This window comes from Lepidochelys kempii, chromosome 2 (genome assembly GCF_965140265.1).
Source record: "Lepidochelys kempii isolate rLepKem1 chromosome 2, rLepKem1.hap2, whole genome shotgun sequence".
Taxonomy (NCBI): domain Eukaryota; kingdom Metazoa; phylum Chordata; order Testudines; family Cheloniidae; genus Lepidochelys; species Lepidochelys kempii.
In genome coordinates, this window is record NC_133257.1 from 180,776,851 (window position 1) to 181,065,208 (window position 288,358).

At 42.3% G+C, this 288,358-nt stretch overlaps 5 protein-coding genes across 13 annotated transcripts in view; 2 read left to right on the top strand and 3 right to left on the bottom strand.

Moving 5' to 3' along the window:
• Positions 1-448: 448 nt before the first annotated feature.
• Positions 449-141,470, top strand: AOAH (acyloxyacyl hydrolase). Of its 5 annotated transcripts, none has more exons than XM_073332885.1 (22): positions 451-599; positions 1,400-1,551; positions 22,846-22,941; positions 30,495-30,561; positions 32,176-32,275; positions 48,911-48,970; positions 57,968-58,038; positions 59,755-59,815; positions 60,298-60,368; positions 62,485-62,533; positions 63,412-63,460; positions 64,678-64,772; positions 84,989-85,080; positions 88,638-88,720; positions 97,552-97,588; positions 101,727-101,801; positions 109,591-109,763; positions 111,847-111,905; positions 111,991-112,050; positions 114,665-114,761; positions 130,965-131,041; positions 140,865-141,470. In XM_073332885.1, exons 2-22 carry the CDS (start codon positions 1,401-1,403, stop codon positions 140,991-140,993), a joined length of 1,752 nt encoding a protein of 583 aa, XP_073188986.1. In that variant the 5' UTR covers positions 451-599; position 1,400; the 3' UTR covers positions 140,994-141,470. The 5 variants fall into 5 exon arrangements, with proteins under 5 accessions (XP_073188991.1, XP_073188986.1, XP_073188988.1 ...); XM_073332887.1 differs by lacking the exon at positions 451-599 and adding an exon at positions 632-685; XM_073332886.1 differs by lacking the exon at positions 451-599 and adding an exon at positions 834-939.
• LOC140907306 (uncharacterized) lies at positions 120,955-122,596 on the bottom strand. Its single transcript, XM_073332896.1, has 2 exons — positions 122,155-122,596; positions 120,955-121,567 (listed from the first exon to the last, which is right to left on the bottom strand). Exons 1-2 carry the CDS (start codon positions 122,558-122,560, stop codon positions 121,026-121,028), a joined length of 948 nt encoding a protein of 315 aa, XP_073188997.1. The 5' UTR covers positions 122,561-122,596; the 3' UTR covers positions 120,955-121,025.
• Positions 141,471-144,454: 2,984 nt separating the features above from the next.
• ANLN (anillin, actin binding protein) lies at positions 144,455-186,189 on the bottom strand. 4 transcript variants are annotated; one of them, XM_073332882.1, is made up of 25 exons: positions 186,062-186,189; positions 178,246-178,399; positions 177,360-177,656; positions 176,559-176,899; positions 175,574-175,793; positions 173,753-173,946; positions 173,501-173,608; positions 172,844-172,964; positions 171,725-171,841; positions 170,959-171,194; positions 168,981-169,132; positions 168,184-168,331; positions 166,745-166,880; positions 166,165-166,347; positions 162,573-162,699; positions 160,903-160,951; positions 160,762-160,821; positions 158,114-158,152; positions 157,732-157,753; positions 156,886-156,998; positions 155,195-155,248; positions 152,132-152,218; positions 148,832-148,939; positions 146,358-146,530; positions 144,455-145,899 (listed from the first exon to the last, which is right to left on the bottom strand). In XM_073332882.1, exons 1-25 carry the CDS (start codon positions 186,077-186,079, stop codon positions 145,776-145,778), a joined length of 3,381 nt encoding a protein of 1,126 aa, XP_073188983.1. In that variant the 5' UTR covers positions 186,080-186,189; the 3' UTR covers positions 144,455-145,775. The 4 variants fall into 4 exon arrangements, with proteins under 4 accessions (XP_073188983.1, XP_073188984.1, XP_073188982.1 ...); XM_073332883.1 differs by lacking the exon at positions 155,195-155,248 and having other exon boundaries at positions 186,062-186,188; XM_073332881.1 differs by lacking the exon at positions 155,195-155,248 and having other exon boundaries at positions 160,762-160,951.
• Positions 186,190-207,169: 20,980 nt separating this feature from the next.
• On the top strand, positions 207,170-259,138 carry MATCAP2 (microtubule associated tyrosine carboxypeptidase 2). The gene is made up of 7 exons (XM_073332893.1): positions 207,170-207,608; positions 225,675-226,363; positions 239,376-239,519; positions 240,599-240,731; positions 241,835-242,140; positions 242,759-242,856; positions 255,443-259,138. Exons 1-7 carry the CDS (start codon positions 207,581-207,583, stop codon positions 255,602-255,604), a joined length of 1,560 nt encoding a protein of 519 aa, XP_073188994.1. The 5' UTR covers positions 207,170-207,580; the 3' UTR covers positions 255,605-259,138.
• A 9,242-nt stretch (positions 259,139-268,380) lies between these two features.
• Positions 268,381-288,358, bottom strand: part of EEPD1 (endonuclease/exonuclease/phosphatase family domain containing 1) — an 85,014-nt gene continuing 65,036 nt past the window's right edge. The window contains exons 3-7 of one of the 2 annotated variants that reach the window (XM_073332891.1): positions 283,693-283,803; positions 277,949-278,083; positions 276,345-276,477; positions 269,239-269,433; positions 268,381-268,988 (exon numbers count right to left, since the gene is read on the bottom strand). In XM_073332891.1, the coding sequence (XP_073188992.1) occupies positions 268,789-268,988; positions 269,239-269,433; positions 276,345-276,477; positions 277,949-278,083; positions 283,693-283,803 (774 nt within the window). In that variant the 3' untranslated portion in view covers positions 268,381-268,788. Of the gene's footprint in view, positions 268,989-269,238; positions 269,434-272,573; positions 272,707-276,344; positions 276,478-277,948; positions 278,084-283,692; positions 283,804-288,358 lie in introns of those variants that run through there. The other variant, XM_073332892.1, reaches the window with a different exon arrangement.

Here is a 288,358-nt window from a genome sequence, read left to right on the forward strand (position 1 = left end):
TGAAGCACAGATACAACAAGCAACTCCAGTGGCAGACCTGGGAAATGAACCCCGAGACCTAACCCAGAGGACCATCCTTCCTCCCACTCCTACGGCCTCTGTAGTTAAGACATTTGGGCTCATTCCATCTCTGCCATTACGCCATTTTAAGTTAACATTTCACTATTCATTTCTGCTGCAGGCAGAGGTGGACTTTACTTCAATTTTTGTTTCAAACCTTATTTGAAAAACAGGCAGCAAACCTTCAGGTGCTTAGATGGTCCAAGCAGGAAATGTATCTGGCTTTTTAACCCTCAGACACTGGTGGGGGTTGTAAACAAACTTTGAAAATACTGATGAGAATAGAGATGTCCAAGTCTGCTTTGAATCAGTCAGCTCCCTGCATCCCCTTTGTTCCCATTATGTTGGCAACTTGGCTTGGCTTCTTTTCTTTCCTCATCATTAGACTTCAGCAGAATGACACAAGTAAAACACTGGTCTGGGAACCCTACAGCCTAATTGCCACCCCCCACAGTGATCAAACTACACTTGTTAAGAAAAAGGGAAGAAGAAAACAGAAGACTGAGCTGTTTGCTGGGAGTGTGTCACCAACTCAGAGGGTATTTTCTTCTATTATTAATATTCATTATTTCTATCTGAAAGTGGAAGGTCCAGGCTGAGATACTACTGGAAGAGTCTGGGTTAGGTATTATTTTTTTCTGGGCTTTTTTCTTTTGTGTTTTGTTTTTGCCACACTAGCTGTGCCGGGGAGTGTCTTGCTTTATTAATGCCGAGCGGCTCCAGCACTTGCTGTGGTTTTATGATCAGTTAGTCATCTGCTGCTGCTGCCCTTGCTACAAGTGGCTGAAGAGCCCAGAGCCACAGCAGTGCATACGGGCCCCCTTCTGTTCCAGAGCCAGCAGGGAAGGAAAAGGAGGGAAAGAGAAAGGGATAATACAGGTGTGGGGGAGCTGAGGGGGGGGGTACAGTCCTACTGATTTTCTCTAAGTTCCTGGTGAGAGGGGGGATGTTGTGTGAGTGCTAGTGAGGGAGGGGGAGCCTCTCTAGGTACTTATGAGGGAGGAGAGACCCCTGGGTAATAGTGAGAGGCTGTGCAACTGTCCGTGAATATTAGTATTTGGGGATTGGAGGAAGAGACCCTCCCTGAGTACCAGTGAAGGGTGTGTGTGTGTGTGTGGGGGGGAATATATGTGTGTGTGAGATTCTCCCTGAGCACCAAAAGAGCACCTGGGGGTGAAAGAGACACTCCCTGTGTAGCAGGGAGGGTGTGTGAGTTTCTTTCTGTCCCCCAGATTATGAATGAGAAGCAGGTGTGCCATTCTCTCCCTGAGTATTAGGGGTATGTGTGTCCCTGAGTACTCTTCCTATATTACAGTTTGTTCTTTCTTCCTTTCTCTAGGATGAGGGGGTCCTGGCAGGCGTTTCCCCCTCTATTCTTCTCCCTTTTCCTCCTCATGCTTCCACTGAAGGACATCTCAACCTCACCTCTCTCTGGTAGAGCCCAACCAACTGTGGTCTCTGGTGGGAGTGACAATGGACACACCTGTCTTGGTATGTATTCAGGTTTTGTTTGCTTGCTTTGTTCGTTCATTTGTTATTACACTGGTAAACAGAGGCTAGCTGTGCACGTAATAAATCATCCTTTATCTGTTTCAACAGCTGCCGCTGCTGCAAACCACCAGTAATCTTAGCCCAAATAATAACTGTTTTAAGACTCTCAAGGCTAACATGGGATTTGGAGCTGCTGTTTGATAGAATTCATACCCTTGGTCTGCAGGAAATATTAGTGATACTGGCTTTCACACCTAGTAGCTAGAGAACTGAAAACAGGATGTGATTGTTTTTAATATTTATTGTGGCTGTTTTGAATGTATGTTACTATGTTTTATTTTATTGTACAGATGAGCTCCCCTTTCCCTCCCCCCAGACACCCTCAAAAAACAGAAGTTTCATCTCAGTTGGTTTTGCCTGGCAAAATCTTCTTAAGAAATACATTTAGGTTTGGGACACAGAGCTTTGTGAGTGCTTCTTTGGGTTTGACAATATGTTCCTGGTGTTCAGGGTGAAATTCATCTAATGTGACGGGCCTGTGCAAGGCTTTTTGCATCACTTAAGCATTTACCTGCTTTGGAGGATGTGTCTGCTCTGGTCTGAAAGGCCAGCACAAAGGGAAGCATTGAGAAATGTTAGGGAAGAAGCCTTGAGATACATGGATTCAGTGGTCCTAACTACCTGTATAAATGGCATGGAGGTTTGCAGCTCCTTTTCTAACTTGCATGCTGAACCAGTAGCCATGGAGGTTGAGATGTGATTTAAATGCACACACCCAGGGTCCATGCACTTAACCAAATATGAGATGATTTGGGCTTTATGAGGGTGGAGTGATGTTCACCCAACATGGACTTGGTCAATTTACTCCCAAGGTGTAGCGAATTTGATAAAAGTACTAATGTCAGAGTCATCTCGGAGCATTTCTGACATCTGTGGTTAAAGTGCAGTAGGCAGGAGAATCAACCAAGGTAGGGAGTGCAGCTTTTATTGATTTATTTTTAATTGACATATAGTGACAAAACAAACATCAATTTGCTTTGTGACCAAACAGACACCTTTTTGTCCCTCTCTAGATAATTCAGTTTTCACTGAATTAGTTCCCATAGGATTCACATATCAGTTTTCACACTGTTTATACAAGTTTTGTTATGTTTCTGTGTATACAAGGAAGAATCCTCTATTTTGAGTCTATAAAATTACTTTTATGATTCGGAAACGGAGAATTAAATGTAGGCTTTGTAAAAACAAGCTTTTGCAAAACTTAAGATGAGTAGAAAACTTTTCCATGAATTAAAAATGTGTAATAGGAACAGTTATTTTTCAACAAATAAATGTTGCCCTGCAGTGTCTGTAACCCAATCACTGAAGCACGGGGAACCTGAAAGTGAAACGAACTGTAAACATAGCAAAATGGAATTAATTGCTATTTACTGTCCAAGGAGACAGCAGTGCAAATGGTAAACAAACAATGAAAAGTAAATTGTATTTTTTAAATTCCTTCAGTTGTAATAATTCAAGTTTTAACATGGGTAAGGGATTTAGTTTGCTTACAATATGTGATTTTTGTTAAAGTTTGTGTCCCTTTAATTTTTGCACAAGGCCATTATCTATCCTATCTATCTTTGAATACCACATCCATCAACATGGTAAGCATCTGAATCCTAGCTGGCTGCATAAGGCACTGGAATACAAGGGAAGTAAATTCTACTTTCATCCCATCCCTAACATCATTGACCCTCCATCTAATATCTCTTCCCTCTTTGAAGAGACCCTCAAAACTCTGCCCCTACACTTTGTGTATAGAGAGAGAGAATCCAGATCACTCTTCTTGATGTAGAGAAAATCACTAATTGTGCTGAAACCATCTATGTAACACCAGAATTTGACTCATGACCAAAACAGATTGTCATGCCCCTGAAAACTCTGCAAGCTAAATTGGTGCTGTTCAGATAATTAAAAATGCAAGTGCAGGGGGCCTGCAAGAGAGGCTTTGTAATTTCGTACACACACAACCATTCGTTATCCCAGGCTGCAATGCCTGTGGTTTAACTTCTTATTACCCGCTTTCTGTATTAATTTTGAAAACAATGACAAGCCATTTATGTTTCTTCCCTGTAATCAACAAAGCTCTGAGGATCTGATTTTTTACACTTACACTGGTGTAAAGCAGGAGTAACTGCACAGAAATGCCTGGAGTTAAAGTAGTGTGAGAGAAGAATCAGTCCCTAAGTCAATAAAACTAACCTGCTTAAAAGCAAGGAAGATAGGATTCTTTTCTATCTATCTATCTATCTATCTATCTATCTATCTATCTATCTATCTATCTATCTATCTATCTATCTATCTATCTATCTATCTATCTATCTATCTATCTATCTATCTATCTATCTATCTATCTATCTTAGGGAAGTGTGGACATCATTTCTGACTCCTCTTCAACAGCTTTCCCTAAGCCATAGATTTATTAACTGAATTCTCTGGTTTGGACAGGAGTGAGAGAGATTGAAGAATCATACAGGACTCCCATTTTCATATACGTCATATGTTGATATAAGATGAAGCAGTATTTTTAACAGGAAATGGCAAACTCTCCAGTGCAAATGCCCACTGTAAAATATATAGGAAGATTTTCTTTGAGGAGCAGACTTTCAGACAGGTTAGCTGTCCAACTGGTGGTTAACTTTCCAAGACAGTTACATCCTTTGGATAAGTGAATTGGGCAACTGCTCATTTGAATGGACAGTTCAGTGCACCTGTGTGTGCAATTTACCTGATTTACATGTGTAACCATGGTAATAACTAGTTGGTTGGAAAATGAGCCTTGTGAAAAATTTCAGTGGAAACTGGGGGAAAAGATAATTGTTGAAATTTTCCACTAAACAGTTTGACTTTTCAGTGAAACTGAAAATCAAAATATTTTGTTTCAGGAATGCTGCTATGGTACCCTATAGGAGTTGCAATTCAGGTGTTTCATGCGTCTGGTCTCCTCTGTAGTCCAGGCTCTGAGGTCAGACTGTATCTCCCACGATGCACTGTATTCTCCTCTCATGGTGAGGGGAAGTGGCCACAGTGCATCATGGGAGATGTTGTTTGCCTCAGAAGCCCATGGAGGAGGTCAGAGGCAGAGGAAACCAAGATACAACTCCCATGAGGAACCAGGACAGGATATTGAAATCAATATTTTGGGTTTTGGTCAAAATATTTGTTTTCAAATGTCTGATTTTTCAATAAAAAATCAAAATGTTCTGCAGAGTGCAGGCATTTTTCGCAAAACAATTAATTTTTTGAAAACTGAATTTTCCATCAACAATCAGTTTTGACAGTTAACTTTCATTCAGTCCTAATAATTGCACAAAAATAATGCATATAATTGTGTGTGCATTTTGCACACACAATCACATGCCAGACTAGTCTGAAAAAAATCTGTTCCTCAATCTACAGAAGGCTTTTGGGGAATATACTTATGAAAATGAAAACTATCCTTACAATTTCAATGTTGTCCTATGTCAAAGGGGACTTTTATGATGCTGTCTTTTAAAATAAAGACATTACAAACAATTTAGGGACTCCCTCCGCTCTTCTTTGTGTTGCACATGACAGATAAGAAGGGTTTAAACTGCTGCCTATTTTATATGTTTAAATTACAACTATAGGAAACAGCTGCTTTTCCCTATAGAGGCCCAGATCTAGCGCTCTGCATGCAAGATAGGTGAGTTAGGAGCCCTTGAGTTCTGAGTCTGGCTTTGCCACTATCTTGTTGTGTGTCCTCAAAAAGCCAGTTAGGACCAGATTTGTAAACCCTTATTAACATTCATGTGTACTTTTTGACAAGAGTAGCCCTCTGCTTTCAATGAGACAACTTGTTGAGCAAGTTACTACACGCACAGCTGAGAGTGTGGCCTTTAACCTCTTATGTCTCCATTTTCCCCATCTGTGGTGGGAAATAAATAGTTAATATTTGCTAACCACAGTTTGAATACCCGGTATTATTGTTGGCCATGTCTAACATCACATTCTCTGTCTCTTGTCATTTCTTCTTTTGCATCTCTGTTGTATATTTTTACATTGCTAGTGATTTTTAAAATAAGCTTCTGTTCTCTCCTCTGTTGCCAGAGAGCGCTGTAGGGGATCTGTGCAAACGATCTGTGGAGTCTCTTGTAAGGATGAGACTGCATGTTGCAGTTGCCGGGCTCTTCTTGCTAATTGCACATTTTATTTTTTTTAAAACTTCAGCTTGCACAGCCCCCTTCGCAGCTCCCCTTTGGCTGACCTGTGGAATGAGGCTGTTAGTCAGAGAGAGCACAATATGTTTGGGCAGCAGCTCTTTTAATCTTCTCTAGCTGACCGATATTGCATGGGTCAGCAGCCACACAGGCCAATTTTAGCTTTACCAGGACCAATGTAATTCTGCTTCATTCTTCTCATCAACTTCCCTGGACCACCTCTCACATTCATCTGTAAAAACCTAACTTCTGGGGGTAGGGGGGAAGATGCAGTAGGCACCATATTAAAACCATGTATATTTTTAATAATAACAATAACAACTTCAGAAAAGCAGAGAAAAACCCAACCCATAATTCCAGGCTCTCCTGTGTTATAAAGCGTTAATTTGCAGCCCTGATAGTTTGTGTGATATCCAACTTTTAAAACTGTCTAGCTGTGCTTTTTATGGCGTGGATGCAGGACTGAATAATTTACTGTAGCGTATGCAGTGTAACTGTAGCTGTGTCGGTCCCAGGATATTAAAAAGATTACCTCGCCCACCCTATCTCTTACTGTAGAGTAATAAATTCCAAATCTCAGATCAATGTTGTTTGCAGTTCCTGATAATTTAGTACAGTGGCACATACCTAACACAGTGAGAGGCTTTTAATAATAATGCTGAAACAAAATGGCTGTGTAGATATTGTCTAGGGAAGCAGTGTGCTATAAAACATAATGTATAGACCAATGAGTGCTGTAAAATGTCATATTTTGGCATCAGTGTAAAACCACAATTCATTTTAGGCTGACAGTCTAGGCTAGATTCAGATCTGATCTCACGTAAACCAGTGTAAATGCAGAGTGAAGCCGTTCACTTAATTGAAGTTACTCTTGATTTACACAGATGAAAGTGAGCAGGATTTGGCCCATACCCAGTAGTGAATGTCAAATGTTTGCTATATATTTTCCCCTTTGGTTGAGATATGGATATATGAATCCCAGGCGTATATAGCACTATGGTAGTGATACTATACCAACAGTTGAATAGATATTTTCATTCTAAGCCTCTATTTTCAGAGAAATTTCAAGAAATATAGGGTAACATTTTCAAAAGCACCTAAGTCCCATTTTAAAAAGTGACTTAGGCACTTAGGAATCTCATCAAAAGACAGTGACCATAAATCATACATATAACAATGAGTGCTGTAAAGAATGTATGTAGCGTACTTACATACATTTTGGTGCTTTTGAACATTTTACCCATCACCCTTGGGGTTGAAATTCCTTGTACTTGTTCTTAGCCCAAAGGTAAGTTTGGTTTTTTTTCCCCCTTGCACCTTTAGTAACATTCTTTTTTGGCCCATTTGAATGATATGATGATGAAAAGTTGTTTATGATTCACATAATAGGTGTAACTCAGCCACAAATGCTTGTGTGTATATATATATCTTTTCTCCTTATAGAGTCATCAGAAGTATTGCACGTACTCAGTGAACACGTTTCGGTGGTTTGGGGAGTCCTACATTTGAATCTCTTTACTTTTGTGCATATAATATGTTAAAATTGTAAGCCTTTTGCGGAAAGGACCATAGAATCATAGAATATCAGGGTTGGAAGGGACCCCAGAAGGTCATCTAGTCCAACCCCCTGCTTGAAGCAGGACCAATTCCCAGTTAAATCATCCCAGCCAGGGCTTTGTCAAGCCTGACCTTAAAAACCTCTAAGGAAGGAGATTCTACCACCTTCCTAGGTAACGCATTCCAGTGTTTCACCACCCTCTTAGTGAAAAAGTTTTTCCTAATATCCAATCTAAACCTCCCCCACTGCAACTTGAGACCATTACTCCTCGTTCTGTCATCTGCTACCATTGAGAACAGTCTAGAGCCATCCTCTTTGGAACCCCCTTTCAGGTAGTTGAAAGCAGTTATCAAATCCCCCCTCATTCTTCTCTTCTGCAGGCTAAACAATCCCAGCTCCCTCAGCCTCTCCTCATAAGTCATGTGTTCCAGACCCCAATCATTTTTGTTACCCTTCGCTGGACTCTCTCCAATTTATCCACATCCTTCTTGTAGTGTGGGGCCCAAAACTGGACACAGTACTCCAGATGAGGCCTCACCAATGTCGAATAGAGGGGAACGATCACGTCCCTCGATCTGCTCGCTATGCCCCTACTTATACATCCCAAAATGCCATTGGCCTTCTTGGCAACAAGGGCACACTGCTGACTCATCTTTTTGGTATGTTTGTATATATACGGTACCTAGAACAACTGGGGCTTCTAGGTGTTACTGCATCAATAATTACTGTGGTAGGTTTTTTCTCATTAGACTGTGGACAAACTGGAAGTAAAGATGTGATTAAACCTTTCTGACGCCAATTCAGACTTCAGTGGAATTTAAGCACATGCTTAACTTTAAGCATGTGCTTAAGCACCTTTCTGAAGAGGGAAACTTTCCTGAATTGGGGCGTCAGAGAAAAGAGGAATAGAGAACATCACTTCTTACATTACACACGCACACATTTTTATATTAAACAATATCAAAGAGGAAAGTCCATTGGAAATGCTTGTTATATATTTTGCTAAATGATTATCTTTCAGATATACCTTCTGTAGCACCAGGCATCTATTTTGCCAATGTGGATAGGTACCACTGACCTCTACTGGGTGGAATCAGAACTTTCCACATCTATATCATGGCCCCTGTATGGTATCTAGAGGAGAGAATAATAAATACAGACCTCTGTTTTTTGAGCAGTAGGATTAGAGTTCTGTCCCTGCTATTGCATGATGCTCAGAGTGACTGTGGTAAACAAGAAAAGTGACACATGTGATGTTCCTAGGTTTTTATGCCATCTACTGAGATGCAATACACTTAAAATATCAATATATTGATATTAATATTTTAAATGTATGGTAATGCACTACATTACATTATGCAGCATAGCTCAAATATAATGAAAATTGACAAATTTGGTGATATTCTAAATAAAATTTGTGTATTGCCACATGTATTTAACATGCAAAATATGTTGCGTAACACAACAAATTTAGGGGGAAATGTATAGTTTATGCGAACATTTTTAAAAGTGGGTACCTAAAATTACAATCACATCAGTCTCTCTATCAAATGTATTTACATATTATGCATATATGATATGGAAAACTAAAATCTGAATTTTGTCCTTCAGAACCTCTCAGACTCAGGTCTCTTTGTACTTTTTCTTCAAAAGCCATAGAACCTCTGGGTAGCCTGGTAGGTGAGGTTTTTGACATACAAGGCCCATATAAATCCATTGTACAATGAGTGATGCAGAGTTGCAGGAATTGTGTGGGGAAATGCACATTTGGCCACATGGAAATTCAGATGTACTGTCTTCTATAGAATAGCATGCATCTGCATGTGTGCTTATCAGGAAGCAGGTAGGGGGGAAAGTGAACAAGCCCTATAAAATAATAATTTTATAATTGCCTTCAAGGATTTCATTGCACTTTACAAACACTGAGCCTGTTTACAGATGGGGAAACTCAGGCCTTGGGAATTGGCTTGTCCAAAGTCACGCAGGAAGTCTGTGACAGAATAGACTCCAAGACTCACAACTCCATGGGCAGATCCTCCACTGGTGTAAATTGTCACATCTCCATTGACTTCACTTTCACCTGAAAATCAGTTCAAGTGCCTTCACCATTAGATCACGTTTCCCCTCTCTCTCTCTCTTTTTTTTTTTTTTTGGCTTCTGGGATAATTTTAGCCCAGGATGTTGAAGCAAGTCAAAATACAACAAATTCTCTTCAGAAGTACAGTTCCAGAAATGTCTCAGAGCCCTCTCTGGCTATACACTCTATGCTGTATTAATCATCCCTAAGGACTCCAACTGAGATAGCCAAGACATTTTTTATTCATTCGGTTTCCTGATTTTCCTCCATATCCTAAGGCTCCTTTTGTAATAGAGTTTTCTGAAACTTGGACAAGTATTGTATTAACTGTGAAATACAATAGATTAAGGGATATTGACTTAGAACAATGTTGTGCCTGTTGAAACCATATATTATCAGCCCCAGCTCTTAGCTAATTTACCAATCTATTCAGCTGAAGAAGATAAAAATACCAGTAAACATAGGAGAGGTCAAGACAACCAGACTCCTCGTCCAAATGCAGGTGTATGGGAAGGCAAGGTGGTAGGGGCCAGACAACTGCATGAAATGGGAGAAGTGCTCAATGTGCTTCAGAAAATCTTCGTTCTTGATATCAATAGGAAACATTTAAGAAATATACAACATTTGGGAATGGATATTCATTTTATAAGGGTCACTCTTTTACAGATAGAAATCAGGAGGTTTTGCTGTATATTTAGATCTGTCTTTATTTTCCATTGAACTTGAACTCATTTTATGGAAGATGTTCTTTAATAACTAGGATCAGATGGGTTTCAGAGTAGCAGCTGTGTTAGTCTGTATCCACAAAAAGAACAGGAGTACTTGTGGCACCTTAGAGACTAACAAATTTATTTGAGCATAAGCTTTTGTGGGCTACAGCCCACTTCATCGGATGCATAGAATGGAACATATAGTAAGAAGATTATATATATATATACATATACACACACACACATATACCAAGAACATGAAAAGGTGGAGTAAGAGGCTAATTAATTAAGATGAGCTATTATCAGCAGGAGAGAAAAACTTTTGTAGTGATAATCAAGATGGCCCATTTAGACAGTTGACAAGAAGGTGTGAGGATACTTAACATGGGGAAATAGGATCAGATGCTGTCTTGTGTTTCAGAGTAGCAGCCATGTTAGTCTGTATTCGCAAAAAGAAAAGGAGTACTTGTGGCACCTTAGGCAAAAACAATCCCTACTCAAAGCGGAAAGCAGGAAGAATGGACTGCTGCAGGCTCGTGCCCACTGGAGATTGGGGATGCTGTTCCACTGGAGCTCTGCAGGGCTAGGCTTAGGATCTTTAGAAGTGGGGTGGAGAAAGCAAGAAATGGAGCCAGCAATCAGTTCTTCTCTGCAGGGTGCTTTGCTCCTGACTCCATCGATTACTGAGCAAAAATCTATCCCTTAGAGAAGAAATAGCCCTCCTCTCTGCGGCTGATTCTAAGCAACTGTGAGGGGAGTCAGCCAATGTTAGCTTGGCTCCTGAACATTCAGTGCACCTGGGTAGCAAATGGTACCTCCACACCTCACCAGTTCAGCTATTACACTGTTAATATGGAGTGATCAGAGTTTCCTGACTTCCTTCTGCAGCAGCATATGTCTTATTTAAACACACAAGGGAAAGACACAACTTACTAACAAAACTGTTTTATGCCAGCTGCCTGAGCAGCAGTGACTCTCCCGTGCAGTAGGTCTTCCTATTTGGGTTTGCTCAGTAGGGTGGGAAGACAATATGTAAATAAAGTCATGAAATCAATGCAAGTAGACACATGCAGGGCAAACAGTACACACTGTTACACCTTGCACTGCTTCTAGAGGAGGGAGGACTAGGAATGATTACTCATGTTCAAGGGGAAGGGTGGAGTTCTCTGTTGGAGTGAAGTTCATCCCATTCTCGAGACACTGCCCTATAGTCCAAGTTTCAAAAAGATACCCCTGAAGACCAAATATTGTGCCTTTCCGCCAAATGGTGTTCATTATTTAGGTACTCTTCTGCACAGACTGCCACCCCCCTCTCACAACTCGGCACCGCTTTAGAGAGAATGCCTCCTTGTGCATCCCAGTAGCACAAGGGGCAGAGAATAATTTGCAACACCCCTTTATGGGGTACAACATTCTCTCTGCTGCACAACTGGCTGGCTCCTTGGGGCTGAGAAGGCAGAGCCATTGCTCCTTCCACTCCCCGCTGCCTTTTCAGTGCGTTGCTCCCAGCGGAAACAAATTAGTCGCAGCCCTGACACGCCTCTGAGCGCGGGGACTGCCATTCTGGGTAGCCCCTCCATCTACACCCTAGCCCAAGTACAGAGACTTGTGCTAGCTCAGCTTGGGTGAGCTGCATAACAGGGGAAGCATCGTTAGCGGCCTAAAAGGGGAAGCTAGTTGTTTCCTCACCACCATGTATGTTTGTGAAAGGGCTAGCCACAATCTCGCCCACAGAGTTTGCGCAATGCTGAAAGCAATCTGCCTGGAAACTTTCTCTCATTTCCTGTCTGAACTGCACTTTTCAGAGGGGCTGTTTGCCTAACTAGGAGTTCAGTAAGGGGGGTGGAGGGGTGAGGAAAAACTCCATTGTCTAGAACCCTAGATCAAAGTAAAGGATGACAGGCTATTCTCAGTCAGTAACCTGAAGGTCTGTGGGTTCATGTAGAGTGCCAGAGAATCCATTTGATAAAGTCTTGGCTTTACAAAAACTTATCTGAAATTGGAAACCTGAAAACTAAAGAGGCAACTCTGTGTGCCTTGACACTTTCACAGCAGCCACAGATATAATTCTAATGATAGTTTCTTTTGTATGTTGCTGCAGAAGTGGATTAAGTTAAACAGTCTGCTGAGATTGCTAGAGACTGCATGGCCAAGAAATGAATTTCTCTTGCTCTGGTTTTATTATAAGGGTATGATTTTTTCTAGTCTATTGGTAATGTCATTTTATTATTAAACACTATTTTCAAATACATGGGGAGAAGTGCTCCTTGACATGTGAATTTTCAGATTACTGCTACTGAGTAAAATGGTTATGGTTTCCTCTTATCTCCTCATAAATTAACAGCAAATGGGACAAACTATCTCTAAAAGAGGCAGGTATTTTATTAATACCAGAGTCTAGTTTCTAATGGCTAGTAAGCATCATAATACCAATGCATTTCTCCTAGAGAAAACATTCTTCAACCTGTCAAGGCATTGAAACCTATTATCAAGTACCATGGAACAGTCAATTTCTTGAATCTTATTTATAAAGAAAATCCCACACAACTACAAAATAAATGCAAGTTTTTAACTTCAATTGTGGAACCAATTTAACTTGCTTCATATGTGCCTCCCACAATATGAAAAATAAATCAAATATCAATTTGCTGAATTAAAAAAGCTGTAAACAGGTATTTCTAGATCTGAAACTGGTTAACTTGCTTTTCCACTGAGCCCATGGTATTAAAAAGCTTATGTACTCTCTGAAAATATTCTCTGACATCAGCAGAAGTGATTAAAGCAGTGAGATTTCACCAGGTTTTCAAAGGCAGTTGACTTTTCTTTTCCCCCCCCTCATTTCCTTTTTATCTACCTAATGATTTTCCATTTTTAGCCAACAGAGTACTGACCATAAATGTCTTATGAAGATTTGCTAATATGTCTGTGTGAGGAGCTGATGATTTGTCTACTTATTGTGAAGTGTTTTTTAAAAAAGGCTGTAGCAAAAGTGAACTCTGCTGATGTTACTAGTATATGCCTGGAGAAAAATGGATTGTATCATTATGATTATGGTATGATCAGTGTGCACTAAGGCACAGTCCCTGCCTTGAGTGTCTTATAATTTAAAGAGATCAGAATTCCACCCTGAACTTCCCAAAATCCACTTGGGGAATATTTATAACTTCACCATGTCATTCTTTTCTAGGGCTTTGGGAAGGAAAGGATGAATCATTATGTTGATTTGTTTTCTATCAGTCTTAGTTTTACACTGAAATAAATCTGTCTGTAGTATATCAGAATGCAATCTGGACACGCATCCATGTAACAGTGTAATTAACATTTTTGCATGCATCTTATTGACATGCTGCTGCATCTGAAATATGAAGTGAATATAATACTTAGTTCAGTTTTTGGATACTACAGTACAACTGTGAAGACCAGAAAAGAAGTGACATGACACAGGATATACATCCTCCCCTTTCTGCAAGACTGCAAACATGCTATGATTACAACATCTAATCACATCATCAATGAGCGTATGGTATCACACTGACTGGTTACATTAAATGGCAGCTATATGGATCCCTAACCACAACAGCAAATAGTTCCTTCCTGCCTGATAGAGTGCAAGAAGATGCTTGAGGTAGGAAGAAGACTTCCACAAGGACTGACAGGATTGTAACCATGGCTATGGCTGAAACTTCATCCCTGCTATAAATGGCTACAGTACAGTGCTTTGAAAGAAAAGCGGATGTGCGCTTTATTGCTGTCTTAATTGAGAAATTAATATATCGTGAACAGGAGACACAGAGGGAATGCTATCAGGGGCTTGCGTGGTGAAAGAGCAGTGAAAATGAGGAGTTCTCTGTTCTATCACAAAGACAAATGGAACATTATTTTTTCTGTGCTGCAGACTTTATAACCTTCAGCTGCTCAAAGTGACAGGTTGCTCAGCTTGAGGAAGTAGATGTTCAAAATCTAAATGAAAATCTCTGCAAATTTTACCTACATTGGGCGGGGGGGCATATAGGGGAGAATATGTCTTTTCTCTGTGAATGTGACCAGCCTTGGAATTTGCCAATAGATCCTCTCACTCCCTTGTTTGAACCACTTCATCAGGTTCTCCTTGCCAGGGCATCAGTTTGAATATTTTGCCCTGAATTCCAGGCTGTGCTCATTTCTGCCTGAGCCTACATTTGGCTCTTGTCTCCTGTCACATTCTCCCCTCATGCCTTTTGCTTTGCCAACAGTGTTGACCTCGATGCCTCCATAGTTTTCTTCTCTCACTCCCATCTTTGCACTTTTTCCAGGCTGCCATGAATGCAATGCATGACGTTCCGAACCCACTTCTCCCAGCCAGTGTCCCATCTTCATTCAGATCTTCCCTGAAGAGTCACTTCTTCAGTGAGGCCCGCACACAATAAAAATGAAAAATAATAACTACTACTTTTTAGAAATGTCAAAGCCAACTCCTGCCTCTCGTTTGGCTAGTGCATCTCATCTTTCTACTCCTTCTTTGAGACTGTAAACTCTTTAGACTGAGGGCTGTGAAAAGAAGGGTAGTCCTGTGGTTAAAGCTCTGGACTGGTACTCAAGAGACAAGTTTACTTCTTAGCCTTACCACGTATTTCCTATGTAAGCTTGAGCAAGTCATTTAATCTCTGTAAAATAGAAGCAGCAATAGGGGTTGGTAGGGTAAATTTGCTAATATTTGTAAGGTGCTCAGACATACAGTGGTGGGGGCCTTAGGTATATAGAATAGAAGTCCCTCCTGGATATGTTCCTAGCAGGGTTTCCACGGTGGGTATAGGATGTACGGTATGTCTGCTCTGGGCATTGATGTTGGGTCTCTGATTTTGTTGGTAAGGTCTTTATTATTTGGGATATTTTCCTCATTATGAACTGATTTTTTTTTTATTAAGTGCTAATTCCTTGAAATGTGCTGTGTTCTTATAATTAGCATGCCTTCTAAATTACATCTGTAAAGGAGTCCTGTTGAGGGTTTTGTTTAATGATCTTAAGTATAATGAAGCAGGGTTTTTTATGTCTACTATGGGTATGTCTACACTACGGAATAAGGTCGAATTTATAGAAGTCGTTTTTTTAGAAATCGGTTTTATATATTCGAGTGTGTGTGTCCCCACAGAAAATGCTCTAAGTGCATTAAGTGCATTAACTCGGCGGAGTGCTTCCACAGTACCGAGGCTAGAGTCGACTTCTGGAGCGTTGCACTGTAGATAGCTATCCCACAGTTCCCGCAGTCTCCGCTGCCCATTGGAATTCTGGGTTGAGATCCCAATGCCTGATGGGGCTAAAACATTGTCGCGGGTGGTTCTGGGTACATATCGTCAGGTCCCCGTTCCCTCACTCCCTCCGTGAAAGCAAGGGCAGACAATCGTTTCGCGCCTTTTTTCCTGAGTTACCTGTGCAGACGCCATACCACGGCAAGCATGGAGCCCGCTCAGGTAACCGTCACCCTATGTCTCCTGGGTGCTGGCAGACGCGGTACGGCTTTGCTACACAGTAGCAGCAACCCATTGCCTTGTGGCAGCAGATGGTGCAATACGAGTGGTAGCCATCATCGTCATGTCCGAGGTGCTCCTGGCCACGTCGGCTGGGAGGGCCTGGGCAGACATGGGCGCAGGGACTTAATTTAGAGTGACTTGACCAGGTCATTCTCTTTAGTCCTGCAGTCAGTCCTATTGAACCGTCTTATGGTGAGCAGGCAGGCGATACGGATTGCTAGCAGTCGTACTGTACCATCTTCTGCCGGGCAGGCAAGAGATGAGGATTGCTAGCAGTCATATTGTACCATCTTCTGCCAGGCAGGCAAGAGATGAGGATGGCTAGCAGTCGTATTGTACCATCTTCTGCCAGGCAGGCAAGAGATGAGGATAGCTAGCAGTCGTACTGTACCATCTTCTGCCGAGCAGCCATGAGATGTGGATGGCATGCAGTCCTTCTGCACCGTCTGCTGCCAGCCAAAGATGTAAAAGATAGATGGAGTGGATCAAAACAAGAAATAGACAAGATTTGTTTTGTACTCATTTGCCTCCTCCCCTGTCTAGGGGACTCATTCCTCTAGGTCACACTGCAGTCACTCACAGAGAAGGTGCAGCGAGGTAAATCTAGCCATGTATCAATCAGAGGCCAGGCTAACCTCCTTGTTCCAATAAGAACAATAACTTAGGTGCACCATTTCTTATTGGAACCCTCTGTGAAGTCCTGCCTGAAATACTCCTTGATGTAAAGCCACCCCCTTTGCTGATTTTAGCTCCCTGAAGCCAACCCTGTAAGCCGAGTCGACAGTCGCCACTCCCTCTGTCAGAGCAATGGCAGACAATCGTTCCGCGCCTTTTTTCTGTGCGGACGCCATACCAAGGCAAGCATGGAGGCCGCTCAGCTCACTTTGGCAATTAGGAGCACATTAAACACCACACGCATTATCCAGCAGTATATGCAGCACCGGAACCTGGCAAAGCGATACCGGGCGAGGAGGCGACGTCAGCGCGGTCACGTGAGTGATCAGGACATGGACACAGATTTCTCTGAAAGCATGGGCCCTGCCAACGCATGCATCATGGTGCTAATGGGGCAGGTTCATGCTGTGGAACGCCGATTCTGGGCTCGGGAAACAAGCACAGACTGGTGGGACCGCATAGTGTTGCAGGTCTGGGACGATTCCCAGTGGCTGCGAAACTTTCGCATGTGTAAGGGCACTTTCATGGAACTTTGTGACTTGCTTTCCCCTGCCCTGAAGCGCATGAATACCAAGATGAGAGCAGCCCTCACAGTTGAGAAGCGAGTGGCGATAGCCCTGTGGAAGCTTGCAACGCCAGACAGCTACCGGTCAGCCGGGAATCAATTTGGATTGGGCAAATCTACTGTGGGGGCTGCTGTGATGCAAGTAGCCCACGCAATCAAAGATATGATGATATCAAGGGTAGTGACCCTGGGAAATGTGCAGGTCATAGTGGATGGCTTTGCTGCAGTGGGATTCCCTAACTGTGGTGGGGCCATAGACGGAACCCATATCCCTATCTTGGCACCGGAGCACCAAGCCACCAAGTACATAAACCGCAAGGGGTACTTTTCGATAGTGCTGCAAGCTCTGGTGGATCACAAGGGACGTTTCACCAACATCAACGTGGGATGGCCGGGAAAGGTGCATGACGCTCGCATCTTCAGGAACTCTGGTCTGTTTCAAAAGCTGCAGGAAGGGACTTTATTCCCAGACCAGAAAATAACTGTTGGGGATGTTGAAATGCCTATATGTACCCTTGGGGACCCAGCCTACCCCTTAATGCCATGGCTCATGAAGCCGTACACAGGCAGCCTGGACAGTAGTCAGGAGCTGTTCAACTACAGGCTGAGCAAGTGCAGAATGGTAGTAGAATGTGCATTTGGACGTTTAAAGGCGCGCTGGTGCAGTTTACTGACTCGCTTAGACCTCAGCAAAACCAATATTCCCACTGTTATTACTGCTTGCTGTGTGCTCCACAATATCTGTGAGAGTAAGGGGGAGACGTTTATGGCGGGGTGGGAGGTTGAGGCAAATTGCCTGGCTGCTGGTTACGCGCAGCCAGACACCAGGGCGGTTAGAAGAGCACAGGAGGGCGCGGTACGCATCAGAGAAGCTTTGAAAACCAGTTTCATGACTGGCCAGGCTACGGTGTGAAAGTTCTGTTTGTTTCTCCTTGATGAAACCCCCGCCCCTTGGTTCACTCTACTTCCCTGTAAGCTAACCATCCGCCCCTCCTCCCTTCAATCACCGCTTGCAGAGGCAATAAAGTCATTGTTGCTTCACATTCATGCATTCTTTATTCATTCATCACACAAATAGGGGGATGACTACCAAGGTAGCCCAGGAGGGGTGGTGGAGGAGGGAAGGCAAATGCCACACAGCACTTTAAGCACAGCACTTTAAAAGTTTACAACTTTAAAATTTATTGAATGACAGCCTTCTTTTTTTTGGGCAATCCTCTGTGGTGGAGTGGCTGGTTGGCCGGAGGCCCCCCCACCGCGTTCTTGGGCGTCTGGGTGTGGAGGCTATGGAACTTGGGGAGGAGGGCGGTTGGTTAGAGAGGGGCTGCAGTGGCAGTCTGTGCTCCAGCTGCCTTTGCTGCAGCTCAACCATACACTGGAGCATACTGGTTTGGTCCTCCAGCAGCCTCAGCATTGAATCCTGCCTCCTCTCATCACGCTGCCGCCACATTTGAGCTTCAGCCCTTTCTTCAGTCCGCCACTTACTCTCTTCAGCCCGCCACCTCTCCTCCCGGTCATTTTGTGCTTTCCTGCACTCTGACATTATTTGCCTCCACGCATTCGTCTGTGCTCTGTCAGTGTGGGAGGACAGCATGAGCTCGGAGAACATTTCATCGCGAGTGCGTTTTTTTTTTCTTTCTAAGCTTCATTAGCCTCTGGGAAGGAGAAGATCCTGTGATCATTGAAACACATGCAGCTGGTGGAGAAAAAAAAAGGGACAGCGGTATTTAAAAAGACACATTTTATAAAACAGTCGCTACACTCTTTCAGGGTAAACCTTGCTGTTAACATTACATACATAGCACATGTGCTTTCGTTACAAGGTCGCATTTTGCCTCCCCCCACCGCGTGGCTACCCCCTCAACCTTCCCCCCTCCCTGTGGCTAACAGCAGGGAACATTTCTGTTTAGCCACAGGCAAACAGCCCAGCAGGAATGGGCTCCTCTGAGTGTCCCCTGAAGAAAAGCACTTTATTTCAACCAGGTGACCATGAATTATATCTCACTCTCCTGAGGATAACACAGAGAGATAAAGAACGGATGTTGTTTGAATGCCAGCAAACATACACTGCAATGCTTTGTTCTACAATGATTCCCGAGTATGTGTTACTGGCCTGGAGTGGTAAAGTGTCCTACCATGAAGGACGCAATAAGGCTGCCCTCCCCAGAAACCTTTTGCAAAGGCTTTAGGAGTACATCTAAACCGCGAATGCCAGGGCAAAGTAATCCTTTCACATGCTTGCTTTTAAACCATGTATAGTATTTTAAAAGGTACACTCACCAGAGGTCCCTTCTCCGCCTGCTGGGTCCAGGAGGCAGCCTTGGGTGGGTTCGGGGGGTACTGGCTCCAGGTCCAGGGTGAGAAACAGTTCCTGGCTGTCGGGAAAACCGGTTTCTCCGCTTGCTTGCTGTGAGCTATCTACAACCTCATCATCATCATCATCTTCTTCGTCCCCAAAACCTGCTTCCGTATTGCCTCCATCTCCATTGAAGGAGTCAAACAACACGGCTGGGGTAGTGGTGGCTGAACCCCCTAAAATGGCATGCAGCTTATCATAGAAGCGGCATGTTTGGGGCTCTGACCCGGAGCGGTCGTTCGCCTCTCTGGTTTTCTGGTAGGCTTGCCTCAGCTCCTTCAGTTTCACGCGGCACTGTTTCGGGTCCCTGTTATGGCCTCTGTCCTTCATGCCCTGGGAGATTTTGACAAAGGTTTTGGCATTTCGAAAACTGGAACGGAGTTCTGATAGCACGGATTCCTCTCCTCAAACAGCGATCAGATCCCGTACCTCCCTTTCGGTCCATGCTGGAGCTCTTTTGCGATTCTGGGACTCCATCATGGTCACCTGTGCTGATGAGCTCTGCATGGTCACCTGCAAACAGGAAATGAGATTTAAAAGGTCGCAGTTCTTTTCCTGTCTACCTGGCCAGTGCATCTAAGTTGAGAGTGCTGTCCAGAGCGGTCACAATGGAGCACTCTGGGATAGCTCCCGGAGGCCAATACTGTCGAATTGTGTCCACAGTACCCCAAATTCGAGCCGGCAAGGTCGATCTAAGCGCTAATCCACTTGTCAGGGGTGGAGTAAGGAAATCGATTTTAAGAGCCCTTTAAGTCGAAATAAAGGGCTTCATTGTGTGGACGGGTGCAAATTTACATCGATTTAACGCTGCTAAATTCGACCTAAAGTCCTAGTGTAGACCAGGGCTATGAGATGGTGAGCTCCCTGCTATTCCCATTGGTGTCCTTGAATTACTTCCTATAAAATATAAAGTTTGCTTTTCTCTATATAGAATTATATTACCTTGTAATAAAAACTCTCAATAAAGAGATTGGGCCTAATAATTTCCAGTGGTGGTATGTTTTCTCCACCACTTTCCAACTCATAACCTGGCCCATGAAGAATATCGCAGCCTTATGTTGGAAAATAACACCTTGTTTGGTTTATTAGCACATTGTGGCAGGGTCATCAATAGAGAATTTATCTGCCCCTTACTAGATATAGGCCTGACCAAAATCCTGAATGTTAATAGCTCTGAGCTTTGGGAAAGTTTGGATCTGTATCAGTATTTGAATTTTGCATCTCTATTTTGTGTCAAACAAAAACCTGAGATCTGAGTCTCCTCAGTAGTCCCTGGTGGGAGAAAAGAGACAGGACTCAGCTGTATTGAATACAAAGGGAATTCTTTATTTGCGCTGCTGGCAACAAGTAGATCTTAGAATTCTCTCTAGCTCCTAGAATAAACACACACTGTGCTACTGATTGTCACTACACAGGCACACTCTCTAAGTCTGTCTGCACTGCAACCAGGGATGTAATTTGCAGCTCATGTAGACATACCCATGAGAGCTTTAATCTAGCTAGCTCATGGAAAAATAGCAGTGAGGACACGATGGCATCAGCAAACGCTGTACAAACCCTCCTCCTTTGCTGGGTACATACTTTCTTGTCCAGCCAGGGCCAGGATGTCCTCACTGCTATTTCTAGTAAGCTAATTAGATTAAAGCTAGCAAGGGTACAGCTACATGAGCTGCAGATCACAGCCCCAGTTTCAGGGGAGTCAGCCTAAGCCTGACTTGAACTTCGCAGTCAAGGAAGGGTCTGCTGATTATTTTGGTCAAGACATAAGAACGGCCATACTGGGTCAGACCAAAGGTCCATCTAGCCCAGTATCCTGGGTTCCGACAGTGGCCAATGCCAAGTGCTTCAGAGGGAATGAACAGAATAGGGAATCATCGCGTGATCCATCCCCTGTCGCCCACTCCCAGCTTCTGGCAAACAGAGGCTAGGGTTACCATCGCTGCCTATTTTGGCTAATAGCCATTGATGGATCTATCCTCCATGAACTTATCTAGTTCTTTTTTGAACCCTGTTATAGTCTTGGCCTTCACAACATCCTCTGGCAAGGAATTCCACAGATTGACTCTGTGTTGTGTGAAGAAATACTTCCTTTTGTTTGTTTTAAACCTGCTGCCTATTAAGACTTTGCATCATCTAACATGGCTCCTTTTAAAATTGCAGATCCTTCACCCCATAGCCTCACTGAAGGGAGATCCAATGACAGGTACCCCAGTTTTATATGGAGCTATATTCAGCTTTTGAGCAACAGCTCTGTGCAGGGGCCAATGTGGAGTCATCCCTCGAGGAGCACCAGAGACACTGGACCTCTCAAAGGCACAGCTCTCTAGTGCTTCCCCTTGCACACAAGGAGACTGAAATGTGCTCTGTTGGGATTAAATAAAACCTCAAGATTCTCTGCCATTTCCCCTGGTGCACCAGCCTTTCTCTGCTGTCTGGTGCAGTGGAGGCAAGGCTGTGTTCCCACTTGCACAGGCCTAGAGCAGCAGCGAGCAGTCCCTGAGCTTACCAGAGCTCAGAAAGTGACCCCTATACAACCACATAAAGGGAGCATGGTGAATTTAGGAAATATTTCGGCCTTAGCAAATTATTTTGTTTATTTTGTTGTCTTGGGGCCTGCTCTTGCAAGCCCTCTGTGTGTAGAACCTCCATTGACTCCCATGGAGATCCTGTGCAGGACTATGCCATGTTGTCAGTGGAGTGTTTTGTCTGATGTGTTATATTTGTGGTTGGTGATTTCTAATCTACAGTCATGCAGGAGTTTTTTGTCCTTCAGCTTTTGCCTATTTCTGTCCAGGTGCATGCTGTGAAGATGTAACAGTTAAGTCACTGTGAATCAACCTTGGGCATGTGATTGCCAGCTATGTGCAAAATGCCAAGATGCTGATTACAATACTGTCTGTTGGAATAGTGTTGGATCACTAGAATATTTTTTTTCCTTCCTCAGTTTGTTTCTTCCTTGCAGGTGGGTTCACACTAGGGACAAGAATCAAACCTAGAAATTAGTTTGTTTGTACAGTGTTTCTCACCAATGTGGCTAACAAAATATTTTTCTATTGGAAAATACCATTTTGTAGAAATCTTAACTTTCTGCTGGAACGTGTAGATTTTCGAAAAAATTAATTTAAAATTTTTTGGATAAAAAGCATTTTGATATTTTATTTCAAAGTGAATTTTTTAGAAATTTATTGTATATGATAAATTATGACATAACGTACAAAAATCAAATTTTGAACAAAACATCTTTATTTTATTGGAATGAATTTTGTTTTCAGAAAGATTTTGTTCCAGGAAATTTCTGGTTTTCTTCTGATTCAGAATTAAAACAAATTTTGAAATGTCAGATTTGATGGGCGACTTGACCAGATCTAAATATGGCTGTATAAAATTCAGGCTCTTTTGTGCATTCATCTACCAATTGCATCCAATCTCTGGCTTGATAAGTAGCACTGTTTTAATAAAAGTTAGAAATAAAGTGGGTTTTTTTTTCCAGAACTATTGTCAGCCATGGAACATCTCAAAAAACAAAACACCCAATGGTTCATGTCCACTTGGCTATATTCACACTCTATTTAATCCTGTCATATGTATGAGATAGTGATCTCTTTGTTTTTGCTTGTTTGCAGGATGTGTGCTTGTGGTATCAGTAATTGAACAGCTTGCAATGTTTCACAACTGTACAGCAAAAGCAGCAATAGAGAGAGTCTGCAACTATCTACCTGGTAAATATCAAATACACCATATGTTATGCTGGTACCACTGTATTTCACTGTTAATTAAAAATTCATTTGAATCTGAAAATGTTTTACCCACTACTGTTACAAAATCTACGAATAGTGTATGTGAAAGACATCAAGGGTGAAATTGTAGCTCACTAAAGTCAGTGATCACTCCCACTGACTTTAGTGGAGCCAGAATTTCACCCCAAAGATACTTGCATATAATACCCTCAGTTTGTTTACTTTGTATATTTGTCAGCACTTTAAGAATAGCCAGTTTCACTGTATATTCAGTCAGTTTCCCCTGACATTTGTGCGAGTCTTTACATAGCAACTGGGAAGATGAAAACATTTTCAGAAATAAGAAACTGTTATAAACTGTTGTAAAGTCACAAAAACTGGCAGAGGGACTAAAGGGCAGGTGTAAGACCTTCAATTACTTCAAAGTAACTTTTTAAAATGGACTAGATATATGCCATAGTGCTGGTAGGGAACCGTACCTCACTCACCCGTCCAAAACGTAACCCAGGGGCTGCACTTGTGCAACAGTAACACAATCCGCAGCATGCAGATGGCGTATCATGGGCAGCCAAGGCCTGAATGAGGTCAGGTAGGTGCTGTGCTGCCAAGGGGGAGAAGGAGAAGAGGTGCTGTTCACAAAAGGCAAGCAGGAGAGCTACCCCTCAAGGGTCATGGTAGATTCTCCATTACTGACAATTTTTAAATCAAGATTGGATGTTTTTCTAAAAGATCTGCTCTAGGAATGATTTTCGGGAAGTTCTCTGGCTTGTGTTATACCAAAGGGCAGATCAGATGATCACAATGGTCCCCTCTGGCCTAGGAATCTATGAATCTGAAGCTGTCTCTAACTTCATGAATTTAAAAAGACAGTTTAGGATTTTTCATTAAAGAGTTTTTTCATACAGTATCTTATTAATTCCATCTCTGAAAAACTAATATCTTTCTCTTTAGTCCCTAGTTTCATGGAGGATGCATGTAGAATAATAAATCTATGCTTTCTAAGGTGTGGAGAAGCATTTGCTAGAGGTCATTCGCTGAGTCAAATGAAGTCAGTCAGTTCCTGTTACATGAGACATGTTTTCATTTTTGACATCACAGGCAGATAACGATAGAGCTTCAATTATAAACCCTAATATTGCTGTTAAACTATGGTTTTCTTCTTTAAAAAAAAAGGCTCTGTAAAGTTGACACACTGTGGTTCTATGTTTATTTTCACACAGTGAATCTATTTCAAATTTGTTCAGTGTACAAGTGATGAAATTTATTTTTAACTGCCAGACCTGTAAACTTGCCCTCTACTCTGAAGGTCAAGTTGCAGTCTTTCTGGTTTATACATCATTGTAAGTGTAAAAATTCTACAGGCCAAATTCTGCCCTCCTCTGTAGGTATATAACCCCATCATCCCTTCAAGTTACATCTGTGCAACCTCATTATCTTCAGTGAGGCACATGGATGCTATTGCTATTCCTTGAGGGAAACGTTTGACCTGGGACTAGAAATTTGTTAACAATTCTATGGATGATGCATGAGTCAGAATGCAATCAAGCCCTCTCTCTCTCCTAGATGTATAGGCTCTGCAGAGCTAATAAGAGTAAAAAGCAGTAAAACTTACTTTTATCACTCAAGTAAATAGATATTATTTTGAATGCACTCAGGGAGCAGAGCTGTTGAAGAAAAAGGTACCATTTAAGCTGAAGGAGCAATTCTATTATTATAGATACGCCTGAAGAGCCTCATGAATAACAAAAACAAAGCTAATATACAACAATTCGGTTTTCAGAGGAACTAAAGGGAGTTGGGGTTTCTGTTGGCCTAATCTAACTTTCTTTAAGGTCAGTATTCTTCACCCTCTTAAAATAAACATTTTTTACTTGAACCTCTTTCCCTTAGCAAGGCTTGTTTCTATAAAAAAGACTTCTGTGTATTCTTCTCTTTGTATCTGTGTGCATACAAACAGCAGGAGATATGTGTAAGTACAAATACTGACTGACTCTGAGGACATAATTATAAAATACTGGTCAGAGGTTGTGGTATATTGCCTGAAGCCAAATGCTAAATGTAATATGTACAATCCAAGAAGACTATATTTACCCTAAAAAAAGAACAGGAGTACTTGTGGCACCTTAGAGACTAACAAATTTATTTGAGCATAAGCTTTCATGGGCTACAGCCCACTTCATCGGAAGCATAGAATGGAACATATAGTAAGAAGAGATTATACATATCTATATACAGAGAACATGAAAAGGTGGCGAGGAAGAGGCTAATTAATTAAGATGAGCTATTATCAGCAGGAGAAAAAAACTTTTGTAATGATAATCAGGATGGCCCATTTAGACAGTTGACAAGAAGGTGTGAGGATACTTAACATGGGGAAATAGATTCAATATGTGTAATGACCCAGCCATTCCCAGTCTCTATTCAAACCCAAGTTAATGGTATCTAGTTTGCATATTAATTCAAGCTCAGCAGTTTCTCACTGGAGTTTGTTTTTGAAGCTTTTCTGTTGCAAAATTGCCACCTTTAAATCTGTTACTGAGTGGCCAGAGAGGTTGAAGTGTTCTCCTCCCGGTTTTTGAATGTTATGATTCCTGATGTCAGATTTGTGTCCATTTATTCTTTTGCGTAAAGACTGTCCGGTTTGGCCAATGTACATGGCAGAGGGGCATTGCTGGCGCATGATGGCATATATCACATTGGTAGATGTGCAGGAGAACAAGCCCCTGATGGCGTGGCTAATGTGATTAGGTCCTATGATGGTGTCACTTGAATAAATATGTGGACAGAGTTGGCATCGGGCTTTCTTGCAAGGATAGGTTCCTGGGTTAGTGTTTTTGTTGTGTGGTGTGTGATTGCTGGAGAGTATTATTTGCTTCAGGTTGGGGGGCTGTCTGTAAGCGAGGACTGGTCTGTCTCCCAAGATCTGTGAGAGTGAGGGATCATTTTTCAGGATAGGTTGTAGATCTTTGATGATGTGCTGGAGAGGTTTTAGCTGAGGGCTGAAGGTGACAGCTAGTGGTGTTCTGTTATTTTCTTTGTTGGGCCTATCAGGGTTTCCTTCCCCACTCTGAACTCTGGGGCACAGATGTGGGGACCAGCATGAAAGACCCCCTAAGCTTATTTCTACCAGCTTAGGTTAAAACTTCCCCAAGACACAAAATTCCTTGTATCTGGGATTCAGTATGTTACCACCACCAAGCGATTTAACAAAGAATTAGGGAAGAGACACTTGGAGACGTCTTCCCCCCCCAAAAAAAATATCCCACCAAGCCTTGCATCCCCTTTCCTGGGGAGACTTGAGAATAAACAAGATGAGCACAGACCAGCCTTGGGTTTTTAGGACCCTAAAAACCCAATCAGATTCTTAAAAAAACAGAACTTTATTAGAAGAACAAAAAAAGATAAAAGAAACACTCTGTAAGATTAGAATGGAAGATAATCTCACAGGCAGTCAGATTCAAAACATAGAGAATCCCTCTAGGCAAAACCTTAAGTTACAAAAAGACACAAAAACAGGAACATACATTCCCTCCAGCACAGCAAATTTCACAAGCCAAAAACAAAAGAAAATCTAGCACATTTTCTAGCTAGATTACTTACTAACTCTGTAGGAGTTGGATTGCTTTCTTTCTTGATCTGTCCCCAGCAGAGGCATCATACAGACAGACAGACAGACAAAGCCTTCCCACACTCCCAATTTGAAAGTATCTTGTCCCCTTATTGGTCAGGTGCCAGCCAGGTTACTTGAGCTTCTTAACCCATTTCAGGTAAGAGGATTTTATAGTACTGTATCAGAGCTTCTTAACCCCTTCCCTTTATATTTATGACAGGGGCTGTCCTGTAGTAGGTGACTTCTGGGTACTCTTCTGGCTCTGTCCATCTGTTTTTTCACTTCAGCAGGTGGATATTGTAGTTTTAAGAATGCCTGATGGAGATCTTGTAGGTGTTTGTCTCTGTCTGAGGGATTGGAGCAAATGCGGTTATATCTTAGAGCTTGGCTGTAGACAATGGATCGTGTGGTGTGCCCTGGATGGAAGCTGGAGGCATGTAGGTAAGTATAGCAGTCAGTAGATTTCTGGTATAGGGTGTTGTTTATGTGACCATCGCTTATTAGCACAGTAGTGTCCAGGAAATGGAACGCTTTTGTGGATTAGTCTAGGCTGAGGTTGATGATGGGATGGAAATTGTTGAAATCATGGTGGAATTCATCAAGGGCTTCTTTTCCATGAGTCCAGACGATGAAGATGTCATCAATGTAGCGCAAGTAGAGTAGGGGCATTAGGGGACGAGAGCTAAGGAAGCATTGTTCTAAGTCAGTCATAAAAATGTTGGCATAGTGTGGGGCCATGCGGGTACCCATAGCAGTGCCGCTGACTTGAAGGGGTATAAATTGTCCCCAAATGTGAAATAGTTATGGGTGAGGACAAAGTCACAAAGGTCAGCCACCAGGTTTGCCATGACATTATCAGGGATACTGTTCCTCACGGCTTGTAGTCCATCTTTGTGTGGAATTTTGGTGTAGAAGGCTTCTACATCCATAGTGGCCAGGATGGTGTTTTCTGGAAGATCACCGATGGACTGTAGTTTCCTCAGGAAGTCAGTGGTGTCTCGAAGATAGCTGGGAGTGCTGGTAGCGTAGGGCCTGAGGAGAGAGTCCACATAGCCAAACAATCCTGCTGTCAGGGTGCCAATGCCTGAGATGCTGGGGCATCCAGGATTTCCAGGTTTATGGATCTTGGGTAGCAAATAGAATACCCCTGGTCGGGGTTCTAGGCATGTGTCTGCACAGATCTGTTCCTGTGCTTTTTCAGGGAGTTTCTTGAGCAGATGATGTAGTTTCTTTTGGAAATCCTCAGTGGGATCAGAGGATAATGGCCTGTAGAATGTAGAGTTAGAGAGCTGCCTACCTCTTGTTCATATCCCACTTATTCATGATGACGACAGCACCTCCTTTGTTAGTCTTTTTTATTATCATGTCAGAGTTGTTCCTGAGTCTGTTGATGGCATTGTGTTCAGCATGGCTGAGGTTATGGGACAAGTGATGCTGCTTTTCCACAATTTCAGCCTGTGCACGTCGACGGAAACAATCTATGTAGAAGTCCAGTCTGTTGTTTCAACCTTCAGGACGAGTCCACACAGAATCCTTCTTTTTGTAGGGTTGGTAGGAAGGTTCTGTGGGTTAGTATGTTGTTCAGAGGTGTGTTGGAAATATTCTTTGAGTCGGAGACGTCAAAAGTAGGATTCTAGGTCACCACAGAACTGTATCATGTTCGTGGGCCTGGAGGGACAAAAGGAGAGGCCCCGAGATAGAACAGTTTTATGTTACTGCTATTCCCCCTAGAGCCAGTCATTATTTGTTTTGTTATGCCATTGGATATTTATATGCTGAGCTTCTTATGCTCATAAGGAATTTTGTGTGCATAGAAATGGCTCTAGCTAGCCAGCTCCCCAGTGTCTACTTTCTAGAGTTGATTGCAAGCCAAACCAACCCCTCCTCCTAGCTGCTTGTGAGACTGAACCAACCAGTTATCTCTTCTTGGGCAAGAGACATTGTACAAACCTGCTGGCTTGTCTCCTCAACGGGAAACATTAGAGGATGCTGTCAGCTTTTGTCCGCCATGGGAGATGTTGGGGAAGCCAGCTATTTTCTCTTACAGGACACTTCAAAGAGCCAGCTGGCTTGCTGGCTAGCTTTACCAAGGGTATTTTAATCAGTGATGGTAGCAGACATGGGATTGTGTTTATCCACTGCATGTGCCCTTTCAGGAGGGCAATAGCAAGATCTAATTCTGGTCAGGAGACCCATTTTTAACCAGCAGATTGATTATAAAAATCCAATCAAAAGAAATTATGTGGCAAAGGAGGCAAATAAATGAGTCTAATAACTTAATTGAAATAAAATATTTAACATGGGATAAGAAGGGTAAGCTGCAGTAGCTCTTGCAGCTATCATCAGCACCTTATCATTAAGAGGTAGTTGGGTATTTAATTTATGTACTCACAGCTACATTGTTAAACCTTTGGGGCCTGGCTCTCCCTTCACTTATACAGGTTTTACACTGATGTCACTCTGTTCACATCAGTGGAATTACTCCTGATTTACTCTGGTGGGAGTGAGAGGAGAGTCAGATCCAGTGCTGTCTTAAAACCTAGCGGTGTTTTGGAAGGAAATACTTTTTGTCTGGGGAAGAACCTCAGAATAGACCACTCCAGCTGGATGTTGGTTCTGATAAATCTGATTGGGTGAGGAAAGATAGCTACTTTGATTGGTGGATCCTAAGTGTTTATTTGGGCACATCAAGACGGACAGGAGAGAGATACATAGGAGTTTGCGGAACAGTGTTTAAGGGGGAGGTGACTGGAGACTTGGACATAGCTACTTTCTAGAGTCCTAGGAGTTGTGGGCTTTATTCTTGCTTATGTATTTTGCCACATTTACCATATACATACCTGTGTAAATGCACCTTTATTTTAATGTCTGGCTATGAGTCGTGCTTCACTGCTTATTAATAAGCAAAAACTGATATCCAGTTGTTGATTACAAGATACAGGAGACTGGTAGGCATTACAGCCCCAATTGAGTAGTACATCCCTGTTCAGCACATCTCTTAAGCACTTGGTTAAAGTTAGCCACATGCTTAAGTGCTGTACTGAACAGAGATGCATTTAACAATATGTACCAGTGCTTTGCTGAATCAGGCCTGAGTCCAATTATATGCAGGAACTACTCCTGTTCCTCCACAGAACTACAAGATCAGACCCTAGTATTAGATTGTAACTGGATTCAAACTCAAGTTTCTCTCACAGCAGTGCACCGCTTTTCCCTCAAGGCTAATATATGATAGTCCAAGTACTTGTCTTTTTCAGTAAATATGTTGCTAAAGACTTTTTTTATAAACCGTATTTCGATGTGTATCCTTATTTGTTCAACTTAAAAGAATGAGATTTTAGCAAGTATTTAGAAAGGCCATAGTAATGTGAAAGATGAAAGGAAAAAGGAACACGATAGCTATTTGCTAAACTATAATTACTCCTTCTGTTATTCATTGCAAAATTATTTCTGTACTAAAGATATGAGTTTTTTACCTGCATAAATACTTGAAGACATTAGGTAATTCCAGCAGTAATATGAACTCATACATCATTTTCTGCACATTGATTTATCTGTTTTGCTTTCTTTTTGAGTTACAGTATAAGATAACAAGTGCTTTGTCCTTAAACTACTTAGAAGATGCTCTTTAATAAATATTATGATAATTCTTAGCGCTTACATTATGCTATTCATCATTGCACTTAACAAACATTAATTCTCACTATAGTTCTGTATGACTCACCTACTAACACACAAAGAGTCAGAGCCTTGGTTAGAAGAATTTTCTGGTTCACAGTCATGTGCTGAAACCACTGACTGAGCACATGCCTTTCTCTAAAATAACCTGATATTTACCTTGACAGAGCAAGTCCAGCTGTGTTTCATGGGTTTGTAAAACTATCTTTAATTATGTTCCATTGTTTCAAAAATGTATGTTTTCCAGAAATACTGAACTTGCAAGGCATTTGTTACTTGGTAGCTGAGCTTTATGGGCCAGAACTAATTAAACTGTAAGTACTAATTAAACTGTAATTTTTCATCTAAAGTTTGCTTGTTTTAAGGGATTGTTTTTGGTTTTTAATGTACTGATGTATTGTCAGTGTGAATTGCGGGGGTTTCACTCTTCAAGTTCCATTAGTATGAGAGTGAGAATAACTCTTTTTTATATATAAGGTGTTCCAGAGAGACACTCGATTAGGTAGTTTGGGCAGTAGACTGAAGTTATCTGTTGTAAGGACCCAGGGACTAAAATTGGGTCTGCAGAGACTGCGATGGCTGATAGTCCCACAGCACCCCTGGGGGCCATGCAGCGGCACAGCCAGGGAGCACAATGGAGAATAGGCGCCACAGGAAGTGCCACCCAAAAGACTCAGAGTGGTGATACTCTGAGGAACCTCTGATTGGCCAAGCACTCTATTTAACCCCAGGAAAGTTGTCTGGGCAACCATACAGACTTTGGCCTGCTGCGACACCAGATTTTGCTTGATCTCCTGTCTCCTAGTTCAGTTTGACTCTGACCCTGACTCTTGCTTGTGGAACCTGCTTGCTGATGCTTCCTCCAGCTCCTGCCTGGCAACTTACTGTTCCTGGTGAGCAGACCTCAGCCTGGCTGTGCCTGCTAGGCCAGACCGCCTATGCTCCGGTCCCATAAAGCTGTCCCTGAATGAATTAATAAATGCTATCGCTAGCTCCTACTACTAAGCATTTTTATAGATCTTTACATATCTGTAAATCTCAAATCAGGTCCATCTGTCTCTGTTACCTTTTGAAATTCAGTCCATTTGGCTGTGGAAGAAATTTCTTGAACCAGTGGTATGTGGGGGAGATCATCTAAAGGGTCATAATATTTTAATCGCTTGTTCCCTAGCTTCCTTTTATACCTTAATAGGCTTTCTAACTGTCATCCTCTACTTGCTTCCAGCCCCTGAGCTTGATCTGAGCACTTGGGAGCCCCACAAACTAATTTAAATTCCTTTAAAAATAAAAGTAGATCATTTATTCCTCTTTGCAAGTTCTCTTTGCAAGATTAATTAAATGAATGTTTGCTTTACTTTCTACTTCCTTGGGGCTTTTTTAAAAAAAAAATCTAGCCCGGAGACCATGCTACAGAGCTAAGTAGTTCAGTAATCAAACATCTTGATTTAATTCTCTATAAATCCAGAGGTTTGTCCCAAAAGAAGGAAACTATCTTGGCACTTGTATCTGACTAGAGGTTTGAAGGATTTCTAGTTATTTTGTTGAGTCAGGGGTTGAAAATTTGTACTAGACAAATTGCATCTGGATTAACTTTATCCTTTTAAAAAACAACAACGAGGAGTCCTTTAAATCTTTGTCACGTGTATGGTTGCTTAAAAATGAGTACAGTTATAGTATATTTGATTCAGGGGCAGTATATAAAGCTCAGGGCTTCTTAGCCCTAGAATCTGGTTTTAAATGCTGAGTAAAATGCAATGGGAGAAAATAATTATGTTCAGGTAGCTACACTGAACTGAGCTTAAAGATGATAGAATAAAATGAGTTAAGGGTCTTAGTATTCTGGATACTCACCCTTCCATTGAAGTAGTTTATATTTCCTAATACCCAGGAGAGCTTAATGGTCTTTGTTGTGCACCATTTCCCTGTAGGTTGAAGTATAAAATGAATGCTGATGTGGTATGCCGTTCCATTAAGCTGTGTAAACAGAATGCAGGACAACCGTTTTGTCACTTGTACCCTCCTCCTGAGGTAAGTTATGCTTGGATTTCTGAAATTACAGTGTAGAGGTCTGCTAAACTTGAATTGTACAATAGAAAGAATGAAGTTTGCAATCTTCATGCACTGAATTGCAAGCAGAAACACTTTAAATGTGGACAGTTCAAGAAAGCTTTCAGTAGAATAAAGGGTACATGGTACATCTTAATTGTTTCTTTGACTATGTGTGATCCTGCTGTCTGTAGTACCAGATGCATGGCTCTCAGTCTCCATTTATCACAATGGGAATCTTAGAGGTAAATTCTCCTGCACCATTGTGTGTGAGTGCATTTGCCCTAGAATGAGTAAAATTCTGGATTCCATGTTATATACAAGTAAACATCCAGTTTTTCAAGTAAAAAACTAATACGCACATACACAAATCCAAACTTTCAAACATAGATGCCCAAAGTTAGGTACTTACATGCATATTTAAGCACCTAAATAGAAATGGTTTGATTTTTCAAAGGTGCGAAGCATGCCCATGTTCCATTGTCATCTGTGAGATATATTGGGTTGCTCAGCCCATTTGAAAATCAATCCATATATTTAGGCATCCATTTCTGAAAATCTATAGAACCTGGGACAGAATTCAGAAATCTAAATCTGAGTAAAATGCTGTGTGTGGTCTCTGATCCAGTGTCCACTGAAGTCAATCGGAGCCTTTCTGTTGGCTTCAGTGGGCTTTGAATCACGTCCATAAGAAGCGAGCTGGTTTAAATTCTGTTGCTGTTTAGAAGAGGGAAAATAACTGACTTCCCACTTCTTTGACTTCATTAGTGCCAACCGCTGAGCATGACAATAAATTTCACTTTACACCATGCGTGCATTGCATACATGTACTAACTCCCCACCACCACCACCAACACATAGCAGCTACAGCAGTGGCCATTCTACAGGTGGTGTGAGAGATGGTAAACGCGGTAGAGGGGCGGGGGGCGACCTCCCTCAGCTCCGATGCTGTGCTGCCAAGACTTTAACCAAGTGCTTCCCTCAATAATATTCTGACTCAGCTGGCAACTTGTTCTTTGGGTGAAATACCCCTTCCACCTTTCCACAAACTGCATCAGTCCTATACTCCTCCTGCCTTCCTCCTAAAATCCACAAGTCACATACTCTTCTCCACAAATAAATCCACCGCTGCTCCCACCCCGGCACCTGCCCCAGTATCTCCTGGCCCACTGGGCTTACCCCTCCCCAGCACTCACAGCAGCAATGGCGGTGTCAGTAGCTGCCGGGATAGTAATAGTGCTGCAGCAGCAGCTTAGCCCTGCTTCTTGCTTGCTTGCTTGCTTGTTCCAGGAGCAGTGGGTAGGGGTATGTGGAGGGACTACGTAGTGCATCCTCTATGCGCTCCTACCAGCATTGGGGGGGAAGGCAGAAAGGCAGTTCCCCTTCCAGAAGGTGCCAGGGCAATAGCTGATGCACCGGTAGTGGACTAGATTTTGATCTGAATTTAGATTTTGATTTGTGCCTATACGGGGGAGAAAGGAGGAGCAAGAACTTCCCTCGGACCTCTGCACGCGCAAGACTACCTTGGTCAGCAGCAAACACCTACCCTCTAGAACAAGGGGAAAGCAGGAGTGAACTGTGCCTAAAGAGAGCAGAGAAGTGTCTCTGAAAGCACAGAGCTTCCTGGGCTAGTGCACTGTATACCCTAGGGCTGTACCTAAAGACTGTATCTACCCCGAGCCAGCAGCAGTTGGGTTAGTTCCATCCTCAGAGAAGACTAAACATTTTAACAAGCCAAGATGGCCACAGTATATTTTGCCACTCCCTCCACTTAAAATATTTTATTCCAGTCCACCATTATCATACTGCTATGCAGAGAGTCAGCCTAAGAACTCTGGGAGGGGTTAGTTAGGTGATTTGGGGATGCACCCAAATTTAACTGACTCTTTGTATAAATAAGTGTGTGGAGACGAAATCTGACCCATTGAAGTAAATGGCAATCCTCCCATTGACTTCAATAAGGCCAAGACTTCATCCTGTGTGTCTGCGTATTTGATCTTTGGTTCACCCCCACCAGTCTCCTACAGCAGAACTGGAATCCTTCTGCCTGCCTCTTCCAACCCTAGAGAGCTGTTCACATTGATTACATTTTTCAGAATAAATCAGCAAACAAAATGGCTGGAAACTTTTCTTAAAAGTCAAGATTTGGCCCAGCCCAGTGTTATTTTGGGGCTCGTGCAAATCTTCTCCAGCTCATCAGTGTTTGCTTATTACTCTTTCTGACAGGCTTCATTTGTCTCTCATCACCAGCCAGGCAGATCAATTAACAGAGTTTTTTCCTCCCCAACTTTTCCCCTGAATCTTTAACTATTTGGACACCCCAAGAAACTATGAATGGAGGAGGGGAAGGTGTTTCATTTAGAAACCAGGCTCTGTTGGCTGATAAATTGCCCACCGTAATTCTGTGACAAGTAGGAATTGTGGGTGAAAACTTTAATATGCAGTTCAGGGATTCAGATACATAAAACCCAGTTTACTTCACATTTGCTCCTTCAGTTTGTAGTTTGATTGATCATTTCAGTTATATGAACGTGCAAATGTTGGCTAAATTCCCTGCCAAGTGTTTGAACAAGATTTTAATACTAATGACTGTTTCGTTCAACTCTACTGATTTTCAGGTACATCATTTATGCATTTGGATGCACGCTTTCCCAGAGTTAGTGCAATATTTGTACTGGCAAAGTGAATGCAATAAATATGTAGTTTCTTTTCTTTATAGGACAGCATAATTTTTTGTTTTAATTGTCTTTATGACAACAAATATTAATGGCACTTTGATGTTTAACAGTTTTTTCAATCAATATTTTACAATTAGTGTTAACGGTAATGTTGATGTTTATAAATGAACATGTTGCTGTACCAAGGGCAAATGTTCTCAGCAAATAAGAGTCACTGTTCTAACAAATTAACATCAATTAAATTTTGTGCTATAGCCATTAATGCTCCCTGATTATTATAGGAGACTCAGATAATTATGATTAAAAATACTGCTCTCGTCATGAAGCATGAAATTCACTTAGCATAGCAGGAGCTGTAGAATGTTCCAAAACAGTGGAACCAACTTGGTGTGGGTGGATGGCCATGGAGCGATTGTGTGGGGGAACTACCCATTTACTCTATGTAGTGGAACTGGGGGAGAGGGAAGGGGAAGGTGGCATGCTTTTCAAAGCTGCTCAAGGGATGTTGACACTGAGTCCTTATTAAAATAGGAAATGACTGTCTAAAACCCCGTGCTGGCTTTTGGAAATCTCAGCCTATCTCCTTATCTTGGTTATATTCTGTGAAAACAAGAGGATTCCATGCCCATGCATTCATTATTGTACACTTCAGAGAATACTTTAGCAGTCCCGTAGCAAATCTGTATTGTGAAGCCTGTGAGGAGAATGGGCTCTTCGGATCTTGTATCTATTATTCTCTTTTGACATGGTGAAAGCAATATGGATCAAAGTCAGAGGAAATATGTAAGCTGTGGTGTAGATTTATCTACACCCACTTACTGATGAGTTAGCCATTCTAAGTTCATACAGCTTACATACTTAGGAATCAGGTGATGGTGTAAAACAAAGCTTAGTAGTACGTTGTGAGGGACTCTGCTTTCCAGCACTGCTTTTAAAATGTTTCAAGTCTGCATCCACTACAGCTCAGTGTCTTTATCCAGCACAGCTTGTCAGGGTTCTTGGTCTCTGAGAATTAAGTATAGGCAATACTAGAAAAGGTTTGCCAGTATAGTTGTACCAGAAACCTTCCTACTGTAAATGCAACTTATACTAGCATAAAAGTGCTTTTGAATGTATAGCTAGTACCAATTCTCCCAGTGAAATAAGATATTCTATGAAAAGCACTTCTATGCCAGTATAATAGTATTTACGCTAGGACTTTTGCCAGTATAGAAACATTGCAAAAAAAATCACACCCCTAACTGACATTATTGTACCAACAAAAGTTTCTAGAGTAGACTTGCCTTACACTTCTGATCTGAATACTATAATTATTACTCCTTCTCTCAGTGACACAGATTGATTTGCCAGAAATCTCAATAATATTGAAGGGAGTTAAGACTTAACAGAATTTTTTGCCAGGTGAATGAGACCAACAACCTAGCCTGTCATTTGTATTGGAACTGAAACTCTGTGGCCCATTGGCATGCTGATACATAAGTGAAACAGGGACCTGATGCAAAGGATAGATAAAAACAAAGAAATTAATGGAAACGGGTTACTTTACAAGCTGTAGTGTTTGATTGTTTCAGACAACCTCAGACACTTGCGTACACCCTGCTTCTGTGTGCCAGAGAAATTCTGGATTGTACCTGATTCAGTTTTCCAGACTACCCAAATCACTAGCAATACAAATCACTCAAGTGGTGAGAGAACTTTTATGTGTGTATCCTAGCTTCTCACTCAGTTTGTGGCAAGTTCTCAGAGTTTCAGACTTGATATGCTAAGAGGAAATCAAATGTATATGAAAGAAGCAAATATTAAACACAAAGCAAAACAAAAATGCCCCAAAAATCTTCTTTACTCTTAACTTGTTCACCTATCTTTTCAGGTGTAAGTGTGCATCGTTATAGTTAGGGGTGGGACTGATCCAAGTCCCTTGATCTGAATGCTTCTGAACTCTGGGTGAAGCCTAACAGAGAGTACGCAGTTTGAGCAGTAACACATTCCCGCTCCACCTCACTTAGCTACAACTTATTAGAAATAGATGAAATGCAAAAACCACAAAGAAAATAGTAGTTCGTTTCCCAGGTGCTTCTCCACTTTTGTTGATAGCTGTCATTACTACCATAAGTATGGAGTTAACAAAGAACGCGCTCGCACACACACACACACGTCTGTTTCTGTGTGTATATATATGTGAGTATATATAATATGTACGCAGCAGCTATATGTTTGTGTGTGTATATATATGTGTATATATATAATATGTACACAGCAGCTTCCCTCAAGCAGAATCCCAAAGCACTTCACAAATATTAAACATCCAGTCACACTGAAGTGCAGACTCTTCTCAGGTGAGAGGGAGGTACTTAGGAAGGCGACTTGTATATGGCATGCTACATAATACAGCAAAAGTGCATAGGGCAAGAAAAGGAAAGGACACTATGGCAATCCTCTGCTCTTACAAAAAAGTGCCACAGACCTTTAATCCAGAGAACACAAAACCATGGTCTCCTCCAAAAGATCCACGTGCTTTAAAATGCATGGAACTCAATGTAACTGCCTCCAAAAGATAAAAAGCGGAATCAGCCCTGCTATATTTCAAACCCATGTGAGATTGCAGAACAGAACATTCAGTCTTCCCTTCTGACACTGTTGATGTATGTGATATCAGAGTAGACCATGTTAATAAGAAATGTGTTTCTGAAAAACATAGCCTGAAGCAAAAAAGCCTTCTCTCCTACTGCTGCTTGTGCCCACAACTAAGATGCACAATGCAAGAGTAAGGAATGAGAGATAGAAAGAGTGAATCCAACATCTGCAAGTGTTGTTCATCAAGGTTTCCAATCTTTTCCTTTCTCTACTTATTGATGGCAAAAGGAGTTTCTCAAAAGAAGATGAAAATTGAGGGATTGATCCTGAGTGAGAAGAGAAAATGATATGTTTAATAAATATGTACTGTACTAGAAAAGAGAGCTTGTTAACAAGGGTTATGAATGAGAAAGGATGAAAGGTTCTGATTTTTTTAAAAAAAAGGATACAGGGGATCATTATGAATGAATCTAAAGGCCAGGGCACAAAATGAATTACGCCTAAGGGAGAGTAAGAAGAGTTTCTATAAATACATTAGGAGTAAGGGAAAGACCAAGGAAAGTGTAGGTCCTCTAATTAGTGGGGAAGGACAGAGAATAACAGATGGCATCAAGAAGGCTCAGGTGTTTAATGTCTATTTTACTTCAGTCTTCACTAAAAAAGTTAATTGTGACCAGATACCTAACACAATTAATATTAATAACAAGGGGAAAGGAACTCAAGCCAGAATAGGGAAAGAAAAGATGAAAGAATATGTAGGTAAGTTATATGTATTCAAGTCAGCAAGGTCTGCTGAAATTCATCCTAGGGTGCTTCAGGAACTAGCTGGAAGCAATCTTGGATCTGTTAGTGATTATCTTCAAGATGTTGTGGTGGACAGGTGAGGTCTCAGAGGACTGGATAAGGGCAAACATAATACCTATCTTTAAAAAAGGAAACTAATTGGACTTATAGTCAGTCAGCCTAATTTCAATACCTGGAAAGATACTGGAACAAATGGTTAAATAATCAATTTGTGAGCCCCTAGAGGGATAATAGGGCCATAAGTAATAGCCAGATGGATTTGTCAAGAACTAAGCATGCCAAATCTACCTGATTTCCTTCTTTGACAGGGTTACTGGCCTAGTAGGTGGAAGGAAGCTGTAGACATGATATATCTTGGTTTTAGCAAGGCTTTGGATACAGATTCACATGATATTCTCATAAGCAAACTAAGGAAATGAGATCTAGATTAAAATACTATAAGGTGAATGCAAAACTGGTTGAAAGACTGTACTGAAAGAGTAATTATCAATGGTTCACTGTGAAATTGGGGGGATGTATCTAGTGGGATCCCACAGGGGTCTGTCTTGGGTCCAGTACTGTTCACTGTTTTCATCAATGATTGAAATAGTGGAGTGGAGAATATGAGGATGACACTGAGTTGGGAGGGATTGCTAACGCTTTGGAGGACAAGATTAGAATTCAAAATGACCTTGACAAATTGGAGAATTGGTCTGAATTCAACTAGATGAAATTCAGTAAAGACACAAGCACAAAGCACAATACTTAGGAAGGAAAAATCACATGCACAATGCTCCAAGAGAGGTTGTGGAATCCCCGTCACTGGAGTTTTTTAAGATTGGTTATAAAAACATCTGGCAAAGATTGTCTAGGCATTTTTGGTCCTGCGCCAGCACAGCGGGGCTGGACTAGATGACCTCTCACGGTCCACACTTCTATGATTCTACCATTAAGGCTGGTAGAAAACATGACAATGTAAATAAGTAAGTAAAATCCATTTATTTATGTCTAAATGTTGGTGACATCCTAGCAGAATTTTCAGAAGCCTTCTCAGTCCATTGCTAGCTTCAGACAGTCAGCTGACCTCTCAGTGGTCTGCCGCATACCATCTATCCATCTCCTTGCTGGTCATCCCCTTCTATAATGACCTGCCACCATTCCTTCCAGGATAACTTTTCTCAAAGTTATTTCAGTCTCTATTCCTGATGTGACCAAAGTTTGTTGATTTCCGAAAGCAGGGTCTGATTCTCTCCAGTAATATTTCTGACCTAACCATTCATCATCTTTTCTGTCCAGGACATATGCAGAGTCTTTGGCAGTACCACATCACAGTGACTTCAATTATCTTTTTGTCAGCAGCATTCATTTTCCATGATTCACATCCATAAGTCACTATGGAAAAAAATATGCTTTTCACTAGCTGACCCTTCATAGATTTTGAGAGGCCAGGGTTTTTCCAAACTTTGGTAAGAGAGGTCCATGGCTGAGTGAGCCATTCCTAGTTTTCTTCCAATTTCTTTGGAACAGTATTCTTGATTGGATATGTATGAGCTGAGATAATTGAATTCGGTTACCTTTATAGCTTGTTGGTTAATCATGATGTCTGCTTGCATCCTGGTTTTATTAGTCATCTCAGTGTACATGCCTTTAATTCTTGTCATATTCAGGAATAGTCCATATTCCTCACTATCTGTTTGTACAGATTCCAACATTCATTTAATCATATTGCATCAGTGGCTGTAGCGAAGAGTTTTGTGTCTTCAGCATATCTGAGGTCAGTTAAGAGGTGTCCATCAATGAAAATCCCAGCTCCTTCCAGGGCTTGTCTCATAATAAATTCTGCATGCACATTGAAAAGTCTTGGGGACAGGATACACCCTTGTCTCACACCCTGCCTGGTTGAAAACCACTCACTATCACCTGCTGCTATTCACACCAGAGTCTGTTGTTGATGTTATTGACTTGCAATGAGTTCATTTAGGGGCTTTGGAATCCCCACGTCTGCCAGTGTCCTCCAAAGATGGTCATGCCAGACCGTATCAAACCCTTTTTGAGTAGTCTGTGAAACTGCATTGTACGCCCTGCGTTTTTCAATGATGTGACTGATGTTTGTGATTTGATCACACGGGCCTCATCCCTCTCTGAAACCAGCTTGTTGTGGTGGTAGTTCTACCTTCTATCATTTGCTTCAGGCAATCCTGGATTATGTAGAGCAGAACTTGTCTCAAGCAATATCAGGGAGATGATTGTTACTACACCATGTTATGTCTCCTTTCTTTGGTAAGAGTAGAAAGATTCCCGTCATCCAGTTGTTGTTCTCATCCATCCATCCATCTTTGCAAATTTTCCACATGAAAACAATTCTGTTGTCACCAACCGCTTTTAACAATTCTGTTGGACCGTTATCTATTGCCATGCCTACCCCCAGGGCTTTCCCAGGCTTCATTTTCGTAATAGCATGCACTGCTTCCTCTTGCAGGATTCTGTACTCTCCTTTCTGTCTTTCTGTGTTGTGAGTGGCTCTGAAGAGGCATGCAGACTGGCACAGTAATGCCTGTAGCATGTTGTACTAGTCATAAATGTGGCTGTATAATCTTTAAAAGACAGCAGTGAAAGAGCCAGGTAAATGAAATCCCATGGTGCCCAACCTTTCCTTGGCTCTCTTCTGTTGCATGGAGCCCTCAGTAGCATTGCAGCAACCCTAGGCGGTGCAGCCAGGGACACATTCATCAACGTGGATGGAGCCGGACCTACTCTGGAGGGCTATGTGGGCACCCAGTGATCTTCCCTCCCCAGGGAAGGAGTCTGAGTTCACCAATCAGCTACCAAATAGCATCCCAGGCACACAGTGCTTCTTCTGTGTAGCAGCAGAGGTTACTCTCTGGCTGAGTTACAGCAAGGGAGATTGCATGGGCTGTGTAGCCTACAGGGACAGTTCCAAAATAGAGCTCTGAGCCAAGGATAGGACAAGGATGCTAGAGGGGAATAAGAGAGAAACTCTTGCCACCTCCATAAACATGGAGCCTATCCTCGATTCTCCCTAATCAGAGTAGACAGAGGACAACTGGACTTAGCATTTTGTGGAAAGACAATTTTTCCCATATAAAATGGGGGTCAGGGGATTAACAAGCCGAAATCTGCTGAAAAAAATTGGGTGCACTCTAGTGACAATATTTATTCAAGATAACTATTGCAAATGGGAGATGCATGTATGTACTGAGGCCAATGGGAAGAAACTGGGCTACATTATCTTGGCTCCTTATTGGCACCTCTCGTGTACTTGTTATATGCTACAAACCAATATTTTTTAAAGATTGTCTTAGAATAAAAGCACCATAGTGCTCATGCTGTAGGCAGAATAATGTTGCATATAAAAATGTACATAAAGAACAACCTTTGCTTTGAGAGAGACTCTTCTACTAGTTATTCTTATACTTCATTATTCCTCATATTGTTTGCCTTTTATTTTTGACCCTTAAATTTCTGAGTTAATTAATTTTGCTTTGATCAGTATCTACATCAAGTATAATAACAAACTGAATTTTATTTCCAGCAAAAATATTGATGGCAATTTCTTGAAATGCAAGTATATGCTGCTTAAAAATCCAAACTGGCATCCCAGCCACTCAGTATGGCAACATCACTTGTTTTTTCTAATATTTTAAATCTGCGGGCTCGACAAAGTATGCTTTTCCCCACATTGGATATCTATAACTCCATCCAGATAAATATAAACTTGCACTGAACTTTTCTACTGAGCCTTCAAGCCTAGTGGATTTAAAGCTAGCAATTATATTCTTATGGCAGATTATAAGAGGGATTGATAGGTCATAGTCAAAAGGAGCAATTTGTCCTGACTAACCATTTTGATCAGCAGCAAAGCACTCACACAGTTGTGATCTGACCGTATAATTTTCCTTTCAGTTTGAAAACTGTTCAACATTAATTGATTTCTTAGTTCACTGATTCTTATAATTCACAGAAAAAAGGCAGGGATTCCTTCCATAGCAAGGTTAGTTGGGCATATTCTCAGCTCCTAAATTCCTCACTATCTGTTTGTACAGATTCCAACATTCATTTAATCATATTGCATCAGTGGCTGTAGCGAAGAGTTTTGTGTCTTCAGCATATCTGAGGTCAGTTAAGAGGTGTCCATCAATGAAAATCCCAGCTCCTTCCAGGGCTTGTCTCATAATAAATTCTGCATGCACATTGAAAAGTCAGCGAATGACAAAGGCTGAGGGAATCAGGAGAATGTGCCCCCGACTGATATGACTGGTTATAAAAGATGGCCTAATAAAAGCAGAACAACACATGGGATTCATCGTCACTGTTGTGGAAGAGTATTATTTAAAAAGTAAGCTGTATAAAGGGTGGGTATTAAGATGTTGCTCTTATGAAAGTTCACTAATTTGTCTTGAGTTCTGGGCTCTGTCCTGAAAGCAATCTGCAGAGTCCATTTCCAGAGGCACTCGGCACCTTACAAAACTGAACCCCAATTACAGGGGTCTCTGACTTCGGTGAAATATAAACTTGGAAGATCTTTCTCACATCCATAGAGCTACCCTTTTCCCTCTACTGAAGCTTTTTAATGTATTGACATTTTAATAGGTAAAAAATTAACATTTTCATACATAAAGGAAAGAGAGTGTACAAACCGGGTAGAATTAGTGGGGGAAGCAAAAGTGGATGGGAATCTGGGAGGCAGTGACCATGAGTTGGTTGAGTTCAGGATCCTGACGCAGGGAACAAAGGTAAGCAGCAGGATACGGACCCTGGACTTCAGGAAAGCAGACTTCGACTCCCTCAGGGAACGGATGGCCAGGATCCCCTGGGGGACTAACTTGAAGGGGAAAGGAGTCCAGGAGAGCTGGCTGTATTTCAAGGAATCCCTGTTGAGGTTACAGGGACAAACCATCCCGATGAGTCGAAAGAATAGTAAATATGGCAGGCGACCAACTTGGCTTAATGGTGAAATCCTAGCGGATCTTAAACATAAAAAAGAAGCTTACAAGAAGTGGAAGGTTGGACATATGACCAGGGAAGAGTATAAAAATATTGCTCGGGCATGTAGGAATGTTATCAGGAGGGCCAAATCGCACCTGGAGCTGCAGCTAGCCAGAGATGTCAAGAGTAACAAGAAGGGTTTCTTCAGGTATGTTGGCAACAAGAAGAAAGCCAAGGAATGTGTGGGCCCCTTACTGAATGAGGGAGGCAACCTAGTGACAGAGGATGTGGAAAAAGCTAATGTACTCAATGCTTTTTTTGCCTCTGTTTTCACTAACAAGGTCAGCTCTCAGACTGCTGCGCTGGGCATCACAAAATGCGGAAGAGATGGCCAGCCCTCTGTGGAGATAGAGGCGGTTAGGGACTATTTAGAAAAGCTGGACATGCACAAGTCCATGGGGCCGGACGAGTTGCATCCGAGAGTGCTGAAGGAATTGGCGGCTGTGATTGCAGAGCCACTGGCCATTATCTTTGAAAACTCGTGGCGAACCGGGGAAGTCCCGGACGACTGGAAAAAGGCTAATGTAGTGCCAATCTTTAAAAAAGGGAAGAAGGAAGATCCTGGGAACTACAGGCCAGTCAGCCTCACCTCAGTTCCTGGAAAAATCATGGAGCAGGTCCTCAAAGAATCAATCCTGAAGCACTTGCATGAGAGGAAAGTGATCAGGAACAGCCAGCATGGATTCACCAAGGGAAGGTCATGCCTGACTAATCTAATCACCTTTTATGATGAGATTACTGGTTCTGTGGATGAAGGGAAAGCAGTGGATGTATTGTTTCTTGACTTTAGCAAAGCTTTTGACACGGTCTCCCATAGTATTCTTGTCACCAAGTTAAGGAAGTATGGGCTGGATGAATGCACTATAAGGTGGGTAGAAAGCTGGCTAGATTGTCGGGCTCAACGGGTAGTGATCAATGGCTCCATGTCTAGTTGGCAGCCGGTATCAAGTGGAGTGCCCCAAGGGTCGGTCCTGGGGCCGGTTTTATTCAATATCTTCATAAATGATCTGGAGGATGGTGTGGATTGCACTCTCAGCAAATTTGCAGATGATACTAAACTGGGAGGAGTGGTAGATACGCTGGAGGGGAGGGATAGGATACAGAAGGACCTAGACCAATTGGAAGATTGGGCCAAAAGGAATCTGATGAGGTTCAATAAGGATAAGTGCAGGGTCCTGCACTTAGGACGGAAGAACCCAATGCACAGCTACAGACTAGGGACCGAATGGCTAGGCAGCAGTTCTGCGGAAAAGGACCTAGGGGTGACAGTGGACGAGAAGCTGGATATGAGTCAGCAGTGTGCCCTTGTTGCCAAGAAGGCCAATGGCATTTTGGGATGTATAAGTAGGGGCATAGCGAGCAGATCGAGGGACGTGATCGTTCCCCTCTATTCGACATTGGTGAGGCCTCATCTGGAGTACTGTGTCCAGTTTTGGGCCCCACACTTCAAGAAGGATGTGGATAAATTGGAGAGAGTCCAGCGAAGGGCAACAAAAATGATTAGGGGACTGGAACACATGAGTTATGAGGAGAGGCTGAGGGAGCTGGGATTGTTTAGCCTGCAGAAGAGAAGAATGAGGGGGGATTTGATAGCTGCTTTCAACTACCTGAAAGGGGGTTCCAAAGAGGATGGCTCTAGACTGTTCTCAATGGTAGCAGATGACAGAACGAGGAGTAATGGTCTCAAGTTGCAGTGGGGGAGGTTTAGATTGGATATTAGGAAAAACTTTTTCACTAAGAGGGTGGTGAAACACTGGAATGCGTTACCTAGGGAGGTGGTAGAATCTCCTTCCTTAGAGGTTTTTAAGGTCAGGCTTGACAAAGCCCTGGCTGGGATGATTTAACTGGGAATTGGTCCTGCTTTGAGCAGGGGGTTGGACTAGATGACCTTCTGGGGTCCCTTCCAACCCTGATATTCTATGATTCTATGATTCTATGATTCTATGTTCCAGAGTACACTGTCATTCACTAATGGAGATACCTCCCCTCAGTATCCTGCATCAATCGGATTAATATTATTTATAACAGAGGGGAGAACAGTTCCCCAATAACTTAGCTACAGTGGCTTAGATTCTAGTCTCAATTACACCCCAGTCAACACAATCAGTAGGGATATCTGAGTGTAACTGAGGGAGGATCCCCCACCACCTCGACAGTGAAGGGTCCTTTGGCAAAGGAACCAGTGTGATTCTTCTGTACAAGGATAGGGAAAGAATTCCCGAAGGTTGTATAGTGGGGTGGGGGAAGGGAGGGTTTCACACCACAGTAAGGTGCAGAGGTCTACTCCACAGTGGCTCTCTGTGCTTCAGCATTCATGCAAGGGGCTGGTGTGGTGTTGGGAGCAGGGCTGAAAGATCTACTGTCTGAGGCCAGCATATTTTTGTGCTGTGAGAGTGGCTGCAGAGCAGTTTCTCAGCTGCTCCACTACCCACTTCCTTCTGCACTTTTCTCAGGCCAGTCTATCTGGACTGAAGATTTTGGCGCAAGTTAACCAAAACAAGAAAACGCATCTGGACAAATTCTATAGGAGAGGCACAAAATAAGTGTAAAATGAAACCGCAAGTGTAAATTAGTTGTGGTCAACGGTGCGCACCAGATTTTGGATTCTGCAAGTCTGAACAAGCAAAACAAGGGCCTGATCCAAAGAGACAATGAGCTCCTAGTGACTCTCAGTATCAAGCCCTAATCTTAGGTGTAGTCCCAAGTGAAGTGTCAGAGTGCAGGCTTGACAAGCCAGCTTTGCTTCACAATGTGTCTTGCAGATGCCTACTCACAGATCTCTGTGACACACTACACACAGCAGGTGTTACAGATTAGTGGAGCTGCTGATAAGAACCTAGACATTGATAAAAACTAGGCCCCCTTGCTGTTTCCTCTTGTATCCAGAGTACCCGCTGAGTCCTAATGGTATTGCTGAATATTTGGCAGATCCTGGCTGTGAGAGCCAGTGGTTGCTGTGGATTTGACCTTCACAGAGCACTGCATAGATTACCTCCTACTGCAATATGAACAGGTCTCTAGTATTACTGCTGTCATTCATGTTCATGGTGCCCGATGCATGTGAATTCCCTTGTGAATGGGATTGGTTGGGTAGATGGCCCAGTAACATTTCTTGTTCCAAAGAGTGACACTTCCACTGCAATTGGGGGTGGCTATGTAGGTCTTTGTGTACTGCTGCCAAGTGTAAGGGATATTAGTGTAGTTGCTTTTGACCCACTTGTACAAATGCAGGAGAGGCTTTTCTCCTTGACATGCCCTCTTTTTGGCCAGTCTGTCCCCCTGTTCTGCTATACTTCCCTGTGTAAGTAAATTTACTGTCTTTTGGACACCTACAGAATGCTTCATTAGAACATGTGCAAGTGGATTGTGTCACAGGGTGACACTGGCCCGTTAAGAGGGAGCTGGGCCGGTGCACCTGTGTTTTATCAGCACTCTCCATTTTGGCCAGTTAAGAGGGCTTTACAGAGGGCACCTGGGCATAGAGTAGGAAGGGGGTGGGGGTAAGAGACCCAAAGAAGGAGAGTCTGGGTGAATCAGGTCTAAGGGGGGGAGAGAGAGAGAGAGAGAGAGAAACTCTCCCCACCTGCTCCCTGAGAATAAGGGGAGAAAAAGTGGGAAGTTCTCTGGGAAGCGGGGGAGGGATAGCTCAGTGGTTTGAGCATTGGCCTGCTAAACCCAGGATTGTGAGTTCAATCCTTGAGGGAGCCATTTAGGGATCTGAGGCAAAAACTGGGGATTGGTCCTGCTTTGAGCAGGGGATTGGACTAGATGATCTCCTGAGGTCCCTTCCAACCCTGATATTCTATGATTCTATGATGGAAGACGCATCCCGTGAGTTGGAACCACCAGCTCCTGTGGAAAGCCCTGAGCCAGGGTTTGCAAGGAAAAGGATACTCCAAGGGAGCCAGCCTGGGGACCCAGAGCCAGGAAGGACACAAGGCACCAAGCCCAGAAACAGGCTGGGAACAGTGCCCCATGGGTGCGTTAAAGAGAAGCCCCAAAGGGCAGAGGGACCTTTTTGTTTGGTAGAGACTTTTTAGTTTCAACTTTGGTACCCCAGAGGGGGTTGTGTTGTTTGTGACTAGGCCAGAGAGCTAAGCCACATCTCCAGCACAAATTGGTGTGTGGAGAGCTGAGGATGTTGGATCATATTAAAGAAGTTCTGTATTAAAATCACAAATGAGTTTGATTCCCCATAGTTTAAATTCCAGGGTATTACTAATTAAGAGGTCTCTGGGTTTTTGGTACTGTTTCTCTCCCTCTGTGTGTGAAACTTGCAACTGCTAATTGCGTTCGTATATTCTAAGACAGAGTCTGTTCTCAAAGCATTTCACACAGAGAGAGACTCAAAGCAATACTCTGTAACAACAGAAGCAGCACCCAGAGACTCCCCGCCCTTTTGTTGTATTAACAATTGTGATTAAAATAGAGATAGAGGATGTATGTGGATGGATGCTTGGTGTGGATAATAACTGAATGATCAGGGAGGTGCCAGCCTAAGAATCCAGTGTCCATCGGCTGAAGAAGGCGTCAAGTGGAAATAACCAGAGGACCCCCGGAGGGCAGACTGGAATCCACCCAACAGCCTCAAGAATGGGAGAACCAAAGAACAAGATAACATCTGGCAGCACGGAGCCATCAGGAATGTGCCATCTGCTGATTGATTCAGCAACAGCATGATGAAGCAATTCCCATAGACTGGCATAGGAAGAAATTCCTATAAAAATGGACTCTAGAAAACGAGAACTTTGGGGTCTGATTCTGCAAACCAACTTCCAGGAGCATCAGATGAGCATCTGACAAGGCCCTGCTCCCTCCTCATGTCCAGGCCACCTGGGCAGTGGTTTGGCATGAGCAACTCTAAGGCTGGTAACTATGATAACAACCTTGCAGAACCTGTGTGTGTGTGTGTACATGAATGAATATGAGATTGAATGGAATGTCATAGCTATAACTAACTGCTTACTAGGATTCTTTCTGTATTCACAATAAGTGTGGTATTTTGCCTTTTCCCCTTTAATAAGATCCTGCTGGTTTTTATTTTATTGGTATAACAAAGGGAACCACCTCTGAGAGGGAAACTGAGGCTAAGAGTACTGAAAGTACCACATTCAACCGACAGGGAACACTACAGAGCTATGACAGATGGCAAATCTGAACTGAAGTTAACCTCTTGTTTTCTGGAGACTGGGTGGTTTGTGCATCCTTACATCCTATTTCTGGCCATCTTGTATAGAACAAATAGATAGCGCTTCTGTAAGAGTTGTTGAATTTTGTCCACTGTCACTAATTCAGCATAGCTGAGATCTGAATCAAAAATCGTAAACTGAGCTGGATTTCATCTAAGAAAATAAATGGTGCCCTGAAGCAAAATAAATGAACTCTTGCAACTGGAGTTTCATACACGGTGATTAGATAATTGATTATTAGTCCAATAAAAAGTAGTGAATGATTTATTTATAGATCCATCCTTCATTTTTGTGCCATGATTAATGACAGAAGAGAGAAAATATTTGGGGAAAAATATATAGGTAATGCAAAATTGATATATTTTGTTTTTCTCTTGCTGTTTTAGATGGGGCTGAATAAGGCTGTAAGGAAAGCAAACAGGATTGTCAGGAATTCCAAAGTTCTGGTAAGAAATAAGAAACAAAAGGTATTTCATGTTGTGACTGCGTTTATCAGGGATAGGTGGCCTCAGTTTGCATAATTTCAAATTTCAGAGTAGCAGCCGTGTTAGTCTGTATTCGCAAAAAGAAAAGGAGGACTTGTGGCACCTTAGAGACTAACCAATTTATTTGAGCATAAGCTTTCGTGAGCTACAGCGCACTTCATCGGATGCATTTCAAAACTGTTTGAACCTCATAGATTTGAAATGCTGACTCAGACTTCAGAATTTATTAGTTCTGCACTGTGGTTAGGTGAGACTGAATACAGGAATAAAGAAGGAGCAAAGAGAATGTCTAGTGTAAAAATAGGTGGAAAATACTGCAGAATGAAAAACAAATGCAGAGAGACTGTATGGGAAAATAAAAGATAGAGCCAGCAAGACCAAAACTATAATGAAAAGTAAAAGAGTTTAGGTCCTCTCAAGCCGTAATAGGTATAGCAGATTTACACGTCAGCTGAGGTGCAGTACCATACTCGCGCACAGTTGGTGCTAGCTTAACTCTTGGATGATTCGTCCATCCTTAATACATAGCATTTTTTTAAAAAAAGGAAATGGGGGAATAAAAAAGCTAGCAATATATGAATAAAAGCCTGCTGAGCTCTAATTAATTTTATTAAGCCTGCCAACCTAATAATGGTTCAAGAAGCTCCCTGAACTCAAACTCCGTGCCCATGCTCAAATCCTCATCTGAGTGTTTACTGCAGCATTATGCCTCATTATTATTTATTACTATGTTGTTTGTGTTTGTTTATGCACAACACTGTGCTGCCAGCCTCACTCGTGTTGAATAGTGCTCACTCACACAAGAACCTCATTGAACCCCATAGGGCCTTCATGAGAGTGTAACGGTGGCAGGAATCCAGATAATAAACACAAAACACCATGACACTGCAGAGCTTAGGAGTCTGCTTCAGTAGCCCGATGTCAGACCCTTTGGTTCAAATCCTATTTAGATTCTTTACAGAAGCAGAAGTTTCCAGAGCCTGTCAGTTCTGTCCAGGGCTCTTCCTCCAGCTGGGTCTCCAGATCTGCTGCTGGTCCAGCCCTGTCTGTGTTGCAGTTACACTTTTCTTCCTAACCCACCATCACTCCAACCTTTTCTACATGTGCAGACCTTTGGCTATTAGAGATAAGCCTGAACCAAAACCCTGGATCTGAACACCCCTGCGTTTTGGGGTTCTTTGAAATCCAAACATGTTTATGGGTGGGCTGAACCAAAGTAAAGGCCTGGCTCCAGCCAGCCTTAAACACTAGAGTTGGAAACCTCACATTTTGAGCCTTGCACCCACCTCTAATTGGTAGCAGCGAAAAGAAGAGCAACTTTTTTGCTGGTAGCTGGCTATGCCTTCAGTTTTATGAGTCAAGTAAGCCATGGAGTTTGCTTCCAATTTTCTTCAGGCATTTGATTACTGAGCAAACATTTTTTGCTGTTTGCAAAGAAATTATTGATATTGTTTCTTCCTGAATCCTCACTGTGATGCTGCTCACAGTCATGAAAATTGAGATTCCTAATTAGCCTTTGGGCTACTGCCAAACTGTGATACCAAGGTGTTAGGGAAAAAGGGTTCCCCTCCCGTCTAGGGTTAGGAGGGTAGCCTTCCCTGGACTTCTGTATTAGCCAAACAAAACACAGAGTCTTGGCTCTTTGATAAAGTGAGGCACTTTATTGCTAGCGAATACGACAGCTGAAGGGCTCACCAATTCCTTTTCAGAGGAAAATGGTGAAGCCCCGAACAAAGAACAGGGATGAGCTTTTATAGCTTGGTTCAACATACATTGTGATATCTCTTCCAGTTCGAACCGGTTAACCCAGTCTGTTTGAAGTTCTGGGGTAGGTAAGAGCATGGAGGCTTATCTGTATAAGGAATTCTCTCCCCAAAAGCAGGGAGTGCAGGTTACACACAGTTCGCATTCTTTCTATCCATAAACAAAGTAGAAAGGACAGATAAGCATAGAAAAAAGACAGCAGCGTAGCTTTACATGATTATAGGGTCGCTTTCTGGGTTTTTTTCCTATCAAAGGCAATAAACAATACACTGTAAATAAGGGTTTCAGCTCATGTGGAGCAGCAAAAACAGGACCATGCTCCTTATTCTTACCATTGAATATCATGTTAGTGATGGTCAAATATTTGCTCGCAAATTGCATGAAGTTTCTACTTTTTTCCATCATCGGAGAAATCTAAAACTGTGTAAGGTTTGGGGTTTAGTAATGCAGAGACCTCAGCCTGCTTAGTGTCTTGAGGAAAAAACATTTTAACCTTATGTTAAAGACACAAGCGAAAAGAGTTAAAGCATTTGAAATGTAAAGTACTAAGCAAGGCTTTCACTTTAACAACATCCCTTGCTCACATTCCCTTTAGCTGGAGAGAATTTTTTGACAGTCTTTTACATGATATTAAAGAGGATGATAGCTGTCCTTGAGGGGAAGGTTGAGGAGGAGAGAAAAGGTTAGTTGAGAGGGACTGGAGCCATTGTTGCTGTTAAAGCCCAATCCCATTTCTTAAAAGACAAAACAAGACACACACACACACGAACGAGGGGAGAGAAAAGAACAGCAAACATAGAAAGCACAGTTTCTGTCTCTGGTGTTGACTCTTTCTCGCAATTTCACTGCTCAAGAAACACGTGCATGGAACACAGTCTTATTAGCCACTCCAAAACCTGGCAACTTGGGCCAGCATTGGACTGTTTGGGGCATTGTTTTTATCTGCCTCTCTGGTCACAGGCTTACAACAGTGTTGCAAAATATGCAATCTTGGCTGGCAAAGCCAGACTCTTAGTAGATGGAAGGAAAAAGGAGAGGGAAAGGAATGAGAAGAAATAAGGTGGGGAAGGAAAAGCACACACTGAGGAGAATCATAGAATATCAGGGTTGGAAGGGACCTCAGGCGGTCATCTAGTCCAACCCCCTGCTCAAAGCAGGACCAATCCCCAACTAAATCATCCCAGCCAGGGCTTTGTCAAGCCTGACCTTAAAAATATCTAAGGAAGGAGATTCCACCACCTCCCTAGGTAACGCATTCCAGTGTTTCACCACCCTCCTAGTGAAAAAGTTTTTCCTAATATCCAACCTAAACCTCCCCCACTACAACTTGAGACCATTACTCCTTGTTCTGTCATCAGCTACCACTGAGAACAGTCTAGATCCATCATCTTTGGAACCCCCTTTCAGGTAGTTGAAAGCAGCTATCAAATCCCCCCTCATTCTTCTTTTCTGGAAACTAAACAATCCCAGTTCCCTCAACCTCTCCTCAGAAGTCATGTGTTCCAGTCCCCTAATCATTTTTGTTGCCCTCCGCTGGATGTTTTCCAATTTTTCCACATCCTTCTTGTAGTGTGGGGCCGAAAACTGGACACAGTACTCCAGATGAGGCCTCACCGATGTCGAATAGAGGGGAACGATCACGTCCCTCAATCTGCTAGCAATGCCTCTACGTATACATCCCAAAATGTCATTGGCCTTCTTGGCAACAAGGGCACACTGCTGACTCATATCCAGCTTCTCGTCCACTGTCACCCCTAGGTCCTTTTCTGCAGAACTGCTGCCTAGTCATTCGGTCCCTAGTCTGTAGCGGTGCATAAAGGGAGTCAAAAAGTCTCACATCCCAGGTGGTTGTCAGGATTTAGCTGCAGACAGTGGAGGTGCTGATGTCATCTGGGTCCCTCTCTCTGGCCTAGTCTGGTCAGCACATGTCTCAGGATTAGGAAGAAGACAGCCCAATGGTGACTGGATTCCAGGAGACAGTGGTGGTGGAGCCATGATGGAAAAGCTTGCTCCTGCTGGTTCGCCCATCTCCCAGTCAGTAGCTGTTAATGGACAAATTCTTCTTCCTTTCCTCACAAAATCATCTTTTCTTTTAAGGGTGCCAAGAGGGAATGATGGACAGAACAGTTCACCCTCTCATTTTGTTCACCAATTAAGCCTAATTTCTGACACACCAATTTTGGTCCATTGATTTTTCGGTCCCATGTCTCTTTGTTTCCATGAGTTATACCAGTTGGCCTTTTTGTTTGAATTCATTCATTCTTTCTGTCTCCTGTTTGGACCTTTTCCCATCAACTTTTTGGTGTTATAGGTTATTGTGACATTTTATGAATATTAACTCACTTTCACAGTTGAGCTCACAATTAGGGTAAATTTATAGGCTCATTTATCACAACAGGGCTAGGCAGATGATGGCCCTGAGACAGGATGAACAATCCTTCAGTTATTCCTCAAAATACTAGTTCTCCCATTCACTGTTCAATGAATAATGGGCATGAATTGTTTAAGACAGACAAACTACATGGTCCCAATTCAAAACTGCATAAAAATAAATTGGTTAGGTCCATCCTGTAGTTAATCCTAGCATACTGCTAGCAATTACCTCACAGCTATCCTTATTGAAACATATTTTAAAGCTACACATTAATTAAAATTAATATAATTTCCAAGGGTTTAATGATCTTTTTTACTCTCCATACAAAAAAGTGCCACCATACACTTTCAGTCTGATCGAGTTTTATTTTAGATTAAGGGTAACAACGAAGAAGAAAACAAAAGGTAAGATCACTCTTCAGAGAGCACAGTGTGTGTACGTGTGTGGTCTCTGTAAAATGCTGCATTGAGTGTGCTTCCCAAAATGGCAGTTGGCCCAGCAGATAGGCAGAAAATTGCCTGACCGACTCAAAAATGTCTGAATAGAAGATCATTTCAAATCATACCCTGTTTCTTTAAGCACAGCCCTGTATAGAGAGCAGGGGAAGCAGCATTGCCCCAAAGGGAGCCAGAGAGAGTTCCCAGTGTGTGCACAGGGTGTGTGTAGGCTGTAGGATGGTGCAGTCTGCTCCCCTCAGTTCACCAATCCTGTACTGTGGGCCAGTGTGTGGATGTTGGGGTTGGGATTGTGGGGGTTTAGCTATCTTCTTCTACCCGCTTGGGACACAGAGATGAAAGTATCCCTGCAGTCCCCTGAGTGAAATACTGCATTTGTTAGCTGGCCTGCACGTGTGCGACGCAAGGGGAGGAGACCTACTGTGTACACATAGAAGGACTAGCTATAATCTCTTTCTTGTGTCTTCAAAGTCTTCAATGCAACCATCACCTCAGCTGCTTCTGCCCAAGCTGGGATGTCTGCTGTGTATGTGAAATCTTTGAAGTTAATGTGGCCTCGATCTGAAGCTGTTTTAAAATGAGAAACCGAAGGGAGGGGAGGAAAGTTTCTGTTCTACTTACAGCTATGTTTGGACTTAAATTTGACTGTAATATATCTAAAGCACCAGATTGTCTTTCCAAAGAGGCTTCAGATGTGGCTGTGTTAACATCAAAGGCTTTTGCACACTGCAGAACATCGTGACTTAGGGCTTGTTTACACTGGCACTTTACAGCGCTGCAACTTTCTCCCTCAGGGGTGTGAAAAAACACACCTTCCCCCCCGAGCGCTGCAAGTTTCAGCACCGTAAAGCACCAGCGTAGCCACGCCCCCAGTGCTGGTAGCCACGCCCCTCGTGGAGGTGGGTTTTTTAAGAGCGCTGTGCCACGACTACACAAGCCACGTTAAAGTGCTGCTGTTGCCAGCGTAGACTAGCCCTTAGGCTGAAACTGAAAAGCTGACAGCTTGAGTGAAGCTTAAGGTGCTAAAAAATATTTTACAATCTCTCCTGTTGCTTTTGTATTCCTCATTTGGATTAGATTTACATGGCGGGGGGAGTCATTTAAAAAGTCAGATATACTTGTGCAAATTATATTTTTACAAAACTAACTACAGCATATACACACCTCCAAAGTTGTTTAAAACAATTACACAAGCTAGTTGGGGTGTGTGTTGGGTGTGTGTATAGCATGTTAAAGTATCCCTTTATTGTGTGATATTTACACCTATTCATAGATTCCAAGCCCAGAAAGGACTATCTGTGATAAGCTAGTCTGACCTCCTGCATAACACATGCCAGAGTACTTCTCCGAAATAATTCCTCGAGCATATCTTTTAGAAAAACATCCAATTTTGATTTAAAAATTGTCAGTGAGGGTGAATCTACCATGATCCTTGGTAAATTGTTCCAATGGTTAATTACCCTCACTGTTAAAAATTTACACCCTATGTCCATTCTGAATTTATCTCGCTTCTATTTCCTGACATTTGGATTGTGCTGAAGAGCCTATTATTAAATATTTATTCCACATGTGGATACTTAGACTGTGATCAAGTCACCCAGTAACCTTCTCTTTGTTAAATAGAGAAGCTCTTTGAGTCTATCACTATCAGGCCTGTTTTCTAATACTTTAGTCATTTTCGTGGCTCTTCTCTGAACCCTCTCCAATTAGCACCTTGAATTGTTGGCACCAGAACTGGACATTGTATTCCAGCAGTGCCACCAGTGTCACACCAGTGCCAAAAATAGAAGTAAAGTAACCTCTCTATCCCTACTCAAGATTCCCCTGTTTATGCATCCCAAAATGCATTAGCTCTTATGGTCACAGCATCACATTGGGAGCTCATATTCAGCTGATTATCCACCACAACCCCTAAGTCTTTCTCTGAGTCATTACTTTCTCTATTAGCTTTCTTCCCGTCCTCTGGAACTTCCCCAGTGCTGCAAGACTTATTGAAAAACACCATTAATGATTCAGCCAGCTCTATTAAAACTCTTGCATCCAAGTTATCTGGACTTACTGATTTTAAAATGTCTAACTTTAGCAGCTTCTGTTGAACATCCCACAGAGATGCTAGTGGGATTGAAAGAGTGCTATCACCATCTGATGAGACTGTCTGTTTTTTCTCCAAATATAGAACAGAAATATTTTATGAACACTTCTGCTATTTCTGCATTATTATTGATAATTCTACCATTTCCATCTAGTAATGGACCAATACCATTGTCAGGAGTCTTTTTATTTCTCATATATTTAAAAAAGTCATTCTTGTTGTCCTTAGCTCTGCTGGCCATAGATTTCTCCTTGTGTCCCTTATCAATTTTCTACAATTCCTAATTTCTGATTTATATTCATTACTATCAACTTCCCCTTTCTTCCATTTGAGATATAAATAGATAGATAGAAGTTGCCCCGAAAGCCACAATCCCACATTTGAGAACGATATAAATAGATGCCTTCACTTCCCCTTTATACCAGATTGTTGTGTTTTTTTAACCAGCACAGCCTTCTTCATCAAATGTGAGATTGTGGCTTTTGGGGCATCTAGTAAAGTGTTCTTAAATAATTCCCAATTATCCAGTTATCTTCCTCCTACCCAATTTGGCTCATAATTGTTTTCAGATTTGTGAAATTAGTCCTATTAAAGCATCAAGTATATATATTACTGATCTGAACTTTATTCTGCTTGGACATTGTAAATATAACCAAGTCATGATAACTTGTACCTAAGCTACCATTAAGTTTTAGTTCTGTGATCAGTTTTTCTTTGACTGTTAGGACAGATCTAATAAAGCATTCCCCTGTGTTGGCTGCAACACTTTTGGAGTTAGGAAATTGTCATCTATAATCAGAAATTACAAGGATGTTTTAGTTCTGGCAGTTCCCTTTTTGTCTACTTAGTTCTCCTTAAATAAGTTATAACCATTGATTTTAACATTCCAATAGTGCGAATCATCCCACCAGATTTCAGTAATACCAACTAGATTGAATTATGCTCATAAATAAACTATTCCAATTTCTCTCGTTTGTAACCCAGGCTCCTAGCATTGATGTATAGTCAATTCAAGAATTTCTTGAATATCAGATACTGAAGGTAGCTGGCCACTCAATATGCACCCAAGACATGTGGTTAACTTCTAATCATGTGTTGTTGCCTGAGCAAATCTGCTTCCTTCCACCCTAATCCCTGCCACCGGGGGCATGTTGAGTCCTAAACACAGCAGAACTGGTGCATTGGTACAGTATTGGGAGTTAGGATGCAGGGAGCCCACACAGGAGGTCTGAGTCTTCTTGCATGCTGCAGAGCACTGCACCATGGGAGCTAAATTAGAGAGTGGGGTTAAAGTGGGGTGAGACTGGTGGATCTGTGACTGTGATTGCCATGCTGACCAATATTGTTTCTTTGTACTCCCCCATCTGTCTGTCTGTCCATCTGTTGTATCTTGTTTTATACTTAGATTGTAAACTCTTTGGTGCAGTGACTGTTTTTGTGTTCTGTGTTTATACAGTGCCTAACACAAGGGGGATCCTAGTCCATGACTAGGGCTCCTAGGTACTATAGTATTGAACATAATAATAGTAATCCTCCATGGCCTGAGGAAAAGATGCTGTTCAAGCTGTTCATGTGTACACCCTACAAACCTCCTTAGCCCACAGCCCAGTTACTCAGGCTGTGCACTGACAAAAGAATTTTTAGCCCTTCATATTTATAGTCCATTTGAACATATGGTAGGTCATACTAGCCACATGTGCATTAAATTAATGCCCCATTTACATTATGTGAGCATTTCTTTGACATAAGCATGTACCAGTAAGTGCTACTTTGTTCTGGGATATTAGGGTTACTCTGTATCCTCCACATTTGGTTTGTCACCAATGAAGGTCATGTATTGTAAAAAGGATTGACCTTGGAGCATAACTTTCTACAGGTGGTAAACACGGCCCTGCCTGGGGTTTTCTAAGTAGGAATCCCATTAAAAACCAATGGATGTACTATGTACACATCCAGCTCCTTAAATTATCCTCCTTTTTAGCCTGAGCCTGCATCCCTTGCTCACCCAAAACTCCCATTGAGCATTCAGGGACAAGATTTATGTTCAATGAACACTTCCACAATTCCCGGTAAGTATCATTGTCACTTTTTCTGTTCTCTTGCAAGATGCAGATGGTTTATAAAACGTTGACTTTATTAAAGTGAAGAATCCCAGTAAATGACCATTTCCCCCCAGGAAATTGTTCATCCCCTTTCATTATGTGACAAACATTACACAAGCAGGTGGAAAGTATGTGAGCTATATGAACTAATGCACTGTTCTCTTTTCCTAGAAAAACACAGCCGGTTTTTCAAGTATATGTGCACTTCCCCTTCTGGTCAAGCTGTGTGAGAAGATTAAATAGTATGTATGATATTTCCAGTCCTTAATAAGAGAAATTGTAATATCTGGGGCACTTGTTCCTTTTTATAAATAAAAAAAAAAAAACCTTCAGATTTAAAAGGGCTTTGTACTCCTCCTAAAGATGACAACATTGTTTTCCATCAGAAACATTCTTTAGAAAGTACAGCAGTTAAGGTGCATTTTGCTCCTAGAAGAAGATGCTGGAAATGAATTTGAATATTTTTAATATTGAAAACAAAAGTATAATGACAGTGGTGATAGGAGGACATGTAGGCCCTGTCCCAAACTGGGGGTAACTTGGCATCTTCCCACCCAGAGATTCCATGTCTGCAAGCCAGGTTATCATCTAGTACCACTTTTCCTCTCAGATTTCCTGTCTCCAAGAGACTTGTCAATATTGGTCACTCACCCAGTTATTGTGCTTCCTGTCCCACTGGAGAGAAACATGCTCTCCTTTGATCACAGCAAGTAGCATCTGTATAATTCTAAAAGGCACAAGATAAGAAGTGCACAGGGGAAATGCTCAATTACACATATATTAAAGCTCGCGTCTCAATAAAGGAATGTAGGACTGGGCATCAAATGGGCTACTGTTTTCAGAGAGCATCTGTTGGAGCAGAGAATTTATGGGTTGGAGGAGGAACACATGAAGCATATCTAGTAAGGGATAGGAACACATGAAGCATTTTTAGAATGACCCTATTTCCCAGCCCAATTAGTTCAGTAAAATTCCACTCTCGTGAGTGAACCTCAAATATCAATAGTAGGAGTTGGGGTAATCTGTGCAGAAAATTTCTAGAGAGTCTGTAAAATCCATTAAGTCAAGGCTAGAAGTATTATGAGCAGGGAGACTAGAAGATTTAGCTCCGTGAGTCAGATAGTTGTAGTGGGAGCCAAAATGTACATACATACACACTATAAAATATAGGCCAGATCAACGATGTTCAATTCCCTCCCCCGCAATATGTGGCAGAATATGTTTTCCTCTTCAAACTTGTTCTGGATCTGTGCCATTTCCTTTCAACTAACACTAGTCACAGAGACTGAACTAGCCTAAAGCAGGCAGTACTTTCAAAGCACTGAGTGCACAAAGAACCAGAGTGACAAGTACAAATACAAATGTGCATAACATATCTCCATTGGTTCTCAGTACCTGATGCTAATGTAATTTGAAACCACCTAGCCCAGGAGCACCAGCTTAGTTTATTTACCCTGATTCAGCAGCTCTCATGTGTCCAAGAGGTTGGAAACTCTTTGAAGGTCATATGCTTAGCCTCCCAAGGAGAGGATTCTTAGCATGTCATTCCAAGAACACTACCTGCTAAGCAATACATGAGAGTGCTTGTTTCACCACTGAAGACAGATGCTGATCTGCTTTCCCTAGCCAAGGACAGATGTCATAATGTGTGGAAGAACTACAGGATCCATGGGTTCAGTATGCTGTCACTTTACATAATTCAGAAAGTATTAGGCTAATTTTACTAGAGATTTGATTTGATATTTTATTTTAGGAATTTAGTGCTAGATTCTGCTGTTATGCAGGTGTAACTCCATTGAACGGAGAACAGAGTGACTGAAATCAATACTCTGAAATGCAGATCCTTGTGCTTGAACATGGAGTGAGAAATTAATAATATATTAACAAAGAGCGTGTATATTTTCATCTCTGTATTGTATTTTCGTTTCTGAAACAAAGTATTGTGGTGTTTTTTACAGTGTCATAAAAAATAAGTTACCTTATGAAGACTTTGATGGAGATAAATTTAGTGATTTCCCAGTAAGTAAAGCTTCTCTTTTGGTGGGATAATCCCCTATTGACAAGAATCTCTCTGAAGTTCCTGCTAGCTTCTACAAAACTTTTTTCTTTCATGGGAGAGCACAGGAGTCGAGTGAGAGCAGTTTTTATTATAGAAGGTAATATTCTTTTGGGGGAAAGGGAAAGAAATCACTAATTTATGCCATTTTTGGAGATAGCTGCATTGTCTGCAGAAGCAAACTGCTCTGCCACTGAGTAGTATGTTTATTGAATTAATAGATGGTGAAGCAAAGCCATTTAAAAAAATTAAAATTGGCAGCTTGTCTTATTTCTGCATCAAAATAGCACAGTGTCATGTATTAAAGCTTAGTGTTGGGAATTTGGAATAAAACCCATTTACTAGGCTTTATTCCTGCACCTTGAGTTACACTGTCATTTTAGATATTTGAAATTAAAAAAGAAAGAATAACAAGAACATCCTATTTGTGCCTCTCGTCTTTTAGACATTGAGGGGATATCACTGGAGAGGCAGAGACTGCAATGAACGAAAAGCATTAGTGTACCCTGGTAGACGGTAATTCTGTTAATTATTTTTAGATACTCATGTTAAAAATAAATATGTTACAATGTTTGGTCAAATCTTGAAAGTGTATGCATTATTATTATTATTATTATTTATTATTTATTTTATTACTATTATCATCATGATCATCTATTAATTTGTATTCTGATAGAGCCTAGATGACCCAATCAAGATCAGACATAATGGTGGTAGGTGCTGTACAGACACACAGAGCTTACAGTCTAAATAGGAAAGACAGACAGAGGATGAGAGGGGAGGGTGAAGAGAAGCACAGAAAGGTGAACTGATCTTAATCAGTGTTATATAGCAAGTAGGTGGCAGAGCCAGCAATAGATCCCAGTTTCTTGAGTCCTAATCTAGTAGGCTACACTGCTTCTCATCACTTCCTCCCAGACTTCACTGGTGATTGCAGGTGCTCTGCACCACTGCAGAGTAGGCCCTTTTGACCCTTTTTGATCTTCAAAGCTAGCTCCTATTTACTCATTCCCTAGAAGCTGAATATACTTATATGCTGGTACAGAAAGTATTACAGAAGAGCAATGGAAACTACATACAGTAGGGCATATTAATACCTTGATGCAAGGAGGAAACACATACACACACTGTGCCATGTTCTGCCCTCAGATGCACATGCAGGGTTCCCGCTGAAATGGGCCTCCTGAAGCAGAAGCAGAAATGGGCCTACTGAAAGAAGAAATGGTCCAATATCATGTGTATTTGGGAGTCATATACAACCCTCTATCCACATGTGCAGCTCCTACTGAAGTGGGTGGAAATTCCACATATAGATGACTGGTTAGATACAGGGCCAGATTCCAGTCTCACTAACATTGCCATAAATTCAGTGTAAGTGATATTTTATCCTATATTAGGTAAATAACTCCCAGTAGCATCAGTGGGACTTATATGCACATGCTGAGTGGAGAACTATGTGCCTCTGACAAAGGCCCTCTCTGCCCCTTACTTTACCCCATGCTACAAAATCATTTAAAAAAAGGTTTCTGCTCACATGATTGTGCCACCAAGCAACAACAGGGCATAGTTCAGAACTATTTTTAAAACCTTGTAGTAGCCAAGTCCTGAATAGTTTAAAAATACAGCCTTAGCAGAATTATGTTCCACTCACACTGAGCAGCACAACTGTGTTAGCAGAAACAATCTTCTAAAACCACAGTGAACACAGGAGAAACTTTAGATAGGGCCACAATGTAAAGTGAGCACGAGCCAGTTGTACTACATGATGGGCCTGATCCAAAGCTTGCTGAAGTCAAAGCCCTCAATGATATTTGATGAGATCTGAAATAGTGGTGAACTAGGAGGGAAAAGGGTAGGTGGAGACTGCAAACACTTGTGCTATGTCTACACTGGAGTTGGAGGGGTAATTTTCAGCTCAGGTAGACTTGTCATATCTCTGGGCAAGATAGCCACACTAAAATAGCAGTGTAGTGACCGTGTCCATGGGCATCAGAATGGGCTAGCCACTCCAAATATGTACCTACAGTTTCAGATGGGATTGTACTTGGGGCAGCTAAAAGCACTGGAATAAATTGCCTAGAGAGGTTGTGAAATCGCCATCGTTGAAGATTTTTAAGAGCAGGTTAGACAAACACCTGTTAAGAATGCTCTAGATAATACTTCGTAATCCTGTCATGAGTGCAGGGGACTGGACTAGACCTCTCGAGGTCCCTTTCAGTTCTTTGATCTTGGTGCCCATGCAGCTGGAGCTACGCAGCTATTTTTACCATTGTACTGTGGGTATCGCTACCCAAGCTGGAAATGCCCCCTCCAGCTCCATGGTAGACGTACCCTGGGTTAGAATTACTCAGCACTTTGCAGAATTGGGCTCTAAATCACCAATGTATTTTGGGGGGAATGTCACTTCTCTTAAATTCTGAAAAGAAAAACTTATATACAAGTTGAAATTTCTAATTATTTCCTTTAAAATGCTGACTGTTTGATGACCTCCAAGAAGCACATGGTCTGACATTATGCTCTTATAGAATATGGACCAAGGAGGCTGGTTTCCTTGAAAAGCACAAAGCATTTTACCGTTAACCTTATTTTATTATTTTTTAATGCCATATCTCTTTTTGTAATTCTATATTAGCCCAGATAACTGGGATGTGGAAAGAGATTCTAACTGTAACGGTATATGGGTAAGTAAATGATGTTAAGTCTTGAAATTTCTTCCTGATTCCCCCTCCCTTCTCTTCTTCCCTTCCATCCATCCATCCCGCTATTTTACAATTAGTCTGTAAGTGTTTAGACTATTTTCATTTGCATACCAGATTGTGATATCGGAAGTAATACCACTAAAGTCACTGGGTCTACTTGCAGAATATCCTTGTGAATAAAGGACACCACTGTGGGTGGGTGTGTGTAGAGAGACATCCAGAACATTCTGAAACATGACCCTTAGGCAGGAAACCTCACAATACTTCAGGTTTGTAACAATAAAACCCAAATATGCAAGTGTTTCCCAGTCTGGTGTTTTGTTTTGAGGTGTTGTGGGGGTGGTTGTTTTGCCAAAGTTTGAGGCACCTTATGAAGGTCTGTGAGTGCAATGTCCAAAAGAGAATTCACGGAAGTTATAATAGTGCTTCCACAGGCTTAGCTGGAGACCATTGGGAAATTAAATTATCTACTGGCGAATATGGAAAAAATATCACTTTTATTCGTGCCGCATTTGCAAGAGACATCAAATCCAGTGTAAATCAAAACAGCATGACATTTGCGATCTCTCAAACATTATGCTATTTTAATTTACATTCGATTTAAACCAAACCCCAGTGACATAGCAAGAACTTTAAACTTCCTTATGATCTCTATTTAAAAAAAAGGGAATTCCCAGACAAAAAAGCTTAGTTATAAGAGAGTTAAGGTCATGAATAAACATCAACGGAATTAAAAAACAACGTTATTATGATGTGAAGTTCTGAAAAGCCAATAATCCAAATGATAGTCTTATTATTTGATTTGTGCTGTCACTTTCCAGGTATCAAATAGACTTCTCTTCCCTTTTCTCCTCTAACAGGGTGCAGATCCAAAAGATGGAATTCCGTATGAGAAAAAATTCTGTAAAGGTAAATCATTAAATGTAATACATGGCTAATGCAATATTTCTGTTACATATGTTTTTATACAAATAGTCATGGTCATTGTAAATCCAGAGAAAAGATGACAGATTTCACAGCTTCTTTATAATGACAAAAATGGCAAATTCACTCTTTGCTTTAATGTGAGGAGAAAACTCAAAGGGCACGTGCTGTTATAATATCAATATAAATTTAGAAAAATGATTTAAAAAGTGACTTTAGAGTTGAAAGATACCCAGCTGAGAGAATTGGAATTTGATTTTTTTATTCATAGACCAGGTACAGCGAAGGCAGCAGCAGAAGAGACCTCTTCATCCTGCCAATGTGCCTCAAGCTGAACTTGTAGGGACTCCCTCTAGGAGTGAGAGGACAGTTTAGTTTCTATGCACATCCAGTCCATCACTCTGTTGGAAATGCCAATAATGGAGCCAGTTGTAGTGATGATATTTTTCCTGGTATGGCTATCTATTCACTAGGAAATGGACTGACATTAACAACTCAGGCCATAGATAGATAGATAGATATAGATACACCAGTATTATAATATGCTAATATTAAGAAACCATAATAACAACTTTCAAACCTACATTGACTCACACTAAATTAGTGACTTAAAGGTGAAAAGCTCCTCTGCAAAGCCCTTTGTCATTTTAGACGGAAAGTACCACCCGAGTGCTAAGTAACATCAATTATTAAAAAGCCAGATTATTCCAATGAAATTACCTTGAGAGCCCCTGACTCACAAATCTACTCTTAATATGAGTCATTACCAATTCCCTGAGTATTCTGATTTCCCTAAATGTTTAATTTTAAGTATTTTTAATAAATATTCCATAGGTAGAAAAAATGAATGTTAGCTTCACAGCAGAGCCTGTGTTAAAATAACAATGTGAATAAAATCTTAAGGGATTCTTTCTCATTAAGCAAGAAGTTCTCTCTCTTATTCATACAGCATGCCTACTTGTTTTTCTTAGATTGTTGGCACATCTGTTTAGGCAGGCTTTTGGTGCAGATGGAGTGAAAATCTCCCATTCTAGGATCTGAAATGAACACATTTCAAACACAAATACTGGCCAATGCCCTACTTCCATTTTACACACTGAATCTACCAGTGCCATGTCTTTTTTATCTTAATCTTGTTGTTTTTTATACGGAGATTCGAGGCCAAGGGCATTTTAAAACTATTAATGAAATGTACTTATTAGATGCAGAGTCCAAGGGGATCATTCTGTTGGGAGATTCAGCTGGAGCTCATTTTCACATCCCTCCTGAATGGATGACAGCAGCACAGATGTCTCTGGTAAGGAATTCTGTTCTGATCCTTGAAGCAGCGCCAGCCTCGGATTGATATTTGCCTTCTCTCCTATTATACAGGGTGCCAAAAGAGAACAGGTGCAAAATGCCCTTTGTTTTGGAAATCCATCACATTTTTGGAGGAAATCTCCATTGGAATGAATTCTGGAGAGACTTAGGAAGAGGAAACATCCCAATCTATGCCAAAACACTGCCAAGGGGTTCTTTTAAAAAAAACCAAAAAACAAAAAAAACCCACCAAATTTATAAGATAACGATAAAGGGGAAAATTCTTTGCTGCCATGACTTCTTTGACATGAGTGGAGTTAGGTCAGCAAAGAATTTGGCCCCAAAGTGCCACTATTGCACGGGAGATAGAACCCAGGACGTTTGGCTTTATAAACGCAAGCCTTGAACAAAAGGAGAATGTCGTTTTGCTATCAGTGGGCCCAGTTTTGGAATCCTTTCCTACATTAAAAACTATTTACATAAGCAGACCCAATGAAGTCAGTAGGACTCATTACACTAGTCTTAAAGGAAAGAGATTGTCCAGGGTACTCTATCAGTAGCATAATGATGGCTCTTCATTTGCTTCATATCTCAGCATGAGCTCCATGTTTTTCAAATGGAAAAAAAAGCCTGAATGTAAATTATGCTAAGGATGCAGATATTGCAGTGCCATTCACTGAGGTGGAATAAAAAGGCAAGGGGAGTAAGTCACTTTAAAAATTTCCACTTGTTGGTGAAGGGGAATCCTCCAAGATGCCCCATTCCTCCTCTTTATTCTTCCCCGAACAGGGTCCCTTGTGTTGTACAGACTTGACCCTCTACTTGAGAAGAGCTGTATATTAATCCCTCTGGAGTATATCGGCACTGTACTTGGGTCAGTAGCAGAGGAATTGATCAGAAGTGACACAAGTTAGCCAAAGAGACTGAATTTTTCTGTAGCTTGCTAAACTCACACTGGCCCCAGAGGAAGAGGAACATGGAAAATGTGCCATTTTTAAAGAAAATATTCAGTCCCAATAATTGCCGCATTACTGGAGGCATGCAAATTTCTATCAGAACTGTATGCATTTTTCATCTTTCATTTGCAAAGCCAAACTGATTTAAATTTTCTAGGTTAGCCGTTGTTTTTCCTCATTAGTAGTTTGAGAGATGATTATAGGAATGACATTGATGACAGAACTGATGATGGAACGTAACAAATTAGTGGTAATGATAATTGAGTTTATCTTGTCTAATAAATATAATGATAATAGCGATGATGACGACGATGACAATAACAATACAATAACAAAATGATGCATTCAAGCTACAGTTTTAGACTGTCAGCATTTCTGTTACAAATCACTGATGTTCAGACTTCAGAACTTTTCTAGAAACAATTTCTCTAGGTTGAAACTTGGCCCCATAACCTTTCATACTCTTATTTTCTGTACGAAATGCAACAAAAATTGGTTTACAGCATCTGTTTTAAGATGTGTCAGGCTTACCCAGTTTCTTGTTAGCATAGGTTTAACCCTAGCATAGTTCAGATTAATCCAATACCTTCTTCTGATTTAAAAACCTACTTGTTGGAGGATTGGATGCAGGGGTGGATTAAAGCTAGCTGAGCCTCAGAGGCACTAAAATTGTGGGGCTTCCTCAAAATTTCAGTCTTTCCTAGAGAGACGTTCCAGCCACCTCATTCCTGAAACAGACATTCCCCCTCCCCGTCTCTTCCCAGCCCGGATAACGCAATCCCTATCAGGCTCTTCCTCTTAGTCTTCCCAAGCCCTGAAAGATTCATTAACTTTCTTCCTACTCAAGTAGTGCAGTCCCATCCAGTCCAGCCCATCACGGACTGACTGGTTCTTGCCTTGTGCCCAGGCAAAGCAGGTCTGCTCCCACCAGAATCAAATGGATTCCCTTGTACCTTCTGTTTCATCCCTGTCAGTCTCTCCCTCTCTCTGGTGCCAATGGCGTGCCCTTCCCCTCGTTTCTCAGACAGTTGTCAGCCAGTCTACACTCTTCCTAGCTCAGTAACATGCCTCAGTTGCCCAGGTGCGACCAGTGTCCCCACAATTCCCTGTCTCTCTGCTCATTTGCTAGTCATGACTTGAGGGACTGAAGGGAGGGGCCTGCTGCATCCATAGTGGCGTCATATGTACCTGCTAATATGGCTGCATATCCTACCTCTTCTTAGTTAGGAGGCACTCTGCCTGCTGCTTTCCCTTCCTCCCCTATTCCCTTGGGTCACAAAGTGGCCTCTGTGAATGATTTGTATTAGGGAGCTGAATGCCTCTTGTTCTCATGCCCTCCGCTGGTGCTAATGTTAGTCTCCTGGGAGCAGGCAGCAGCTGGCAGCAACCCACTGTGAGGTGCACCTCGTACTGTTGTTGTCGTGCTCTAGTCTGACCCAGTATTGCTTTCTGATTTTGGCTGGGCATTGGCCTTCGCTGAGTACTGGGCTTACAACTCAATGATTCACACTTAAATCCTCCCCTGACTAGATGGGTCAGGGGGTTGATAACGGGATATAGAAGCTTTCACTTCTAAATCAGTGGTTTGAATATTGTCCAGCTGGGCTGGGATTGAATGTTGTTACTGTCTGATAGCTGTTCAGTGGCCAGTATATGAAATGAACTGATCTTCTCAATGCAGCACCTGGTAGACAAAAACCCCCAGCAGAACCCCCATTGACAGGCTCATTAGAGAGCTCCAGGACAGAATGCACATGGAGATTGTGCTGTCCTTTTATTTCTAGAAGTGGTGTCTCTCGGTCAGGTTTAAGGCGCATCAACAGGAGAGTGGTGACAAATAGAAGACTTTGTGTTTGTCCAGCTGACACCTTTCATGAGCACTATATTCATTTGCCATATTATCTTTTTAAAAGGAGAGCGTATGTGATCATTGAATGGTGGAATTTGAAAGAAATTCTTGTGTAAAAATATAAAACCTCAGACGCAGACACCATGCGTAATGCGTAGGGATAGAACCTAAGACCTTCAACAGGCAAAACGTGGGAGCAGCCCCATTAGCTGGCAGTGTGAGTGTATGGGGGTGGAGGGGATGTGAGAAAACCTGGATTTGTGCAGGAAATAGCCCAACTTGTTTATCATGCACATTGTGTAAAGAGTTGTCACTTTGGATGGGCTATCACCAGCAGGAGAGTGAATTTGTGTGCGGGGGTGGAGGGTGAGAAAACCTGGATTTGTGCTGGAAATGGCCCACCTGATGATCACTTTAGATAAGCTATTACCAGCAGGACAGTGGGGTGGGAAGAGGTATTGTTTCATATTCTCTGGGTATATATAAAGTCTGCTGCAGTTTCCACGGTATGCATCCGATGAAGTGAGCTGTAGCTCACGAAAGCTCATGCTCAAATAAATTGGTTAGTCTCTAAGGTGCCACAAGTACTCCTTTTCTTTTTGCGAATACAGACTAACATGGCTGTTACTCTGAAACCTGTCACTAGACCATGACTTCTTCATATGCTATCCCTTGTTTTTAGGCTTGTGTGTCCTTTTGTTGGTACCAGTATCCAAGCTCTCCAATCAAACTTTTAAAAGTTTGAACATGCTGATTTGTACACATAGAACTTGATTCTCTGTTGCCCTGCACCTCATGCAGTTATTTATGCCAGTGCAAAATGAGTGTAAAATTCTACCATTCTGCCTTGGTATGATTTTATACTCACTTTCCCTCATGTTGCACAGGTATAATGGCTCCATGAGACTCAGGATAACAGAATCAAATTATTTTTTACTGTGCACTACGCAAACTCTCCTACCAACCTGTGAAAATAGGACAGTTAAACATTAATGTAGAATTATATGGAGCATGGAGTGCTAAAAGTAGTTAAACATCTTTGCTCAAACAGTTGCAATAATTACATTTGATTTGATTTGTAGTTCATCATGGGAATGAACATTGTAGTCTAGTGGTCTGAGCACAGGATTGAGAGCAGTGAATCCCTGAGGGCTAATCCTGTCTCTGACACTGATTCTCTTATTCTCATCTAATTTCTGTGTCTCACTGTTTCCATCTGTAAAATGGGGGTAACAACAATTTTCCTACCTTGCAAGGGGGTTGTGAATATTAATTGTTTCTCAAGCACTTTGAAGATATATAATGCTAAATATTATTGTTAAATATACTTCATGTACATGCTTAAATACAATTCTAGTTGAATATGAATTTGTACAGGAAAATTGTTAATTTTTCTTTCATTTAAAGATACTAGTTTTTGGTTAGGCAGAGAGTGTAGATGAAAGCCAAAGAGCAACGTCTCTTATCACTTGACCACTTCGTTTGTGAAAAGATTTACTAAACTGCATGTGAGTTTTTTCTGACAACATAAATGAGTGGTTAAATTGGGGTGAATTTTGGTGCATGGGAAAAGGAAAGGCTATTAGCATTATCTTGAGCCAATGCCAGTGAGTTCAAGTAGTGCACATCTTTACCTACTGGGCTTTGTTGGCCTGCTTAAAATTTAACTTAAAAGTTCTCTGCTCTTCCAATTCTAAGCCTTTCTAGAGCAGGAATTGCTAACCACAAATGTGGTTTTGGGTTGTGAACACAGAGAGAGTAGGGTAGTCACATCCAAAATCATCCTTAATTGAGACTACAGCAAGAACATGAATTTAGGCCTCCAGTGGGGAAAAGATTAGTGCATTAACCTACTGCACCACTTAGCTCCCCATGTCACATAGCTACTGTTAATTTATTACAATACACTTTGCTTTGATTCCTCCAACCCTCCTGTGAATAAATACTTGGATAAGTGAGTTACTGACCAGTTTTTCCCAGCATTCATTGCCTCCCAAAATGACTCAAAGATGAAAGTTCAAAAAGGAAATGTTTTTTCTGGAGTATTTAAATCTTGTGGAGAGTAGGAAATGAATATGCTGCCTTTTCAGATTTATTAAAGGGTGAAGTTTACAGTCTACAGCAATTCCATGCACCCTTCAGTTCATCAGCACCACACTGCGGGAGACTATTAACTGCTGTTTGAAAGCGAATTAGATTAGGCAAGAATTTTCCAGGAGAGACTTTGGGAGTTTAGTAAAGAGACTCTGAGGAATGTCTTTTGTGATTTGTTATGCTGGCTGTTCCTGCTCTGCCATGCAGTGGAAGTCAGGTTGAACCAGGGGAGGATTATAGAATAAGTGATCAATCTCCTTACTTAAGAAGTCTCAGGTTATCATTTTGGATAATTTAGCAATCATCAGTATAAATGAGACCCAGACTTTCAAATGTGGGTGATTAAATTTAGTTAGATAAATCTATATTTAGGCACTTACAGAAGAGATCTGATTTTTTTATTCAGAGGTGTTGAGCATCCACAGCCTCACCAAGTTCCATGCAAACGGCGGGTTACTCCACGCCTCTGATAAATCATCCCATGGATGTCTAAATATGGATTTTAGATACCTACAATCAGGCATCCCATTTTCAAAATTTTGGCCCAGTAAAATGAAAGTTAGGACAGACACTTACACTCTCTGGCCCATATCATGCCTTTCCACAGGAAAATTCCCAGAACTGAGTGCAGGTGGCAAAAAATCTGTAGGGATTTCACTGTATTATGTGGTAGGAAGGGATAGTGGTTTGAAAACTACAAGCAGATGGGAGTATGACCTCTTCTGCTCCAGTCCTCAGATGACCAAATGTCCACAGGTGTGACGTTGTCTCATTAAGATATAATCATGCAAAGCATTATTGCTACCACTGCTATATAATTGCAGCAAATCTTACACAAAATATAATCCATGGCCAGAAAAGGTTAAGCAGCTTGCAGGCTGGATGACCTAGAGCCAACCTTTAAAGTCATGTTAGAAAGGTATGCAAATGGTAATTAGGGCCATTCATGGTTGATAGGCTAGAACTTTGAAATGCAAACCTATATTGCTAGAAATTAGAAGTGATACTAATTGTGTGCATCATAAATGCTAGCCATGTAAACCAGTGGTTCTCAAAGCTGGTCCTCCGCTTGTTCAGGGAAAGCCCTGGCGCACCAGACTGGTTTGTTTACCTGCCGCGTCTGCAGGTTCAGCCGAACGCAGCTCCCACTGGCCACGGTTCGCTGCTCCAGGCCAATGGGGGCCGCGGGAAGTGGGGCGGGCCAAGGGACGTGCTGGCCTCCCTTCCCGCAGCCCCCATTGGCTTGGAGCTGCGAACCGTGGCCAGTGGGAACTGCAATCGGCCGAACCTGCGGATGCAGCAGGTAAACAAACCAGTCGAACACGCCAGGGGCTTTCCCTGAACAAGTGGCTGACCGGCTTTGAGAACCACTGATGTAAACAAACAGTTCCTGTTTGTCATTATAGCTACTAATTCAGAGATCAAAAGGGAATATTAACATTTAGATTAATCTTGCGTGAAATAATGTTATTGTCTATATGTCTCTTTAAAGTTTGTGATAAACTGCCAAATGGATAAATTGCCCTATGTTAATTTGTGTAACTAATTACTGGTGGTGTTCAGGAAACAGAAGATTACATCAAAAGCCTATTGTTTACCCAGGACTCTATGGTCAAGTGGAGGCTAGAAAATTGTGTAAAAGACAGTTGGGTCCCAATCCTGATATCTTAGATTTGCTTAAGCTTCATCAGGGGAAGCTTAAGCCACAAGATGAGATCCCAGTTAAACTGGTACAGCCTGAATATGATATTGGACAATGGGCTATAACCTAGGAACTAAATTCTAAAGGAACTCTTTGCAGCTACAAAGCTCACCATCTCTGCAATGAATCTGAACCTCAAGAATTGAACTCATGTCTGTATGTATATTAATCTTTTAACCATACTGTCTCCCTTTTCTTTCTTAATAAATTTTAGTTTAGATAGTAAGAATTGGCTGTAGCGTGTATTTGGGTAAGATCTGGAATATTCATTAACCTGGGAGGTCATGCGGTCCGATCCTTTGGGATTGGTAGAACCTCTTCTTTTATATGATGAAATAAGATTTTCAGAAATCTTCATCATATTTGACTTGGGTACCTGGATGAAGACCTGAGGCTGGCTTTCTTCAGTGAAACTGTGTTGTTGGCTTCTGGGCAACCAGTGAGGTAATAAAAAAAGCTGTTTTATGGTGGCTTGGTAAATCTAAGTCTTGGAATATCCACCAGCTTTTGGGGGGATTGTCTGCCCCATTCTTTGCAGTTCACCTTAATTGAGTAACCTCAGCTGGGCCTAGGGTGCCCAGATGTCCCAATTTTATAGGGACAGTCCTGATTTGGGGGGCTTTTTCTTATATAGGCACCTATTACCCCCCACCCCATCCTGATTTTTTACACTTGCTGTCTGGTCACCCTAGCTGGCCCCCACTGGGGTCCTGGTCACAACAGGTAAAACCTGTCTATCCTGAGACAGTCACGGAACATTAAGGCTTCCACTATTCTCTCTTGGTCCATTGACCTAAAACCCCCTTATCAAATGCCTGCTCTGAGGGATTTGAATACAAGGAGCAACAATATATAAGAATTGATGCTGAGAGTATTAGTGAGTAAGTCTTCATGTGTTTTGCAGCAGATGAGTGGCTCTGTGCCTTATCAGTAGGGCCCTACCAAATTCACGACCATGAAAAACGCATCACAGACCATGAAATCTGGTCTTCCCCCATGAAATTTGGTCTTTTGTGTGCTTTTACTCTTTACTATACAGATTTCATGGGGGAGACCAGTGTTTTTCAAACTGGGGGGCCTGACCCAAAAGGGAGTTGCAGGGGGTCACAAGGTTATTTTAGGGGGTCCTGGTATCGCTACCCTTATTTCTGCATTGCCTTCAGAGCTGGGCGGCCGGAGAGCAGCGGCTGTTGGCCAGGCACCCAGCTCTGAAGGCAGCGCCCCGCCAGCAGCAGTGCAGAAGTAAGGGTGGCAGTACCATCCCATGCCATCCTTACTTCTACATGAAGGCAGAGCCGCTACTTTCTAGCTGCCCAGCTCCGAAGGCAGCGCCACCACCAGAAACAGTTCAGAAGTAGAGGTAGCAGTACCGCAATCCCCACCTACAATAACCTTGCGACCCCCCCACAACTCCTTTTCGAGTCAGGACCCCTACAATTACAACACCATGAAATTTCAGATTGAAATAGCTGAAATCATGAAATTTATAATTTTTTAAATCCTATGACTGTGAAATTGACCAAAATGGACTGTGAATTTGGTAGGGCCCTAATTATCAGTCCAGACACACCACCCTTAAATCACCAGAGCCTCAAACATACAGAGATCACATGGAAGATCTTTGACAGGGCAAGGAAGGTTGATACAACTCAGGTTCAGCTTCACTCCCATCAGTGGGTCTAGGGTCTAGCATATTTTGTGCTGTATTAATTCCCCCCCTCCCTCCTGCATAGAAACATTCAGCATGGGTGATCTGTCTCTTTGACATTGAAATACAAAGTTTATCACACAGAGATATATGTCTTTATAGGGGTTATCCAAAGTGGAAAAGTACTGTAGATTTTTTTATGTGGAGGGCTTTTCTGAACAACTCATGTTTAAAAAAAGACTCTCATGTCTAGCAAAGGATATTGCCCTCCGGCTGCTCTGGCCATCTGCTTAGAATTGACTTACAAAATGTAGCACTTTCCTATTATAATGTGTCTAGGATAGGAGATTACCTCTAAATCTCATTTGAAAGGTGATTCTTTTGAAGGTAAAGGCTCTATACCATCCTGTTCTGAAATGCTGGTGACACTTCTTCTAGGAAGTTGAATTTTAGATAAATGTTCCTGAACTCAGTAGGTTTTGATTTCATGCTGTAGCAAGAGCAAAATAAATCCTTAATCTAGCTGTGATGCAATAAATATCTGTTTACCCAAGAGCAGAGTGGTTCTGGTCTTTAAATGAAATAGTTGGTTCATATTCATGTCTCATCTCCTGTCAAGGTTCCTCCCCCACTCTGAACTCTAGGGTACAGATGTGGGGACCTGCATGAAAAACCTCCTAAGCTTATCTTTACCAGCTTAGGTCAAAACTTCCCCAAGGTACAAAATATTACCCCCGTTATCCTTGGAATGGCCGCTACCACCACCAAACTAATACTGGTTACTGGGGAAGAGCTGTTTGGACGCGTCCTTCCCCCCAAAATACTTCCCAAAACCTTGCACCCCACTTCCTGGACAAGGTTTGGTAAAAAGCCTCACCAATTTGTCTAGGTGACTACAGACCCAGACCCTTGGATCTTAAGAACAATGAACAATCCTCCCAACACTTGCACCCCCCCTTTCCTGGGAAATGTTGGATAAAAAGCCTCACCAATTTGCATAGGTGACCACAAACCCAAACCCTTGGATCTGAGAACAATGAAAAAGCATTCAGTGTTTTACAAGAAGACTTTTAATAAAAAATAGAAGTAAATAGAAATAAAGAAATTCCCCCTGTAAAATCAGGATGGTATATATCTTACAGGGTAATTAGATTCAAAAACATAGAGAACCCCTCTAGGCAAAACCTTAAGTTACAAAAAAGATACACAGACAGAAATAGTTATTCTATTCAGCACAATTCTTTTCTCAGCCATTTAAAGAAATCATAATCTAACACATACCTAGCTAGATTACTTACTAAAAGTTCTAAGACTCCATTCCTGTTCTGTCCCCGGCCAAGACGACTACAGACAGACCCTTTGTTACTCTCCCTCCTCCCAGCTTTTGAAAGTATCTTGTCTCCTCATTGGTCATTTTGGTCAGGTGCCAGCGAGGTTACCTTTAGCTTCTTAACCCTTTACAGGTGAGAGGAGCTTTCCCCTGGCCAGGAGGGATTTCAAAGGGGTTTACCCTTCCCTTTATATTTATGACACGCCCCCCAAATCTCAGCTAGGGTGAAACACTGGCTGGGATTTCTTCCTGGAGCTCTAGGAAAACAGAGTTAATAAGACACATGCATCTCTAAATATACTACCAAGTACATAAAGACTAACAATATTTTCCACATCTCAAGGACGATTTTAACCAGTTGATTCTGGGAAACTTTCACGGGAGAGTGCATCAGCCACTTTGTTAGAAGCTCCTGAGATGTGTTGGATGTCGAAATCAAAATCTTGGAGAGCTAAACTCCACCGAAGAAGTTTTTTGTTAGTTTCTTTGACGGTGTGAAGCCACTTTAGTGCAGCATGGTCGGTTTGCAGGTGGAAACGCCGTCCCCAAACATATGGGCGTAGCTTTTCCAGAGCGTAGACAATGGCATAACATTCTTTTTCAGTGACTGACCAGTGGCTTTCCCTCTCAGACAGTTTTTTGCTGAGAAACACTACAGGGTGGAATTCTTGATCAGGTCCTTTCTGCATTAAAACTGCTCCCACACCACGCTCGGATGCATCTGTGGTTACTAGGAACGGTTTGTCAAAGTCTGGGGCCCTTAGTATAGGGTCAGACATGAGTGTCGCTTTAAGCTTGTTAAAGGCCTTCTGACACTTTCCGGTCCACTGAACAGCATTTGGCTGTTTCTTTTTGGTTAGGTCTGTCAGTGGGGCAGCGATTTGGCTGTAGTGCGGTACAAATCGTCTGTAATAACCGGCCAAGCCTAAGAAGGATTGAACCTGTTTCTTTGACTTTGGGACAGGCCACTTTTGGATAGCATCCACTTTGGCCTGTAGGGGGCTGATAGTTCCTTGACCCACCTGGTGCCCAAGGTAAGTCACTCTGTTTAGGCCTATTTGACACTTCTTAGCCTTAACAGTTAGTCCTGCCTCCCTTATGCGCTCAAGGACTTTTTGTAGATGTTCCAGGTGGTCTGCCCAGGAATCCGAAAATATGGCCACATCGTCAAGGTAGGCGACTGCATATTCTCCTAATCCCGCTAGGAGACCATCTACAAGTCTTTGGAAAGTGGCGGGTGCATTTCGCAGCCCGAAAGGGAGTACATTAAATTCATACAGCCCGAGATGTGTGATGAAGGCTGACCTTTCCTTGGCAGATTCATCTAGCGGTACCTGCCAGTACCCCTTGGTTAAGTCCAAGGTAGAGATGAACTGGGCCCGTCCCAGTTTCTCTAATAGTTCATCAGTGCGTGGCATTGGATAGTTGTCTGGGCGAGTTACAGCATTTAGCTTACGGTAGTCCACGCAAAAACGTATTTCCCCATCTGGTTTGGGAACTAGAACCACTGGAGATGCCCATGCACTTTCAGAGGGGCGGATTACACCCATCTGTAACATATCCTGGATCTCCCGTTCTATAGCAGTTTTAGCTTGAGGAGACACCCGGTAAGGTTGGACCCTAATTGGGTGAGCATTACCTGTGTCAATGGAGTGGTATGCCCGTTCAGTCAGTCCTGGGGTGGCTGAGAACGTTGGCGCGTAGCTAGTGCACAGCTCCTGGATCTGCTGTCGCTGCATACGCCCAAGGGTCATGGAGAGGTTCACCTCTTCCACACCACCAGCACATTTCCCTTCGTAGTAGACACCTTCAGGCCACTCAGCGTCGTCTCCTCCCTGGGCTGTAAACTGACAAACCTTTAATTCTCTGGAATAAAAGGGCTTTAGAGAATTAATATGATACACCTTAGGCTTTCGGTTGGAGGTGGGGAATGCTATGAGATAATTAACAGCTCCCAGGCGCTCCTGGACCACGAATGGCCCTTCCCACGATGCTTCCATTTTATGGGCCTGGAGCGCCTTTAAGACCATGACCTGGTCTCCTACTTTGAAGGAACGCTCTCTGGCATGTTTATCATACCAGGCTTTTTGCTCTTTTTGAGCATCCTGTAAGTTTTCTCTAGCAAGGGCTAAAGAGGTTCGGAGGGTGGTTTGTAGGTTGGTTACAAAGTCCAGAATGTTAGTTCCTGGAGAAGGTGTAAATCCCTCCCATTGCTGCTTCACCAACTGCAATGGCCCCTTAACCTCACGGCCATATACAAGTTCAAATGGGGAAAACCCTAAACTGGGATGTGGTACAGCTCTGTAGGCAAAGAGCAACTGCTGCAATACTAGGTCCCAATCATTGGAGTGCTCATTTACGAATTTACGTATCATGGCCCCCAAAGTTCCATTAAACTTCTCCACCATGCCATTTGTTTGATGATGGTAAGGAGTGGCAACCAAGTGATTTACCCCATGAGCTTCCCAAAGGTTTTTCATAGTTCCTGCCAGGAAATTAGTCCCTGCATCTGTGAGGATGTCGGAGGGCCAACCTACCCTGGTAAAAATGTCTGCTAGTGCCTGGCACACACTTTTAGCCCTGGTGTTGCTTAGAGCTACTGCTTCCGGCCATCGGGTGGCAAAATCCATGAAAGTCAGTATGTACTGCTTTCCTCTGGGTGTCTTTTTCGGAAAAGGACCCAGAATATCCACAGCTACTCGCTGAAATGGAACTTCAATGATGGGGAGTGGCTGGAGAGGAGCTTTGACCTGGTCTTGGGGTTTTCCCACTCTTTGGCACACCTCACAAGACTGGACATAGGTAGAAACATCCTTGCCCATTCCCTCCCAGTGGAATGACCTCCCCAAACGGTCTTTGGTCCTGTTCACCCCAGCATGGCCACTAGGGTGATCATGGGCTAAGCTCAAGAGCTTGGCCCGGTATTTAGTTGGAACTACCAACTGTCTCTGAGGATGCCAGTCTTCCTGGTGTCCCCCAGAAAGAGTTTCCTTGTATAAAAGTCCTCTTTCTACAACAAACCTGGATCGATTAGAAGAGCTGAGAGGCGGTGGGTTGCTCCGTGCCGCCGTCCAAGCTCTCTGGAGGCTTTCATCTGCTTCCTGTTCGGTCTGGAACTGTTCCCTTGATGCTGGAGACATCAGTTCCTCATGGGATTGTGGACCTAGGCTTGGTCCCTCTGGAAGCGATATAGGGGATGGAGCTGTTTCTGTTGACTGTGAACCGCTCTCCGCTGGTGCACTATGTTGGGATTCAGGCTCCGGCTGAGCCTCTTGTGTAGGGTTATCGGCTGCTGCCAGTTCAGGTTCGGTGGGGCCCTCTGGTGTTGAGGTTGCAAGTACTGGATTCAGTGCTGACACGGGGTCTGGTGTTGGTTGTTCGGCTGGTTCCGGTTCTGGGACTGGTTCCGTCTGGGTCTCTGGGACTGGATCCACTACTGCTGTTGCAGACATTGGCCTGGGGTCCAGGTCCATCACCTCTGACTGGGTCCTGATAGAAGTTTCCGGAACAGAGCTAGGCCTCACGGCTTGTTTAGCCTGGTTGCGGGTGACCATTCCCACCCTCTTGGCCTGCTTCACATGATTGGCCAAGTCTTCCCCCAACAGCATGGGGATGGGATAATCATCATAGACTGCAAAAGTCCACATTCCTGACCAGCCCTTGTACTGGACAGGCAACTTGGCTGTAGGCAAATTGAAAGAGTTGGACTTGAAGGGTTGAATCGTCACTTGGATCTCTGGGTTGATTAAATTGGGGTCCACTAAGGAAGCATGGATAGCTGACACTTGTGCTCCGGTGTCCCTCCACGCGGTGACCTTCTTCCCACCCACACTCACAGTTTCCCTCCGCTCCAAGGGTATCTGGGAGGTATCTGGGCCTGTGGACCTCTGGTGTGATTCCGGTGCAATGAACTGTAATCTGTTGGGGTTCTTGGGGCAGTTGGCCTTTACATGCCCCAGCTCGTTACACTTAAAACATCGTCCAGCTGACGGGTCACTGGGGCGAGGAGGGTTGCTGGAGAACGGGGTGGTGGGACGATAAGGGGTCTGGAGGGTTCTTTGGGAGGTAGGTGGGGCTTTGGGCGGCCCCCGGTAATAGGGTGTGGTCTGGGGTGGTCCCTTCTGGTCTCCGCTCCAACTGCGACCAGTTTTCTTCTTCTCTGCCACCTCCACCCATCTGGCTCCAATCTCTCCTGCCTCAATTACAGTTTTGGGTTTCCCATCTAGGATGTATCTTTCTATTTCCTCAGGAACACCCTCTAAGAATTGTTCCATTTGCATTAGGAAGGGCAAATTTACTGGAGATTCAACACTTGCTCCCGATATCCAGGCATCCCAATGTTTTACAATGTGGTAGGCATGTCGGGTAAATGACATGTCTGGTTTCCACCTTAGGGCTCTGAACCTCCGACGAGACTGCTCGGGTGTTATCCCCATTCTGACTCTCGCCTTGGATTTAAACAGTTCATACTTGTTCATGTGTTCTTTAGGCATTTCAGCTGCCACCTCAGCTAAGGGTCCACTGAGCTGCGGCCTCAGCTCTACCATGTATTGGTCAGTAGAGATGTTGTACCCAAGGCAGGCCCTTTCGAAGTTTTCTAAGAAGGCCTCAGTATCATCACCTGCCTTGTAGGTGGGGAACTTTCTGGGATGGGAAGTGGTACCTGGAGAAGGATTGCTAGGGTTTGTTGGTATATTCTGCTGGGCCTTTATCCTCTCCATCTCCTCCACATGCTTCCTCTCTTTTTCCCTCTCCTCCTCCACATGCTTCCTTGCCTCCATTTCCCTCTTGTGGGCAGCCTCTTGGTGTTGTTCTGCCTCCCTTTCTTGTTCCTTCTTCAGCCGCATGAGTTCTATCTGTCTTTCATGTTCCCTTTGTTTTTCCTCAGCCTGAAATTTGGCTAATTCCAGCTGTAGTCGAGCTGAGGATTTGGCCATTCTAACCTCTCTGTTTTTAACTAACTTTACACCCGAGGTTTAGAAATAAACAAACAAAACTTGGCTGTAAAATTTTGCTGTGCTGGAATAGAATACCTATTCTCTGATAGTGATTGTCAGCCTACAGAAAAAGACAATTCCCTTGTCTCTGCTCTGGGCCCAAATTAAAGCAAAAAACCTCCAACTACTTGGAAACCTGCTTACCCAGCCCAAAGAAGAAAAAAAATTTCTTTTCAAACCTGTGCTCCTTGTAAAACAAACAAAAAAAAAAATCAAAATCCTAAAAAAAAACCCTGCCACTTTTGTCTCCAGGCAAATGGGTAGAGCACACACCCCCTATTTACTTTTAGGAAGAAAAGAAAAAAAAAAAAACCTCTGGGTTGGAAGACTGTGAATTTCCCTGCAGGAGTTAAGTACCCTGCCTCCAGGCAAGAAAACCTGCAATTCACAAGATAATCCCCTTTTGTCTCTGCTTGGCCACAAAGCAGAGAGAAACCAAGCTGCTTTCAGTTTCAAAGCTGCCTTCTGGACTTCCTAAAAATTCCTTTTTAAAATCTGTATTTCTAGTTCAAAAAATCTCAACTGGATCTCAAAATGATTTCAGGTTAATCCCACCACTGTGCCACCATGTCAAGGTTCCTCCCCCACTCTGAACTCTAGGGTACAGATGTGGGGACCTGCATGAAAAACCTCCTAAGCTTATCTTTACCAGCTTAGGTCAAAACTTCCCCAAGGTACAAAATATTACCCCCGTTATCCTTGGAATGGCCGCTACCACCACCAAACTAATACTGGTTACTGGGGAAGAGCTGTTTGGACGCGTCCTTCCCCCCAAAATACTTCCCAAAACCTTGCACCCCACTTCCTGGACAAGGTTTGGTAAAAAGCCTCACCAATTTGTCTAGGTGACTACAGACCCAGACCCTTGGATCTTAAGAACAATGAACAATCCTCCCAACACTTGCACCCCCCCTTTCCTGGGAAATGTTGGATAAAAAGCCTCACCAATTTGCATAGGTGACCACAAACCCAAACCCTTGGATCTGAGAACAATGAAAAAGCATTCAGTGTTTTACAAGAAGACTTTTAATAAAAAATAGAAGTAAATAGAAATAAAGAAATTCCCCCTGTAAAATCAGGATGGTATATATCTTACAGGGTAATTAGATTCAAAAACATAGAGAACCCCTCTAGGCAAAACCTTAAGTTACAAAAAAGATACACAGACAGAAATAGTTATTCTATTCAGCACAATTCTTTTCTCAGCCATTTAAAGAAATCATAATCTAACACATACCTAGCTAGATTACTTACTAAAAGTTCTAAGACTCCATTCCTGTTCTGTCCCCGGCCAAGACGACTACAGACAGACCCTTTGTTACTCTCCCTCCTCCCAGCTTTTGAAAGTATCTTGTCTCCTCATTGGTCATTTTGGTCAGGTGCCAGCGAGGTTACCTTTAGCTTCTTAACCCTTTACAGGTGAGAGGAGCTTTCCCCTGGCCAGGAGGGATTTCAAAGGGGTTTACCCTTCCCTTTATATTTATGACCTCCTAAGCTTATCTTTACCAGCTTAGGTCAAAACTTCCCCAAGGTACAAAATATTACCCCCGTTATCCTTGGAATGGCCGCTACCACCACCAAACTAATACTGGTTACTGGGGAAGAGCTGTTTGGACGCGTCCTTCCCCCCAAAATACTTCCCAAAACCTTGCACCCCACTTCCTGGACAAGGTTTGGTAAAAAGCCTCACCAATTTGTCTAGGTGACTACAGACCCAGACCCTTGGATCTTAAGAACAATGAACAATCCTCCCAACACTTGCACCCCCCCTTTCCTGGGAAATGTTGGATAAAAAGCCTCACCAATTTGCATAGGTGACCACAAACCCAAACCCTTGGATCTGAGAACAATGAAAAAGCATTCAGTGTTTTACAAGAAGACTTTTAATAAAAAATAGAAGTAAATAGAAATAAAGAAATTCCCCCTGTAAAATCAGGATGGTATATATCTTACAGGGTAATTAGATTCAAAAACATAGAGAACCCCTCTAGGCAAAACCTTAAGTTACAAAAAAGATACACAGACAGAAATAGTTATTCTATTCAGCACAATTCTTTTCTCAGCCATTTAAAGAAATCATAATCTAACACATACCTAGCTAGATTACTTACTAAAAGTTCTAAGACTCCATTCCTGTTCTGTCCCCGGCCAAGAGGACTACAGACAGACCCTTTGTTACTCTCCCTCCTCCCAGCTTTTGAAAGTATCTTGTCTCCTCATTGGTCATTTTGGTCAGGTGCCAGCGAGGTTACCTTTAGCTTCTTAACCCTTTACAGGTGAGAGGAGCTTTCCCCTGGCCAGGAGGGATTTCAAAGGGGTTTACCCTTCCCTTTATATTTATGGCATCTCCCTTCAAGCAAGAAATATTTTCCTCACTTTTTAGATGCATAGCTCATGAAGAAAGCATAGTCTGAAAACTGTGCACTACAGGCTTGCTCCTGCACCACTGAAGTTAATGGGAATCTGGCCATTTCAATGGGAGCTGGATCAGGCGCTGTGATTGCTGAAATTCAATATTTCGGTACAGAACCATCCATGCTTTAGCTTCAATCTCATCTCCTGCAAAGTTCATGCTATTTTCTGTTAGCAAACATTTTGGTCCTCAGGATACTGTTTTATTGAGAAATTGGATTTTTATTTTGCTAATTTTAAACGTGCAGTGTTGCAAATTAGGAATGTTAAAGAAGTAAAGAAAGAGGGTCTGCAATTTTAATAATTACTTATTTATGCTGTTAGAAAAGAAACACAGCCTGAGATTTTCAAAGCTGCCATGGGGACTTGGACACCTAGTTCCCATTAAAATGAAGGAAGCAATTCCCATTAAATTGAATGGGAACTGTGTATCCCAGACCAAATCCCTTAAGTGGCTTTGGAAATCTCAGTCATCATGTTTAGTATGTTAAATGGTTTTATAGATGGGGGAACTTTTCATAGGCTCAGATGAGGATTAGGTGCCCAACTCCCTTTTGTAAAATATTCCCCTACAGTGAGGGGAAGGTTCTTTGGTTCAGGCTCACTTGATTTCAGCTTAGCTTCGTAACTGTACACACAATTACCCATTGTTTTGACTGCCCTATATGGTAGAATTGTGACTCTTCAAGCTAGCACATGATTTCCAAACCAGGCGAGGCTATAGTCTAGTATACTCGTCTAAGACATCGCCAGAAAATGATTCCTAGGCTAGAATACTGCTTCATAACTAGACTTAGCTGGAATAACATTTGATGCTAGAATACAGTTTCAAAACTAGGTTGGAACATCCTTCTCATAATTTTCTGCTAAAGACTGGTTCCTAGGGTGCAACATCATTTCCAAACCAGGATAGTCTAGAATATGGTGTTTAAACTAGACCATGTTGGATACCATTCTAATGTAGAACTCAGCTAGGGCCCCCTTCTAGACTGGGACATGTTTGCATGGTAGGTTAAGCTAGAATTATCTTTTTAGGTTACAACATGCTTTCTAAACGACATCCCTGTAGAGCTTGAGGGCCAGATTTTTAAAGGCATTTAGGCACCTAAAGATGCAGATAGGCCCTAGGCACTTTTGAAAATCCTGCTAGGCACCAGTCTGCATCTTCCCATGCTTAAATATCTTTAAAAGTCTGGCCTTAAGTACTTTGATGGATCAGGGTCTCTGCTAAACTGGAATACAGTTTTAGGTTGGAACATAGTTCTAAGCTAATACATGGTTTCCAAGTCAGTTTCAACATGGCTAGGTGCTGGCTATACTATATTTAACCTAAATTAGCCTGAGAACCAGTTTAAAATCATACTATAAAACTTGTTCCCTGACAACAGTTCCCAGCCCCCCAAGTGTTGGCAGGTCCTAAAGAAAGAAGTGGCTTTAGATGCTTTTGTTTTAAAATACATTTCATCATCTTTTTTAAGCCTTACATGTGTATTCTGTAATTGATAAGGGATCTTAAACATTATTTTATATTTACTGATTTTATTTTAAACATTTCACTTACTCTCTTATAATAAACATATTTTGGGCCAAAATTTCAAAAGTGACCAGCCAAATTGTGTGCTTAAACTCCTTCTCTTGTGCAGAGTATTTGTGCATCTGCAGTAAGTGCCTCTTGCACACACAAATATAGAATTGGAAGCAGACAGATCTGAAAATTGTCCCCAGTGTTTTTCTTAAGAGTGAGATGAAGGGTTATCAAGCCAGAACTGTTTTCACCTTGGTAGCTAAAGCAGATTTACTGTAAGTAGGTCAAATATGATGCGACTTGCAGTCTCCCCTTCCCCCATCCCCGCCTCTAAGAATCAAAACCTGTAAGGATTGCAGCATTTAGCTCTTCTATTGTTCATTGTTCACCTCTGGAAAGAATTATCCACATGCTGGTTGTGTATAGTTGTGGGGGTTTTTAGAAAAACACAATTGCTTAAAAAGAAAATGAAGTCAATAAATTAAATGCATTACAGCAGCATGTAGGTTTCCTTACTTTATGCTTTGACCTTCCTTTGTTTATAAACAGTTTTTCATCAACAGTTTTTCAGCATGAGCACAAAGGACTTGTGCATTTGTCTCTGAAAGTGTACCTCAGATTGCTAAAAGCTGAACATTTACTCTGTCTTCTCACAAGGATGAGATGGGGTGATTTCTCCAGGCTATTTTTCTTCCCTTTTGTGATTTTTTTAACGCTTTCACAAATCGAAATGGAAAAGAATAGAGTGCCATTTATTGAATGTACAATAGAGCTTTCATCCCCATAGTGTCTTTCATAGAAACTGTATTCTAAAACGTATTACAGAGATAAATAAGAGCAGAGGCTAGAAAAACATAAAGGCTGTATCTGTTTTCATGAAAGTTCTTACTAGCAGCTCTTCCTGCTGCTAGGAGGGTTTATACCCTGCTCCCCGCTCTCCTTCCATTCATGTGCCCTCCCCTGACTCCCTTCCCCATCCCTGGATTCTCCCCTGTAGCAGAGGGATCCCCAGTCACATCTGTCTTGCCATGGGGATGATTCCTTCCAAACTCTGTGAATAAAAAATATAAAAATAAAAATGTCTGTGGTAAAACCTGGAGGAGATTGACTGAGGCCTAGGAAACCCAGATTCACTTTGTGAAGTTTCTAAAACGGCATGTGTTTGCACCCTACCCTTCCCACAGATCCTAGGGATCAGGGAGAAAAGAAGGCTTCAGCCCTGAGGTACATGATCCCTTAGGTAGTTATGCCTGGCATCCCATCTCCCCCATAGCATGGGCCCTTAGGAACCTTGCAGCCATTGGCTCCTTTGCCCACAGACAAAGGGTCCATGAGATGGGTGCAGAAGTTAATGCTGCAAGCCGATATCTACCATTCCAGTGGTGCTGTAAGTATTGTATAGGCTGTAGTTTGTGAAGCACTGTGGGGTCTTTCAGAATCACAGTTGATATTACAATGTATGCATTTAAAATGTTTCTACTAGTCTGAAAGCGTTTATTGGTTCTACTCTTATTCTCCATGTTAGGGATAGGAAATATCTCCGAAATAAGTAGCAACTTTTTAAGTGTAACCACTATATAAACGTATGGTATTATCCCTAATTGGCTGATGCTCCAAACTGAGAATGTTGGTTTGATTCTGTGGGTGGGATTTTATTTGGGAAAGCAAAACCATCTTAATTGCTTTTAAATTTCCTTTCAGAAATCATTTTCTGATCTCCCAGTGGCTCTTACCAATGAGCTTGACTGGCCCCATTTCTCAGGGACCACTGGATTTCTGAACTCCACAATTGGGTAAGTTCATAGAAGGACTAAGCCAAGTTTCAGCAAGCCTTGATGGGGAAAAAAAAAAAGAAAAGAAAGACAGGGGAGGAGAAACCAAGCAAAGATGATGGGAGAAAAATCCAATGTTTGAATGGAAAAATAAAAGTGCTGGCATGCTCTGCCTCTGCTCTTCCTAAAATCATGCTTGTCTCAAAGATTTTCCCCCACACTCTCTCTCCTCTCAAACATTTTCACTAATGTGTGGGCTGCCAGACCTGCCTCACCTACTCCTTCAACTTTGCTTGCCCTCTGTGCAGTCTCTAGAGATGGTCAACATAATTTATTTGGAAAAAAAAAAAGATTAAATTTTCCTTTTTTCAAAACCAGAAACTTTAGCATAAAGCTCTTGGTATACTGCCCCTCCCCAAAATTTAATTCCAAAAATTTTAAATGTGGATTTGTTTGGATTTGTACTTTTTCCCCTTCCTATTTCCTTTTTTTGCCACTGAATGAATGATGTTTGCATTTTTAGCGAGTGTTTCACTTTTTCATTTTTCTTTTCCCCTTTTTCCACCCTGCAACTTTTGCAAGTCCTCACCTTTGAAAAAGTTACAGTGAAAAAGGAAAATGAAACACTAACCCTGCCATTCTGTAACTTTTACAAAGTTGGAGATGTTTGGAAAAGTAGAGAACTAAAAGAGAAAATGAAAAAGTGGGGATGTGGGGGAGAGAAGCCCTTGACCTCATTCACTTTATTGCACTGAATGGCAAAAAGTTGAGGAATGGGGGCAACAAGAGGAAGAAAGGAAGGAAAATGCAAATGTTTTAGAAAAAGTATTTCACAAAAAATTAATAAATGCAAATGAAAAATTGCTCCATTTTGATGCCAGTGAAATGGAAACAACTTCAAATCGTCAACATTTTTCCTGAAATTTTTTCCATTTTTTGACCCGCTCGAATAGGCTAAGTGTAGGCTAAGTGTAGGCTAAATGGAGTGCAGAGGGGATAGCGTTATGGACACAGAGCAGCTCCACTAATGCTTCATGCCCTAGAGCAGTGGTGGGCAATCTGCGACCCATCAGGGTAATCCACGGGCGGGCCGTGAGACAGTTTGCTTACATTGACTGTCCACAGGCATGGCCGCCCGCAGCTCCCAGTGACCGCGGTTCGCCGTTCCCGGACAATGGGAGCTGACAGGTTGCAGGTTGCCCACTACTGCCCTAGAGCATTGACTCTCAACCTTTCCAGACTTCTGTACCCCCAAGTTTCACCTCACTTAAAAGCTACTTGCTTACAAAATCAGACAAAAATACAAGTGTCACAGCACACTATTACTGAAAAATGGCTTACTTTCTCATTTTTCCCATATAATTATAAAATAAATCAATTGGAATATAAATATTGTACTTACATTTCAATGTACATATATAGAGAACTATAAACAAGTCATTGTCTGTATGAAATTTTAGTTTGTACTGACTTTGCTAGTGCTTTTTATGTAGCCTGTGTAAAATTAGGTAAATATCTAGATGACCTGGAAGACCTCTGTGTATCCCCCAGGGGTACACGTATCCCTGACTGAGAACCACTGCCCTAAAGAGGCTGCTCAGGGTGCATGTAGTAAAGTGGTCATGACAGGGTTAATTATGTCTAAATTATTATGGGATGGAGTCCTGCTCCACTCCTGCACCCTCTTATTTCCGGTTTAGTCAGTATGCGGGGTTTTTTGTCACCACTTTGTTGTGGTGTAATTAAATAAATATCAAGTTCCAAGCCTGCAGTCCTGTGAGTAGAGTTATTTTTGTTGCTCTGAGTGGTCCATTTACAAAACTAGGGACTTGGAGAAAAGACGTAGCCCTAGGGGTTAGCATATATACGCTTGGATTCTGAGTGTCATGGTTTGCTCCCATGTTTTTAATTTACATATCTACTTTAAAATAATTGGGCCAATATATATCTGGAATATGTAAAAGCAGGACTGAAGCAAAGCTAGCTAAAATCCTATGTAAACAGAATTAAAAAACTGGGATATTATGCTGTTTTCTACGAAGCATTTATTATTTATATTGATTAACTAAATATTGCATTCTTTGACCAATGCATCTTCTTTGCTTTGCTTTCCACTTCATGCTGAAGGCTGTAGAGATTTAATGTGTTACTTCTATAGCCTCTTTCATGGTTAATGGTCAGCATTATCCCATTTCAAAGTAGGTAATATTTTGTTTTTTCATTCTTGGTTTCAAGACTTGTTATGGCTTTATATTTATCTGCATTGTGTTTGCCATCCTTTACCCCAAATTCCTCTACATCTGAGTTCCAACACAACTTCAACAGCCCCAGTAGGGATCAACAAGTATCAACAAGGGTTCTAGAGAGCGATCTTTTTATCAGCTTTCCTTAAAGCTGTTCTCCTTTACAGGAGATTTTTACATTTTTCTCTGCGGTACAAAGGAAACGGAAAAAATAATCAAATACAATCTGTCTTTCAAATCAGTCGGTCCAAGATTTAAAACACGAGGAAATGAATGTCCTGCCAATACTTCCTCACTCTTATTTACTGTTCCACAACTATAACAAGAAGCCAAAATCCTTGCAGTCAGTAGTATTGCTTTGGTAAATGACATCCAGCATAAAGGTTGGTGAAGCCATTATCTGAAGAATCAGTATAAACACAACTAGAAATATGGACAATTTGAAAGCTCTTGTCAGCCTAGAGAGAGCTTTTGGGGGATATCTAGATTTCCACTTAAATCATTATATTTAATAGAAAATTATTAACTGTAAAAAGAGGAGGCAGAAAAACAAAGGAATGTCAGGTTTGGATCTAAAATTGATTTCTGAATTTTCAAAACCACTGAGTCTCCCTGTTCTTCAGAGAATTAAATCTAAAGGATGCTAATGCCTTGTTTGGCAGTTTCAGGCTTGGGACCCTACTGTGCCACACAGAAAAGCTTTCCTGGTCATTTATGTCAGAGAAGAGTTTAAATGAAAATCCTCAGAAATAGCCAGTGCAATTTAAACCTGGCAAAGGCAGGTTTACCTTTTTCTCACCTACGGGCTGCTTCCTCTGGCTACTTGGTTTTCCCTTACCCTCGTTAACCTGCTGATTGCCTTATCCTGCCTTTCTAAATTGCTGTATGCGTCCAGCTTGCATACAACTCTGACAAATCTTCCTCAAAATGTTAATTTGAATCTCTTCCTAGAATTTTAATTATCAACTTGTCAAAATTACCGTACTCCATTGGCTTAAATTATGCCAAAATTCCAAAATTAAACTATGAGGGATGTGCTTAATGGCATAGCAAACAAAATATGCCAAATAATGCAAAATAATGGTTCAATCCTGCAAACACTTGGTAGTCCCATTGACTTCGGTGGGACTACTATTGATAAAAAGTATTATACTTGGTAGTAAATACTAACACCAGTAGTTAGTGTATGCAGAATTGGGATCTAAAACTGTTCAGAGAACATATTGTATATTTTAATCTATTTTTAATATGTAATCTGACAGCCCTTCTCTTTAAAGCTAGCCATGGTTTCATTTGTAGCATATGAGTTGAATACCTTTTGTTAATGTGTTTCAGAGGCTGGACAGACTCTCTGTATCTACGTTTACGCAGAAGAAACCGCTGTAATCACAGAGACTTCCAGAATATTTCCAAAAATGGTACTATAACCTAATTTTTTCCACAGATGAAAGTTTTATCTTGATGTTGAATTAATGGGTACAGCTCAGGAACACCATTCAGAAAAATGCTACATAACTGCATGCATGAATTGTGGAGAAGTAGAGAACAGGATCTATTTAACACAGTGTTTTTTCTCTTCGGTTCAGTCTCTCTATTGATTCTGAATAAGAACTGATTTATGCTTGATCTCTTTCATCTCCTCTATGACTAATGAATTACTTCTGCCAGACTAATAATTGATGCATTTCACTGTAACTCTAAACTGGAATTCATTTTTCTCTGTCTAAATATTTTTTCTAAAATTAAAAAAGTTTCGTTCTTAACACTGAAGTTTGCACTGAGGTTCTGTGCCTCCAGAATTACGAACTTTAGAAATTGTTGCTGGATTGAAAGTTAAAATATTTCCTCCCCCACCTCACATGGCCATTCTACATCAGTGATAGAATTAAAAGCCATACAAAATCAAAACTGCATGTGTGATACAGAAAGCCACCATGTTATGAGTCCTGGTTACAGAATGGGTAGTGTCTGACATGGTTGGAATACCATTTGGTCCTGCAGTGGAGATCGGAATAAATCATTCCTGAATTGTGCTGTGACCTATGATTAGGTTCACAGTCGTCCTGCCTTCTCAAGGGCAGGTTGGCTCATGCATCTTATTCCTGCTCTAAAAAGAAGCAACATGCCTTCCTCCCTATCCCTGATTGTGTTGCATCCCCATCCTGGCATTCAGGTTTGTGCTAGGAGGTATTCCTGCCCCATTGTACAGGGATGTTTGGGAGATTAGATCTTCTCTATGCAATACAACTCTTTATTCCTGGAAGGCTGTTGTAGAGTACAGGTCAGACTTTTGTATAGTGTGTACATACTAGAGCTATTTAAGGTGTTCTGGTGGCCTAGGGGATTGGCACTCACAGGGTCAGAGGGCCCAGGTTCAAATCCCTTTGGTCCCCTGGAGAAATGAAAATTGTCAGGCAAGATTATCACAATAGTCCCTTCTGGTTTTATAATCTGTGCATATAACATCACCTGTCTATAGCAGCTATATGTTCAATTTCCCTCTCTTTCTCTGGCCTCTCTTCTTTTTTTTTATACATCTTGATGAGCTCCCCATCTCTCTTTCTTTTCATTTCACATAGATATTTTACACTCCTGTTGCAGAAACCTGCAGGGTATAAATGAGGTGAGATTGTGCCAGGGCAAATTCTCTCAAGAAAACTGAGAGAAAAATTTAGGAGGACAAAAATTACAAGCAATAGAAAAGTCCCATGATGACTTCCCTTAGTGTCTTCTCTTAATCACCCCCATGACAGAGTATTGTAAAGTATTTCCTCTTATGGTGTAATATTTTCCCCAAATAGGAAAATTTAAATGGACACTGTCAACACTGGTAAGGCTAAAAACTGATCACTGAACTGACAGTGGTCCCATCTGGGAGAACTAAACCTATCTGCCTAAAATAATGCTTCCTACTACTGGAAACATGAAAAGAAAGAAGATGCAAAGAAATTCACAATGCAGAAATCCATTTCCTCTATCATAGGACCAGTCCTGCAATGTGCTGAGCTTCCTCAGCTCCCAGTGAAGCCACTGGGAAATGAAAGCGCTTAGTATCTCCAGGATTCATGTGGCACTGTGTGGAATCAAGCCCCTAACACTTAGACAAGGGGTTTTTTTATCATATGCCTCATAGAAAGCTGTGTGTCATCTTTTCTTCATATTCCTAGTGTCACTATGAAAACAAATAAAAGAAGGGCTGCTCCAGGTAAGAGCTTTCAGAGGGCCCAGACTCAGTCGATGGGAGATCAATATTTTACTTACTGACTTTGATGGGTTTTCCTTTAAAATTCAGACTTTGGAGATTAAAAGTGAAGCAGAGAGAGAAAAACAAAACAAAAAATCAGCCATTTAAAAACACGTCTATCAAAATTCAGCTGAGGAATTGTTGCATAAGTAAAGTTTTAGGTACTTAAAGGACAGTTTATTTTCTTGGTGGTGTTAGGGTTAGAGGAAATTTTTGAGGTTTCGTTTCCTATGTTTGTTCATTTTACAACATGCAGAAATGCTGATCACTGCAGGCTGGCAAAATCCTGTGCCCCGTCTGCATAGGTGGGGTCTTAAATGCATTGTGAGTGCTGTGGTTTTGCTGTGTGGGGGTGAAAAACTGTGAAGCATCTGCAGTGAGGCAGTCCACATCTATGTGTACAGTGGAGAAATGTTCCACAGCAGCAGCCCGGGTCACAGTGCAAAGGGAGCCAGGAAAGGCTGAGGGCATGGCCCGTAACAGCTTTCCTAAACATAATGATGTCACAGCTTCCTCTAAAGTCCACTAGCCTATAAAGCCAGAAATGGGATTTCAGTGCCATTGTAAACTGGAGAGTCCCAATTTCCCAAGGTGACCTAGTAAACATTTATATCCATGGAGAGGTCTGAGATAACAACTGTTACATCTGTGACAGCCTTAAGGGACAGAAAAACCCTTGTAAGTTATTTGTGAAGATTATTATGGCTCCATCTGAGCCCTGCATGGTTGGACTCATGGTCTCTGAGGCACTTGGCTTTACAGATGGAGAGATACAAAAATAGTCACACTAGAAACTATAAAAATGCTCCAGAATGCTCCTAAAATAGTTTATCTGTAACATATGTGGTGTATACAGAATACACGATGGTATGGTATAAAGGCTTTCTCTGCACTCATTTGGGATGATGCACATAGCTCACCAGTGGCTTTCCAACATGTTTAATATGTGAGCTAGGTTACTAATTCATAACTAATAATTTTCTCTAGCAATTTCGTTTCTTTTTTCAGTTTGCAAGTGATCTGTAAATAGTTTACAAATCTAATTTATTTGCTCCTCAAAATTATTTGTTGAATAACTTCTGGAAATAATTTTTGGAGCACAGTTTATTCACAACCAGTTCATCGTACTTATTCAGTAGATGAAGTCCTAAATTCAAGCTGTTTTAAGTGGATCGGTAGGTCACGTGGCATATTTTTGTTTCCTGGTTGGATTAGTGCAATTCTTAGGATCAGGTTTCCAGTACAGATACTCACAATTATGAATTGGAAATTTACTTTTTGTGTATGTTCTGCAATATTTGCTTGTTTTGGTGAACATTTCTGCTAGTGAATTTATTTTACTATAATATTCACAAAGATGAACATGAGAGGGACATGAACACAGTCAAAGTGGATTCCCTTAAAAATCATCGAATAGTTACAGAATTTTGTTTTGCAGTATTCACCCACCTCTCTCTGTCACGCAGACATCATTGTGTGTGTATATTGGGGCTGTCAAGCAATTTAAAAAGTTAATTGCGATTAATCGCGCTGTTAATAATAGAATACCATTTATTGAAATATTTTTGGATGTTTTTTACATTTTCAAATCTATTGATTTGAATTACAACACAGAATACAGTGTACAGTGCTCACTTTATATTTATTTTTTATTACAAGTATTTGCACTGTAAAAACAAAACAAAAGAAATAGTATTTTTCAATTCACCTAATACAAGCACTGTAGTGGAATCTCTTTATCATGAAAGTTTAACTTACAAATGTAGAATTATGTACAAAAAAAACTGCATTCAAAAATAAAACAGAGTAAAATTTTAGAGTCTTCAAGTTCACTCAGTCCGACTTCTTGTTCAGCCAATCGTTCAGACAAACAAGTTTGTTTACATTTGCAGGAGATAATGCTGCCTGCTTCTTGTTTACAATGCCACCTAAAATGAGAACAGGCATTCTCATGGCACTGTTGTAGCCGGCATTGCAAGATATTTACGTGCCAGATGCAATAAAGATTCATATGTCCCTTCATGCTTCACCCACCATTCCAGGGGACATGCATCCACGCTGATGATGGATTCTGCTTGATAATGATCCAAAGCAGTGCAGATTGACGCATGTTCATTTTCATTATCTGAGTCAGATGCCACCAGCAGAAGGTTGATTTTCTTCTTTGGTGGTTTGGGTTGTGTAGTTTCCACATTTGAGTGTTGCTCTTTTAAGACTTCTGAAAGCATGCTCCACACCTCGTCCCTCTCATATTTTGGAAGGCACTTCAGATTCTTAAACCTTGGATCAAGTACTGTAGCTATCTTTAGAAATCTCACATTGGTTCTCTCTTTGCATTTTTCAAATCTGCAGTGAAAGTGTTCTTAAAATGAACATGTGCTGGGTCATCATCCGAGACTGCTATAACATGAAATATATGACGGAATGTGGGTAAAACAGAGCAGGGGATATACAATTCTCCCCCAAGGAGTTGAGTCACAAATTTAATTAATGCATTATTTTTAATGGGTGTCATCAGCATAGAAGCATGTCCTCTGGAATGGTGGCCAAAGCATGAAGGGGCATACAAATGTTTAGCCTATCTGGCATGTAAATCTCTTGCAATGCCAGCTACAAAAGTGCCATGCAAATGCCCATTTTCACTTTCTGGTGACATTGTAAATAAGAAGAGGGTAGCATTATCTCCTGTAAATGTAAAGAAACTTGTTTGTCTTAGCAACTGGCTGAAGAAGAAGTAGGACTGAGTGGACTTGTAATTTTACATTGTTTTGTTTGAGTGCAGTTATGTAACAAAAACAAACCTACATTTGTAATTTGCACTTTCATGACAAAGAGATTGCACTACAGTACTCATATGAGTTGAATTGAAAAATGAAAATATTTATAATAAAAAATAATATACACTTTGATTTCAATTACAACACAGAATACAATATATATGAAAATGTAGAAAAACATCCAAAATATTTAATACATTTCAATTGGTATTCAGTTGTTTAACAGTGCAATTAAAACTGCGATTAATCATGATTGATTTTTTTAATCGTGATTAATTTTTTGAGTTAATCACATGAGTTAACTGCGATTAATGGACAGCCCTAGTGTATTTACATGCATTTTGTAATGTATTGAGTGTAATTATGGTATAGTTGTAGTTTTTATTATCAGTAATGACTACTAAAGTCATATAACTGAAAGATTAATTGCATGACTGAGTGATTGTAGTGTAAATACAATATAGTTAATGTATCTGAGTTGTAAAAATAAATCAATCAAGTATGAAATCAAAGGGGTGATAAAAAGCAGTTTAGTAATGTAATTAAACTTCCAGAATGGGCCTGATCCAAAGCCCACTTATATCAATGGAAACACTCCCACTGATTTCAGTGGATTTTGAATCAGGCCCTATATGAACAGGTAATACTTAGCAGTTAAAAACATAATCGTGGTGTAGGTTTCAGAGCAACAGCCGTGTTAGTCTGTATTCGCAAAAAGAAAAGGAGTACTTGTGGCACCTTAGAGACTAACCAATTTATTTGAGCACAAGCTTTCGTGAGCTACAGCTCACTTCATCGGATGCATACTGTGGAAAATACAGAAGATGTTCTTATACATACAAACCATGAAAAAATGGGTGATTATCACTACAAAAGGTTTTCTCTCCCCCCACCCCACTCTCCTGCTGGTAATAGCTTATCTAAAGTGATCACTCTCCTTCCAATGTGTATGATAATCAAGGTGGGCCATTTCCAGCACAAATCCAGGTTTTCTCCCCACCCCCACCACAAACCCATTCTCCTGTTGGTAATAGCTTATCTAAAGTGATCACTCTCCTTACAATGTGTATGATAATCAAGGTGGGCCATTTCCAGCACAAATTCAGGTTTTCTCCCCACCCCCACCACAAACCCATTCTCCTGTTGGTAATAGCTTATCTAAAGTGATCACTCTCCTTACAATGTGTATGATAATCAAGGTGGGCCATTTCCAGCACAAATCCAGGGTTTAACAAGAACATCTGAGGAAGGGGGGGGGGGGAGTAGGTAGGAAAAAACAAGGGGAAATAGGTTATCTTGCATAATGACTGAGGCACTCCCAGTCTCTATTCAAGCCTAAGTTAATTGTATCCAATTTGCAAATGAATTCCAATTCAACAGTCTCTCGCTGGAGTCTGGTTTTGAAGTTTTTCTGTTGTAATATCGCAACTTTCATGTCTGTAATCGCGTGACCAGAGAGATTGAAGTGTTCTCCGACTAGTTTATGAATGTTATAATTCTTGACCTCTGATTTGTGTCCATTTATTCTTTTGCGTAGAGACTGTCCAGTTTGACCAATGTACATGGCAGAGGGGCATTGCTGGCAAATGATGGCATATATCACATTGGTGGATGTGCAGGTGAACGAGCCTCTGATAGTGTGGCTGATGTTATTAGGCCCTGTGATGGTGTCCCCTGAATAGATATGTGGGCACAGTTGGCAACGGGTTTTATTGCAAGGATAGGTTCCTGGGTTAATGGTTCTGTTGTGTGGTATGTGGTTGCTGGTGAGTATTTGCTTCAGGTTGGGGAGCTGTCTGTAGGCAAGGACTGGCCTGTCTCCCAAGATTTGTGAGAGTGTTGGGTCATCCTTCAGGATAGGTTGTAGATCCTTAATAATGTGTTGGAGGGGTTTTAGTTGGGGGCTGAAGGTGACAGCTAGTGGCGTTCTGTTATTTTCTTTGTTAGGCCTGTCCTGTAGTAGGTGACTTCTGGGACTCTTCTGGCTGTATCAATCTGTTTCTTCACTTCCGCAGGTGGGTATTGTAGTTGTAAGAATGTTTGATAGAGATCTTGTAGGTGTTTGTCTCTGTCTGAGGAGTTGGAGCAAATGCGGTTGTATTGCAGAGCTTGGCTGTAGACAATGGATCGTGTGGTGTGGTCAGGGTGAAAGCTGGAGGCATGTAGGTAGGAATAGCGGTCAGTAGGTTTCCGGTATAGGGTGGTGTTTATGTGACCATCGTTTATTAGCACTGTAGTGTCCAGGAAGTGGATCTCTTATGTGGACTGGACCAGGCTGAGGTTGATGGTGGGATGGAAATTGTTGAAACCATGGCGGAATTCCTCAAAGGCTTCTTTTCCATGGGTCCAGATGATGAAGATGTCATCAATATAGCGCAAGTAGAGTAGGGGCGTTAGGGGACGAGAGCTGAGGAAGCGTTGTTCTAAGTCAGCCATAAAAATGTTGGCACACTGTGGGGTAGTTACACTGTATTTGCTATGTAACTACAGTGTAACAGTCACTGTATTATAAAGCATATACTATGTGTGTATACATATATATTCCAGGTAGGTCAATAACTTCAGTATCTGCATACAAAAAAGACTATTTGCTTCTGAAGACATTTCCCCTATATCCCTAATTATTGTTAAGAGTTCTGAACCTACCCTTATTTATTAATGCTGGGATTGTTTCAGTTTTTCAAATCACCATTTATCATATATTCCATCATTATTTTGTTCTATGATCTGGTGTATTGGTGTTTTTTTGCCTTTGACCTGAAAAGCTCAAGTACTGTACCTGTTAACGTATACTCTGGCCCACTGAACATTAAAGCACCAGGTATTTCACTGCAGCCTGGAATACAGTTAGAAGTTTAAAATGTTACCTTCATCTCAGCTGTCTGGGGAATAGTAGTTCACCTGGATGCATTTGAAGAAACCTGGAGCCTTTTTCTTTGCACCCTAACATTTTAAATTGCTTTATTGTCTTGAGGGAGCAAAAAGTTCATTAAGCAATAAGACATTTGCAGCCGAGCAGCCCAGTGCTGAACGCTGGCACAACTTGGAACCTGACTCTTCCAGCACATTTCAGCAATGCTCCTTTTCATTTCCTGCATAATCTGGTGTGTACTGATCAAAATACCTATCTAATGAGTAGCCATTAGTGACCTAATTGCAATACATCAAACTGGTATACAGCAAGTTAAAAATATCCACCTCTGATATTAAAAAGAAAGGAAAGAAAATGTCACTTTATATTAAGGTTACATTTATAAATTGCTTATACAGGTTTAATACATGATTAATAGAGTTTTTTAATAAATCATCAATCAATTATAGATTGTTGTAGAGTCCAGCTGGTTAAAGAAAACACACAACTGAGGATACCTCTCTGAAGTGCAGCCTTTTGTACATTAAATTAAAGAAGGATTTTACTGTCATCAGCTTGCTACCATTATTGTTCTTTACCTTCAAAATAGCCACAGCTACCATCTTGCTGTCACTACTTTATAGGCCACAGAGAGACGGAAATGACTTTGTCAGTGTGGAATGATGAGATTGTGGACATGAGTAAGGCCTTGATTCAGGAAAGTATTTAAACATAAGCTTTGTTGTTAAGCACTTGCTTAAAGTTATGCATGTGCTTAAGTGCTTTTCAGAACAGGGATATTTTCCTGATTTAAAGTCTAAGTGAAGTCTCCATTTCATCTTACCAGTTGGGTGAAATGCTACTTAAATTCACAGCTGCACCATATGTTGTGAAAGGTGTTGTTGGCATAGTCCCATTTTGCATATGCTTGTCACTCATAAGGTTACCAAGACGTGGGCCATTAATTTTTATTAAATTGTGAGAATGATTCACTTCTCAATTTATAGGGAAAGTTAGAAGCAGTTTGACTGTTCACAAACAAGGATGGGTGGTTTACTGGAGATGACTGTGTGGGCAAAGCAGTCAAGTCTAGATTCAAATCCAGATTCAAATTTACCCCAAAGTTCAGAATTATTTTAATCCTTCACTATTATATAAAATACCATTGGAAGCATGTTTATAGTGGTGGTCAGTTGCTGGCACTGTTTTGTGCAGGTGGAGGAAAAGGGGTCCACGGAAAGATTTTTATTCAATAAATAGAACCCAAAAGAAAGGGCATGTGTGCTACATCCCTAAAAACACAAATTCACTCTAGAGATCTGTAATTTTAATGGTGTTACCCTATTTCTCTTTCTCCCACTGCGGTTGATCGTGTAGGTGGTTCTTCAAAAAATCTTCTGGATTTAATGAAAAGGTAAGCACTTAATGGGATTTGTATCCTGGATGCAGGTACAGTAGTTAATTAGAATTCTACCTTCCAAAAATAAATCAAAACAAAACTGTGCAGTGAACATACTGGCTGACGGTGCTGTAAGTCTTAAACCATAGATTTAATGACCTACCATATTTTGGAAAGCTGCCTATTTCTTCTGCATCATGAAGAATAAGTAATTGAAATAAAAACATTTGATTGAATTGCCTCATACTTAGGGCCTGGACCAAAGCCCACTGGAAGTCAATGGGAGTCTTTCCACTGACTTCAAAGAGGTCTGGATCAGGCCCAGACATCAGTTACACTGATGTAACTCCATTGACTTCAATTGAGTTACTCTTGATTTACATCAGCATAAATTAATGGTTAAACAGGCCCTTTGCCTTATTCTGTGAATGTAATTTCTGAGGTTTAGACTGATAAAGCTGAGTGGCTGAGGATGAACAAGCAACAACCCCAAGTCTGAGCTGAATTTAGATGAGTAGTAGGTTTGGTTTGAGTTGCCACACCCAGAGTTAATAGAGGGAGGTACATTGTGGCTCCCACGCCCCAGGTCAATCAAAACTGATCCAGGACTTTCCTGTAATAGATCCTCACTCTTTGCTCTTGTGCCCGTAGTGCACAACAGGAGGAAGTGCTGAGTCATTGGAGAAACAAGTGTTTCTTTGCTATTGGGCCACTTCACCAGCAGGAGAGACATGTCTGTCTCCTTGAGCATCCCCAGCCACCAATGACTCCATTCATTTCCCTCCATGAGTGCGCTTGGCAGTTCCTCTTGGCTGTGGCTACTTGTCTACACTCCTGTGTGTCTGGCAGCTGCTTTCAAATGTAGCTTTGTCTTCTCGTTGCTAATTGTAAATATTTTTTCACTTTTCTCTGGCAGCTTGTTTTTAAAGAGGAAAAAGTTTGACTGTATTAAGCTAGGCTTAACCTTTGCTGTGAAATTTTGATGCATCACTTATTTCTGTGACAGTCTTTCAATAGGTTCAATGCGTGTTTCTCTGCACCTAGCCTGCTCTGCCATGGGCTGGCCCATTGCCACCCCTTTCCGGAAGGCAGAAACCTAGCACAGAGCAGTGGCTCTGATTCCTAGCCACATGTGGCTGGCCCCTACACAGTGGGGACAAAGTAAGGAAAGCCCCTGCATGTTGTTCCCCATATTTCTGCATCCAGGCAAGGCGAGCCCAGTTTAGCTTTTACTGACTAGATGGGCCTTACACTGTACCCTGAAGGTGAATGAACTCTGCCTGTGTTGGATCAACAGGAAGAGAAAGTCCCAGAGTCAAGGGCCTTAAGCAACCACACTCTGCCCCCAGCCCTTTCAAATATAGGAGTGATGAGCAAGAGCATTCCAGCTGATGTCAGCTATCAGTGCAGTACATAGGAAGAAAAGCAGTGTCTTCATGAACTATGACTCAAAGCATATAGTTTATAGAGCAATGAAAATAGAACAAGAGACTTTTGAACTGATCTTCTAATATAATGGCACGTTTGTAGAAAAATGTGAATTCATGAAATGCCATGGTTTCACGTCCTGGGCATTGGCTAGATCCCCCAATGGGAACATGTATGTTCAGTCTGAGAAGACCCTCTGCTAATCAGTCACTGGAATCTGATCCTCTTTGAATTTGGAGGTGAGGTGGTTTCCAGTTCAAATGTCTGGATCTGAACTTACCCCTATGGGTTTCCAGGTCAGCTCCAAAGCCAGAAGGGGCCTATTTTCCAGTTCCACTTAAATTTGTGTCAGATTTTCTTCCACCCTGAATGTTGGAAATTTTTTGATAATCATGAAATTAACTGATTTAATTAGATTTCCTCCCTCTTGGGCGGTAGTCTTGAGAGTTTAGCTCTCAAGAGGTCAGCAACGTTGCTGCCGAAACCCTATCCTGATTTGATCTTGAACCCAAAGCCTTAGTGTAAACCTAATCATAGAATCATAGAATCATAGAATATCAGGGTTGGAAGGGACCCCAGAAGGTCATCTAGTCCAACCCCCTGCTCAAAGCAGGACCAATTCCCAGTTAAATCATCCCAGCCAGGGCTTTGTCAAGCCTGACCTTAAAAACCTCTAAGGAAGGAGATTCTACCACCTCCCTAGGTAACGCATTCCAGTGTTTCACCACCCTCTTAGTGAAAAAGTTTTTCCTAATATCCAATCTAAACCTCCCCCACTGCAACTTGAGACCATTACTCCTCGTTCTGTCATCTGCTACCATTGAGAACAGTCTAGAGCCATCCTCTTTGGAACCCCCTTTCAGGTAGTTGAAAGCAGCTATCAAATCCCCCCTCATTCTTCTCTTCTGCAGGCTAAACAATCCCAGCTCCCTCAGCCTCTCCTCATAACTCATGTGTTCCAGTCCCCTAATCATTTTTGTTGCCCTTCGCTGGACTCTCTCCAATTTATCCACATCCTTCTTGAAGTGTGGGGCCCAAAACTGGACACAGTACTCCAGATGAGGCCTCACCAATGTCGAATAGAGGGGAACGATCACATCCCTCGATCTGCTCGCTATGCTCCTACTTATACATCCCAAAATGCCATTGGCCTTCTTGGCAACAAGGGCACACTGCTGACTCATATCCAGCTTCTCGTCCACTGTCACCCCTAGGTCCTTTTCCGCAGAACTGCTGCCTAGCCATTCGGTCCCTAGTCTGTAGCTGTGCATTGGGTTCTTCCGTCCTAAGTGCAGGACCCTGCACTTATCCTTATTGAACCTCATCAGATTCCTTTTGGCCCAATCTTCCAATTGGTCTAGGTCCTTCTGTATCCTATCCCTCCCCTCCAGCGTATCTACCACTCCTCCCAGTTTAGTATCATCCGCAAATTTGCTGAGAGTGCAATCCACACCATCCTCCAGATCATTTATGAAGATATTGAATAAAACCGGCCCCAGGACCGACCCTTGGGGCACTCCACTTGATACCGGCTGCCAACTAGACATGGAGCCATTGATCACTACCCGTTGAGCCCGACAATTTAGCCAGCTTTCTACCCACCTTATAGTGCATTCATCCAGCCCATACTTCCTTAACTTGCTGACAAGAATACTATGGGAGACCGTGTCAAAAGCTTTGCTAAAGTCAAGAAACAATACATCCACTGCTTTCCCTTCATCCACAGAACCAGTAATCTCATCATAAAAGGCGATTAGATTAGTCAGGCATGACCTTCCCTTGGTGAATCCATGCTGGCTGTTCCTGATCACTTTCCTCTCATGCAAGTGCTTCAGGATTGATTCTTTGAGGACCTGCTCCATGATTTTTCCAGGGACTGAGGTGAGGCTGACTGGCCTGTAGTTCCCAGGATCTTCCTTCTTCCCTTTTTTAAAGATTGGCACTACATTAGCCTTTTTCCAGTCATCCGGGACTTCCCCGGTTCGCCACGAGTTTTCAAAGATAATGGCCAGTGGCTCTGCAATCACAGCCGCCAATTCCTTCAGCACTCTCGGATGCAACTCGTCCGGCCCCATGGACTTGTGCACGTCCAGCTTTTCTAAATAGTCCCTAACCGCCTCTATCTCCACAGAGGGCTGGCCATCTCTTCCGCATTTTGTGATGCCCAGCGCAGCAGTCTGGGAGCTGACCTTGTTAGTGAAAACAGAGGCAAAAAAAGCATTGAGTACATTAGCTTTTTCCACATCCTCTGTCACTAGGTTGCCTCCCTCATTCAGTAAGGGGCCCACACATTCCTTGGCTTTCTTCTTGTTGCCAACATACCTGAAGAAACCCTTCTTGTTACTCTTGACATCTCTGGAGTGAGATGGAGTGAAACATGCCCTCCTTGTCCAATTTCTAATTAAAATGCTTTGGTCATGGTTTTTACCTGAAAGGAGAGTGCTTGATTTAGATTCTGATTGATGCAAAGAAGATGGAATAGCAGCTAGTAAAGAACTGAAAATAAATATATCGGGGGAAAAGGGAATTATGAAAAAAAATGAAATTACCAAAATATAGGACTATAATAAAAACAGATTTAGAATTATTCAAATATAGCCTAAATCTAAAAGAAATACTTCGCAATGTGCAACATGCTCTAACAAGCATAGTGTGTAATTCAAACTACTGTATGAAAATGGTCTTCTCCATTAATATTGCTACTTATTTGTTTTATATTTTTTAGCTTGGCTAGGAATCAACTGTTGGACAATCCCGCCATAGTTATCTATGCTTCAATTGGGAATGATGTCTGCAATGGGTAAGGCGCCTAGAAATTAAATACCATTTATATTACCATATATATGGCTTGGAGGCCTTTTCACTAGTGAGACATTTCAATCTTATTACTTCATTCAATTAAAATTTGCTTTGGTTGTTAGCAGTGCTCTTTTTTATTTGTGCTGAAAAATATTAGTCACAGTTACAGGGCTAGCTGCTGCTGTGTTCCCTTTCGCATCTCTCATAGTGCATCAATTCACCGATAGGCCTCTTTCCCTTACGTGTGTCTAAGTGAAATCAAATGATTCTGCCACTCTTAACCCAGACCTGGGGACACTACACTGTGTCATTCAATCATTAGCACGCTACAGCTCCAACTGGACACTTGCGTTTCTTCCTTTCAGGAGCCTCTGAACGGCGTTCTTAAAACAAAGTATTATTTAGCAGTAGGAACAAAGCATGAGTGAAAATCAGATTTTAAAACAAGAAGCCGTGTACAGGCATCTTACCTAAAGTCAGTACAAGCTGTATTTTGAATATACAAAGTACTCTGAAAAATCAGGTCCCAAGTACCTCAAATTCAGCACCCGAATTACTGTATACTTTGGATCTTAATCTCTCTGTGCCTCAGTTCCCCATATGTAAAATGGGGACAATAATACTTATTCATTTCACAGGGTTGTTGTGCAAATAAATTCATTAATGTCTGTGAAGCACACAGATATTGTAGTGATGTGTACCATAAGGAAGCCATGAGGAAATTCATAGAGCACAGTTTGAATAGTGTGCAATAAATAAGGCCACAGACCACAGGCTGAACACTGAAAAAAAAAATATTGAAGAGCTGCTTATTAAGCCAACACTGCCCAATGAGTGCATTCAATGAGGCAAGAATCTTCTATATAACAGTACAACCTAGTAGTGAGCTATTGATTAGAAAATAAAGCCATTACATTACCCAGTGGCTCAGTAATATGTCTAAAGCTTTGGAATAGAAGCAGGCTATAATGAAGTTCACAGTAATAGACAAGACATGACAATGACAAATACATACTACCTTTTCATGGTAATATGTAATCATAATATCATTACACAAATGAAATATCAGGTTTTATGCATCTTCATGCAATAGCTTAGACATCAATCTAATCCTAGAAGCCATACAAATGCTAGTATCTGTCATGCAGGAAATCAGACCATATGATCATACTGGTCCCTTCTGGCCTTAGAATCTATGAATTTCCTTTATTCTGCAATATTTCTTTCTCTAATTCAGGTAACCCCTCTGTTTTCCTGTCTCTCACATAATTTTTTATTATTTTACAAAATTATTTCTCTTCCCCAAAATTATTTCTCTTTGCCTCCCCCATTTGCATAGATTTTCATATAGATTATTAATATTGATTATTAATATGTATTCAAAATAAACATTTCAAAATTTTTATCCCAGCCTTCATCACATGACAGTGGTGCTTTTGTGTGGTGAAATATTATGTGCTGTCTGTTTCCCACCAAAAACATTACTGGGATCAAAAGCACAGGGTTGTAAGAATACAGTCATTCTTGTGACTCTTTCTGTGAAGGGAAGATGCTGCTGCCTTATGCAGAAATTCACTGCTCCCACAGATCGAACTGAGTGGAAAGGAAACCGTGGATTGGTTTTCAAGATGTCTCTATATACAGTGAAACTTGTTTTGAGGCATCCACAGAGGCTCTACTGAATGCAGAGCATCTACTGGGTATGACTTTAAACAAAAGTCTAGACAAATAAAAATGTCTTTTAAGGCAGCTTTAAACTGCAGTAATAAAGACCTTCCAGCCTAATCCTACATTTCTCTCTTCAGAAGAGATAAATACTGCTGTATACGCTGCAGGAACAATTCTTAGCCAAAGCACAGCTAAAATGCCAATATTTCCTCCCATGTGGGGAGCTGGGCAGTGAGTAATATAGGCATTTGTAGAGGAGAAAGATAATAAAATTGGCAGCACATGGACTACTTTCCCTCTAGTACCCACATTGTGGTGTCCAATTGTGGGGGTTAGAAAAATAAAGACAGATGGAGATTATATCTCTCTGCCTGCTGAGGCCCAAAAGTGGGACACAATGAGGCTCAAAGACCCAAAATGGGGTGGGGGGGAGAGAGAAAATAAGTAGTGCAAGAAGCTTAAAATGCTGTGGAATTATTAAATATATTCATTCAGTTTTATATAATAAACCATTTCTACAACCTCTTTCATGATTCTGTATTTATGGTCTAAAGACATTACAACTGAAATGATAGCAAACTAGTGTGAAATAGAGGTAATCCACTGTCTAAAATGAAGGACAGCTGAGATGTATGATGGGAATAGATTAACATTTCATATCACAATGCTGCCATTACTGGCTCCACTACCAACTGTCCCCAGTTCTTAAAATGCTTTATGCTCATGAGCACTCCCATAAACTTGAATGGGATGAGTCATGTGTAAATGTATTCACTTACGTAAGTGTTTGCAGGACTGGGGCATCTCAGAACTATGGGTGAAATTTACCGCAGTATACAGGACCAGCCCAAGGCCTGTGAGCTGTTGATGTCCCACTGAAATCCTGTTTCGAGTATTTAAATGGTGCATAGGCCTGATCTGGCCTTCTGAGGAAGACCCAATCCTGTAGTACTCTGATGGATATAAGGCCTAAAGCAAGCAAGGAATTCCATCTTGTCAGTTATCAGACAAAAACTTGTTTGTATGCAAACTTTTAAACTGTGTGTGTGTGTGTTAGGATAACAATGAGAAGTCTGTGTGTAGCTCTAAAGGTAATATATGGCCCTAATAATGTAAGAGCCCCTTAGAGTAGATTGACACGAAGTAGCATTTTGTCAAACATCCACACATTAATATTTGCTGAATTGACACAATGTACTGTGACGGAAATCAGTTTCTGAATATCTTAGTGTTATGGATTGACATGGATTGACATGATAGGAAGCTATTGCAGAGCACTGTGTCTAAGAACTGTGCTGATGTTCTTTGACGATGTGTTGACAGTGCATCCATCCTTAGTGTTCTCTGACGAGCCTGGAAGCAACTGCTGCAAAGACTGAAATGGAAATGTCTGTAAGACATCTTTTTGGTTTGTTTTTGTTTCAAACACCCTTTTTTTGGGGGGGGTGGGGTGGCAAAAAACCTAGAGCCAGCCCTGTCCAGCCCGAGCCTGGAAATCTACACAGCAGTGAAACAGCCCCACAGTCCAAGCCCCGTGAGCCTGAGTCAGCTGGCACGGGCCAGCCATGGGTTTTTCTTTGCTATATAGGCATACGCAGAGGTGAAAGTAAGCCGGTACGGTGTACCGGTAAAAGCCTGTGCGCCGTACCAGGACTGGCTTTCCCAGACAGCAATTTAAAGCCCTGGGGTAGCGGCGGCGGGCTGCAGCGGGAATTTAAAGGGCCCCGGAGCTCCAGCCGCAGCTACCGCCCCGGCCCTTTAAATCTCCACCTGTGCCCTGCTGCCAGAGCCCTGGGGTAGTGGCGGCGGGGCTCTGGTGGGGATTTAAAGGGCCCCGGAGCTCCAGCTGTCGCTCCCCCCTCCGGGGGCCTTTAAATCCCCACCTGAGCCCTGCTGCCCGAGCTCTGGGGTAGCGGCGGCCGGGCTCCGTCGGGGATTTAAAGGGCCCCGGGGCTCCAGCCGCCGCTACCGTCCCGGCCCTTTAAATCCCCGTCTGAGCCCTGCTGCCGAAGCCCTGGGGTAGCGGCGGTGGGGCTCCAGAGTGGATTTAAAGGGCCCCAGGCTCCCAGCCGCCACTACTGCAGCTGGAGGGCCGGGCCTGGGGATTTAAGGCCACGCCTTTTCTGGTTGAGGCCACGCCCCCTGCTCAGGACTCTGGCGTACCGGTAAGTCCTCTAACTTACTTTCACCCCTGGGCATACCCTTAGTGACTTGCCCAAGAACAAAGTCTGGATGGAATCCAGGTCTCCTGACTGCCTAGTACAGTAACCTGTCCCCAAGCCCACAAGGAGAAAAAAGAGGACAGGCATGATAATGAAAACAGATATAGCAATACACGATGTGAGTTACATCCCCAGGTGGTGGTAATTCGTTCATTAATTGAAAGCACTTAACTTTTTTGTACTGACTAGTCCAAATCCTCCATTTAAATCTGTATAGCTCCAGTGACTTCAGTGAAGCCACACCAGTTCACATCATCTAAGAACCTGGCACAATATTTTTAACACTATGGCTAAATTATAAAAAGTTCTCTGCAGGTATTCAATTTTCAAGCTGTGTTTTGTTGTGATTGGTCAGACAAGTCTCATGGGATTGTGTCTGCTTCATGGCTTGAGCACTTCCAATATGAATACTTAGGTGCACAAAGTTCAAATCTGCTTTCTGTGAATTCTGGTATATGTGACTTTAGAATCACTTCCTGCAGACACTGATTGCATGAACATTTGTGGAGAGCAAAAGCAAAAAGGACACACGCATGGCTGAAATACATTCATTTTAAATTAAATATGAATATTAATGGGAACTGTTTTACAGCATTCAGCCAGCACTAATAGAAAGCAATAGTATTAGACTTTCATGAATGACTTTAAGACAATTTAACTCCAAGTTCAGAGGAGCAGTGTAAACCTAAGTTCATTCACCCCATACAGCGTATGGTCCATTTAGTACTATTTCCCAGTAGTTTGTATTCAATAAGATTTTGTTCCATATTGTGCATGGCAGCACACACATACGCATTCTGAATTTTAACCACAGTATCTTAAACTTCCATTTTGAAATGACTTTTGAGAGCCAAACTGATACAGTCTCCCACAGTATTCTTGCCAGCAAGTTAAAGTAGTATGGGCTGGATGAATGGACTATAAGGTGGATAGAAAGTTGGCTAGATCATCGGGCTCAATGGATAGTGATCAATGGCTCCATGTCTAGTTGGCAGCCGGTATCAAGCGGAGTGCCCCAAGGGTCGGTCCTGGGGCCGGCTTTCTTCAATATCTTCATTAATGATCTGGAGGATGGCATGGACCATCAAGTTTGCAGATGACACTAAACTGGGAGGAGTGGTAGATACGCTGGAGGGTAGGGATAGGATACAGAGGGACCTAGACAAATGAGAGGATTGGGCCAAAAGGATTGGGCCAAGTCCATCCTGCACTTAGGATGGAAGAATCCCATGCACCGCTACAGACTAGGGACCGAATGGCTCGGCAGCAGTTCTGCAGAAAAGGATCTAGGGGTTACAGTGGACGAGAAGCTGGATATGAGTCAACAGTGTGCCCTTGTTGCCAAGAAGGTCAATGGCATTTTGGGATGTATAAGTCGGGGCATTGCCAGCAGATTGAGGGACGTGATCGTTCCCCTCTATTAGACATTGGTGAGGCCACATCTGGAGTATTGTGTCCAGTTTTGGGCCCCACACTACAAGAAGGTTGTGGAAAAATTGGAAAGCATCCAGTGGAGGGCAACCAAAATGATTAGAGGGCTGGAACATATGACTTATGAGGAGAGGCTGAGGGAACTGGGATTGTTTAGTTTCCAGAAGAGAAGAATGAGGGGGGATTTGATAGCTGCTTTCAACTACCTGAAAGGAGGTTCCAAAGAGGATGGCTCTAGACTGTTCTCAGTAGTAGCAGATGACAGAACGAGGAGTAATGGTCTCAAGTTGTAGTGGAGGAGGTTTAGGTTGGATATTAGGAAAAACTTTTTCACTAGGAGGATGGTGAAGCATTGGAATGCGTTACCTAGGGAGGTGGTGGAATCTCCTTCCTTAGAGGTTTTTAAGGTCAGGCTTGACAAAGCCCTGGCTGGGATGATTTAGTTGGGGGTTGGTCCTGCTTTGAGCAGGGGGTTGGACTAGATGACCGCCTGAGGTCCCTTCCAACCCTGATATTCTATGATTCTATGAACTGTAAATACAATACTTTGTTTTTGACAGTAAAAATAGGTGTCTATGGTAATGTCCTTACCCAGCATCCACCTCAAATAGCCAGACTGAGTACTGGGCAGATGTGGGTAGATAAGGAGGAGGGACTCAATGAGGTGACTCGATGGCATCTGTTTCAGCCCCATAGATTCTTTAGCATAAACAGAGTGGTGGAGAGAGAGAGCTGAAGCATCCATGCAGGAGGCTCCTCCCATAGATTGTCTATGACCTGTCCCCTGTGCACTTCCACGCAAGGAGCCCCAGGGGCCTGGGCTCCTAGCCATGTAGCAGGGGCGTGGGTAGCCCTCCGGTTCCTAACACCCTCTCTTTCACAAGAGAACACCACAAGTTGCATGGTTTGGGGACATCTTAGCCACAGACATGAGGACTGGATGTGCGCCGCAGAGCCGTGTTCTTAAAACTGGCCTGTTATCTCTCGAGTCAGTGGAGCACAAGTAACAGGAGTGTGTACGCGCTCGTGTGTGTGTGTGTGTGTATCAGGAAGTTTTGGATATAATAAACCAGTTATTTAAATCATATAAAAGAGGGATGTTCTCTAGGCAGCCCACTTTTTAATTCAAATTTATTTTGCATTAAAGAGTTTTTCCAAAGCGGTTTCCTGCTGAATGTAATAAGGGAAAGATAAATCTGCTCTCACCAATGACCGAGACTCCCGATCAATGAAAACCTAAGTCTTTGTTGCTGTGTCTCACTGACAAGCGCAGTATTTTAACAATGTGCCTGCGCAATTATTCTGTGGAAAATGAAATGTCAGCTGCTCCTGCATCTAATTTTCTACATTTGCTACATCCACAGTATCCGCTCTCCCTTGGAGCACTGGTAAAAGACATACAAGATTTGAAAGCCTCAGCTATACATGATGTCTGTCTGTTATACCCAGACAACAATGTATTGAATGCGAGATGTATACACTAGTTTGGAAAACATCTGTTGTTATCCAATGCAACTGTCATAACACTATCTTAAATTTACATCACATCTTTCGTCCTAAGCAATTTATATACTCAAGAATCATTTCATCCACTTCTGGGGTGAAACACAGCAGCTGTTTAACAAAACACAGCAAAACAATGAAAAAATTTAGAACAGTAAGTGAAGAATATCTTCTCCAACTGAAACTTCAGGGGGAAATTTAGCACAGTTGTGTGTAGATACCCAAACTGGAATTTTACAAGTACATCACTGTGTTTACTATCGCTGTTTTCTTGGAAAGTGACATGGAATCTTTAATGACCACAAGAGACAGGACCTTGGTTTTGTGTCTCATCCAAAAAATTATACCTTAAGGTAGAAAATTAGTGTTGCTCTCACCATGTCTGGGTACTGGTTGAGTACTGATTTAGAGGATAAAATGCCCGGCTGAATCACAAATACCATTTCCTACAGCACTTTGATGTTCCTTGGTGTTCCCCAGGCAAAATTATAATCCCACTAGAATCAAGGTACTGGATGATATGGTATAGGTTTGTGGATTTTAAGGCCAGAAGGAATCACTTACAATAATCTAGACTGCCCTATAATCCTAATTCCCCTCTCACTGGGTACATAAAAATTAACTCAGTTGAAATCAGTAGAGTTACGTCACAACAAAATGAGTGCAAGAGAGAAGAGAATCAGGTGTTGGGTCCTTTTATATAGGGAGGCCACTCTGTGTGCTTATTAAAAAGCATGCACTTGCTTGTTTTTTGTTGTGTTGAGAGTTTTTTACGTGACTTGTGACTGTGGAAATAAGTGATACCAAACCAAAGAACATTGTTTTCATTCCATTTTAATCAGCTATTACAAAATGGAGAAGCACTGACTAATAACACTGCTGTTTCATGCTAAACACTGTCTTTTTGTGTGTGAGCACATTAATCAGTAAACTATCTAACCTTTTTTCCTATTCTTTCATATATAGGAGACCTGACACAGTGGCTCACATGACTACACCCAACCAAATGCACGCCAATGTCATGCAGATGCTGCAGTATCTAAACTCTCAACTTCCTAAAGGCAGCCATGTGATTTTAACAGGCTTGGTAGACGGTCGCTTTCTGTGGGATCATTTACATAGCAGATACCATCCTCTTGGTAAATATCTGACCTTGTTTTTAATTTCCTAGGCATGAATCTTGAACTCCACTGATGTACATTACAAGATGGTTTTAGGAATGGTGAGCCCCTGAACTCAGTGGTATTACACCAGGGTTGGATTTGTCCCGGTTCATCCAAACCTGCTGTCTAACTGGATGATCATTGTTTTTGGGGAGGTTGTTCCTGGAGCTAAACAGAGTCATTTACGTGAACATCTGTCCACACACAAATTTTAGATGTTTAGATAAAATTGGACCCAGATTTGAACAACCCCATGTCTAGGTTTTGCAGAACAAATCCCCAGCGATGAAATTTTGCAAAAACAAAGTCATGCCCAATAGCTCCCAGTGAAAGTGGAGCTGTGCAACCCCAAAGTTCACAACATTAACAAGAATGTGCTTGGGCTTTTTTTAAACATAGAATTGTAATAAGGCACTTTGGGACAGTTCTTGGAAGCCTCTCATTTCAGAACACATGTGAGGCTGCACCCATGACCATGGTAAGCTCTTTGGGGCCTGTATTTTTGTTCTGTGTTTGTACAGCACCTAGCACAGTAGGGTCCTGGGCCATGACTGGGGCTCTACACACTATGGTAATATTACTACTACTAATAATAATAATAATTAATAAATGCACACCCTGTTTATTGCCTTGATATTATGCCAAGCAAAGAAGGGGGCATTGCCATGAAGGGCTGCTCATGTATGGGCCAGTGGGAAACTCCCTGGAATTCACAATTTTTTGTATGTGCAGACAAGTTATGTTGCTTGGGATGTGCTTTTTGGGGTTCACCTACCCAAAGTTAATAAGAAATGTAAAGGTTTTGTACAAAGAGCGATAATGAGACTGCAAAACTGTTTAGCATACTCTCCTCCAAAGCCTGTGTAAGGAACTGTGAATGCACACAGTCAATCATCCAGGGATCAACTCTGGGACTATTTGCACCAAGGGCTTAAGGCACACACTCCTATCACTAGATCTAAAGGAGTAATTGCCTTAGCTCTGAGTATAAGTGGAAGGCTGTTGTAGTCACTGGGTCCAGTCCATAGAGGAAGAGTTGATCATACTGTTAAACCAGTGTAATATACCTGCAACTGATTTTGCCAATCTATGGGTATTAGAGCTCTTCAAAGCTTCTGTGATTTTGCTGTCTCCTAGGTTCATCCTGTTAATTACTGGCACTGTCATTACAGCCTGAGAAGGTTGTCTGTCTTATATAGCAGGTGCTACTGAAAAGAACCCATTTTCCTCTCCCACCACAGAGTGAACAATCTCCACATTTTGGTATCAGTTTAATTAGTGAGTGACTACCAGAGAAGTAAGCAGCCAAAAAAAGCCTACGGTTCACAGAGCACGCAGGGCCAATGTGTGGCACGATGAATGTCAGAGAAAGTCTGGCTGGCGTTTAAGTTAGTGTTTGAATTCGCTCACCCACGCAGATGTATACATTTCCTTCTATGACAGGCAAATTGTTTCTGCCTTTTAAAGATAACCTTTCTATGGTAAACGTGAAAACAGTGCGTACCCAGTTGCCTTCAATCTTCCTTTTGGGTTTGAAATGGCTACATTTGTTTGGAGAGCGAAAGAAGCGTTCGTGGATAAAGCATCAGTCATTCACCCTGGAGATTTGAACAGGCTATTACATGACTACGCTTGCATGGAGGTTGAATTGCCTGTGGAAGGAGGGGGAGGCGTAGGTGTGTGGGAGAATGAAAACAGTTCCTGAACAATGTGGCTGAGGTAACTGGCATGGCGGAAAGTTCATGCTGCTGCAGCTGTCACCGTACCTGTGGCAAAATCCTGGGTCTTGCAGGATATGAGTAACTCTTGTTGACTTTAGTGGGAATTACTTGACTCCTGACGGTGGACAATAAGCTTCTATTCCCCTTACCAGTGTGAGTCGTTCTACTCGTGGGATTACTCATGCAAGTAAAGTGAGCAGGATTTGATGCCTAGATCTACAAACTTTCAGTTCCTCTTAGCCTACATGGTATAAAACTTGGTAACCAGGTACAGTAGAGGGTTTCAAAGAAGAAAATTTGACTTAAAATATGAAAAGCTAAACACTTCTTTTTTTCAGGTCAGCTAAATAAAGATATCACATATGAACAAGTGTATTCATTCCTAAGTTGTCTTCAGGTAAGTTTTCCTCTTCAACTGGTTAAATATCTCTTTTTTTCCTGTCTTATCTATCACTGAAACGGTATTTTGTTTGATCACACAGATCAGTCCCTGCAATGGGTGGATGTCTTCAAATGAAACCCTCAGGAACCTCACCTCAGAGGTATGTCTAAAAAGGACAGTTTAATCATTTCTTTGGTCATCCCCTTTTTAAAGGGAGTGTTTTTGGATAGGGTCCCAAATGAAAGATGTCAGTATTTTTATTTTCATAGAGATGGAGGCAAGCCCAGAAAATGAAGGTCTGGATTTCAAACACCTCTGAAGTTCAGGGCTCTCCAGGTCTGGGATCTGGGGTTAAGTTATGGAATTCAGATTTGGATTCTAGTCCTGATTATGCCCCAGACTTATTCACATGGGACATGATTTACCCATTGCACTATGACACAAATATATATATCGTAACCTCTTGTTCTTTAAGAAGAGAGCTTATTTAATAAAAAGAAAAGAGGCCTGCTTGGAACCCATGTGAGCGAACAGGGCAAAGAGGACAAGTAACTGTGACTACAAAATCCAACTGCATTTCTTTCAGTGGGAGCAGGAGCTGAGATAACTGGCATTGCGGAAAGTTCTAAAGGACCAAATTATAAGGTCGTTACTCAGGCAAATCCCACTGACTTAAGTGCCAATTTACCTGAGCAGGGAGTGCCTGAAAACTGGATTTGGCCCAAAGTACCTTAATGGGCAGGGCTACACAATGTTGCCAATGCAGGTTTCTCTATAAATTATCCTAGAAACCTGACCCTACAACTGGCAAATGAATCGTCTGAGGGCCACAACATGTTAGCCACTTACTTTCTCTAAATCAGGGGTCTCAAACTCAATTTAGCTTAGGGCCAGTGCCAGTCCTCAAATCCTCCCAGCGGTCCAATAATGTCACTCATGCCACCCAGAACCCCCCCCCCCCAAAACTCTGCCTCCCCCAAAACTCCTCCCTCCACCTTTCTAAGGCTCTGGGAGGGAGTGTGGTTGGCGGAGGAGGTCTGGGTTAGGGGATTGGGTGCAGAAGGGGTGAGAGGCTGGGCTCTGGAAGGGAGTTTGGGTGCTGGGTACAGGCTCTGGGCTGGGGCAGGGGGTGGGGGTGCAGTAGGAGGGGATGGGGGTGCAGTAGGAGGGGATGGGGTTGCAGGCTCTGGGAGGAAAGAGGCGGGAGTTTGGGGGCGGGAGGGGGGTGTGGGAAGGGGAGGGAGTGCAGGCTCTGGGAGGGAGTTTGGGGGCTAGGGTGTGTGGGGAGGGAGTGCAGGTTCGGGGAGGGAGTTTGGGGGTATGTGGGGAGGGGTGGCTCTGGAAGGGGGTCAGAGGGTGTGGCACTTACCTAGGGCTCTAATGCGGGGCAGGCCAGGGGGCCCCCACACACTGCTGCCCCCAGGCACCGTCTCTGCAGCTTCCCATTGGCCACAGGGGTGCTTGGAGCGGGGACAGCGCCACGGAGGCACAGCCCTGCCCCGCCCCACCCCAGGGCCACAGGGAGGGGCCGGTAGACAGGTGGAGCTAACAGGCAGATGCCGCTCACCTCCGCTGTGCTGCCGGGGCCCCAGGCCATTGTAAATCGCCTGGGGCGGGGGAGCGCCCAGGGGCAGCAGGTGGGGCCAAGGGAGAGACCCAGCCCCAAAACTGCTGGAGTCCCACAGGCCACACTGGGGAGGTTCCGCGGGCCGGGAGTTTGAGACGCCTGCTCTAAATGTACAAATATATTTGAGGTTCTCTTCCCTGCAGTCATGCAAAAAAAAATCTATGCACTAGACAATAATTATGGCCCCCATTTTACAAAGACTTGCACACGTGCCTTTACCTGTACGTGCTGTGAGTAGTACCATGGATCATCAATGCATATAGTTAAGAACACACCGAAGTCTTTGCAGGATCGGAGCCTGCGCCTTTTTATAAGACAATACAAACTCTTCAGTACATATCTGTTGTCCAGGAGCTATTCAAGTGTCCGCAGGTCACCATTCTGAGCTCTTGTCTGAAAATAACTTTGTACGTTCTTACCTAAACTGCGCACATTAAATGATGAGATTCTGATCTCCATTACGGTGGTAGAAATCACACTGGAGATACATGAGTTAGTTGGAGTCCACTGAAGTCAATGGAGTTACTCTAGATTTACTCTGCAGCAAGGGAGATCAGAATCTGGTCAGGGATATGGCATGTAAGTACTGCACCAGCAGCATGGGAAAGGGCAATGTACAGGGAAGAAGAGAACTTTGCCTATATAAGGAATTTCAATTCTCTGCAAACTGTACGAGCGATGAAAAGGGCCTCCAAAACGAGGGTTCTAAGCCCTGGTCTACACTACAGAGTGATGTCAACTTAAGGCAGCTTCTGTCGACCTAACTATGCCAATGTACATACTACTGCCTTGCTCCCGCCGATGTAAGCGCCCTACTACACCGACATCATAACTCCACCTCCACGAGAGGCATAGGGTTTATGTCGATGTAGTTACGGTGACGCAGTGTTCATGTAGACACTGTGTTACTTACATTGGCTGTCGGCTGTCCTTCTTGTCAATTTCACAGCTCCAGAATCGGCAAGAAAGCCCAGGGCTGGTGGTGGGCTCCAGCTAGAGCCTGGCTGCCTCCCATCCTAGCTCCCCTCTCAGGGAGCTGAGAAGCCCAGACGGCTGCTCCCCACACATTGGTTACAAAAGCTGAACCCAAGTGAAGTGGTTTCAGTGGCCATGAAAATCTCATTAATTCCTTGGTTTTTTTTTCCAGAGAGCTTTACAGCTTTCCAATGTCCTGAAAGAAATAGCAAGATCTGAGATGTTTGACAATTTTGATGTTTTCTACATGGATTTCCCACTGGAGAAAAGTAAGTTGCATTTTGTACTATTCAACAAGCATTTAGATAAGAATGAGACAAACAGCTTTAATATCCTTCTTATTTTTAGTGCTGTACAGTGAAAATAGCAGCACAGTCATTCAGCCAACATGGACCTAGTGATAGGGCTGTTGGTCACGTGAGGAGACTCTTCTTAGTTTCCCATCCCAGTTCCACTGTCTCTAGGATAGACAGCGCACACAGCCCCTGAGATAGAGTGCCCCATGTTGCTCAACCGCAGGCCCCCTGGCTGATGAAGAAGGGGCATTCATAGGTTTCCAAGCAATGCAGGATCTTGGATGTGTGTGTTGCAGGGGTATAAAATACAGGGGCATTATGAAACTCTCAGAGGAACCTGAGAGGCCTCACACAGGGGAAAGAGCATTCAGCCTGCAGCGCTCTGAACAGCTAAAATTGTACTTAGAGTAAGGAGCACTTTTAATCCAAACATCTCAAAGTGATTTACACACAATAATAAATTAAGCCTTACAACGCATCTGAGAGGTACAGCAGGCAGACAGGTTACTAACCGTTAACTGGGTGCTGAGAGAGCATTCTCCGTGAGGATCCCTCAGTCCAGGAGCAGGCTTCTACTCCAGGTCCGAAGTATTCCTAGTCTATTGACCTGCAGGGCATGCTGCAGGACACATCTATGTATGCAAGCTGCCACGGAGGTGAGCTTTGGAAAGGAATCAGACGCGTGGGGGAGAGGGAAGTTTGGTGCTCTCCAAGTGATTGAATTTTGTAATATATGGCATTTGCATCTCAACCCTTGGATAGGTGCCCATTTTTCATTTTTGTACATATCTAATAATAGTAACAGAGGTTCTTCAAGCTGAGTCTCTGCACATTTGTTTTAATAATGAAGAAACTAAGGCTCAGAAAAAGTAAGCATTTACCCAAGCTCCCAAAAGCTGTTGGAGGCCTGGGCGTAAATACAGGATGGATGGGGGGGGGGAAGGAGGCATTCCTCTTCTGTTGGGACCAGGGAGAACTCGAGGGGAGCACCAAAGGGGCAAGAGGGGCAGCAGCAGCAAGAGGCGTGTGTACAAGTAGCTGCTTGTCCCCCTCAACTTTAAGGCCAAAATTCCTCCAGTGATTAGAGGTACTATAAGGCTGGCAAGGAAACTGAAGTTTTCCAGCTTTCCAATCCTCTGCCCTCCCCACTGACTTTCCCTCTCAGTTTAATATTTCTTCTCTATTGTGGTTACATATTGCAGAAATAGCATTTTTGTTTTTAAAATACCCTGATGTAATGCTTTATTAAAAACCTACACAATCATTTTTAACCCCCCAAAAACCTCCATAGAGTTGGCTGCTGGGCCAGATGATTCTAATAAAAAAATATTGTTGTTTATACTGTGGTACACCAGATTTTCTAGGTTGGAGTTTGTTAAGGTTCCTTCCCCACTCTGAACTCTAGGGTACCGATGTGGGGACCTGCATAAAAGACCCCTTAAGCTTATTCTTACCAGCTTAGGTTAAAAACTTCCCCGAGGTACAAACTTTGCCTTGTCCTTGAACCGTATGCTGCCACCACCAAGCGTCTTACACAAAGACCAGGGGAAGAGCCCACTTGGAGACATCTTCCCCAAAATATCCCCCCAAGCCCTATACCCCCTTTCCTGGGGAGGGCTTGATAAGAATCCTCACCCATTTGTACAGGTGAACACAGACCCAAACCTTTGGATCTTAAGAACAATGAAAAAGCAATCAGGTTCTTAAAAGAAGGATTTTAATTAAAGAAAAGTTAAAAGAATCACCTCTGTAAAATCAGGATGGTAAATACCTTACCAGGTAATCGGATTCAAAACATAGAGAATCCCTCTAGGCAAAACCTTAAGTTACAAAAAGACACAAAAACAGGAATATACATTCCATCCAGCACAGCTTATTTTACCGGCCATTAAACAAAAGGAAATCTAACACATTTCTAGCTAGATTACTTACTTACTTACTAACAGGGGTTGTGAGGCTGCATTCCTGATCTGTTCCTGGCAAAAGCGTCAGACAGACAGACAGACCCTTTGTTCCCCCCAGATTTGAAAGTATTTTGTCTCTTCATTGGTCATTTTGGGTCAGGTGCCAGCTAGGTTAAATTAGCTTCTTAACCCTTTACAGGTGAAAAGGTTTTGCATCTGGCCAGGAGGGATTTTATAGCACCATACACACAAAGGTGGTTACCCTTCCCTTTATATTTATGACACGCCCCCCCCCAAATCACAGATAGGGTGAACCCCGGGCTGTGATTTTTTCCTGGAGCTCTAGGAGAAAATAGAGTTACTAAGACACATGCACCTCTACATATACTACTAACTGTATAAAAACTAACAATATTTTCCACATCTCAAGGATGATTTTAACCAGTTGATTCTGGGACAGCTTCACTGCAGTTGTTGTTCACGCTAGCTCAGGTTTTCTACACATGCTGCTATCACACCTCTGATTGCAGTGTAGACATACCGTGATGCTTTCTCAGGGAGTTCAGGACTGTGAGTCACCTTGTTACCCCCATGCTCCATCGAGAAAGGGACTTATTGGAGCTAAACTATGTGATGGGATCCCCGGGGTACAACCTGGGGCTGGGGTGCCCCCTTAACTATCCAGCCTGGGCTTTCTCTCACAATGCTTTGCTTGTGACAAGCAGCAAACCCCTCCAGGCACTGTTATCACTCAGTACAATAGCATGTGGAGTCCCACACCCAGCTAGAATGCATGAATGCTCCCTGAGCCACCCACGAATCACACGGCAAAAGACACCAGCAAATCTCCCAAGCCCCCAGCCTTGTACCCCCAGAATAAACCATCTTGCCCTAGCCAGAAGCCTGACCTGTGTACGTTTATTACCCAGTCCGCCTGTCTCTCACTGTGGAGAGGACACAAACTAGCTTTTGTAAACTGAGCTGAGATTTCCCAAGCACTTCAATCAAAGCACACTGTTTTAGGTAAAATATAAAACAGATTTATTAACTAAAGAAAGTTCAATTTTAAGTGACTATAAGTGGTAGTCATAAAAGGTCAGAGATAATTACCAAAGAAAATAAAAGGTAAGCACACAATCTAAATCTTAAACCTTATTAGACTAGGCAATATTTGGATCAAGCAATTTTCTTCCCCCACTAGATGTTACAGGTCTTAACAAACAGGCTTCCCCTTTAAGCTTGAGAACAGTCTCCTCAGTGTCTTTGTCTTCCCAGTGTTCTTGTTGCTTCCAGTGTATGTGGGGGAGAGAAAGGCCAAAGTATGATGCTACTGTCCCCTATTTTATATCCTCAGTTCATGTGCCTGGAAAACACCAATCCAGACATGTCCTGGTGAGCTTTGCTGAGTCACAGAGTTGAGCAATCCCCCATTGTGTGATGCTTGCATAGCCCTCCTACAGCATTGCAAATCCCTTGTTTACAACTCTCCTGCTGATTAATGGTCACTTAACACTAGGGGTATGTCTACACTACGAAATTAGGTCGAATTTATAGAAGTCGGTTTTTTTGAAATCGGTTTTATATATTCGAGTGTGTGTGTCCCCACAGAAAATGCTCTAAGTGCATTAAGTGCATTAACTCGGCGGAGCGCTTCCACAGTACCGAGGCAAGCGTCGACTTCCGGAGCGTTGCACTGTGGGTAGCTATCCCACAGTTCCCGCAGTCTCCGCTGCCCATTGGAATTCTGGGTTGATATCCCAATGCCTGATGGGGCTAAAACATTGTCGCGTGTGGTTCTGGGTACATATCGTCAGGCCCCCGTTCCCACCCTCCCTCCCCCCGTGAAAGCAAGGGCAGACAATCATTTCGCGCCTTTTTTCCTGAGTTACCTGTGCAGACGCCATACCACGGCAAGCATGGAGCCAGCTCAGGTAACCGTCACCCTATGTCTCCTGGGTGCTGGCAGATGCGGTACGGCTTTGCTGCACAGTAGCAGCAACCCATTGCCTTCTGGCAGCAGACGGTGCAATACGATTGGTAGTCGTCCTCGTCGTGTCCGAGGTGCTCCTGGCCACGTCGGCTGGGAGCGCCTGGGCAGACATGGGCGCAGGGACTAAATTTGGAGTGACTTGACCAGGTCATTCTCTTTAGTCCTGCAGTCCTATTGAACCGTCTTATGGTGAGCGGGCAGGCGATACGGACTGCTAGCAGTCGTACTGTACCATCTTCTGCCAGGCAGGCAAGAGATGAGGATTGCTAGCAGTCGTATTGTACCATCTTATGCCAGGCAGGCAAGACATGAAGATGGCTAGCAGTCGTACTGTACCATCTTCTGCCAAGCAGCCATGAGATGTGGATGGCATGCAGTCCTTCTGCACTGTCTGCTGCCAGCCAAAGATGTAAAGGATAGATGGAGTGGGTCAGAACAAGAAATAGACCAGATTTGTTTTGTACTCATTTTCCTCCTCCCCTGTCTAGATCACACTGCAGTCAGTCACAGAGAAGGCGCAGTGAGGTTAATCTAGCCATGTATCAATCAGAGGCCAGGCTAACCTCCTTGTTCCAATAACAACGATAACTTTGGTGCACCATTTCTTATTGGAACCCTCCGTGCAGTCCTGCCTGAAATACTCCTTGATGTACAGGCACACCCTTTGTTGATTTTAGCTCCCTGAAGCCAACCCTGTAAGCCGTGTCGTCAGTCGCCCCTCCCTCCGTCAGAGCAACGGCAGACAATCGTTCCGCGCCTTTTTTCTGTGCGGACGCCATACCAAGGCAAGCATGGAGGCCGCTGAGCTCATTTTGGCAATTAGGAGCACATCAACCACCACACGCATTATCCAGCAGTATATGCAGCACCAGAAGATGGCAACGCAATACCGGGCGAGGAGGCGACGTCAGCGCGGTCCCGTGAGTGATCAGGACATGGACACAGATTTCTCTGAAAGCATGGGCCCTGCCAATGCATGCATCATGGTGCTAATGGGGCAGGTTCATGCTGTGGAACGCCGATTCTGGGCTCGGGAAACAAGCACAGACTGGTGGGACCGCATAGTGTTGCAGGTCTGGGACGATTCCCAGTGGCTGCGAAACTTTCACATGCGTAAGGGCACTTTCATGGAACTTTGTGACTTGCTTTCCCCTGCCCTGAAGCGCATGAATACCAGGATGAGAGCAGCCCTCACAGTTGAGAAGCGAGTGGCGATAGCCCTGTGGAAGCTTGCAACACCAGATAGCTACCGGTCAGTTGGGAATCAATTTGGAGTGGGCAAATCTACTGTGGGGGCTGCTGTTATGCAAGTAGCTCACGCAATCAAAGATCTGCTGATATCAAGGGTAGTGACCCTGGGAAATGTGCAGGTCATAGTGGATGGCTTTGCTGCAATGGGATTCCCTAACTGTGGTGGGGCTATAGACGGAACCCATATCCCTATCTTGGCACCGGAGCACCAAGCCGCCGAGTACATAAATCGCAAGGGGTACTTTTCGATAGTGCTGCAAGCTCTGGTGGATCACAAGGGACGTTTCACCAACATCAACGTGGGATGGCCGGGAAAGGTGCATGACGCTCGCATCTTCAGGAACTCTGGTCTGTTTCAAAAGCTGCAGGAAGGGACTTTATTCCCAGACCAGAAAATAACTGTTGGGGATGTTGAAATGCCTATATGTATCCTTGGGGACCCAGCCTACCCCTTAATGCCATGGCTCATGAAGCCGTACACAGGCAGCCTGGACAGTGGTCAGGAGCTGTTCAACTACAGGCTGAGCAAGTGCAGAATGGTGGTAGAATGTGCATTTGGACGTTTAAAGGCGCGCTGGCGCAGTTTACTGACTCGCTTAGACCTCAGCAAAACCAATATTCCCACTGTTATTACTGCTTGCTGTGTGCTCCACAATATCTGTGAGAGTAAGGGGGAGACGTTTATGGCGGGGTGGGAGGCTGAGGCAAATCGCCTAGCTGCTGGTTACGCGCAGCCAGACACCAGGGCGGTTAGAAGAGCACAGGAGGGCGCGGTACGCATCAGAGAAGCTTTGAAAACCAGTTTCATGACTGGCCAGGCTACGCTGTGAAAGTTCTGTTTGTTTCTCCTTGATGAAACCCCCCGCCCCTTGGTTCACTCTACTTCCCTGTAAGCTAACCACCCTCCCCTCCTCCCTTTAATCACCGCTTGCAGAGGCAATAAAGTCATTGCTGCTTCACAGTCATGCATTCGTTATTCATTCATCACACAAATAGGGAGATGACTACCAAGGTATCCCAGGAGGGGTGGTGGAGGAGGGAAGGAAAATGCCACACAGCACTTTAAGCACAGCACTTTAAAAGTTTACAACTTTAAAATTTATTGAATGACAGCCTTCTTTTTTCTGGGCAATCCTCTGTGGTGGAGTGGCTGGTTGGCCGGAGGCCCCCCCACCGCGTTCTTGGGCGTCTGGGTGTGGAGGCTATGGAACTTGGGGAGGAGGGCGGTTGGTTACAGAGGGGCAGCAGTGGCAGTCTGTGCTCCAGCTGCCTTTGCTGCAGCTCAACCATACACTGGAGCATTCTGGTTTGGTCCTGCAGCAGCCTCAGCATTGAATCCTGCCTCCTCTCATCACGCTGCCGCCACATTTGAGCTTCAGCCCTGTCTTCAGCCCGCCACTTACTCTCTTCAGCCCGCCACTTACTCTCTTCAGCCCTCCACCTCTCCTCCCGGTCATTTTGTGCTTTCCTGCACTCTGACATTATTTGCCTCCACGCATTCGTCTGTGCTCTGTCAGTGTGGGAGGACAGCATGAGCTCGGAGAACATTTCATCGCGAGTGCGTTTTTTTTTCTTTCTAAGCTTCACTAGCCTCTGGGAAGGAGAAGATCCTGTGATCATTGAAACACATACAGCTGGTGGAGAAAAAAAAAGGGACAGCGGTATTTAAAAAGACACATTTTATAAAACAGTCGCTACACTCTTTCAGGGTAAACCTTGCTGTTAACATTACATACATAGCACATGTGCTTTCGTTACAAGGTCGCATTTTGCCTCCTCCCACCGCGTGACTACCCCCTCAACCTTCCCCCCTCCCTGTGGCTAACAGCGGCGAACATTTCTGTTCAGCCACAGGCAAACAGCCCAGCAGGAATGGGCTATACTGAGTGTCCCTGAAGAAAAGCACCCTATTTCAACCAGGTGACCATGAATTATATCTCACTCTCCTGAGGATAACACAGAGAGATAAAGAACGGATTTTGGTTGAATGCCAGCAAACATACACTGCAATGCTTTGTTGTACAATGATTCCCGAGTACGTGTTACTGGCCTGGAGTGATAAAGTGTCCTACCATGAAGGACGAAATAAGGCTGCCCTCCCCAGAAACCTTTTGCAAAGGCTTTAGGACTACATGTAGGAGAACCGCAAATGCCAGGGCAAAGTAATCCTTTCACATGCTTGCTTTTAAACCATGTATAGCATTTTAAAAGGTACACTCACCAGAGGTCCCTTCTCCGCCTGCTGGGTCCAGGAGGCAGCCTTGGGTGGGTTCGGGGGGTACTGGCTCCAGGTCTAGGGTGAGAAACAGTTCCTGGCTGTCGGGAAAACCGGTTTCTCCGCTTGCTTGCTGTGAGCTATCTACAACCTCCTCCTCATCATCATCTTCTTCGTCCCCAAAACCTGCTTCCGTATTGCCTCCATCTCCATTGAAGGAGTCAAACAACACGGCTGGGGTAGTGGTGGCTGAACCCCCTAAAATGGCATGCAGCTTATCATAGAAGCGGCATGTTTGGGGCTCTGACCCAGAGCGGCTGTTCGCCTCTCTGGTTTTCTGGTAGGCTTGCCTCAGCTCCTTCAGTTTCACGCGGCACTGCTTCGGGTCCCTGTTGTGGCCTCTGTCCTTCATGCCCTGGGAGATTTTCACAAAGGTTTTGGCATTTCGAAAACTGGAACGGAGTTCTGATGTTGTACCAATAAAATAAAAACCAGCAGGATCTTATTAAAGGGAAAAAGGCAAAATACCACATTTATTGTGAATACAGAAAGAATCATAGTAAGCAGTTAGTTATAGCTATAACATTCCATTCAATCTCAAATTTATTCACACACACACACACACACACAGGTTCTGCAAGGTTATCATCATAGTTACCAGCCTTAGAGTTGCTCATGCCAAGCCACTGGCCAGGTGGCCTGGACATGAGGAGGGAGCAGGGCCTTGTCAGATGCTCATCTGATGCTCCTGGAAGTTGGTTTGCAGAATCAGACCCCAAAGTTCTCACTTTTTAGAGTCCAACAGAATCCCCCTTTTGACACTAAGATTTATAATCGTCAGTGTCACTTTCTATGTAGCCTATTCAAGAGAAAGTACTGTGAGGCAATTTGAGTTTGTGATTCCAAATCATGCCACATACATGATCCTAGTGATGTATCTTTACTACAAGGTTCTGGGGCAACAGGCAAGGTGAGGCACACCCATTTTTGAGGAGTCCATTCGGTACAACCTCTAGTGTCCAATAGCTTCCTTCCCTCCCCAGCCCACTGGCTCAAGGTCCAGGGTAGCCAAAAGGATCCCATGTGTAATATGGGGAGTGGGTTAACCTTCAATACCTTTGCCTCCAGGGACTGTTGGTGTGCAATTTTGACAACAATTTCTCCCATTAATAAGTCTGGTTTACAATAGTGGAAACATATTGCATCCATTCATATTGATAAGTGTCAAACAATGATCTCTTTTTTAACAAATGCATCAAACCCTTAATATTTCCCAATATGACCCAGAACATTTTGTGTTCCAAAGTAGCTAGTGCAAGTATCTGCATTTCAGTGCATCCCATAGCTATGGCTGTGTAGTTTCCTATTTCTAATATTTTTTTTTTCTTATGGATAAGCCATGTGGTAGTATTAAGCCATTACTAAAGATTCCATTGGCCTTTTAGGTTACCCAGACCAATTTGGACCAAGTCTACATTGGCATGTACTTGTTTTTGTATCAGGCTGTCCTGTAGCTGGGACAGAAAGCTTAATTTATTTTTAAGTTCCTGCAGGTCTTCAGTATTTTTTTTTAAACACACAACAGTGCTAGCAACAACACAAAACACAAGACAAAACATAGAACACAGAACACAATTTCTATTGTGACAGTAGATTCATGGTATTGGGTTGCTTTTCAGCTGGCAGCTTTTCCTGATTTTCTGAAAGACAAAAAGAACATGTTTCTACCCCTTTTGGGGTGGCAGATTATTGCTTAAAATATTTCTTTTACAAATACCCTTGCTGATTGCAGGCAAAACAGAGAAATTGCCCCCATATTTTCCTGTTTTTGTTCTATAGGCAGGCCAGGTTTCAATGGCTTTTATCTTTTAAGGGTTATGGGGAAATTATCCCACTGTTTAGTCATTAAATCCCTGAGTTTTCCTTCTTATACAGCAGACCAAGTTTATAATGTTTTTCCTGCTGTGTTAAGCTTTAAGTTGTATTTACAGGTAATAACTGAGAAGCATCATTACCATATGACCTTAAAGGATTTTTCCAAAAATCATACACACTATACGTTGTTACAGGGATACTTATTATCATTAAATGTATTAAAATTATCTTGTTATCCCATGCCTTTTATTTAGACAATTTGTTTGCTGACTAGGTATGTCCTTTATCTGCAGCTCCTTTGTGCTGCTAGTTCTTTCCTTCCTTTATCATTTAGGTAATTTGCATTTTCACAGAAACTTCCTGCTTTTGGATTTAAAGCCATCAGCAGCTCAGAGACTCTATCTTAAAAGGGACACAATCAACTTTCACCAGAGTTTTGATTACTTTTAACTTCTGCTTCCAAAACACACAGCAATCTGAAAAAGAAAACCCAACCTATTGTGGCTCCCTTTGGAGCCCTAATAGCATTTTAATTAAGTAGCATGGTATGTTTGCATTTCTTTTGCCCCTTCTACAATATACCCTGCACATGTTCTGGGGCAAATGCACATTCCTTCCATAGTTTAACTTCTATAACATTATCCAGATCCATTTTTACATAAGGTGTCACTATTTCTTTTTTTGCTTACAGAGTTTTCATGTACCTTTATCAAAGTGACAGTCTGATTACTCAGAGCCATTTTAAGACTCAGTGTTTCTAACATTGCTTCTTTTTGTTTTGTGCACCTCACCCCTGCTGTTGCTTCAGAGAGGCAGTCTTTTTTTATTTTTTTTTTTTTTACTACAACTCTCATCTGCTGTTTTGTTACAAAAACAAACAAACAAAAAACAAACAAACAAAAAGAATCCCAATTTTTTTTTTTATATTCTCCTGATTTTGACTGCCCTGCTGCAGCCACAACTTAAAAACATTTTAAATTTTGTAAAGCATTGAGTTACCTTTTAAGGGTTAAATGCCAAATCCCAAAGCCAAACAACACTAATTACCTGTGTCTAGCAAAAAGGTCTGTCAGTTTTGCAACTTTGAATTAAAGAGTCAAATAGATTTTTAGTGGCATTATTTAAAACAAAAACAAAACTAACTGGTCCTTAGAACTTTACATATTTACACACACACAGACAGATACATACACATTTTCTTTTCCTTAACATCCCTTCCACACTGCTCTGTTTTTTACATCTTTACATTCCCTTTATACATTTGAGGCAGTTAAGTTCCAATAGAACCCTCTTATGTTCTTTTAGCAAATTTGACTAAATTGTCCAGTCAAATTATTTTAATCAGATAGTTTATTTTTGCCTGGCTAATTTACAGACATTCCTTTGGAAAAGGGCCCATTTTTCTTTCAGAATGGCTGCAAAGAAACCAAGAATGCTCTAACACTTTTCCTTAACATTTTCGGTTAAAAGTTGTTTGGGTGAAATACAAAGTTTAACTGCTTAATTCCCTCCAGCCTCTGCAGAGTTAACTTTTTTTTTTTTTTTACTCTCTTTTCTCTTTGTAATTATGCCTGGGGGTGCCGTACATAGGACCTTCTCCCCCTTTACCTGCCTCCCTCCAGCCTCTGCAGAGTTAACTTTTTCACTCTTTTTGTATTCCTGGAGTGCCTCTTTCACTATTTTCAGCTGGCTTTGGGTATTTGTAGCCAGCACCTTCCAATTGTCTGCTCCCTTTTCCATTTGTGCCTTTTCCTCTTTACATGAAGACAAGCGGAGGGAAGAATCCTTACATGCCTCCCACAACAACCAAATTGCTGCTGCATCTCTTTTGGCAGCACTAGAAGGTTTGTATATGAGGATATACTGAGCCAATCTATCCTCTAAGTCCGAAATAGTGCAGACATCAGCTAGGGCTTGTTTAGTCCAAGGACTGTGCCCACATTTTTGAAGGATTTGTTTAAAAGGTGTAATTTCTTTAACAAAAGGTGAGGTTGGAGTTCCTTCCGACTCCATTCCTCCCTCTGGTACTGGCTTACCCTGTTTTCTTTTAAACATCTTAACATGGATATTTCAATCTCTTTGTCACTGCTGGTATTACTTAGCAAGTGACACAGCCTAGATTCTGAAATCATAGCTTAATCTATGCGTTTTTCCCCTGCTACCTTCCCGGAGGCCAGCAGGTCCCCTGCTACCTTCCCAGAGGCCAGCAGGTCCAGTTAACCTATTTCTCCCTGCTACCTTCTCGGAGGCCAGCAGGTCTGGTTAACCTGTTCTTCCCTGCTACCTTCTCAGAGGCCAGCAGGTCCGGTTAACCTGTTCTTCCCCTGCTACCTTCTCGGAGGCCAGCAGGTCTAGTTTAATCTGTTTTCCCTGCTACCTTCTCGGAGGCCAGCAGGTCCCCTGCTACCTTCTCGGAGGCCAGCAGGTCTGGTTTAATCTGTTTTTCCTGCTACCTTCTCGGAGGCCAGCAGGTCCCCTGCTACCTTCTCGGAGGCCAGCAGGTCTGGTTAACCTAATAGAAATGCCTAGCTCACTAGAGCTGGCGGTGTGCACACCAATATTTACAATAACTGAGGTTTTTTACCAATATTCCCCCTTTCGCAATTCTCCACCAAAATGTTGTACCAATAAAATAAAAACCAGCAGGATCTTATTAAAGGGAAAAAGGCAAAATACCACATTTATTGTGAATACAGAAAGAATCATAGTAAGCAGTTAGTTATAGCTATAACATTCCATTCAATCTCAAATTTATTCACACACACACACACACACACAGGTTCTGCAAGGTTATCATCATAGTTACCAGCCTTAGAGTTGCTCATGCCAAGCCACTGGCCAGGTGGCCTGGACATGAGGAGGGAGCAGGGCCTTGTCAGATGCTCATCTGATGCTCCTGGAAGTTGGTTTGCAGAATCAGACCCCAAAGTTCTCACTTTTTAGAGTCTATTTTTATAGGAATTTCTTCCTATGCCAGTCTATGGGAATTGCTTCATCATGCTGTTGCTGAATCAATCAGCAGATAGCACATTCCTGACGGCTCCAAGATGTTATCTTGTTCTTTGGTTCTCCCATCCTTGAGGCTGTTGGGTGGATTCCAGTCTGCCCTCCGGGGGGGGAGGGTCCTCTGGTTATTTCCACTTGACGCCTTCTTCAGCCGATGGACACTGGATTCTTAGGCTGGCACCTCCCTGATCATTCAGTTATTATCCACACCAAGCATCCATCCACATACATCCTCTATCTCTATTTTAATCACAATTGTTAATACAACAAAAGGGTGGGGAGTCTCTGGGTGCTGTTTCTGTTGTTAGAGTATTGCTTTGAGTCTCTCTCTCTGTGAATTGCTTTGAGAATAGACTCTGTCTTAGAATGTACTAACACAATTAGCAGCTTGCAAGTTTCACACATAGAGGGAGAGAAACAGTACCAAAAACCAAGAGACCTCTTCATTAGTAATACCCTGGAATTTAAACTCTGGGGAATCAAACTCATTTGTGATTTTAATACAGAACTTCTTTAATATGATCCAACACTGATAGCACGGATTCCTCTCCCCAAACAGCGATCAGATCCCGTACCTCCCGTTCGGTCCATGCTGGAGCTCTTTTGCGATTCTAGGAGTCCATCATGGTCACCTGTGCTGATGAGCTCTGCATGGTCACCTGCAGCTTGCCACGCTGGCCAAACAGGAAATGAGATTCAAAAGTTTGCGGTTCTTTTCCTGTCTACCTGGCCAGTTCATCTGAGTTGAGAGTGCTGTCCAGAGCGGTCAGAATGGAGCACTCTGGGATAGCTCCCGGAGGCCAATACCATCGAATTGTGTCCACAGTACCCCAAATTCGAGCTGGGAACGTCGATTTAAGCGCTAATCCACTTGTCAGGGGTGGAGTAAGGAAATCGATTTTAAGAGCCCTTTAAGTCGAAATAAAGGGCTTCACTGTGTGGACGGGTGCAGGTTTAAATCGATTTAACATTGCTAAATTCGACCTAAAGTCCTAGTGTAGACCAGGGCTAGGAGTGGGTAACCACCCTTGCTGTTGCTGGGAACTAGCAGTAGAGACTCTCAAACTTACAACATATTTCAGTAACAACCATAGAGCAAAAATCTCATAACTTCAGACACACTAACGATATGCGTATTTGGACAGAACAATGCGTTTCAGCAGATCATGAGTTTTTGTATGATATCTTAGATGACATGCTTTGTATGAAATGTATCATAATTATATGACAGGGATGAATATGGGGGTTGCTTTGAGGTACAGAATGCCACACACTCCCTGCTGTTAGGCTCCCAGACTGTCTCCTCAGAAGGTCTGCCTGCCTTTACTCTGCCTTGGAGGTTAACCTCAGGTGCGCTCCAATCCCCAAACCTCCTTAAAATGCATTCCCCTACAGTACCCAGCCCCTGCCAATGGACACTCTCAGAGACGACCAAGTCTGCTGTTTCCAAGAGACAGTGTATATACCAGCCTGTTATCTCAGCTGAAGATTCACCCTTTAATATATTGCACTGAGATGAACTTATAGTAAAACCAAGAATAAGTTTATTTAAAAAAGAACAAGCACTGGGACTCAGGATCCACTTTTGGATCAGAAGCCAGTGGTTTTGAAACAATGGGATGCCCCTGTGTGACAGCAGAGCCAGGATTCCAGGGTGCTTGTGGCTCAGGGGCTTTACACGGGTTGGGCAATAGACAGACAGTGAAGTACAACTTCCAGCCAGTATTGTCATTGTGGCTTTTCTGGCAGGGGCAACTATCAGTCAGAAATTGGTCCATAGGCTTATTTAAAGTAGGAATAGAAAAAAAAAGTGAAGTGAAAATTATTAAGGGCTGGATGATCCTGTCCTGTGGAGAGAGAGGGCAGACAAAATTGCCAGGAAACTCTGTGAGATGAAGCTCACTGAGCTTCTCAGCTTCACAGGTCCTGGGAGGGAGCCCTGCAGATCTGGACACACATTAATGGCATCTGTCTGTGATGCCTTTGGGGTGTGTAGTACCAACACTCCCCTGCACCATGCTAGTGCAATTCTATTTGCTCCATGAACTAGTGTGCAAGGGAATGTGAGGGCTCCCTGCACCCTCTCTCCCTGCTGTGCAACCTGGCAAGGGCAGGCAGAGTCTGCCACTTAAACACTAGTGTAGCCTACAAATCTTGTCCCAGAACCAATGGTCTGGTTGAGCTGTGCTTGGTGCAGGGCCAGAGAGTGTGATACAGCCATGTAGCACCGCCGCAGGAGGGATGTGTGTGTGTGTAATGGTCCAATGAGTTACAAAGCCTATTGCTGCATCATTGGCTAGAGATGCTAAATGTAGCCATTAAATATATCAGAGCAGATTCTCAGCTGGTGTAAATCAGCACCGCTCCGTGGAGATTAGTGGCACGGCACTGGTTTACACCAGTTGAGAACCTGTCCAATAGCTTCTGAAGATGTTTGAGAACATGGGATACGTGGCTGAAGCACAATCTCTCCCCTACCCACTTTGATGTAAATACAGGTGAACTCCCTTCCTTGCCAAGGAAAAGAATAAAACATGCTCAAACACTAACTTGAATCCCAAAATGAAATGGTACCTTCAATCCAAAATCCTCACACTATTACGCTTCCTAGGATTGGTCCATGCTTATGCATCCCAAAGGAAATTTTTACAAGATCCTTAATGCATAAAAAAAGATACTAACAGCAATACAAACCAAAACGCATCATCCCTTTGCATCCTTGCTCTCCTATTCCTTCTTGTCTATGTGAGGACCGAAAATAATTGTAACTGTGACAGCTCAGTGTTGTCTTACTTTAGATCACGTGTCCTGGATTAAAGTATATAGTATTGAGGTATGGCTGAGTAATATTGTATCACTAATGTATCCCAGATCCCTTATGAAAATGCAGTGTGTATTTCATGAGCAATTATTTTTTTAATAATATAATCGCCTAATTTTAAGAAGGACTTGGAGCGCCATGATTTTTTGTGTGTGTGTGTGTGTGTAATGTACAAGGAAGATCCAGAGTGTATGGTGTGTTACTAATAAGCAATATGGTTTTTTAAAAATCTATCTGTTTTGCATCACTTATTCTTTGTCTGTTTAAATCAATATTGTAGGTCTGATTCTACAGATAAATCAGTGTTTGAAAAAATCTGAATCGGGCCCCAGGTGCAACAGCAATGATTCTAGGGCAGGTTGTTTAGCCAAGCAGAAATGCTATTTTCAAAAGGGAGATGGAGGAAGAGAGCATGTTCTCTCATGATGGAATATGTGCATAATACCATTAAAAATTCTCATTCCATCATTATAAAATAAATTATTGAATTAGGAGTTGGCTAAGGCCATTTCCACTGGTCCGATGCATGATCGCCATTCAACCCTTTTCAAGGAAGGAAGCTTTTTATTCCTTCCATGGCTCTGGGGCTTACAGAACAGCACCATTTGCCTTGAATGCAGTGCTTATATAATTCAGAAAGGTTATTTTGTCAGAGTTGAAAAGGGCCACTCGCAAGAAAAGTAACTGAAAATGACATTCTGTTCCTGAAGACATCAACCCAACTGTCTACTGGTACACTCTCTTTTTCCGAGCAGAAGTGTCTTTATTTTTGGCCTTGCTGAAGATGCTGCTGATGTAAAATGAGGGAGTGTTAAATATTTCATAGTGTCACTCACTGCAGCAGCATTCTTAGTTGGAAGGCAAAGTTAATTGTTTTACAATCATTTATGTTCAAAGAATCTCCCTGTATAAATACAATGGATAAAACAAATAAAGGCTTAAATACTACCCTACAGAAATGGGATTGAATGCAGTGTTGGCTCTGGCCCTGTTTCATAAACTAGCATAATCTTTATGCACAGCAGTTGTCTGCTAAAAATACTCTCTCTGATGTGGCATGAAGGGGATGTGATGTGTGTGTGTCTTTAATCCTTTGTGATGATGTGATTTACAGTTGATGATGAGTGGCGCAAACTAGGAGGAGAAAGCTGGCAGCTGATAGAACCTGCTGATGGATTCCATCCTAATCAGGTAAAAAAAAAATGTGGGAAAAAAGGGGCAAAGTTGTTTCAGTTTTCAAAGACTCATGCTTCAAACTCCCCGGAACCACAAGTTCAAGTCTCAGGAGGGACTGTCAGCCCTTCAGCCTTCTAAGATGAGTACAATGCGTTCCCTTGTGTTTGGAGGACAGATTATAAACTGAGGTTGGTTCTGCTCTGCATTAAAGATACTTGCGTCCTTGGCCAAAGTTTCCCTGCTTTCCCATGTAGTTCAGAGTGCCATGTCCCTGCATAATGCCCCCAAATAGTTCCATTTCAGTTGTACTGTGTCGTATGCTGTAGTTGGAAACCTTCACTCTCAATTTGCTGCTTTCCTTCACTTGTATGTTGTTCATTGAGGCGAAGTCTGCGTCTGTGTACACAGCAGCTGGGAGGTGTAGAGATAGCACACTGAAAGTGTGTATGGCACCACAGGCAGAGGCTCAAATTAGCCAGCTGAGTACAAGCCCGCCTGACCACGGGGTATATACTCAGGCACCTAGCCTGAGCCAACGCCCTTGCTACCAAGTAGCTCAAGCACAGCTCATGCGTGTATGTCTACCCGAGCTAGGAATTACACCTCCCAGCTACAGTGAAGACATACCCTTACACGTGTGCTTCACTACTACCCACATGCTTCAAGTTAAGCACGTACATGAAATTTTGCAGGCTCAGGCCCTAATATATTAAGCTACTCAGTTAGGGCCAGTTTGCACTCCACTGCCTCATGGATGCACAATGTTGAGGGGCACAAGAAGCCTTCCACCTCATTTCATGTTTGACATCCAGGAGCTGGCCACATGGAATTGTCTTATTCCATATCTGTAAACTGCTCCAAGAGAGCATAGTTTGGCATTTAAAAAAAATGATCTAGAACAACTTTCTCTTTGCTGGTTTCTTGGCTTTCAAAAATCCACAAGAAGTAAAATATCAGCAAATATTTCCAACATTGCTCCCAAGTAGGACTAGCTGCCACAGTGCACAAACGCTTCCAGTGCTGCAGCTGCAACAGGCCATGGCAGATCTCCCAGCAGTCACTGCCTGGCATGAATATTAACTGTTAGCAGCCACCTCCTCTGGTGTGAGTGAATAGTTCTGAATTGCCCCTTGTCAGTGGCAAGACTGCCGTTCTCTGCAGTGGCCTTAGGGTCCTGCCCTATATGGGGCCAAGTTCTGTGGTCTTTCCTTAGTTTATATTTGGTCCTTAACTCAGGCCAAATTCCACTTGTCGCTTTAGGAATTTGCTTCAGTAAGGACCAACTGCCAGATTTTTAAAGATATTTAGGTGCCTATCTCCCATGGCTTTGCATGGGAGTTAGGCACCTACTAGGAGTATTGCCTAACTACCTTTAAAAATCTGGCCCCAGGTACAAACTGAGTAAAGGCCTCTGGATTCATCCCATAGGTTTTGTAAAAGGATTTGGGATCCTTAAGGATGAAAGGCTATATAGATGTAAAATATTATTGTGATTATTTTATTAGACGGAATTAGGTAAAATCAAGCCATAGTCCCAAGATCCTAATATCATCATAAAGGGCTGGTTAGTATCCAGAGGGATTGTTTTGAACAGTACTTTTGTCATATGGCTTTGCTGGCTAATTACATTGTGGACTACTACAAAGGGAGATTCAAAACCTGAACTTTGTAGTTCAGCTTATCCATTAAAGCCCAGGCCATGACTCAGCACAGGAGTGGCTCATGCTGGAGTTATTGCCTTTGTGCATTTTATCAGTTCTCACAGGACAGTTCAATTTCCCATGTTTTTAAAGCTTAGCTCATCTAAGATAGTAGAGCAAAAGGTTATATACTTGGCTATAATTACAGGACATTAAAATACACAGAACAGGTGAAAAGTTTATTGGGCTTCACATTGAAAATGGAATCAGCCCAGCAATCTTTGTGTCATTTAGTTTTGTGCTGAAACTCTCATATATGTGAGGTGTGCAAGACTGCAGTAAAAACAGTGGCTGCTATTAATCATCACATCCTTTAGAGGTGGATTTACGAGTTTAGAAACATTTGCATTCCTTCCTATATTAGAAACACATGCCCTTGAACCATAGGCAGATCAGCTATTGGAATGTCTGACCTACTCTCCAGACTGATTGTGGCAGCATGTTGAATTTTGGTCACTGCCTGAAGGAACTGAGGGTTATTTTGGTGATGTTTTGGTGATGGTGATGTTTCTGTGTCCGATAAAGTTGACGGGACACTATGGCAAAGCCACTGCTAGGAGTATTGCTTTCAAGGGCATTACTGCCTACTGTGATGGCATTCAGTATGGTGGCCCTAGTTAATGACAGAATATATGTGAAGTACCCTACGGGGGTGGGGGATTTGATCACCAGTCCATCCCTAGTTGTAATACAACCCAATATTCTCAAATGTTGCTGTTGGCTATGCAGTGAGGGTTGTGAGAGTGTTAAAGTTGTATTAGATATTACAGGCCTCATCTATTTTTTATATCCGTAATAGACAAGCATCTCTCTTTCAAGTTAAAACAGACTCCTGCTAGAAGTGAGTCTCCTTTGCAGCAGACATTCTTGCTTGGCTAAAAGTACAAGTAGCTTGTCACAAAAAAGTACCATCTCAGAGCCTAATGTAGTGGGGAAAGCTTGGAATGGGCTCAGTTTTCACTGCAGGACTTTTTGAATGAAACATTTGCAAAGCTTGGTGAACTATTTGAGGTTAATAGAAACTGTTGTTTTTTAGTTGGCAACAGCACTGAAATAACAAATTACAGTCCAAAGCCTTGGATCTGATTGAGCTGTGCAAAGAGCAGAACCTGGGGCTTCAGGGCAGAGCAAAGGTGGTATTACATCACCTTTATGCCTTCTTATCCTGAGGCTCAGCAGAGGTTGCGCCAAGTTACAGCTAACTTCAATGGCTGCCAAAGGGCCAGTAGTAGCATCCATGGATTGCCGGAGTGCATCAGTGCTCCAGGCCCCTTTTCTCTTGCCCACACTCCCTATGCTGTGAAGATGACATAGTGGCATGCAGCTGCTGTAGCTCACTCTAGGTGATTCTCATCTGCAAGGGGAGTTGTCAGCTGGCCACTTAGGGGACAGCTGTAAATCTGCTCTGTGCCACTGGGATATTAGAAAGTAGCTATTAACAGGGACCAGGATCTGGCCATGTGAGTTTAGACTTCTGGTTGGATTATTTCTCTCACCTCTCCCATTAGCCTTTTGCAGCTCTTAAAGTCTAGTGCTCCTGCTGTTAGCATGATGAGGAGGGCTTGGCAGTTTCTTTTTCTCTTATTTTCCAGGGGCCTGATCCGCTTTCATAGAACTCGAGAGGCCATCTAGTCCAGTCTCCTGCACTTGTAGCAGGACTAATTATCTAGAACAGAGGTGGGCAAACTACAGCCCACGGGCCACATGCAGCCCGTGGGACTGTCCTGCCCAGTCCTTGAGCTCCTGGTCCAGGAGGCTAGTCCCCAGCTGTCCCCACACCTGCACAGCCTCAGCTCGCTGCGCTGCCAGCACTGTGGTCTGCTGCTCCTGCCGGGAAGCACTGCAGCATGGCTGCCAGTCCTGCCGCTCTGAGCGGCATGGTAAGGGGGCGGGGAGCAGGGGGATTGAATAAGGGGCAGGCAGTTCCGGGGGCCTGTCAGGGGACAGGGAGCGGTTGGATGGGGCGGAGGTTGTCAGGGGACAAAGAGCAGTGGGGGTTGAATAGGGGATGGGAGTCCGGGGGGGGGGGGGCTGTCAGGGGCAGGGAGGTAGAGAGGCATCAGGACATGGGGGGGCAGAAGAGGGAAGTCTTGGTCCTGTCCTTGATCTTGCCCCTAATGTATTTGTAGAATGTTTTCTTGTTAGCCTTTATGGCTCTGGCTAGTTTGAGCTCGTTTTGTCCCTACATACTTGTGTTATTTGTTTATATTCATCCTTTGTAATTTGACCTAGTGTCCACTTTTTGTAGGACTCTGTTTTGATTTTTAGATCATTGAAGATCTCATGGTTAAGGTGCCTATGGCCAAAATTTAAATCATCAAACCCCAACTCAACTGTGCCCTAACCTTGTAGATGTCTAAATCCCCTAGGTGTCTACATTCTCCCACATCTTATGCCTGCCCAGCCCAGTCTGGTAGATCTGCTCAGGGGCCACCCACTGCAAAGGAAAAAGAGGACACAGATCAGAAATGGGGCTCACAGTACTGTATGTCCTTATAATCATCATCTTTTAAACACACCTGGCTCTCTCCCCTTCAGCTCTGGCGTATCTCATGTGTCGTCTTAGATGATAAGTGCTTTGGAGCCGGAATCCTGTCTTTGTACAGCACCTAGCACAAATCAGCTCTTTAGGCAAAAGTGTTCCAACTAGCTCCAACGATAAGGCTGAAGCAGAGCTGGTGGGGGGAGGTGCCCAGATTTCTTAGCTCTCTGTTCTGTGCGATAGCCAAACGGTCATCCTTCTCCTGACAACCTAGGCCCAATTTTCAAATGTAGGCACCAATCCTGCAAACAGTTAACCATGTGATTAGCACAGGCAGCGGGGAGCTAAGGCTAATGAGGGCTCAGCCTTCCCCTCCTCCCCCGAAACTGAGCCACTCCTGTACACTGCCCAGCTTGGCAGGTGAAGCACCAGCTCCAGAGGAGCCAGGGCCAGCAGCAGGATGATCGGGAACAATCCCCAGACCCGGGTAGCAGGAAGTGAGATGAGTCCACGGAACCCCAATGGCGATTCAACCCCTCCCCAAGCAGAGATCAGGCTGGTGCCAGCAAGGGAGACAGAGGGAGGACTGAGGGGCAGGGGAAGGGGCTGCTGAGGTAGGAGCAAGATACAGACACAGCCACTTGCAGCCACTGCTACGGCCACACAGATTCCTGCCACAGACCCTTGCGTGACAGGGTCCTCAGAATACAACCTGGACTGTGGGACCACTGAGCCCTCCAAACCCTAGGCTGCCCCTCACACTGTGGTGCTAATATCAAGCTACCAGCCTCTGACAGGCACTGCACGTACATAGCCATCCACAAGCTATACACCCAACTGAGTTACAAGAATGATCTCCCAGCCATTCATGAGCCATAAATAGAGAGGCTTCAGCCAATGCCCCACCTCAGAACCGTAACGTCTTGCGCTGCTCAAGGACCCCTTGGACAGTGCAAACTCATTAATAAGTTCATCACCTCTTCATAGGAAAGTGGATATGCACCAGCCTTGGTTTTTGATTGAAGTGCTAGGGGAATCTCAGCTCAAATTACAAACGTTGTAGGTAAAATAAAACAGATTTATTAACTACAGAAAGATAGATTGCAAGTGATTATATAAGTAGCAGGCATAGAGAGCACAGAGTTGGTCACCTAGGAAATAAAAATAAATTCACAATCTAACTTAGACTAAGCAAGACTTGAACCAAACTGTCATCCTTCCAGCCTGGGACCAATCTCCCTAAGTCAACGTCTTAATCTTCCAGATGTTGAGGGGGGGGGAGTGAGAGGCTAAGTGATGATGTCACTGCCACTCTTCTTCCAGAGGCTAGAAAGATCCTTGCTGTGATGTGATTAGTCTGCCCAGCCCCATGGAATATGTACCTTCTCTGAGAAGTCTCAGGGATAGTGGATTCTTCTTGATGGGCCATTAACAATGTCTGGGCTCTCCTTTGTTGCAATTGAAAGGCTGGCTATGGGTGTTTCCCAACCTTGCAACATATTTCAGTAGCACATAGAGCAATACTTCCTAACTTCACCTACAATGATACAACAGTACAATCCAACAGGATATTAAGATTCAACAGATCAAGACTTTTAAAAATGATACCTCACAAGGCATGCGTTGTACCAAACATATCATCAGATCACAGTGGTGAATATGGGGGTTCCAGGGTGCTACTTTGAGGTAAAGAATTTTCACTCCCTGAAACGGCCTAAATGCCGCTTTCAAGCAAGTGTGGAAATGCACACCCTAATTCAAGTGCCCGAGTTTTCCACCTATTAAGAAAGTAAATCACTCTTATAGAGACTTTACATAAGTTGCTAATATATTTTTCCAAATGTTGAAGTGGGAACTAGAGAGGGTGAGATTGTGAAAAGCACTCAGCTGTGGCCTATCTCTGCTCCTACTGCAGTGGGTACAGTCAGGCCAAGGCTAAGTAGTTTTGAAAATCCCACCCTTAATGTTGTCTTGTGATTCATCCCTTTAGGGAAGTTACATCGGGTTGTATTTATACTGTAATTTTTTTTGAGAGAGAGAACGGTTTTGTTTTTTAAAACAGACAGAAAATTCAATTATTTTCCTTTAAGCTCCCAGAATCCTGTTTTACTACAACAATCCCACTAAAAGTCACTGCAAGGCCTACATAGCTTTAAGGGCAATAGTTGTTTTAAAAGAAGCTGATTACTTTGTACATATGACACGACTATGCATTTCAACAGGCTCCTATAAAAACAAAACCGTTATTTGTTTCATGAACCTACAAAAAAAAAAATTCTAAGCCCTGAGTCACAATCAGAGCCTGTATGAGATGTTCTAAAGGATTCCTAATGATTATGTACAGGCAGGAAAACACAGCTTTAGGGTGATTAGAGTCTCCCTTAAGTCATGACAAAATCCATTTGTATTAGAAAGACAAAGCTAAAATGACATGTGGACAAGTTATGTAATTAAAATTAAAGGGAAACGTACCCTGCCCCAGCTCGCAGCAGCTCAACCAAAAAAAAAATAAATAAAATAAAACATGCATGGCCAGATCCCCACTGGTGTAAATTGGTATAGCTCTCCATTGAAATCAGATAGTATACTTTTCTAAAAAACATAGTAATGGTCTGCAAAAGGTTAGTAGCAGGTCACTGCAGTTATAGGTTCCTGGCTGACATCTGACCCTTCTGGGTCTCTGCTCATCTGGCAGTTACATAGTAGCACATGCAAAATGTAGTTGATGATCTTTTTAGCCATTTGATTTAGGTACAGACAAATGTCCAAAACCCACTGCTAGAATTGGTACGCTTGTTGGCTTTGAAGAAAACCAAGTGCTGGAGATTCTCATCCCCAAAGTGGCCTTTTTGGTCAGAGCTGAAGCTCATTGCTACCACGAGGTCAGATCAGTTGAGTGCCACATCTTGGCCACTCACTAGACTGCTGTCAGGGGACTTAGGGTATGTCTATACTACCCACTGGATCAGCAGGCAGCAAACGATCCAGCGGGGGGGGTCGATTTATCACGTCTAGTCTAGACGTGATAAATCGACCTCCGAGAGCTCTCCCGTCGACTCCTGTACTCCACCACTGCTAGAGGCGCAGGTGGAGTCGATGGGGGAGCGGCCGCAGTGAAGACACCGCAGGGAGTAGGTCTAAATACGTCGACTTCAGCTATGTTATTCATGTAGCTGAAGTTGCGTAACTTAGATAGATTCCCCCCAGTGTAGACCAGGCCTCAGACACCAGATCCCATATGTTTTAAGCTTCTTGAGACTGAACAAAGTCCAGTCACTGCCATGGGTTCCCTAGGCACATTCATGGGGTGTAGATCTTCTATCTGACATACCCTGCTGGGAGCTTAGACCACAAGGCCCACTGCTCAATCTCTAGCACAAGGTCACAGCCCTCAGACTGCTACCCACCTCGACATCTTAAACATAACCTCTCCCAAAACTCCACCTGCAGTTGTGAACCTTCTGGTTTTACGTGCTCCGGGGGCCTCGGATAAGGTAGAATCCTGTGCAAAGTCTCTATGTGGCCTGTGTTTAACAAACCGGTGACCCCTTTCACATAGCAAGCCTCTGCGTGGGACACCCCTCCCCCCCCTTAAATATATTTTTTAAAAAGTGTTTTTAATTTATAACAGCATTATAAATGCTGGAGGCAAAGCAGGACTCGGGCTGGAGGCTGACAGCTCACGACCCCCATGTATTAACCTCACAACCGCCAGTTTGAGAACCCTGGGTTTTAACATATTATTGCTCTCCCTTTAATAGCACAAGACACCAACAGATTCACACAAAAATAACCTACCCTCATTGCCCTGTCTCAGTTTCCTCACCACCCCAGACCATTCGTTGCGCTGGAGTCAGGGGAGCCATCATTTGTGTTCTGAACAACTGAGCCGCCTTTTCCCAGCTTGTCTCTTTTGACCTCATCTGCTCCATCCCCTTCTCCTCTCCTGCCCAACCTTCCCATGGCTCTTTCAATCTCTTGCATAGGTGACTCAAGGAGCAGCCTTAACAGGTGATCACAAACCACTAGCAGGTGCCAAGTGTCCTTTCCCCTGATAAATCAACATCCTCAGTGGGAGCCAACCTGTTGCCCAGGATGGTGGATGTAGAACAGAGGACCAGCCTGGGTTAATGACCCTCTGTTGTCAGCCCTGTACCTCTCAGAATTTCAGTCCACAGCGGAGGTAAAAGGCAACCGCGAAGGCAACTAGCCTTTGCAGTTAAAATGAAGTTTGCAGCTTGGTAAAACCATGTACACACAGTCCTATTTTAGTCTTGTAATTATAATCAATGCAACAGTGAATCTTCTGAGATGAAAGTAAAGCAACCGTATAATCAAAATGAAGAGGTAGAATTGTAGGTCAGAAATTACAGTTTTTTAAAAAAATACATTAACTGCATATGAAAGAACTTTTGTTACAGAAGAGTCAGACTGAAATAGAGTTTTTGTTTTTTTGTTTTTGTTTTTCTTTAGGAGTGGTTTTTTTTGCACTGAAGTTATACTGGTTATCAAATCACCCTCTTGCCCTTCTACAGTGTTTAAGCAGCCACTGTGGGAAGACAGTCACTCTGCTAATGAAGGGACTAATTAAGACATGTGTAACCAGTCAATGCTGTCTTCATACAAAGGGACTGGCAATCAACCAGCACCACTCGTGAAGTAGCACTTGCTGGTTTGATTTGAACTTAGAACTAATGGGTCTCATTTTCAGAGGGGCTGAGCACCTGCAGTTCCCATTGACTTCGAGGGGGGTAAGAGGGATTTGCAAAAGCACCTGACCCATTCAGGCACACAAAGGCCTTTGACTTTCAACAGATTTTTGCTTTAAATCCTGCAGGTGCTTTTGAAAAGCTCCTCTAAGAGTGTTCACTACCTCTGAAAAATCAGGCCCAGTTTGTTTGTAATAGCAGCTCATGGAGAAGGCAGCAGCCATACGAGGTTCTAGCCTGCAACAGAATATGCTGCCTTGAATGCAGCAGAGTGGACTAGATGACCTAGTGAGGTCCCTTCCAGTCCTACACTTCTGTGGTTCTCTGCTTAAGACTTGCAGCCAATTTACTCATTTTTTCATACCTCATAATAATCTGAAAGCACATCTAAAAATGAATTTTAAGTAGCTGCTGCATAGAGCTGTCTACAGATACCCAGCAGCCTAGATTACTTTCCTTCTCTGATGAGTGGCCTGAACAAGACAGACAGTTTCATTGAAGTGCTTGTTTAATCTAAGCTTAGAAAAACCTGCAAAAATAAAGGCTACCAGCTAAACATGCGGCCAGCTTGCTTCCAATTACAAGGACCAGTCACTTTCCTCAGGTCAGTTGCATCTTAGATCTCATACCAGGAACAACACTTCCGTCCAGCTCCTTGCTCTGCCCAGTAGTACCATCTCTTCTCTTCTACTCCAGATTTGCTTTACTTCCTCACAAAAAGAGAATATTGCACCTGCTCACTGTCTAAGTGGAACTGACCCGCAGGTGTAAGGAAAGCAGGATTCTGCCCGTCAAAGTGAATGCTCTTGGGGGCAGGGTCTGTCTTTTTGTTCTGTTTGTACATCACCTTGCACAATGAAGTACTGCTCCATGCTGAGTGCTCCTAGGCACTATGGTAACACAAATAAAAATAAGAAACTGACGGTATTTGTGTAAACTATTTGCAGATTACTTCAGCCCTGGGGGCACGCATTATCTGGCAGAAGGCACTAAGCGAATGGCCCCATGTGCTTGGAAAGGAGAATCCCTTCAATAAACAGATTGAAGATGTGTTCAAAGATCAAGGGGGACACTGAGTTCAACATTGCCTGAGCCATGCAGCACTGTCTATTCTTACTAGTGTCTTCTAGGCTGCAAGGAAAAGAAACAAAGCCAGCCTCTTTTGGCCAGATGACGTAAGAGCCATCTTTCCAAAAAGTGTTGCATCTCATCTGCAAAGCCACATACGTGAGTAACCTAGGCTTTAGCTTTGGTTATGTATAGAGTCATGAAAATGAATCAATAGATGTTTGCCGACAGGACTATTTAACCACCTCAATTTGCAAATCCACAACAGGGCTTTCTCTGCCTCTACTAAATTGAAGAAGCCTACCTCAGATTTCTTTGGTGATCTCCCTGTGGATGACTTTGAATGGTTAATCCGATCAAACAAAAACTCATTGATGTTGCCATAAATTGTATGTAACGGTTGGTGTGGCTGTGTCAATCTATTATTAAAACTGCTATTTGCTTATTAAAAATGTGCCATGGAGGACTATGAAACAGAATTTTGATTTGCCTGGCAGCACTAAGTCAATCTGATTGGGCAGAGGTGTTTCCCCTGCCCCCATTGAGAGTATGTAGGGTCCACCTTGACAACCCGTTATGCATTTGGAAAAAAGATATACTTAAACTCTGAAAAAAGTAGTATTATTTACACTGTTTGTGAGTTGTCAAAGTCACACGAAAATACTGGGGCCAACCTGCAGCCTTTACTCACATGAGGAAGCTTTTGAAGCTAAGAAGGGGTCAGCTCAGGTTAGGACTCTATATATAAGTGATGGAGGGTTGGATCCATTGGTAGCAGTGACCTCACGGCAAGCCGGTAAAGGTAGCAATCACCTGCCTTTTTAAACAAAAAGTTACAAAGTTAGACTTTGCATAAAACAGCCCTAATGAAGAAGAGTTCATGCCCCTTATTCCATTCTTTATGCCAATCTATACATGAGCAGTGCTAGCCAATAGGAAAAATCTGTTAAACGAGCATACCTCAGTCCATATAATGTAGTTAAGGCGTAAAAAAATACAGCCTGTGATCAGATTGTAAGCTCTCTGGTGCAGGGACGGTCTTTATTCTCTGTTTTGTACAGTGCTTAGCACAATGGGGTCCTAGTCCATAACGGAGGCTCCCAGATCGTAGGTAATATGGCCTAAGCTTGCAAGCTTCTGAGTGCATGTAACTCATATTGAAGTCAGTGTGAGATAAGGCTGCTCAGTACTGCAGGTAAGCTGGGGGTGAGTTGTAACTACTGTGTCCGCTGCTATTGAGTGAGCTGTCAAGCTGGCAGGGCACAAACCCCAATTGGCTGTGGGTTCTATACTTAGATTTCATCACAGCCTGCTCTTCTCCCATGGCCCCACCCACACTGCACCTCTTCCCCTCCCTCTTCTCATACCTTTTCACTCCTTGAAAGGCCGGCAGGGCAGGGGGGAGAAATGGGACTGCAAGGGGATGGGGTGGAGAGAAAGGGGCAGGATAGCCCCTCAGGGAGAGGGTGAAGAGGTGCAGGTGGCAGGCAGGGCACCTTGGGGGAGTGTCAGAAGGGGCATGAGCAATGGGCAGGCCTCGGGGGCAAGCAGGAATGGGTGAACCTCCAGGGCAGGAGGCTGAACAGGGAGTAGGGGCATGGTCCAAGCACTAATGGGTCCCCCCTACTTCCAGCACTCCAGCCCAGCCTCCTCAAGTGCAGGAGTCATATGCCATTCATCTGAGCTATATACAAGTCCCTTAAATCTAATCCAGGCTAAACACTGGGGCTCTCTTGCTTATGCCTAGAAAACCTGCCCTCAAGTACCAGCCAGCTACAGTTCCTTCATGTCAGGGCTTTTTATTACTCCCCTACCCCTGCTTTGAGTTGCAAACTTAGCTGGTGGGAAGAAAGCACTCAAAAACACTTTTGTCCTCTGATGTTTGAGAATAGTTTGGAGTCAAGGTGCATTTCCTGGGGGACGTGACCTAGCACCTTCTGTTGGAAGCCAGCATTTCACTCTAATAATCTCTTTCCTGTCTGGTGATTTACAGAGGCTTATAATTCAAACACTTAATACCATTAAAAAAAATTAAAATATCAGTTCCCATTTAAACCACTTTTTCCTCTTGTCACACTCACTGAGGTGCTACAGTCAGCAGCCCAGATTCAAAGCACATGGGAACAAATTTAATTTTTTTAAAAAAGGAATTATTGTATTTTAACTAGTCACTTTCAAGCCCCTCAAATAGCTTTTATAGTTCACATTTAAGAGGATTAAAGAGAAAAGTCACTGAAATATAACCACTGAAAATTTAAACAACTGCTTACTGATAAACTAATGAAGCATGTTTCTGCTCACTGCAAGCCTACATGACTCAATTGCTGCACTGGATTGTATTTCTCACATCAGCCTGTGATGGGATCTGAGTACACCATGTATTTACAAACTAAAATTTAGAAATGCACTATTCTTTTATTCTTCCACTGATAAAGCTCCCTTTGTACAGTAAGACCTACTCTATAGATCTCAGTTTTCCAAAGTTTTAAAAACACTTCCATACACAAAATTTTGGATCCAATCTCTTGCTGTTTTATTAGGGCTGGAAGCTAGCTATAGAAGGATGGGAGTCCCTGGCTTTCTGTTGAGACAAAGATCCCATTTCTAGTTTTGGAGTTGCAAGATATCAAATATACCCATCACTGTGCAGGAATTATGTTGGCAATAGAAGGGTTAAGCTGCTCAGGAGTTTGGACTGCTTGCAATTCAAAAAGAGATTGCTTGTGAACAGCATGCAAATGAAGTGGTCAGAAGTTTAAAATAGAGTCCAAAGTTTTCATTTCAATAAAATTTAAATTCACAGACAGGCCTGATAAAAAAAAGCAGGGAGGGCAGTTTTCTGTAACTCATATTGAATTCTGAAGTACCTACATTTCATATGTCATCAGCTCCATTACCCTCAACTTGAGAGGTGTCCCTTGACACTGCTTTGAGCATTGCTTATGTTTTGAGTGTGTCCATCACTGGTGGCCAAGAGACTTTCTTTGCCATTTTCCTGCTGTTCACTTGTGAAAGAAGATGGTGCATAAACTTGGAGATTATGCTCTATCTGGATAGAGGACTTTAGACAGTGGAAGTTCAAGCTTCATGCTGCCCTGCCAACATGCTTCAGTCCTGATCAGGTTGGACCACCGCTAGTCTCCATACCCAACACTTGGTCTCTGATAAAGTTGCCAGGAGGGTAGAGGTCTGTAGCATGATTACTTGACCTCTGAACTGGAGTGAATGTATCAAACAAACAGACCAGACAATTGTCAGATCACTACAGACTTAGTATGGTATGGGCCAGACATCAGCAATGCATCTTGTTTTCTATATACAAGTCAGTCTTTCCCTCCACTGAGCACAACCCAATCCACCATCTGTACATGGACTAGAAGCCCTGAAATGTTATCTACTTCCTTCAGAGCCACTCTTCTCCCCCCTCCAATCCAAAGTTTACTTCTATTACTGTAGGCGACCCATTTCTGAGAAGCTTACTCAGTGTTTTTATTCTTTACATAAAGGGAATAAAATAAATCTTAATACATCATTCTGAAATATTTAAGACACAAAAAAACTAGATTCAAGAGCGATAGTACAAAATGACAGGATGAAAGAGGTATGGGTGACAGAATTTAGTGTTTCAAGTGTGAAAATTTAACAGTTCATAGCAATTTAAAAGTACACTACTGCACTCGCAGTCGTGCTATAGTACTTTACACTAAGCCCAGTGGAAAGCTTGTGAACATTGCATATTTGGACTTTAACTGAGTAGTTCTGCCATTTTACAGATGGCCTGAAGTACAGTACGTTTTACCTGCACTTACAGCCAACTCTATGGTATTCCTTATGGCCAGAAAAGTATTAGTTGGGATATAGCAGCCCTTTTTTTTTTTTTAAAATAAAACTCAGACAATTTTACAATATATTTTCCTAGTGCTCAAATGCGGAATAGTGAGAATTATAGTCTGTACAAATCATGAGATTCCAGAACCAAACATTTGGGCAGTTTGAAACTAAATTTATAAAACCCTAGTAAAATATTCAAGACTTCTATGAAAATGTGCAACATACCGCATACATAATTCAACTCCTGTAAACCACATAGCGTGTGCCATGCACTTGTCCATAAACTGGTTTGTATAAGAAATGGCAGACAAGATTAAGAATGTAAGAAACAGTTATGGATGTATCTGTACATTTTTTGTTCTGCTCACAAGTAGTTTCCACAAGCGAAAGTTTATACTGCGTGCTGTAAAGTGCACAAAACTGGCAACTTTTATGCCTAATGAAGAACTACTGAAAACCTCAAAGCATTGAAGTTCCTTCCTGCTTCAGCACTCTACCTAGTAAACTGTGTGTACTGAGGAGTCACTGTTCCCTTAAGGAAAATACAGTTAACTAGTACACTTGTGTTTTACAAGAAATTTCTGATTTCCTGTGATAAACCTAAGTCCTGATTTAGCTGTTTCAGAATAAACTGATATTTTAAGAGAACATACTAAGCTGTATAGATTTCCAAGAAGTAGAGGTTTATAAAAATATTTAGCACATTCAAAGAACTTAATTGCTTCCTATCACACTCATAAATGTTAGGGAAAAAAAGATCAGTTAAAATTCTAATAGAGAAATACAAATACTGCATAATATAGTCCTGTATAATGAATGGCACATACTCTTCCAGATTTAAAGCATAAAGTATAAGTAACCCAGAGGACCTTAGACAATCCTACATATAAAAGGATTTATAATATAATTTGTGTTTGTTTTCTTGTACATAAAATCTCATGGCAATTTTCCTCATCGTTTCAAGGCTTTCCAATAGGTTTATAGCATGCATCAGGCTGCCACATACGAAGGTCAACAAGAACTTGGTTGAGTTTTTGCATCCAAAGGTTACGCTCTTCTTTAGTATCAGCGGATAACCAGTTCCTTAAAAAAAAAAAAAAAAAAAAAAAAAAATTAATAAGATCTGTTGCTACATCCTTCCCACTCTCCATCCAAGTCACTAAGGCCAACCAGCCTTCCGAAAAAGTCCTGTTAGTCCTCCAACCAATCAAGACTCAGAGCTCAGAAAAAATGAAGGGGGGGAAAAAACAAAAAACAAAACAAACACACTTGTCCGCCACACACAGTGCTGTCAGACAAACTATAGGACACTAATACTGCTCTCAAAATGAGAGCTGCGGTTCCTCATTCTCACAAGACTGGATGTGAGCAGAACAGCAAAACAGAACTAAACAAAATGGCTCAAGATTAACCCACTCAGTGTCTTAACATGGCAGTTGATAATGGTCCTATTCAAATTCTGAAGATCAACAGCATCATAGCCTGTTAATATCAATCCTAATACGCTGCAGAAAGGTTACAGTTCATATTTATTCACTTACTTGGTAACACAGAGAGTGTCTTTACATTGGCTGACCAGAGTCTCTCTATCCTCTTCCCTCTGAGGTCGGACAGTGATTAGCTCAAAAGTGTTGGGTCGGGCACAGAACTCTCGGTTGGCTGGTTCAATCTGACGATTAGTGCAGTTAGCCAAGTTTATCCGGCCCATAGGATGCTGAAAGTTAGTGGAAAAGTCAGGTTATAGCAAACAGGATTTGTAATTCTACATAACACTGTTTGCCAATAGGTATCCTATGACGTGCACCCAGAACAGATTTTCCACCCATACATGAACAGGGTTCACTTCACCCAAAAGTTGAAACAGCCATATCTGGAGTGGGAGATTGCAGATATTACAGTGGAATAAGCAAGCCCTACCCTGCCATGTACTACATGGCTGCAGAATTCAATACTTACTACAGAACTATGCACCAGCATCTATTTAAATTTTCAGAGTTGAATGACATAATGGGGGGGTGGGCGGGGAAGAGTCAGACAATTATTGAATTACAATTGTCAACATCACATGTCAAAATATACAAAATAAATATCCCTAAATCAAACTATGTTCTCAAGAAGCACTTTTCTTACTTCACCTATCTGTAAATTTAAATCACCATCATCTATGGAAAAAAATGGTTGGTTGGTTGGTTGGTTGGTTGGTGTGTGTGTACTGTGAAATTGACATTTATCAACAAAAATCAAATCCTTCCAAACCTAGTTATTAGTCACAAAGATAGCTTTGGAAGTATGAACCAAAGCTGATGCAGTGATGGTTGCCCAAATCTACTGAAAGCCTGAAATAGTAGCATTGAGATGTAAACTGCACCATTCATTTTAGTGTACAGCATGATTCTATAGCCACAGGATTTGGTGTAAGGAAAGTTAGTTGTATTACATTGTATGATCCCTGCACTGTTCCACAGAGGCAGAGCTATAGTCTCGGCTTGCAGCTAGGGAGCCACGAGAACAAGAAGGGTAGGGCTCACAAGCTGAGCAGATGAGCCACATAAGGGATTTCCCTTGACACATGGGGAAGAAGGTTATGAGCTGGGCTACCGAAAAAACTACGGAGGTTTTCTTAGAAAGGCCAACCTAAGACGACCTATGGTTTAAAGTAATCATTGACAAATTTTAATGTTATTGGAGCCATAGTTCTGATTGGGAATGAAAGACTGAGATAGAGCAAGTTAACTATGCCACCGAATGTAGGGGTTCTTGCCATGGTATACACAAGATCTTGTGTATGGGCCAGTAGGAAGAACAGTGACTCAACAACAACAAAAAAATTACATGCTGTTAATAATGTTACCTATTACCATAGCTGCCCTGCCCACAGTTTTTAGAAAGAGGCAATGATACAACCTGGAAGACTTGATACAAGGAAGTTTGGGAAGCAATCCCAAAGCTCCTTAGACAGCAAGGTCTGGAGAACTTTCCTATCCAAGTCATCTTTCAGGCTGTAAAATACAGTATAATCTCTCCCAGCCAGCAGGGAGGAAGAGTACATGATTCATTATGGCAAAGCTGGCCAGTGCACTGTCTTCTGCTAACAGGGAGATGCTATATCTATGCATGCGAACTGGCATAGAAAGCCCAAGAGATCCAGTGTTTGACCCAGAATTTTAAGAGGAGATTTGTGCTTTGACAATAAATTAGTCTTTTAATGGTAAACTGCCTAAGTGAGTCAAAAAACACCTTGAAGGGAGCCCTCAGGAGTTAAAAACATTTACATACACATGTAGAACCAGACTGAGGAGCCAAGAGGGGTCCAAATCAATGAGAGATGAACCTTTCTGATTTGGGCCATTAGCTAAAGAGTAACAAACTGTCTACAAGGTGTGTGTTTAAGCACCATACACTCAACCACATTAAGGAGCTGCAAGACTACAAGCCATAGTTGTAACATGGTTTGGTAAATTCCATACGCAGTAAATCATGCTATAAATACAGTTGGGCCCCTACTATGGTAAAGCATACTGCTTAAAAGTAAGCTTTATGGACGGGGTTTGTCAGACTAAGGACGCTGTTCTTCCTGACAAACTTGAAGTAATCCACATATATCATTTAAATGAAACTTGCTTATTAGAGTTGTCAGGGGTGTTACATCACCTCTTAAATTGAACAACAAGACACATCAATCATCAGACAAGATCACTAACAGAAAAAGCTTTAAATCCTGAAAATTAAATAGAGAAAATGAGGACCTGCTGCCCCACTACCATGGAAACTGCTACCAACTTTAGGATCTGCCTCTCGGTTTTTGTCCTGGGTTATACAGAAGTTAATCAAATTGAGAGAAGAGTTATCTTGCACACCCCACCCCAAAAAGCTTCAAGAGCTTAGGTTTATAAGGACTAACTCTGCATCAGTAAAAGATGAATGCAGGATTAAGGGAAAACAGATACTGTGAAATATTTCAGATTAAGAATCCCCACATTAAGCAATATAATAGGTGGATTATAAACTACATTACCTTTCGCTTTTCATCATCTGGATATGTCCAATAAGAGATGCAGTTTCCAAAAAGCACACACCAGCGCCGATGCCAAGCCCCAAATCCACTAACATCTTCAAACATTGTCTAAAAAGAAAAATTAAGTGACCTGTGTGACTTAGACATGTTCTACACACCAGTTTATCCTGGTTTAAACTATGTTGGTTAATCATACTGCTATAAGCACCTTTATGTCGACCACTGTGTCGTTTGTTTGGGGTTTTTTTGGGGGGGGGGGCAGGAAGGGAGCACACCACTTTAATGATATTAGTATATTAAATTTGTGTATAGTCAAGGCTGTAGTAAATCAGAGGCTAGATCTTGCCTTTAGACACAGTAGGGCAGATTTTCAAGAGTTCAGCACCCAGCATGCTGAGCTTTCGAAATCTGGCAGTGTCATGGTATCCCTATGCATTTAGGAACCAGAGGATAGTATTGGCCACCACCAGCACTTAGAATTCACTATACATGTGACATTTCCTCCCATCTCTCGCCTCAATATTAAAACATGTTTTGTCTTCCCAGAATACTTAATTCTCGTATAGGGCTTTTCACAAGATCCGATTCACTGCTAAGAGCTGGCATTTGTAATGACCATGATGTGACACCAGGTTGCCTTCCACAGACCTCACATCCAATAAGCTTTTTTATGTGAAAAAGCTGTTGATGTGCGTATTGAGCTTTTTTATTTAACACACACCTGCAATCTAGAAGTTAATCCTAGATTTAGAGTGCTGCTACCCCCAATATTTCAAAAAAAACCAAAAAAAGTTAAGAAGTTAGTTTAAAAGAAACTTTTTAATAAATAAAATGATCTTCTAGCACTGAATTGCAAGCATCTCAAGGTGTTGGCTAGAATAGTGGTTTTCAACCTCTGGTCCGTGGACTTCTGAGGGTCCACAGATCAGTCTAAAATTAAGGGGTTCACATCTCCATTCAAAATTTTTTTTAGGAGTCCACAAAATGAAAAAAGGTTGAAAACCACTGACCTAGAACAGACACTGGCAGAACTGGTTCAGCAAAATGCTATTGTAAGAGTGCAATATAGGAGTCATTAAAAACGTTAAGTGATCACATAGTTATGTAGAATTTGACCATGTTATGATAAGCTGAGTGAGGAGTCAAGTAAGCTTAAATAAGAAGTTGGAGGGGGATTTTCAGACGTTACAAAACTACTGAAGATAGTTAAGTCCCAAGCAGACTGCCAAGAATTACAAAGGGATCTGTAAAACTGGATGACTGGGCAACAAAATGGCAGATGAAATACAATGTTGATAAATGCAAAGTAATGCCCATTGGAAAACATAATCCCGACTATACATACAAAATGATAGAGTCTAGATTAGTTGTTACCACTCAAGAAAGATTGTGGAGTCATTATGGATAGTTCTCTGAAAACATCCACTCAACATGCAATGACAGTCAAAAAAGCTAACAATGTCGGAAATCATTAGGAAAGGGATAGATAGTAAGACAGAAAATATCATATTGCCTCTATATAAATTCACGGTATGCTCACATCTTGAATACTGTGTGCAGTTCTGGTTGCCCTACCTCAAAAAAAGAGGTATATTGGAATTGGAAAAGGTACAGAAAAGGGCAACAAAAATGGCTAGAGGTATGGAACAGCTTCCATATGAGGAGAGATTAAGACTGACTTTTCAGCTTGGAAAAGAGATGAAAAGGGGGTCTAGAAAATCATGACTGGTGTGGAGAAAGTAAATAAGTGTTATTTTCTCCTCATAATACAAGAACTAGGGGTCACCAAATGAAGTTAATAGGCAGCAGGTTTAAAACAAACAAAAAAGTATTTTTTCACACAACGCTCATACAACCTATGGAACTCCTTGCCAGAGGATGTTGTGAAGGTCAAGACTATAACAGGGTTCAAAAAAGAACTAGATAAGTTCATGGAGGATAGGTCCATCAATGGCTATTTAGCCAGGATGGGGAGGGATGGTGTCCCTAGCCTCTGCCAGAAGCCAGGAATGGGCAACAAGGGATGGATCACTTGATGATTACATGTTCTGTTCATTCCCTCTGAAGCACCTGGCATTGGCCACTGTTAGAAGACAAGATACTGGGCTAGCCTACACCCCTATATTTCTTTAGTTTATGCAGAGCATTTACTTCTCTTGGCAAGATTAGTAGTTTTCCTGTATCACATTAAACACCCTTTTCTAGGCAATTCAGAAGGCAACACATTTCAATAGTACAGGAAGCCAGTGTAAAAGAGCCCACTCTAGAAGGCTTTTAAGACTATAGTGAAAACAAATATTATTGTTTGTGCTTAGCATAGTATAGCAGTCCATTTAACTGCATGAAAATAGAAGTTTAATGCTGACCCAAAAAGAGGCTGTTAAGGAAAGTGAGGGCATCGATAACGAAGCATGCAACAATTTGCAGATCATAATAATGAAGGGGATTTCAAGAGGTAGAATGTAAGCTCCAATTTCATCTATATAGAGAGGAAAGGAAGACAGATCGTGGACTAGGAATAAATCAAATTATAGTAGACACTTGTTTTGCAAAGGCATTTTTACAACACATTTAGTGCCATCTGCTGGATACAACTGCAGTAATGCATTTCACTAGGTTGGAATGGCAGCTACATTTAAACAACCAAGGCCAGATTAATTAAGGTTTGGTTTTACAGATGTTGATTTTAAACAATTTGTTTCTGATACAATGAGAGTAACTTGCCTGCTATGAGCCAAAAGCTAGAAGGAGAGCATAATGAGTAGATTAAAAAAAAAAAAAAGTTTTGCTTGTTCACAAAACGGAATACATTCTATTACATACGATTTGCTTTTAATAGGTCAAAAAGAGTCCAAGTTGTCAGAAAAAAAGCCTCTGGCAGCCTCTAGAATCTCACCCAATGTCACTGTCATTTACTAGCCAGATTAGCTCCTTCAAAGGGAGGTTAATGGAAGGGCATGATGACAATAAAAGGTCTGGCCACAACCATACAAAACAGACAATTAGACTTAAATAAATAAATAAATAAAATCAGTCCATCAAAAGGCAATATTGATACCAAGTGATTTCAGCCTAAGACAACTTTGTAGATTCAATAGGCTCTGCTTTTTAACTAGGCAAATAAGATATCTTAAACCAGTCTTAGAAACTTTACTTTAAATCAGAAGATACGGGTAGCGTGGAATCATTTCCACCTGAGCATTTATTAAGCCTGGTTTGGTTACTGCCCAGAAAATAAATGTGTTTGTTTTACTTAATGGAAGTCAGGGTGATTTAGCAAACAGTGAGCAAGTTACTTACCAAAAATCCCTTTTCCTCCACACAGGAGTCTACTTGACATTTTAGTTTTAGATGTATGTGGCCTTCCAAAGGAGACAAAAAGGGAACCTGCAAAAAACCAAGCCCCTTAACTTAGTTATTTAATTTTGATGCATCTTAACAGCTTTGTTCCCAGTACAAACAAATCAGCAACAGCAAGAGATTAGCAACGAATGGTTTTGACATCTGTCATTGGAAGAGTGGCCAGAGATCCCTAAATACCAGGGCTAACAGCCACTTGCTGTCAAAAGTGTTATTGATCTTCTGACTCCACTTATAAGGGCTTATCTACACAAGGAGCTATTCCTGATGAACTCCATGTGTGGATGCTCTTATATGGAATAAGAGTGCCATATTCCAAATAAAATCAATCCACTCCCAAAGTCTGCGCAAGGAGTTAATCAGGAATAGCTACTCCACTTTAAATTCACATCCTACCTTAATCTGAATTAACTTCTCAGTGTAGACAAACCCAAATTTTACTTTTCTAGGGTATGAGCAGGATGCTATTTGTATAGCCATCTAGAAAGATTCATTTTTCAGGGTTTGGCTATGGGCACGTAATCTACTGTCCTCAGTATTAGGAGGCACTTGGATGCCATCTGAACTCTCCTTTGCTTACAAATGTATTTAACCCACCCACCCACGCGCACACACACACCCAGCCCCGAGTAAAGCGGAAAACATGACCACAAGACAATATATCCACCAATAGTGCTTTTTAGCTAAAACCTAAAAACCTTGGTTAGAGTATTCATTACAGTTAAGCCATGAGACAAAATAGATTTTAAACAGTTGTTTGTATAAACCTATTAAAACATTACCAAGCTAAAACTAGGGCATAAGTAGGTTCTGTGTCACTAAAGTGTAATTAGAATGCTAAGCTGTTGAACAGAACATACATGCCTTGAAACAATTCCATGCAAGTGAAGACTCATTCATATCTAAATTCTATCATCTTCCCAAATCATTCACAGGTCTCCACTTCAGGGACAGATGGAGTGTTTATAACAAGCCAACTGTTAAACCTCAATTTTGCCTTGTAGAAACTATTTCAGTAGGGAAAAACTTTGTGATATAAAAGGTGAGAGGTTCACAGAATCTCCACAGGATTGGAATGATTTGATAACTCAGAATCTAAGTGTGTTATTTTGAAGCATAATGTTGTATTTGTTTTTCATGTTACTGATGAGATCCACTGTAGCCATGCAATGTCTAAAAGCAAAAAGAGCCCATGCTTCCAGCAGATACACCAATATTGAAACACCAGCGTGCTCACTACTATACATGAAGAAGAATCCCTTCTCCTTGAGAGGACTTGATGTGTCTATCGAGTGAAGAAGCATCAAACAGAACCAATGCCATCCATCACAATTGCTAGAAATTTTGTCAGTGACTTCTATGGGAACAAGATCAGGCCCTCCATATTTATTGCTTAAGGGTATATACAATATCAAGGAGAAAATTCCCTAAATAAGATGACTTATCAGTCAGAAATGTTAGCACTCTTTGAATTGAAAAGCTGTTAGGTAGTCAGTATGTTTAGCCCAGATACATAAAGCACATCTGCAGAGGCAAGAGATCTGACCATTTTTTGAGTACTAGACTATCCCAGGTGAAGTGTGTGGTTTTATTCCTGCACTAGGTAAAGGAATAGAGAATGTATCTTGAGCACCAGAAGATAGGCAGTCTTCAGGTACCAAAGAAGTTAAAAAAGCAAGACTATTATAGTTTGGAGAGAAAAAGGACTAATGCTGGATTTTTGCTTACAACAAAAGAAGTCCCATGGCTCCATAGTTTACTATGTGCCAAGAGAAAGTTACTTATATTCAATCAAACTACAGTAAAATCCACTTTAGAAAAGTTAGTTTAAGCAAGTTAGTCTGGCTCCCTTATTTCCCCTCTCATTTCCAGTGAGGATCATAGTTACAAACTACTTTGTAAATGATAGGAAAGTTATTAAATATAGCTGCATGGTAGCTAATGAAGGCTCTTGATCATGTGACTAACAAGTTGACACAGATTTATCAAGTGACTAAGAAGAGTTGGGGATTACTGCCAGCTATTTTGTGTGTGGAAGGGTTCTTGGAGACCTCCTCTTGTGTGGGAGAAATATGCTTCTCTTGACAAAGTTTCCTTCAGTTTTGAAGTTTCTTGAATGAGAGGTAGATGTGCTGGACAACTGCATGGAGAGAAAACTCTAGTCCATGACCTTTGGTAACCTAGCCTGGGACTACCATTAACACTGATGGACTTGGAGCTTCTCTGTAGTTTATGAATACTATATATGGACATGGATATTGGCATGTTGACTGTAGGAATACACTGTTTTTCCTTATAGACCCTATTAAGCTAAACCAAGCAAAAAAGAAAAAGAAAAAAAAAGAAAGTGGCTCAAGATAAGCCACTTCTCCACAAATACTTGAGGGTTTAAGAGACAATGCCAGGACAGGAAGGGACCCCTTTCCCCATACACCTCAAAGTGTGGGAGAGTACCTCAGGGGAACTAGACTAAGATGCAAGCGCCTGCTGAGGTGTCTGAAGTTACCTAAAAGCTTGCCAAGCAGGCTAACACATATGTGGAGACTGTTTAACAGTAGGAGAAAAGTATTTAGAGAAAAAGCCATAGAATTTGTGGGATGCTAAGTGTTTTGTGTTTTCTGATCCCTTCTATCCTAGAAGCATAACAGTCAACCTTATCCCTTTGATGGAATTGTGTGGAAAAATGGAAGTAGGATCACTTGACAGCATTAGTTTGTAAACAAAAAAACCAACAGTTTAAATTTGGAAGCTTTGGTGGCATTTAAACAAATTTGAGTTCTAGCATGCTGGACAGACTAACACTGCAGAGATTTCTTTTTAAATGACCCAGTTGTATTATATTTCACTTGCCAATTTGCTAAGTTATTAGGAGAATCTTTGTAAGTGTCCTTCTAGAAAGATTTCAACTTCTAACTACTGCAGAAGAAGAGCAACAGACATGAGCAACATGCACTAGGAAAAGAGTGTCTTAAGTTTTAGTCACAAGCAAGTAAACATAGCAACCTTGTCCTGGAACATAAAGCCCAGTAGCTCTCTTTCCTTCCCTCCATAATTTATCTGGGGAAAAAAAGAAATATGCTGAATGTGACTAGGTGTGAAATGAAGGTTTTTTGTTTTTTTTTAAAGCAGCATAAAACTACATTTGAGTATGTTTCATTCCTCTCTCTGCATTCAGTCTTGCATTATAAGATATTAGAGCAGAAGCATTTGCAACACCACTGTGGTGGTCATCTAAGCCCCCATAAGGGGAAGTATAAAGCAAATTAAAAAGCAGTTCAGTGCAGTTGAGGGGCAGGACACAGCTAAAGCTTTAAAAAAAAAAAAAGTCACGTGATTGTAAGCAGTGTCAGATCTCCACTCTTCCTGTATAACAATGTGCATTTATGGTATTGAGAAACTAAATATCTTAAAATGATATTCCTAGAAGGATTTCTAGGAAAAAATCTGTATTTCCCAGCTTGGCCCATAAATTCATTCAAACACTATCAGATGATCATGATGGCTTTTATAATTTACTTTTCCCATCCAAAAAAGGAGAGTACTCAAACATGAAGCACTGAGCACAAAGGTAAAAAAGACACTATTTCCCAAAGAACCAGAAGACTCCAATAACCAAATCAAGTGCTTAATAACCCAAGAACAATTCCCACAAGAGGCCCAAATCAAAAAAGAAAAAAAATTTTTTTAAATTTTTTTTTAAATAAAGAATTAAAGGAAGCATCAAAGGGGATCAGAATTGGCATCTGGAGCTTGTTTGCAAATCCCTAGCCTGTCATGGTCTATAAAGATACCTTACTACAGAATTGAATTGCACTAAGTCCAATCCTTCTCTACCAGACTTCAGTATGACACTTCAAAGTTTATTGGAGAATTCTTGAAGTAACAAGAGTTAACTTGCACAAATATAAAAAAGTAACAGACTAGACCAGCTCTTGGCATATAGTAATAAAATTGTTTAACAGGTATTTACATTGTAAAGGGTCTGTTTTTTCTCTTTGTTATGCAGTTAGTGTTTACAAATTCTAGAGTCACTCACTTACGTGGAATGCAACTGTGACAAAGCCATATTTACACAAGACAAGCTCTACAGAAAACAGCTCTCCATTTTTTAAAAATCCATCATCATGAAGAACATGGAGGCTAACAAAAGTTTTAATTAGTACCTGAATTCAATCTGCATAAGATAAATATAGTCAGGAGTATCAGTTACATGGCAAGAATGTTGTTGTGGTTTTGTTTAAAGTCAACTCCAAATGAAATTCAGTGCAGAGGAATTCAGATAATGTGTCTTCTGACAATAATTGAACAGTTAAGTGGTTTATTTCTCAGGTTATAGCATATTTTTAGAATTGGCTGTTTATAGACCATTCTTAAAGACCTGCATGAATGAGCTTACTTCTGATAAATTTCGTTGATCTAAGAATGGATACCAATGCACTGGTGGCCATATGCTACTGTATCTTACATTTAGTCCTAGTAACAGTGGTTCTCAGTGCCAAATATTAGATTTTTTTGTATTGCAAACCTGTACTTCAGTCCTCTAAAAACTAGATGTGGTATTGTCTGAAGATTTTTAAATGATTTTATTTTTAAGGAGCAATATTGCCTAGAAACACAAGGCCAGGCAAAATTCCATTCTTTCACAGTAGCACGCGGATATATTTGAAGTAGTAGTGAAAAATAGGTTCCATTACCTTGTCCAAAGTAAATTTGGAGCTCCCTATTGAAGACAGTGAAATCTTGTGAGATCCAACAAGTACAAAGTTACTAGTGCGCACAGCATTGGGGCCACCTGGACTGGCCATGACTGTGATGAGTTAAAAAAATAATAATAAAAAGAAAAAGGTTAAGACAACATAACATGCAAAATTATGAGGTGTTGCTGGGCTCATACACTACAATATTAAGTAAGAGATGGAAAGAATGGAAAGGGAAGGATGATTTTTCTGCTAGCAACTTCTCCCCTGATTCTGCATGAATGGGCTGTGCCTCATCCCTGCGAAAGGCAGAGACACAGGGCATTTATGCAGAGTTGGGCAGAAGCCATACAGCAGAGATTATTTCCTCAAAGTTAGGACTAGAGACATGTGAGAAGTGCCAATGAAATGCACATTGATGATACTTTGGTTCTCAGAGTTAGTCTCCAACAAACAAGACTGTTACAAAATTATGTTATGCGATATTGCATCTGTTGAAAGCAACAGAGCCCAATATATGGATTAAAAATAGAATAACCACCAAGTGTTGGTTTACTTAAAACACACTTTTCCAGGTAAAAAATGGATGCTATAAATATTTGATGCCAGATGTTAAATTTTAGAGTTGTACAGTAAAATTCAGCTACTCACAGCAATAATTTACATGTAAACTTGGGGCCAGATTCTCAGCTGGTGTAAACTAACAGAGCTTCAAGACTCACACCAACTGAGAATTTAGCTTGGGATTAAGTACAAAACAATCCTGTTGAGAGATTATTATTGCTTTCGCTACCCCGCATTATAGATATTCCCTTTGGTACAAAAAGGTTAGGTTTTGCTTACCTGGCGTAAGAAGGGTGCTTTTCTGGAAAGACAGAAAGATTCATTAGGGAAAGAAAATAGAGAAATCAACAGATTTTAGAAGCTTGCTTTGTATAAATTAAGACCAGTCTTAAGTCAAACACTGCACTTGAAATTCTAGATCTCTTAAAAATAAAGCATATGTACTAATTTTAATCTTTTTTAATGTATTTAGAATGCTCACTAGCTCATGGTTATGTGCTGAAAAGGCTTGATAGAAAGCTAGGTAGTTTCGAGTTTCAAGTGAAAGAAGATACAAGCTGTCTGAAGTAGGGAAACAATGTTGTTCAGCATGTGTGAACATGGCTTTTAGAAAAGGCAATTTAATTTCCAGAAGTCATTAGAGTATTACACTAGTACTTACAGTAGTAATAGATGTCAATAATCTCTTTGGAGTAATAACCTATGAAAAACAAGATAGCATGAAAGCCAAGTACATTTCAGATTGCACATTGTAGTTCAAACCAAGTATAGTTTTAATATGTATGATAAAAATGCCATTCAAGTTTTATGGTCTAAAGCAATTCTGACCGGTGATTAACTCTTGTCCTGAGTCAGCCAGGTTTGTTTTCCTATACCCAAGACTCAAGGTTGAATAATTCCACTGAAGCATGTAATAAAATACACAGATCAAGAGGTAGAAAACATACATTTACATTAATTGGGTCTGGACAGCAGGTGTTTTAAAATGAATATCCAAGCCTTCTATTCACATGCAAATCTTTGGTGCATTTAGCAGCTCAACTTGCATCTGTTACTCTAGTAAGTTTAGCAGTTAATTGAAATGAGAATCAAATAATGCATATATTGTAAGTAAATGAGTGCCTAATGTTTGTGTTCTTGTGTATTGACAAGTGTCAAGTTTAACTTATCAAATGAACATAAATATATTACCTGGAGCTTTGTTTAGTTTAAGAGAAAAATACATGAACAGTAATTAAGAACAAGACAAGTCCATCCTTGCAACTGATGGGAAAAGATACACAAGAGATAATTTGTCATCAAAAGCAGATACAGTAGACCGATTGCCAGGGGGCTGGAATGGAGAAAGTTTTCTAGATGACTTGACCCCTGCAAACTTTCACTGAGCTCTGAAAAGTACCTACTGAATGGTCCTGGTTCTCCCTTCCTTAGACAACAGAAAAACTGCAGTTCCAGCTAACAAGTCAATGCAGTGCTTCTAAGAAGGCTGGTTCCTGGCAAACTTTGAAGCACCCCCGAAACTACAGCACATAGGAGGGAGGTGGACCCAGGATCTCAGATTCTCAGGCTTGCATCAGCTGGACAAGGGAGAGAGAATCAGACAGTCCCTTCCACTCAAGATGTCTGTGGCAAGTGGCAAGACACTCAAAATGTTTTTAATCAGTCAGTTATGAACACAATGAAAATCCTTCAATGAGCAAAAACTGATCTTAAAAAGTAAGATCTTGGTTCTGTGATGACCATTTGTCCTCTCCCAGCTGCAACCAATTTCCTCAGCAGAAGTGAGAGCTAAGGAGTTGCAGCACTATTGGGTACTTTGAATAGATGTACTTCACACCTCCAACCCTGGATCTGTACAGTTGTAGATTACCACAGCGTAGGTTGGGGGCGGGAGAGAAGAGTGCACACAAGAGGTCTCAAGATCATCTTTATATGGGAAAAGAAGTGGAAGGTTGAAGGAAAAGGAAATCCAAAGGCCAACGTTTGCAGGAGCTAAGCCCAAGCAAGCCTTCTATGTCCTGTAGGAGCCTAATTTACATAGGCAGGCGGGGATGATGGGGGAAGAGACAAACTTTTGGTTCTTTGTTTTAAATTAGAGCGTTCAAAGTCCCCTGCTCCCCCACCCAAAAAATAGTTAAGCTTTTTTTTTTTTTTTTTTTTTTTTTTTAAGCCACAAAGTCCAGTCTCATTTGTCCTGGAAAGTCTATAGTAATCTTTGCCAATGTTTAGTCATAGAAAAACACCACAGTTAAGGTTTCAATCTTTGTTCCATTATAGTAGTGATATACTGCTGCCCTTTCCCCAAAACACACATTTTCAAAATACCAAAAGGTTAACTCACAGAAGTATATATTTTACTAAATACGAAAAGAGCAAATATTTTAAATTTAAACAAAAAACCCACAAACAAACAAAAACAAACTTATAGGCTTTCAGAAGTGGCCAAAATTTGTGTCTTTACTTACTGAAAGAATAGGGAAATTAACTCATTATTCTTATTAAATACCGTAGCTTGTCATAGTCCTGTGCATAGACCTGTAATTAGTGCTTGCACTCTATACTAGCTTCAGTTTGCTTTAAAAAATGATAATCTGATTAAAATAGCATTTGCTGACTTTATCCCAATGACTACATTGGCAACATTCTTTTTCTAATTTTAGGTGCTTAATACATTTCCATTGACCAATCTGTAGAGCCTTGTGCAGATACAAAATTTAGATCCACATCTATCCACAATCCACAAAAATGGTTCACGGATGCAGATATCTGTGGATGTAAAGCAGATATCTGCAGATTCGCAGGGCTTTAACCATCTGGCTGCAGTACAGGGCACTGGCACACAGTTTACATGTTTGGGAGCGTGAGGCAGTAGAGAAGGGAACGAGCCACATTAAGAATCATTACCAAAGAGGCAAAAATGTCTTGTACTAGATGAAAGCTTGGAAAGCGTGCCACTTTGCAAAACTGCTAGAAGAGAAAAACAACGAACTTTCAGACCTGACGTAGTTAAGTGCCACGTGAAGATGGCCAAGTCTCAATTCTACTCAGTTGAAGGACTTCAAATATAAAAAGACATTTAGAGAGACAGTACATTAAACAGACTGATCAAAAGAAAAGGTAAAGTGATGAAAGGTAAGTATATAGATTTTTTGTGAATGAAGAAAACTTCCCAGTAACCAAATCAGTAAGAGGAAATTGCATCCGCTTTCAATATTAAAAACAGACTGTAGCTCAGTTCTTCTCTCCTTGCTTTATATTGCTTCTAGTGTACCTTTCTTATTGAACTAGTGTGTCAGTTCTTGTGTTTACCTTTGACTTATTTGCCTTTTTCCTCTTATCAGTAGTGCTTGTGCCTTCTTTCCGCTGTACCTGTAAGACAAGAAAGCATTTGAGAAATGGAGAGTGCCTGGCTCCCCCAAGTGGCCTTTTAATAAAAAGACAAGTACATACCAAATGGTAAACTTCAACATTTATTTCAAAGTCATTGGACACATCTTGCCTAAAATAAAGAGAGTAGACTATAGTTAAAAGCATTAATAATGCCAGTAGTGTTTTTAAAAAGTTAGTTATCCCCTCAAAACAGAAGAGGGGTTCACAGTAACTAGTTATTCTGAAAGCAACATCTACAGTAGTCAAAAGTGTTGGGTGTGAATCTAAGATAAAATGTAATAGCAGATATTCTTTATCAGTACATCATAGCATGGCTCTTCCAGGCACGCATGGTGGTCTGTCAAAGTCTTTTCCATCTCTACTACAAACCTGTTTTCAACAAACAAAGCGTTCCAGCACATGAAACATTAGAATATTTGAGACTAATACACTGCTATCTTGAGATAGATTCCAGATGTCACAAGCAAAAGAAAGTGAAATACGATAGAACCTCGATTATATGATCATTTTCCCCCAAAATGGAAAAAAAGATTAAGTGATGTTAAAGAACAAGTTGATATTCCTTCACATTGTGAAGCCTTCGGTGCATTGGAAATCTCTTTGCAGTGGTTTGAAGTACAAAAGAAAGTGATGCAATGCACTGTGCTGCAATTTATGCATCACACCTTCTGTTATTTTGAGATGTTCAATTTTATGAACTCTCAATCCTCAATTAGTTCATAAGATAAGGGGTTTTATGTAATGTGTGTACTACATTAGGTTGTAAACACTCCCTCCGAACAGTGTCCCACCTACAGCAGGACAATAGTATGTCCAGAATGCAGATTCATCTCTCCAGACCAAAAGTTACATAGACTACTACTTTTCAGAATAGTTACCTTTACCATCACCTCAAAATAGGTTTCAGTGCCTTGCATGGCTTCTCACTTTCCAAGGTTTAAAATTTTATATTATATTCACTTTTAATAGGGTTGGCAGAATCTAGAAGGATATAGACGTTTAAGCATTTTTTCAGTCAATTTTCAATTCAAGGAAATTATGCGGGGGGAAGAGATCGGACATTTAATGACAGACGTTGAGATTCAAAAAGTTAAAGCTATATAACAATTAAAACAAATCATCAACATCACATGTCAAAATACACACAAAATAAATATGCTTAAATCAAACTAATAAGTTCTGAAGCAGCATTTCTTTGTTTGTGCATGACTAGTGAAGATGACATTTACCACAAAAATTTTTATCATTCCAAGTCTACCGTTTAAAATAGCATATATCCCATCCTAAATCATCCAACTAAACTCACATTATTATAAAGAATACCTTTAAGCCAGCTATTACTCTAACATTTGACAGGTACGTAGTTAAATTTTAGTCCAAAACAGTGTTGTCGTCAGAGACAACAAAAACCAAAAATGGCCTAGTAGAATGTCAGTCATTACAGCCAGCAGAAAACTCTCTCAGGGAGAGTGACTAATCAGCCATTGCAGGTATCCAAGAGATGACGGGAGAAAAACCAATCCATTCATGAAATTGTTCTTTATGGAAAAAAGTTTGTTCCAAATATTTCTAGAAGAAAATACTCATGCCACAAGACCTGTGAATGTTTGTAGAATATAATATCCTTACAGAAAGGTTAACATTTTAAATTAGTTTAGACAAGATTCTCAGGTATACTTTTCTTCAAAAGCCAGCTAGTTGAGTTCTGAAACTGTTTTTTTGGTACTTACAGAGTAAACGTTGTAGTAAAAGTAAGAGCATCTCCATTCAGGGAATTTGCGGTGCTTGCTACGGGAGTTGCTACCATGTTTTCTGCTCCCGATCTCAACAATATTATGTAGTAGTAGTTTGCTGCTTCTGTGGACAGATTTGAGATGATCACTGTAAGTAGGGTCAGTGCACCCCATGGAACAAGGACCCCAAATTCTACAAAGTTAGCTTATTGCATGGCCGTGAAAATACCCTTCATTCTCACCTTCCACAGATATTTCAGTCAAAAATACTTGATGAATTAAATTGCGATTAATTCTTCTTCACTATGTTCAGGCAGTCCAGCTCTCCAGGCTTCATCAGTTAAGATGTGGTCTGGGTAGTTCATCTAGGTCTTACCCATACCCACTACATGCCAGAGAATGGAGGGGAGCTTGTAGTCAAAATTCAGCAGTTCCTCATCTTAGCTCTACAGGCCTCTGCTGCTGCTCTGTTCTCTTAACAGCCTGACTACCCTGTCTGCATACTAGCTTCCTATGCTCCCTGGCTCATTAACCCTCTCCTTCCTGCCTACATCTGTAGAACAATGAAGGAGTATATACTGTCATCTCGTTAATTCCCCCTTGTAGGGAAAGGTACAGAGTAAGAGGCAGCTGCAGGCATATCTGAGCAGGGCAAGGAGGCAAAACAAGAATCCTGGGTATCTGGCTGCAGCAAACAAACTACAGCAAAAGTGCTGAGTTCTGTGGCATCTTAGAAAGATAACAAGCTCCACAGCTGCCTAGAGTCCCTGGGACCCAAAATGAGATGACTGGAACAGTTCTCTCAGGCATTGGTTCAGGAACTTAGCAGACTCAGACAGACAATGGCTTACACTGTTCACATTTGAGGTTCTCTTCAACAATAAAAGCAGAACACTTCCACCAAAAAAATGAAAGCTGAGATTTTGAAGCACAATTATGGCAAATTCCACATTTGTGGAATACATAGCAACCTGACTGCAAATGAGATACAAAATGAAAAATGGTTTTGGCCAATTTATATAACACCATTGACAGAATCACTAAAAAGGGAACAAAATACAGCAGCATGTTTGTAACACATGGGGATAGAAAGCAAGTATCACATCAGATACGTGTGCATCCCCGCTGCCAAGATTCACATTAGAGAATGTTAACAGAATTCACATTTTAGGTTTTATGATATGTGATATGTAAAAACAGGCTGTTTAAAGATATACAGCTATCGCATGCAGTCAATAAGAGTTATTGAACCAAATCTTATCCTCACAATTTAGTGCTGCAAAAAGCAGTTAACACATTAGAAACCACTGAAGTTTCTGGTGGTATTACATAAATCACTGACATTGGATAAAGCGTGCTGGTTAATGCAAGCTTGCAAATGGTCAGATTTAACCACCACGGGGCACAGTAATTTTTCAAGTATTTGCAGCAAAAACCTTCAAAAACTTATTAAGCAGATACAATTTTAGTTAGCTTGGCTAGATGAAATATTGCACCTTCAGATCCATGTTTAACAAATTTAGATCTTAACTTAACTCTTCTCAACTCATTTGATTTAGACACACCAAGCAGACAGAGGACTACTTTTCAGAAAGAGTATTTAATTTGAAACGTAACTATTCCTGTTCCTCAGCAACCCTAGGTTAAACATGCACTGAGCAAATTTAAAACAAAAAACCTCATAATTCAACATCCACATTGATACAAGGCTAATATTAGATATAGTCCAGAAATTCATACAGCAAGTTTAAACAGCACAGAAAGTAGAGAACTAAAATCCAAGGTTTCCCCTCAAAACATCAGGGAAAACTACAGGATCAGATTTTTTTTCCAAACACCAGGACTTAGAGGAAGTCAGAATTTCTTGAACATTTTTAGTGAGTTATGAGGTACCGTATCAAAAGGAGGAAGTTTACTTTTACATTTCCTTGGTCTATTGATAAGAACAGCTTGAAGTTCAGAGGATTTTCACTATACTAGTTCTGGATGCATCAATTTATACTAATTAATTAAGGACCTAATTATTCCACATAGGCAGTCAAATTAATTTGCATGATCAGGGCCCAAATAGGCTTATTTTACGATATTATTCGCACCTTACTGGAAGAATACAGTGCAGGCAGCCGGCTAAAGAGAATCAAGGTTTTCTGAAATTCAGGGTTGATGACAGGGGTTTTTTGCCACATTTTTACCAACTGCTAGCGGATCACCTAAATCTGCAACTTCTACCCTATTGTAAAGGGCTTGACAACAGGTTTCATTCAGGATTTTCTTCTCCTATGAATCATTTCCAGGCATTACCGCATCTCAGAACAAAAATTATTCTCTGAGAAACCAGACTATGAAAGCAATCCATCCAAAGACTAGGCAACTGGGTACTCAATAATATTGCCTCTTTATTCCTGTGAGAAGTCAGTGTTATAGCATTTCCTTAATATTAAATCCCTGCTTTTATTATAGAGGGTCTGGGAATTTTTGTTCACTGATTGTAGGAATATTTCTGCCACAACCCCAGGAAGACAAAAAGGAGAGTTGTGGTCTTAAGATGACTCAGCAGTGACACATGTAGAGCAGCTAGAGCAAATCTTATGCTTCCAAAGGCCCTGATTTCAGAGTCTTTATCCCCCATCAGAGAAGTGCCTACAATAGGACAAATACCACTCCTGAAATGACCACTAGCATCTCACAAATCCTCTACCTGATGCTGAAATAGTAGTGAAAACACAAGCAGGAGAAGTTCTTCCGTCAGTGCTGAATCCATGTTGCTGACCCCAGTTACAGTGATTGCGCAGACACAAAAATGGCTCAGTTGGATGTGTTGGTGGGCTAAGAGCATTTCCAGTCAAGTTCTGTGGGATGGTAATGAGTAATGGTCTCAAGTTGCAGTGGGGGAGGTTTCGATTGGATATTAGGAAAAACTTTTTCACTAAGAGGGTGGTGAAACACTGGAATGAGTTACCTAGGGAGGTGGTAGAATCTCCTTCCTTAGAGGTTTTTAAGGTCAGGCTTGACAAAGCCCTGGCTGGGATGATTTAACTGGGAATTGGTCCTGCTTTGAGCAGGGGGTTGGACTAGATGACCTTCTGGGGTCCCTTCCAACCCTGATATTCTATGATTCTATGGACAGACAACTTCTCCCACAAAACACCATAAACCAAGCCCTAGAGCAATGACAGATAACTATGGTTGTAAGAATTCTGGGATACATCCCCAGAATCCATGGGACATTCAATCCATCCATGGGACATTTATTTTAGGATTTTTAAGTCACTTATGTTAGCTTTTAAAAAATTGGTGAGAAAAGGTGATGCAATGAGAACTACAAGATCCAAAACAGTCCAGAGGTCTCATTTTTTCCTCCCTACTTCAAGGCAGTCAGGCTGTTTCCTGGGAGGTGCTCAGATACTATGACAGGTGCCGTTAAGAGAACTTAGAATAAAGTTTTAGCTAAAACCAGGTTCGTATTACAGTCACTACAATCTCCTTTTCAAATACCATGGCATTTGTGGGAAACACCAACAATCATAATGATTAAAATGCAAGCAAAGCAGGCTAAATATATTTTCTAAGTTACACCTAAGCACCTTACCTGGTTTCTGAACTGTACTGCAAACAAAGTCTGCTTTCAGAGGTAGTCGCATTTCTGAAAGAGTAACAGATCCCCTGGACGGAGCAAATTCACGGGGCGTAGAAGCAGCTTTATTTTTTTTGCCCTGAGGTCCTTCGTTCTTCAATTTGTTGAGTTCTTCAAGCAAAGCTTTTCTCTTTTCAGCTGTAAAGAGAGATTATTTAAATTGGAACAAGGGAAAAAAAAGTGGAGAGAGGGTGTAGCTAAGTACCATTTGCTATCAATTCCTTTATTGGGTAAGTGTACCATTATGAAGTGTTTGAGGACAGAGTGCCAATATGCAAGAGGAAATTGTGCAAGGAAGTATAGTGGACTAACAGAAGGGTGTGGGAGAATGGAGGGGCAAGTGACCTTTACCCACCTAATCACTTCTTCCTTTCAGAAGAGGGATTATAACTAATCCCTAATAACTAGAGAGAACAACAGACTGCCATCTGAACTGGATTTTCCTGGGCCTGTTAACTTGAAAACTTCAACCATTCAGAAATTGTTCTGTAATTTAAAGGATGAGTCTGAATTTTAGCCATTCTTTAAGACATACTTGCAAGAAGGAGAAGTCTTTCTGCTTCAGCTTCTTCCTGTGACCCCTTTCCATGTTCCTCATCAATACAGCAGTTCAGAGCTTGGCTGGCCTGATGAATCACAGTCTGCTGCAAACTGATCTCATTATTCAGCTCCTAACATAGTCCCATAATTTAAAAAAAAAAAAAAAAAAAGAGTGAGGTTACAAAAGAATTTTACTCTTTGAGCTAGTATCCAAGAGGAAAGCCTTCAGAACAGCATTTTCTTTAAATGGTTTCCTCCAATCTGTAGAAACGTAGCTAGACAAACTATAAATCTTACAGTATGAAGTTTTACTCTCAAGGGTTTCTCTTCCCTTCCACCATTGCTGACAACAGTACAGATGTGACAAGGCAACAAGTGGGGAATGTTCTAGGAGTTACCACCTTCAATAGGGCTGCTCACGAAAAGTTAGGAGATACATGGTAGAGAGATACAGATGGATTTGTAGGCAAGGGAGTAAGGTCAGAACACAGCATGATTAAAGCTACAGTTACAATTCCTACATAAACCTGGAAATGGCAGTATCGTAGATTAGTGAGAACAGGCAAGAGTGCCCAATAAAAGAGCTATGTTCTCTCCAGACCAGAGGTGGGTAAATTACGGCCCACGGGACCATCCTGCCCGGCCCTTGAGTTCCCGGCTGGGGTGGCTAGCCCGCAGCCTCAGCTCACTGCACCGCCAGCGCTCTGGCCTGCTGCTCCTCCCAGGCAGCACAGTGGCATGGCTGGCTTCAGCCAGGCGGCAGGGCTGCAAACTCTTGCTGCTCTGAGCAGCATGGTAAGGGGGTGGGGAGGTTGGGTAAGGAGCAGGAGGTTTGGGGGGGGTAGTCAGGGGACCGGGGGGGGGGGGTGGCTTGGATAGGCGTGGGAGTCCGGGGTGGGGGGGCGGGCTGTCTGTCAGTGGGCAGGGAGGGTGGATAGGGGTTGGGGCTGTCGGTCTCAGGAGGGGGCGGTCAGGGGACAAGGAGCTTGGGGGGAGGGAGAGGGGAGGGGGTTGGATGGGTTTTGAGGGTGGCAGTCAGGGGGTGGGAAGTGGAAGGGGGAAGGGTCCAGGCTGTTTGGGGAGGCACAGCCTTCCCTACCCGGCCCTCCATACAGTTTCACAACCCTGATGAGGCCCTCGGGCCACAAAGTTTGCCCACCCCTGCTCCAGACTATTGGCTCACAGGTAATGGCCTCACACAACAGCTTCCATTAAAATTTATACAGAACCAAAAGTACTTAGCACGTATCAAATGATGCTACATTTGTCCTGTCTTTAATATAAGAGTCCTAAATTTGGCCAAAATACCTTAATTTTGCCAGTCTACGCAACATTTATTGTCTGTGGCACATACAGGACAAAAACAAAAAAAACCCACAAGAAAGCAGTAAATGGGAGACTAGGTGTTTGTTTGTTTTTTAAAGTTACACATACCTGCATTTTCTGTTTAATATTAACTTGATTAGAAGTTCCATTCCTTTTTACTTCTAGTTTTGAAGCAACATCTTCTTTGCGAACAATCACTTGCTTTATTGAAGAACGATCTGTTTCTTTAAATCTTTGAGATCGATAAGCATCAATGCTTTTTAAAAGAAATCAAGTGTTAGATACATTTAACATTTTAGGGTCCAGCACACCCTTTTACATTAGAGCATTGATGCTTTGGCCCACACATTCTGAAGAATGCCCAAGTCAACACATTTAGATGGGAGCAATTTTATTGCGACCTCCTGTCCAGATTAAGGTTGTGGCAATATAAAGATGATTTTTTAATTTTTTTTTTAAATAAAGATGTAGAGAAGAAGCCTTTGGTGAAGGCTTAATTGCCAGCTGGGATCATCTGGGCATTTCACCTTAACAGTTCACTGCCATTGCAGGGGTCTCTGGCATCGGTGGCATCTGGTTTTCTCCTGTTCTCTACCTTTGGCACACAGTTTAATTTCCCTGAGGACTGAAATGTTTTGGTCTAACTAGAGTCTTAACAGATGTATCTGGGTGAATTTAATGGCCTACACTATTAGCCTTAAACTCTATGAAAGTGAGAGAGAAATTCTTGATGAAGACCTGTCATAGCTACACCACTGAAATAGTCTGTTGTTGGGGGCCAAAAGACTGAAGCTTTTTCAAGCTTGTCTTTCCCCGCTCCAGGAGGTACCCAGTTTAATAATGCCAAATATTTCCACAGTGACTTGATTTGCATGTTTAAGCCAAAGCCTCTGAAAATTTGTTACCTATATAGAAGGTTGTGATCTTCTGACAAGGAGCCAATACTGTCTCCAGATTCTGCTCTAGGGACGCGTGTCCTTTGGAATTTGCCAGACTTTGGACTTTCATCACTTATACTGCTGCTTTCAGCAACTGACCTATTAGGGGAAACAAAAACCTTGGGGGGGGGGTGGGGAGGGAAGGAGGAGGAGGAAGAGGAAGAGGAGGTATGCATCATAAATAACTGGCCAGTTAAATGTGGCTTATTCTGCTCCCACCACCTCTACTTGTCTCTCCACCCTTATTTACTCTTCCCAGACATTCCCTTTGAGTAAGCAACCCCTTGCCTATATTTACATTTCCATAAAAAAGTCAGAAGAACTATTTATACTGTACTTTGCAAATACTCTTAGGATATACAATGACAGTTTAATTGATTGTTCCTTGCCTTCCCCTTTAGGTACTTTGACAGGTTGGTTGAAACTTGAACATAGTTAGTCTTTAAGAACACGATGCTGTCAGCTTGACATTAAGCTGAGATCCACTAGCAGGAAACACAAACCCTTAAAATATCTTAAGGGAAGATGAAGTATCTTATTGCATAATTAGTTCTGTTATATTTTATTCTAACAGACAGCACTGTATCTAGGACCAGAAACAAATTTACTAGATTCTGACTGATGACCAAGAACGAGAGTCAGCAATCCTTATGCAGCCAGTGTTCCCACTGACATTAATGGGAGTTCTGGCTAAGTAAAGCCTTTCCTTGGAGATGATGTGTCTATCTTGAAGTCAAGTATTTGACTAGTAATGTGATTTAACAATAACTTCTTGGAAGCAGTGCGTCAGAATGTTCCTTTTCTAGTTGTACTTTTAAACCCTATGTAAAATAAGAGTTTAATCTTTCTTTAGCATTTTTGTTATATAAGCAAACACCAAGCTGCAACTATCTTGTAAGCTATAACCCCAGAATCACATAGCAGGAAGATTTGCCAAAATGTTTCTTATGATTCTTCCACCACTACACAGTGATTTCACTAGATGAAAGTTTGAAGAAGTCCAGGGTTCAGTATGAAGTGCAGATGGAGAAAAAAAAAAAAAAAGTAGATTATATATAGTTTTGTCCCCACCACTTCTGACCTGCAAAGCCCTATGATTTCTTTAGAAAACAAGAAGTAACATGAATAATCTTTCAGCTGTTCCATTTCTAGAAAGTTGATCGTTATGAAGGAAGTTAAGAAGTGAAAGGAAAGCTTTATATTACTGAAATGCAGCCACTTCACAAATAAAACAACAGCTGTTAAACTGGGGAGGGGTTGCAGACAGTTGCAACAATGTTGCCAGAGTGATTTAGTTGACCCTCCTCCCTGCAACCACACCCCACCACAGAAGGGCAAGTACCAGGGAAAACTGCAGTTCTTTCTAACTGACAGTCATAGGAAAAATAAAACAGCTGGTGTGCACCTCTTTCAAGCCACAGAGCACAGTTTATCATGGGTGAAGTATGCTAAAATAGAAAGAGGGAAAGAGGATGATAACTACTATTTTCCCCTTGCCTTCGCACTATCAGCAGCGAATAGCAGGTACCAGAGTTAAACTTTCAAGCTGATGCTGTTTGTTTCGAGGAGATCTCACAGAGCCGCTTTGGGAGTGTTAAAACTAGGGAGCAAACCCCGTGAAAAAAAATTCTGCATCAGTGATTAGGTCATGGAATAAGTGGGGATAGTCGTACTGCCCAAGGCATATGATGCTTCTCTTATGAAGAGAGGTTAAACAGGATTGCATGCTATTTTAACAAATGTTTAGGCACAGTGGCTTAAATTGGACGGATTTTGGCAAGAATGTGGAGGACAAGAATGTAAATATTTCACTGATTTAATAGAAAAGTCTCACATTTTATTCATAGTTGTTCAGGGACCACAATACATAATACAAACATTTATGAAATAACATTTTTGGCGTACAGTCAAATTGTAGATCCCTGTATTTAATATCTGTTCTTACCTCTGGACTTACAACACCAACAGACTCTGCTAACGGAGTTAGCAGAGACATTGATGAAATATTCAGTGACTCTTCCTGCTCATCATCACTCTCAGCTTCCAGGTTCATACTCATTTCTTTTTTTAGTTTTTCTATGTCTGGCCCATCCTCTTGAAGAACTTCATCAAAGATGTCATTTATTACCTTTGAGCTATTCATTTCATCATTCACACTCATCTCAATTTCACATACTGCATCTGAAAAGTCAGAGATCCCAAGGTTACTTATGAGCATATCCTGTAGTACATTTAAAGCACTTATCTTTATTAAAAAAAGAGGCGGAAGTAATTAAATAGAAGATGCAATAATATTTTCCAAGTGGTTCTCTGCTGGCTTATTTCTATAACTCCATAAAGTATTGGCACTTGAAATCAGTTAAAGGTGCACTTAGCGAACAAATCCCAACTTTGAATGGAGGTCTTAAAATTAAATGAGTGTTTCATCACTGTAGGACCAGTTATTTTTTCATTGCGATAAGTTCACACACCAGCCTTCTTGTGTTCCTTTGAAGTCTGAATATCACAATATATTTCTATTTTCCAATTACAATAAAATAATTAAAGAAACCCGGTAATGTTCATATGAATTTGATCTCAAATATATGCTTTGATAGCAAAAGACACTTGCTGAACTAGAAGCCCACTTAATTTGCGGGAAATTGATGTTTTGTTGGACAAAATAATAGTGAACAAGCTTATTTAGGACTAGCTAATGAAGGGTTACAAACCATTCTCTTTCTCTGTAAGTTGCTCAAGCTTTGAGACAGATACTACTTTTAGCGTATTCTTTAGCAACGTGGTCTTCAGAGGACTGAGTTTTTCAGTCTCTTCACATTTTGAAGTGTCTGGGAAGTTTAAAAAAAGGAATAAAGGTAAAATTTCTGCAGGTATGGCCGGAACTATCCAAGATTTCTAATTCTTAAAAAGTCCATAAACCTACAAGTGGAAGAAAAGAATAATCCACAAAATATTACTATAAGTTTTTTTTGTTTTGTTTTTAAATTTTAATCTGAAATATTTTGAACATCATGGGACACTGGGGAAGACTCTTTCCCCCACTCCCTGAATGGAGAGACACTTGGATGGGAACAGTACTGACAGACTGCCACTCTGCTCCGAAGGAAGACATAGGAGCCACCCCACTACAAAAAAAAAATGGGGCAGAAGATCACCTGGCCCTCAACAGCTGTGTTTGGGCATGCAGAGCCAGCCTAGCATCTCTATGCACAAGGGTGTTAAAGGGGAACTCTGTCCCTTTTTCCTCTATGGGGCAGGTCACCTAAGTTCTCATTCCCTGACTGTTAAGTATTTGGTGGAGTGTCCTATAAGCCTCCCAGATCCTGCCGGATTCAGGGAGCCCACTCTTGCTGCTACTCCTCCTCCCCTACAGTGATAGACACTTGGCTGCTTCATGATGCCTATCACATTGAAGGAAAGGGGACGCTTCTCAGAAGTCAGGAAGGAAGTCTTACACTCAATTGGGTTGCTCCCCAGTTTTATTATTCCAGTATGGGTAGTTACAGCACTCACATATACTGTCTCCACTCCCTACATACACAAGTCAGATTAAAATATTAATGCCAGTTTGTGATTTTAGTTCACATCTGCCTGTATCATAAATGCTATTACCTGGTTGACAGTCTGTTAAAGACGCCTAGGACTGGAAGTGCAATGATGTTACGTGTCAGAATCAAGATGCATTGGCAGCACATGGGGAAGTGGTATGCCTATACACTATGCCCAGTTGTAACCAGTGCTGTGAGTCCCAAACATTCATAACAAAAGTATGAACACTAAACCCTTGACACCAATATTAATCATATCAACTCAAGGAGGATTGTTCTCACCTGAAGATTCTGAGGGGACAGATTTTACTGATATCTCAGATGCTGTGGTCTTTTCTGCTGCTACAAACGAAGTAGCATCTGAACTAGCGAGCTGTTTTGAACAGGCTTGAGCTTGGCTTTCCTGAATAAGAAAAAATTACACTAAAGTCAGTCTCAGAATGTACTGTAACTTGTGGCTTGTAAAACTAAATGATATTTGAACATTCGAGGCACAACCTTATTACTTATTCAAAACAAATTTTCAAAGACTAGAAAATAAAGTTACAGCTAGGAGGCTCCTACTCAGATGCAATGACCCAGCAAGTCAGATTCCATGGAGAGAAGTATTTTATTAAAACACTATATATCCAGAATGGCAAATTTTTAACATTGCAAAATAGCACCTTGAAGGTGAGGCAAACCTAATGTTGAGATACTATTAGAATTTCAGTAATAAATAAGTGAAATTCTCCTTTAAAATATTGGCAGATATAAATATACTCAAGAGTACACACACTATAAGTTGTTCCTTTCAAGTATTTTTAAAAAGTTAAGATTTTGTAGCAAGCAAAGATTAATATAGATTATTGTACATTTACATGCTTATCCATTTGTTCTGGGTTCCCTGACCATTTATAGATGGGTATGTCAAAAATACACTCCAACATATATTATTACCATTTTAGTTTCTGGATGTTTGCTTTTTGAATTTTCACCTCTCTCAGCACTCCACAGACTGCCCTTGTCAAACCGGCCACGAATACAAGCAAGTTCTTTTTCACGTTCCTAAGCAGAAGAGAAATATATGTTATATAAGAACATACTGTAGGCTGTAGCTATTTGTTGTTTTTTAATCCCTTGGCAGTTTTAGAGCATTAAGAAACATTCCTGAAGATTATAAGTAAGCTATTAAAATTTAGCAAACCATACCTGCTTGAGCTGTTGTGCTAGACTAGCAGTGGAGGATGTTTCATTCTGTTTGAAAAGTCTTTCCTGGATTGTCTTTGTGTTTGGGGTAATAATGGGTGTTCTGTATCCAGTAGTAGTTGTAGCAGGACTTTGAGTGCTATTCTCTTGAAAGCGATCTCCAAAACGTTCCAGAAAGGGTTTGATTCCTGATCCCCCTACAAAAACAATGGTTTTAAACTTTGTAAGAATCATACACTTCTAACAATTTTTAGACCATAGACACATTAGTTGCTTTCTTGTAAAGCCTTCAATGTTTTGCATATCTTACTCCACTATCTTTTGAACATGCTCAGCATGTAATTGTTGCTCTGGCTCCAAACAGAAGACTAATGGACATTACAGCAGTGCAAATCAAAGTTTAGAGTGTGAGATGTCTCTCAATGCAAACAAAGGTCCATCAGCTGATAGTTAAAATGGTTTGCTTCCTCACCTACTCTCTCCAGAACCAGATCTCACTCACAAGTCTGTACAACATGGCTGAGAAATACAAGGTGGAGAAGCGGTTTGGCATTTACCTTACTTTAAAATAGCATTGTTGGGTATAATAGCATAGATTTGTCTTCTACTCTAAGTGAGTCTTGGAAAGAGAAACTTAGTGAAACAAAACTGCAGAGCTATCCTTAAATAAATAAAGTTCAGTTTGCCAGTCCAGCTCAGTTCTTTGTAAAGCTGATCAGCTAGGTAGCAGAGACTGTTTGATTACTTTCAAGCAGTCTTCCCAGATCTTCTAGTGTCACATCATTAAGAGTCACTAGAAGAGCTCTCATAAAAATCCAGACATTATACACATATCTTTAGAAACTGAGGAATGGATGAAAGTTTCATGCTGTAACTCCCGTGTAAGATATCAACCGAACACCTCTTTGGTCCATATGCAGCAAGAACCTATAGGATTTAATAATTTGCAAATCACTTTAAATGTACCAAGTTGGCTAGTGTGACATATCACAACCATATGCAGTGTCTTTGGAGAGTATTGTATAACTGCCATAAAGTTAATATGTATAGTTGTAGGCGAGGGATTATGTTCCACTCCATAATGGAGGGTTACTGCAGCTCCGCCAAGAACTAGAAACAGTGGGGGTAATTCTTGCGGTGACTGGGAATATTAATAGCTCCAGAAAAGTACCATCCATTGGGGTGGTTTGGATATACTGGTTAGGGACTGGCTCAAAAGACACAGGAGACAAAGACAGAACTTTGGGAATAAAAGGCCAGCTTGAATTGATTCAATTCATTATGATCCCAATGGTCAAAGGTGCTGTAAGCCTAAACCCCTAGTCAGAAGGGAAAGGGATGTTGATCCCTACCCAGAGTGGCAACTGCTGAAGGCCTGAGAGAGCATTCCTTCAGCAGACCACAGAAAGGGCTCAAAAACCACCAAAATTTTGAAACCTGGTTTTAAAGGGATTGAAATATTCTTTATCTACAAAGAAGTTAGCTCACAGTTTAAAATGGTTCTACTGAGAACTATGTTCAGAAAAAGATGAGAATATGGAAGCTATATTTATGGAAGTTCTCTTAAATTACTACTAGGATGCTTGATTAGAATTCTATTAGTAGAAAGTTACAAGAAATTCTAAGCCATAATTCAGAATATGAACAGCTAACCATTACATGGTATAGACCAGCATTAGCTGGAACGTAGTTTTGGACCGCAGTAAAAAAAGATTAGTACAGTTTGTTGGAAACATTTACAGTAAGTTAAATTTAAAACTGAAGGTAAGGGTTAAAAATCAACTGTATCACTCATTGCTTTAAAAAACAAACACAGTCACTTACCTGGTGTTGTAGGCTTATCCTTATGTTCAGGTTGCACATGTGTTCTTTTGATTGGCTCTTCTTTGGACTGAACTGGCTGCGATAAGATTGGTTTTACTGTTGGCTTACGTTCCTCTGTTTTCTGGGGGCTGCACGGCTTCTTTTTTAATAGTTGTGGTACCTCAGATTCCTTAGGATTGGGATTGGTTACTCTAGAGGCTTTTCCTAAGTAACTTGGTCCCTAAAGAGGAAAAGAAATATACATATGGATATGATCTTAGTTAAATGGGAAGACCACACGTTCTTCACTCACCCAGAAAAGGCTAGATGAAGAAATTTTGCACATAGCTCTTATTTCCCAATAGAGCAACAGAAAAGGCAGAACAAGTTACATGATGCCTTTAAAGCATTTAGATCAAATATATCAGTTTTTCAATATTTGATTCTGTAATTTGCCACCTGTTGTACATATTATTTAATATTCATCTAACCTTAATTCTAAGTTCAGTGGAACACTGCAAGTTCATGAATGGGATAGTTTTCTTAACAGATGCTACTACTTTCAGATGTCTGAGTTGCATTTTATAAAAACCTTTACATTTACAGTTGAGTCGCAATTAATCACATGAACAATTGATTTCTAAACGCCATACCCGCATAATTCCTGCCTGTCAAATTTACTCAAGGAGTGTGCCACTCTTACAAATCCCCACTGGTGGCTAAAAAGAAGTGCAATTCACATACATTTGGAAGCCATTGCTCCCCTCTCTTGCTCATATGGCCCATCTTAATTTTTGCAATGAAAAGAGAAGAAGCTTATGATACCATTTAAGTGTCAGATGATCAATAGTATTAAGATTGAAATAATAAGCAAGAAATAATTAAGGCTACTCATTTTAAAACGGTCATGATCATTTGTCACTAACATTCAGATTAGACATGTAAGGGTTAACATCCATCCCACAATAAAAAGACATCAGGTTAGTTGTTAAATTTGATCACTCACCGATATCTTAGAGGTTGCTGGTTTATTTACAGATACCTCAACAGCCCTTTGAGAACAGGATGCAGCTTCCTGCTTTACACTGCCACTATTGATTGGAGCAGATGCTTCACTTGTAGTGGACAATTTGGATAAACAAGTAGTGCCAGGCTGTTCTTGTGTATTGTTTTGCTTTGCAGATGGATGACTTAGATCATTTTCCCAGGAACCAATTGTAGCAGCAAGGTTAGCTAAACGGCCTTTTCTCCCCACTGGGGTATCACTTGTGAGAGATGGCTGTTTGGGTGGGGAAACGGCCTGTTCTTTTGATAGGAGGGGAGATAGGGGAGAACTTTCAGATGAATCTGAAAATTAAGACAGGTAGTTAAGAGCTACACACACTTTTTGAAACATAAGACACTAGAAAAAGTCCATCTTTTGTAAAAATAGAGTTCCTAAGCAACTCAATTACAATTGTTAACGAGTTAGGTTATTTTGCAAAGACAATGGCAGATTATTTCACTAGAACCCAAGAAATGTTAAATTTTTAAAACCTGATTACATCAATTTTAACAATGATGTAAAAATCAGATGGGGTTTATTAGAGAGAGAGTGTACAGAAGGTGTATTCTCAATGATTTCTCATTTTTTTTGGACACCCATTTCTTTTCCTACAGTATTAACATTAAATTCCTGACTTTTATATTTTTTTGTGAAGAAATCCTGTGTCAGGAACAGTCACTGAGAAAATTTTTTTCTTGTGCTTGCTTACACCACTGTCACGACAAACGGTTTAATTTTTAAATTCTATGAAGTGGGACATACCATTATCATCCCAGCAACGTCGCTGTTGTGCCAGTTTCTGCATACGTGTTTTGACTGTAAGGGCTACAGGTACTTCAGATTTCAAGTTCTGTTCTTCCTTTTCAACAAGCAGTGGAACAGGCTGAACTGAGGGAGCCCTGTTATTTGCAGTTGCTTGTGGCTGTGCCCTCATCTCAGGAGGAAGAGGTTTCATGGAAGTTGAATTAACTGGCTGTCTATTCTCGGCACTAGAAACGGGAACCTCCATGCTGTCAGAACACAGCCTTTTTGATGGGGATGGCTTTGTACTAGGTTTCACTGTAAAAATTAAAAGTATTTGAACCAGTCAGTTATCAGCCATAATCTTCACAGCCTGCAATTAAAAGTACTGACATACTTCATCTTTCTGAAACAGCTTTTTAATTTTTAAGCCCCCCACTACGTCTTATGTAGGAGTTCATTTAAAAAAAAGAGGGGGGGGAGGGAGAGAAGAGAAGAGAATAGTTGCCCAGTCTTTATGTCCATCATCAAATCTTGATTGTCCCTTTAAACTCTGCATTCCCCAATGTGTTTCACTATTATTAACTAAGGCGAGCGACTTTCATAGCAGTGATGTGTTTAAATTAGTGCCCACTTAATAGTTTAAAGTTACTTCGTCATCTGCAAGACATTTGCCACCAGTTTAGAGGCTAGTCACATTTTGGACCTAATTAAAAACGCAGGCAATAGCATCCCTTACTGCTGAGTTTAGAAAGAAGAGCGTTAAACTTTGGTGCTAAAAAGTAGTATTTTTTTAGTCAAAGTAGTATGTGTCGAAAGAAATAAATGGGAATTTTCACATAGAAACAGTGATCCATATGATTTTTCCAAGAGGTTTCTTATTCTGTACTATGCCTATTCAAGATACCTTCTTCACCGGACAAAGGTGACTGGTTACTAGTTTCTGACAAAGGTTCTCTCGTTCTCTTTGTCTGTATCGAGGGCCTCATTCCTGCTGTGGGTCGCTCAACCATTTTCTTCTGCAAGTTCTCTCGCCTGGCACGGGTTCGTTCAAGAAGTTTCTAAAATATTTAGAAAGGCACAGATTGTTACATACTTCGGTATTCTAGTGGAAACGCGTGTTACTAATAAAGTATAAATTACTGAAACCCTGAATTTTTACAGTAAGTTCTCAGTTACATGTTTCTAACGTCCTACGCCAGAGGTCCCCAAACTGTCAGGTGTGCCCACCAGGGGGGCACAGAGGAATGTTCAGGGAGCGTGGCGGGGCCCCACAGAGAGTGCGGGGAGAGCACCACTCAGCCCCACTACACTCCCAGCTCTGCTCTGGCCACAGCCACAGCTCCCGACACTGCCCCCAGCCTCAGCCCCTGGCCGCAGCTCTATTTCCGGCCCCAGCCCCTTTACTCCTGTCCACAGCATCTCCACACCTCCCCAGGATCCACGGACAGGTGTGTGGAGGAGACGTGGACGGGGCACGAGGGGCACAACGCTGAAAAGTTTGGGGACCACTGTCCTATGCAAAAAATTCTCACTATGGAAACAAAAGACTGTACATCTATCAGATGTTGCAAGCTTACTAATTACACTATCCTTCTAAATAAAGAAATTCATAAGTAGTGACAGTGACTAACAGTGAATTAGTGACAATTGACTTCTAAACTGTGACAGTAGCATTGCTAAAAAACAGCCAAGTATTTGGTTACTAGTTTGTTTGTTTTTTAAACAAAGTTGCCAAAATTGGTGTACATGCCAGCTGTATTGCAGATGTGCATTCTCTACAGCAGGGGTAGGCAACCTGTGGCACGCGAGCTGATTTTCAGTGGCACTCACACTGCCCGGGTCCTGGCCACCGGTCTGGGGGTGGGTCTCTGCATTTTAATTTAATTTTAAAGGAAGCTTCTTAAACATTTAAAAAACCTTATTTACTTTACATACAACAATAGTTTAGTTATATTATAGACTTATAGAAAGAGACCTTCTAAAAATGTTAACATGTATTACTGGCACGCGAAACATTAAATTAGAGTGAATAAATGAAGACTCGGCACACCACTTTTGAAAGGTTGCCGACTTCTGCTCTACAGCAACCCTTCTAGCTGACTGAGGTACACCATTAACAGGTTCTGAAGTGAGCATGGCCAAAGGGATGTAGGGATTAGAGAGATGAAAGAAGAGCATTTTGAAGATATCATGGATGCAGAGGATGCCATTAAAAAAAAGATCTGCACTACCATGTCTAGACAGAAAAAAACAAAACCACAAAATTTGTCTTTATACTGACAAAAGTATTCCATTTAAAAGAGGAAAGATTTAAACAAAGATATATCAGTTACGCCCCAAACATATGGGATATTTCTTCTGATCAACTGATCTGATTGTTATAGTTCACATTCCATTTTGGTTGTATTGACCCACTTCATTACTTATAAATCACTTCAATGAAAGTTTAGAAGTTGTAACAAGTGATATTTGGAGTTACTCTGCCTTCAAGTACTATTTAAAATTAAAGTATTTGTATCAGATATTGGTTAAGGAATACAGTACTGCTTGATTTAATCAATTTTTAAGCATGACAAACTCCTTTGAGCTAAATTAAGCACTTTGAGACAAAGTTCAGTTATGAAAGTTCTAATTCACTTTGAAAAGGCAGCACTTAGCACTGTGTTGTGGTGATGGCACAAAGTAGTTAAATTCTGTGAGCTGTTGTATCCCATTATCCTCCCTGATGCATGGCAGTCAAATATAAATTTAAGAGTTTAACTGTCTAAAAGACTTCAGAGTCTTAGACAAAGTTTCATTTGCTCAATGTGCAGCGGCAGTCAAAAAAAGCTAACAGAATGTTAGGAACTATTAGGAAAGAGATCGATAATAAGATAGAAAATATCATAATGACATTATATAAATGCATGATATGCCCACACTTTGAATACTGTGTACAGTTCTGATCGCCCCAACTCAACAACAAAAGTGATTAGTTGTATGGAACATCTTTCATCTGAGGAGAGATTAAAAAGACTGGGATTTTTCAGCCTGGAAAAAAAGAGACAATTAAGGGGGGGACAGGAGGGAAGATATGATAGAGGTTCATAAAAATCAATAATAATGTGGAGAAAGTGAATAAGGAAGTGTTATTTACCCCCTCCATTTAATACAAGAACCAGGTTCATACCCAGTGAAATTAATAAGCAGCAGGTTTAAAACTAACAAAATAAAGTACTTCTTCACTCAATGCATAGTCAACAGGGTGGATTTGATTTAAAATACTAGTCAGGAAGACTCTATTTAATCATGGATTTCTATATAAAAGTGCGTTCTTGTTGGTTGTTATACCCTTAATATATATTCTTCACAACTCAGACAGATGAGACCCAAACTGGGTCTCTTTTACGGCCTGCTGCCATTGTAGGTTTTCCCTTCTAGTGAGAGACTGGTATGGTAGATCTCAAACCAATGAAGGCTACGCTCAAAGACCTCAAGACTTCTGGAATATGCTGCTCAAACAGTTTCAGTTTTGTTTCAACTGCCTATCCCACACTTCTCACATTTATCTCCAGACTTCTTCTTCTTGTCCAGATCTATTCCACCCACAACAATCTTCTATTCACTGAACTTTTTGAAACTTTACACTTTTAGAGAGAGTTAAGGGATTGACTGTGTACACAAATTTGCAGAGGGACAATAGGGTAAGGTCTGTTATTTCTCACCTCTATATATTATTTTATTTATTTAAAAACATTTTTGCTGTTAAAGCATGTTATCTCTGGAGACACAAATCCACAGTCTGAGAACTGCAAAACTAAGCATCTCTGATGGTATCTTCTAGACTCAGCACTGAGTCCCATTGGATAGATAGAAAGATTAACCTAAATAATCTATACAGAAGCCTCTGGGGCCCCATAAAATTGGGTCCCTAATCCGTGAACTATTGGAACTCATTTACAAAACTTTTCTTAAACATTACGTGAATATATTGTCTCATACTATAGAATTAGAATTTATAATCCCTATTACATGATGAGATAGTTTTAATTAAGATATATTATAACTCAAAGATATCTTTAGACAGGTTGTTTTCCTCAAAAAACATTTTATCAAAAAAAAATCCTATTTAAATACAAAACCCGATTTAAATAAAAAAATTGTTTTTTTTAAATAATGGATTTTTATCCACTGATAGTCAACCTGGAACTCGTTGCCAGGGCATGTTGCGAAGGCCAAAAGTAAAATTGGGGTCAAAAGAAGAATTAGTTAAGTTCATGGAGAATATGTCCATCAATAACTATTAGCCAAGATGGTCAGGGATGCAATCCCATGCTCAGGGTGTCCCCAAGCCTCTGACGGCACGATTGGGTGAGAGGGGATTGAGCACTTGATAATTGCCCTGTTTTCTGTTCATTCCCTTTGAAGCATCTACCACTGGCCAATGTCAGAAGACAGGATACTGGGCTATGTGGACCACTGGTCTGACCCAGTATGGCCATTCTTATGTTCTTGTTGTATGACTAATGGCATGTCAATCTCAGCAGTTCTGTGTAAAAGCAAAATACTGACTCTAAATTTCTGTAACAAAGGAGGACTCTGGGAAACTACATGAAGCCAGGAGCGCCTATAATGACAAATTGCATGTCAGTTTTGGACTCCACCCTGTTCCCTTGCTCTACCCCACTTCCCCCACAAAAAAAGTGAAGTGCACAGGGAACCATGCATGTGAGAGAAAATTTTCAGATGCAGAGACTAAGTAATAAATATGCAGCAAAGGAATAGTTAAATAGCACGTGTAAGGTGGGACACCCAGAGTAATTCAAATATACATCTACATTCCATTCTGTTCCGTTAGCCCAGCTTGAGCTAAATTTCAGTTGCTGCTGCTAGGATGTCATTTCACAAGAATGTGCAGCTCCATTGTTGAGCTCAAACTTTTACTGGTTTGCAGCATACTCAAGTTTTCCAAGTAATAGTCATAACTCAAATTCTGCTCTCACACACTTGATGAGTAAGCCACACTTTGAAGTGACCGTTAGAATTAGTTTTGAAGCCCACTGGCATTTGGGGGAGTGGGGGGGAAGAGTCTTACCGTGTTGTGTAAGGGTTTTGCCAAGGGCTAGAAGTTTAATTAGAATATTCACAGTTTTTAGTACTTGCCATAAAAACATACTTCCTAAATATATAATAAACTAAATGTATACACAGTGCATGCATGATCTATTATCATATCTTAAAGGTGCATTCAAGTGTTGGGTTCCAAGTTATTCCACTTCTCCCCTACACAGCCAAACATTGTTAAGGGCATGTGTCATAAATATAAAGGGAAGGGTAGACACTTAACCCTTTCACCTGTAAAGAGTTAAGAAGCTAAGATAACCTCACTGGCACCTGACCAAAATGACCAATATACTTTCAAAGCTGGGGGGGAGAAACAAAGGGTTCTCTCTGTCTGCGTGACGCTTTCGCCGGGACCAGAGCAGGAATGCAGGTCAGAACTCCTGTAAAGTCAGTAAGCAATCTAGTTAGATTCTGTTTTGTTTAAATGGCTGATAAAATAAGTTGTGCTGAATGGAATGTACATTCCTGTTTTTGTGTCTTTTTGTAACTTAAGGTTTTGCCTAGAGGGATTCTCTGTGTTTTGAATACGATTACCCTGTAAGATATTTACCATCCTGATTTTACAGAGGTGATTCTTTTACTTTTTCTTTAATTAAAATTCTTCTTTTAAGAACCTGATTGCTTGGGGGGGGTGGGAGACGTTTCCAAGTGGGCACTTCCCCTGTTCTTTGTGTAACACTTTGGTGGTAGCAGTGTTTAACCGAAGCTGGTAAGAATAAGCTTAGGGGGTCTTTCATGCAGGTCCCCACATCTGTACCCTAGAGTTCAGGGTGGGGAAGGAACCTTGACAGCATGTCTAAACTAAGGGTATGTCCGTACTACCTGCCTGATTGGTGGGCAGCGATCCATCCAGCAGGGGTTGATTTATTGCATCTAGACACGATAAATCGACCCCCGAGCACTCTCCCAACGACGCCTGTACTCCACTGCCGTGAGAGGCGCAGGCAGAGTTGACGGGGGAGCGGCAGCAGTCGACTCACCGCAGTGAAGGCACCGCAGTAAGTACGTCTAAGTATGTCAACTCAGTTATTCACATAGCTGAAGTTGTGTAACTTAGATCAATCCCCCCCCCCCAGTGTAGACCAGGCCTTAGAACACTGCATAGGCGTAACTGCACCACTGTAGCACTTTTATGAAGACACTAAGCTGATGAGAGAGAGGTGGTAGCTATGTCAGCAGGAGCAGCTCTCCTGCCAACATAGCACTATCTATACAGGAGGTTAGGTTGGCATAACAGTGTCGCTCAGGGGGGTGGATTTTTCACACCCCTAAGTGATGTAGTTACATCGATATAGGTCTGTAGTGTAGACAAGACAGCGATAAATTGTTAGCTGACATTCAGAAGTCAAGATCTGCGTTAGTTTTTGTATCTAAGGCTATGCCTACACTGCACTTTCATCGGTAAACCTTTTGTCGGTCAGGAGCCTGAATGGAAAAAAAAAAAATCCTGCACACGCCAGCCAACAAAAGTTTTACTGATGAAAAGCGCCAGCGTGGACAGCGATTTGTCAGTGGAAGACACTTTCCCACCGACAAAGCTACTGCCCCTCATTGGGGGTGGCTTTATTTTGTCAGCAGGAGAGTTGTCTCCTGCTGACAAAGATCAGCTACACTGCATACCAGTGCTGCTGTAAGGTACATGGTGTAGGCATAGCCTGAGGCTTATCAAGAGATATATTATACAACTCATGTATCTAAAATATTAAGCAGATGTTGCTTAGTATTTAATTTTAGTTCAAGGACAGTTGTGTTAGGCTTGAAGGCTGACCAATATTAGCATATCATACTCCTTTCCAGAAATAGTGGAATCAGTTCCTCCAAAAAGTTGTTACTTGAAGGACGCTTCTCTCTTGAAGCACTGGAGAGAGGTACCCATTAGTATTGTGAAATATTTGAATAAAGTTTACTCTAAGGAACAACCTAACAGCTCCAGCCTGTACTTCTCAAAATTCAGTTATGTACAAGAAGGTTGTATGCATATTGGAATACTTCCCACCATGCAAAACTATTTTAAATTCAGTTCAGTAGTTTAGACTTGAAAAGGAATTTAATACAAGTCTCATCAGGTCATCCATTACCAATTAAGGAAGCAACGTTAAGTTGTTTATATATAACAAACATTACATACATAGAAACTAGATGGACTCCGTTTTAACATAAACTAAGGGCAGAGCTAGTTTGTGCTCCAATTTAATTAAATGAGTGCTACCTCTTTGTGCAGGTTCTCTTCCAATCATTTAAATTAAATCACAGTAAAACATTCAGATACTCTTCAACCAGTTTAAGAGTGTATATGGGGGAGGCTGCAATAACTTAACTAAAATCAGTATAGAATTCGTTTTTAAGCTTCAGTTACATCAGTGCACAAACTGTTTAGACCAGTCTCAGTTAAGATTTTAAATTTTATCACAGCAGAAAATCTGATCTCCATTCATTTTAAATGTATATATACACACACTGATTGATAAGAGAGTCAAATGTTTTCGGTTAAAAAAGGGTAAATTAGACTTCTTAAGGCCATTAGTGTTCAGTACAACATATCAACAAGTCACACAAGTCAGCTCCACGTTAGTACCTCAGTGTCATCTCTTTGGAGTTAGGACAATTCTTCAGATGTTTTATTTTCTGCAAGTAGCATGTTTAGATCAGTTGCACCCACCATACAGACTCAGACTCTGTTCAACCTCACTCAGTTCACCTTGACTTCACATTTTGTATTTAGAAGCCACACATCACCTAAGCACTGCCACTTCTAACAATCATCCTAGAAGCAGCCGCCGCCTTGACCATATGATAAAGTCAGGAAAGGGAGAAACTCCACAAGGGTGGCTACATCTGCTAGACGCGCTAAGTGGGAGCGCCCTGCCCAATGGCCTCTAGGCCAGTGGTTCTCAAACCTGGGGTTGGGACCCCCTGCTTGGTTATTACACGGGGGGGGGGGGCGCCGCGGAGCTGTCAGCCTCTACCCCTAACCCCGCTTTGCCTCCACCGTTTATAATGGTGTTAAATAGATTTTTGAAGTGGTTTTAATTTATAAGGGAGGGTTGCACTCAGCGGCTTGCTCTGTGAAAGGGGGTCACAGTACAGAAGTCCGAGAGCCACTGCTCTAGTCTCTCCCGTGCTACGAGCGAGCCGCCCATTGCCCACCCCGACACAGCGGGCGGGAGCCAGCCACGTTCCACAGGCTGGACAGCGGGAAGCAGCCGGCACCAAGGGCGCAAGCAAGGGCGGCTTCGGCGGCGGCAGCAGGGGGTGGCACCTTACCGTTCTCTGCCAGCTTTGCTGCGGGAGCAGCGCGGGGGGGGGGGGGGAGGCGGTATCTCACCCCCACGGGCCGCCCACCCCGCAGACACTGCCAAGGCCACCCCTCAGCGGGGCACGGCGCAGCCCAGGAGCGTGTTGAAAGAGCAACGGTTTGGGCTGCGGGCGGGGAAGAATCGATTCACACCGAGCTCGCGTACAGCGGCGACCGCCCGCGCCCCGATCCCCGCCGCCCTGAGCGTTACCCTCCCCCCACGGGGTCCGACACCCCAGCGCCCCCATCCGCCCTCCCACGGGGGCCGTTCCAAGCCCGGTCGTCAGCTCCCCCGCCGTGGGGGAGGGGACCGGCCGCTCACCTCGGTGAAAGGGTCCATTGCTATTGCTGCTGCCGCCGCCGCCCGGCACCCCCGACTCCGTCCCCTCTCGCGCTGCCCCGGGAGTGGCCAAACCACCACCCCAAACCGCTCTTCGGATTTTGAATTTCAGCGCCCGCCTCCACGGCGCAGGCGCCGCAGGAGACAATTCCGCCCTCGGGCCGGCCGGAGCGGTCACGTGATAGCCGGGCTCAGGCACCCCCAGCCTCCCTCTTGCGCATGTGCGTGCAGAAGTCTCCGCGCAACCTAACCCACGGATTGAATCCCGATCCTCCTTGCTTGTAGAGGAGTGGGAAAGGGGCGGGATAAAAGCGGTGATTGACATAGGCACTGGCCGTCCGGCAAAGGGGAGCCGAAGGAAGGGTGAGGGACCAGGGTTGCCAACACTCCAATCACATAAAGCCAAACACCCTTGCCCTGCCTCTGTCCCGCCCCTTCTCGAAGTTCCTGCCCCGCGCACTCCCTCCACCCTCACTCACTGTTTTTCACTAGGGCAATGGGGTGCAGGCTCCGGCCCAGGGCTTTGCTTCTGTAGCCTCCAGGAGATAGAGCCCGATTCTTGGAGACTCCTGGCAAAACCGGGAGCGTTGGCAACCCTAGCCCTGACCCTTGCCTTCCACCCGCCCTGTCTAGTGGTTGGGGTCAGAGCAGCGTTCTGCTGAACAAAGCACAGCATCTTGGCATCACCACCCTGATAGGTTGCATGGACTCTTCCCTCTCGGAGCAATTGTTTCAGGCTCTCTGCAGCCTCAGGCCACTAGGGCTGCTGCGCTTAAACACACTTCATGTTTTCAAACTTTTCTTCAGACCCACAAGAGCCATTACTACACTTCAAAAGCTGAGATTTTGAAATACTTAGACAATAATGCCCAGGCTTTATTCCAGCTCTGCTGCCATCTTTCCCCAAGGTCACGAACAGCATTTCCTTGTTGCACTGAAATGGGAAGTCCATTGTCACTTCAGATGACATGTATGGAGATGTCTTTTGTACTGTGCTATAGTTGGAGTAGAAAGTGACTCTCTGTTCCTCTTTAGATGTACCCTATCCCATGCTACGATTCTCCCAGCCTCCTCCTCTAGCTTATGGTCACTGATTTTGTATTTGATGAGAATCTGCCTTAGTCTGCCACATGTAATGGGGGTTGCTGCAGCTCTCAATCCAGAGGTTAGAACGTGCTCATGGGAGGTGAGCAGCATTGGAGTCCCCATAGAGACATACCACTTATAATATGCTCTGTGACCACACAAGCATTCACAACTGTAAGAAGGGTGAGACTTCATTTCCTTCTCCCAAAGAACAAGCCACTACTTGTGGGGGTAAAAGATCAATTTCTTTAGCTGTAGTATTAGAAGACTCCATAAATGATAGAAGAGGTATAGAAAGCAGGACATCCAACATGCAGTCCACAGCAAAGGGAAGATGGATCAAGAACCAGCAGGCTGTATCATCAGACATCCCCATGAAACACCTGGTGCATGCACAAGAGGTCTTCAGCTCCCTGGAATGCAATTTTAGAACTGCTCCAGTTTGACTTACTACATCTTCTGTTACATATGCAGACTCAGTGGGATCATGCAGTGCTGCTCTAGCCTGTATTTCTGCACCGCCATGCAAGCACTCTGTCCTGCCACTGCACTCTTTCAAATGTATATACAGTACCATATTGCACTATACTGCACCTAGGGGCACTGTGACGGGTTCCCCCCGGGGCGCCACCTGGAACTGGGGTGCCACTGAGCCTTCTGACCCACTAGCATGGGCTCCCTCTCATACTGTGCTGCTGTAACAAGTTGCAAAGCCCTCCAAGCTTGCAATTTCACCAGCATTCACATCCTGCTTCCTAGGTGAGGAACCCAGAGCAGTACTGTCCTGCCCTAGTCAAATCTGGCCAGTCAAATCTGGCCAGTATAAAACCCGGTCTGCCTCTCCCTCAATGTAAAGAGAACAATGCACACTTGTGATAACCAAGTGGAGATTTTCCCCAAGAACTCCAATCAAAGCTCACTGGTATAGATTAAAATATAAAATAAGTTTATTAACTACAAAAGGATAGATTTTAAGTGATTGCTTTGATCCGTTTGCTGATTACCTAGTAAATAAACAAAACCACAAACTGAGCTTAACACACTAGATAGGTAGGATATGAATTAGCAAATTCTCACCCTGAGTGATAAACAGGCTGCAGATTCTTAAGGCACAAGCTGCCGTGGCTCTGCAGCTTGAGAATTCCAGGTTTTCATCACAGGCTAGAAATTCCTTTCCACAGTTCATCCCTTGTTCCTCAGGTGTTTCCAGGTGTGTTGTTGTAGGGAGAGTGAGGTTCCTTCATTATCTCATTTTCCCCCTTTTATATCTTCTTCCCATTTGCTAGAAAGCTCTTTTGCTGTGAGCTGGGTGAAGGGCCAAAATCCATTTGCTGTGGATGTAAGATCTTAACTACAATTTCTGATAAGAACTTTTCATACAGGCCCAGATGAGGGCTAGCTAACAAAGAACAATACATGGCTAAGAGAAAGCTGGGGTAAACAGACAACTTTGTGTGTTTAAAGTCAGTGAGCGGAGTCAGCTTAACTCCGAATGTAATTGGGCATCCTTATCATGAGTTATAGGCACACGAAGCGCTGAGAAAGGCCTCAAAGTTAACTCCCTAATGCAAGGAGAAGATAGTGGCACAATACCCCTCAGATTCTAGACAGAGTTAGGGAGAGGCCTAATATGATTGAAATGAGTAATGACATCCTCCTCTCACAGATGTATGCCAATCCTAGCCCACAGAAATTCAAGGGTAAACCTCTAAACAATTGTCATTGTTAAATACTAATTACTACCTTTTTTGCTTTAAATCTCTAGGAATGTTCCTGTTGGTCAACCGAGAGAGCTGCTAGCTCATTCCCCTGGACCCCAAAATTATGCTTTAACCTATATACTTTAATAGACATAGTTTGAGGGTAATTACCTGTGTGTCAACAATATGTTAATTTGGGGCCATGGATGGAACCATTATGTAATCTTTTAGACCTTTGGCTTATTGTGCTTATCTTGTCTTGCTGCTAGAACCTCTCCAGGGGCTTGGGAGAACCCATCCCTGTTGCTTCTCTCTGCCCAATGAGCACCATATATATTCTATTGTAATTAATTGTTCTGCAGTGTCTCTGAGCCTAATAAGCAAAGTGACACTCTGCCAGCGCTGTGCGTAATAAATTCCTGTACTTGACTCTACACGGTGTGAATTACTGTCCTTCACTGGATCAAGCAGTTTCCATTGTGCAGTGCTACCTCTGGGAGGTTTCTATTGTACACAGTTCCTGGGGTAATCCTTGTGCTTGTGTGCATTTCCTCAAGAAGCCATTAATATTGTTTAGCCTTTTTACTGTTGTACCTGAAAGGCTGCTTGTGGGTGCTTTCAACCTCGCAACATGTTTCAGTAACACAAACACAGCTTTTAACTTCACATACGGCGATAGCACATACAATCCAACAAGATGTTGTCAGGTATCATTCTAAAAGTCTTGATCTGCTAGACAAGGCATACTTTGTACAAAACATATCCTAATTACATGACAGTGGTGAATACTGGCATCATTTTGGCAAGTCCATCCATTCCCCTTTAGACATTGTCAAGCTGCATTAGTATATTGTACACAATTTTGCTCAACTGTGTGCGGTGCAAATAGTCAATAATTAACCCTCTGAGTTTAGTCTTTAAAATGAAACTAAGATACACTTAGAGCAGGGGTCTCCAAACTATGGCCCGCGGGCCGGATCCTGCCTGGGGCTTGCATTTGTCCGGCCCTCCAACCAACAGGGGAGAAGCGAACAGCTGAGTAGGCACACCGAGCAGGCGGGGGAGGGGCTGCCGGCAGCAGCTCACGTGGGTTCGGGGGCGGGGGAGTAGCTCAGCTGAGCTGTGCGGATGGGTGAATGCCCCCGGGAGCCAGTGTCCCCCCAAAAGGGGAGCCAACTTAGGGGAGAGTTGCTGCTGCAGCCGAGCAGGCACGGACCCCTCCCTAAGAGTAAAAATACAAGCCAGATGCTTAATTACATCTCCAATAAATGGAGTAAAGAAGATGGAAATGAACAATTTCATAATGGTTACATTTTAACTACAGCACTAATCGAACCAAACAGTCCCAACAACAATGGGAACCTGGAGCTTTTCTTACCAAAGTACAGCCAAACTTTCAATCCTTTGTCATTTTCTTCAGCAGAGCAGGCACGCCTAGCAGGCAGAGGGAGAAGGGAGCAGGTACGGGGCAGAGCAGACCCAAAAAGGGGAGCCAACTTATAGTACCTGCATTGATTAACTTTTATACCCGATTTAGAGTTTAATGCAACAGAGACACAATAGAGTAATGTTGTTTTTTAAACAATTTTGCATATATTTTGCATACATTTAATTTCTTTCACAGTCGCTTCGGCCCACAAAGCCCCTTCAAAAGTCTAATATGGCCCTCGTCTCAAAGTTTGGAGACCCCTGACTTAGAGAAATCTTAATATGTTTATTTTCTTTGTTCAGTATGTAGTTAATAAATGCCTTATCAATTTGATTGACGTGATTTGATTTGGCTGATGTGACTGGGAAAATTTATATACCGGCATTCTCAAAGGAAATTATCTGTTATCGCTAATAATACATAGCACTTTTCATAGTTAGATATCAAAATCTTTTACAATCTTTAATGTGTTTATCCTCATAACACACAGGGTGGAAGTGCTATTATCCTCATTATACAGATTGGGAACTGAGGCATGGAAAGACTAAGTGACTTGCCCAAGGTTACAAAGAGAGTTTATAGCAGAGCAGGGAATTGGACCTGGGTCTCTCAAGTTCCAGGCCAGTGGCAGAACCGCTAGACCATCCTGCTAACATGGTATCTTTTTATCAGTCAAAGGCTTCAAAGGTGGTCAGTCTTCTGGAACAATGCTACAGAAAGGCTTGTGAGCACAACAGTGGCCAAGGGACCTAAAGTTACTAGGTTTCATCACAATGGCACACTTTTTTCTCCAAGTAAATTAATACTGAGTTTTAGTATTCCATAGGGCCTAAAAAGGAATCAAAAGACAGACATCAAATAATCTTTTACAAATTTGAAAAACTGAAAGAGAGCAAGGAATTCTGTTTTGGGGATAGGTGAAACAATGCCCAGCACTATGCACTGGACTCACCGTATTGTCACTCTCAGGGATTCAAATATCGTGAGTTAGGCACCCAAATATCATAAGATTGGTTTGAGAGATCAATTTGGGAGACCATCAGATTTTCCATTTTGCCAGCTGGCAATTGTCATCTAGCAGTGGTGAAAGAGAATCCTGTGGGTAATAAACGATAAAATCCAAAGTAGATATAGAATACTTTCTGCAGCTTTAAAAATTTGTCATGAAAACTAGCAGCCCAGACACAGAAACTAGTCACTTGCCTTTTACCATGGTAATAAATAATTAAAATAAATACCTGAATTGTCAATTTCCCCTACAAAAACTACTTGAACAAGTCATATGGAATTTTTCCATTTTCAAAGAGCTGGACAAGCACGTATCTAATGACTAATAAAGTGGAGCACCTTCTTATCTCACTTGGAAAGTTTGGGCCAAATGCTGCCTAGCTCTGGCTTTCTTCCTTAAAGATACTTGTGCGTTAAACTTTAACTTGTGCGTTAAACACTGAAGACAAAATCCTTGCCTTATTATGGTCCACAGTGTGGAGCTAGCCAGACTGTGCAGCCCAACCCTACTACTCACCTATGAAGCACTACTCTAATCCTGAGAGGACCTAAACCTTGCCCTTTGCTGACAGGATGGCGTCTACAATCCTGGTGGTCCACCAGCAAAGACAATTGGGAGGTATTATGCATGCAAAGTGCGTTCCTAGCTCTGTGGACAAACTTAGAGGAACCATGCATTAGAGAGACAAATCCTAGCCGACTGCCTTCTTCCAAACAGTACAGAACAGTTCCCTTTCTATACGATAGATACAACACACACAATTCAAAGTGAAAGCTTACACTGAAGTTATTTGCCTTTGCATCTAAGTAATGAGGACATTTCAAAAAGATTTCTTATAATGTTTACATGCAGTAGAATTTTGTCTACACTAAGTCATTTTCATAAAAATTCATGCTGGGTCAGCTGCTGTAGTGAGAGCTCTAATATAGATGGCTCTTATACTCTGGCTGCTGTTCTCAGTACTGTCAATTAAAGCTGCCATCAATTAAACCCATTAAGAGCTAGTCTAATCAGCACAGTGCTTGAAACAGCTCCTGGAACTGAAGAGCTGAAATACACAAAGATTAATTCTCCACAGCATTGCACCTTGTGCCATCATTTACATCTGTGCTAAATGGGTGCAAAACACTCCCCCTCTGATCTGGCAGTGTTTTACATTTGCTCAAGGTGCAAGGCAGAGGAGAATCGGACCATTATCTAGTGCACAGGACTGGGAGAAACAATCTTCTAAATGGGCCCAGCTCTGATATTTATTCCAAAATTGGGCAAGTTACTTAGCCTAGGTGAGGGAGCTAAGAGGGAGGATCCTTTGCAGAGTTTATTTGGGATTGTTCCATCAAGTGTGGCTTCTGCCCTGGAACATGGTTTCCTCCTCTCCAGTGCAGACAGGTTTAATTTTGAGAGATCTATACAAATCGCCGTGTAGAATAACTCATAACGCTACAAACATGAGCGTATCAGGGGATCACTCACAACCATGTTAATAAATGGCTCAATTTTCTAAAGCAGTTGGGATCTTAACTTTATTCCCAAATCATCCTACAGTTCTGCTGTCTCCAAGCTGGTAGTACACTGCTTTCATGCCATCCCAGGAATCCCTTTCCATAGGAAATTCCCCAGATCACCAAGTTTGCAACCTTCTGTGCCAGTGGAGTTGCTCAAAAGAGGTTGTAGGTCAGCAGAGTATAGGGCTCAGAAAACCAAAATAGGTTAAAAAAGATGAGGAGGACTTGTGGCACCTTAGAGACTAACCAATTTATTAGAGCATAAGCTTTCGTGAGCTACAGCTCACTTCCTCAGATGCATATCGTGGAAACTGCAGCAGGCTTTATATATACACAGAGAATATGAAACAATACCTATTCCCACCCCACTGTCCTGCTGGTAATAGCTTATCTAAAGTGATTTCCAGCACAAATCCAGGTTTTCTCACCCTCCACCCCCCCACACAAATTCACTCTCCTGCTGGTGATAGCCCATCCAAAGTGACAACTCTTTACACAATGTGCATGACAATCAAGCTGGGCTATTTCCTGCACAAATCCAGGTTCTCACATCCCCCCCACCCCCATACACACACAAACTCACTCTCCTGCTGGTAATAGCTCATCCAAACTGACCACTCTTCAAGTTAAAATCCAAGTTAAACCAGAACATCTGGGGGGGGGGGGTAGGAAAAAACAAGAGGAAACAGGCTACCTTGCATAATGACTTAGCCACTCCAAGTCTCTATTTAAGCCTAAATTAATAGTATCCAATTTGCAAATGAATTCCAATTCAGCAGTTTCTCGCTGGAGTCTGGATTTGAAGTTTTTTTGTTTTAAGATAGCGACCTTCATGTCTGTGATCGCGTGACCAGAGAGATTGAAGTGTTCTCCGACTGGTTTATGAATGTTATAATTCTTGACATCTGATTTGTGTCCATTTATTCTTTTACGTAGAGACTGTCCAGTTTGACCAATGTACATGGCAGAGGGGCATTGCTGGCACATGATGGCATATATCACATTGGTGGATGTGCAGGTGAACGAGCCTCTGATAGTGTGGCTGATGTTATTAGGCCCTGTGATGGTGTCCCCTGAATAGATATGTGGGCACAGTTGGCAACGGGCTTTGTTGCAAGGATAAGTTCCTGGGTTAGTGGTTCTGTTGTGTGGTATGTGGTTGTTGGTGAGTATTTGCTTCAGGTTGCGGGGCTGTCTGTAGGCAAGGACTGGTCTGTCTCCCAAGATTTGTGAGAGTGTTGGGTCATCCTTTAGAATAGGTTGTAGATCCTTAATAATGCGTTGGAGGGGTTTTAGTTGGGGGCTGAAGGTGACGGCTAGTGGCGTTCTGTTATTTTCTTTGTTAGGCCTGTCCTGTAGTAGGTAACTTCTGGGAACTCTTCTGGCTCTATCAATCTGTTTCTTTACTTCTGCAGGTGGGTATTGTAGTTGTAAGAAAGCTTGACAGAGATCTTGTAGGTGTTTGTCTCTGTCTGAGGGGTTGGAGCAAATGCGGTTGTATCGCAGAGCTTGGCTGTAGACGATGGATCGTGTGGTGTGGTCAGGGTGAAAGCTGGAGGCATGCAGGTAGGAATAGCGGTCAGTAGGTTTCCGGTATAGGGTGGTGTTTATGTGACCATTGTTTATTAGCACTGTAGTGTCCAGGAAGTGGATCTCTTGTGTGGACTGGACCAGGCTGAGGTTGGTGGTGGGATGGAAATTGTTGAAATCATGGTGGAATTCCTCAAGGACTTCTTTTCCATGGGTCCAGATGATGAAGATGTCATCAATATAGCGCAAGTAGAGTAGGGGCTTTAGGGGACGAGAGCTGAGGAAGCGTTGTTCTAAATCAGCCATAAAAATGTTGGCATACTGTGGGGCCACGCGGGTACCCATAGCAGTGCCGCTGATCTGAAGGTATACATTGTCCCCAAATGTGAAGTAGTTATGGGTAAGGACAAAGTCACAAAGTTCAGCCACCAGGTTAGCCGTGACATTATCGGGGATAGTGTTCTTGACGGCTTGTAGTCCATCTTTGTGTGGAATGTTGGTGTAGAGGGCTTCTACATTGTTTCATATTCTCTGTGTATATATAAAGCCTGCTGCAGTTTCCACGATATGCATCTGAGGAAGTGAGCTGTAGCTCACGAAAGCTTATGCTCTAATAAATTGGTTAGTCTCTAAGGTGCCACAAGTCCTCCTTTTCTTTTTGCGAATACAGACTAACACGGCTGTTACTCTGAAACCTTAAAAAAGATGGTTATACCTCAGCAACGTGGCTGAACAGTCTTCAAATAATGAAGAAAAGACAGGGCCACCAATGGGGGGGGGGGCGCAAAAGCCCCTTTAAGGGCACTTAAAGCACTGCCATGTCAGTGCTTTAAAGTAAGGCGGTAGCGGCCGGTACCGGTGGCCACATTTTACCGGTACACCGTACCGGCCCGTACCTCCTTACTTTCACCCTTGCTAGAAGCTCCCTGCTGCTAGAGCCTTTCCTTACAGCCTGCCAGAGCCTTCAACTGCTGCATGTAGCTACATATGAGATTTGGATGCAGTCTGCTTTTCACTGTAGTTTAGGCCTGCCCTCCATACCACCACCAGTGTAACCAAGGCCTTAGGATCTGTTCTCTCTGCAGAACCAGAGCTGATCATACAACTTTTCTGAATATACGTGAAAATCATCTCGGCATTATATATTGGCAAATTTGGCAGAAAGGAAATTTACTTATGACAACGGTGAGGGAATGTGAATAAGCAACCTGTGCAAGTTCACATGTTGCACGGCTTTAAACTATCTATGCTCGGATCACAGAAATAATTCTCATTAACCTTAGTGGGAGATATGTGATCAGCACAACCACAGTAAGAGAACATGAGGTCCCTAACTCTTGCAATATAATGTTCAGTATGGTTGAGACTTTGTTTTACGATTTGAAACTCAGCATCAATTTATTAGTCCAGCCTGATGAGTATCAAAAGAATAAAATACTCTTTCAATCTGATCTTTGCAAAAAAGGAAAAATATATTGCATTTTCAAAATTGGTAAAATGCACAGAGTTCATTTTAGACTTTGGGACTGCACCTAGGGGACCATATAGGGTTTATACCCCCATTCCCAAACTCCTGGCCTCTGGCAAAGCTATCTCATCAATTATCACTGGTAGCACCACTCATATTACACATTAGAACAGAGGTGGGCAAACTATGGCCCGCAGGCCACATCCGGCCCGCAGGACCCTCCTGCCCGGCCCCTGAGCCCCTGGCCTGGGAGACTCGTCCCCGACCCCTCCCCCACTGTTCCCCCTGCCCTGCAGCCTAAGCTCACTGCACCACTGGGGCGGCAGGGCTGCGAGCTCCTGGGGCAGCGCAACTGCAGATCCTGGCCTGACCTGGTGCTCTGTGCTGCGTGGTAAGGGACAGGGCAGGTTGGATAGAGGGCAGGGGAGTTCAGGGTGGTGGTCGGAGGGTGATTGAATGGGGGCAGGGATCCTAGGAGGGCAGTCAGGAAGGAGAGGGGGGATTGGATGGGGCAGCAGGGGGCAGTCAGGGGCAGGGATTCCGGAGGCAGTCAGGGGACAGGGAGAAAGGGTGGTTGGATGGGGCAGGGGTCCCGGGAGGGCCATCAGGGAATGAGGGGGGGTTGGATGGGGCAGGAATCCCCAGGGGGAGGCTATCAGGAGGCGAGAAGTGGGGAGGGGGAGACGGGGGGGAGCAGGACCAAGCCCCCCTCCCCTAACCGGCTCTCCATACAATTTTCTAAACCTGATGCAGCCCTCAGGCCAAAAAGTTTGCCTGCCCCTGCATTATAAGCACCACATAAATGCTGATAGTCTGCGTAGATGGGGGCCATATAAGCATCTAGATAGATGAGCACTGCTATGGTTAGAGGTCAGATGCATCATCTAACACTAAGAATGGTTAGGAGAAAGTGGTGAGGAAACAGAGGTTGGAAGATAAAAACAACAGAAGGTTGTGTGGTGGGGAATAAGAGGAGATGATGAAGAATGGAGAATTGTGAATACCACTGAGGAGATAAGAAGAAGGCAGTGGAAGAACAGGAAGAGAAAAAGGAAAAGAAGAAATCAGAAGACAAAATAGAATAAGAGGTAGTGTAACATGGAAGGAGACAAAAAATAATGCATTCCACCAACAAAAGGAACCTCTTGTCAGACAGGCTAGATTCCAGAAAAACCTTCAGAAAGACAATTTAGGTATAAGGAAGTGGCAGGACCAAGATTAATAGATTCCAAGGCCCAAAGAACATAAGAACGGCCATACTGGGTTAGAGCAATGTCTATCTAGTCCAGTATCCTGTCTTCCAACAGTGGCCAGTGCTAGATGCTTCAGAGGGAATGAACAGAACAGGCAGTCATCGAGTGATCCATCCCCTGTTGTTCACTCCCAGTTTCTGGAAATTAGAGGCTAGGAACACTTAGCGCATGGGTGTGCACCTCGATGACCTTGGTTAATAGTCAGAGGTGAAAGTAAGCCGGTATGGGCTGGTACAGCGTACCGGTAAGAAAGCAGCCACTGGTAGGGGCCGGTACTGCTGCTGTGGCAATGCTTTAAGGACCATACCAGCAGGGCCGCTGATGCGGGGGGGGGGAGGGGATGGCAAAAGGGGCAGCTGCCCCGGGGCCTGGTCATTTAAAAGGGCACGGGCCCTTTAAATCACCACCGGAGCCCCAGCCGGTGCGGGCCGGGCAGCGCTGAAGGGCCAGCTGGAGGAGTCTGCCCCCAGCCCTGCCCCTTCCAGGGGCCGAGAGCTGCTCCCCCCAACCTTGCCTTTTGAGATGGGGTCAGAATTGCACATAGTATTCAAGAGGTGGGTGTACCATGAATTTATATAGTAGCTTTATGATATTTTCTGTCTTATCTATCCCTTTCCAAATGTTTCCCAACATTGTTAGCTTTTTTGACTGCCGTTGCGCATTGAGCAGATGTTTTCACAGAACTATCCACAATGACTCTAAGACATAGTCACTAACTCCATGGGTGTGGTGTTCAGCACCTACTGGCAGTCCTGAAGATCAGCTCCTTCCCCACCCCCAGCGCCTCCTGCCTGCCAGCGGGCCCCACTGATCAGCTCCTCCCTTTCCTCCCTGCGCCTCCCACTCACCTTGATCAGCTGTTCTGCAGAGTGCAGGAGACACTGGGAGGGGAGGGCAAGGACTGCGAGCAGGAAGAGGCCGGGGGAGGGGGAAGAAAGGAGTGGCAGCTTGGAGGAAAGGGTGGAGTGGAACAGGGGCGGGAAGAGGCGGGTGGGGGTGAGGGTCTGGGTGGAGGGGGAGGTGAGCCTGGCGCAGAGTGGGAGTCCAGTACCCCTGGGGAAATCACAAAATCAGCACCTCTGCTCAAAGATCTCTTTCTTGAATGGTAACAGCTAATTTAGATCCCATCATTTTGTATGTATAGTTGGGATTATATTTTCCAATGTGCATTACTTTGCATTTCTCAACACTAAGTTTCATCTGCCACTTTCTTGCCCAGTCACCCAGTTTTATGAGATTCCTTTGTAACTCTTTGCAGTCAGCTCCTTCAGATTTAACTATCTTGAGTAATATTGCATCTTCTGCAAATTTTGCCACCTCACTGTTTACCCATTTTTCCAGATCATATATGAATATGTTGAACAGTACTGGTCCCAGTACAGATACCTGGAGGACCCCACTATTTACCTCTCTCTATTCTGAAAACTGACCATTTATTCCTACCTTTTGTTTCCTGTCTTTTATCTTGTTACTGATCCAGAAGAGGACTCTCCCTCTTATCCCATGACGGCTTACTTTGCTTATCTTTGGTGAGAGACCTTGTCAAAGGCATTCTGAAAGTGGAAGTATACTATGTCCATTGGATCACCTTTGTCCATATGTTTGTTGACCCCCTCAGAGAATTCTAATAGATTTGTGAGGCATGATATCCCTTTACAAAAGCCATGTTGACTCTTCCTCAACAAATTGTGTTCCTCTGCGTGTCTGATAATTCTGTTCTTTACTACAGTTTCAACAAATTTGCCTGGTACTGAAGCTAGGTTTACCAGCCTGTAATTGTCAAGATTGCCTCTGGAGCTTTTTTAAAAAATTGGTATCACATTAACTATCCTCTAGTCATCTGGTACATAAGCTGATTTAAATGACAGGTTACATGCCACAGTTAGTAAGGGGCAATTGTGGTCAACTAGTCTAACCTCCTGTACATAGTACAGGCCATTAAGCTTCCCCAAAATAATTCCTGGAGCGTATCTTTTAGAAAAATATCTAATCTTGACTTAAAAATTGTCAGTGATGGAAAATCCACCACAGCCGCTGGCAAATTTTTCCAATGATTGACTACTCTCATCATAAAATTTTGCCATATTATATTATCATACATATTATAGATAGGTGTATAAGGCGGCATTCATCCTGTTCCCTTGTGCGGTTTAATGATCTGTAGCAGACACCACCTCATACCCCAACTTGTGCTTTATCTGTTAGGATATTGATCCATAAGCATTCAAGATCATTGTCTTCTGAGTTACCAGTGACTCAAAAACAGGTAATGCTATTTTTGACAGAGTGCCACTCCCTCTCTGCTTTTGTTCCCTCGATCCTTCCTAAATAGATTATAACCATTTATTTTAGCAGTTCAATAGTATGAATCATCCCACCAAATTTCAGTAATACCAGCTAGATCAAATTTATGCTCATAAATGAGCAATTCCAATTCTTTTTGCTTGTTACCCAGACTCCTAAATTTTGGGTATAAGCAATCCAAGAATTTTTTCTCTTCCCTTTGAGTCCCTGATTAATTTTGTTCTCAACATCTCGATTTTGTGCTGAGTGCTCATATCTTCCCTCTTTTTACCCTCCTGTTTTAATATTAGTTTAATACCCACCCAGTTACTCTAGAGCAGGGATCTCAAATCACCATGAGGGCCACATAAAGACTAGTACATTGGCCGAGGGCCACATCACTGACACCTTTTCATACAAAGATACAAAAGCCGCTCCCTCTGCCCCTGGCCTTGCCCCCACCCCACCCCTTCCACAAGGCCCCACCCCTGCCCTACCTCTTCCCACCCCTTCCTCACCCCCATTCCAACCCCTTCCCCAAAGTCCCCGCCCCGACTCCACCCCCTTCCTGCCCCTATTCCAACCCTTTCCCCAAATCCCTGGCCCGGCCCCGGCTCTTCTCTGCCTTCTTCCCTGAGTGCAACACGTTCCCACCCCTGCCTACTGGAAAGCCCTAAGTGCCAGCAAACAGCTGTTTGGCAGCAGGAAGCACTGGGAGGTAGGCGGAGGAGCAGGATGTGGTGCACTTGGGGGGTGGGGGAGCTATGGCAGGCCGCAGGAAATAGCTCTGTGGGCCACGTGTTTGAGACCCCTGCTCTAGAGGAATAGGGGCTGAAACATTTAACCTAAGGTAAGGAAACCAAAAAGATATATACATTTCAAATTCTCTGTCATTGTTGGAGCACCATCCCAAATTGCTGAAATGTACTTTACATGCAACTCAATAGCAGGCTTTCAAAACTGAAATCTGCTGAAGAAAAACATTGTCTGAGCAATCCAACTTTGCATCTTTCCAGGGCCATGTAGGTTAAGAAACATTTCCCTGGAATTTGAAAAACGTTGCTCCATTCTTAATCTTTTCAGTGTAATATTGTATCACAAAATCATAGAAGGTTTCCCAGGACCTCTCTGAATTCAGTCTTCAGACTTCATCATTGATGTAGAAAGATAGAGGAGGGGGAGAAGACAAAGACCGCTTTCATTTGTGTCTAATTTATTAAATACTTTCTCTTCTATCTTTTGCCATTCAATACAGCTGAGACATTTTGCTGACACAAAACTCCTGACAAAGACCAACGGCCAGATGGCAAAAATGGAAGTATTTCAATGGAATTGTGCTTATTTATGCTAACTGAGGATCTGGCTTCAAATGTGCACAAAACGGTGGTTGCTGGTTATGTAAAATGACTCAATAAATGACAAAATCACATCATTAATTATATCCCACATAACATAGTATCATATTTTGTATTTTGGAAGGAGTTTTTGAAAAACTGAGAAAATAACGCTTTAAAACCTGGAAGATTTTATTTGAAAAGCTATTTTTAATCGAAAATTTGTTTTGATAAAACAATTAAACCAATTACAATTTGGTGGCGCAACATGCAGTAAATTCAAAAGCTAATAATTTTCAGTACTCTATTGCTGCCAAGGACTGATTCTTGTCATGTTGAATTACTGTTTGACAGTACACAATAAACATGTGCTTAAGTGCTTTGCTGAATACCAAGCACACAAGCATGAGCTTAACAGCTTTGCTGAATCATGGCCTAAAAACTGCATCTTATGGATAGAATATTGGCTTATGACCTTGCTTTCTCTACCATTTCTTTTGCATTTTTATTCTAACAAGTGGGTGCAGTGACCCCAGAAATTGTTTATGCAATAACAACATGTTTACACTAGAGGGCATGACTTAAACAACTAATGGATTTTAAGACTATTTAAAACATTTTGCAACTGGAAATCTATTTTTACATTAAAATATATAAGCACTGCTGAAATTAACAAGAGGCTGTGTAAGAGGGTAAACTGCTACCGTGCTGTGAGCAAATCTAATCTAAATATAATGTAGAAAATATTTTTCACATGCTACACTGCAGAGACTTTATTAACATAGCCATCTCTGCTGCAGTATTAAGCTACTCAGATAAACACAAGAAGGCATTGCAAGAGACAACTAAATATCCCAAACATTTCAGTCCTGCTTTTATAAATATTATTGAGTAGATTAACTATAACTAAAGGGACATGGAACGGAGATTTTGGCATGCACATCAATGAGGCGCAAAAGCCTCTGAAAATAATACATAAAATACTAATATTAACATAAATGCAGTGTTATGTATTGTATGGGTCTAATACAAATACAGTGTTATAGAATGCGTGGGTGTAATACAAATGCAGTAGTATATAATCCATGGACTATGGGCAGGACCACCTCCTCCTGCAGTAAAACCCAAAGGAAGAAAACACCAGAAGGATTCCCTCAGAGGATTCCCATCATTTTGGTGGTGCTGTTTTGGGTGAGAGGAGGAGAGGGGCTGCTTGTCCTTCTACAAGTCTGGGATCCACAGGAGGCCAGTGTTACTTATGCAGAGACCCTGTAGCTCCACACTACTACTGCCTTGCTACCGGGGCTTCCTATTATGAAAGATAGATTCCCAACAGGGGGGTGCTATAGTATGTAGGCTTATATATAGAGTAATATCCAGACTCTTAAGGAAGTCTACTTTCAAAAAGTGCTAGATTAAAGAGGAATATATATGTGGAGCAGGAAACAAAGCTTGAGTGTTGCACTGTCTTGGTTCTCTCTCTCCCTCTGAGCTTATGTTTGAATGCTGAACACTTGCCCTTGCCGCACCTGCCTCTGAGACCCTGTGAAAGGGGGATACCCCGCCATGGAGGGCCTTCATTGAAAAGGTCAGAGCTCCCAGGCTGTACTGCCTGACCTTGAGGAACTCCACAGGACTGGTGAGGAGACAACCCTGGCCAGGCTAGACAAAGGGCAGATCCTGACCCTGATGACTGGCTCCCCGTAAATGAGACAAAGCTGCAGAGGCAGCTGACCCTTCCTGCCAGAGTTGCTTGAGGCAGTGGCCTCTGAAGTCAATGGCAAAGCTTCCATAGTGCAGGACCAAACTCTACGAGAGCACTGAGATCCACATGCAAAGAAAGCTTCAGGGGCTCTTCTTGGTCATCTATTACAAAATCTCTTCCTCTTTAAAATATCTGATTTGTTAAAAGTACCCAAAATGGGATTTGAACTATTGCTCTCCAACAAGATTGAAGAGCACCGGGGAAATCGGTATGATAAATTAAAAGAACAGAGGTTTTTTAGGCCCAAATCCTGAACTCTTATCTCTGTTTTTACTTAATGAAAACTACCTCCACCTTCTGTGAGAGTTTTGCCTGAGTAAAGACTGAACAAAAACTAAGGAAGGACTTCAGGATTTGGTCCAGAGTTGGTAAAACTTAGTGATCTAAGTTCAATAGGAAGGAAAAAGACATAAATCCAAATTCTTCAGTCAATTAAACTCGTCCCTGGATGAGATCAACTCTTGAAGATGTAGGAAGGTGGAATTTTGTATGACCAATGGCTGCCACAGTCCAGGGATTCACAATCAGGTGGGGCAGGAAGTATTTCCAGTGCCACCATCCCTCATGATTCCATCAGGAAACAGCTTTAGTACCAGATTGCTCTCGGGCTGTGCCACTAACTCCAGGCTGTGCTGGCTGTATGGAGTTCCTTGGCATACACCACCACTGAATTTAGCTCCTGAATTCAGGCTAATTAGGCCCTGCATCAGGTCTTACTCTTTCAGAAAAATCTGGACAGTACCTGCTTGCCTTAAAGGTGTAGTCCCATTGAATAGGGTGGTTTGCACAAGTAAGGTGATTTGGGCCTCTCTAAACACGTCGCATAGTCGCTGTTTACAGGGAGAACTTTAGAATCCAGTCAGACAGCGATGTCATAGAGACTTTAGGAGAAGGTTCTAGAAAAGGTGCAACAGACAAGAGAATCAATTAAAGGCAGATTGTTAGTGAAGTTGTTTGGTCAGAAACTAGTCAAGCAGTTAGCAGAACCACTAAACCAGATAATGGGGGATGACCCTTCCACTGCGACTGCTCTGAGTCTGGGCCAAATAATGTGAACTTTTTATTTCAGCTACCCTGGGTCTGTACTAATCTTTCTGAACAGAGTAGGATCTCATGGATAGCAGAAATTAGCCCGAACACAGGGACCAACACAGCGAGAGGAACAAAATAAAGCAGAGATTATTTTAAAAAAATAAAACAGCTTGTGATTTGGCAGCATTACTTAAATTGCTACAGAGTAGGGAACCACATAATATCTTTCTGTTCTTCTGGATCATGCACATACAGACAATAATACTCCTGTAAGGATATTTTTCTACATGCAAGTAGGTCAAATAATTATATTTCTGACCAAAGAAAGTGAAATTATCTCTGGAATGAATGCAATGTTGAAGTGCAGATTTTAAATCCCAGGTTCCGTTCCCATGTTAGTTTTCATTCTATCTCCTAACAATGGGTGAATAGGTTGAAACTGGGATTTAGATTTGTTTGTTTTCAGGAATCCTGCTATTTAATATATTCATACTCTAGGAAACTATCATCTGATCCCAAACATCATCCCCCAGAGTACAAGACTTCCCCTCCCCTCCCCACAGTAACATCCATCCTCCCAAACAGATGCTAGCTGCATCCCCAGTTTATCTAGACATGTCTTTTCTGTGGAAGTAGGGGAGCCCTGCAGTGTTTTACCCACTCTCCAACTGTACTGACTTTCCAGGGAGAGCAGAGTCTTTTTGCGGTGCTGTACCAGGTTTCAGGTACCTTTTTAAGTGCACTAGATTCTTGTTATGACTACGTGAGCCAGATTTCCCTCTAGGGTGAGCTCATGTGCAGCAATGACCCCTGCTCAATAGACACTGCACAGAATACAATCAGTGCCACTCCAGAGGTGATCTGGGCACTTGACTGAGCACCCTGCTTCCTCACTGCTGCTTGCCATTGCTGCCAGGGAAAATTTCCTTGAGCAGCTTTCCCCACTTCCCTGCTCCTGTTACCAACAGGAAAACTGGCACTGAATTCTCAGGGGCTCCCCACCTCTGGAAACCACTGGGACCCTATGTAGTCCTTCATTCTGCTTACACTGAGATGACTGACTGCAAGAGTGAGTGTGAATGTGAGAGAAATGAGATATGAGGGAGAGGTAACAACCATGGAAAAGTGGCTGGCAGGTAGCCAAAAAAGGATAGGAAGATGTCTAGTGGGAGTTGGGGGAGGAAGGTGAACTGCAACTATTTAATTTTTTCAAATGCTCTGGCTTCCAGTGACTCTGGGCTGTGGCCACAAGACTCCACTGAATTAAGCTACCTCCAGGATCTAAGCTACCTTCAGGATCCACTGAACCAATTTAGGACTCTCCCTTCATCCCCAACTTCACAGTAAAACAGAGAAAAATCAGGAAACTCTGAGTCTACATCAGTCTGCAGACAGTTAATGAAGTTACTTTATCAGACAGATATCCACTACCTACCACTGAGGGCTTTATTTTACCACTTGCAGGACCTGTGTACTTCTCCAAAATGAACCTGACTCAAGCTTAGCAAGCTTAGCACTTGGCTGACTACAGCCAGAACTCATTCATATCTCCTGAGAGTGGGCTAGATTCCTTAGTGGTATTTGCTGAAAACTGCACCCATGCCAGTGAGGGCTGCTGTACCCATGGAAGTTCACCCTTGATGAAGAGAAGGCAAGGTCTGCTTCTCTGCTCCCCCTGGCCCTCAGGGTTCTGCGGTGGGGAGGACGGCTCTAAACTTTTGACGTGGCTGTGTAGGAGCTCCACCAGCGAACACCACATGGAAGATGTGCTAAATTAGCATGTTACCTGAGTGCACTGGTGAACACCAATCAATTTATTCTCTTATTCTGATTATTTGCATTGCTTGAACTGAGTTGCTGTTTTTATTATAACTGCCAGATATCATGTGAAGAGATAACTGGCTTGTGAACAGACTCTAACCTACCACAGATAGCTTGGTCTATCTATATTTAAACAGCGTGTTTATTAATTTCCTATGATTTTTTTGACTTGGAGTGAAGCCTGTGGGTTTGGATACTCCAGTGCTATCAAGATTTATTATAAATATACAGATTAGATCCATTTGTTTATAGGTTAAGCTTAGATTTGCTTTGGACAGAGTGCAAATCCTTTCTACTCCTAGAATTCAAGTTAAAAATGACCTAAAGTCTGTCAGCCTTCAACTATGTATAATTGTATTTCAGTACTAGCTCACACATTAGTATAGATTCTGAAAATGTCATTTAGCCCTCTTCACAGAATGAGTTTAATATCCCTGCTTTTGAGTACATATAAAGCTGTGGTGATGATAATGAAAAGCATAAGGCCATTTTTTTTGAACTGTGACTGCTTGTATTGTAGTACAATCTGAAGCCTAGTTTTTAAACATTGCTTTTGTATCCTATTGTTCTCCTTAGGTTCTTGTACATAGCCTGGGGGCTTCAAGCATTTAGAAAACTACCAAAAATGGATGGGTGACATATTGCTATCTAGATTCATGGCCTATAAACAGGAATAGAAAGAAGATAAAAATCTGTATGATCAGCATTATGTGGGGAGAGCCCAGTTACTCAGCCATTGTATTCTATATTTAAAGATATCCAATAGGAGGATTCATGGAGCTCCATGAAACATTATCAGGTAGGACTCAGAATGAGATTTTTAACTTCTGTAGAATTGGGGCTTATGGACATTCATTTTCTGTTACATCCTAATACAATCAGATGTCATGACTTTGTATTATTATGATTTATGAAAAAAGTTATATACAGTATGTTGTATATTTTTGTTAAATGGTTAATTCAATTACTGGACATTGTACATAATTGGAAAACAGGGACTGAAAGTGTCAACAAAGTGCTGACCATTTAGAAAAATCAAAATATATTACTGTACCAAGTGTATTCCAACAGAGTCAGATTCAAAAATATTTATCTCTGTAATATTCTGAAGTCTGAAAAAAACCAAAAACCTCCCAGAACAAATGTATGTTAGTTGGTCAAACAAATGTATGTGTCAAGGCAGTGTAATTTGCTGCTATTTGACACTTAGTGGGTATTTAAAATTTGGGTAACTTACATGTCAAAGGATGGATGGGTGTCATAACAAGAAATGCAAACAACCTCCCTGCTTTGAATTGTATCCACAGCATCACCCAAACTCTCAGATGCCAAATGCAGCCCTAGTGTAAGTGGATACTTGCAGTAACTTCAGTGAGAGTTGACACTGCTTATGCTAAGATTCAATTCGGGCCCCAGAGAACTCATTGTGTATAAGCCACACTCAGTTTGCACATGCACTGAATGTTAAACTGGCACAAGTCACATTACTGGGGCACTTATATCCATTTTCCTACGTTATACCCGAGGTGTAACTTACACTATAATTTATTTCATTGCTGAATTTGGTCCAGTATTTGCATTTACATCAACTAGAGTAAAATTACAAGAGATCAAACTGGAAAAATAAAAAGTAGGGGTACTGGCCCAACTCTGCCTACAATGGCATGGAGAGGTGTCAGCCACAGACCACTGTGCAAGAAAGATCTCCACGCCGGCTATGGCATACATAGCACTGCCTCGTATCTGGGGTCGGCAACGCTGCTTAACCTCCCTCCCAGACTACAAATCCCAGGATGCAATGCTCCACTTTGCTCCCGGCTGTGCATAGGACTGCTGGGAACCGTTGTAGCGCTTTGCATGCTGGGACTTGTAGTCTCCATGCGGAAAACCGCATTGTCTCCCTCTTTGCGCGGGTGCTGCGTTTTGTTCTTCCGACCTTCTCGCCCTAGGGCTGTGCCGTGCCATGGAAGGCTGGCGAGTGTCCAAGCAACAGAGCCTAGCCAGCCCTTTTCCTGCGGTCCCTGAAGCAGGGAGTAGGGGAGGCAGCAGCTGCTGCTAGGTGTGGGTGGGGGACAGGCTGCACAGAGCCCTGCACCCTCCCCACTGCTGCAGCCACCTCAGCCCTCTCCTCCCCTGCCTCCCTCTTTCACCAGCCTGTGGATAAAGAAAAGGAGGATACTATCTCCATCCTGCTCCTTGCCTGTGTCTCACAGCTCTCCATGCAGAGGGGGCATATTTAGGGTGTTAGGGCAGGAGAGGTAGACACACACACAGACTGCAAGAGGAATGATGCTTGAATCCATCCGTGTCACTGGTGAGTATCACTATTCATTACTATCATTATTACCATTCGATTTCAATCCTTCCCTTCCCATCCTATTCCTGCAGTTGCCAGCTACAGCAGGAAAGCAACAGTTTAAGCAGTAAAGTGAAAAAAAAAAGGCATTAAATGGACTTTAAATACCCCCCTCCCCATTAAATTATTAAACTGATAATATTTAGTTTCTGAGGTGTCTTCTGTCCCCTGATGAAGTTGGGATGCTGCACTGTTATAATGATTATAATGAATAACGATCACATTGGAATAAAGCCATAGTAAAAAAACCAAACCACGAATTAAATACTAAATGACTCGTAATTTTATTCATGAAGTGGCCATCTCCCACCTGCTGATATATGTTCTAGGGCACAGCCTTGCAAAAATACAAACATTTCCTAGCAACATCAATAAAAATGATATCAAAACAGAAAAAAAAAACAGTAAAATGGCAACCAAATAAAATACTAAATGATCTCACTTAGTTTATAAACCCCTCGCTTCCCAGGTGTTCATTGACAAGGTGACTTGGGATACTGAATACCTAAACAGCTTAAATTTAATGAAAAAAGGAGAGAACAAAAGAGGCAATATAAAAATCAAATAAAACACTAAACAAGAATGCTAATAATTTTGATTATGAGGCACCCTTCGATCCTAAGAAGTTGTAGAATTTAAATGTAACTACAGCATTTTAATGAAAACACAAAAGAGAGGTAACAAAAGTAAATAAAGCATAAAATAATAGTAGTGAAAAGTATTGACAATTATTTCTTCAGTATCTTTCCTACCCCTTTGCCACTAATATGCTTAGAGAACTGTGCAAAGTTACCATATAACAACAACAATAGAGAAAGCAGCGTAGACTATAAATACCAATTAAAAAGTACCACTACATAATAAATGCAAGATATAGGAATAAATATATGTACAGTACTGTATATAATTACTTTTAAACTACAGGGATATCCCATTAACTTCCTGTAGCTTGAAACCAGTTTTGTTTTGTTTTTCCCCATACAATTGCTTTGTTAAAAGATTTTTGTACATAATTTCTTAAAGTGCTTCTGGCCAATACAGCCCACCACTGGGAAACCTGTCCAGCAATGAGGGGGCATGATGGAGTTGATTGTAAGTGCATTGTCACAAGACATTGTTATGCTCATTATTAGGATTGCTTTTAATTAGCATTAACCTGAGTAGCTGTATCGGCTTTTAAAATGTGCATGGCTTCAGATTGATAGTGGCACTGTCAGTTGAGTGATGGTGAAAATGTCAGTACTTGGGGAAGTTAAAGGAATAAAAATAAGAACTAGAGGGGAGAGTAGATGAAGTCTCCCCTAGAAATGTACAGTAATAATAATAATCTTAAATTATTAACCGTGAAGGTATTAATTTTAGGTTCTGATTCTGCTACTGAATCTGAATAATATCATAAATGATCTGGAAAAATGGGTAAAAAGTGAGGTGACAAAGTTTGCAGATGATATAAAATTACTCAAGATAGTTAAATTCAAAGCTGACTGCAAAGGGTTACAAAGGAATCTCACAAAACTGGGTGACTGGGCAAGAAAATGGCAGATGAAATTCAGTGTTGATAAATGCAAAGCATTGCACATTGGAAAAACATAATCCAAATGATGGGGTCTAAATTAGCTGTTGCCACTCAAGAAAGAGATCTTGGAGTCATTGTGGATTGTTCTCTGAAAACTTCTGCATAATGTGCAGCAGCAGTCACAACAGCTAACAGAATGTTAAGAACCATTTGGAAAGGGATAGATAATAGGACAGAATATATCATACTGCCACTATATAAATCCATGGTATGCTCACACGTTGAATACTATGTGCAGTTCTGGGCACCCATCTCCAAAAGATGTATTAGAATAGGAGAAACTATAGAGAAGGGAAATAAAAACGATTACGGGAGTGGAACAGCTTCCATATGAGGAGAGATTTAAAAGTCTGGGACTGTTCATCTTAGAAAAGGGATCACTAAGGGGTATACATAGAGGTCTATAAACTCAGGAATGGTGGGGAGAAAGTGAATAAAGAGGTGTTATTTACCCTTTCACATGTAACAAGTCTCAGGGGTTTCCCAAAACCTAGGCCAGTAGGTTTAAAACAAAAGAAAGTACTTCATACAACGCAGAGTCAACCTGTGGAACTCATTGTCAAGGGATGTTTTCAAGGCCAAAAGTATATATGAGTTTAAAAAAGAACTAGATGAGTTCATGGAGAATAGGTCCATCAATGGCTATTAGCTAAGATTTCAGGGATGCAATCTGATGCTCTGCCTATGAGTGCCAGAAGTTGAGTCTGAACAACGCTTGATAAATTGCCCTATTCTGTTCATTTCCTCTGAAGCATCTGGCACTGGCCACTAATGCTGGACCAGATGGACCATTGGTTCTTACCCAGAGTAATCATGCTTGGAACCCAGTTGAAGCCAGTGGGCTGAAACTTACCCTTGCAGCTAAATTTATAGTTTTAATATAAAAAATACACTTTGAATAGCAGATATTAGGTTGCAAGATACAAATGTTAAGTGGAATTTTTAAAGAATCTTATGACCAGTGTTGACTTCTAAAATTTAATTTTGCAGGTATTTCATAACACAGAGTAGACCCTGTTGATAGGCAATTATCTGTTTTAATGTATGAGCTATTGTGATGGCATGAAAATTAGCTATTATTCTTTTTATTGAGCTTACTGACAAGCTGTACAATTAAAAACCATTTTCAGTCAATGGCAGAGCTGGTCACACCGCCTATATGGCTCAGGTTTCCCGACACTTTTCCATTGTAAGACCCACGTTGTGAGCCTCTGAAAAATCTCACTTCACACAGATAGAGACTTAGCAGACATGAGAGTGTCTTGGAAACTTTTAAAGTTGTCTAAAAATGCTAAGTATCTGAAAAATGTGGTCCTAGGTGTCTCAGATTGTGCACCCAAAATTAGTGGACACTTGACAATTTTGGCCTTAATTTCTCTGTGCCACAGTTCCCCAGCTATAAAATGGGGATAATACCACCATCTAATCTCACAGTAGTATTGTGAAGGGAAATTCATTAATGTCTTAAGCACCCGGATACTACCATTGTGAGAGCACTATAGAAATGCCTAGGAGGAAATGGATAATTTAGTATTAAGTGCAGGGTTAGGATGGTGTGCATTAAATAATTCCTGAGGCTTACTGAATGAGGAGTGTAAAAAGAAATATTGACTAAATACCCATAATTATACACATAATTCACATTTATAAAGACTGTATAATAATGCAGATGCACACGGAGGCTGAGTTAAGGTTGCACAGGCATCTTTTGAGTTCTTTACTTTGCAATCCAATCATTCTAACATACTTCCCCCGCCGCCACCCGTGTCATATGTACTATATATGCACCTATACATATGAAGTCTCTGTAGATTGTAAATTCTTTAGGTAGGGACCATGGACCAACTTCATCACCAGGACAGGGAATAAGTGGAGGTGGCTGAAGCCTACCCTATTCATGGTCAACCAGAGTCCTGCACAGACCCTGTGTAGGTTAGGGCAGCCTAGAAGGCCACCTTAAGATATGACCCTGTTTCAGCAGCCCTTGTAAGCTTTTGCACGGATACAGAATCACCAGAATGCAGGTCTGCCTTAGCCATACTCACCCAATACATCACTGTTCCACCTCAGAATGCTCCCTATAGTGGGGGGCACCAGGTCACTCTATGCTTTGCATAGGGTTCCCTAGTACTGGGGCTGTTCCCCAGAGAGGCCTTATACTTGCCCTAGGGCAGTGACTCACATCCTGTGCCTTCATATGTGCTTTTACAGAGCCAAACACACTTTGTTTATTGCACCCATCCTTGGATCGGTCGCCTCCTTGCTTACTGCAGAGATTGGTTGCTACTGCAATATAATTTATAAATAATGAGTCAGCTGGAATATGTTTATCATTATAAGAAAAGGCTGGCCAGACAGGATTTTTTTGTTGTCACTGTGCTGCAAACCATGGTCACTTAGTACCACAGTGAAAGAGGGTTTAGGAGTCTGAAGCTGAGGCTTCAAAAGCACTGGCCTCTGTCATTTGCGCTAAATAAGAATCTGGTGCACATATACATTTATGATATTGCATAGCCATCAGAATTTTGATTCTGCAGCTGTCTGTACAAACAATGCACATTAGCTTGAGTCTTCAATACAGTCAGAGCATGTACCATCTATTAAATATTCATGACAAATACTGAATTGTTTACAAGTTTAAAAATACCCAAAAAAACATAACTGGAAATTTGTGGGATGAGTCAGAGGGAGGACATCAGTCCTAAAGAAATTAGTGAGATATCTTCCCTACAGCTTTCCATTTTAGACTTTTGCTACTTTATTGTTTTGTACATGAAATGCTGTAAACTACTTGGCCTTCCTGCAAAATAGCCAAACACATGATGTTATTGTGTGTGGTCGCTGTTACTGAATAGAAAAAAAAAAATCATATTAGGGTAACTTCTTGAGAGTCATGCTCTAAAATGACAGCCACAAAACTAAAAAATCACAGCCATATCTTTACCTTCCCACAATTAAACACACGGGTGGGGTGGGCTGGGGAAGAAATCTTTCTGAGGACCTCCGTGCAAAGATTCTCCCCAAAATCAGTACAGTGAGAGGACAGGATTTGCCCCTAATGCAGCAAAGGCCACTCTCCTTGTGTGCTATGCAGCCTAACTCCACAGGGGCTCCCTATGTGCTGAGAGCAGGGAATGGAACGGCCAGGGAGATTTGCGACTACAAAGATCCACCAAACCATTCACTCCATTGTCTCCACCTGCAGAGCAAGATTTAAGAGCCTTGGGAATTACCCAGTCCTTGGGGGTGCAAGAATGACCACAGGTGGCCTAGGTGGGAGAAGTTTTCTTCCACCAAGCCTTTTTAGAGATCCCTGGTATGGTGTTCAATCTTTAAGCTGTACACTGGGCCAGGATTTGGCCGTAAGTGCTGATCAAAAGCCCACTGAAGTCAATGGAAAAAAACAACCCTTCAATGAACTTCAGATCAGGCGCTTAGTTACAATGTAATAAATGATGGTATTAACATGCCAGTTTCTAGATGTTGAAAGCAAATAACTTCAGTAAGAAATTATATGAAATTTAAATCTATAGTAATAATTTTAATAACCTCCAACAAATATTTGCTGCCACTGTGTTTCTACATGATCTGAAGCTATGCATAGGCTAAAATAAATGCAGTTTATAAATGCAAAATATATGTTAATACAACATTTTGATGAGGTGCCACATACACAAATAACGAAAGGCAAAATTATGGCTCCCACAACAACCACAACTCATCCCCAGTCTTGGGCCTGAGTCTCCTTTTGCAGTGGGATAGATCACATGTAACTCCACTTAAGTAAATGGAGTTATAGTAGTATAAAACCATTGTAAGAGAAATCAGAATCAAGTCCCATATATTTTCTATTGCTGTACAGTGTATGGTGTTGGTTTTCATGCTGTTCTGTGAACTTTCAGTGTGCCTGAGCTTTAGCTGCTGTAGGAATCCTGACAATTTCTTGACTTGTGTGTGTTAAGAACTCAGCCATAATATTGCAGAAAGTATTTCATATTTAATTGCAGGAAAAGGGGAATAAGGAGAAAACTACCCAGTCAGTGTACAAGCTAATCCACCGGTGTTAGAAAGGGACTGCACACTTGGGTAGGGCCTCAATGTTCGCAGCTTCTGTGTGTGTGTTGCAGAGGGGAGCAAAAGATATGGAGAAAGCCAAACTGGGATAATGTGGTTTTAAGGGACTCTAATGATTTTTTGTCAGAGGTATTGTGTTTTTGTGATACAGTTGCAGTTGCTGGGTATTATGTAGTGGGATCAACTGAGAGAACCTGTGTGTATATCACATAGTTTTAGAGAGGTCATCAGAGCTGCCCAGAGTCTGGAACAGATGCTCTTTTTAATTTTATTTTCTGTTGTATAAATTGAAATAAATAGAATTAAGTCAGAAATCCACCCCTTCCCACTTCCCGACCCCCTCAGAACCTCCGACCCATCCAACCCCCCTTCTCCTTGACCCCTGACCGCCCCCTCCCAGGACACCCTGCTCCTAACTGCCCCCCCAGGACCCCGCCCCCTCCCCCACTCCCTGTCCCCTGACTGCCATGACCCCTATCCACACCCCCGCCCCCCCGGACCCCACCCCCTATACAAGTCCCCCTGCTCCCCATTCCCGGACTGCCCCCCACCCCCAGAACCTCCGCCCCATCCAACTGCCCTGTGCTCCCTGTCCCCTGACTGCCCCTCGGGACCCTTTGCCCCTTAGCCAACCCCCCTGCTCCCCGCCCCCTTACCACGCTGGAGCCAGCCACGCCACCGTGCTGCCTGACAGGAACGGCGGGCCAGAGCACTGCCCACGCGGCGGTGTAACTGCTGGGGAGGGGGGACAGCAGGGGAAGGGCCGGGGGCTAGCCTCCCCGACCGGGAGCTCAGGGGCTGGGCAAGACGGTCCCACGGGCCAGATGTGGCCCGCAGGCCATAGTTTGCCCACCTCTGCCCTACTGGCTTGGATTGAACCCTAAAGTATCACAGCCATATGCTACATATAATTTTTTAAACCCAAAACTCACACTGATCTCAATAGTAATCCTGCAGTTATATCAAATGAACTCCCGGTGTAGACTATGCCATGGCAACAGGAGGGCTTCTCTTGTCAACATAGCTATCATCTCTCAGAGAGGTGGAGTACCTACACTGATAGGGGAAGCTCTCCCATCATCGCAGGTAGCATCTTTACTAAATGCTACAACAGCACTGTAAGTGTGGACAAGATCTCAGAATCAAATAGGGGAGGGGGCTCCCAGTCCTTCCTAGCAATCAAAAAGGTGGAAGGTAGGGTTGCCACCTTTCCAATCATTGGTAACAGGAGCCCCAAGGCCCTGCCCCGCCTCTTCCCCCAAGGCCACGCTCCTGCTCTGCCTCTTCCCTCAAGGCGCTGCTCATGCTCAGCATCTTTCCCCAAGGCCCTGCCCCCATCAGTCGCTCTCCTTGCCATCACTTGTTGGATCATCTGAAAGAGCCTGCCTGCAGGTAGGAGGCAGCTCCGGCTGAGCAGTGGCTAGTGTGGGTTAATGACCTGGCGCCTTTCCGCCACCCCACGGTAACCAAACTTTTCATTCAGGTGCCATTTAGGGTTGCCAGGTCCCCTTTTTGACTGGAGTATCCTGTCAAAAATTGGACACCAGGCAACCCTAAATGGCACCCAAACACAGAAGCCAAAAACCAGACTGTTCTGGGTAAGACCTGGTTGGGTGGCAGCCCTAATGGAAGGTTCCCTCTTAGCAGTCAGGAAAAGAAAGAGGAATGTCTTTAATGGTGTATATATAAACTGTGCACTTAAAAGGGACACCATCAAACTAAGGAAAAAATCATTGTCTAAATTTATTTGGCCTATTTTGCTACTTGTAGCTCTTAGGATAACTAAAAATGACAAAAAAAAAAAAAAGAGGAAAATAACATTAGTTTACTCACTGTGTGCATTTGATAGCAATGTTTCAAATCACTTTCATTGTTTCCCTGTTAGTTTTCCCTGTTAATTGTGTAGGTCTCATGCAGTAATAGGGGAGGGAAATTTAAAAAAAAAAAAAAAAAAAGAAGTGGTTGTAACAATTGGCAGAAGGATTTGAGGGGCGGTAGAGGGCCTGCAACTACTTGTATCTAACATTAAAAAGTATACTAGATTTCAAGTGGACAGTTTTCCTTTAAGATCTGATACTGCCCTGTACGGAAAAAACTCCCATTGCAGTGTATTGGAGTTGGGAGCATATGGGTCAAGGACAGTGTTTTGTGTGTAGCTTGTACATTTTTGTTTGCACACCTAATGGCACTGCTCACACAAAATATAGAGCAAATATGGCTGTGCACCATGTCCTCAGTCAGTCTAACAGATCTGCAAAACCAACTTTTCTGATATTTGCTGCAGTGAAGGACATTTCAGGCCCAAATAATGTTCTACCTCTTAGATGGAGCAACTGAAGTGTGTCAGCCTCTGCAGATGTAGAGGCATTAGGCAGAAGATAAGATTATTGCACCTGAGTCTCCTCTCATCTACTTCAGAGATTTCAGCTGAGCTACTCTAATACACACTGGTGTAAGTAAGCGGGAAACCAGGCCTACTGCATGTATGGCTGCACATCTGGTGAAGGCTCCAAGATTAGCACTTAAGAACATCCTGTGGATTTGGGAACAATCCTCGAGAGGCTTTTAGTGCCATTAAGAATTTTGTTTGACTGTTTGGGGCAGATATAATCCTGCTTCCACATGGAGGTCTTCAAGGGACATTGTAGCCATGTCTTAAAACAATCATAATGACATTTCAAAACTTTAATGTGTTTCAAGCGGAATAAATTCAGGTATATGAGAGTATTATTTAGCATCATCTTTTGATATTTCGGACTTCTGAAGTAAAATGGATATGCTTTTCTTTGTATCATTGTTGAAAACAATGTGAAAAAACAGCAAATCGATCATTTATTTTGCAAGAAGGACTGTACCATTTTGAGGCCTGTTTGCATGTATAGCAGTGAACTGACAGGCTGGTCTCATGCCTACTATTCAGTTGTGTCATGACACCAAAAATATACAGTGCCACAGGTTGGCAGTGACATGGCACAACCGAGGTGAGAGGTCACTGAAAAAATCAGGTTTATATACACCTGTCACTGGCCCAGGGCAAGTAAAATAACATAAATGTTTTAATCATTATCAGTCACCAGTTTAATTGATTATATACACCAAAACAATTGAATTTTCACGACACTTTTTCAAGGATACTTTGCCATTATATCTCAGAATGTCAGTCCCTTCCACTTTATTTTGGAAAATAAAGTAGTGAAGATTACAGTATCAGATAGAGGATTCAGCACAACAGTTACACGATTTTTGACCTTTGTATAATCTATGGAAAATAATGTCTGTTATAATTATTCAAATCTTTTGGCTCATCCATTGACCCTTATCTTCCAACACAAATGTGTCTCACACAATATTAATCCTGGTCATATTCTGTGTAAATTTAGGTTGGAGAACGTTTAAAGAGCCCATACGGTGTTTGGCAGATGGTTGTAAGGCTTTTTCTTGCAGAATGCACATTTAAATCTAACTACAGATTTGGAGGTGGCAGTTGGTGGAACATTTACCATATATTTGAGCTGCGTGGATCTGGGAATCTACAGCCCAGACCGCAACACCCACATATGCATGATAGTCACAACAGCATTCGGATTGTTTGCTGCTGCTGCTGCCCTGTGTTATGCAGAGATTGGCAGATAATTGGGTGATCCATTCATGGATTGCCAAGACAGTAGTACTTCGACCCAAAAGCTCCATTGGCACGTGCATCCCCAAATAGGTACATGATATTAGATTGATGCAAGGGTAGGGTGACCAGACATCCTATTACCATCATCAGAACTGTCCTGGTATTAGGGGCTTTGTCTTCTATAGGCAACTATGCCCCTGAAAATAAAAGCGTCTCGATTTTTCACACTTGCGATGTGGTCACCCTATGCAAGAATCTCTGGGATTGTATTTTATTTTGGACTGGGTTTTTTTTGCATTTTACTTCTATTTCACTTTTATCATTTCTTAGATATGCTTGCGACATGCTTCTTCAGTTCCAAAGAATTGCTTACATTGTAGCAATAGAAAACCCTTCTCTACCTCAACACTGTTTTGGTTAGGTTCATAGTAAAGGTGACAAATTTCCACCGTTAGATAGCTGGAATTTAATTGTTTTGTAAATACTGTGGCTAAATTTTCAAAGGTGGTCAGCAAATATACACTTTCAGTTTTGCATGCACAACCAAAACTGTGTGCCCAAAATTTTGTGTAAGATTTCACATGATCCGGCAATCAGATTGGCACTCTAACATTTAGAGACTAGGTTGAGGTCACTTGTTAAAGGGCAAGTTTTCAAGCATCCACCTTTCTTAAAGTCAAAGAGCCTCACATTGTTAGATTTAATATATGCCTGAAGGTAGGTTTCCCTACCTTCCTCCTTTCACCCTCTCCCCAAGAAAGAGATGAGAGCAATCCTTTTCTTGTTGCCAAAAGGACCTTTCATTGTGTAGCAGTATATGTATACTAATGTGGCTTGTGAACTTTAGCCCACTGGAGAGTATCCTGACTGCACCATACTCTGTGGGACAGATACTTGATATTGTTTTCTTTATGCTGGGAATTGTGATTTTGCACACCACTACAGTATACGCAAAATAAGCTAGGTAAGCAATCTGTCCTGCGTTGATTAAACTGATTTTATTAAACTTGAACTGTAATGCCCTGAAGCCATCTCTGTGCCAAGCCTAAAGGAAGTCTCTCAAATTGACCATAAAGCAAAACTAATCTTACATAATATCTGCTTGTCAGAGCAGGGAAAATACTGTAGAGCCTCAGGAGTTACGAACACTTCAGGAATGGAGGTTGTTCATAACTCTGAAGTGTTCTTAACTCAGAACAAAACGTTGTGGTTGTTCTTTCAAAAGTTTACAAGTGAACATTGACTTAATACAGCCTTGAAACTTTGCTAGGCAGAAGAAAAATGCTGCTTTTAACCATCTTCATTTAATTGAAACAGAAACAGTTTTCTTACCTTGTCAAAAAAAATTTTAAACTTTCCCTTTCTTTTTTAGTAATTTATGTTTAACACAGTACTGTATTTGCTTTATTATTATTTTTGGCTCTGATGCTGCCTGATTGCATACTTCTGGTTCCAAATAGGTGCGTGGTTGATCAGTCAGTTTGTAACTCTGGTGTTCGTAACTCTGAAGTTCTACTGTACTTCTTACTCCATCCTTTCAGTGTTGGAAGGACGCACCAAGACTGTGTGGTATTTTCCCCATTTCTAGATGTGTACATTCATGCAAAATGTGAGACCACAGTATCTTGATCAGTTTACTGCTTGCACCAGTATCCCCAGTAGCACTGAACAACATGAGTTTGTACAATGTGAAAAATGAAAATGAATTCATAAAGCATGAAAACTTACATAGTGGTATGGTGTTTTTGGTCTCATTTGTTCTGAGAGCCAAGTCTAATTTTACTAGGAAAACAAAGCTGGAATTAAATTATTGATTCAGTTACCTGGGAGGGATTTAATGATCCCTTTGTTAATGTTCTATTGTCTGTCATGTGATAAACCTCAAGGAATATGTCTAACGAAAATTGGCAACCCTACCCTCTTAGTCCCTTAGGCCCTGCAGAAGCCCAACTGTAGTGCTGAGGATCTGCTTGGGAGGAGTAGATAGGGCCAGTGAAATGCACATCATTCTTCCACTAACTCCATGAGGAATCAGCACAGATGCTACATATGGATGGAGACTGTATTAACTTTTATGTGCCAGTGCTTGGCACTGTAGAGATTCCCTCCTCCCTGAGGGATGTTGCAGGGGAAGGAACCAGCTGCAGAGTTGAAGCCAGTAGGGCTCCAAGCCATTAGAGCTGCCCTACCACACAGCCCAGCAGGGGAACAAGGGACTGGCTTTGCAAAAGTGGATTTAACACAGTCAGTAAGCCTGTAGGGGTGTGTGGCTGTCTCTCACAGTCAATCTCTGAGGGAGGCCACACCTCTTTGCTGTCATGCCCCTGGAGTAGCAGTCTATCAAAGGACGGGGGGGGGAGGGGGCAGGGGGGGTGGAATTAGCAGTCTCTTGGGCTCAACCTCAGGCAAGGGAGAGCAGCAAATGATTTCAGGGCCTAAGCCCATAGGTTGAGGCAGAGCCTCAGTTTAGAGTTCCCACCCTCAAGCACAGTAAAGTAGTTAGGGACCGTTCAGGGGCCCAGGCGCTTGGGCAGGGCAAGGCACCTTGCAGTCTAATACTCTAGCCCTCAGGCAGGGGTGAGCACCAAGCAGTCAAGGGACCCACACAAGGGACAAGCACCAAGCAGAGTCTGTGGTGTCTGAGGAATGCAGGCCTCCCACCCTAAAGATAGGGATTACTGCCCCCCCCCAGGGGTGGGCTTTCAGGGGGGACACAGGCCCACCCAACATCACCATGTCCCAGCCCAGGACAGAGTGTTCTGTCACCAAGTCAGCAAGGACTCCACCCACAAAACAGTGACTATGTCTCCAGCAGCACCATTGCCAGACAGTGGTCTAGTTCCCCATGGCTGCTTCCTATACTCCCCATCAGGCATATCTGCATTCAAGGGTCATCCTCCATCTCCCCAGGGTACACTGCAAGTAGCAGTCCCAGCAAATCCTCAGCATCAGACATGCCTGGCTGTTCGGGTAGATTAGGAGCCTCCTGCACAGAGGTCTCACTCAGGCTCCAACAGCAAGCACAACATGTCTGTCTCCCTCAACAATTCCCACTCAACTGAGTTACAGGGCCCGCCTTTTATGCTTCCTATTCTTGTCCCGCCTCTCTGCTTCTGGCATGGACTTCCTGGTTCCGCCCATCAAGGGGTATGTGGGCCTCCCTTACTGTCAATCTCAGAGGGAGGCCACACTTCTTTGCTACACAGACCTTAAGGAACTTTATTTGCCTGTTGAATTTAGTTTAGTTTGTCATTTTTATACTTTAAAGCACATTTTTTTAAACCCAGCTGAGTGTTGATATTATACAGCTTTGAGTAGATGTTTTGCAAATGGGGTTAAGTTCCTTATAAATGGCTTTGGTACTAATTGCTCTCTTTTCTTAATAGTCTTAATTAATAGAGGGTTTTAAGTGATAGCTGATAAACCCCCGGCAACTAAAAATGTGAGTTTGGGGAAATATACTAAATACCTGAATATACCCTACCATTTTTGTCATGTTGAAATTTGTTCGCAGGGGCTGGCACGTCCTAGATATTCCTCATTTCTCTGGGACCTTATTCTGGGGAGTTTTCTGGAGAGGGACAGTTTCTTTATAGGTAGGGCCCTTCATTTTTGGCTATTTTAATTTTTGCCAGGAATTTATTGGTGTTTATTACTACAACAATAAAAACAGGTGAAAATTGGTGGAAAAATCTTAATATTTTTTTTCTGGGTAAATATTGGGATCTATTTTGATGGACAGAAGGATAGGGAAAAAAAGTATTCAGTAGATTAATGCTTTGATTAATGGCATTCAGTGTGGTTTGCTGCAGAACTAAAACAGAACTAAAAAGACAATGCCACCTCTGAGTTTAAAAAGCAATGCATATCTAAGCCCCAAATAAAAATGTTAATTTGAATAAACAGTTTACTGCTGTAGACTTAGAACTATCAGCCTATAAATATTTGCATTTAATAATTGGGCCACACCATTTGCAGCACATATGCTTAACTTCACCCTTTTCTCCTGTTTTTTTTTTTTTAAATTTCTAATACTTCTTTGTGTTCTGAAAGGTATTCTGCTACAGATTTTTGTTTTCTTCTCATTTTAGTGTGTCAAATATTTAAACCATTATCTGTTAACAGCTTGAAATGTGTATGTGGTGGGTGTGAGATTCATCAGTACGTTCAGAGGTGCATGCACTTCAGAGCTTGCGTGCGTGCCTGTTTGTTTATTGTATGTATCTTCCAGACTAATACATGTAGCCGTACTTCAACAGGTAGCTTTGCATATACACACAGACTCATGTATTATCGTAATACATATATCTCATGCAATGCATTGTATTTTCCTACTACAACAAGTTATTTTTTATATATTTGAATGACACAAAAATAGGGTGAAAATCAGAAAAAAACAAATAATACTTTTTGTAAAACGTGGGATTTTTTCAGTCAAAATCAGTTTAAACTGAAAACGAAGGGGCTTATTTATAGGCTAGATAGCACAGCAGCTCAGAGGAGAAGGGAGTACTAAGGTACTCCTCATTCCATTGTGTGGTAACATTAGGGCTGCTTGCATTGGAGCCCGGGCACTTGTGGCTTTCTCATACCAGGAGCAACTGGGCTGAGAGTAGCAGGTAGATGAGATCTGTGGTTCTGCCCCTACTATTCAGTGTCTTGCAGCGCAGACTAGATGCATGTGGGAGAATAAATCACACTCTTAAAGGAAAAAGAAAAGGAGTACTTGTGGCACCTTAGAGACTAACCAATTTATTTGAGCATAAGCTTTCGTGAGCTACAGCTCACTTCATCGGATGCATACCGTGGAAACTGCAGCAGACTTTATATATACACAGAGAATATGAAACAATACCTCCTCCCACCCCACTGTCCTGCTGGTAATAGCTTATCTAAAGTGATCATCAGGTGGGCCATTTCCAGCACAAATCCAGGTTTTCTCACCCTCCACCCCCCACACAAATTCACTCTCCTGCTGGTGATAGCCCATCCAAAGTGACAACTCTTTACACAATGTGCATGACAATCAAGTTGGGCTATTTCCTGCACAAATCCAGGTTTTCTCACATCCCCCCCACCCCCATACACACACAAACTCACTCTCCTGCTGGTAATAGCTCATCCAAACTGACCACTCTCCAAGTTTAAATACAAGTTAAACCAGAACATCTGGGGGAGGGGAGTAGGAAAAAACAAGAGGACACAGGCTACCTTGCATAATGACTTAGCCACTCCCAGTCTCTATTTAAGCCTAAATTAATAGTATCCAATTTGCAAATGAATTCCAATTCAGCAGTTTCTCGCTGGAGTCTGGATTTGAAGTTTTTTTGTTTTAAGATAGCGACCTTCATGTCTGTGATTGCATGACCAGAGAGATTGAAGTGTTCTCCGACTGGTTTATGAATGTTATAATTCTTGACATCTGATTTGTGTCCGTTTATTCTTTTACGTAGAGACTGTCCAGTTTGACCAATGTACATGGCAGAGGGGCATTGCTGGCACATGATGGCATATATCACATTGGTGGATGTGCAGGTGAACGAGCCTCTGATAGTGTGGCTGATGTTATTAGGCCCTGTGATGGTGTCCCCTGAATAGATATGTGGACACAGTTGGCAACGGGCTTTGTTGCAAGGATAAGTTCCTGGGTTAGTGGTTCTGTTGTGTGGTATGTGGTTGTTGGTGAGTATTTGCTTCAGGTTGCGGGGCTGTCTGTAGGCAAGGGGGTGGGAGGAGGTATTGTTTCATATTCTCTGTGTATATATAAAGTCTGCTGCAGTTTCCACAGTACGCATCCGATGAAGTGAGCTGTAGCTCACAAAAGCTTATGCTCAAATAAATTGGTTAGTCTCTAAGGTGCCACAAGTACTCCTTTTCTTTTTGCGAATACAGACTAACACGGCTGTTACTCTGAAACTCTTAAAGGACTTTACACATTATTTTCCTCTCCAGCACAACAGAGGAGTCCCTGAGGAACTGTGTCTAAGGTCTTGTCTACACTGGCAGTGACATGTAGGTACATGTAGCTACATACCGCAGTGAAAAGCAGACAACAGCCATATGGCTGTGTGTAGCTAAAAGCGACAGTGAAAGGTTCTGGCAGGGACCTTTCCCCTTTGCCTCTTGCCTGCCAGAGCATCTGCCCACTGCTGAGTCTTTCGCTGCAGCAGGAAAAGGCTCCGGCAGCTCCCTATGGTAGGGAAAGGCTCCAGCACTGGGGAGTCAGCGGAACACTACATGGCTAAAGATAGCAGTGTAGACAGGAGAGGCACTGCTAGGACATGTAGAGAGCCAGGAAGCGTATATAGCTTAAGGCTTTTTTTTTTCATAGATATTTAGGTCAGAAGGGACCATTATGATCATCTAGTCTGACCTCCTGCACAACGCAGGCCACAGAATTTCACCCACCACTCCTGCAAAAAACCTCTCACCTATGTCTGTGCTATTGAAGTCCTCAAATCGTGGTTTAAAGACTTCAAGGAGCAGAGAATCCTCCAGCAAGTGACCCATGCCCCATGCTACAGAGGAAGGCGAAAAACCTCCAGGGCCTCTTCCAATCTACCCTGGAGGAAAATTCCTTCCCCACCCCAAATATGGCGATCAGCTAAACCCTGAGCATATGGGCAAGATTAATCAGCCAGATACTACAGAAAATTCTTTCCTGGGTAACTCAGATTCCACCCCATCTAATATCCCATCACAGGCCATTGGGCCTATTTACCATGAATATTTAATTACCAAAACTATGTTCTCCCATCATACCATCTCCTCCATAAACTTATCGAGTTTAATCTTAAAGCGAGATAGATCTTTTGCCCCCACTGCTTCCCTTGGAACGCTGTTCCAAAACTTCACTCCTCTGATGGTTAGAAACCTTCGTCTAATTTCTAGTCTAAATTTCCTGGTGGCCAGTTTATATCCATTTGTTCTTGTGTCCACACTAGTACTGAGCTTAAATAATTCCTCTCCCTCTCCGGTATTTATCCCTCTGATATATTTATAGAGAGCAATCATATCTCCCCTCAACCTTCTTTTAGTTAGGCTAAACAAGCCAAGCTCCTTGAGTCTCCTTTCATAAGACAAGTTTTCCATTCCTCGGATCATCCTAGTAGCTCTTCTCTGTACCTGTTCCAGTTTGAATTCATCCTTCTTAAACATGGGAGACCAGAACTGCACACAGTATTCCAGGTGAGGTCTCACCAGTGCCTTGTATAACGGTACTAAAACCTCCTTATCCCTACTGGAAATACCTCTCCTGATGCATCCCAAGACCGCATTAGCTTTTTTCACGGCCATAACACATTGGCGGCTCATAGTCATCCTATGATCAACCAATACTCCAAGGTCCTTCTCCTCCTCCGTTACTTCTAATTGATGTGTCCCCAGCTTATAACTAAAATTCTTGTTATTAATCCCTAAATGCACCTTACACTTCTCACTATTAAATTTCATCCTATTACTATTACTCCAGTTTACAAGGTCATCCAGATCCTCCTGTAGGATATCCCTGTCCTTCTCTAAATTGGCAATACCTCCCAGCTTTGTATCATCTGCAAACTTTATTAGCACACTCCCACTTTTTATGCCGAGGTCAGTAATAAAAAGATTAAATAAGATTGGTCCCAAAACCGATCCTTGAGGAACTCCACTGGTAACCTCCCTCCAGCCTGACAGTTCACCTTTCAGTAGGACCCATTGTAGTCTCTCCTTTAACCAATTCCTTATCCACCTTTCAATTTTCCTATTGATCCCCATCTTATCCAATTTAACTAATAATTCCCCATGTGGCACGGTATCAAACACCTTACTGAAATCTAGGTAAATTAGATCCACTGCGTTTCCTTTGTCTAAAAATTCTGTTACTTTCTCAAAGAAGGAGATCAGGTTGGTTTGGCACGATCTACCTTCTGTAAAACCATGTTGTATTTTGTCCCATTTACCATTGACTTCAATGTCCTTAACTACCTTCTCCTTCAAATTTTTTTTCCAAGACCTTGCATACTACAGATGTCAAACTAACAGGCCTATACCCGGATCACCCTTTTTCCCTTTCTTAAAAATAGGAACTATGTTAGCAATTCTCCAATCATACGGTACTGGTGTGTCTTTATTTTACTTGCCTAAGCTGTACCTCCCTGCTATTTGTACCCATGCTAGCGGGGCGTATGGTGTGTGTACTCTACATGCTGCCCTATGTGTAGACATAGCCTAAGAGGAGAGTTTCTGAGGCATGTCTCCCTTTTGGTGAGGTGCACCTACAGACTGCCTCTTACTGCTTGTATAATTCAAGGATCACAATATTTTTAAACAGCAATTACTTTTTGAAAGAATCTTTAAAGATAATAATAATTTGCTTCAAAGTAAACACAAGTAGAAAAGATAATTATATAGCTGAACTATTTAAATGTGTGTACACATGAACAGCACCTGAATTTAAACAAGGTAGTCGCTGAGATGTGCACTGAGATAGGCAGAGTTGCTTGTGCAAATTAGGTCTGAAATTCCACATCTAGCTTGTTTAACAATATGTGTGCACGCGCGCGCACACACACACACACGCCCGTTTCCTTTTATCTTAAAATCAAGATTGTCTTAAGGTAGTTGTAGTCATGTAAAAAGTTACTTTGTATTCAGATTTGTTTCATACTTGTTATTCTGTTAGGTCCTAAGAATTGTGTATTGTTTATTGTGTCATCACAGAACAGTCAGATTTGTTCTAGCTTTCTATTTTCTTCTTTTTTTTTAAATGCAGAAAAACTTCACTGGCCTGAGCAAGAGCTCTCTAAAAAATCAGTCTTAAATTCAGAAGAACATAAGCTGATCATTAAGAATGAAAGCAGTCTTCAGCACCTGTCCTCTGGAATCCTTAAGGATATTTTCACAACAGGAAGCAGTAGCTACAATGTCCTTCTGCAAAGCAAAGAGGAGAAAAAACACCACTCTCAAAAGCTGTCATCTGCCCACCACAAGAGGAACAGAAAGTCCACCAAGTCTTCTACTACCTCGCGAAGCAACGAGCACCGCAAGATCAAAGTCCCACTACCTTTGCTCAGCAGTGGCTGGTATTGCATGAAGAGGCAGCCATCCATCTTTATCGCTAGCCCAGCGTCCAGCAGTGTAAAGTTTACACACGGTATTTCCGTTGCAGGGAACAGCATAGGACTGCCACCTCGACCCAAAAGCAAGGCTAAGAGACATTATTTTTCTAGTCTACCAAAGCCAAAGCATCCTCAATTGTCAAAAAGCCATGGTAAAGAGGTAGATGTCTCTGGCCGAAAACTCTGTATACTAACGGCTATCAAGCCTTCCAATGTGGAAAAAGAGAAGATTAAATTCTTCAAGTCTGATTTTACCTATAATCCTCAATTTGAATATGCAAATCCTGCATTGCCAAATGTGTTAGCTAAGCACAGCCAAGCATCCGACAAGTTTCTTAAACAGGTATAGTTATTGTTACACATGTTCCTTGTTCACTCCTCTTTGTAGTACCTTTTCCCACTTATAAAGACAGCATTTGGCTTTGTTTGCTGAGTTGAGAACAGTCTTCATTATCTCATAACAGGCTACATTAAAATAGAGTATGAAAATACGGCATCTGACAGAATACAAATTATATGCTACATTAGAAGTACTGAATGCACATCTGTATTATAGCAGCCTTTTCACTTTGAACGTGATTTGATTTTAAAAATCTTTTTCAGGACTAAAGCACCTAAAACATACTATCATAATCTATAAGGATTTGTCCACAAACTGTTAATTACTAGATGTCTTTCTTTATTTCTTGTTTTCTTTGAGTAGTTTGCTCTATGGATAAAGATTTTACTATAACATTTTGTGGCTCTAACCCCATTTAAAGCATGAAAGGGACCACCATAGTAATTACATGGGATGTAATCCACGAAAAATACAGTGAATAAAGTAGGCTTTTTTTGTATATGTTTCAAGAGGGCGCCAGAGAGAAAGAGCCTAGAAAACCTGCCAGTCCTCTTGATGACACAGGGATTTAGGGGGCAATCATACATTCATTATTGCTTGTCTTAAGGTCACGATTGTTGGATAAGCATGTGTTGATTTCATTTGGTTTAATTAGCTTTGGAAGGATTTTCACATTGCGTCCGGCTCAGTCAGGCAGCAAATCAGTGCCCTTGACTGTGACTGAAATTCTGTTCCAGGGACAGGTAAAGCTGCATAAATCAGTTTTCCTATGATACATGGCCTAATTTCAGTGTGGATTATTGTGGGTTACTAGGATGATGTTGTTTGTCTGATCACAAATGTGCAGAGTTTTCCGTTTGTTTTAGTAATGTGGCTTCCTACCTATGTATTCTCAGGCTCAAAATGTTTTTATTTTAATTTTAAACTATTTTAACTGTAAACAAAGTAAGACAGTCAGTGCTTATCTACCCAGTTTCAGAAGTGACCCTCTTTCCACTAGTGCTTTTTTGGTACGGTCCTTGACTAGCCTAGGAAATAAAGGGTGTTTGGAAAATGTGTTTAACAAAGAATCCAATATTGTAAATGATGCCCTGGTTACAAGCCCTGTCATTGTGTAGTAGCTTCTGGTTTTGTGAGCATGAGAAGGCAAATTATTTCACTTCAAAACAACAAAGAAGCTCAGTGCAAAAATTTAAAACAAAAAACAAGCACCTATGATTCTAACATCTGCTTTAGGGAGAATTTTATGGCCACTGATGTGCTCAGAGATCCATTTTTTCATGATTCACAAGCTATCTTATGATATTTAAAGGTGTAGTTTGCAGGTTTATATTAATATATATATATTAATATAACCCACTAGCTTGGTTTGATTATTACCATTATGAAAAATAGAATTTATAATTTATCTACTCTGTCCTAAAAAGTGGCAAAAAAATCCTCTATTGAGGAGCATATGTATTTGGCTTTTTCTTTCTCTTTCTGTCTTTTTTTTTTTTTTTAAACAAATGTCCATTTGCTCTTTGGATAATTTTAGAAGCATTAAAAAAATAGATGATTTTAAATTCAGGTCCTCTTTTCTGTCTATAACTAATACAATAGTTTTATTGTTAAACTAAATTTTGCAGATTGCACTTAAATTAAAAAAGAGCTAGTGATATTATGAAAAAACAAACAATTCAGCCTGGTATGTTGGAATTTTTTTAAAAAATGAGACCTTAAAAAGATTTTATGTGAAGATCGCATATACAAAAACCTGTGAAATACCTGTTTAAAGGTTTGATTTCTTTCAGCCTATTTCAGTAAACCAAAACACTGTAATAATAAATGCATGCCTTTTCTAATAGTGAATGGTTCCTCAGCAATATGCTGTCTGGTTTTAGGGACTGATGTGTCACTTTAAGCTTTTCTACTTTAGAATTAAATGCAGAGAATCACAATTTTTAATATCATAATACAAAAGTAATGCAGCACGTTTGTCTTCTGTCCAGTGAACTCTGATATTTCTGATGTTTTCTCTTTAGTCAGGCACGTAACAAGGGAAAACTTCTCTTCCCAGATAGAGCTGCAAGTGGCTGATCAAATTCATTATTTTAAGTGATTGAAATTATAAGAAATAACATCTCAAAGTCTGACTTGTTAAGGATTGAATAAACAGATTCTGGACTTAAAATAAACAAAATATCAGTGGTCATAACTCAAATAATACCAATCCCAGCAGATGGCACTAATTCTTTTCATTAACTGTAGAAAACCTCATCTTCCTGCAGTTTTGAATTTAGACTCTTACAGATTTTGTCCATATGAACCAACATATTATCCAAAATGACAATCAGGAACTTGTATATTCTTGCTAAGATGTGGGCCATATAAGTTGTTGCCTCACTTCAGTGTGAACTGGAAGTCTGAACTGAAAAATGAATTTGGGAAGCGAAGGGGGAACACTCTATAGCCTTTTATAGTGACTGATACATTCTGAAGAGACAGTTCAACTCTTGGAACTAGTTAACAAACAGTACCCAGTATGTCAAGTAGTTTATAGTCAAACACTGCTCTATACAGTACATAAAGCATTTTCCCTATAACAGGACATAGGCCTCAATGTTTTTGCAACATTCTCAGGCTTTGATTGGTTACCATAATTATTCTGGAAGAGCTTTCTTTCTACAAGAGAAACCAAATAAATTTCTAACAACTTACCCATGATTGGCTTCCTGGAATGTAACACTGCTGACTTGATCCTCTGACTATGTCTTTGTAACTGGTTTGGCTAGTTTTCCTTTCTTTCAGCTCTGTGCAGAAGAACAGTGCATTGTCTCATCTTTGCAGGTACTGCCTATGCTCAGGCTCTCTGTACCTTACTTTGGCACTGGGATAACTGCCCAGGTTTTCCTCAGACTGCACAGTGTAGTAGTTGTGGACACACAAACTCAGTTGACACATGGCTGTGTCATGAACACAGCTCAACCATGTTTATTATAATTGGATCAGGTGAGAGCATACAATGGTTGTATTTGCACTGTGGATGGGTTAGGCTGCTGTTAGTGTCCTCAATCTATCCCAACACTTTTACATATTTTAATAGGTTATTCTCCATTGGAGTTGAATTCATCTAGCTAAGAAGGGTTCATCTCATGATCCTCAAAGGATTCTGTCCACCTCTTCACAGGAATGAGGACCTAATATTTACATAGTGCTTTTGATCCATAGGTTTCAAAGCACTTTACAATGGTTAGTAAGTATCACAAACCCCATTTTCAGATAGGGAATAGAGGTACAGAGGGGTTCAGTGACTTGCTCAAGGTCACACAACAAGCAATAGCACCCAGGTCTCCTGACTCTGAGGCCAGTGCTCCATCCACTGGTTTACAGAAACTCCTAGCCTAGCATTAGTGATCGGAGTTTCCTGTCACCGAGAGCTTCATTTGTGTTCAGTGTTCTAAAGAAATTTCCTCACTGCTATTTATAATGAAGTAGTATTAGAAAATACTGCATTCTGATTAGTTAAATGGCAGAGCATTCTTCTGGGACAGTGCCATATGTCAGAGCTGCTTCTATTGCTAAACTGCATCACAGGTAATATCAACATTCCTCTCTAAACCATGTCAAAATGGAGGATTATCTACTAAAGATTACCTATAATTGCATTTACTAAACCTCTTCATTTTCCTTTATCTATGAGCTTTCATGTTGTGAACAAACTTACTCAGCGCCAGGCATTACATATATTTTCATCCACATCCTCAAATCTCTTCTCAATCCCTTTGTCCTTTGTCATCACTCTAATTTATCGTGCTCTTTTCAGATACCATCCCTTCCCTAGCTTTAGAGATTAGTTCTTATTCTCGTCATCTTTGCCACTCCTTTTGCCCAACTTCATTCTCAAGATTCCTTCCAGCTCTCCCTCCTCCTTATTCATCTCTGTTTCTTAACAAGGCTTAGTCCCCACCAATGAGAGCTGTTTTTTCATTTAATGTTTAAAAAAAGTTGAACCGGGACTAGTGCGGGCTGCCCTTCGTGTTTGAAGCATCTCTCTGAAGCCCTGATGAGATACTTGGTTCTGACAGAAACAGTATGTTGAAGCCATTGCTGGGACGCATCTCTTAGCAGCCCTTAGCATGCGGGAGGACTGCCTTCTTACTCCCACTTCCACACCCCAACAACAGAGATGATGCTAATGCCACATGCTGCTTCCGACTCAGCATCTAGTAAAAATTAAATGAAAAAGAAGGTCCTCAAGTGGTGGCTAGGGTGGAAAAAGAGGAGAAAAAAAGGAATTGGGGAAAGTCTTGGGAGTAGGAAGCCACTTAAAATATGTAAAATAAAGATTTTTGTAAAGTTTTTATTTTTATTTAAGATAAATTGAGTGATCAAAGTAGGGGACAGGAGTCAGGATTCCTGGATTTCATTCCTGATTCTGTTACTGACTTGCTGTGTGACTTTGAGCTAGTTACTTACCAGCAAATTTTCCAAAGCGGCTTCTAATTTGTTTGCCTCCATTCTTGGTGTGCTCATCTTGAGACTTCTAGGGCTTGAAAGTGCAGGGCACCCACAACTACAAGTGAGGTCAGTGGGAGTTGTGGGTGTTCAGTACTTTCTGAGAGTCCTGCCTGAAGTATCTTAAGTTGGACTTCCAAAAACTGAGGCTCTCAAAACCAGCGGCCACTTCTGAAAATGTTGGCCTTAACCTATCTGTGAGTCAGTTTCCCAGCTAGTAAATAGGGACATTTATTACCTCCCCAAGTCCCCACAAGAGTGTAGAGAAGCCAATTTTAGCAATGTGTGTGAAGCACTTTGACTTTACTTTTAAAGGAATGATTTTAACATTTTTTTCTATTTACAGAATTCAAAATATGAAACTTTTTTCACAAAGGATTTATTACAGTTTTGATCAACTTATTTAAGAGCTTTTTAAAGGCAGTGTCATAATAAATGATTGCACAGACTTTAGACTTACAAGGATAAAAAGATACATGTATCTTGCTGATACAACATGTTACGGCTTCTTGGGGAGTTGCATTGCTCTGCCTTTGGCCTCATGACTAACAACCCCCTCAAAGTGTGGCAGGATCCTAGCCTGGGACACTCCCTATTGTTCATTCTTGCTTAAACATATTACTGATTATTATATAATTAATGTATTATTGTTGTGGTTAAATTATGAAGTTTAACATAGTTGTGACAGAAAGTTTTAGGGCCTGATCTAGCTCTCAGTTGAGAAGCTCTCATTGGCATTTATGAGAACTGGATTTTACGCACAGGGACAGATTCTGCTACCCTTATGCTGAGTAGTACTATAATCTGCAGGGAGTTCATTCAGTGTGAGTAAGGATGGGAGAGTTGGGCCTTTACTGATCAATTAGTGCAGTAATTTCTCCTATCAGAACTGTCTGTTAAATTTAATTTAAATTCTTATTTTCAGCATCTTAATACATTTTGGTAAAACCTATCCACTATTCATTTTTAAGAAGTGGAATTGAATAGATGTGGGAACAAGAAAGAGAGAAGAAAAGAGGGCTGGGAATCAGAATAAGAGACTATTGGTCAATTAAGTTTCATTGTGAATGCAGATATCTGTGGCATGTTCAAAGGGATTTGAGCCTCAAAGACGATAAATAAGTGCCCAGTTCTTAGCATTTTAGGTGCTTCCCCTACTGATTTCCTTGAATGTCCTTGTTTCAAAAGCAGTGAAGAAAAGTCTATGCCAAAGGATAAAATACTAAAGGAGATATTCTGTTTAAATGAAAGAGTGAAATTAAATTGATTGGACAGTGAATCCAGATATATATAGCAACTAACAGGTAACATAAATATCTTAAAAGATCTGGTACACTATAAGAGAAACTGAAGAACTGTTGTACGGAATTATTCAGGTTATTCAGTGAAAGTAAACTGCACTCCTGTAACTAAGTGGGGAACTTATTATTCTTATAAGTGATGTATACAAGCATGAGAGTACATATCAGAATCTACACAGTGACAGGAAAACATCTATTTAAAATGAATATCAGAAGATGGCTAGAACAACTTGATAATTCAGCCTTTAAAAAAACTTGGAAAAAGCACACAGGTTCTCTGACTAATAAACAAACTGGACTATAAACTGAGAATGAAATGTTGCTTAGATTACTCCTGGGAGAATTCTGCACCACTGTACATGCACAGAATCTATGTCCCCCACATATTTCTTTGCTTCCCTGCAGAAAAATGACTTTCTGACGGGCAAGCAAAGGGAAACCACAAGAGTGGTCACATGACCCTCCCCAGCAGTATGTTTCGGGTGCTTGGGGCAGCCAGCAGAGAGGAAAATCACTGTGGGGCGGGGAGTGGGACTGGGGAAGACTCAGCTGGTGGCTCCTACCCTGTGCCAGGCTCAGCTCAGAGTCCCGGCTTTTCTGGGGAGGATGGAACTCCCTCTTCCCCTGCACGGCATCCAGATTTCTCCCCTGGCTGTAGGAAGCTCTGCAAACTCTCCCCTTCCCGTGGTTCCTGCACCCATCGCTCCTCAGTTGCAAGGGGATGGATCACTGTACAGGGAGCTGCTCCCCCATCCACCCATCCCTTGTGCATCCAAACCCCCTCATACTGAAACTCTCCCACTGAGCCTCCCCCTCTCCGCACCTGGGCCACCCCAATGATCCACCTGCACCCAGATCCCCCACACCGATCCCCAACCAGTTTCACCTGGATCCCACCCCACTGAACCCCACTTCCCCAGCATCTGGACCCCCTCACTGAGCTCCCCACACCCAAACCCCCCTGCCGAGCTCTATCCCCCCACACACAGAGCTCCCCGCTGAGCCCCAGCCATCTTCACCTGGACCCCCCTGCAGAGTCCCATTACCATTGCACCCAGAACCCTCTAACAAGCCCCTGTGTATCCAGACCCACCCGCACCCGGATCCACCACTGAGCTGCCCGCACCCGGATTGCCCCACACAGAACCCTCTCAACCCACACCTGGATCCCCCCACACTAAGCCCCTCCACACTTGGATCCTCCCTTGCTGTGCCTGCTTGCACACACCTGGTGCACCTGGCATGGAGGGGCAGGGCCCTGGAGTGTTTCTGGGGAAGGGTGGTCCTTGCGCCTCCACATTTATTTGACAAATAAACTTTGCAGAATTTTAAAATATTGTGTGCAGAATTTTTAATTTTTTGGTGCAGAATGCCCTCAGGAGTATTAGATTTCTTTTTTGCTTTTATCCCCTGAGCCTGAGAATTGCTAACAGCCAGTAATTTTCGACCGGAACTCCCAGTCGCAAAGGGATCCTGGCAGGCCGCTAAACGTCCAATTGGCTGCTGTGCCAGCGGGGCAGGCAGGCTCCCGGTCCAGCTCTGTGCGGCCCCTGGGAAGTGGCCGGCATGTCCCTCTGGCTTCTAGGCATCCACAGGGGCTCCACATGCTACCCCCTGCCCTGAGTGCCAGCTCCACAGGCTCCCATTGGCCAGGAACCATGGTCTGTGGGAGTGGCACTTGTGGGCAGGGGCAGCACGCAGAGCCCCCTGGCCGCCCTTCCACGTATGAGCTAGAGAGACATGTCGCCGCTTCCTGGGAGCCATCTGAATTCAGCACCATCCGCACCCCACACCCTCTACCACACCCCAACCCCCTGCCCCAGTCCGGAGCCCCTTCCTGCACTCCAAACCCCTTGGCCCCAGCACAGAGCCCCCTCCTGCACCCCAAACCCCTCATCCCCAACCCCACCCTGGAGCCTGCATCCCCAGCTAGAGCCCTCACCCCCTCCTTCACCTCAGCCCCCTGCCCCAGCCCGGAGTCCCCTCCCTCATCTTGCATCCCTCATTTCTGGCCCCACCCCGGAACCCGCACCTCCAGCCCAGAGCCCATACCCCCTCCCACACCCCAATCCCTTGCTTCAGCCTGGAGCCCCCTCCTGCTTTCTAAACCCCTCATCCCTGGCCCCACCTCAAAGCCCACACTCCCAGAACTCACCCCCTCCTCCACCCCAATCCCCTGACCCAACCTGGAGCCCCCTCCCACACTCCAAACCCCTTGGCTCCAGCCTGGAGCCCCTTCCCGCACCCCAAACCCCTCATCCGCGGCCCCACCCCAGAGCCGGCACTCCCAGATGGAGCCCTCACCCCCTCCCACACCCCAACCACCTGCCCCAGCCCGGTGAAAATGAGCGAGTGAGCAAGGGGAGAGCGAGTGACGGAGGGAGGGAGGGAGGATGGAGTGAGCAGGGGCGAGGTAGGCGCCGGGCTCTGGGAAGGGGCCGGACAAGGGTGTTTGGTTTTCTGCAATTAGAAAGTTGGCAACCCTAGGTGCCAGCCTCTTCCCAGTGGGGGGAGTGCTGAGGTGGGCCTTAGCTCCCCCTTTCCATGATGTCCCACCCCTGCGCCTTCTTTCAACCCCCTAAGCCCCTCCCCTGTGGCCAGCTTGGCAATGGTAAGAGACACCCAGGGACCCTGGACTGCTGTGGGCAGTACATCTGGTGGGGGACATGGGCCAGGAGCTGCTCTCAGACACCATGTTCCCCCCACCTGGTGGAGGGTCCAAGGCTCCTCACAGTGGCCCAGGCTCCTCTTACCATGGCCTGACTCCAGCTTCTGGGCTGGCCACAGGGCAGGGCCTCAGAGGAAAGAGGTGGAGCAGGGGGCTCCTGCTTGTGTCCTGCTTTTGCCTTCTGAAAAGGTGATCACCCTACTTCATTGATGTATAGGCCTTGTGCTTGCCCTTCCGCACAAGGGTTTTACCCAGGAAGAATAGGGTCTAATAATAAAGATTTGGTCTGTGAGAACCAAGCAAATTATTCCACCTTTAAGGAACTCATATTCCTCCCTTAAAAACAAACTAGCACATAATCTGTCTGAGGTCATTTTTAAATAAGGCGAATTGACCTGATCTGTTGCAAGAGAAATAACTCAGTTATTAATGTAGGGCAATTCCTCTAAACTTCGCTTACCCGTTAGACCCACTCACAACTGGGCATCTATATAGATCTGATCCAAACTCCACAGAAATCACTGAAAAGATTCCCACTGACTTCAGTAGGTTTTGGATCAGGCTTGTGGTACACACATCCAGTCATAGTTCTCGTCACTCAGTCCCATACCTCTCAAATAAGCCAATGAACATACGAGTGAAAACAACAGAACTCACTAAATTTTATTTGAATGTTCAAAATTATCCTCATTTGGTGCAAACTGGTGTAACTCCGTTGAAGTCAGAGTTACTCCAGTTTACTACAGCTGAGGATCCAGCCTCTATATTTTATAAATATTTTTAAAAATGTGATTGTTTTTAAATGCAGTGTTTCCATAGCTTCATGTTTTTCCTATCTGTAGGATTTATTTTCCATACCATCATTTCAAAAGAGAAGCTTCACCCTCTGTTGAGCACTGAGCTGTACAGCTGAACACACACATTCCAGGGGTCGGACAACATCTCAGTAACCACAAGAGCCAAAGTAAAGTGGTTTGTGATGCCATCATAAACCTGAGACGTGTGCATGATTTTATGCTGTGTATATGCTCACACACACATATATAATCACCTCAGGTTTTACAAGAAAATCTTTTTAAAAATTAAAACATATGAACTACTGCTACTCACTGGTGTGTTTGTTGGTAATGGGACCTGATCCAGTTCCCACTGAAATCAATGACAGAAATCCCATTGGCTGAAGGGGGCACAGGAGAAAACTCTAAGTGTTCTATTGCTGGTTATTGGCCAGATCCAGGGGTCTCTTGTCTGAAGGGGAGGGCAATGGTGACTTAAGGCTCACCTTTGCACTCCCCTGATCCTGGGACTGTCCTGAGCAGGGGCCAGTTATCCAATGTAAGTTAGAACAGCTGAGGGTTTCTCTAATGTGTGCCAGCTGCAGATGGCCTCAGTGGGCTGAAACTGCAGCTTGTATGGGCCATTAATATGGTATGGGGCCTTCTGGCCACTTTCTTTGCTCTGCTCCAGCAGCAGGAGGGAGTTGGGGATGGTGTAAAAGCCTTACATGGCTTTAAAGCACTAAAGATCCTGCTTATACTGGAGTGAGCTTTCCAAGGCCAGATACTCTGACTTTGGGGACGGATTGTGCGGGCAGTGCTGCACAACGTAGCTGCATGTACCTGAGGATCTGGCCAGGTTGCTCCAACGATAATGAAAACTTCCTTTTTATCTCACTTACTCCTATGCTGTCCAGATTATTATTCACTCCACTCACGTCACTTATAAAGCAGTTCAGTAAATAACTTGATTTGGCAAATCAGGCGCAGATGTCTGTTAGGGAGGAAAGGTCATGCTAATTACTGTACACATAATACACAGATATATCCTTTGCCCCTGAACCTATACAAAAATATTTCTATTGTTTTGTATAGAAATAAAAGAATGGCTTCGTTAGAGCTAAATTTAGTAAACTATGCTGCTGATAGCCATAGTTGACTAGAGCCTTCAGTCTTACAGGAGACCCTTCAGATACTGTAATAAGTGTGAGAGGCAGCATTCTAAGCTTCATCATAGGAAAATATCAGAAATGGTGTGGAATATTTGTTCAGCATTCAGAGAATCTCTCTCATGTTCAGCCAAGAGCTACAATACTTAAAGAGTGTCTCATGTATAACATTATAGTGTGTTCCAATGATGATTGTTTGGCATTGCTCAGTTTTAGTTAAAACAAAACAAGACTATCTGTACCTGTGTAAGTTTCTAAATTAATCATATTTTGTGGACAGTAAGTCTACCCACAAAGTTCCCCAAATATCAGAACAATCTAGTCGCAAACAGTGTGCATGGTCACCTTATTAGCTCAGTGTGCTGGGAGTCAGAGCATTTTAAAAAAAGTCTTGAGTTTCCCATTATTATTAGTGGTATATTTGCAGTATTCATGTGGTAAGGCTCAGTCCTGTTCTAATCTATTTTATATAGGTTCTTATCATTATCATTGTAGCATCTGGGCACCTTCCAGTAATACAGTAAGGCTTAGCAGTGTGACTAACATTGGTAAAGTATGGTTCCTTCTCGCTTTGATCCTCTCCCCAAGGGAAGGTGCTGAGTTCCTCCTAACTTCAATGTGAACAGAAGACATTCAGCTCTTCTTCAGGGAGGTTCCAGCATCTTGAAGGAGCAGACCTATAACCAGCAACACAGTTTGCAGATGCAGTTCTCATAATTAAAACATTAAAATCTCATTTTTGCAAGAAACTAAGGCTATGTCTACACTTCAAGATTGCAGCTCGAGTCAACATACCCAAGCTAGCTTTAATCTAGCTAGCTCAGGTCCTGGAACAGTGAAGCTGTGGCAGCATGCACTTCAGTTGGAAGCATGGGTAATTACTTGCGGGGCTAGCCCACGTTGAAGTGTGCACTGCTACGCTTCACTACTCTGGGACCTAAGCAAGTTAGATTAAAGCTAGCTTGGGGTATGTCTATACAAACTACAATCACGCCCAGTGACTGCAGTCTAATCCTAGCCTCAGAGATACTTACTCAAGGCCAAGTCCTGTAAAATGGTGCAGATGCGGAAATCCCATTCATATTACCTGTATTTGAGGGCACTAGGATGAGGCCTGAAATAAGGGAGCAACAAGAAATATTGGAGGAATATATTTGAAATGATGTCACATCATCTTAGACGGGTAGCTTTCTATAAACAGTCCAGTGCAACATTGTCAACTCTCATAGTTTTATAGCAAGTCTCATATTTCATGTTTGTCTGAAAGCTCCAGCTCTGGGAGTCTTGTGAACATATGAGAATATCAGCTTTTTTTTAAAAAAAAAAGGAGATTTCTAGGTCTGATGGTTGTAGAGAAAAGCTTGAAAATGTGACCCAAACGAACCTTAAAGGCTCAAAAATCAGCAGGGAAATAAAAAGAACTCAAACCATTTTTAAAAATCTCATGATTGTTAAGTCAATTTCATGATTTTTTAACATTTGTGGTTGGCAATACTGGCAGTGATATGCTGGATGGAGTTCCTGGGAGCTGTTTGTAAAAATTCTCCCAACAAATTTAATTCTCCTCAGTCATCCTGTCTCTGAAGTTCTCTTCCCTGCTTTGCTACTGCTAAATCATTCCTACTAAAGTTGACATATCTCTGGAATCATAAAATTGATCCTTATAAGTATTTTATTGTCTTTGGAATGCACTAAATGACATATTTGAAAATAAATTGGGCTATCCCCATCTCTCCTATAAGATCTTCAGCCACAGTAACCTCAGTTCCCATCATACAGGGCTGAACACTGTGCTGTGCTAGATATATTCAGTTCTGTTTTCAGCAACAAAGTGTAAGCATTTCCAGATAAATACACTTAATATCAGTTTGTGTGCCAAGTGTTTTTGCCTCCTTTCTTGTGCTTATAAGAAAAAATAGTTCTATATTTAAATGGGAAAACTGTGAACAGATTTCCCAGTCCTTCACATTTCATCTCTCCAAACACATGCATCCATTGTACAGAGGGGTTAAAATATCAGTCATCATCAGGAATGCTCTGTCATGATTCAGCACTTCTAAGTTAAAAAATACCAAAAAATAAACAGAGAGATTGTAATAATGCTTCTCATTTGTATATTGAATGAGAGAAGTACTAACTCCTTAACCCTCAGAACATCCCTGTGAGTAGGGAAGGATGTATTTTCATCTCTGGTTTACAGATGGGGACATTGAGACAAAGAGGCCCAGACCTCAAAGGTATTTAGGTGCCTAACTCCCATTGAGTATTTGGATTTAAATGACTTTTCCCAAAGTCGTAGAGGGAATTGGTTGCCATTTACTGAGCTAATAGTAGGTGTGTGGGGCATGGTGGTCTAAGACGAGTAAACCAGGTTCCTGCAACTTTTTCTTAATGTATTTGCATTCATACGTGACTCTGAGGATGTCAGAAGTTGATTACTGAGGGTAATAGCTTATATGTAACTACAGGAGTTCAGTAATGCATCCCGTAAGAGTGAAAGGGAACAAACAACCATTTGTCCCGTAGCTACAGAGGTAATACAATTGCTAGTCTGCATCTGGAATCTTATTGCACTTATGTCTGCTATGCTTTTGTCTTTTACAGTCTGTCAATATTATGGAAAGGACATTGCAGAAATATGGAAGCTATGAAAAGTTTGAGCAGGCTACTGGAGGCAGCCTGCTACCAAAAAGTCGCATTTGGAATCATGTCAGGAAGTACATGGTGAAAGAAGGCTGCGTTGGTGAGGTAGGATGCACACAGGATCAATGAAAAAGCTTCCCCTTTAATCACAGAATCAGAAATTAGAGATCGAAAAGACCTATAAGGTTATCTAGTAGTGCATCCCTTGTCAATATAGACTTGCTCCTTACAGTATATTTTCTAATGGGTTTGTCCATTCTAGTTTTAAATGATCTAAACAATGTGGCTTCCAACTACTTCTCTTGGGAGATTATTACACTGTGGAATAGAGCACATCAGGAAGCTTTCCTGCTATTTGAATTATGTGTTCCCATTCTTAATTTCAGTCTATTACTTGGAGGTGAACCTGACATAACAACTCTCCTCCCTTAGCCTTTCAGTTAGTTGTAGCGTAGCACATCCCCATTTAGTCACTACTGTGTATGTCTGCCCTAACCTGCGCTGAGTTTTTCTAATGCCGTATCACAGCACAAACTCCTCTAATTTGCAGTCATCTTATATTGCAAAGCTTTTTTTTGCTGCTTCCTATATTTCTTATTCCTGTTTTATACATTTATGCTGAATTAGGTTTAAACAGGAGAGCTGTGCTGGATTTTGAATTTTACCGGATAGACCTCATTGATATATATAATTATAATTTAAAAAAAAAAAACTCAGACAAACAAGTACCTGTTTGTCAAGCTTGTTTTTTTAAAATTTACTTTCTATTGCTACTAGTAATATACAAATTTCCAATAAATGACTTAAAAGACAATTTATTTTCTCTTTTCTTAGTCTGTTAACTTCGTGCATTTGACCGCACTTTTTGTTCAGTCAGTTTCACTGTTTCCCCTCTAGGACAGTTAGGTTCCAATTCTGCCATCTAATTTGCATGTCTGAACCCTTATATTCATGCAAAGTCCCACTGAAGTCAGTGAGGCTTCACACAGGCACAGGGGAACAGAACCTTTCTAGAGACACAAAACCTTAACACAGGGGTAATTTGCCTCTTGTTGGGAAGAGCATTGAGCAGCATATGACCGAGTCCAGACAGAGCGCTGGGGGAGCGAGAGGGAGAATAGAAGCGGCAAAAAGCAGGAAAGGAAAAGAACTTTTTTATGCCTCAAGCTTTCCTTTCTCCTTAGATTGTAGTTCATCTCACTGAGGACCTGCTTTCTCGTGCCTCAATGACAGTGGTGAATGGCCGCCCAACTCTGACTATCAATGTTTCCACTGCACGTGAGCACTGGCTAGAAGGGATGCTGAGGCATGAAATAGGTATGGACACATGTTTTGAATTCTTCATGCCGGAGTGAATATGTGCATTCCTATTTATTATTTGTTTTCAGTAACGCGGACAATGTGCTAGGCGTTGTACAAACCCAAAAGGAGTTCTGGCTCCTGTTACCGTAGATGTGGTAAAGCATAAGAAAGGACTATTTATAATTGTAGTATACAGTAGAACTAAAACACCCAACTAGTACCTTGAGAGATGTAGATGTGAGAAATGTTGCCAGTGAACCCCAAATCTGTGCAAATCCCCCTTTTTGAGTTATCTGGAGAGAGGATGAGAGAACAAACAACACAACGTATGTGTAGTAGTCATATTGCTTAATGCACTGCTGGAAGGCACTCAGACACTACAGTGATGACCATGGTATAAAAACCTCTATAACATAGAATAGTTACAAACATTTAGCTCAGGATAATAGAAAGTTTTTCGCAAACTTTTTCTAGGTTTTGGGTGAACCTGCCAAACCCTAGTAGACCAAACCCAGATGAAATCCAATGGCTTTGATCAAGTTACTCTTTTAGGTTTTATGCCTGTGAATGCCCTGCACCACTGGTATAACTACCCTCTTATTCCAGGGCAACAGCCTCCTCTACAACTGCAGTAATGCTCTATGATCAGCCTCAAGGAGAAAGAAATACTAGTGCATGTTGAATCTTCCCTCCTCTGTTCTCCCCACTTCCCATCCACAGCAAGGCCTTGTCTACACTAGAGAAATGTGAGTGGGTTAGACACTTCTGAAAAATCTCCCTGTAGGGATTTAGGAGCATAAAGTTCCACCAATGTTCAATGGGATTTGTGCTTCTAAATCCCATAGGTCCTTTTGAAAATCTCTGCTGGAATCACCCGGTGGACACCCTACACTGTTGGCACTTAGATGATTGTGATTCCACTCGTTTAATTACCATTGATTACATTCTCCACGGTTATCAAGGCCAAAGTTACCTCCTTTCCCAGTCCCCCATTGTCCCAATAGGTAAGAATCCTGAAGTTGGATCCTAAACTTAGTTAGCTCCTGTGGTAGCTAATTCTACTATTATTTGAGACACTGGTTGTTACTGTTCTAAGCTCTCTGCTTCTTTCCTTTTAGGAACTCATTATTTTCGAGGTATTAACAACAACAGCCAGCCTTGGTGCAATTGGAATGGACGTAAAAAGCTTGGGTTAAAGCCAATCAACCCTACTGAGGAAGGCCTGGCGAGTATTCACAGTGTCCTGTTCCGAAAAGACCCCTTTCTATGGAGGGCTGCCCTTCTCTACTACACTGTCTATCAAGCTAGCCAAATGTCCTTCAGTCAACTGTTCCAGGATGTGGGGAGATTTGTCAAGGACCCCAACACTAGGTGGGATTACTGTGTACGAGCCAAGAGAGGGTGGACTGATACTTCCCAGCCAGGTTGGTTTCCTATGTAGCTTGAGCACATTCCATCTTCATTCTCCAAAAGCTTTGCTCAAAATAAGGGGCCTCTACAGCTCTGTTGGCAGGTGATAGGATTTGTGCAAAGGATTGTGGAAAAGTTAAACTCTTTGTTTTCTAAAATGGATTCTATAAAGTGGCAAGGATCCTTCATTTAAAACAATGATTGAGATGAAAACCAGTATTTTTTCCCTACTACTTTCAAAGTGATTTGGTAAAGGAATTTTTAATGGATGTTAAAGGAGACACTGTCAAGACCTTTAGGTTCACAGTTTGCCCTCCCTTGTTTTTTATGTCCTGGGCAGAGCTTGTTATGATAGTGCTGCAAATTTATGTGACCCGGGGTTTTAAAGCTGCTCAGCTCCCTGCCTTTCACTGAGATTCCCAGTAAGCCAGTCTGCCTAACGGTCGGTGCCTTTGCTTAGTGTCTTTCAAGTAGGCTTAATCCTTTAGCCAATGAGCGTCAGGTAAATTTTGCAAGTCCTGGGACAAAAATACCTATGGCAGGAAGTAAAGTAATTTTGTGTACAATTACTTTTGGCAAATGCATTGCTTTGAAAAAGCGTGAAAACAATACCATGACTCTGATTCCTTTAGGCTGCTTCAGTAAGGATCAGGTATACTTGGATGGCATCCTCCAAATCCTAAGATACAGGGAGTCTATCGATTTCCACTTGCTGATGGCTCTTGGAAAGGTGAGTGGAATCAATCTCCGAACAGAAGCAATAGTAGTATCATTTTAATAAGCACTTTCCTAAATAGTTGTTAAATTGCATGAACCTGACAGGATCACTTCCTGTAGGTGTTGTCTTAAAATGTGCTGTGCCCTTTGCATCACCTTGATCTTCAATCTCCACTGTCTGTAAAATCAGACATCACTGTACATTATAGTAAAGAGACACCACCAACTTGAAATATAGTCAATTTCAAATAGTAAGTCAGAAGTACTTTCAGGACCTATACCTTCCTGTCAGTTCCTACCACCCTATACCTGACAGATTGTGGTTTTACAGTCACATTTCTCTGTTTTTTAAAAATGTTTTTCTCCTCCCTGTTTGCATGGGCCTTTTGCACTGCAACAACAGGAGCAATGGGCAGACTTACACAAAGTGCTGTCAAATCTACAAAGTACACAAATGAAATAAAAAAGAAATAATGTCTCTCTCTCTCGAAATCATTTTTATCTTAGGTGTTTGTAACAATGGCAGGTAATGTATTTGCAGACAAAAGTTTCCTTTAGCCCAGTTGCAGCGTTAACTGCACATACAGGGAAGTAGCCACCAGTTCATAACCCCAATGTGGGATTTGACTTTCAGATGAGAGTAGGAAGTGTGATCTAGTAGCTGAAGAAGGACACAGGGTCAGGAATCCTGGGCTCTGCTCCCAACTTGGCAAGTCACTTAACATCTCTGGGTAAGTCTACACTCCAGCTGGGAGCGAGCCCCCCATCCTGGCTAGACAGACTTGCACTAGCGGGGTTCAAGCTACCGTGCTGAAAAGAGCAGTGTGATGTTGCAGCACCAGGGGAAACTTGGGCTCTTAAGCCCACCCAACTGCCTGGGTCTGAGCTGGGGGGCGGAGGGGTAGGGGCTATACTGAGCATCTGCTGGTGCCACACCGCTATTTTTAGTTCATTAGCTCACGTATAGCTAGCTTAGATCAGTCTACCTGGGCTAGAAGGCTCATTTCTTCTGTGTCTCAGTATGCTCATCTATAAATGGGTGCTATTATTGCTTGTATTATATTAGCACCTAGAGCCCCAGCCACATTCAGGACCCACCTGGCCCGAGCTCAGGTGGCGAGCCCAGGTGTCTGGCCATGCAGCAACATCCACACTGCTATGTTCAGCGTGTTAGCATGAATCTGTCTAACTGGTCTGGGAGGCTTGCTCCCAGATGCACTGTAAACGTACAGACCAATGTTTTGGCCCTTTGGGTGTCAGCTGGGGGCGGGCAGGGGGAGGAATTACATGAAATTGTAGAAATTGCCTCAATGTACAAGTTTTGCAGAAACCACTAAAACAGACTTTCCCACAAAATCTACTGAGTTCCACTTTAAGCAGAGTCCTGTGCAAGCAAGGTTCCCCTCTCTTAGCTGCTGCTAGCCATGTGGTCCATTATCTGGACCCTGCAGTAGTGGGGCACATTGGTAATATTTCCATGTAGTGGTTTCACCACAGCTTCAGTGATAACCGCTGGCAGGCTTCTTGCTGTGCACTTGAAAACTTAATTTGATGTTACCTCTTTCTCTACATAGCTTCAGGAAGGCTAGAACGAATTCCTCATATTTGAAGGGGCTGGAAACGTCAGGGACTGATGTCTAGGAGAGGCAGTGAATGACCTTGGTCTATCCAAGGCCTTTGCTCCATTTCAGAAGCATGGTCAGGAATATTTGACTCAGGTCATAAATTGCTTCCTGCCCTCTAGAGAAAATTATAGGGAAGTACTTTATATGGAGAGAAAGCAGATGTGGTTAGTAGTATACAACCAACAAGGAAACTATAACAGAAGTCATTGACATATAGATGTTGCCAAGTGGTTTGGCTTTCTTGTTTGCAAACCATTTAGAAATACACAATGGGCCAAATCCACTGGAGTTACATTTGATCCATATTATATTAAGCTATATAAATAATGTGTCACGTTGGATAGACATGTGACAAATGGACTATTTATAGGTGTCCGTGGTAGCAATATCTATAGTCAAGGTTGTCTAACATTTTCCATGATAAGAATCTATTTTCAGTTGTTTCTAACTGCTGGACCTTACCATTTGGGCTAAAATTGTCCACAGTGAGGGTCTACCATAGGCTGACTTTTTTGGGAAAGTTTCCATCAAAACAGGTCAGCTGTTGGTTAGGGGAAAATATGTTGTTTTGCCCATATTAAAAAATTCTTACAGCTGCCGTGCTTCCATGGTTTGGAGCAGAGATGTGAAATTTGACAGGAAGTCACTCTGGTATCGAGGATGTGCTTTTTGATGTCTTTGTGATTTCCCTGTTAAGTTATAAGCCTCTAGAAAAAAAAATCACAGTTCACACATACTCAACAGATGTATTTTAGAGGCTAGCAGCATTATTTTCTGAAGGTTCTTTCTGTGGACTTCAATCCCCAGAGTTCCTGTGTGCCAGGCGAACTGAGCATGTGCCATCCCTGCAGAGTGACTTCAGTACTACTAACCCTCAGTGTTTAAAAAAAAAAATCCACAAGTCAAGCCCCTCAAAAATCAGGACATTGGCTTAAAAATGATGAGGTGTTTAAAATAATAAGTTTTGTTCCTTTTGTCTTCTGGTGTTGGATTATTTAAGGTTGGTGGTTTTCTTTGGGCTAGAAACGTATTTTTATTTTAATGAAAGCTGAGATTTTTCAGGTAATAAGTGGACTCCAGTAGCTGGGTCTTTAAAATAATCAAATTGTGGGTATTGGTAAGGCTTCAGCTGAGCATGCTCTGTCATAGCATTGCTGGGGCTGACCAGGATGTTTTCCTGCAATCACTCCTTCTGGTTGCCAGGGGCCACTGTGGCATCAGGCACTGGAACTGAGAGCAGGGCTACTATTTTCCCTTTGCACTCAGTGTTCAACTCTTCTTTGTTGCCTGGGTGCCAATAAGCGGGAGGAAGTAGACTGCTTGAATGGAAAAGGGTGAGGGAAGACAAGCAGAGGGGGATAGGAGGAATGGGGCATTGGGGGGTGGGGGCTGAAAGATCTAGAACCATTTTGAACACACTCCCCTTCAGAACCTAGACCTGAACCCAGGAGTCCCAAGTTCAGCATTCCTCTGCTGTCAGCAAATAGGTGTGAAACCCACTTGCAAACTGTGGCCCAGACCCTCAAAAATATTTAGGTTCTGTGACAGGGTTGGGACTCACCACCGCAGCACCTCCTGGGAATTAGCTCAGTTCATGCAGAGCACCCTCACCAGTGGTGTCCCATCCATCTCTCACCCTAGATTAGCATCTCAACCCACATTGCTCCCAGCTTGCGGCATCCTCTTCAGGACACTGCTCTCCAGCAGTGCCCACTGCTCTGGTCTCACCCCCTTCCTGGGGTTTGGTGTTATCAGCAGTCCTTCTCTTTGCCTCAGCCACCATAGCCAACTACACCCCAAAGTCTAACCCCTTTTGGCAGGGTCTGGTGCAGTCCATGATGGCCACTCCTAACGGCCAGGTGGAAGTGCAAGTGGGGGGGGACGGGACATAGGCCCACCCTCTACTCTGGGTCCCAACCCAGGGACCCTTTGGCAGCAGCCTTCCTGCCTACCCTCCTTCTCTCCTTTTGTCAGTCTCTCTCCCTGGGCCATTTCCCCTTCAGCCCCTTTGCACCAGCTAGGCCCTTTTTCTCAGGGTCCACAGCCCAGCAGATACCAGGTAGGAGATCCCTCAGGTGTGGGTGTCCTCACACAGGAAACAGCACTTCACCCTCTGAAAACCTGGGAGAGACTGCCTGCTCCCTTCCTGGCAGCCTTTATATAGGACCTAGCCTAGCCCTGATTGGCTCTAACAGGCCCTCCCTGATTGGCTGCCGCCTTGCGCAGCTGCTCTGGCCTGTTGAAGCCCAATCTGGCATGGGGGTGGGGCACTGCCCCACCACAGGCTCCCACATTTCATTGATTTCAGTGGAAGTTAGGCCCAGATTCTCAAAATTATTTAGGGTCCTATGTGTCTAGTGGCTGGTCCATATAGAGGATAATAGCCGACTTCTGCTACCACGTACTCTATTAAAGTGGTGAAAATCTGAGCTGTGGATCCAAAGGTCCCATGCCAATGACCCACATAATTCTATATGATCTAAATTCTGATTTTGCAGTTTTGTTTTATTAAAACTTTAGGAAATTACATAGAATAAAAACTACTTTAAAAGAACAATAAGGTTTCAAAATCAAGTGCTCAAAAAGTTAGGAGCTGCCAGAATTAAGGTTTCCTGTGCAACCCCTTGTGTGCATGCATTTGGATACAATTACATAATCACATACTATTTTTCTCATGGGACCCAGCCTCATATAGTGCACAGGATGGGTTAGGCTCAGGGAATGAAAGGAGTTGGTGTATGTGTGAAGCTGTAGTATTCCTGGAGGACCCCTCCCACATTTGCTGTTGGAAGGTGTGTAATGAATGAGGCAGGGAGTTGCAGGAAAAGAAAGGAGAGTCTCATGGTTAAGGCAGCTGAATGCTACCCTGGAAAATTAGATTCTATCTTTGTCTCTGCCATAGAACTCATATATGATGCTATGCAAGTCTTTTAAGCCAAACTTTTCACACACGATCACTAACTGTGTGTTCCTCATTTTCTGGGTGCCCAACTAGAGATCCTAAGGTCTGATTTGCAGAAGAACTGAGCACGTCCAGCTGCAGATGAAGTCAGTGGAAGCTGTGCTTTGAACATATAAACTGCTATAAAAATGCTAAGTACTCTGGAAAAAAAAATCAAGCACTAGATTCCTCAAATTGGGCACCAAAAATTTGTCAACACATTTGACAAATTTGGCTTTAATCTCTGTGCCTTTTCTCCATCTGTAAAATGGCAATACCACCACCTTATGTCAGAGGGATTTTGTGAAGATAAATTCATTATTGTTTGTGAAACACTGAGATATAACACTGATTAAATGTAATAAAAAAGCCCTTGAGGAAATTAATAATTTTGTGTTGGTGCAGGGTTTAAATGGTGTGCAATAAATGTAGTCTGTGGCTACTACACATTGAGTGATGAGGAGGATTAAAAGAAATCTTGAATCAGTAAGCACTGTCCCTATCCTGTGCACTGAAAGAGGCAGAGGTCCTGTGGAAAACATAGCATGGGAGCATGCAATTATTATTAGAGTGTATCATAATGTATGCACACAAGAGGGCCAAAGTACAGTTACACAGACACCCTTCATTCTGGCATTTGCAACTTTAGTGTTCTTTTAATGTGGGTTTTTAATATAATTTTAATACATTTTGTTACATGTATCTTTTGCAAGAAAACTAAGTCAGAGGCATGTAAGAGCAGTGGCTATTCTTAGAAAGTCAAATTCTGCCATCAGATATGAACAGAAAGCTCCCACTGGAATTTGACAAATGATAAAGAAGTGTTATGATGAGACCAACTTAAAAAAAAAAGAAAAGAGGATATTGATGTTCCAAAAAGAATATTAAGCTTTGCTGAAAGAACTTGAAAAAGTAAAGGATCCAATCATAGTGAAGATTGCCATTCACTTGGGAAATTCTCACTGCAAATCAGAAAATGTTCTCATGGCTTATTGCAGCAAATGTATGGATTATTCTGAGCAGATGACAGATCACAAGATATGCATTTTCCTCTGGCATTTTTCTACCATGAATACAAGTTCTGTATGGGTCCAAAATGGAATAACTACTTTGTACAGTTTATTGATAGTTAAATTAATGTGTCTGTAAAATCAATCCCTGATTTATCATGGGAATGTGTTTAGTATGGTGCTCATTGAGGAGTTTCTATATCTTCTTCCCTTCCCCAGTGCTGAAAGCCTTGTCAATCCCAGGAAAAGTCCTCTCTTTTGCTACTTCTCATTTTACTTGGTATTTTGAAGACAGCAGTGTGTAGGAATGCATAGAGTAAGACTAATGTGCTGTGCAAGCCGCTTGGCCTGCCCAGAGGGGAGAAACAGATGAAAGAGGCTGAAGCCCGGAGAGAAATAATATTGAGAAGTAGCCATTTTAGAGATTTGCAATGGTTTGCTAGGAATTAAATCTTAGAATCCTTACAGCCCAGAATGTGATAATCATGTACAAATTAAGCTAGACAACAGAAATAGAGCTCATACATTGCACATAATTCCTAAATGCATTAAATCCAAGAATTTTTAAAGTCAGAATGTAAAATGTCACAAATATACATTTTTGGAAAGCAATCTGGCGAGCGTGACAGAAAAATCAGCCTCAAAATAAACTCAAAAGCAAAAATCTCTTTTTTTTACCCAGTACAATAGATTTGCTTGCACAAAGTGGTGAAAGTACATTAAGAGAGAGCTATGTAGTGAGTCATATCTTTCCCTCCTAAAATGTTGCCAAATACCATTTTTAGTGATGGCAGTGGCTGGGGGAAATGCAGCTTGATTGGGGCATAGTTTGATCACAGCTATTGAGCACCTGGGTAAATTCAGGTCAGATAGGAATCTGACCTTTTGTAAGAAACAAAAATAAAGACTTCCTTGTCCTGTGGAGGGAGGGGCTTGAAATTTGAAGGCAGGGTGTTGAAAGGGCGGCCTCATAGAGTGGCCCTGCCTTCAGCGCTCTCCAGCGGGAGGCCACTGCATGACAGGTGCACCTGCTTCAGTCTCCCTCCTTCGGAGTCCCCAGTAACTCCACACAAGCTTTCTTGACTCACTGATACCTGCAGGGGGCGGGGAGCAGAATATTGCCAAAATATAGTTTCAGATCCACAACCAAAGTCCCAAGCATGGTCCATTTCTCACAGCCAGTGTGTGTAGTCTATAAAATGCCACATCCTTGGGTCCATCAGCATAGCACATACCATACGCCAGCATCTTCACCACACCCAGGCTCTTTCTTGATCCCCCATTGATTCTGTGCTGGGAGTTCATCCTCAATTAGGGAACATCCCTAATACCCCATGGACCCTCAGCCCTCTGGCTTGGGAAGACCAGCCAGCAAACCCTGCTTGCTCCCCTGTCTTTAGCCTTCCCCCAGGAACAACCTAAAGCTTCCTTCAGGGACCTCTCAGTTGCCTGGTCTCTGGCAGCTCTCACTTACTGTTTGCCTGGTTCTCTCAGGGTATGTCTACACAGCAGTAAAAGAACTGCAGCGTGGCTGCTGCTGGGCTGGGTCACACTTGGGCTTGCTGGGCTCAGGCAGTGGGACTAAAAATTGCTGGATCCCAGGCTCTGAAACCCCACAAGGGGGATGAATCTCAGAACCCAGGCTCCTGTCCGAGCCTGAACGTCTACACTGTGGTTTTTAGCCCCACAGCCCAAGCTCTGCAAGCCTGAGCCAGTTGACCCAGGCTGTGAGACTTGGCGCTGCAGGTTTTTTATTGGGGCGTAGCTGTACCCTCAGGCTGTCGGGCACCTCTCACCTGGTTCTTTCCTGACTGGAACCCTCTCAGGCCCAAGGCCTTCACTTAAACTCATGTGGGAGGTAGCTGATGAATCACAGGTGCACTGGACACCACTTCCTCTTAAAAGGGGCCAGTCAACTTGTGACATCTTGTAGGCATCTAACCTCAGCCGTCCTACCTTGTACACAGCAGTGCTCAGGGCCGTGTCCCCAGAGTTAGGGGAAAGAGTCCATTTCCTGCAACTTTCCACATAGCTTCCCTGCACACAGCCAGTTAACTTGAGCTAGTGTTTGGCTTTTTAGATGTTTCCATATTTGCACTAGTCAGGCTGTAATGTAGATCTTCCCTTTTTATGGTCCTTTTAAACAGTAAGTCTCCCATTTGACTTGGATTAGCCTGTGCTTGTTCTCTTTTATCAGGATTTATTTTTCCACTGTAGCTCAGAAGACTTATCTGTGCACAAGCAGGTGTCTTTCCCAAGATGCTCTACGAACACAGTCTGCACACGATATGAAGTCCAATCTCACCCCTTTCCTGGAGCGTGGAGTTGTTAAGTAACAATGACACGATAACATAAGAGCAGCTCCCCAGACGTGGCTGCTTCTAATCTTCCTCCAGACTGCTCAGTCTAAACCCTACATCCTCTCTTTCCACCCCACCCAATTATGTATAGATGGATTGACAAGCCACCTGCCTCAGGGAGTCAGCAGAACTTTCTTTAACTCTTTCCCCAATCTGCTATATCACTGCCAGCCTGTTACACTGTGATTAAAGCTATATCCTAGAGAAGCTACATGTCTTTCCAGCCCTGCAATAGCATATGGGAAAATTGTGGGGGTGGGAGAAACCTATGCAATATTACAAAACTCTCTGGCCACCTACCACATTTTGTAAAAACAAATGGTATGTACTGTATTTGTTCCTTATTTAAAAATGAACAAAAAGCTCTAGCTGAAATCCCTTGTTGCAGAAACATTTTAATTTCTAAGGTTGTTTTAATTTTATAAAGACAGTTGTTGTTTTTTTAACTTAGTAACTGCACATGCTCGACTAGTAGGGCCCTACCAAATTCACAGCCATGAAAAACACGTCACAGACCATGAATCTGGTCTTTTGTGTACTTTTAACCTATACTATACAGATTTCATGTGGGAGACCAGCCTTTCTCAAATTGAGGGGCCTGACCCAAAAGGGAGTTGCAGCGGGCGGGGGGAGTTGGGAGGTCGCAAGATTATTTTATGGGGGTCACGGTATTGCTACCCTTACTTCTCCGCTGCCTTCAGAGCTGGGTGGCTGGAAAGCGGCAGCTGTTGGCCAAGCGCCCAGCTCTGAAGGAAGCACCCCACCAGCAGCCGCGCAGAAGTAAGGCTGGCAGGTTATGGTATTGCCACCCTTACTTCTGCGCTGCTGCCTCAGAGCTGGGCGGCCAGAAAGTGGCGGCTGCTGCTGGCCGTGGCTCTGCCTTTAGAGCTGGGCTCCCGGCAAGCAGCCGCCACTCTCCAACTGCCCAGCTCTGAAGGCAGCGTCACGGCCAGCAGCAGTGTAAAAGCAAGGGTAGCAGTACTGCAGTCCCCCCCGCCCTCCACAATAACCTTGTGATCCCCCCAAAACTTTTTTTGGGTCAGGACCCCTACAATTACAGCACCGTGAAATTTCAGATTTAAATAGCTGAAATCATGAAATTTATGATTTTTAAAATCCTATGACCATGAAATTGATCAAAATGGACCATGAATTTGGTAGGGCCCTATCGATTAGCAAAGAGAAGCAGGTAGTTGTGTAGGGTAAGAGCTTGCAAAAATGCTCATGAGAACATTCCCCATCCCCATGCAGGAGCAGAGCAGGATTACAACCTTGTACTTAAGAGACTTCTAGGGAAGAGGATCTGGCACAACACAGCCTCAGTGAAATGTGGCGTGCCAGTTAGTAGAAACATCCATGCCTCAGCCTGCCTGTGGCACAACAGTGCAAGTCCAATCACGCTGGACATTGCTGGGGGAATGGCTCTTGTAGCTAACACCCAAGCCAGCACTCCTCCACTCTTCCTCCCTGCACGATTCAATCACAGTGCTGCCAACTCTCATAATTTTATCAGGAGTCTTGGGATATTTGGAGTTTTTCTTAAAGCCCCAGCTCCTGGAGTGTAGTAATGATGTGAGAATCTCAGCTGTCATTTAAAAAGTAACTATATAGTCTGTATGGTAGCGGAGAAATGCTTGAAAATCATCCACCTGCACTCTGAAGGCTCAAAAGGCTAAGAAAATAAACCCATAATTTATTATTTTTGTAACAATCTCATGATCGTTGAGACCTTACTCATCATTTTGGAATGCTTAGATTGCCAATACTGCAATCATAATTTGTAACAAATTACTTACTAATTGGGTTGCCACCTATGCAAGTTTTCCCAGTATCATTCCTTTTTGGAGATACTGATTTCCTAAGACAGCTAAGTACACACTGCCAGCTGTCCAGTTTTATGGGCCCCAAATCATCCTGTATGTCCCAGATATTTTGTAACTCAGAGGTGGCAGCCCTCCGACTAGAATGACACATTTTTATTTCACTTTGCACAAGCACAAATGAATTATTGGGGATGAAACTAAAGCTTTGGAAGCTTGGGTCATGTTAGCACTGAGAGTTTGGCTGCTTCCCCAAAACTTTTATGAACCATACGAGGACTCCTGGGAACTACAGGCCAGTCAGCCTCACCTCAGTCCCTGGAAAAATCATGGAGCAGGTCCTCAAAGAATCAATCCTGAAGCACTTACATGAGAGGAAAGTGATCAGGAACAGTCAGCATGGATTCACCAAGGGAAGGTCATGCCTGACTAATCTAATCGCCTTCTATGATGAGATTACTGGTTCTGTGGATGAAGGGAAAGTAGTGGATGTATTGTTTCTTGACTTTAGCAAAGCTTTTGACACGGTCTCCCAGAGTATTCTTGTCAGCAAGTTAAAGAAGTATGGGCTGGATGAATGCACTATAAGGTGGGTAGAAAGTTGGCTAGATTGTCGGGCTCAACAGGTAGTGATCAATGGCTCCATGTCTAGTTGGCAGCCGGTGTCAAGTGGAGTGCCCCAGGGGTCGGTCCTGGGGCCGGTTTTGTTCAATATCTTCATAAATGATCTGGAGGATGGTGTGGATTGCACTCTCAGCAAATTTGCGGATGATACTAAACTGGGAGGAGTGGTAGATATGCTGGAGGGCAGGGATAGGATGCAGAGGGACCTAGACAAATTGGAGGATTGTGCCAAAAGAAATCTGATGAGGTTCAATAAGGATAAGTGCAGGGTCCTGCACTTAGGACGGAAGAACCCAATGCACAGCTACAGACTAGGGACCGAATGGCTAGGCAGCAGTTCTGCCGAAAAGGACCTAGGGGTGACAGTGGACAAGAAGCTGGATATGAGTCAGCAGTGTGCCCTTGTTGCCAAGAAGGCCAATGGCATTTTGGGATGTATAAGTAGGGGCATAGCGAGCAGATCGAGGGACGTGATCGTCCCCCTCTATTCGACATTGGTGAGGCCTCATCTGGAGTACTGTGTCCAGTTTTGGGCCCCGCACTACAAGAAGGATGTGGATAAATTGGAGAGAGTCCAGCGAAGGGCAACAAAAATGATTAGGGGTCTGGAACACATGACTTATGAGGAGAGGCTGAGGGAACTGGGATTGTTTAGTCTGCAGAAGAGAAGAAGGAGGGGGGATTTGATGGCTGCTTTCAACTACCTGAGAGATGGTTCCAGAGAGGATGGTTCTAGATTATTCTCAGTGGTAGAAGAGGAGAGGACAAGGAGTAATGGTCTCAAGTTGCAGTGGGGGAGGTTTAGGTTGGATATTAGGAAAAACTTTTTCATTAGGAGGGTGGTGAAACACTGGAATGCGTTACCTAGGGAGGTGGTGGAATCTCCTTCCTCAGAAGTTTTTAAGGTCAGGCTTGACAAAGCCCTGGCTGGGATGATTTAATTGGGGATTGGTCCTGCTTTGAGCAGGGGGTTGGACTAGATGACCTCCTGAGGTCCCTTCCAACCCTGATATTCTATGTTTCTATGACTCTATGATTCCTGCCATCCCTGCAGTCTGCATACATCCACAGAGCCTTTTCATATCCCTTTCTAGTTTCCCAAACCTTGGCCACAACAGCCCCCCTTCCCTCCTCACATCTCCCATGGGGCTTGCCCCTCCCCTTGCATGTGAACATGTGTAAGAGCAGATTTTCCATCCCTTCCCCATCACCTAAGAGGCCTGCAATAGCTCTGATCCTTCATGTGCGCAAGCTCATTCTGTCTTTCACATCTTGCTCACATGGTGGCTTCTGTGTCAGAGCACCCCTGTCCCAATTGCATTGTGCATCTCTGTCAGGAAAGCTCCAGAGCACGTAAGGTTTGCAAGGAGAAATCTGCCCCAGTGTAAGGAACTGGTTGTCTGCTGGCACGTACAACAGGAATGTCAAAAAAGAAGAAGAAAGGCCATCCTTGTGGATGGGAAGGAAATCAGTTTTTCCGGACCAGTTCATTCATCCTTAACAGCCACCAATCCTGCTCCCATTGACGTCACTAAGACCTGGTCTACACTACAGACCAAGTAGACTGTGTAAGCATCTACACTACAGTGTTCCTCCTGCTGATTTAACTTCCCCACTACGCCAACCTAACAACTCCACCTCTGCTAGAGGCGTAGCACTTAGGTCGATATAGTTAAGTTGATGCAGTGTCCATGCAGACACTGCGTTACTTACATTGTCTGCTGCTGCCTTTGACAGCTGTTTGCCTTGGGGCAGTAGGGGGCTTTGGCTGTCAGTGCCCCGAACTGCCCCACTTACGTCGGTGCAAGCGTTTGTGGTGAGGACACACACCACTGACAGAAGGAGCATAATGTGGACACAAATGGTTGATTTAATTACTGTGGTGGCTGTAGGTCGACCTAACTTAAGTCGACTTAATTTTGTAACGTAGACATGCCCTGAGAGTCTGTTCATTGACTTCAGTGGAAGCAGAACCAGGCCTCCTTTGAAAGGATTTAGTAATTCCCTGGGCTCATGTTCTAATGCACACTTTACTGGACCATGCGTAAAGCCAGACCCTACCATCCCTTTGAGAGAAGGATTCTGACAAGCTGCTTTAAAACACCTGTGCCCTGGAATCCTTTTGTCACCTATGGGAGGGGAATTAAATTGGGTGTTTTAGACATGTCAGTTTGCAAAATGGGTACAGCTTTGACTTAACCCCCTGTCCTCTCCTCTAGGTCTCTTACGAGGATGTGGATCACTTGAAGGAATTTGCGGTGATAGAGAACGTGAGAGTACCACACTTCTTGCAAGACCATGTCAGATACATGGAACACTTGGAAAAGATCATGGAGGTGAATGAGCTGACTGACCAAGAGCTCAAGGATCTCATAGTGTAAAGTCAGTCAGTCTCTTTTACCTGAAATCTGTTCTGTATGCAGCCGGTTATACAGAACTAGACTTCACCACAGCTTGCAAAACTAGAATGAATCAACTTTTGTTTTGTTATCTGGCAAAAATCTTGACTATTCAGATTTGTTAATTTTTTTTTTAAAAAAAGAAAAAAATACAAACCTCAGACTGTCAATTCAGAAATGTTTATTTGAAGGAAAAAAGAGAAAAAAAAGAAGAGTTCTTTGAGATTCTTTCCTCACTCCCATAATATATATTGGTGGGTGTTTTTGGTTTTTTTTTTTAAAAAGGTTTGGTGCCTCTTCCAAATTAAATTATGGAGTGAACATCATTTAGGACTTCCCTTGTAACTGGTCAGTCCCATTGTCCCTTAAATGTTCTGTACACTGAGGAGGATCGTTCGAAATGTCTTGCTTTTAGGATATACTGCTTTTTATTCTTTCTAAAGTCTGTGTTTTGTAATTTTTCCCCTTGGCTCACTCGCATTGGCCTCATTTCTGGTCACGGCCTTCACAACAAACCCCCACAGCAGCAAAATTGCGGAACTGCTGTAGACTATGCCACCATCTTCTTAACTCTACCGCATTGTATACTGCTTCCCTCATTGTAAGGTCACAATGCACAGACACTCTCCCTTGCACAACAGTGCTGTAGTTTGGATATGTTAGAAAGATGTGATTTCCACACTTCATGTGTCAAATAGCAGCAGCTGAGGTTGCTGTTTAAATGGGTGTAAACAGGCTAGAAAGTTGCCCTCTTAATCCCAAGAGGGGATGTGCTGTTGCAGCATTGTATATATGCCTTTCCCTGAAGTGACTGTCCTCCTCTGGCTTGTACAATACAGGTTTCAAGAGGAGGAGTTGCAGGAAAGGGCCTTTTTTTGCCCTTAAGGACCCAGTTAGCATGTTTAGCAAATCGAATGTGCTAGTGGTTCGGAAGAAGGACTGGGCTGAACTGAGTTTTCTGACTAATGTACGTAATGAATCCAGATATGGAGCCATATTTCATTTCAAAAAGCAAAAGCACCCCTTCGCTCTAGCACCTGAACCCTGCGTGTGTTTAGGTTACTTGGAGTGGTTTCGGCCCTAATGCTGCAAGGAGCTCAGCCCTCATGGAGCTCACTGCCGGATTGGGAACTTTAATGCGGGGGGCGGGGGGGATGACAAAATTCACAAGTGCCCTAGTCCACTATGCAAAGCGACTGAAGAGCTCTGGCACACCTGAAGCATCCTGAGCTCTGTTTTAAATGTGGGTGCCATACAAAACACATAGCGAAAACACCTCAGTGTAGGGTCGTCTATTCAAACGGCTAACTTAGGCAAGGCAAGAGGGTTGTTCCCTACAGAGACCACAGTTTCTGAGTCTGGGGTATTAGAAAAGCGCGAATAATGGCACCACAGCACATGCTGAACTGAGCTTTGCACCTAAAGTATTGGGCTTACGTTTAATTCAGATCGTTTTACCAAGGCTAAATGCAGCCGTTAGTCCCTTGTGCCTCTGGAAGAGTCCCAGACTCACAATTCCTTCCCTTGCGCCTGTGGGGAGTGGGGACAGGAGCAGCGTACCGCCACCGTGAAAAGGGTTCAGCTTGCTTTCCCACCCCCACGTTGGCTCAGCTCTGCTGGTCAGTGGGTCGGCAGGTGGGGGAAGAGAACTGGAGCCAAAGTGGCCTGCTTTGCAGCGGGAATACTGGCCACAATCCTCCCCTCCTCCTGTACAGCAGGAGCTGCCTGCGATATGTGGAACATTAATGCAGACACACCATGGGGGTAGGGAGGTCTTACTCCCCAGCATGGCTGCATCCGGCTGAATGACAATCCAGCCCCTGGCATCCAGTTGTGTGGAACTTAGTGGCTTTTGATTAAGGAATGGAATAACTCCCAAAGCCTCCGACTTTACACCAAGTACAATGGTGTCCATTCCAGATTTAAAGTTTAAACACCACATTTTGTGACCAGTGGGGATCTCACCTAGCCTAGAGCTTTTGAAGTTTTTGAATAACCCATAAAACCAGCTGCCTTTAAGGTACTATTACGTGTGTGTGCTGTGGTGGCTGCCTGCTTGAAAAAAAAAGAAAAGAAAAACATTTGAGCTGCTCCAGGAATTCAATGAGCAAATGTGCTGATCTGAGTGTTTTATAAAACATGGACCAAGAACCTCAGAATAGCCTTAATTTTGTATTGTTTAACAGCTTCAGACTCTTAATCTCTGAATTCTAGTGGGTGAATCTTCCCTTCTGCCCCCAAAATATCAGTCTTAGCCTTGCCTGCCTAGCTTTGTTTCAAAGCCCTTCAGGCGACCTGGGGAGGTGCTGTACAATTGCATCAAGCTGGTGGAAATATTTGCACGTCAGTGTCCGGTAATGCACCTAGACATTCAGAATGTGTCAGCTCAGCTATTTTGCTGTGAGCAGCAGAAGTGCAGATCAGACTTTTCACATGTCAAAGGTTGAATGTGAAAATTCCAGGTAAAAATCCATCCTTGGGGGTAATTGGATTGAGGTCTGTGGAATTACACCAGAGATTAATTTGGCCCACTGTGTTGAAGAAGAGTTCCATATGTCCCGTTCTTTGCGAAAGGGCCGTACGTTAGAGGTGAACTTTTCTTAACTGAAATACCCCTGCATTTCTCCAATCACTTCTGTAGTCAATACAAACATGCGTAAGCAACCCAATCGTAGTCATGAGAATAGTCTTGCGCTTTATATTTACAATAATGGTGTCCCTGAAAACATTACATTTATGTGTTGCCTTACTACACAATATGATGGTTACAGCCCCTTCTCAACTGCCTGTTGATACTCCATCACCCCTCTGTGGGTTTGCAGATGTGAACTCCAGGGGCTTATTTTTCTTCTTTAAGAGACCTGGGGTTTATTTTCCCCAGAGAAGTTGCTGCCATTCCACTTCTACCATTCTCCATTATGCGAATAGGTGTACCCCAGCACAAGCTTAGATTCTAGAAGTGTCAGCATGGATGTCTCAGCATAACATCGTACTGAAACAGGAACAAATGTCAACCTCTATTTTTCAGCACCTAACTTGTCCTGCCTCTTTTGTAACAGTGTTTCAGATTTGTAATGGTAGTTTTGTAAACTTTTTGAAATTTTTATTGTGATGGACCTTGTTATTGTCATAGTATTGAAGTTCTGTAATAAAGTATGTGGATGATACTGCATAGAAACTCACATGATCAGAAAGTCTCACAATGTCTCTAATGTGAAAACAGACTTCTGGTCTTTAATAATTGTTTAAGTTGAAAAGTGAAGAATATCACTAAAGTGTCCCACACGCCCTTCCATCTCCCCCGCCCCCCTCACCACCACCACTCCGAGCCTGATCTTCATCAGAAAAGTCACACCTCTTGAACTTAAAATCACTTTTAAGACCTTTAGATGCAAAAAAAATGTTTCAAATGTAAACACACAAGTTAGGATGTGAAAGAGTTGTGGGGCTCACTGCCCTGTTAGCTCTAGAGCAAGTCAGATTTTTTTTTTTAAACTGTGAACAATTTTGGCAAAAATGACTAATAAAAAAAGTTATCAAAATTTTCCATGGAAAATTCTGACTTTTTAGCAAAAATTGAAACCCAAGAGTTTTTCTCCAAAACTTCAGTTGCCAAATGCTGCCACTCTGTCTCTCGGGAGTTGTAGTTGAGGTTTCTCCTCCCCCTCTCTCTCCTCCGTACTGTACTCTCATGAAATAGCCGTGTATACGTTACCAACTCTAATTCAGGGTGATAGAACATAGCTGATGGAATATTTCCCATTTGCTCTCAGTACCAATCTGAAATTCATTAGACCCACTGCAGTGGCAGACGTACGACAAGAACATATCTTAGATCTCTTTTACAGCATTTGAGTTGTGTTGGTGCAAGTCATCAGTTAGGCAGCTTTATAAACGATCATTCTTAATTCACACAACAGATACAGCATGGGCAGCAGCAATGCAAACTTCTCCACACTGAAGGACCAATGTTGCTCTGGAGGGGCAAACTACAACACCCATGAGGCACTACAATGTCAAAATTCTAAATATATAGACAAAAAGCCCATCGCAGACACTTTTCACCAAAAATTTCATTTACTTGACAACCCAGTTTTCCCTTGAAAAAACTGTTCTGATGGAAAATTTTTGACCAGCCCTAAATTTATACTAATTATTTTTTGCAGGCAGCACTGCAGTCCCTCCCACCCCCTTTGTCAATAACAGAAACAGCTCTGGGTATGCAAACAGCTTGTATGGAAGATGCCTTATACAGGAAATAGCTTTTAGCTGCCTGGGGTCTTGGTTCAGTAGGAACTCTTAAGAGTAGTGTGTCCCCTATTGAATCAACACCGCCACCACTTTCTGGAACACGTCGGGTTTGCTTGGGGAGGTCTCCAATCCAAGTACTGAGCTGGCCCAATCCTGTTTAGCTTGTGAGAGGGGATAGCAATCATGGAGCTGAGTGGTACAGGGGGACAGCCAGCAAGTTTAAAAATAAAAACAAAGAGCCTGATCCTCCACTCACATAAAATTGTGTAAATCAGGAGTAACTCAAATGAAGTCAGTGTGAAGCTGGGGTATGTATATGAGAGGAGAACAAGGTCCAGAGTGACATGAAGGAGGAAAGGCATAAGGGGGAAGACTCTAGCCTCCCTCTAAGGAGCATTTACACCACACTGGACACCTTAGAGCAGGGGTGGGCAAACTTTTGGCCCAAGGTCCACATCGGGGTGTGAAACTGTATGGAGGGCTGGGTAGGGAAGGCTGTGCCTCCCCAAACAGCCTGGCCCCCGCCCCCTATCCACTCCATCCCACTTCCCGCCCCCTGACTGCTCCGCTCAGAAGCCCCCCCTCCCGCTCCTTGTCCCCTGACCGCCCCCTCCCGGGACCCCCACCCATAAACACCCCGTGGGACCTCCCCATCTAACCCCAGCCCCGTTCTCTGCCCCCGCCCCCCAGAACCTCTGCCCCATCCAACCGCCCCCTGTCCCCTGACTGCTCCCTGGGACCCTCTGCCCCTTACCGTGCTGCTCTGAGCAGCAAGTCTGGCAACCGCGCTGCCCGGCCAGAGCTAGACAAGGTCCCTGTAAGATGTCTCAGTCTGAACACATAAATACCAAGGCATCCAAGAATCACTAGTTACTTTTAAAAATCTTGCCCATTGAACCTAATCTAAGCAGCTCTACAGGTTGGACCTGCTATAAGGAGGAGACGTTCACAGATTAGTAGCACTGCAAAAAAACATACAAATAGTATCAATATTTTTAAGGCAAACCAAAGAGAAATGAAACATCAAAAATCACAGAATACAAAAAAAGCCCTACTAATTAAGTGGACATTTTATATTATAATATAAACACAGTGAATATTCATTGCCACATATTTGGCATGATACTGGATTGAAGTGGGTCACGTCACAAGACTAAGCCAGTTAGTCTCTTGCAAAAGATATTTGAAGGGTCATCGTTACCAAGTTTAGGATGGCAGGGAGGGGAAAGGAGGAAGAGAAAGAAAGACAAAGGGGAATATTTTTAAGAAATAAATATAAAATAAAAAGAGTTAATTGAACCAAGTTTGGTTCTGATTTAAATAGTCCCAGGTGATGCATTGTAGCATTGGAAAAAACAAAACAAAACACCCATAATGGAAGGCTACAAACAAAATCTAAACAGAAGTGAAACAGACATTCATTGCCTAAACTTAGAGAAAGGCAAAAAAGAGTACACGAATGGCATAAAGAGTTGAAAAGTAAGTTGGAGTTTAAAAATTGTCACTTTTCATAAAATGGTAATACCAAATTAAAGGGTTCTTTTTAATCTATTATTTGTAACTAGATGGTGTCCCAAATGTCCAGGGGATCTGCAGGCTCTTCAAAGCATTTGGGATGAAAATACAGAGGTCCCTGGCACCATTGTGATGATACAGTGAGAGAATAAGCCATCATAGGAATGATGCATGCAGGATCATGCTGCATAAGGATCTGTCTGAATAGGAAAACAGCAAGAAAAAGACCAGTGATGCAGGAATCGATGCTAGCGGTTCAGCAGATGGTGCTCTTCTCCAAGCCAGTACTGTATCAATTCCCCAGCATGATCTTGTGCACACTGTTGGAGCGAGGTGCCATCTACCTGAGGAGACGTATAACTGAAGTCTGTCACTGGTGGTTATTTGAGATCCCTTTCACAAGATTAGGAATACTGCCCCAATGTCCTGGCCTGATTCCAATTCAGGTAATTCCATGCTGCCTGCTGTAGCCAAATTTCCACTGCAGTTAGGGCAACTAGATTTCTGAAGTGAATTATCAGGACCCCTGTTTCTGCTCACTCTCTGTGCTTCAATCTGCTCACTCTTTTCTCTTCCCTCCCTTCCTTTCTCCCTGCTACCCTCCTGTCACACCATGTGCTGCACTTCTTCATTCCCAATCTTTTGTCACCCCTGCCCCCAGAAACATGCTCACTTCCAGGCCCCTGCAGGATTGCTTATCCCCAGTATTCCAAAATTATGAGCCAGATCCAAAACGCTGGCTTAAAACTGGCTTAATACCATGTTGGGGTTTGTGTGTTTTTAAATCACCTTGGTTTTTGCCCTGCCTTCTGATTCTGGACCTTTTAGGAAGGAAGCTGTTCCAACCCCAGTAGGTCTCTGATTCATCAATGGAAACATGTTGTGGGTGTCCTACCATGAGTGCAATGGGAGACACACCTGGTTCTCTGCCCTAGACACCCCTGTCATTCTGCCCCACTCCATCCAGCTCAGCTTCCATTCTCCTGCCCACTTCCCCATTTCCTCCCCTCCCAGTCGCTGGTCCTGCCCCACCTGTTCTTTGCTAGCCTCACAATCTTCCCTCCTGCTGTTGTCTCTTAAATTCATCTGTCCTCCCCCTCTTCCTTTGCAATCTGATCTCTTTCCATCCTCCCACTCTACACTCCGTATTACCTTGAACCTATATCCTACCTCCAATCCTCATTTCTTGCCTCAGTTACACCTCCACATCTCCCAACCCCTCGCTACACCCTTTTCTCCCAGTCCCCTGTCTATCTTTCTACCCTCCATCCATTTACAGCCCTTCTTAAGTCTCCTTCCCCCACCCCTCCTTGCACTAGTCTCCGTCTTTGCTGCCAACTGACATGAGAACGAGAATCAGAGTCACTTTCTTCTAATACTGAACAAGGAACATGATTAGAAGACGGGAAATTGTCCCTAAAGCTGCACTTACTCAGTGTCACTGCAGAGCTTCTGCCTAGAACCTTCCTTAGGCCTCTCTGGCCTGGCTTCCTGCTACAGATCTAAAGACACAGCATACATATCCTCACATCCGCCCCACATAGCTGGGAAACCCATTGGTAATGTGTATGTCTCATGCTCCTGTAGTGACAGGTCCACATTCAGGATGAATACCTGCTACTGCTGCCAGCTAGCAGTGGTAGAGGTTTGTGCTGATGACCCAAAAGTTAAGTATTCCAAAGTCAGGAAATACCAACATTAAGGTTGCCCATGCAACATCAATTTGCCCCCCTTGTGACTACGCATGAGGATACAGTCTTAATTAACATGATCGCTTACTATTTTTGAGTGCTTGACTTTGCAACTTTAATGGTCTTTTAACACAGGCTATTTTTTGATGTGGTATATAGTAAGGTTGGCAGTGACCAAAAAACATTAGTTTTAAAGTTTCAGTACTGTGGAGGAGTTTGCACTAGCCACACTTTACCTGTTCTCTGCATAGAGAATTTCACTCTCTTGCACTGTCATTCAAGTCCTACAAGATACATAGATCAAAAATATTTCATTTCTCTCAAGGGGGAAATATACACGTTGCCCACAAGAGCCTTAAAATCCATCGGGGTACTTTTGATTTATTTAGTAAATATTTGCAGCCCTCCCATATCGCCTGCCCAGGTGATGGTCGGTATCAAACCTGAATCTGCCACATAGCAGTACATCGCATAATCAGAAGGCCAGTTCCATGGTCAAGCCTCTTGAAAGGACACTGAATCTGATGTTATGTTTGAGAGAGTGAGGATATGCTTGATAGATTAACATTAGATCTTTGTCTAGGTATGATTCACCCCTAGCCATTGATCACTCAATCAGCTTGATGAAATCCATCTCTAGGACAGAATTACCCATTTAATCACTTTTTGGCATTCACTCTTTTAGGCTATATTGGCCTCAGAGACCTTTCAGGAAACATTTTGCCCAGAGCCAGACTATTTCTGCAGACCATTTAGAACACTGTGTTGTTAAATAAGTCACTGAAGTCCTCCGACCAGTTGCCGTGTATTATACACACTCTCCTAATTGTACAAGCTGGTAACCAGGTAGTTGGTACACAGCATAGGCCAGATCCTGAAGTCAACAGGACAAGGCAGCTGAAGAACTCAAGGAGGATTTAGTCCTGTGTGTTCTAAGAAGTCTGTCAATTTGGGTATGTGGTGCAGGGGAAGGAGATGGAGAGAAATGATACTATAGAGAACTAAACATCTCACAAATTCAGTCTTATCTAGTGAAATTCTTCTTAACTGATCTGAAGCTGGATATAAACTAGGTTCACAAAAAAATAGACACACCCTAAAGTGGAACCAAAAGGAAAATACTAGTGTCTAACAAAGCAAACTTGCCTACAAGATAGTCAGACAACTTTACTAGGCCCCCTATCTAATGGTTGGTATCAGATAGAATTAACTGAGGTGAATAGCTCTGAGCTATAGCTATCCACATACCTTTACTCTAGGTGGGTCATTTTCATAGCTGCCTTAAAAAAAAAAATCTTGCTTTCATTTGTTCAATTAAAAGTGAACAGAGACCTTGAGAATCTTGGTCTTATCACTTCATGGACTGTATTTCCTGAGCATGGAAGAAAACTGTAGACCAACTTTATCTCTTACTCTGTATTTACATTGGTGTGACTAATTCCAGTCACTTGTGATCTCACTTGCTGGTGTAAATGCAGAGTGGCTCCGGAGTTACTCTAGATTTACGTATATAGTAAGCAGCCTTGTCAGTTTTCACAACTTGCTCTGAGAATAGTGCCTCCTTTGAAAGGGTAAAATGCAGAATCATATGAGCTGGTCACTTGGAAAGCACAGCATCTCAGACACTAACTGAATTAGTGTGTGGTTATAATTATTAACAATTAGTGATAGGCTCCAACCAAACCCAGATCCACAAAACACCCCCTAAGGCTGGATGGATTCAGAATCTACAACTGGCTCCAGATCTGAATGTCTTATCTGACCTGTGTGTCCCTAAGAGCTCAAACACTCCCACCCCAGATCTAAACATCCTGAATAGGTGTTGGGGTGTATGTGTTCAAAACTCAGATCTTGAGTCAAGTTTGTAGCTTGGACGGACCTGTAATATAAAGTGGCTTGTAAAGATGCCATCATGTTCCAGCCCCTCTCTGCACTGGCTGAATCCCATCTACTTAGTTTGCTGACAGGCCCAAGTTTGTGTTACTGTCAGCACTGCGGAGCCAACGTGGCTATGGAAAGGTGAACTACTTTTGCTTCTGCTTTAGGCGCACACACACACACAAAAGCTGCCTAAGTTTTGCTTTTCTCCTCGGAGTTTCTGGTGGAGATGAATGCAGCAGGAAGGAGCACAGCGTGAGCTGGAGACAGTCGGCTGCATTTGCAGGGTTTGGTTTGGCTTGAAAGCGAAGTAAAATATGATGGAGACACTATCGAGAGGATAACAACATGAGAGCAGGCTGCGAGAGTGCTGGAAAGCAAAACACCCCAAGGCCCCCACTCCAAACAAGAGCTATTAATGCCCCCCCCCCTTCACCATGTTCAGAGAGCACCATATACAACAAACGGAGCAAACTCCCCTTAATGGCTGCTACAGTCCCTTGTGCAGAGGGCAGCAAGAGGCCTATGCACCATTTATATCTCCATAAGTCCCAATGGGACGTAATAGGGGCCTATGCCTTACACTCCCCCTCACACAGAGGTTCAATTCACTTACTCTACATAGCCAGGAATCAAAAGCATCAGGGCTGTTTCCTCCACGCTGTAGACTTCTTGCTCCAAAGCGCCTCTTTCTGCTTACCAAACAGCTACTCTGTGCAGTTTCCTGCCTTTCTCCTGGGGAGCCTCACTGGCCTGCAGCCTTCATCCCTGCCTCACCAACCTTCCCCAGAGCACCTGCACAGCAGGAAGGCTAATGTTCAGCTAGAGTTATTAACCTGCTCTGCCAGCAATCTCTAGAGATTCCCCCTATGCCATTTTATAGCCACTTTTCTGATTGTACCCACCACCGGTTAAAGGCTGCCATCAACACGCCAGGCCAGATCCTCAGCTGGTGTAAATCAGCATAGCTCCATTGACTTTCGTGCTACTCCACTGTTCACACCAGCTGGGGGTCTGGCTTATTTAGCTTAAGTTTCATTAGCTAAAAGGTAAATTCAGTCTCCAGCCATTTTTACAGGAGGAAAATATTAGGAACTTAAAAAAAAGCAGGAAAAACTCTATGAATCTTTTTCTGATGATAGGTTGTTCATACAGGCCTGGATTCTGCCACCCTTACTCATGTTGAGTAATACCTGACTCTGCAAGTGATCAGTTGATTTCAGTGGGATTACTGGAGGAATTAGGTGCCACTCACCATGAGTAAAGACCCCAGAATCAGGTCCATGCAGCACTAGGCATTAGCAAACCTCCTGGATGCTATTCCAAGCTCTGCTGGTTACTCACTTTGTGACTTTGGGCACGTCACTGTGCCTCAGTTTCTCTGTATGTGTGAAAATGGGAATCAAAGGACATATCTTTGTAAAATTCTTTGAGATCTACGGCCCCAATTCTGTAAACGTTCATGCATGCACTTAAGCACATGAGAAGTCAATGGGATTACCCCTGTGCTGAAAGTTTAGGAGACGCACAGGGTTTCCAGAACCAGGATGTCTATGAATGGAAGATGTGATATAAATGTAAACTATATATTAAATCTCTTGCTCTGTGAAGCATTTAGAAAATGGTTACACTACAGCAGTGGTTCCCAAACTAGGGGCACCGCTTGTTCAGGGAAAGCCCCTAGCGGGTTGGGCCAGTTTGTTTACCTGCCGCGTCCTCAGGTTTGGCTGATTGCGACTCCCGCTGGCCATGGTTTGCCACTCCGGGCCAACGGGGCCTGTGGGAAGGGCAGACATACCTCTCATGGTCTTCAATGGCATTAGCCCAGGATTTATAGCAGTGTGAGTTCAGAATCAGGTCCAAACAGGTTTATTTTATTCCAGTTTCCTTTTTTTTTTTTAAATTTAAGCAAATCTGTTCAAAATTATTGTTTCTGCAAAATAACAATGTGTATGTGTGAGTGGTATCACTTAGTTACTCCTAACTAAGCGTTCAGACTTTATTTCCAAAAGCCAGTACAATGAAAGTAGCGAGGGGAGATTTAATGTATTTTGCTTTTAAGCACTCATTTATAATAACCCACTCAGATATAAAGCTGTGATTTATTTTTTCTCCATAGCACAATGTTATAAACCTTTTCTTTTAATTCATGGTGAAAATGTTCTGGATCATCTGTTAGAGCCTAGAAAGAGAGTGCACCTTAGCAGGCCATTTAGCAGGGCTACGGCTCCTTTCAAACTCAACACATTCCTTTGGTAAATGCTGATTTGCTCTTTCATATCCTGGTTGGCTTTGTGTCTCTTGCTTTTCAATAATTACTTTGAGAATTGTGCATATGTGCAAATGTAGTGCTTGGCTCCAGCCACTGGATTGACAGCCTGTTGACTGAAGTCCTCCCGCCACAAGACAGGCAAGGGAAACAAAATTTTCCCCAAACTGCCGCACACTTCACACAGGCATACCATGTTCAAGAAAGGATTGTCCAGATAGATCTCATTTAATCATTTCCCTACCACTGTGGTGGCCTCCGGCATTGGTGCACCTCAGTCCCTCCTGTTCTCTGCCTGTGGCCCATAACAGTCCAGTCTCCAGTGGGCTGTAATACTTTGGTCTAATTTCAGTTGTTGGGTTTAGTGTGCAGGTGCTGAGTGATATTAGTGGCCTGTGATATATAGGTCAGACTAGATGAGCTTGTGATTTCTTCTGGCCTTAAACTTCACGACTCTAGGACTGTATTCCCTCAGCTTTCAGGACAGAACAAAAATAGGGCTTGCCTACCTGGTATGGTAGTGCATATCAGTGGGGCGTGAACTCTAATGTGCACCAAAGTGTCGCATACTCGTGGCCTGTGTAGACCCTGCTGGGGTGCACTAGAAGTTCCCTCGTGCACGTTAACTTAGTCCTGGCTGATGATGTTGGTTAGCATTAGAATTCACACCCCACTGATGTGCACCACTGCACTGTGCAGACAGCAGTTTGTTAAAAATGCTAACTCATGGATAAATACTATGAACTAGATTGTCTCCAAAACCACCGCAAATTCTCTGCTCAGCCATACCAGGGTTACTCAGATTACAGCTCCATCTGCAGGGTGGGAAGCAGGGGCTGCTTCTCTAATATTTCACCCTGTGAGCAAGGAGGCAGAGAGGAGTAGCAGCCTTGGCTCTGCTCACTCACTGACAGCTTGAGTAGCTGGCTGGGTGCACGGGGGGAGTTAGCTGGAGTCTGAAAAAGGATGAAGTAAATTACTCTCCACCTTCAGGAGCAATGGGAGAACTGGGGAATACGTTTGCCTCTCTGAGATCAAAAGACTCAAACTAGCCCTATATAATCCTCAGGTCAGATCATGTATTGGTCAGAAAGAAATGTTACATCATGACAGTTTTTGCAAGTGTTAAACTATACTCGACAAATCACTGACAGTTTCCAAGGCGTGTCTCTTGTCTCTTTTTATGGTCTCCATTATTGCTTCACTTTACAAGGAATCAATTAAAAACATCAACAACAACAAAAGCCCTGTTCTGCTGGGTTTTAACAGAGATAATGTGCCGTAGTAAAAGTGCATTTTATTTTCTGTATGATTCTCCTCCAAGTCTCCAGGCGTGTATGCGTCCACTGCATCTGTAAAAAGTTACAAATCGCTCTGCGGCAGTGAGATCTCCTACAACACCCACGAGGGGCACTGGAGGCGTGGGAGTAGATGCGGTAGGGGAGAGACATCATCAGAAGCAGAGGCTGATGCTCTCTAAATGGGGGGGGAGGCAGTTCTGCTTCACAGTTGAGCCTCAAGCAATGGGATCTTCTGACTGGGCCCTGCCACGCCCTAGTTCATCATCGTTCATGTTTAATGTGTGAGTCACTGCGTTCCACGGTCACCCCGTTTCCATTTCGGGTCACCTCTTTTCTGTTCCAGTCCTTTTCCATGTAAAATTCAGCTAATACAGGGCAGTGTTCTGAAGCCACTCCTCCCCAGGACCAGTTATCAGGGATCCATATATTTGTAAGGCCTTCTCTCACAACAGCCCAGTGACCTGCATGAAGAACAATTGCAGAGACAAAGATTAGTACGGAAAGGGGCCAGAGGAAAGAGGCTTAATCCATATAAGACCAAGGGCCCAATTCTGCAAACATTTATGCACATGAGGAATCTCATTCCGACTGACATCAATGGGACTGATGATGAGATAACACTATCCACGAGTGAGTCAAGATGCCAGCCTAGAAGGGGTCATATAAAGAATGTGTTTTCAAACATTGTTCCCGCTGGTAGAGAAATTTTACCTGTGAAGATCTTTTTCAAGCTTCGACTGATCCAGATGTTATCCAGCGACTTAGATCCCTGAGGATTCTTTGTGCTGATGTTTGTAAATGTATTTGCAGGAACTAGGTGTTGGAACTTTTCTTTTCTCAAAAGATCGAGGTCACTGCTGTCTGGGGCTTGGTTAAAATCGCCTAAGATGATCAAATCTTTTTCTCCTAGAAAAATTAAAAGGACAAGAAAAGAATGGAGGAAAAAAATCAGTGATTAAATATGGGATGTGGGAAAAGAAATACAACCACTGAGTAGCGATACTGAATTTACTTTGCATAGGGCTGTTTGTTTTTTGAACATGGCATGATATGGTTAAAAATCTTCTATTGTGAACGAACACATTAGCTTACCTATCTTACTAATAGCCACTCAGGTTATTACAATTGTAACCAAAAAAAGAATCTGGAAATCCAATATACATTGCACAATTTATGCTGCTTGTTTCCTTTTTGAATTTCCCTCATCACAACTATGTCTGGGGAACTATCCATTTGTACACGACAGACTGACCCTACCACCAAGTGGTGGTAAGTCTGGTCTTGTATATCTTAGGAATCTTAGGCGTTGTAAAAGGTGGGAGGGTTTTGTTTGCTTGTTTGTTGTGTTGTTTTAAACAAGATCTACATTTTGGGCCAAATATGCTCTGCTGCTGTCCTTTTACAGTTTTGCTACTAAGACATTTTTGTGAAAATACTAAGAAGGGTGTGTCTTCCTCAAGGATGGATTAGTGCCAGAAAAACACAAGAATGCAGGACACTCATTCTAAAATTGTAGATTTAAGAAATTTAAAAAAACCACCAGGTCTAGCAGCCTGTGAGCCTGATGGCAGAAGCAGCAGTCATGGCCCCTTCCAATTCACAATCCAGGACTCTATACATCTACAGAAGAAATGAAACTTGTATTTATTTGCCTATGTGATTAAATTGATTTTGTGGAACTTTGAGATGCCTCAGAGTTTGTCTAAGGTTGAGACTTTGAAAGGAACTAAGGATGTTACGCACTCAACTTCTTTAGGCTTCTTTAACAATCTCACCTTAAATATATGTGGAAAATTGTCTAGATTCCAAATATTTTATTTTTAAATCTCATCCCCATTCCTGAAATATCCTGCTGCTTTGACACCAGTGTAGCTCCAAGGCTACCAATGAAGATATCCTTGATGTATGCTAGCGCAAGAAGAGAATCAGTCTTTAGATATTTGTGTCTCTTTCACCCTTGATAAAAGACTCTTCTGGTACCTAACTCAGACCACTCCCAGGGTTGTGGTGATGACCTCAATGATGCTGGTATCCAACCAAAGAAGTCATTGCATTATGACCTGATAAATTAGTATGAATAAACTTCTAAAAAAGGACACAGATGTGCTAAAATAGCCTAAAATTTGACCTCAGAAAATCTGATGGAGAATATTGTATGGATTATAAGTATCTGGGTGTTTGAGAATGAGTTTATTTCAAATATCTGCTGTTGATGTACCATCCTACAGTTACTATTTGTCACAGACCAGATCAGCTAGGTCCAGATACTGGCCTGCTCCCTAACTTCACAGCTAGGCAACCAGTGAGCCCACTGTACTGCCTTGGGATTGACAGAGTGTCCACAGCCCCGACTGGCTGCTGGTTTAGCAACCTTGCTTATAAGCCTGGTTCCCACAGCAGATCAGCAACTGCTCCATGTGCACCATGTCTGCAGCTGTGCTTGACCTTGTTCCGGCCCCTGCTGCCCTCTGGCTTACTGCTCTGATTGATCCTCTGGTTCTGGATTCGGCTTCAGTCTCTCTGGAACTGGTCCTTGGCTTGCCTCTGGCTTACAAACTGTGGTTTACCCTCAGGCTCTGGCATTTGGCTTCTGTGCCTCCAGTACTGACCCTTGGCTTGTTTCCTGGACTGTGCTCACCCTAGATCCAGCTCTAACCAGTAGGCTGAACTCTCCCCTAGGTCTGAAGGTCCCTGGTCTAACTGGTTACAATTATGTTCTGTTGCTGTAGAGGCAGTCAGCCAGCAGAGGGAGCTTAAGTTAAACAACAAACACTGTTCATCTCTTCCCTGCTATCTTTTTACTTACTGGACCAACTTCTGTTGGTGAGACAAGAATTTGACAAGCTCTCTCACCAACAAATGTTGGTTCAGTATAAGATACTGCCTCCCTGACCTTGTCTCTCTGATATCCTGGGACTGACACAGCTACAACTACACTGCATTCATCTTTTTGCTTATGCTTTAGAAGGGGAAAAAATACCCCACTGCAAAACCCAGCTGCCCCATAAGAAACAAAGGGTGGCAGGACCAACCTTTACTGATTAAAAATAATGAAGCAGAGAAACCACCATTATTTTCAGTCTTCTAAGAGTATCACAAACCACATGATATTTAGTAATTACTCTGCAGAGTGTTTGTGACAGTGGCTCCCCCTTTTAAAAGAAACAATCATGCTATTTTCAGCTCCATTAGAATTACGAGGAAAATCAATGCCTGCCTGATGGATAAGGTCAGAATCACTCTGGAAGTAATTCGTTTACTTGCGTGCTTCTAACGCATTACTACAAATAGAAAACACCGTTTAAACAGCTTATAAACAAATTCTTGAAGGCGTCCTTTTAAAAGGTATTATTCCCACCTTGCAGCCTATATCCAATCTGGTCGGGTACCACTTTTCATGCACTAAGTTGCACAGGATGGTATCCATCAGTCCTGAGTTTTGCATGTTTATCTCACAACCAACTAAGATCCCAGTCTTGGTAAGAGCAGGGAAATGAATTAGATCTCATTGGGTCATGATGTTACAATGTTGCAGTGAAGTGGGTGGCAGAGCATGGTAATTACTTCTAATCGCTGGACCATCCTTCCCCTTTTAGAAAGGAAGAACTGAGCCATCAAAAGCATCTCTCTCCAGCCTCAGATTAGGTCTACAATTGCTCTTGGACAAGGATATCAAAAATTGCTGAAATAGCTAAAAGAATCCACGTGGAGATGCAGCCTTTGGCCAAAGTCACTGGCCAAGAAAACTAATGCAATCACAACATCCCTGATGGAAACTAGACTGAAAAGGAGCACAAGGATCCCAGAGGCACATTGCTGCAACTTTCCTAACCACTCTCTTCAAGAAAAGAAGTTTTGAGACTAAGCCGTAATTAGCGAGATTGCTAATGTCAAGGGATGGCTTCCTGAGCAAAAGCAGCTGAGAGAACCTAGTACATTTTTTTCTACCCAAAAGGAGGTATTAGTAATTTTCATAAAAAATTGACTCCAAACAGCCCCTCACTGGCCCAGTTTTCACCATTTGTGAGTAACAAAGGTCCTCTCACAAGTCAGAGCTTTGCGCTTCCAGAATCTCCGCTGGCAAGATCAGGTGGCACTCAGCTTTGAGATGATGGCATGCTTGTCCAGTCTTGTGGGTTCTTATGTTACCATAGCCAGAATCATCCAGATCAAAGTGATCTTAATTAAACAGATGGAAAAATCTTCAGAGTGAGAAAGATTCCACTATGTTCTATTTCCAAACAGAGACAAAGCATATTCACTAAGTCAGAGGTGGGCAAACTACGGCCTGCAGGCCATATCCGGCCCGTGAGACCATCCTTGCCTGGCCCTTGAGCTCCTGGCCATGGAGGCTAGCCCCCGGCCCCTCCCCCGCAGCCTAAGCTCGCCCTGCAGACAGCGCAGCTGGCTCCATCCGGGCAGCGGGGCTGCAAGGTCCTGCTGCTCTGAGCGGCATGATAAGGGGACAGGGGCAGCTGGGGGGGGGGGTGTTGGATAAGGGGTAGGGAGTTGCGGGGGGGGCAGTCAGGGGACAGGGATCGGGGGCAGATGGATGGGGCAGAGGTTCGAGGGGGAGCGGTCAGGGGTCGGGGAACAGGGGGCGTTGGATAGGGCCTGGGAGTCCCGGGAGGGCCTGTCAGGGGGCAGAGGTGTGGCTACGGGTCGGGAGGGCAGTCAGGGGACAGGGAGCAGGGGGGGTTGGATAGCGGGTGGGGTTCTGGGGGGGGGCGGATTGGGGCAGGAGGTCCTGGGAGCGGGCAGTCAAGGAGTGGGGGTGGTTGGATGGGTCGGGGGTTCTAAGGGAGGCAGTCAGGGGGCGGGAAGAGGGAGGGGGCGATAGGGGGCGGGGGCCAGGCTGTTTGGGGGGCACAGCCTTCCCTACCCGGCCCTCCATACAGTTTCGCACCCCGATATAGCCCTCGGGCCAAAAAGCGTGCCCACCCCTGCTCTAAGTTGTACACTACTCGAAACAGTTTCTCTGATCTATACTTGGTTGACTTTATGGCAGTGGAGAACAATACTTTCTTAGCCTACCCAACAGCCACAGTATTGAAATGCAAAAAACCTCAGTACGTTGCAGATTCGGGGCAAGACGACGCTTATCAATGGTCTACTCCCCTCCTCGATCTCTTTATTTGATCATCTGTATACCAAAGTGATTAGTGAAGGCATTCTAGATCCCTTGGAACGATAGTCAAAGAAAGGTAAATCACCATCTCCTACTAGGTAATGAGCAGTGTTGAACGCTGTTTTCTCTCAGAGAATTGTGAAGCCCTCATTTCCTTCCAGCAGTCTCACAGGGCCTGATCCAAAGTCCACGTAACTCAATGGTAAGCTTTCCATTGACCTCAATGGGCTTTGGATCAGTCCCATAGCAATGAAATTGAATTTCCATCATGTGCTGCGGTAAGACCTGACCTACTCTTGAAGGAAGTGATGGCATAATCATGAGAAGGGCATGACACAGAGCAGGGAACCTATGAGGAGGCTCCAGAAAGAAGGACCCTCCCAGAACCTCAAAGATCTGTCTAAACTGGGCACTCAATACATGGACAGCCTGTGGGGGCTTGGCCAGCCAGGGGGAGGAAGAGTTACTGGACCTGGAGCCTGACTGACATATTAGGACAACCAGCTGCTGGCCCAGGATGGCTTGAATATGGGTGGGATCACACAGACTTGTGCATTGAACCCAGACAGGCACAATGTTTGAGAGGAAAAAAAGGGAGTTGGCTGCATGGGGTCAGCTCCTAGGAGCTGTAGGAGCCTCTCAATCGCTCCCGGAGGGAAGAGCATTAAGAATCCAGGGCTCACTGGCCTAAGACCACAGGGCCACTGATGAGGGAGGAACAAGGAGACTCTATTGCTCTTGAGGACCCAGGGTGCTCCATGAGGGAGCTATGCTTAATAACTAGTTTCCTCCAATGTACAGGTGCCACTTCCCATGTGTGCAAGAAAACAAACCTGCCATTTGTTCACAAAAGGAGTCTGAAAGCAGAAAAGGTTTCCTTAAAGTTCCACTTTACTTCATTTTAACTCATAAACTAAGTGACACACTTGAGTATCCCGGTGAAATTCTGTCTTTACTATCCACATATTATGGCCTAATTAAGGAAGAAAATTGAGCACATGCATAACTTTAAGTACATGAGTCATCTCATTGGCTTCAGTGGGACTGAACACTGTTCGTTTGGAGAAGATACATGGTAGTCTTCACACAAGAAGAAGAGTCTGAATTCCTGCTTTAGGTGAAAAACTGAACACAACCCAACAGTACCATGCCTCTGTAAAGTTCCAAACCACAAGGACCATTGGTCTGACACAGCATGGCCATTCTTATATTAAACCCTGGTTAAAATAAATGAAAACAGAACTAAAATGAAACTCTAAAGATGTAAACCTAAATTCAGACCCAGAGTAAGTGGGTGCAACTCTATTGGCTTCTATAAACCTCCATCCCCTTATGCCAGGTCTGAATTTGGCCCATATGGGTTACATAAATGATCCATTTTTTAAAAGAATCCTTTCAAATTTCAAGTTATGTGAACAAATACTTAACACAGTATGACTTAAAAACAGCCTTGACTGACATCTTGCAGCTCAAAGGAAAACAAGAGAGTGTGCATAAAAACTGCCCACACCTCTCCTGGAATAGGAGATTGGTATAGATTCTGAACTTTTCAAGCGGCTGACCTTGCCAAACTGGGCCAAACTGAAAATCATCACACACCTAACTTTGACAGTTTTCAGAGTAGCAGCCGTGTTAGTCTGTATTTGCAAAAAGAAAAGGAGTACTTGTGACACCTTAGAGACTAACCAATTTATTTGAGCATAAGCTTTCGTGAGCTACAGGTCACTTCATCGGATGTATCTTATGCTTATGCTCAGATAAATTGGTTAGTCTCTAAGGTGCCACAAGTATTCCATACCTAACTTTGTAACTGTTTGGTCTTTGTTAAACAGCAAACAACATGCTCACTTTTCCTATCCCTATAAAGGGCCCTAATATCAAAAATCATAAGTACTGGAAAATCACTGCTTAGCCTCATAAGAAACTGTTTGAGCCCAACCTACAAGTACCCGGACAGGAAGCAGGCAGGTTGTCAGAAGTGGGACAGAGTCAAGCTTCCCTTTATTAAATTACATATTCAGTGCCAAAATCTACTCTGATTTACATGCTGTCAGTTGAATTACTCTGAATTTACAACAATTTATAACAAAGTAGGATTTGGCTTTCTTCTTCTTCTTAAATATGCATCAAATGATTTGAAAGATGCACTGTTTTTTTTCCAAATAGTTACAAAAATACTCTGAAGTTAATACATACACTCAATTTCTGCATGAAAAATCACTAGTCCTGATTCTGATCTCACATAAGCCCCATTTCAGCAAAGCATATTAGCATGTGTTTAACTTTAAGCATGTGAGTATTCCATTGACATCAGTAGAGCTTTGCTGAACTGGGGTTTTACAGTGGTGTACAATCAGGAGTAATTCTATATAAATCAGTGGCAAACCAGTGCAAAGTGAATCAGGCCCCATGTTAATTACTGTTAATTGTTCAGGATCAACAATGTGCCCAGCACAGTAAGATAGTCCTGGTACCAAGGAGCTTATGCCTTAAAAGTCAGACAAAAAACAGAGAAAAACACACTGAGAAACTCATGGGATGGAAATAGCTTAGAACTTTTAAACTGAAATAGGGATGGTGAGAATATAAAGTTGTTGTGGGTGTTTGTGGACCTTAGTTTTAGATTAGTTGTATTAAACAAGCTGACCTATGCCCATATCTTTGGAGAAAAATAATGTCATAGTCATACCTTTCAGTGTTTCTTGCAGAGTCTGTGCAAAGGTTGCTAATTTGTGGCTATCATGATTCTTCTCTGTATTCTCTCCTGCTGAGGGTGCAAGGGCCAGATGAAGGTTAACCAGTGTTAGATCATTCATTCCAACCTGAAAAGGAGCAAACAACATAACAAAGACAGGTTCAGAATAGTTCACAAAGGCATAAGCTTTTCATGCTGTCACTCACACCTAGAGCACACCTATTTAGCATTTGGGACTGGTCACCAGGATGAGGGTGTGATTTATTTTTTTGTTTTCTTTGAAAAGTCCAGGGCAGACATTCTGCAGCTCTAGCGGCAATATAGTTCTATCCTTTCAGGCCTGGGGAAGCAAGCAGCTTTTCATAAGCAATAAGCTCCTTTACTTTGTGTACCAACACAACACACGTTACTACTGAAAATACACATAACGCCAACTTTGTTCAGTTATTACACATATTAATTATCCCATATTGTGACCAGTACTAAAATGTCACGGAGACCAAACAGGGAACACAACTCCTTGATGAAAACTGTTCACTGGTCTCTTTGCCCAGCGCACACATACTTAGCAGCTGGTACTCAGATCAGCATCTGGTGTGTGTAAAAAGCAAGCAGCAGTATCCCTAACTTTGACCTTTTTTGTACATACTAGAAATCAATTCAAATATTATCAAAGGCATCATAGTCACAAACCATGATCCCTCTGTAGCCCAGTTTATTTTATGTGAAGGCAGGTGCATCAACTTGACACTTGGTCTCCTTTGTTCACACACATACAGGCACACAGGCAAGTACCCCATTTCAGACAGACAACGCTTCTAGAGTTTGTTGACATGCCTAAAGGGGCTGTCCCAGTGAAAGAGCTTACAAACTTTGTGAGGTCTCACTGGTGGAACTGAGTTTACATTTCTCCACCAAGGGAAAGATTTGAGCCTGTCCTGCCCCCTGAAGGCATCGGGGAGCTCAGCCTGCAGATCTCAAGGCTACTGGAGCCCCTGTGCTTCTGCATTGCTTCCCATCCTCCTCCCAGAGTTTATGGCATAATTGTACTGGTCCTGTGGTCATTTCTATTGGACCTGCCCCACCCTCAAAGGGGTTCATTTGGTGAAGGTGGAACAAGATTAGCATGGATTTATACCAACAGTTCCCATGGAGTTTAAAGGGGACAATGGCACATATAGAGGCCCCACCCCATACCTTCCCTTCCTACCATGCATAGCCTGTGGTGTGGGAATGGAGGTGCTCCCCCTGGGTTGATAAAGAGGTGGAGCATAGCAGAGAGTCAGCATGCCCTATTCTACACCATCGTCCATGCTGCTGAGATCTGCTGATTGTTGTTTACCCCCTGTCCATGAGAGCAGAAGGGCCTTCACTCTCACTTCTTCAGTACAGAGGGATAAGGCCTGCTAATGCCTTATCGCAGTCAGAGTACAGCCAAGCTGCTTTGCTTATGATATAACAGGTCACTGTATTGGCCTCCATTAAAGGCCAGGCAACTTTTAGTCATTAGAAAGGAAATGTTGCTCCTTTAGATTTTCTATCTAAAACGTTTTTACAGAAGCATAATTAAAAAGGCAAACTCAACACGATGCCACCACCTTGAAATGTGCAAGGTAAGGGGGAGGGTAGGCGTGTTTCCCATTTCCATTAGTGTGGGCGCTCTCCTGGGAGGACGCATCCTTCAGCTCGATGCCAGCCGTCGTGTCCCAGAGGAAGCCAGAATATTCGACACCCTACAATTAAAAAGGGAAAAAGCTGGTAACAAAAGCTGAAACGTGACACCGTTCCCGTCATCATTCCACGACTCGCACAAAGGGCTACACTCAGCCCAACGCAGCTGGAGCATATCACTCCCACCAGCGTCTAGGGTCCAAGGTCAGTAGTATCCTCAATGGTGGCGGAAGCTGTTCAGAAAACATGAGACACATGGCAATGTGGGGCAACTTGTGCTGATTTAGCATCCAGTGGAGGCACAGAATGAGTTTAATTTACCACACATGCCAGGCGAGGAGGAGAAGGAGGAAGAGCAAAGCTACAAACAGTAGAATGTGAGAGTAAAACAGCTCCTCTACCCATTCACTTGAATTTATGCCCACAACACCCTAAAAAGAATGCTCCATGGCCAAATTCAGCCCAGATGTGGCAAGGCACTTCAGCCACAACTTCCAATGACCTCAACGAAAACTGCTTGCACCAAGGACTCAATTTACACAGCTTTGCACTACTTACAGCTACTTTATATCTGTCTTCTGGACAACTGAGGCCTATGTAACTTACAGCACTGCTAAATTTAGTCAACAGTCTCTGAATTTAATAAACCTCCTCAACTATTCCACTGGTAAAATGGCTGCATGCGGTATGGTCTGGTGCAGTGTAAGATGCATCCTTTCAAAGGGTATAGTATGGGCTACTCTGAGATCGGTTCTCTGGGTATCCTAGGAAATTACTCTGATTTAGATATAATATCTCCAGGAGCTCTTGCTGGGGTCACTAATGTCTGTCTGCCTTTCTTGCTCTTGCTCTCTCTCACACACACACCCCTCTGCCTCTACTTGACCTTTTTTAAACACCTCCCTCCAGATGAATCATAGCTAAAGCCAGTAGTAGAAATGGCTTTCCATTCCCTGCTGCAATAAAAAAGCAGCATCCACTGTGCTGTATTTCCATAGGCTTTGTAAGACGACATTAGGATGAACTCAAATTCTTTGCTAGCTCAGTTAAAGACTGCATAAAACTTTAAAATAGTACCACAACTATTTCATCTGGCACAAGACTATTGTACCATATAAGTAAGTAATATGAGGACGGAAAAAACAGCTCTCCCCTGTTCTCTCCATTCCCTGGCTCCAGACTACCTCATTACACTCACAGCCAGAAATCAACATTTGGAGGGGCTGAGAAACCAAATGCAAGGGACGGTGCCTCTGTCAAATGAAAGGGTTGTGTGGGAGCATGGGTCTCCCCATCCACCATCTTGTATTATTGATCACTGTAAAATGTCTTGGATGCAGTTTGTGCTAAAGATACCACACAACGTATGGCTAGGCTATGGTATTGCGTTGTGTGTGCTGACTGCTCAAATCTGACTATGCTCCTGAGCCACTAAATAAGCTAAGACATAGGCTGTATGTCTTGGCATAGCTAGTGGCTCAGTAGCATAGTCAGATTTGCTTCTTGATAAAGCACATCACAGCAGAAGTCAGCGGACACAGTTTTTACTCCTAGTTTGGGCATAGACTTCCTCTGTGATTTGTGCAGGTCATTTAACTTCTCTGTACCTGTGAAACAGGCTTCCTCATGGTTATTCATCAGTCACTCAGTTAAAACTCCCATTGACTTCAGTAGGAGTTTGGCACAAGTAAAAGCAGAGAAAAGACTTCTGGACTGGGTCCAGGAATACAGAAAGACAGTGAATATGTAATTTTTTGAAAGTGTAACGGGGGGAACTTTACACCACTTCTATATTTCGTATTCAATTCGTCTAATTTTTAAGATGTTACAATAGATCCCAACGCCGCAAAGGGGATCAGTATCCCATCATAGAGATGGGAGTCCTATCAAAGCTAATGGGATTCTGTGCAGGAGCAAGGACCCTGCTTGTAGGTCCCTTAGGATGGAGGATGGAGGCTCTAGAGTATAATTCTTAGAAATTGTAAACTGACCTAACTAATCCACTCTGAGCTAGATTTTAATGGTTCATAACACCAGTAAAAGTCAGAGACCTCCTTGACTCAATCACCAACTGCACTTTATCCTACACATTATTAATTATAATTATTATAATTAGTGCCAGGAGTTCAGGGTTCTATTGTGCTAGATCCACAGACACATAGTCAGAGGCTGGGGAGAAAGAGTAATTATTGCTTTCCCCGCCGCCCCATTTTACAGAAAGGGAGCTGAGGCACAGAGTAAGTCGCCTTCACCTGGCCATAGCCTATTACCAGCAGGAGAGTGAGTTTGTGGGGGGGGGGGAGGGTGAGAAAACCTGGATTTGTGCTGGAAATGGCCCAACTTGATGATCAATTTAGATAAGCTATTACCAGCAGGACAGTGGGGTGGGAGGAGGTATTGTTTTATGATCTCTGTGTGTATATAAAGTCTGCTGCAGTTTCCACAGTATGCATCCGATGAAGTGAGCTGTAGCTCACGAAAGCTCATGCTCAGATAAATTGGTTAGTCTCTAAGGTGCCACAAGTACTCCTTTTCTTTTTGCGAAAACTGGGAAATGAACCCAGTTGTCCTGAGTCACAGCAGAGTGTATTAACAAGACCATGCTTTCTCTCAGGTGCAGCTAAATGGTGTTCTTAAAACAAGCAAATGAATGCTTGCATAACTCTGGTTTCCTATACCCCAGCCATCAAATGCTGTGGTGAATCTAGTAACAGAGAGTAGAAATGGCATTTTCCATCCAAGGATTAAAAATGCCTTGAAATAGATTAGCTCATTGTGCACCCAATGAGGTACTGTCACGTATTCACATTAAAACTTAAACAGTAAGGCTGTCAATTTATTGCAATTTATTAATTAATCACAGTTTGAATTGCGGTGTTAAACAATAGATTACGAATTGAAACTTATTAAATATTTTTGGATGTTCTTCTACATTTTCAAATATATTGATTTCAGTTACAACACAAAACAAAGTGTACACTGCTCACTTTATATTATTTTGATTACAAATATTTCACTGTAAAAATGATAAAAAAAGAAATAGTATTTTTAATTCACCTCAGACAAGCACTGAAGTGTAATCTCTTTATTGTGAAAGTGCAATTTACAACTCTAGATTTTTTTGCTTACATAACTGCACTCAAAAACAAAACAATGTAAAACTTCACAGCCTACAAGTCTACTCAGTCCTACTTCTTCTTCAGCCAATCTCTAAGACAAACAAGTTTGTTTACATTTACGGGAGATAATGCTGCCCACCTCTTATTTATGTCAACTCAAAATGAGATTCACATGGTACTTTTATAGCCGGCATTGCAAGTTATTTATGTGCCAGAGCTTAACAGTCATATGCCCCTTCATGCTTCAGCCACCGTTCCAGAGGACATGCTTCTATACTGATGATACTCGTTAAAAAAATAATGCGTTAATTAAATTCGTGACTGAACTCCTTGGAGGAGAATTGTATGTCTCCTGCTCTGTTTTACCTGCATTCTGCCATATATTTCATGTTATAGCAGTCTCGGATGATGACCCAGCACATGTTCGTTTTAAGAACACTTTCACTGCAGATTTGACAAAACACAAAGAAGGTACCGATGTGAGATTTCTAAGGATAGCTACAGCACTCGACCCCAGTCTGAGAGGGATGAGGTGCGGAGCATGCTTTCAGAAGTCTTAGAAGAGCAACACTACGAAGTGGAAACTACAGACCCCGAACCACCAAAAAAGAAAATCAACTTTCTGCTGGTGGCATCTGACTCAGATGATGAAAATGAACATGCGTCAGTCCGCACTATTTTGAATCGTTATTGAGCAGAACCCATCATCAGCATGGACACATCCTCTGGAATGGTGGTTGAAGCATGAAGGGACATATGAATCTTTACCGCATTTGGCAGACACGTATCTTGTGACATTGGCTACAACAGTGCCATGCAGAGGCCTGGTCTCACTTTCAGGTTACATTGTAAACAAGAAGCAGGGAGCATTATCGCCTGAAAATGTAAACAAACTTGCTTGTCTGAGCAATTGGCTAAACAAGAAGTAGGACTGAGTGGACTTGTAGGCTCTAAAGTTTAACATTGTTTTATTTTTGAATGCAGGTTTTTTTTGTACATAATTCTACATTTGTAAGTTCAACTTTCATTCTAGAGATTTCACTACAGTACTTGTATGAGGTGATTTGAAAAATACAATTTCTTTTTTTTTTACAGTGCAAATATTTGTAATAAAAAATAAATGTAAAGTGAGCACTTTACAGTTTGTATTCTATGTTGTAACTGAAATCAATATACTTGAAAATACAGAAAACATCCAAATATATTTAAATAAATGGTATTCTATTATTAACAGTGTGATTAATCACGATTAATTTTGAAATTGCTTGACAGCCCTACTAAAAAGTATTCAAATCATCAATGTGTTTCCAGTGATTGCTAGAATACATTTCTTATGATGCTTGTGTGGCTTTTCGATTAGTCCCAGTAGCTGTACCTAATTTGTAAAGGAAATGCTTTTTTTCCTTTAGCTTCCACTTCAAAACCATGACAGCACCCAACAACTGTCACAACAAGCCATGAACAAACTTGAATAGTAACATGATTCATATGTGGAGGAGAAAAATGAAGCTGTGGGTTCTTTTTTCAGTACTGTGATGAGGTATTTAATAGGACACAACCGTTACCATCTGTTTCATAAAAACAATACCCAGAATAGACTGAAAATAATCCCCTTGCACAACCACAAACAATTCATTTCCTTCCATGGGGACATGTCTCATCTTCATGACATGAGGTGTGCAGAATACCCAACTATACAATTATAAGTGCCATGCAAATTACCATATTTAATAACAACAGACCAGATCCTGGCATGCTGAAGAGTACTTTATCCTCAGGTAGTCTCACTGGAATAAATAAGACAGCTACTCGAAGAGTAAGGCACTACTTATCCTCTGGAAGGCTGGCAGAATCTAGCTCAGTGTAAATATATTTTGTATATTGTCAACAGCGGTGGGTGCCAATAAATAATTGTTCATTACATTACAGGATAAATACATTGCTACAATATACACTCTTAATATAGGAAGTGCTGCAGTAAAAGTAACACTGCAGTACTGTGTTTATTTTTTAATAGTGCCCACAGTGTACTTTAAATATATGCAAGATACAGTTGATGGGACATAGAAGGTAAGCTACTTTTCCAGATGACAAAAGAGCACTGAAGAGAGTCCCTGTGAGATCTTGATTTGCAAACTAAGAAAACTGGAAACATTACCAACTTCCAGCCAACATTTTATCATGGAACAAGGTTAGCTGACTAGCAGACTAGTACTTGGGAAGTACGTCAGTGTGTCAGCATGCAGAATGCAGGACTATTTTCTTATCCTATTGTGTGGCCTTTGCCACACACTCTTCTTTTTTAAATATATATTTTTTCCTTGCTTCCTGGCTACACAGAAAGAAAAAAATCACTCTTTGAAAAATCAGTAACAAAAGTAAAATCAAATACCACAAGAAGAGTCAGCTCAAAATAGAAGAGAATTGCAAACCTTGCCCCCCACCCCTGCCGAAAAAAAAATTGCTGAATGCTTTGGCCCAAATTAAAAATACGTCCTTGGCTACAGCAAAAGAAAATGAAGTAAAAGGTCAAGCTTTGGGGATTAATGTACCTTATGTAGCTCGCCTGAAGGTTTCTCGGAAACAACACCCTTCCAGCATCCTCTAGGGCCCTTCCATTTGCGGATATTTGGCAGAGTCGGCTGGTTCAACTCCATACAAAACTGCAAAGAAAAAGAAAAAGCTTTGTAGAGAGGTTTTTTTTTCCCTCATACAAGAGTAAAGCAGTATTAATAATAGACATAGTGGAGATGACAGATTATAACCTCTACTGAAATATTAAACACACACCACCTATGGATGTGAGGCCAGCTCCTCAGCTGGTGTAGAACTACCTTGACTTAAATGGAGTGATGTCAATTTATACCAGCTCTGGATCTGGCCCCTGGATTTTGATACAGCAACAGCTTGAACAAGACGTGGAAAGGAAGGCTTGTTAACATAGAGAGAACAAGCGCACGTCACTAGTACATAACAGAAACTCTGAAATGTTAACCTCGGCGACAGTTTGCATAAAAGGAACACCGAGCCAAATTCTGCACTAACTTGCACTAAGGATGAATTTGCACCAAGGATGAATGTCTAAATGAGTTTTTCAATAATTTAAATCATAAAACAAAACCACTGTTGGCGATAAGAGTTCTTATTATAAATCTAAACAAGGAATTCACCTATCTTTATGCTGCAAGGGTCTGGAACAGCAGGTCAGAATCTGACAATATTAAATAAAAAATAAAATATCCATTATTCAAAAGAGCACCTGCATTCAACTAGTACAAAGATTTTGGTTCCACTAAATTGAACTGACAATGCTACGATTTAAGTGTGCTCAAATGAAGTGGATGGAGCAAAAGATCACACAGTTCTTCCTCAAAAGGACCAATACATTTGGGATGTTATCAGAGGGATTTGAAAACTTGCTCTGAATCAGCTGATCTTGACTTGTGCTCCTTTTCCAGTAGAGGAGGCACACAAACTCTGAAATTCTCTCAGCTTGCTTGCTTTAGGTCATCTTTGTGCTCAAGTGAGAAGGGGATTTCTCAATTCATGCTGTCCTGCCCACAAAATCCAATATCAAAGTACATTAGGCTTCACTTTTTACAATATGAATATACAGATAAGTGCTTGGTCTACATGAAAATCCCCTCATCCCTTATCCATTCTCTAATTTAAATTAGATCTGTGATAAATACATTTTGAGAGAGTCCTTTAGATGGGCAAGAAACATTAATACAAAATTCTTGATCAAAAGGATGCCTTGGGCTCATAAAAATAAATTCCTTATAAAAAGAGCAATAGGACAGAATTTGTTTTTCTTCTATAGCACCTTTCAGAATCCAGATTTCCCGAAGTTATAGTAAACCAGGATTATTAAATTTGGAAGGGAAGTCAAGGGGGTCAGCAGTGGAATACTCCATCCAATACACTATACTAGGATGTGTTTCATTTTCTGAACCCATGGATGCATACTGAGCATAACCTTGAATATTCTCAGTAATAGTGATTGTGTAACTACCCTTGACAGCTTGCTCCTTTGCAAGTTTTCCTAATATTTAACCTAAGCTGTCATTACTGCAGATGCAAATATTCAATTTTTATTCCTGTTGACCAACAAGAATAACCGATCCATATAAAGAGCTAAAAGTGACAACATGGTAATTATGTTTATTAATACAACACCGTTATTCACACTTTGGTGACTCATACACAGGCCTCAGAACCTGTCTCACAGGATGCCAGGGTTAACTTCCATTCTTATCAGAAACAGACAGAGAGGGACTTTGGTTTATCTTCTCCAAAGAACCGCATCTCTAATGCCGTACAACCTGCCTAAAACAGCACTGCAGTATCAGCACGGGGAACGAGGCTGAGCCCACGGCTTGTTTGAGGTGAAGAAAGACCTTCGGTCTCAGAAAAGGGTGTGCTACCCACCAAGCCATATGGAAACCACAAATGACCAAGAAAAAAAAGCTTGGGGTTTTTATAAAGTAGTGTGCAGATTATGTTATCTGTTGTTAGCACGTGCTTCCACTTTGGAAGGATCCTTAAATTTCAGACACAAAATCATAATGCAGGCTGAAAAGGAAAAAAAAAATATTTCAAGAGACTTCTGCTGGAAGCCCATTAACACAGCACAACACACTTCCAGGTAGTATTTAGTGTGAACTTTAAAAAGGTGCTCGAAGCAATTAGCTGTCCAGTTCGTTAAATTCCCATAGAGGCTTTGGGACCAAAAGGGCACTACAGGTAAATGTAAACAGCAACATACTTTACTAAAGCAATGCTGACCTTGCTTCCACTTTAAAAAAAAAAAAAAGGTAGGGAATAATTTTTTTTAAAGATGCCTTTGCATATGCATTTTTCTATAGTTTTTTAAAGTTGCTTGATGGATAATAGTTTTAATAGTTTTATTTTTTGGGGGGAGGAAAGCAGGGCAGTGAGGGGGAAACAGGTGGCTAATCTCTAGAGATGTGTTTTCTGAAGTGTAGAGATAATTGTAAAATGGTAGCAAATCAATACATTTAGAAGCAGGGGCACAGGAAATACATATTAAACCTATATCATCAAGTGCTAGTGATTCCAGATATTTTAAGAAGACCACATTAGCAGAGGCAGAGCTGATTTTATTTCTGCGGGGTTGAGAGATATGGGGAGAGACACTTGAAGTCCATGAAGTCCGAGGGCTGCGAAGGCTTGTTGTGGTTCTGGTATCTGAAAAGGAGAGCTTGACCAATCAATTAAATGTTTTACCATGTTAGGCAAGGACACAGGATGTGCTATGCATGAACAAACCATCAAATTCGATATCCTGCCTCCTGCAGCAGCCAGTACTGTGCTGTGTGCTTCAGAGGAAAGTAAACAAGAGAGACCTAAAATATGCTTTGTTAATTGTGCAATTCTGTCTATGGAAAATAATTCTCTTCCTGATGCTTCTGGCAATCAGCTTCCACCCTGAAACACGAGATTTTTATTTCAGATAGGCTTAAAGATTTAGAAGATACAACAAAAAGGAAGGATGAACATAGTTTCATAAGGCCATCCAGAGATAACTCTCTCCTAATTCAGTCTCTAATTTATCCTTCCCCAGATTTCTTCCTCCATTTCCCCTTCCCTTCCTCTCCTTCTGTTGCTACATTTCCTGTTGCCCCTGGAGCCACTATCAAGCTAAACTTAATAGTGGCTCCAGCTTAAACTTTGTGTTCAAATCCTATTTACTTCTCAACTGTTCTCATTCAGGAGTAGAGTTTAAATCTGCTCCCAACAAGAATACCTAATCAGAGCAAGACATTTGTAGTTCTCATCTGAGCTACCTTGGAATCCAAAAAAAAGAATGATGTGAAGGATACAGGTAGGGCTAGTGTGCCACAACTGAGCCTGTGATCTAGACAATTGGGAGGAGAGAAGGTGGTTTAAGGTTCTCCCTTTCTTGAATATTTTTTTTCACACCTTCAGTTACGAGTGTCCTGATTTGACATTGATTCTCCAGGGGAATAGAACATGAGGTTGCTAGAAAACTTTTGTGATGAGGAAAAAAGAGGTAGGGTTTTCTTTTGCTTTTTTGTCCCAACTGGTCAGCTAGATAAATGGCCAAACATTATGGGCCTCAGTGATTCTCCATTGCCCTACACCTTGTGCAGTCATTTACACTAGTGCAAAGTAAGTATAAAGTGGATGTAAAATGCAACCAAATCAGAATTCTCCATTCCCGTATGCAGACTGACAGCATTTTACATTCGTTTTGCCTAGGCACAAGACACGGTACAAGATGCGGGCACAGGAGCAGCATACCTTTGAATGTCATCTTGCTTATTCTATAACCAAACCGTACACCTGCTGGATGAAAGGAATGGGCCTCGTGGCTAAAGTACTGATGGGGACTCAACACATCTGGATTAAATTTCTCTCTACATATTGAAACCTGGACAAGTTACTTTCTCCCTATGCATATCAATTTCCGCTCCGTAAAACGGGATTCATATCACAATGTTTGGGTGGATAAATACATGAGTGTTTGGGAGGTACTCACATATGGCATTGATGGGAACCATACAAACATGTATATAATTAGGAATCATTTGCTGAAGTATTGTGTTTTATAAATGGCTATTCAATTAGTCCTTTTCAGGGAGACTTTATTAATGATCATTTAATGGTTTTTTACTAATATTTAAATATTGATATTGCATAAAGGAAGATAAAACTTGGAGACATTCTTTGGGCCCAACTAACAACCAATTATTAGCTATTTACAAAAGAGAGCAGAAAACCGCATGAAATCAGTTTCTAATCACAGACACATGAATAGGTATGTTTTGGAAAAAAGCTTTCTACCTTTCATTCTTGATTTAGTTGTATAACGAGATTAAAGTGAAATACCAACAGCCTTGTGGGCTACAGGAGCTGAGTTATACAAGTTCAGAGAAAAATGCAAGAATGAAAGAAAGTTTAAAGAACAAATATGATGAAAGCGAGATCACCACCAAAAACAAAACCTTATGTGAACTTTGACTCTGCCTCATTTTGCCTTTCTACCTGCTTTGCCATGTCAGTTTGATCCTCCTATTCTCTGCTCTTTAGTTTGAATTGGGTCTGTAGCTTTGGATAGGCTTCTTATGTCTGCTTCTTTATTTCTTTCTTCTAATACTAAATAACTAATCATACTTAGCCCTTAAATAGTTCTTTTCATCTTCAAAGTACTTCATAAACATTAACTAATTC

What these genes read in the sequence shown, in the direction of transcription:
- AOAH (XM_073332885.1), top strand. Translation starts at nt 1,401, where the DNA reads ATGAGGGGGTCCTGGCAGGCGTTTCCCCCTCTATTCTTCTCCCTTTTC. An exon ending in CAATGGACACACCTGTCTTG is followed by an intron (nt 1,552 to 22,845) that starts GTATGTATTCAG and finishes GCTTGTTTGCAG; the next exon opens with GATGTGTGCTTGTGGTATCA. An exon ending in CTGTGTGAGAAGATTAAATA is followed by an intron (nt 58,039 to 59,754) that starts GTATGTATGATA and finishes TGTTTTTTACAG; the next exon opens with TGTCATAAAAAATAAGTTAC.
- LOC140907306 (XM_073332896.1), bottom strand. Translation starts at nt 122,560, where the DNA reads ATGAAGGACAGAGGCCACAACAGGGACCCGAAGCAGTGCCGCGTGAAA. An exon ending in AGGCGGAGAAGGGACCTCTG is followed by an intron (nt 121,568 to 122,154) that starts GTGAGTGTACCT and finishes TTTCTCCACCAG; the next exon opens with CTGTATGTGTTTCAATGATC.
- ANLN (XM_073332881.1), bottom strand. An exon ending in CAGATGATGAAAAGCGAAAG is followed by an intron (nt 146,531 to 148,831) that starts GTAATGTAGTTT and finishes ACTAACTTTCAG; the next exon opens with CATCCTATGGGCCGGATAAA. An exon ending in GACACTCTCTGTGTTACCAA is followed by an intron (nt 145,900 to 146,357) that starts GTAAGTGAATAA and finishes TTTTTTTTTAAG; the next exon opens with GAACTGGTTATCCGCTGATA.
- MATCAP2 (XM_073332893.1), top strand. Translation starts at nt 207,581, where the DNA reads ATGATGCTTGAATCCATCCGTGTCACTG. An exon ending in GACTGATACTTCCCAGCCAG is followed by an intron (nt 242,141 to 242,758) that starts GTTGGTTTCCTA and finishes TGATTCCTTTAG; the next exon opens with GCTGCTTCAGTAAGGATCAG. An exon ending in TGCTGATGGCTCTTGGAAAG is followed by an intron (nt 242,857 to 255,442) that starts GTGAGTGGAATC and finishes CCTCTCCTCTAG; the next exon opens with GTCTCTTACGAGGATGTGGA.